Genomic DNA, 288,358 nt, shown 5'->3' on the forward strand with positions numbered 1-288,358 from the left:
CGGTGACAAAGGGAGCCCTGCTGGAGTCCAACGTGTACTGGGAACAGGTCTGACTTACTACCGGCAATGCGAACGAAGCCCCTGCTCCGTTTGTACAGACAACGGATAGCCCTTAGCAAAGGGCCTCGGACCCCATACTCCTGGAGCACCTCCCACACGATGTCACGAGGGACCTGGTTGAATGCCTCCTTCAAGTCCACAAAGCACATATGAACTGGTTGGGCAAACTCCCATGAGTCCTCGAGCACCCTCAAGAGGGTATAGAGCTGGTCCAGTGTTCCACGACCGGGACGGAAACCGCATTGTTCCTCCTGGATCCGAGGTTCGGCCACCGGCCGGATACTCCTCTCCAGCACCCTGGCATAGACCTTCCCAGGGAGGCTGAGGAGGGCGATCCCTCTATAGTTGGAACACACCCTCTAGTCCCCGTCTTAAAAAGAGGGACCGCCACCCCGGTTTGCCAATCCAGGGGTACTGTCCCCGAACGCCATGCAATGTTGCACAGGCGTGTCAGCCATGACAGCCCAACAACATCCAGAGACTTGAGGTACCGGGGGTGGATCTCATCCGACAATATCCCCAGTTGGGGTCAGCAGCTCCCCACCTCCACTGTAAACAGTGTTGGCAGACCACTGCTTCCCCCTCCTGAGACGCCGGACGGTTTTCCCGAATATCTTCAGGGCCGACCAGTAGTCCTTCTCTATGGCCTCACCAAACTCCTCCCATACCTGAAATTTTGCCGCTGTCACTGCCTGGGCTGCAGCACGCTTGACCCGGCGGTACCCGTCGGCTGCCTTGAGAGTCCCACAAGCCAACCAAGCTCTGTAGGACTCCTTTTTCAGCTTGATGGCATCGCTTCCATCCACCACCAGGTTCGGGGATTTCCGCCATGACAGGTCCCTGAGACCTTACGGCCACAGCTCCTAGCCTCCCTCAGGATCTGGTTGAAGCTCTCTTGGAGGTGGGAATTAAAGACCCCTCTGACAGAGGATTCGGCCAAACATTCCCAACAGACCCTCACCGTACAGATGACATGACTACAAAGTTGATCATCGACCTCCGGCCTAGGGCGTCTTGCTGTTTGTTATTGACAAACTGTGACTAGCACAGAAGTCCAACAACAACACCACTCGGGTTCAGATCGGGGACACCGTTCCTCCCAATCACGCCTTACAAATGTGTGCTCTTATAAGGGATTTTATTCATGTAGCTGAATAAATTTGAGACTGCAGAAGTCATTAAGAGTTGCATTTTGTGTTGTGTGTTGTGTTGTGGAACAAATTGTGTTGAGCAGTTTAATTTGTAGTTGTTTGATTGTTCATTGCAAGGTTTGGCTATACACAAAACACAAACAATGGCGGTTGAATAATTTTGACTGCAACTGAAGTAATACTTACATACTTTCTTCTCAGTAACATCTTCCTTGTGTTACTGTTGCACAAGTCTTGGTATGAAGGTAAATGTATAGAGATCACTGGCTGTCAGAACCCATGGAAAGCAGACTGAAAGTGTGGATGGTTAATATCTTGTTGCCAGAAACTGAACAGTTTTTTTTTCTTGTGTCTTTCAACAGCCAATCAGCAGGGAGCACATGGCAGACTGTAGCTGACATGGTTAAAATGGAAACACACACAATCACCAGCCTTCTCCCCAATACCGTTTATCTATTCATTGTCCGAGCAGTCAACCCCTACGGCTTGAGTGACCCAAGCCCCATCTCTGAGCCTGTCAGGACGCAAGGTCTGCCTGCCTCTCAATCAAGTAAAACATGACTCATATCCACAAGAGTGAAAAATACCACAGCATGTGCTAATGAATTAATTTTAGCACGCTGAGGAGAAGTGAATATGTGTGGGGTTTTTTTTTCCACAGATGTGAGTCCGACAGGTCAGGGAGTGGACCACAGGCAGGTGCAGAGGGAGCTGGGAGAGGTGGCGGTCCAGCTTCAAGAGCCTGTCACACTCACAACAGCTTCCATCCGGGTGTCCTGGACTGTGAGTGCCTCTAAACTTTGCTTTACTTAGCCAAGGTTTTGACTTTATCTGCAAGTCTCTCCTCTGTTATCTTTTCTCATTTTCCCTTGATGCCGATCTGAATTTTTTCAGGTTGACCGTCAGTCTCAGTATGTCCAGGGCTACCGTCTATTCTACCGACCCAGTGAGGGAACCTGGCTTCTTCAGGATATCAACTCCCCCTCCGAACGCAGCACTGTCCTCACCAGCCTGCTCAAAGGAACTGACTATGAGATAAAGATTCGTCCCTATTTTGATGAATTCCAGGGCAAGGACAGCCGAACGTTACTGGTTCGAACCCCAGAAGAAGGTAAGAATTCTGTTCCAGGGAGGGATTCATAGAAAACATCGTTTAAACTAGATTTGGGTTTTCTTCAACATTGTGGATCCTTGAATTTGGCTGTTCATTATGTTTATTTCGGGTTTAATCTTATGTCCTTCTCAATTTGGGTTAATTTGTATTGATTTATATTCTGATAAAATCCAATCTAACTTGAGACTGAGGTCCTCAGCAGGTTTATATTGGTTGGTCTAGATTAAAAACAAGTGAGCAGATATTATTTTTAGCATCAGCACTTTAGATTGACCTTACCTGAACAGCTTATCCTAGACCAAAAAAAAAAAAACTCAGTTCTCAACAGCACTTGAGAAAGCTTTATTTCTCCTCCTGCTGCTTTCATGCTTGATGATTTCTTTTATGTCATTTTTATTGCTTGAAATGTGTTTTTTGTGATCTAAATCATTTTTAGTCACTTGTTAATTGTTACGCAATCCGTTTTGCCATAATCAATCTGTTGATGATTTAAATGTTTTCCACTGCCTTCCACTCACAGTCCCCAGTGCCCCACCCCAAGCTGTTACAGTGGCAACAGTGAAGCTAAGTAACAGCTCCAGCATCAGTGTCTCCTGGGAGCCTCCACCTAGTGAGATGCACAATGGCATCATCCAGGAGTACAGGGTAAACACACATTAGCTGAGTCATGTCACATGTTTGGTATGTGAGCAAGTTTATCTGAAGGAAACACCAAAAACACTGTATACAGTAGGGCTCACCTTCATTTCACACAAAACACCTAATGCAGAGAATGTTAAAACTAAGGAGATTTCCTTTATTAAAGCCATGCTAAAGCAAATAGAACGCAGCTGCAGAACAAATTCATTGCCAGTGTTGTATGTCCCAACAGGTTTGGTGTGTGGGCAGCAGCAGAGACAACCAGACGCGCTACTACATCAACAAGACAGTGGACGGAAACACGTTGTCCACAGTGCTGAAAGGCCTGATGCCCAGTGTGCTGTACCAGGTGGAGGTGGCAGCGGTGACTAGCGCTGGTGTCGGTGCTCGCAGTCAGCCGGTGTCAGTGCTCTTCAGTGAGTGCACGATCAGAAACACAGCTGTCAAAGAGGCCACTATGCAGTAAAGGAGAAATTAGTTAATTTCAAAATAATGTTAGCATGTTTTTTTATTAATGTTAGATTTTTTTGCCATGCTATCAAATTTAAGACTTGGTCCAGCCTGAAAATATATGAACACCTATTACATGGAATTTACATTTTTACTTAGACCAAAAGATGAACTCTCTTCACCTTCCTAATCCACTGACTTTACTTTTTTGCCACTATGATTTTTGATTTTGATTGTAATGTCTTGACAACCACGACTATCTGATGGCCACATTCATGTTTCTCAAAGGATAAGTCCCAGAAACTTAAATAATAATTGATAGGTTTGTATAGGTTTCTAAGATAAGCTTTAAAATATTAAATCCTTAAAACATCAAACCTAAAAATTATACTGAAATACACTGAATGTACAGAACAAGAATGACAGTTCACCAAAGAATATGGTTAAATCATCTGTTCCTTCTGATCTTATGTTGCCCTCTCCCTCAGAGCTGCCAGCTGAACATCCCTCCATGCCCGGTGGAGGGGACAGTGGCACCAGCAACAACAGTGAAGAGAGCACCATAAGTCTGGCAGAACAAATTACAGACGTAGTAAAGCAGCCAGCGTTCATCGCAGGCATTGGTGGAGCCTGCTGGGTTATCCTCATGGGCTTCAGTGTCTGGATCTACTGCAGGCGCAAGAAGCGGAAGGAGCTGAGCCACTACACTGCCTCCTTCGCCTACACGCCAGCAGGTCAGGCAGAATGACTGTGGAATTATATATTGTCACATACCTGAGAGTCTTTGTCTGCTATCTGGGATGGTACTTTGCATTTAGGATGGAAGTTATGTACATTACCTCGAGTGGAATATTTAATACTTTTTTTGACCTAGAGCATTTATAAAATGAACATTTAAAATAGTGAAAATGTCACCCTCACTGGTTAAAGCTGACCTTGAGTAATTGTTTAGTAATTTTCTTTTTAGCTATTTCCACTACTTTAACATATGTGGAAGCATTACATTTTGTAAATTCTTTTTAGGAGGAGGATAGAAACATGTCAGTGAAAGGGACAGTAGCTGATCTTGAATAATTTAAGCTCAGTCTTAAGTGAATGAAAAGACAAAATAAAGGCGAAGTAGGCCGTGAAATGTAATATGCATGAGTCAGTTTACCCATCTTTATTACCCTCACTTTCTTACTTCTGCAGTCGGTTTTCCTCATGGAGAAAGCTCTGGGATCAATGGAAGGTAATTAAATTATATGCTACATTTATGTTATGTTTTGTGTCTGTATTGTCTGGCATGTGTCGCTTTAAAATTTACTGTCATCTACACACCGGATTGATAGTTGTAAATGTTTCTCACTGTCTATATGTGCAACTCTTTCTTTGCAGACCATTTGAATGGTCATCGCTGTTGTCTTAAATTAATGCCAGAATGTCTCTGTAGGCCTGGCATGCTGGGAGGCAGCATGGGCAACTACCCATGGCTGGCAGACTCTTGGCCCACCACCAACCTGGTCCACAGTGGTAAAGAAGCAGTCAACTGCTGCACTACCAACCATGACACAACTGAGAGATACTACAATGGTAGGATACTGATTACATACAATACTCTGGTAGATCTTTGTGTTGTTGTACTTATATAACAGCTGTTGTGGCAGATTTTATTAAGCTGATATATCATGTAACATAAGTAGAGGCACTAGAAACCAAAGCTTCTAACAAAGCAAACACACTGTGCTAAATATAATCTTCATCTCTGTGTAGAAGCTGGTATCTCCAACTACCTGAATCAGACAGAGAAGTACAGCATGGGTGGTTCCACTGAAGGTCCTATCTACAGCACAATAGATGCCACCAGTGAGGACCTGCACAGCTTCACCTATGCTCAAAATTCCTCCACCACCCCCTATGCCTCCACTTCCATCATGCCCTTCAACAGCCAGCCTCAGGCGCTAGCCCACAGCAGCGAGCAGCAGGATGATGGACATTGGATCAACCAGCCAGGGCCCTCTGGTGCTCAGTACGCCCAGCCAGAGCGCTGCAATGGTTAGCAAACACCAATAACTCAATCTCCTACATCTGTATTGTGTGCACAAACCTTATTGTTGCAGTTTTCCACCAGAACCAGCACACTGTGGGTTTAGGTGCACTGCTTGTGCCTTTTCTGGCATCACTCTATATCTCCAATGTTTCAGGTCCTGTTCCACCTCCAGATCATTTTTTTTTTTTTTTTTCCAACAAAGATACCTAATATGAGTTTCTTAATTGTGAGGACCTCAGCTGTTTTTGGTATTATAATCTGAGTAGTTTAGCATTTTGGACTGTTGTTCCTTTCTCTCTCCTCTATCCACTCACCCCAACCGGTCGAGGCAGATGGCCGCCCAAACTGAGCCCGGTTCTGCTGGAGGTTTTTTCTTCCATTACAGGGAGTTTTTCCTCTCCACTGTCGGCAAGTGCTTGCTCATAAGGGATTTGTTGGGTTTTTAGTTTTAGTTTTTGTAAAGTGCCTTGAGATGATTTGTATTGTGATTTGGCGCTATACAAATAAAATTGAGTTGAATTGAATTGAATTGTTGGTTGTGACTTAAAAATATAGTCATGGATTTTAGGAACTTTTTTTTACTAAATTCTGAAATTTTATGCATAATGAATGCAGTAGGCCCTGTGATGGACTGGTGACCTGTCCAGGGTGTACCCCTGCCTTTCACCCGAGAGAGGGCTGGGATGGGCTCCAGCAGATCCCCGTGTCCCTGGCTTTCAGGAAAAAGCGAGTATAGAAGATGGATGGATGGATGGATGAATACAGTACATAACGAATGACAAATTAATTAACAAAATAATTGCAGACCTTAATTTCATAACTTATATTTTGTTTCTAACTTGTCTATAGACAGTTAGTTGTTTTTAAATTGAGCCATCCACTCATTGCCTAAATCAGTGTCCAGTCAACCCTATGTTTGGACTGTGGGAGGAACCTGGAGAAAACCCACACAGATATGGCGACAACATGCAAACTCCACTCAAAAAGGTCCAGGTTTGCCTCGGGCTCAGACCCAGGACACACAGCTACTGCACCACCCATTCTTTTTAAATGTGCTCTATCAATAACAAAACTTGACTTTAAATGGCAGTGCAATACAATGGGAAAAGGAGGTTGATAGAAAGGTCAAGGAAATAGTTCTTCTAAAATTCTCATGTTGCAGCCCCATTTTGCAGTTCACTCATAGCCAGGTTATCTTTCAGCCACTGGCCTGCCAGGATATGTGTCAAATTATGCTCATGAAGAATCAGCTCAAACCACTGTGTTTCCCTCTCTGTCTGTTGTATAGGTAAGCCCAAGCAGAAAGTGATGGGTAAAGCTGTCAAGACCCCATCTCTGACCTGGATGGAGGCATTGCCCCCACCTCCCCCCATTGGAGAACTGGAACAGTGTGAGCATGACGACCAGCCCCCAGAGCATGAGGACATGGACATAGGGTGAGTCAGCCTTTTAGCCCTTCTCTTTTTCAAGCACACATCTGTATAAATTAGTATTTCAGAGCTACATCATCATTTAGACTTACTGTCACCACTAACAGACACATTAAGTATCAAATCCAACACAGTTCTCATGCCTCTGGCTTTAACAACTCAATTAACCTGGCCTTGGTCAATTGCTTTAGTGATTTAGCTGTTTTTCCAGCCCTTAAAACATAATTAGCTGTGTTCAACCTTACCAGTTGCTCTTTGCAACCTGAGAGCAATACTATCATTGAGTGTTAAGTGTAGCAGCAATCCTACCCAAGTGGAAGCTTAGCCTCCTGCAGTTTTGCCAATGGCAATGCCTTCTGATATGAGTCAAGCCTGAAAGAACAGCATTAATCTTTAACTAGCCTCACGGCGGGCTGCATTTGTAGGCAGGAGTGAGCAAACAGGCTGCCCTCAATGATATCTTTGAAGAACACATAAAGATGCACACATAGGGATCTATCATCCAACTCTTTTTGTCTACCTGTGCAGCTCGGAAGAGGAGTGGTGTCCTCCCCTCCCAGAGAGGACCTACCTGATGGAAGGCTGCGATGATGGCACATCTCCTCTGCAGAGAAATAACATCTCCTCCCCGACCACCTCCTACAGTCACCAGTCAACGGCCACACTCACCCCATCGCCCCATGAGGAGACCCGTGTCTCCCATGACCTCCACCGCATCAACCAACAGGATGGCCATCAGTTGTCACGGTGTGTGAATGAGCTTGGCATACTATGGCACCTGACATTGCTGTTGAGTCCATTGTATGAATGTTTTCATTTTAATTTAAGAAATATACTTTTTTTTTAAAACACACTAACATAACCCTGAACAACAAAATTGCATCTGCTGATCACATTTACCAAAGGTGAGCCTCCATTCTGCTCTGTGGAAGGACGGTTCATTTGTCGTTTCCCGTTTCCACTGTTTACTGCTTAATTAATAGATGGACATTTTCCACTGTTTATTTTAATTTTCAGTTCAATTAAGTTTATTTGTATATCACCAGATCAGAATACAATAATCTCTAGGGGCTTTACAAAAACCCAACAAATCCCTTATGAGCAGCACTTGGTAACATTGGAGTGAAAAAACTCCCTTTAACAGAAAAAACCTCACTCCCTCCCTGTGGGAGTGCTCCTTTAATCTCCAGCAGAACCAGGGCCAGCTTCCTAATAACATTGCCCAAGGGAAGCATGTGTAAGGTGAAAAGAATCAACCCTAGCACAGAACCTTGTAGAACATCATAACTAAGTTTTGTATGTGTGGAAGGTTCATCATGAACATGAACAAATTGGAATCTGTCTGATAAATAGGATTGGAACCATTTTAATGCTGTACCTCTGATACCAGTCACATGCTCCAGTCTCTGTAATAATATGCTGTGGTCAGTAGTGCAAGCAAATGTACAATTTCTGTTACTGTGTCACTTGGACTTCGCACAAAACTAAGGTCTCTGGAGGACAAGTATAGAAACAAGTCCATTATCTGAGGCTAAGAGAAGATTGTTGGTAACTTTCAACAGTGCTGTTTCTGTACTATGATGTGCTCTAAATCCTGATTGGAAATCTTCAAATAGTTTATTTCTGTGTAAGTGATCTGATAGCTGCTTAGCAACAGCTTTTTCTAGGATTTTAGAAATAAATGGCAGGTTGGATATTGGTCTATAATTAGCCAAGACTCCTGGATCAAGACTTTTTGAGTAAAGGGTTTGATTACTGCAGTCTTAAAGGCCTGTGGTACATAGCCTGATACTAGAGATACATTTACCAAGTCTAATAAAGAGAGATCTATGGGAAAGAATCGGTCTAAACACTCACTCCTATGGGCAATTTAGAGTCACCAATCAACCTGAAATACATATTTTTGGACTGTGGGAGGAAACCAGAGTACCTGGAGAAAACCCACACAAGCACAGGGAGAACATAAACCTCTTTATTACATCGACGTGTTTTTTTATTTTATTTTTACAGCAGCAGTTTTTACTGATCCACATGTACCAGATATCAAACTAGTTGTTTATACCCACATTCCACACACTCCTGCTCTACTCCCGACCTTAATCAGCAAGAGCTGTCTTTGAACCGGCTGAAAAACTTCTCCCCGACCTCCACAGAGAGCCAGTAGAGTGGGAATGGGTCAAGAAGCACGGAAGCGAAAGGGGAATGGGACGGAAGTTAAGCGTAATTGATCGGTTAGAGCGTGAACCAGAACGGCATCAGGTCGGCAATGAGTCCGGAGGCAAAATTTCACTGCCGCTATCTGCCCTTTGACTCACGATCCATTCCCGACAGTCCCGTTTAACACGTGACTCACTTACGCTCATTAACCACCACTATTAACTACCCCCTTATTAACACGGGCGGCACCGATGCCATTTGATTCCCACTATTTAGCAGCACACCTCGAGCTCGATCCATGGTGTGCACGAGATGATGGTAGGCAAATGTCTGTTGAAGGGCAGAGCGCGGCTGCTTTCAGTAAAAAACAGCATATCTCAGTCGGGGTAGGCGTCAGTACATCGGGAACGTCCCGTGAGTTAGTCGTCGGCAGCGCATCTACAGGGTAAGTAGGACTCTGGGTTTAAGGGTATATGTGTCGTAAGTTAAGGGTACTGGTGGTAGGTGGAATGTGATTGAAGTGAGTAATGCTAAAGGGTTTATTCATGAAATTTCTGCCGACTGCTCCTGACCTGAGCATAAACGCCAAGTTGGGAGAGAGCAGGAAGAGCGTGGACAGGTCTGTGGGATGTGGGTCTAAAAAACAGTGAAGCAGGAAATATTTTAAATCATAATAGGGCAAAATGTCAAACAGAGAAAAGAAAAATAACCAGCTATATGTTTTTCCTCACTATGAACCAGAGATTTAGCTTCACATTCCACTGATTTGTTCTCTCCAGTGACATGTTGCCCTTGCTTCCCACAGCAGAAGGTTACCCTGTGGTCCAGTGCCAGTTCCCCAGGCTCCAAGCCCAGCACTCACTCAGTCCAACCCCAATCTTTCAGGCCAACAGCATCACAGCTCATCAGAAGTTGGCACGCTGCAGTGCCAAGGTCCTGCCCATCGTTGCCTTCACAGCCAGGGCCCAACTCTGAATGAAGACAACGGCAGCATGACTACACCCGGTAAAGTGCTGTGCTCATGCATACAAGTCTGCAGGAAACACAAAGATACAAAGCTCATTAGTAAACAAGATCATGCATGAACATACATGTCTACACTGTGTTTGTCTACTGTATCAGTGCATCCAGTACACCCAATATTGTATGTCCACTGTGGACTTTGTGATGATTGTCCTGTCCCTTTCACTCATGCAGTTCACAGCCACTCATCCCCAGCAGATGCGTGCACTCCTACCAGCCAAAAATCCCGAATGAAAAAAAAGGTGTTTAAGAGTTCAGCATACAGAAGAGATATACAAGGAGGTGAGTAGATTTGAGTTTGGATTCAAAGAGGTTCATATCAGGGAATGGGGGGATAATGTTTGGATTTTTTTTTTTTTTCACAATTGACATTAAATGTATTAAATCACCTAAACAATAAATAGTTCATCATTAAAATAGAGCTCTTTTTTGATGACTGACAGTGACACTGGAGGACAGTCATGTTTCAGATGTTCTCAAAAGACAAACATGCAACTCTGCTCCATAAAAGAAAAATTTTTTTCCTTGGTACCTTCTGTGATTATTATTTAATTTATCCCCTGAGTAAAGTGGGAATAGAGTAAATAAAGACGCATCATCATGATCTAGCACATACACATGCTGCACATATTTTACAACACCATTTTTGATTGAATATTTACAACTCAAAAATGAGATGTGGGGCTAGATTTCCTGATTATATACTGTACATAACTTTGGGCTTGTAATCTTAGTTTACAGATTGTTTTTTCTGGACACACCATATGTTTACTCAGTTACAACCTTACAAACAGACTGGAAAAGACACGCTAAAGTCATGCAGCACTGTGAATCCAGCAACCTTGAAACCAGTTGTTGAAACCAAAGAGCACATGACATAACATTATAACTAGTCCCTTGGGTTTTCTCAGCAAAAACAAAATACTCTCTTTTTTTAAGCATTATAAAGCTGTACTGCTTCGTAATGGAATCCTACACTAATATTGCTCCCCTGAAAAGGCAGTAAAAATGATCTTCCTTATGCTTTAAACTCACACATTCTTCATGCATACTTTTCCCTTCAACTCTCTCTCTGTTTAGACCTGCCCCCCCCCTCCGGAGCCACCCCCAGAGGAGGACAGGTTGCAGGATGCTCAAGGGTGCATGGAGACCAACAGTGTGGCAAACAGAGCTCTGTCCTCCCTGGAGAGGAGCGAATACAGCAACAGCAGCCACCAGCGAAAAGGCTCAGGACAAAGACATGCCGACAGTAAGACAAAGTTCTGTGTGCGGCATTTCAGTCATTTAGTTTAACGTTAGCAGAATCCAATTTAGGATAGGGAGTTTGTGTACCTAAATTATTTTACTGCTTGTAAAAAAGAGAAATCTCTGTTGTGTATCATAGTAACCAGTAGGCCATTCCATATTTCTGCTGTATCATTCCCTGCTGCTGCACTGCAGTATTTCCTCCTCTTATGTTACACATTAGGGCTTGATGGTGAGTGGAGACACAAACATCACAAGTTACCATCAATGAAAACACAAAGTTTGGTTTAGTAAATCAACAATTACTTCATAATTCCTTCCTCTAGCAGAAAATAACAGCTTTTAAGAGAACAATAAAAAATGTGGCCACATTTGTACTCACATCTTTTATTTGGAAAGCTATTGCAGCTAACAACCTTTCTTTATTCCATGAGCCAGTATGGGCAAATACAAATTTTCTGATCTTATGCATTTCAACAAGTGCTTGATCTCTGCTGTCTTTTGACTTTCTGCCTCCATTTTTACTCTGTGTAAGTATGAGGAGATGTCACGTCACATGTACCTTCTGCAGGTGTCCCTGGTCCTGGAGCTGTATATCACTGATGTGCAGTTACTGGTCCCACCAACCTGCAGTGTCTATTTGTTGTTATTGTTGCTGTTCTTTTCTCTCTCCTCTATCCACTCACCCCAACCGGTTGAGGCAGATGGCCGCCCAAACTGAGCCTGGTTCTGCTGGAGGTTTTTTCTTCCGTTAAAGGGAGTTTTTCCTCTCCACTGTCACCAAGTGCTTGCTCATAAGGGATTTGTTGGGTTTTTTGTTTTTGTGAAGTGTCTTGAGATGATTTGTATTGTGATTTGGTGCTATACAAATTTTATTTGTATAGCGCATTAATTTTATCTGACAGGAAGTCTGGAAAGTCAGTTAAAAACTTGGCACGGGGGTCGGACGGGAGTAAGGTGGATGGTACACAATGACAAGTAGAACTGGTTTTTGTGTTTTCCAGTTTGGATGTGAGAGACTAAGAATGAGGCTCTCAAATGAGTTATAACTGTTCTGAGGATGAAAGTTTAATAATAAGTTTGAGTGGAAGATTGCAGCTATTACTCCACCTCGACCTGTGCTTCGTTCTATATTCATCCTGCTGCTGCCAGGTTTCAGTAAGACCATCATTTAGTCTCTAAAGCACCACCATGTAGTCTCTAAAGCAGCTAGCTGAAGGCTTTCAGTATTCATCACTTCTTCTTTTCTTTGCCAATGCCTTCTCAGATGAGGAGATGATGCTGTATGGTAGTAAGGCTGGCTACCTGTCCAGGAGTCAGATGTCCAGTAACTGCTCAACCACAGGAAGCTCCTCGTCCAGAGGATCCACAGGATCCCGGGGCCTCAACTCAGCCAGAAAACACAACGAGGTAGAGTACAGCAACACTAATGATTTTATCATTTCCGTGAGAAAGAAAATGCTCTTTTTTACCTCTGATGATTTTAATAATTGATGCTTTCAGATATTCATGAGCCTAGGAACAAAGACATACCTGCCATGTGAAGGTTCATGTGGTTTAGTTTTATCTACATATCTTATTTGTTACATATAGTACAAATGGGTAGATGAAAAGAATTGCTGCATTTGCTTATTGCCCACACAGACACATTACAACAAGCTCATACACACACATGTACCATTAATGTCTACTCAGGAGAGGCTTTATGGTGAGAAACAATGTTAAGCGTGCACGCCCACTGCTCTCTCTGGAGTGCACTTATGAAGCCTCACTTCGCTGTGGGAGTGCTCCTTTAAATGCATCCCCTGCAGGCTCCCTGGCAATGAGCTGGTGTCGTGTATTGGCAGAACAAGCTGTGCCAGCTGAATGGAAAGCTCTGCTGGGAATTAATATTAGCAGTGCAAACAGTTCTGATGTGTCCCTCCACATTACGACAGGTAAACACGTGAGAGAAAGTTGCATAAAGTCAGAATTATATTGGTAAAGTGTGGGAAAAACTAGAGACATTTTAAAAATTTAAAAGGATGGTTTCTTACAAAGGTTTACCCAGAAATAAATTTTAAGAGGTTGATTAAAGATAAAATTCAGAGAAATGTGAAACTGCATAATTATTTGAATTGAATCTACCTCTAAATATTATCAGGCCATTACTAAAAGAAAAGGCAATTTGAAATTATAAATAATAAAAATATTAAAAAATATATATATATATATTTTATATTAGTATATTTATTGATCCAATTACATTTTAAGAAAGTACTCACTGCAGAGCCCTTGTGAGTGGTTTTGTGGTGGTTGATAATTTAGTCTGTGGCAATGCATTATATAGTTATAATTTCAATATGATTTTAAATAGAATTTTAAAAGTTAACTATATCTGTTAATAGACTAAAAACTAGAATATTTTTCTGTAATGTGGAGTACAAATTTCTATAAATATTTAAATAAAATTTAAATTGTATAAAATACATGAATTTCCCTTTGGGGATTAATAAAGTTTATCTCATATCATCTCATCTAAAAGTGAAATACTTAAGTGATGGAAAAGTAATGACTTTAGTTTGCTTCTTGGCAAAATGACCTTCCAAAGTTTCTGTCATGCGGTGTGTGCGTCTGAAATATGCGGACCCACATGCAGATACCAAATTACAGAGTTTATTTTGGATTGAGCTGAAGGGTTGGCGAGCAACACCGAAAATCCCGCATCGAGGAGGGTTCTATGGACCGTGGAGCAGGAGTGAGATGGCAAGTCCAAAAACAGCCCACTGGCGAATAGTGGAGACAACTGTCTGAAGACATAGGTGGTGAGGTGGAGCTGGCGATCTGAGAAAAAGATTTCCTTCAGTTAGCTGAGAGAACTAGATTTGAAGGGAACGTCCGTCTCCTGGGAGGGGAAAGTGGTGGATTGAGGCCTCGAAAGGGGTCACCCCGATGGCAGAGCAGAGTTGCGAATTATGGGCATATTCAACCCACGGAAGCATGGAACTCCAAGACGTGGGGTTGGTGGCGGTCAAGCAGTGTGAGCTGCCCATTCACACTGTCCATTAGGTGGTGGGTGAAACCCCGAGGAAAGACTCACCGAAACCCCCAACGACCAGGGCCGAGATGGAACTGGCAGGAGGTGAAGTAGTCCCGCCACCCGACGGTGGGAAACCTTGCTCTGGGCGCAGACCGTGCAGGCCGTGATGAACCTCCACACATTGGCATCCATCACCATCGGTGCACTGAGCTCCCCTACCCTAACCCCCGTAGGGGAGCTCAGTGCACCGATGTGTCAGACACAAATCAGTCTAATAATCCCTCGGAAAAGTACAGAGAGTGTCTGCCTCCTGAACCCAGGCTGGGAGCTGGTTCCACAGGAGAGGAGCTTGGTAACTAAAGGCTCTGCCTCCGTCTGCTTTTGGAAACTCTGGGAACCACAAGTAGACCTGCACTCTGAGAGCGAAGTGGTCGATTGGGATAATATGGTACTATGAGGTCTTTAAGGTATCAAGGAGCTTGATTATGAAGGGATTTGTATGTGAGAAGAAGGATTTTAAATTCTATTCTGTATTTTACAGGGAGCCAATGAAGAGAAGCCAGTATAGGAGAAATTGATCTCTCTTGCTAGTTCCTGTCAGGACTCTGGCTGCGGCATTCTGAATTAACTGGAGGCTTTTTATGGAGATATTGGGACATCCAGATAGTAATGAGTTACAGTAATCTAGTCTTGAGGAAACAAATGCATGGACTAGTTTTTCTGCATCATTTTGAGACAGGATGTTCCTAATTTTGGAAATGTTGCGCAGGTGAAAGAATGCAGTTCTAGAGATTTGTTTTATGTGTGAGTTAAAAGACATGTCCTGGTCAAAAATAACTCCAAGGTTTTTTACAGTAGTGCTGGAGGCCAGGGTTATGCCATCTAGAGTAGCTATAATTTTAGAAAAGTTATTTCTGAGATTTTTTGGTCCAAATATAATGACTTCTGTTTTCTCTGAGTTTCAAAGTAAAAAGTTACTGGTCATCCAGGCCTTTATGTCAGTTAGACAGGCTTGAAGTCTGGTTAACTGGTTTGTGTTAACAGGTTTAATAGATAGATAAAACTGAGTGTCATCTGCATAGCAGTGGTAATTAATAGAGTGCTTCCTAATGACATATCCTAAAGGAAGCATGTACAGGGTGAACAGAATCGGTCCTAGCACAGAGCCTTGTGGAACTCCATGACTAACTTTTGTTCGTGTGGAAGGTTCATCATGAACATGAACAAACTGGAATCTGTCCGATAAATAGGATTGGAACCATTTTAACGCTGTTCCTCTGATACCTGTCACATGCTCCAGTCTTTGTAATAAGATGTTGTGGTCAATGGTGTCGAATGCAGCACTAAGTTCTAGGAGGACAAGTATAGTAACAAGTCCATTATCTGAGGCTAAGAGAAGATCGTTGCTAACTTTTAGCAGTGCTGTTTCTGTACTATGATGTGCTCTAAATCCTGATTGAAAATCTTCAAATAGTTCATTCCTGTGTAAGTGGTCTGATAGCTGCTTAGCAACAGCTTTTTCTAGGATTTTAGAAATAAATGGTACGTTGGATATTGGTCTATAATTAGCCAAGACTCCTGGATCAAGACTAGGCTTTTTGAGTAAAGGTTTGATTACTGCAGTCTTAAAGGCCTGTGGTACGTAGCCTGATACTAGAGATAAATTTATCAAGTCTAATAAAGATGAGTTCATTAATGGCAGGGTGTCTTTAAGCAGTCTAGTCGGGATGGGGTCTAAGAGACAGGTTGACGATTTCGATGAAGCAACTACTGATGTAAATTCAGAGAGATCTATGGGAGAGAAGCAGTCTAAATATAACTGAGGTCCTACAGATGATTCAAGAGCTACTGTAGTAGAAGATTCATTTATTGCAGGTATAGGAAGCATCTGCTGAATTTTATCTCTAGTAGTTGTGATTTTATTTGTAAAGAAACTCATAAATTCATCACTGCTGAGAGCTAAGGGAACACTGGGCTCAACAGAGCTGTGACTTTTTGTCAGCCTGGCTACAGTGCTGAAAAGAAACCTGGGATTGTTCTTATTTTCCTCTATTAGTGATGAATAGTATGGAGTTCTGGCTTTACAGAGAGCTTTTTTTATATGTTAGTAGACTGTTTTTCCAGGCTAGAAAAATTTCCTCTAAGTTTGTGGAATGCCACTTCCTTTCCAGCCTTCATGATGCCTGCTTTAAAGTACGAATATGTAAATTATACCATGGGGCTAATCTCCTCTGATTCACTAACTTCTTTTTCAGAGGGGCCACAGAATCAAGTGTTTCACGCAGTGAGGTTACGGCGCTGTCAACAATATGATCAATTTGGTAGGGAGTGGGATTGAAGCAGCTGCCCTCCACTATGTTTATACTTGGCATAGATGTAAATAAAGATGGAATCATTTTCTTAAATTTATTAACAACATTGCCGGATAAACATCTGCTGTAGTGGAATTTTCTTCCAAACGCTGCATGATCCATCATTTTAAATTCAAAAGTTATTAAAGAATGATCTGACAAAACAGGATTTGGAGGGAAAACTATTGGATGTCCAATTTCTATGCCAAAGGTCAGAACAAGATCAAGGGTGTGACTGAAACAGTGGGTGGGTTTATTAACATTTTGAATGAAACCAATTAAATCTAATATAGCATTAAATGCAATGCTGAGGCTGTTATTTTCAACATCTACATGAATGTTAAAATCTCCCACTATAATGACTTTTATCTGATCTAAGCACTAAATTGGTTTGTGGCTTGAAGTTTTATTTCACTTACTGCTACTTCTACTTAAGTACTAAGTACTGGGTATCCATGTTACTGCATACTGTAACAGGCTGCTAAAATACTGTAGTATTATACTTACTACAAATAACTACTTACTTGTATGTGAAAGTTTGGTCAAAGGATGCTGAGGAGGCCCTGCAGGAGTGCTTCAGGGTTACAAACTGGGACCTTTTCATGGACGCTCATGGTGAGGACATCGAAGGCATCTCTCACTGCATCACTGATTACATCCACTTCTGTGAGGACAATATTGTTCCATCCAAAAAAGTTTGTTGTTTCCCCAATAATAAGCCATGGATAAATAAGGACATTAAAGGCCTCCTCAATAAGAAGAAGCGGGCGTTCATGGCAAGAGACAAGGAGGAACTCCGAGCCACACAGAAGGAACTGAAGAGGAAGCTGAGGGAGGCAAAGCAGCTCTATAGAGACAGAGTAGAGCATAAGTTGAGACAGAACAATATCAAAGAGGTGTGGAATGGGATGAAAATAATGACTGGTTATAAGAAGTCACACACTGCTGTGGAAGGAGACTCAAAGTTTGCTAATGAACTTAACCTGTTCTTTAATAGCTTTGACACCACCTCTGCTTCTTACTCTGATCCATTGTCCGCACACACCATCCCTCCTCCCTACACCACCTTAGCTGATGCCTTGGGGTCTCTTCACATCACCCCACCCAACATCTCTACCAATGCTGCCTCCCCATTGCCCACTGATGCCATCTCCTCTATCAGCAGCCATATAACATTGAAGTATACCTCACCTCCAATACCTCCTCCCCTGCCCTCATCATCTGACTCCTCATCAACACAATACACAGGCCCAGCCTTTTCCACAGAACAGGTGAGGAAGGAACTAGCTAAACTGAAGGCCAACAAAGCAAAAGGACCAGATGAGTTCAGTCCCAGAGTACTTAAGGTGTGTGCTGGACAGCTTGCAGAGGTTTTTCAGAAACTCTTCAACCTCTCTCTGAGGCTCAAAAAGGTGCCTAAGTTATGGAAAACTTCCTGTATTGTCCCATTACCAAAAAGAACCCGTCCCAGTACCCTTAGTGACTTCAGACCAGTAGCGCTAACATCACATGTCATGAAAGTGTTTGAGAGACTGGTCCTGCAACACCTGAGGTCCCAAATGTCTGAATTTCTGGACCCCCTGCAGTTTGCATATCAAGAACACATCGGAGTGGAAGATGCCATCATCTTCTTAATGCACAGAGCATACTCCCATCTAGAGAGGCAGAGCAACACTGTGAGAGTCATGTTTTTTGACTTTTCAAGTGCTTTCAACACTATTCAGCCCCACCTGCTAAGTGCAAAGATGCAGGATATGGAAGTTCCCGCAGATATGGTGGAGTGGATCAAAGACTACCTCACTGGGCGGCCACAGTTTGTTCGCTTAGATGGCTGCATATCTGATGTGGTGATGAGCAGCACCGGTGCACCTCAAAGAACTGTACTAGCACCATTTCTGTTTACACTCTACATCTCAGACTTCCTCTACAACTCAGGAACCTGTCACCTCCAAAAGTTCTCTGATGACTCTTCAATCATTGGATGCATCAACAATAATAACGATGAGGAATACAGACACTTGATAAAAAGCTTTGTTGATTGGTGTAACAACTGTCTAAAGCTCTGTTAGAGAAATTAAAAGGTTTACCCTCCTATGACCTGATCTACCTTACTTTACTATAACTGAAACACTTCTGAATAGGGCCTATTGTGTATTGTGGAAATATAATTGTTGCTCTCAGTGAGCCGAGTTTGCTCTAACCTTGACTATTTGATAAGGGCCCAGATGTCTTTCTGTGATAAATCCTCTCCCTTTTGTATTTCCATGAAAACTGATGTGTTAGGCTGCAAGCAGCCAGTGATCCTCATGCTGTACCAAGGTGCTGTGTGACTGTTACTCCTTGCAAGTAAAACTTCTATATAATCTTACCGAAGTTCGTCCTCTGACTCTATTTGTTAAAAGAATTTACCTAACAAGCTCAATATCAAGAAAACCAGAGAACTGGTGGTGGACTTTAGGAAGAACAGGAAGACCCCAGTCCCAGTCTCCATCCTTGGAGACGAAGTAGAGATTGTGGACTCCTACAAATACCTTGGAGTCCACATTAACAACAAACTGGACTGGTCAAACAATACAGATGCACTCTTCAAGAAAGGACAGAGCAGATTGTTCTTCCTCAGGAGACTCTGTTCTTTTGGTGTGTGCAACAAGCTGCTGAAGATGTTCTATCAGTCTGTAGTAGCGAGTGCACTATTCTTTGCAGTTGTGTGCTGAGGAGGTGGCATCAAGGCTGGTGAGGCCAACAGACTAAATAAGTTGATCAGGAAGGCAAAATCTGTTGTTGGACTGGAACTGGACAGTCTTGAGGCTGTGGCAGAGAGGAGGATGGTGGACAAAATAAACTCCATACTGGACAATCCTGCCCACCCACTTCATGAGGAACTGTGGAGAATGGGAAGTTCATTCAGCCACAGAATAATTCAGTTCAATTCTATTCAATTTTATTTGTATAGCGCCAAATCACAATACAAATCATCTCAAGGCACTTTACAAAAACTAAAACTAAAAACCCAACAATTCCCTTATGAGCAAGCACTTGGCGACAGTGGAGAGGAAAAAACTCCCTTTAACGGAAGAAAAAAACCTCCAGCAGAACCGGGCTCAGTTTGGGCGGCCATCTGCCTCGACCGGTTGGGGTGAGTGGATAGAGCAGAGAGAAAAGAACAGCAACAATAAACAACAAATAGACACTGCAAGTTGGTGGGGCCAGTAACTGCACATCAGCGATAAACAGCTCCAGGACCAGGGACACCTGCAGAAGGTACAGAGAGAATAGAGAGAGAGGGAGGGAGAGAGCACAAACTAGGGGAGAGAGAGAGCACAAGGTTAGTAACATTCAATGGTGGAATATACATGTTGTGGGAGAGAAGGGGGGGGTTAGGGTAGGGGAGCTCAGTGCACCGATGGTCCTCGGCCAGTCTAGGCCTATAGCAGCATAACTAACTAAGGGATGGTTCAGGGTTGCCTGAAGCCAGCCCTAACTATATGCTTTGTCAAAGAGGAAGGTTTTAAGTCTAGCCTTAAAAGTACAGAGAGTGTCTGCCTCCTGAACCCAGGCTGAGAGCTGGTTCCACAGGAGAGGAGCTTGATAGCTAAAGGCTCTGCCTCCCATTCTGCTTTTGAGAACTCTGGGAACCACATGTAGGCCTGCACTCTGAGAGCGAAGTGGTCGATTGGGATAATATGGTACTATGAGGTCTTTAAGGTATCAAGGAGCTTGATTATGAAGGGATTTGTATGTGAGAAGAAGGATTTTAAATTCTATTCTATATTTTACAGGGAGCCAATGAAGAGAAGCCAATATAGGAGAAATATGATCTCTCTTGCTAGTTCCTGTCAGGACTCTGGCTGTGGCATTCTGGATTAACTGGAGGCTTTTTATTAAGATATTAGGACATCCAGATAGTAATGAGTTACAGTAATCTAGCCTTGAGGAAACAAATGCATGGACTAGTTTTTCTGCATCATTTTGAGACAGGATGTTCCTAATTTTGGAAATGTTGCGCAGGTGAAAGAATGCAGTTCTAGAAATTTGTTTTATGTGTGAGTTAAAGGACATGTCCTGGTCAAAAATAACTCCAAGGTTTTTTACAGTAGTGCTGGAGGCCAGGGCTATGCCATCTAGAGTAGCTATAATTTTAGAAAAGTTATTTCTGAGATTTTTAGGCCCAAATATAATGACTTCTGTTTTCTCCGAGTTTAAAAGTAAAAAGTTACTGGTCATCCAAGCCTTTATGTCAGTTAGACAGGCTTGAAGTCTGGTTAACTGGTTTGTGTTAACAGGTTTAATAGATAGATATAACTGAGTGTCATCCGCATAGCAGTGGTAATTAATAGAGTGCTTCCTAATGATATATCCTAAAGGAAGCATGTACAGGGTGAACAGAATCGGTCCTAGCACAGAACCTTGTGGAACTCCATAACTAACTTTTGTTCGTGTGGAAGGTTCATCATGGACATGAACAAACTGGAATCTGTCCGATAAATAGGATTGGAACCACTTTAACGCTGTTCCTCTGATACCAATCACATGCTCCAGTCTCTGTAATAAGATGTTGTGGTCAATGGTGTCGAATGCTGCACTAAGGTCTAGGAGGACAAGTATCGAAACAAGTCCATTATCTGAGGCTAAGAGAAGATCGTTGGTAACTTTCAACAGTGCTGTTTCTGTACTATGATGTGCTCTAAATCCTGATTGGAAATCTTCAAATAGTTCATTCCTGTGTAAGTGGTCTGATAGCTGCTTAGCAACAGCTTTTTCTAGGATTTTAGAAATAAATGGCAGGTTGGATATTGGTCTATAATTAGCCAAGACTCCTGGATCAAGACTAGGCTTTTTGAGTAAACCCAAGACTTTTCCCCCTAAACCCAAGACTGAAAGATTCAGGAAGTCTTTTGTGTCCACGGCCATAAGACTATAATTCCTCAATATAAACAATAACGCACATACACACACACACACACACATGCATGTACGCACACACACATACACACACACGCAAACCCCCCCAAATAAATAGTTAATTACTTAATGAATTACTTTATGAATTACAATTGATCCATATAATTTAAATAATCTCAAATTTAATAACTGCTGTAATAACTGAATTACCCCTTGTGTATTAATAAAGTACTTTTTCTTCTTCTTCTTCTTCATCTTCTTCTAAATCAGACAGGAAGTCAGGGAATTCAGTTAAAAACTCTGAGTAAGGGAATGTAACCGATATGAATAACTCACTGATCTAATTTAGTTTTTTTCTTTTCTATATTGTTTCAATATACACAGTTTATGTTATGAGTTCTATGTTTCATAATAGAATTGGTTGATGAACTTCACGAAATTTTGTTCTCCTGTTATTGTTCTCAAGTTAGGAGAATATAATATTAGGGTGAGGGACCCTTTCTGTGGGAGGTTGTTTGGGAGGGGAATAATAATGGTGGAGCGTATCCGGGGTTTCCCAATGTGCGACATGCGATAGCCTCAGTATGCTTGTTACGAGGCTGATGACTGTACGCACTATTTGGCTCTCCCTGCGAATGACTCTGGTATGACGGTGTTCCTTGGTTAAAATACATATTTGTCGCTGGATAAATGTGATTACTTTCCATTGGCACTTGATTATGATTGAAGTGTGTATTCTGATGTGTTATTTGATTTGAATGATGTACATTGTGATGCTAACTAATTAGCATTGTACGTTGTGTGCCAGAGAGGGAGAAGCTGTCGCCTGCTGATCCACTGATTATTTCCCATTGTTACAGGTATGTCGTTTAATTAGTTCTGGGTTATGAAAGAAAAGAGATTTAGTTGACAGTGAATGTGTATTGTACGTAGAGTGTTACGGGGGAAAATCCGGCGATTCATGCTGTGTGTGACGCATGTTGTGCGGCTCATATGTGGTAAGTTGCTAACCATATTGGGTGATGTGACGTACTGGAATATTGATATATTTATGCAAATAATATGATTTGCAGTGTTATTTCATCATAGTATGTTTAGTGTGTAAACACTTGTACTAATGGACAAGGTAATGTAATATTGTCAATATAATATTGTAATGTTTATATTATTATTGTAATGTATTCATAGGAATAATAATGGTGGAGCGTATCCGGGGTTTCCCCATGTGCGACATGCGATAGCCTCAGTATGCTTGTTACGAGGCTGATGACTGTACGCACTATTTGGCTCTCCCTGCGAATGACTCTGAGAGGGAGAAGCTGTCGCCTGCTGATCCATTGATTATTTCCCATTGTTACAGGATGGAATAAAGGAAAGTGCTGAGTCTCATTAAGTGATCAAGTGGTCTTCATATGTGTGGTGGTAACCGGTCCAGACATGCTACAGGTACACAGTGACAAGTAGAACTGGTTTTTGTGTTTTCCAGTTTGGATGTGAGAGACTAAGAGTGAGGCTCTCAAATGAGTTATAACTGTTCTGAGGATGAAAGTTTAATAATAAGTTTGAGTGGAAGATTGCAGCTACTCCTCCACCTCGACCTGTGCTTCGAGGAACATGATAATTTTTATGACTGAGGGGGGTTGATTCATTCAGACTGACATATTCATCCTGCTGTAGCCAGGTTTCAGTAAGATAAAGTAGGTCAATTTGGTGATCAGTTATCAAATCATTTACTAACAGAGATTTAGATGAAAGAGACCTGATATTTATTAATCCACATCTGACTGTTCTGTTTTTCTGTTCAATAAGAGGAGTGGTCTTAATTTTTATTAAGGTTTTTATGAATAACTCCTCTTCTGTTAACTTCTGATTTATTTGATTTATATGTTCGAGGGGCAGACACAGTCTCTTTGTGGTTTGAAGGGGGCGGCGGCTCTAAGGAAACTGCAGAGAGGCGTTTTAGACTGAGTCTCTGCATCCCGGTCCCCACCCTGGATTGTCAGGCTTTAGGTCGGCTAATAAACTCGGCCAAATTTCTAGAGATGAGAGCTGCACCATTCAAAGTGGGATGGATGCCATCTCTCGCTACCAGACCGGGTTTTCCCCAGAAAGTGGCCCAATTGTCTATGAAGCCCACATCGTTTGCTGGACACCACCTAGACAGCCAGCGACGGAACGACGACATGCGGCTAAACATGTCATCGCTGGTCAGATTGGGGAGGGGTCCAGAGAAAACTACGGAGTCCGACATTAATTTAGCAAAATTACACACCGACTCAACATTAATTGTAGTGACCTCCGATTGGCGTAATCGGGTGTCGTTGCTGCCGACGTGAATAACAATTTTCCCATATTTACGATTAGCCTTAGCCAGCAGCTTCAGATTTGACTCGATGTCGCCCGCTCTGGCCCCAGGAAACATTTGACTATGGTCGCTGGTGTCTCTATTTTCACGTTTCTGACTATGGAATCGCCAATTATCAGAGTCGGTTTCTCAGTGGGTGTGTCGCTGAGCGGGGAAAATCTATTAGAAATGTGAACAGGCAGGTGATGAGCTGTGGGCTTCTGCTTAGGAGTACGTTTCCTTCGGACCGTCACCCAGGCTAATTCTCCGGGCTGCTCCGGAGCTGCCCTTGGACCGCTAACAGACCCTGAGCTCGGAGGCGCCACACCAGCTAACGGGGCTAGGCTAGCTGGCTTTTGTTCGAAGGTGCGGAGCCGCGCTTCCAAATCAGTGATCCTCGCCTCCAAGGCTAACAGAACCTTACACTTATTACAGGTATCATTATCGCTAAAGGAGGCAGAGGAATAACTAAACATGTGGCACACTGAGCAAGAGAGAGGGAGAGGCCATGTTAGCTAAGCTAATTAGCTAGTTAAGCTAACCGGTAGGCTAACGAACGCTAAGTCAGGAAATAGCAATAAATACCGGTCAAAATAGAAAGGTACTTGACTAGTACCGGAATGTAGCAGTTAATGAATTGTTTAGAGTTTAGTTGGTTTTTAGGTGTGTTAAACTATAGCTAGTCTGTTGCTAGTCTGTAGACGAACTATACGACACGCAAGACAAAAGTGATTCACTTAGAGCAACACACTCAGCAGCTTGTCAACCATCACAATCTCCCCGTCCCTTATAGACAAGCATGTTAAAGGTAAAGGCTGTAAGACCATCTCCAAGCAGCTTGATGTTCCTGTGACTACAGTTGTACATATTATTTATTAGTTTAAGGTCCACAGGACTGTAGCCAACATCCCTGGACATGAATTGGTGAATTCTAAGGTCCAATGTCAGATTGCACCAAACGTCACTGTTTGAGCCAAAGTGAACTTAATGGAAGACGACCAAGGAGGACTCCACTGTTAAAAGCAAATCATAAAAAAACTAGACTGGAATTTGCCAAAATGCATCTTGAAACTGGAGCTTTTTGGCAAGTCACATCAGCTATATGTTCACAGATGCAAAAATGAAGCATACAAAGAAAAGATCACTGTACCTGCAGTGAAGCAGAGTGTCTTGAATCTTTGCACGGTACAATGATATCTCTAAAAGACTATCAAGGCATTCTGGAGCGAAATGTGCTGCCCAGTGTCAGAAAGTTTGGTCTCAGTCACAGGATAATGACCCAAAACACACAGCTAAAAACACCCAATAATGGCTAAGAACAAAACATCTATTTTTTGGACTATTCTGAAGTGGCCTTTTATGAGCCCTAATCTAAATCCTAATGAACATCTGTGGAAAGAGCTAAAACATGCAGTCTGGAGAAGGCACCCTTCAAACCTGAGACAGCTGGAGCAGTTTGCTCACAAGGAGTGAGCCAAAATGCCTGTTGACTGGTGTAGAAGTCTAATTGAGAACAACAGAAATCAACTGATTTCAGTGATTGCCTCAAAAGGTTGTGCAACAAAATATTAAATTAAGGGTACCATCATTTTTTGTCCAGGCCAGTTTCATTGGGGTTTTGTTAAATTCTTTTTCCACAATTCAAAATCAATGTCTGATTTTCATTAGTTAATTTTCAGTAAATCTTTATTATTACTTTTGTCAGTTTCAAGTTATTTCAGTGACCATTGTGGGTTTTTCTTTTTTTAATGGAAGAGTATCAACAAATTTGTGTATATGTGATTGTTTGAATTTCTTATTAAAATTTGTTTGTCTTTCCAGGAAATGAGATAAGAACTGCAGTCACTCTGTCATCATGCTTCTGATGCCTCCGTCATCCACCATTTTTCCACTTTGGACACAAAAAGCTGAAGCAGAGTTAATATTTAGGGTTTCAGAACACCAGACCAGACTGTGTGTCATTGCTGTGAAAGAAAGAACAACAGACTTCATATCTTGTTTTTGTTTATTTATGAGCTACTGAGTTTATTCCTCTCCCTTGATTTGTAAATACCTGTCTTTACTGTTCTTTTGTCAGCTCTGGATACAGGGGAAAGAGGCGTATATTGTATTTATGATGAGTAAAAAATAGAATACAAAATTCACAAATGTAAAAGAAAAGTCTGTTATAAAAAAGCTCGTCTTCTTGAATGTGCCAACTTTTTTTGTCAAAATGTATACTTTTTGGAAAAGCATTAACTACTGTTGCACTCTGTTATGATGGCAAAACAACAGAAAATACGAAGCACAAAGTGTGTTTGCTGTTTGAGATGAGCAGTTGGAAAAGCCAAATTGAGCAGACTGTCTCTCCCGGAAGGATACCTCTGCCTCAGCGTTCCTTGTTGGGATCCTTGCACCCACGGAGGCCACTAAGAATGTCAACTTTTTCTATGTTTCCTTTGGTTTTTCTGCAGTGAGAGGTTCCAGCGTGCCAGCAGACAGACAGGCTTTATAAAGGTTTGATTGTAATCCCTCCCTTTGTTCTTCCAAGGGTTTGCTGCAGTTGGAATTTGCGTATACTCCCTCCAAAACAAACATGTCTGTGGGCTGACTTTTTTGTACTCTTGTTTTGTAAATGTATAATAAAATACATTTGCTGATCTGAGCCTTTATTTGTTTTGCTGATCAAGAGTCAGAAAGTGTGATAAATGCTAGTTTACAAAATTACAAAATCAAATAATGTGCTTTTTCTGTAAATATTTACTATGGCAAAAGGAAGTCGGGGTATGAAGGGGAAATTAATTGCTTTCCCATTAATAAATGCTTCAATTAACTCTTCTATCATTTCTTGTCATCCCTAAACTTTATGAAGAATACAGAAAGATAGCTACATATAAGTATTAATATTAGTCTTTGTACCTAAAGACAGAAAAGTTCAGTTGCAATAGCTTGGACTGTTGACCAGTATCTCAGGCCATTAGAGAACAGTTCGGAGGTTTTGAGGGTTTGATTCCCCTCTAGATTATTTGTTTTGAAGCCCTAAACACAAAGGAAGATAGAAACATTCAAATAAAGCAGGTCAAGCTGTTAAAGGAAACATCAAGATAAACTGCAGCCTCCAAAATGATCTCTTTTAAAACAGTCAACAAAAACTCAGGATTTAAAGCTTCATGAAGGATTTATGGCATCACAGCCATTGGATTACTGCAGCATCTTCAGCCCAGCAGTTCACAGTGTTAGAGGACTTCACAGCAAGGTGTTTTAATTTGAAACCCTACAAAGGAAGGAGAAGAGTGCTAAAAGTTAAAAACCCAGCTGTCTGAGCAGTACCCCAGGCTGATGACAGGTCTCAGGCTGTGGCTTTGATTCTTATGAGACTGAATCCAAAAGGAAAGAGTCAGAGGCTCTATGAAAGGACAAAGCTGCAGCTGGTAGTATGGGTTCAGGCTGTTAAATGAGTATGATGACATTCTGAGCCTCCAGCAAACTGTTTGGTCTTAAAGCCGAACCAAAGCAAGGCAGAACAGCTTCAGGAAAAGTAAACTGACCAAATAGCTCAGGCCGTTAGAGGACTTCGTGGACTTAATGAGAGGGTTGGTTCTTATGACAATCAGTGAATTTAGAGTGTTGTAACATGATGTTGGACATGAAGATATGTTGAGCCATCCCTATGTTGCCTTCATGGTGTAGAGGAATTGATGCAGACCGCAGCATTCAAAGGTTCAAGATCTTTAACTTTGAATTCAATGGGACTTCCTGTGTGTATAAGGCATCACCAAGCCAGGCTACTGGTGCTCTAAACAGTGCAGTTTTCACATGGAAAGCTCAGAAGCAGGTTTTCACAGTAATTCATGGGAGTTTTGTAACAACTTTTTTTCAGACATGTAATGGGATTTGTATCTGGAGGGTTAAGGGTTCTGGAAAGACTTTCATATATAGTCAGATACTGAAGTACATCAGGCAGACTTATTTGTGTGGCTGTGCAGCACCTTTCCTCAGAGGAAACCAGTTATCAAATGTTAACATCTAACACTCACATTTCATTACCAAAAGCTTCTTAAAGTCACATCAGAGTCCAGCTGAGACATCGTTCCCTCCCTCTTTAAGGAGGTTTTTACATGTGTGGAACTGTACATAGATATCTAGCTAGTATCACTGAATCTCTGCAGCTCTCTGGGTACATCATTGTGTAGGTTTGTTTTGCAAATATAATGGGTCCTGAGGCTCCTGTGTCAGTATCACTGTATCTTCAGACATGACATGCAGACTCTTGATGGTCCTTTGGGATCTGCCAAGCACTACAGAGTTTGAAGACGTGGTTTATACATGTCAAGTATAATCTTAGGTTTATTATATCACAACTTTGAATTTTTGCATGTGCTTGAAGATACAGTGACACTCTTTCAACAGTTTGTATAAAACACTCATATAAAAAAATCCATAAGTTGTCTGTCAGTTCATACTTTTTAAATACTTCTCCAAGCTTTCAACTACAGTCAGATTGAAATAAATAGTGTTGTATGCTGACGTTCTGTTTGCCTCTTATTCTCCTAATGCCTCATTCCCCCTCGCACTTCACAGTGCACTGCACCTGAGTAAAGGCTATACGCACTGAGGAGCATGAAATTGCCGAGCTCTCTACTCTGAGAGTGCAACACACACACCCCCCTGTTGTCCACCTGAGACAAGCCATGCATTACCCTCCAGTTCTCTACAGATGCTCACTGTCTTGGCATACACAAACTTTCTGACACACATTCAACCACACACCTACACAAATATCCTCGGGTGTAGTTCGTCTTTCAGTGTTCTGTGATAAACTGAAAGGAGCATGAGAAAATGCTGCAGCACAGCTTTGCTGCAACACACATAAAAAATGACAAAGGTGGCAGCAGAGTGCAAAAAAGAAAAAAGGAAAGAGAAAACACGAAACTCTAGTGACCTTTTTATGTCTAATACCACAGATTGGTATAGCTTTTTTCATACTCATTTACAGTGGGTACAGAAAGTATTCAGACCCCTTTAAATTTTTCACTCTTTGTGTCATTGCAGCCATTTGCCAAAATCAAAAAAGTTCATTTTATTTCTCATTAATGTACACTCAGCACCCCATCTTGACAGAAAAAAACAGAAATGTAGAAATTTTTGCAAATTTATTAAAAAAGAAAAACTGAAATATCACATGGTCATAAGTATTCAGACCCTGTGCTCAGTATTGAGTAGAAGCACCCTTTTGAGCTAGTACAGCCATGAGTCTTCTTGGGAATGATGCAACAAGTTTTTCACACCTGGATTTGGGGATCCTCTGCCATTCTTCCTTGCAGATCCTCTCCAGTTCTGTCAGGTTGGATGGTGAACGTTGGTGGACAGCCATTTTCAGGTCTCTCCAGAGATGCTCAACTGGGTTTATGTCAGGGCTCTGGCTGGGCCAGTCAAGAACGATCACAGAGTTGTTGAATTGAACACATGAATTTCTATACTCCACTCCATTGCTTCAGGCTTTGACTATGCTAATAACACACACAGCTATTTTTAAAAGGTTGTTGGTCATTTCGTTTTATGATATTATTTAAGATAAATTCAATTCAGTTTTTTAAAACTTTTTGTTTATTTAATCAGGGACCGCACACTAAATTCAATTCAATTCAATTCAATTTTATTTGTATAGCGCCAAATCACAATACAAATCATCTCAAAGCACTTTACAAAAACTAAAACTAAAAATCCAACAATTCCCTTATGAGCAAGCACTTGGCGACAGTGGAGAGAAAAAACTCCCTTTAACGGAAGAAAAAAACCTCCAGCAGAACCGGGCTCAGTTTGGGCGGCCATCTGCCTCGACCGGTTGGGGTGAGTGGATAGAGCAGAGAGAAAAGAACAGCAACAATAAACAACAAATAGACACTGCAGGTTGGTGGGACCAGTAACTGCACATCAGCGATATACAGCTCCAGGACCAGGGACACCTGCAGAAGGTACAGAGAGAACAGAGAGAGAGGGAGAGAGCACAAACTAGGGGAGAGAGAGAGCACAAGGTTAGTAACATTCAATGGTGGAATATACATGAGGTGGGAGGAGAGAAGAGAGGGGAGGGGAAGGGAAGGGGGGGGGGTTAGGGTAGGGGAGCTCAGTGCACCAATGGTCCTCGGCCAGTCTAGGCCTATAGCAGCATAACTAAGGGATGGTTCAGGGTTGCCTGAAGCCAGCCCTAACTATATGCTTTGTCAAAGAGGAAGGTTTTAAGTCTAGCCTTAAAAGTACAGAGTGTCTGCCTCCTGAACCCAGGCTGGGAGCTGGTTCCATAGGAGAGGAGCTTGATAACTAAAGGCTCTGCCTCCCATTCTGCTTTTGGAATCTCTGGGAACCACATGTAGACCTGCACTCTGAGAGTGAAGTGGTCCATTGGGATAATATGGTACTATGAGGTCTTTAATGTATGAAGGAGCTTGATCATGAAGGGATTTGTATGTGAGAAGAAGGATTTTAAATTCTATCCTGTATTTTACAGGGAGCCAATGAAGAGAAGCTAATATAGGAGAAATGTGATCACTCTTGCTAGTTCCTGTCAGGACTCTGGCTGTGGCATTCTGGATTAACTGGAGGCTTTTTATGGAGATACTGGGACATCCAGATAGTAATGAGTTACAATAATCTAGCATTGAGGTAACCAATGCATGGACTAGTTTTTCTGCATCATTTTGAGATAGGATATTCCTAATTTTGGCAATGTTGCACAGGTGAAAGAAGGCAGTTCTAGAGATTTGTTTTATGTGTGAGTTAAAGGAAATGTCCTGGTCAAAAATAACTCCGAGGTTTTTCACATTAGTGCTGGAGGTCAGTGCTATGCCATCTAAAGTAGTTAAAATTTTAGAAAAGTTATTTCTGAGGTTTTTAGGCCCAAATACAATAACTTGTTTTCTCTGAATTTAAAAGTAGAAAATTACTGATCATCCTGGCCTCTATGTCAGTTAGACACGCTTGAAGTCTGGTTAACTGGTTTGTGTTAACAGGTTTAATAGATAGATACAACTGAGTGTCATCTGCATAGCAGTGATAATTAATAGAGTGCTTCCTAATGATATATCCTAAAGGAAGCATGTACAGGGTGAACAGAATCGGTCCTAGCACAGAGCCTTGTGGAACTCCATAACTAACTTTTGTTCGTGTGGAAGGTTCATCATGGACATGAACAAACTGGAATCTGTCCAATAAGTAGGATTGGAACTATTTTAATGCTGTTCCTCTGATACCAGTCACATGCTCCAGTCTCTGTAATAAGATGTTGTGGTCAATAGTGTCGAATGCAGCACTAAGGTCTAGGAGGACAAGTATAGAAACAAGTCCATTATCTGAGGCTAAGAGAAGATCGTTGGTGACTTTTAATAGTGCTGTTTCTGTACTATGATGTGCTCTAAATCCTGATTGAAAATCTTCAAATAGTTCATTCCTGTGTAAGTGGTCTGATAGCTGCTTAGCAACAGCTTTTTCTAAGATTTTAGAAATAAATGGTACATTGGATATTGGTCTATAATTAGCCAAGACTCCTGGATCAAGACTAGGCTTTTTGAGTAAGGGTTTGATTACTGCAGTCTTAAAGGCCTGTGGTACGTAGCCTGATACTAGAGATAAATTTACCAAGTCTGATAAAGATGAGTTCATTAATGGCAGGGTGTCTTTAAGCAGTCTAGTCGGGATGGGGTCTAAGAGACACGTTGATGATTTCGATGAAGAAGCAACTACTGATGTAAATTCAGAGAGATCTATGGGAGAGAAGCAGTCTAAACATAACTGAGGTCCTACAGATTACATTGTTTCTCATAGCTATGAGCTATGACATGGGGGGCATATAGCACAAGGCTAATTTGCAGCCCCCATCCCTGGTTAGGCTTTTACATCAAAACAAAACAAACATCAGAGAAACCAATATTATATATATATATATATATATATATATATATATATATATATATATATATACACATAAACATATCACTATTATCAGGGACAGGTGCTTCAGACCAACTACTGGCCAGAAGCCCCAGGCACACAGCACCAGCTACCCACATACAACAATGCCTGTGGACTGTCCCTATAAAACAAGCAACACAACATAACAAACATGGACATATACAACTCTATACCAAGTCACATACACAAAGTGTATGACACCCTGCACACAGCAAGAAAGCACAATCTTTACCAATGTGGATCCAACAATCTACCCAAGCTGCTCAGTGCTCACATTGCTGTTGCTGTTTTAGCCATTGTTTCAGCTGTGTGGAGAACACAGAGTTCAGTTTGTGATTTTAATTCTACAGGTAACATATTCCATAATTGTGAACGTTTTACTGAAAAAGATGACTGACCCATAGTGGTTCTATATCTCTGAACTCTACAGTTTCCACCTACTGCGCCTCGGGTCTTCATACCGTATTTTTGTATCAGCTGACAAAAAACATTAGGGGTGAGGCCATTTATACACTTTATATCATTTTTATGAATGAAAACTTCAAAAAATTATCAAAACTTAGCAAATTATACTTTTGAAGAATTTGACAGTGATGCCATCTCATTGGTTTCTGATCCATTACTTTTAAAGTTTGTTTGTATAATGCCATTACAGGGTTGATAACTGATTGGGAGGCCTGGCCCCAGACAATCACACAGTAGGACATACAGTATGTGATAGAATCATAGCATGCATATACTGTACATTTGAGCTGCTTTGACAGATATACATGGTCTTATTATACAAAACAGTTTAAGTTTGTCTTAATATTTTCCTAATTTTCCTAATATGTGCATTAAACTTGAGTTTAGAGTCTACAATGACCTCTAAATACTTAAAATCACTCACTTCCTCAATTTCCTTTTGGTCAATTTTGATTTAAATTTATCTTGGCCTTTGTTCTTTAATGAAAAACTGTTTTAGCATAATTTAATGTTAAACAGTTATCCTGCAGCCACTTGGAAACACCAGCCAGCTGCCTGGTTAACATCTCTGCAGCCTGACTAGGAGTTTCTGCTGTTACATATACAATTGTGTCATCTGCATACATTTGACAACCAGCCTCCTTGCAACTTTCAGATCATTTATATATAAACAGAAAAGCAAAGGACCCAATATTGAGCCTTGTACACCTAGTTTGCATTTTAGAAGTGATGACTTCACACAGTTGATTTTAACACATTTCTGCCTGCAATCCAGATAAGATTTAAACTAGCTTAAAGTTTGTTGAGAAAAGTTGGGGTCACAACAGCCGTTTTAAAATTTTGTGGGAACTCACAAGTTTTAATAGATAGGTTTACCAAATGTAGTATTGGCTTTATCAATGTTTCACTCTGTTTTTTAAGAAAATAAGTATCAATACCAAATATATCTTTGGCTTTTGAACTATTTAATTGATTAATAATTCTATAGATTTTGCCCTGATCAACCCGTGCAATGTAAAAAGATGAAGCTGAATCTCTTACTATATCATGTGATAGACAAGCAGAATTGAAATTTGCTGCAAGTTTCTCAACTGATTTAAAAAGTGTTAAAATGTGTTAAATTCATTAGCAATTTCCAAAGCATCAGTACTGACCTTTCCATTTATATTCAGTTTAGTTATACCTTTACTTTGACTGTATTTCTGATTGGTTAATTTATTCAAATATTTCCAAATAAGTGAGGTATTGCCCCATGAATCAGCAAACAACTGCATAAAATAAGCTGACTTTGCTTTTCTCAGTTCATTAACCACTTTATTCTTTAAGCTTTTAAAGATAAGTAAATCTGTTTGCATTTTTGTTAATATGGATTTTTTTCAATGCAAGGTCCCTCTTTTTCATTAGTTGAAGAATATCACTGTTTATCCAAGGCAAAGAAGCTTTTCTCCTATTACTTTTAGAGAGACATGTAATCTTCTGGATTGTATTGTAAGTGTGTCCATCAGAAAATTACAACACTCGTTTAGGTTTTCAGTTTGTAATACATTTTCCCAATTTAAGTTCTTCAACTCATTTTCAAACTGAAGCATTTTATACTTGGGAATTCCTGTATGTTGGCTATTAATTCTGGGTCCAAAAGGACAACTCTGTAATTGTTGTTTTGTTAATTTCCTGACAATCAAAGTCATATTATGCTCAGACAAACCTGTTAACAGATTGTATGTTTTGGTAATTCGTTCTGGTTTGTTTGTAAAATTAAATCTATTAATGTTTTACTAGTTCGGGTGATTCTTGTAGGACTTTGGTTGTGGTGAGGCACTTTCTCTGGTTTCCTGATGTGATGCAAACAAAAGTTCACTGTTTTCCACTTCTGCTGTTCCAGCAATGACTGCATTTGGCTTAAAGTTCATGAAGGAATGACTGTCCTGTGCCATTTCACCGCCATGTACGTTCAATTGTTCAATACATTATAGAAACTCTACAGCTTTCTTCTTAGATTAATGCAAAACCAGGCCACATTAGCTGAGTAGGATTCTACCTGATTCCAAAAGACAGGATTAAAAGGCACCCCAGATGAAGCACACAGTATGATAGAATGTAAACTGGATTTATATCTGGTTTATATATCTCTCTGCAGAAGATGAAATGTGTTCTGGCAAATTCTTTGGCCAGGTCTGATATTGTGTTGATATTGATATTTTCCCACATTTTTTTTTAGAGTAAATGCCTCTACCTCTTGCACAATGTAATCAGGCTCAGGGCCCAGACTCAGCACTCTGCTCAGGATGTATTGATATAGAAACTGGATAACTGACTGGAGGATGAATGAGTATTAACATGTAGCACAACACTGTAGAGTTTATCATAAGTATTTAGCCCACTGAACCACTGGTCTTTACAAACATTTTAATCCATATAATGTTAGGTTTCATGAGCTCTACCACCAGTGAGCCTATGGAATTAGAAACAAACATCAAGAGCAAAGGGCCACATCTAAAATGTTGAGAAGATTTACGTTACTGACCTTCTACAGTGTGACCCATACCACCTTACCCTTTTCATGTCCTGCTCAACTCCCTCTATCTCTCCATCGTGCCTTTCTTTTCTCTCTCTGTGAGCTATAAATCACCTCGCTCATTCATTAGGCCAGTGTCAGGGCCAGAAACACCCACTGGGACTAGAGGAAAAAGGCCAGAGGCCTGAGATGAGAGAAAGGATGAAAAGGAAAGACATCATTTAAACCTCTGTTCCTCTTTTTGAAATGCAACACAGCAATTTCCATGTTAATTTGCCCTGTGACAGCAGAGATGGATGTTTGTGTCTTTTGGGCTGATGTGACGCATACATAGAGAAGCTAAAATAAAGGCATTATGTAGCGAGCAAGGTTAGTAGATGTAAATGTACAAAACATACAACATTTAAGTGACATTATAAAATGATCAATATTCCAACCTTTATTTTTGTCAACATATATTTTCTAAAGATTAAACACTGTTCAACAGGCAGCACACAACACACACCCTATATTCAGTATGCACAGGAATAAGAATATATAGGCTTTTTGTTCAGCAAAAACACTGCTCCATGCTTCAGCATGCTGACAGACATCAAGACATTACCTTCCCTGTTATCTACTGTTAATACACACTTTGTCTTCTTAAGATTACTAAATAAATAAATCAGGAAGAATAACAAAGAAAACTTTTAAGACCCAGAGCTTCTGAATAAAAGTTACAAAGCCAACATGCATGGTGCAATTTTTCTTAATTAATGAAACCTTGACATTGTGGAAATACATGATAAAAAAATGAAGACATGGATAAATCTGCTATCCTTTGCTATCCTTTGCAATGGCTTGCAATAAATGTGCTACTGTGCAATACACTTGTAATACATAATTGTACTTTTGAACATTTTTAAATAACTTTAACACTAATTTAACATCATAGCTTGTTTTTGTTTCGTCTATTTTTAAGTTCTTTTGATAGTGAAACACACTGAGAGCAGCTGGTTGTCCAATGTATTTGGTCAATAGAGCTGCATGTCTGCGTGTGTGCTGAAGTGATCACCAACCTAACCCTGTGTGACTGGCAGGCCAATACAGAAACAGATCACCCATGCCATTGATTTGCACTTAATTGAATGATTACCACTTAAGATGCAACACCACAGCCAACTGCTGCTGTCAGTCAATGGGAACGCATCACTGCCACCTGAACCGCTGACTGTGTGACAGCAGAAAATGGTTTAGACCACAGACACCTCATGTAATCACACTAATTGGAGTGGTGCTGCTTTCTACTGGCAAGTATAGAAAGCAACTTATCAAATCAACATGCAGTAAATGCATTGTAAACACTTCCTGCACTGGTTTGGAAAATATATATTTGACTAACTGCTTCAGCAATACTGTTTCTGAATCCATTTTCACCCTCTCTGAAGATGAATAAAAATACATTACACTGTATAAACAGTAGTGTCAACAAAGTAACCGAATTTAGTTTGCGGACTGGTGGGTTTGAACTCAAGGAGTTAAACTTACACCTAAATGTTCTAGCCTTTGGCTTGCTAATTGGTTAAAGGACAGACTACAGGAAAGACATGAATAAATCTAAATGTGTATGTGTCAGTGTGTGTATGGTTTCAGGCCATGACTAATATGGTCCCTGGTTTGCTAGAATGCTATATAAAGCTGGCAGTTTGGCATATGCTAAAATCCCAAAGGCAGTGGCTTTGTGTGCATATTAACTAACAAGACAAGGAGACATACAGTAGTGCTGGATTCATTAACTACATGAGCCTCTACTGTGGTGGTCTGTCTATCAGTGGGTGTGTGCTGCTTAGTGGTGCTGGTGGCTTTGTCTAGAAACATATGGCCTTTAGCGAAGGAGACAGATGAAGGATAATCCCTTTTAGAGGCCAGTATCCATCCACCCATGCACACACACACAAACGCAATCACACACAACAACACACAAAGAGCAATGTAATTTAAGCTTGATTTTCGTACTAGAAAAATTGTTTGATCTTAATTATTCATGTTTTTATGTTGCTTTGACTTGACTTGCCCTAATTGCAGGTCTTTTATCTGACAGCAACTGCAAATTCAGGCTGACTAAATTTCAAAATTAAACCAAAAAAGATAATATACACAATCAGAACAAAAAACTCCAACTTCATTCTTTGACATATTTGCTGAAAAAAAAGCCAGTTTCCAGTTTAAAACAAAAACAAAAAATAACCCTTATACCTGACATCACTATGTGTTCTTAATTATAGTCTGGTTTAGTGTTTTGATGACTTCACACATTAATTCTGATCTTGACATGGCTGCTCATGTGTAATTATGAATGAAACAGCAAAACACTTCTTAGGTTAACATTTCCATTCTTGTTTGACCTAAACAGCCCAGATTCAACCTGGTGATTACTTTGAAAAAAAGCTTTGCAGGTCTGCAAAACTTATGCTGAATGCAACATAACCAAGCTAGACTGAGTTAGATTTACTGCAAGAATCAATCACAGCTTTTCTTCTTTACTAACTACTCATGCATCTTGGCCAAGGTTTGACTGAAATATGAAGCAAGAAGTGTGTTCAAATAATCTGCTTTAAAGAAGGAGAATCAAGATGAAATCTTATTTTGAAAAATGGATATTAGTTACAAATGGCACCTTTTCTTTTCTTTCTTTTCTTAAAAGAACAAACAATAATTAACATTTAATTATTCTTTCCAGCAGTTTTGTAATTAAAAGCCACCACCAGTGAGTGGAGCACTGTTTGCCTTGGTTAGCCAAGCCAATCAGATGAGTTCTACACATCACCTTCCTGCTCTACAGTCATTAAGAACAGCAAGACAACTTAAATCCACAGCACATGGGGGACAGTTTAATGTAAAAATACTTCACTTGACTGAAGCTAGTTTTAATGACAAGCAGAGAGGTAAATACTGCTTACAAATGGTACATGACAAGAATTTTTATTTCACAGCTGACACTGCAAATATGAGGGACTTGATTTCAGTGAATACAAAAAAAATGTTTTCAAAAACATAAAACACGAGTAATGTGTACAAAACACAGATTCTTCCAAAATATATAACACTATTACAATTAGTGAATATACATATATATATATCTATATATATATATATATATATGTGTACATATATGTGCATAGTCTTGGTAACTGGCTGCAGAAGTTCCAGGTGTCCAGCTTACTCATGATCTTCAGTCTCAGGCCAGCTGCTCTTGTGTTGAGCTTATAGGGGTTTATTGTTACTGGGGCTTGGTACCCAATCTCGGGTGGGGATGATGTTATTTCTGCCCTGACCTCTCGTCCTGGCTCCCCCTTGCCAAAACATTTGTGTTGTATCTCTTCAGCATTTGCTGTTTGTGGATGTTGGAACACTGAACTACTAGTTGTTTTGGAGCTAGTCCAGATGGTGGGTTTCAAAGTTTCCATAGGTCCCACATCCTCTTTATATAGTGTTTTTCTCATCAGGTATACACACACACACACACACACACACACACACACACACACATACATATGAATGTGTGTGTGTATGTGTGTGTATAATGCTTTCTACCTTTTTTACTGTGAACTGCAGTATGAAAAATCTGTGTAACATTAAAAATACGAACAGGATATATGAATGTAAATTCAATCAGCAAACAAAACAAAGGCTGAAAATGATTTGGAATGTGATTAAAATTCTTTAAATAACATTTGATGAATCTGCTGCATATTTACATTATATCAGAAAATCCGTCTGTACAGAATTACTATGCTACACTCTGACTGGTAGGACCTTACCCCTAATGAAATCTTGCAACAAGCCTAAAAATAAGAAACAAATGTGTACTGTGAGAAAAACTCGAGCACTGTATGTCCTCTGACTAATGACTGCTCTCTCACTGCATCACATCTTGCCTTTGTGTCTTTTGGGCCTTTTCAAAACATACTAGGTGAGATGATCCCAGGGGAAGTATCTCATTATTCACTTTTCTAATGTAAGGAGAGGATACGAAGAATAGGAAAAAACCTTTTGTGACTCCATGGAAGTCATTTGAAGGATGCAAAAGAGTAGCCGGACTGCCCTGAGGTAAACTGAGAAAACTATTACAGAACCAAAATGAGAGATGTGCATCTACAAGCAGAGGTGTCCCAAACACCAAGGAGTTAGCTCCAATTTTATTTCTAATTCAGATGCCTATCTATTAATGTCTGAATTATTCACACCTCTAAATTGCTCAGAGCACTTTCACAAAAGTAAACCAATAATAACTGCAACACAATGTCTGCCCTCTTGCAGTTCTGGCATTGCTATTGCTATTCACTTGTGTTCTTTCTGTCACTGTCCTGGCAGAGTCCTTAAGTGTCAAAGGACTTGGTGCTTCTGCCAGGACAGTGGGGTCTGTACTGAGCCTCCATTTCCTCCAACCAGGCCATACTCCAGTCCCACACAGGACCAGGCTCCAGATCCCTGAACGACTCGCATTCTGCACGGAATGATGGATACAAGGCACTGAGAGGGGAGGCTGGTGGAGAGAAGTCTAAACACAGAAGAGGACAATATGTTGACATGCATTTCAATACTGAGCAGGAGAACTTTAATAATGCAGAGACTCTTTTGCCTTTGGAAAAAGTAACAGAATAAGTTCATATATTAAGACCTCAGAGGAGCACCTTTCATGCTGATTCTCTGGGGTTAAGTACATTTTGTAGCTTCTTTGAATCAGCTGTCTGTCACAGAAAAAAATATTCTAATATGTTTGAGACACCAAAACAAACAGGACTCATTGTGGATTCTAAAAGTAATGACACATTTCAAAAGCCTCAGAAAATGTAGGAATAAAAGTATATAGATGTCCTGGCAGTTAATATGAAAAATTGATGGTTGTTAAGAAGGTTAGTGTAGTTTTATTTGGCCCAAAGCTCTGGACTTATCAAACTTTAATTGAATTAAATTAAATTCAATTAAATTCAATTTTATTTGTATAGCGCCAATTCACAATAAAAATCATCTCAAGGCACTTTACAAAAACAAATGTCAGCCATTGTGAGACTGCATTATCAGCTGCAGAGAAAACACTTTTTGCATGGTGTAAAGCTGTGTGGGTGAAAAATACCAAGGCAGAAACAGCCAAAGTGAATTTGGAAAATGGAGTAAAGCTGAATGGTGCCTGCAGAGGGAGAGCAGAGTGACTGATGAGGTGACACAGTGAGAAAGGATGACTCATCTAGAGGTTCAATTTACTGAAAGGTCCTAAGTAATTGCCTGGTTCCACCATAGATATCAGATTGAATGCTTTTGTTTTTCTTTTGTTTTTTGTGAAGAAACAGACTCATTTACAACCACTGATGTATACTGATCTATACTGATGGAAAACCTATTCAGATGCGCACATACTCTTATATACATATGCTAGAAGGGAGTACTAACTTCCAAACAGCACTTCTCCATTAACATTCTGAATATGACAAAAATCCTTATATCCTAGTCTGATGGTACTCTTAGACAGATTTAATGTTTCCCATTGGTCTGCCTACAAGGCTGCATGCTAACGGCTGAAAACATTGACAGAAAAAGGTCTCCATCTAGTGGAGGAATGCAACAAAGACATTTGTTCTGGAAGTTGTCACAAGCCATTCTGTTTTTACAGTTTCCAATTACACGTTGTCTTACAGCGGTGGTTCCCAGGTTGCGGGCTGGAGCACAAGATGCACAAAATGATCTGCATATGTATAGCCAAATCAACAACCAACTAACATTTATTGTGTGTGTATCCAAATATATCTTATCTAATGTATCTTAAACATATAAGTAAGCCATACTGGTGTACAGTATTTATACTATTTTTACTAATGTGATTTTTTTTCTGCCTGTCCTGAAATAATTCTGGTCATAATTGGCATCAGTCAGTACAGAACAGCAGTTCCACCCATGCTTACCTGACAAAGAGGCTCCACTCATGGTATCTGCTGCCACAGCCAGAAAGTGAGCAAAGTTAACGCTGTCGTTGGTGTAACAGCTGTCCACTGAGCTAATGAGGCTGGTGCGGGCACTGGCCATGTTGCCATCTGTCGCTGAGCTCCAGGTGTTCCACAGTGAGCAGTCCCATTCACTGTAGCATGAAGAAGGTGTACTCTGGAGGCGGGCACGTAGCAAGCTGGCTGGTGGAGTCTCAGAGTCACCAGTCACAGGGTTGTCCTCCAGTTCAGTGGAGCATACTGGTCTGCAAATGTACCCCAGGTTGGGAGAGAAGGAGCGGGACACAGAGGGACGCTGCTCAGGCAGGGCACTGCTGAGAGAAATTGAGTGGATGATCAGCTTTCTACATATCACATGAAATAACTCCTCTTATTGAACAGAAAAACAGAACTGTCAAATGTGGATTAATAAATATCAGGTCTCTTTCATCTAAATCTCTGTTAGTAAATGATTTGAGAACTGATCACCAAATTGACCTACTTTATCTTACTGAAACCTGGTTACAGCAGGATGAATATGTCAGTCTGAATGAATCAACCCCCCTCAGTCATAAAAATTATCATGTTCCTCGAAGCACAGGTCGAGGTGGAGGAGTAGCTGCAATCTTCCAGTCAAACTTATTATTAAACTTTCATCCTCAGAACAGTTATAACTCATTTGAGAGCCTCACTCTTAGTCTCTCACATCCAAACTGGAAAACACAAAAACCAGTTCTACTTGTCATTTTGTACCGTCCACCTGTCCCTTACTCAGAGTTTTTAACTGAATTCCCTGACTTTCTGTCTGATTTAGTGTTTAGATCAGATAAAGTCATTATAGTGGGAGATTTTAACATTCATGTAGGTGTTGAAAATAACAGCCTCAGCATTGCATTTAATTCAAATGGTTTCATTCAAAATGTTAATAAACCCACCCACTGTTTCAATCACACCCTTGATCTTGTTCTGACCTATGGCATCAAAATTTAACATTTAATAGTTTTTCCCCAAAATCCTGTTTTGTCAGATCATTCTTTAATAACTTTCGAATTTAAAATGATGGATCATGCAGCGTTTGGAAGAAAATTCCACTACAGCAGATGTTTATCCGACAACGCTGTTAATAAATTTAAGAAAATGATTCCATCTTTATTTACGTCTATGCCAAGTATAAACATAGTGGAGGGCAGCTGCTTCAATCCTACTCCCTACCAAATTGATCATGTTGTTGACAGTGCTGTAGCCTCACTGCGTGACACGCTTGATTCTGTGGCCCCTCTGAAAAAGAAGTTAGTGAATCAGAGAAGACTAGCCCCATGGTATAATTTACATGTTCGTACCTTAAAGCAGGCATCACGAAGGCTGGAAAGGAAGTGGCGTTCCACAAACTTAGAGGAAATTTTTCTAGCCTGGAAAAACAGTCTACTAACATATAGAAAAGCTCTCCGTAAAGCCAGAACTGCATACTATTCATCACTAATAGAGGAAAATAAGAACAATCCCAGGTTTCTTTTCAGCACTGTAGCCAGGCTGACAAAAAGTCACAGCTCTGTTGAGCCCAGTGTTCCCTTAGCTCTCAGCAGTGATGAATTTATGAGTTTCTTTACAAATTAAATCACAACTATTAGAGATAAAATTCAGCAGATGCTTCCTATACCTGCAATAAATGAATCTTCTACTACAGTAGCTCTTGAATCATCTGTAGGACCTCAGTTATGTTTAGACTGTTTCTCTTCCATACATCTTTCTGAATTTACATCAGTAGTTGCTTCATCGAAATCATCAACGTGTCTCTTAGACCCCATCCCGACTAGACTGCTTAAAGACACCCTGCCATTAATGAACTCATCTTTATTAGACTTGGTAAATTTATCTCTAGTATCAGGCTACGTACCACAGGCCTTTAAGATTGCAGTAATCAAACCTTTACTCAAAAAGCCTAGTCTTGATCCAGGAGTCTTGGCTAATTATAGACCAATATCCAACCTGCCATTTATTTCTAAAATCCTAGAAAAAGCTGTTGCTAAGCAGCTATCAGGTCACTTACACAGGAATGAACTATTTGAAGATTTCCAATCAGGATTTAGAGCACATCATAGTACAGAAACAGCACTATTAAAAGTCACCAACGATCTTCTCTTAGCCTCAGATAATGGACTTGTTTCTATACTTGTCCTCCTAGAACTTAGTGCAGCATTCGACACCATTGACCACAACATCTTATTACAGAGACCTCTAGTCTCTGTCTCAGAGAAAACAGAAGTCATTATATTTGGGCCAAAAAATCTCAGAAATAACTTTTCTAAAATTATAGCTACTCTAGATGGTATAACCCTGGCCTTTTAAAAATCCTTCTTCTCACATACAAATCCCTTCATAATCAAGCTCCTTCATACCTTAAAGACCTCATAGTACCATATTATCCAAATAGACCACTTCTCTCTCAGAGTGCAGGTCTACTTGTGGTTCCCAGAGTTTCCAAAAGCAGACTGGGAGGCAGAGCCTTTAGTTATCAAGCTCCTCTCCTGTGGAACCAGCTCCCAGCCTGGGTTCAGGAGACAGATACTCTCTGTACTTTTAAAGCTAGACTTAAAACCTTCCTCTTTGACAAAGCATATAGTTAGGGCTGGCTTCAGGCAACCCTGAACCATCCCTTAGTTATGCTGCTATAGGCCTAGACTGCCCGAGGACCATTGGTGCACTGAGCTCCCCTACCCTTACCCCCCCTTCCCTTTCCCTCCCCTCTCTTCCTCTCCTCCCACCTCATGTACAGTGGGTACGGAAAGTATTCAGACCCCTTTAAATTTTTCACTCTTTGTGTCATTGCAGCCATTTGCCAAAATCAAAAAAGTTCCTTTTATTTCTCATTAATGTACACTCAGCACCCCATCTTGACAGAAAAAAAACTGAAATATCACATGGTCATAAGTATTCAGACCCTGTGCTCAGTATTGAGTAGAAGCACCCTTTTGAGCTAGTATAGCCATGTTTTTCACACCTGGATTTGGGGATCCTCTGCCATTCTTCCTCGCAGATCCTCTCCAGTTCTGTCAGGTTGGATGGTGAACGTTGGTGGACAGCCATTTTCAGGTCTCTCCAGAGATGCTCAATTGGGTTTAGGTCAGGGCTCTGGCTGGGCCAGTCAAGAACGGTCACAGAGTTGTTCCGAAGCCACTCCTTTGTTATTTTAGCTGTGTGCTTAGGGTCATTGTCCTGTTGAAAGGTGAATCTTCAGCCCAGTCTGAGGTCCTGAGCACTCTGGAAGAAGTTTTCTTCCAGGATATCTCTGTACTTGGCCGCATTCATCTTTCCTTCAATTGCAACCAGTCGTCCTGTCCCTGCAGCTGAAAAACACCCCGACAACATGATGCTCCCACCACCATGTTTCACTGTAGGGATTGTATTGGGCAGGTGATGAGCAGTGCCTGGTTTTCTCCACACATACTGCTTACAATTAACGCCAAAAAGTTCAATCTTGGTCTCATCAGACCAGAGAATCTTATTTCTCATAGTCTGGGAATCCTTCATGTGTTTTTTGGCAAACTCTATGCGGGCTTTCATGTGTCTTGCACTGAGGAGAGGCTTCCGTCAGGCCACTCTGCCATAAAGCCCCGACTGGTGGAGGGCTGCAGTGATAGTTCACTTTGTGGAACTTTCTTCCATCTCCCTACTGCATCTCTGGAGCTCAGCCACAGTGATCTTTGGGTTATTCTTTACCTCTCTCACTAAGACTCTTCTCCCACGATTGCTTAGTTTGGCTGGACGGCCAGGTCTAGGAAGAGTTCTGGTCGTCCCAAACTTTTTCCATTTGAGGATTATGGAGGCCACTGTGCTCTTAGGAACCATGAGTGATGCAGAAATTCTTTTGTAACCTTGGCCAGATCTGTGCCTTGCCACAATTCTGTCTCTGAGCTCCTTGGGCAGTTCCTTCAACCTCATGATTCTCATTTGCTCTGACATGCACTGTGAGCTGTAAGGTCTTATATAGACAGGTGTGTGCCTTTCCTAATCAAGTCCAATCAGTTTAATTAAACACAGCTGGACTCCAATGAAGGAGCAGAACCATCTCAAGGAGGATCAGAAGAAATGGACAGCATGTGAGTTAAATATGAGTGTCACTGCAAGGGGTCTGAATACTTATGACCATGTGATATTTCAGGTTTTCTTTTTTAATAAATTTGCAAACATTTCTACATTTCTGGTTTTTTCTGTCAAGATGGGGTGCTGAGTGTACATTAATGAGAAATAAAATGAACTTTTTTGATTTTGGCAAATGACTGCAATGACACAAAGAGTGAAAAATTTAAAGGGGTCTGAATACTTTCCGTACCCACTGTATATTCCACCATTGAATGTCACCAACCTTGTGCTCTCTCTGTCCCCTAGTTTGTGCTCTCTCCCTCTCTCTCTCTCTCTGTACCTTCTGCAGGTGTCCCTGGTCCTGGAGCTGTATATTACTGATGTGTAGTTACTGGCCCCACCAACCTGCAGTGTCTATTTGTTGTTTATTGTTGCTGTTCTTTTCTCTCTCCTCTATCCACTCACCCCAACCGGTCGAGGCAGATGGCCGCCCAAACTGAGCCCGGTTCTGCTGGAGGTTTTTTCTTCCGTTAAAGGGAGTTTTTCCTCTCCACTGTTGCCAAGTGCTTGCTCATAAGGGAATTGTTGGGTTTTTAGTTTTAGTTTTTGTAAAGTGCCTTGAGATGATTTGTATTGTGATTTGGCGCTATACAAATAAAATTGAATTGAATTGAAATAAATGTCAAACAAATGAATGAACAAATGGTTGAACTTTTGTTAACAATTTCAAATATTGTAGATGTTGACTGTTTCTTCTAATACATAACTTTACCTGCTTCTCTCTGGTTTAGGGCTGAGCTCCAGATACCGGGTGGCTTCCTGTGCACTCAGTGTGCCACTCTGTTCTTCCTCCAGTGACACTGAATAAGATGCAGTAGACAGGTGGCTGTAGGAAGGACAGCTGTTGTTCTTGGTGATGGTTTTTGGTTGCCCACTGTGTGCTGATGTAGCACACACTGACTGCAGAGAGCCCGTGTCCACTGTAAGCTTTGTGGAATGACTGGAGCTGAAGAAATGGCAATAGATACATGTGTTTTATCTGACCCCAGTGGACTACTGAGGCTGTGCTAACACTAAGGCCTGCAATGACGTTATGGAAACATGCTCAGTTACTTTCTTGTCTTTTGAAGTTTTTTGGCTTCTTTATTTAATTTTGCTATTCTTTTTACAATTGGCAATTCAATATGCAATTTGAATGGGACCAGGCTTGATTTCAATGAATACAAAGATTAAAAAAAAAAAAAACATAAATCATGAGTAATTAATTCTCAATGGGACAAGCTACCGATCAGCTGCAGAAGCTCTTTACAAACAGAAGAGAAGCAGTAACATTACTCCTCCATCTCCAGACTGACAGGACTGTGTTGGCTGCTGGTGCACCAGCTCATGAAGCGAGTTAGACTGTGGTAGGTTAAATAATTAAGATTAATGTTTCAGATACAGCTGTTCTGTCTGCAGAATAGTGCACACACAGCAACAGCTTGTTGAGGTTCTGATATAAAGTTACATGCAGATATAACATTAGCAGTGCTGTTAGTTTACAGAGCAGAACTTGTCAATAGGTTTGCAGGTAATGTTAGTAGATAGCCAGGTAGCTGTCCAGCTAACGAAATAATGCTACTAAAGTAACTTTAACAACTGACAGCTGTCTGGTTGGGACTTGCCTTGATTGATGAAGCTTAAAGTTAGAGGTGGCCAGTCACAGGCAGGTCTTAGCAGATGCAGGCATGTAACCGCCTTGATGAGCAGGTGACGCCTTGAGTTTTTGACACTAAAAATGTGTGGTGACGATGAAATGAAAATGCAATCTATGGGGGGCACTGTTTCACTGGTACATTTGAACCGAGAAGCCAAAAACCCATGGCAATATGACATGCAATTAGCTTCCATTTAAATTTTTACCAAGATAATTCAAAGTAAATCGAATATTGAATTGCCACTTTGCACACTGAAATGTCAATTGTAAAATGTATTGCAAATTGAATAAAGAGGCCATAAAAATTCTTATTTGTCTGGAGTTAGATATTAGTCAAATATGAAGCTACAGCTTAGCTTACCAGAAAGACTGGAAACACACGAGGGAAACATCTAAGTGGGTGCTGTCTAAAATTAACAATAACAAACTAGCAGACAATTTATTGGCTGGAAGTGGTGACTGATCTTTTGGTACGTAACCCCCCATAAAACAGTAAACAATCAATTTCATGCCTTAGCTTCACAGTGTCAGTGTGTTGTTTCCTCATTAGAATTACACTCTATGCATCTTCTCTTACCTAAGATAATTAAATCACACTCATGAAAGGCAGTGCAGATGTCTCAGAGTTTTCTTGATTCCAATACACTTTTGAAAAGAAATGACCGCATTTCACAAAAGGTCAGAACAATCCTCAGTTCTTCATAAGTGAGAAAAACAACCCTTGTAACAGCTCTAAAGCTAAATGGTAAATCCACTTAAACTACTAGCTGGGTGGACATTTGTGTAGGGTAAGAAATCACATATGCAACTGTTAAGAAGTAACAAGACCCACTTTCCCTTATTAAAGAAGTGATAAATAAGTAGGTACATCAGACTGGTACATGTTTGCTGATTAGAGCAGAGAGAAGAGATCATTTAGCAGATATTTAGTATGCAAATGAGTTAGTAGATTTTGATGATAGATTTTGACTTCATCAACATCTAAATGACTATCCATTGTCTACCACTTATCCTGCCAAAGTTACAGTGGCCTGGAGCCAATCCTAGGTGACACTGGGTGAGAGGTAAACCCATTCACACCTACAGGCAATTAGAGTCACCAATTAGCCAAACCCCAAACTGCATGTGTTTGGACTGTTTGAAAAAGCTGGAGTACCCAGAGAAAATCCACACAGACGTGGGAGAACATGCAAACTCCACATATTAGTATTTATGTATTCAAATCTATTCATCCATTCAACACTGTCTTGTCTTTTTCTTTTTTATCACTGCTCATAATTATACACTTTTCAAATCATTGAACTGATGTAGTCAGTAACTATGTGATGAATATATTGTGGTAGTTAGACAGATTCATATATAAACACTTTTGAATGTTAACACTGGCGATTTTGCTGTAAGGGATCTAGTTCTAACTTCCAATACTGTATAATAAAATTTCAAGGAATGCAATTCTGCACCTAGTAGCTGGACTGCTGTCAGGTTTGGGATTAACAGTAGATAAAGGTCACCTGCTTCAAAACTCACAACATGCAATGAGTTGCTTATATTTTCAAAGATATTCATATAAGACATATTCAGCTTTATATGTATGACATTTTTGGATTGGTGCCATTGAAAAGCAAACTGCCTTCAATCTGTTCAATTTTAAAATCAAAATCCTCCTCTTCCTCTCCTCCATATTGGTATATTTGACACAATTTTTTTTTCATTTCTGCAGTTAAGAGTATACCACGGATAGTACGTGAGAGAATGTACTGCAGGAAGGGCTTGTTTAAAGTGTTAAGTATTATGAAATAGAGGGTACACATATATGACCTTATGGAGCTCCTCTGGTCATTTTTATCCAAAAGGAAACAAAAGACTCTAGACAAGTCTACCATATAGTTAACCTCCCCAGAATGGGAGACAATAGAACGTGTAGTTTGAGTCTGTGGGAGCAAATGGTATAGTGTAGATTAAAGATTTGTAGAGAATCTGCCTGGCAGGCTTATTGAAGTTACTCATCTCTTTGAAAAGAGCGTTTGTGAACAGCTAAATATACAAAAGGGAACAGGCAAGAATTTCATCAATTCAGCACACATAAATCTGATTTGCCCTGGTGCTGTGTTCATATCTCGCATCTTATTACATAATCTGACCTGCATGTGGTCACACATAAATTAGTGGTGCTCCTGTAGCAACTCTTTAACATTTTCCACCACCCAATCTGAGCTGTGTCTTACCCTTCATCTGAAGTGAGGCTGTGTGTGTCCATGTCTCTGGTTATCTGTGGTGGTGGGGCCAGCATGTCTACTACTTGGACTGATGCAGAGTAATGCAGCAGGCGAGGGCAGCCAGTAACTTTACCATACTTGGGATGTTCAACTACACAGACAAGTCAGAATGAGATTATTCAGTTATTAATAATACAAATCCAATTGTTACTATTATTATATCAAATGTGCTATACTACATATTCAAGCTCAACAATTATAACCATAAATGGCAGCTGGTGTGGGGCCAATAATATTGTCATACCATGTCGGCCTGATGGTATGTGACTGAGTCTCTGCTTGTAGACACTAGATGCACAAGCCTGGTTTCTGGTTGGCATGATGGGGACGCTGTTCACGCCATGCAACTCTAGGATGAAACAAATAGGTCAGTCTAGTGCTGATGGACAAATTAGCATTATTATCAAAAGTTGAGGTAACATGATGTGCAATACAAAGAAAGTACACCAACAGGGGTATAATCATCCCATATGAAATATTCACATCTATTCACCTTGCTTGCTGTGTTTTTTTTCCCATGACTCCCTCAGCACACCCATCTTAGGCTGAGGGCGTATGGCCTGTTTCCATGGCAGCGGCTCATGGCTTCCAAGGGGTGAGGTCTTTGGGACAGGTTGAGTGAATATCTGGATGGTCTCAGCTCCTTGCTGATGGGTCAGAGCATTAGGCATTTTAGGGCAACGTCCAGGACTGTTGAAGGTCTTGAGGCCATTTCCCATCAGATCCACATAGAAAGTACCATAGACACCACAGCTGTCAGTCACAATGGGGACAGCTGAGTCCAGGTAGGATGAAACAGGAAGGCCTAGTGAAACACAGAAAAGTAAGTACCGGCACACATATTTGACAGTCCCAGATTATAGTTTTACTGCCCTTAGCTCTGGGTAGTGAGTAGGTAGGTAAGAGGCTACATCAGAAATAATGAAATAGACAAACTGTCCAAAGACTATTCTGTCACACACAGATTTTACTATGGCAGCCTATTTTAACATCACATAGGTTTGGCTGGAATACCCATAGTTACGGTTCAGGTATCTAAAATAGTACAGACTCGTCACAATTCTAAGTCATAATATAAGTAGGCCCCCTCCCTGAACGGCCACCTTATCGTGGTGGAGGGTTTTGAATGCTCGAATGATCTTAGCACCTATGTTGTCAGGGGCTATATGCCCCTAGTACAGTCTCCCAAGGCAAATAGGTTCTAGGTGACGGACCAGACCAAGAGCGGTTCAATGATCTCCTTATGAAAAAGAAGAAAACGACGACGGTGATGTTGCCCGGTACAGCAAAGCTGGGGCCCCACCCTGGAGCCAGGCCTGGGGTTGGGGCTCGAAGGCAAGTGCCTGGTGGCTGGGTCTCCCCCCATGGAGCCCAGCCAGGCAAAGCCCGAAACGGCGACGTGGGGCCACCCTTCTGTGGGCCCACTACCCACAGGAGGATCCATAAGGGGCCGGTGCTTTGTGGCAGTAGTCGAAAGCAGGAGCCTCGACGACCTGATCCCTGGATGCTGAAACTGGCTCTAGGGACATGGAATGTCACCTCGCTGGGCAAGAAGGAGCCTGAGCTTCTGCAGGAGGTTGAGCGGTACTGACTAGAGATAGTTGGGCTCACCTCCACGCACAGCCTGGGCTCTGGAACCCAATTGGAACCCAGGGAAGGGAAGGGAAGGGAAGGGAGGGGAGGGGAGGGGTAGGGGAGTTCAGTGCACCGATGGTCCTCCGGCAGTCTAGGCCTATAGCAGCATAACTAAGGGATGGTTCAGGTTTACCTCAAGCCAGCCCTAACTATACGCTTTGTCAAAGAGGGAGGTTTTAAGTCTAGCCTTAAAAGTTCAGAGAGTGTCTGCCTCCTGAACTGAATGAGTTATAACTATTCTGAGGATGAAAGTTTAATAATAAGTTTGAGTGGAAGATTGCAGCTACTCCTCCACCTCGACCTGTGCTTCGAGGAACGTGACAATTTTTATGACTGAGGGGGGTTGATTCATTCAGACTGACATATTCATCCTGCTGTAGCCAGGTTTCAGTAAGACAGAGTAAGTCAGTTTGGTGATCAGTTATCAAATCATTTACTAACGAAAGAGACCTAATATTTAATAATCCACATCTGACTGTTCTGTTTTTCTGTTCAATAAGAGGAGTGGTCCTAATTTTTATTTGGTTTTTATGAATAACTCCTCTTGTGTTAACTTCATTTGATTTATATGTTAGAGGGGCAGACACAATCTCTATGGGGTTTGGGTGGGGGACTGAGTCTCTGCGTCCTGGTCCCCACTCTGGATTGTCAAACTTTATGTTGGCTAATTAACTCAGCCAGATTTCTAGAGATGAGAGCCACACCATCCAAAGTGGGATGGATCCCTGGCTGCCAGACCGGGTTTTCCCCAGAAAGTGGCCCAATTGTCTATGAAGCCCACATCGTTTGCTGGTCAGATTGGGAGGGGTCCAGAGACAACTACGGAATCTGAAATTGTTTTGGCAAAATTACAGCAGTTATTTATTGTTTTTTAATTTTATTTTGGCGGGGGGGTGTATATGGCGTGTGTGTGTGTGTGTGTGTGTGTGTGTGTGTGTGCATTATTGTTTATATTGTGGAATTATAGCCTTATGGCCTTGGACACAAAAGACTTCCTGAATTTCTCGGTCTTGACTTTAGGAGGAATTAGTCTGTGGCTGAATGAACTTCCCTTTCGCCACCGTTCCTCATGAAGTGGGTGGGCAGAATTGTCCAGTATGGAGTTGATTTTGTCTACCATCCTCCTCTCTGCCACAGCCTCCAGCATGTCCAGTTTCAGTCCAACAACTGATTTTGCCTTCCTGATCAACATGTTTTGTCCTCACAGAAGCGGATGTTGTCTGTGATGAGAGATGCCTTCGATGTCCTCACCATGAGCCTCCATGAAAAGGTCCCAGTTTTGTAACCCTGAAGCACTCCTGCAGGGCCTCCTCAGCATCCTTTGACCAAACCTTCACATACTTCTTGGTAGCTGACTGTTGTCTTACTGCGGGCTTGTATGTTGGTAATAGATATATGTATAAGTTGTGGTCTGATCCACCAAGTGGAGGGAGGGCTGAAGAGCTGTATGCCTCCTTCGCATTGGCATAAAGGAGATCAAGAATCTTATTCTCTCGTGTTGCACAGTCTACATACTGTTTGAAGTATGTCAGAGTCCCGAAATACTTACATGTTTACTATAAGGGCACTGCGGTGTTTTGTCTGGAGACCAGTGACAACTGTGTGGATGATGTCACATGCACTCTGTGCTGCAGCTGGAGGCGTGTGAAAACTCACGGGACAGGCAGTATGGCCTCAGTCTAACCACCAACAGCTCAATGTCTGGAGTGCAGATGCACATGTTACATGTCCAGTGTTGCACCATTTGAAGTTAACAAAAAGAGCGAGACCACCTCCCCTTTTCTTGCCACTTTCTCTCTCTCTGGCCGCTCGCACTAGTGAGAATCCATGCAGTTCAAGTGAGCTGTCCAGTATATTTTCATTCAGCCAGGTCTTGGTGAAGCAAAGCAAGCTACATTCTCTGTACTCTCGCTGGCTGCTAGCTAAAGCAGAAAGTTCATCCACTTTGTTGCAGTGACCTCATATTCCCCATAATAATTGTTGGGAGAAATGGTTTAAATCTCCTACGTTTTTCTCGATACTTCACTCCTGCTCTGCAGCCCCTCCTACACCTCCTCAGGTCTTGGGGGAAGTTCAGGTTTTATACCAAGAAGCAGACTTGTTCCCTTGAGAGCTAACAGTCGTTCCCTTGTATAGGTGCCATTGCCACAGAAACTTATATTTTCTGATGCAGTTTCCATAATCTCCATATGTCTCTCAACAGGAATTAGAAGATCCCAAAAGCATACATCTTGACTTGGATTAACAGATGATAATTCAGTAAAAAATTGTCAAAAAACAAAACACAGAGGAGCTGCTGTAACTGGCTGCCACCTAACAGGCGCCATTCTAGAACTGAAATAGAAATAGAAAATAGAAAGGTACTTGACTAGTACTGGAATGTGTAGCGGTTAATGAATTGTTTAGAGAGTTTAGTTAGTTTTTAGGTTTGTTAAACTAAAGCTAGTCTGTTGCTAATCTGGTCACGAACTATACAGCACACACAGCACAGCAGGCTTGCAATAGGAAGTGGATTCACTTACCCAGAAACAGAAAGTGAGGAGGAATGAGGTTCAGCATTTTTGGATTCACTGGCGGAGGAGGAAGCGGGACAGATTTGGCAGACCTAAACGTATTGTGAGGGTCTGTTGGGAATGTTTGGCCAAACCTTCTGTCAGAGAGTCTCCCACCTCGAGAGAGCTTTAACCAGATTCCAAGGGAGGTTGGGGACATTGAGTCCAAATGTTCTCCACCTCCATTATCGATGCAATAGCTCGGAGCTGTGGTCGTAAAGTCTCTGGTGCCTGTTGCAGCAATCCCCGAACCCAGTGGTGGACACCGGAGGTAAGGGATGCCATCAAGCTGAAGAAGTAGTCCTGCCGAGTCTGGCCCCTTGTGGGAAGGCAGCTGATGGGTACTGGCAGACCAAGCGTGCTGTGGCCCGTACGGAGGCAAAAACTTGGGTATGGGAGGAGTTCGGTGAGACCATGGAGGAGGACTATTGGTTGGCCTCAAGGAAATTCTGGCAAACTGTCCGGCGCCTCAGGAGGGGGAAGCAGTGCTCTGCCAACACTGTTGGCACTGCAGTGGAGGTGGGGAGCTGCTGACCTTAACTTAGCAATACTTCAAGGATCTCCTCAACCCCGCCAACATGCCTTCCATACAGGAAGCAGAAGCCGATGAGTCAGAGGCTGATCCGCCCATCACCCAAGCTGAAGGTAGTTCGGCAGCTCCTCGGTGGCAAGGCACGGGGGGCGGATGAGATCCGCACTGAGTATCTCAAGTAGAGCTGCCAAGATTAGTCGAACAGTCACGATTACGTCGACAATCAAAATCGTCGGTGACTAATTTAATAATTGACGTCGACTTCGTCATGTCTGCCTTTCTGTCCTTGATGCAGCTGCGCAGTAGTGATAATCGGGGTCAGCCGTGATGTCACCGGAAAAGTTCTGCCCAAACAGTATCATGGCTATCCGGCAACGGAGCTCGAAAGTTTGGGAGCATTTTACTAAAATCAAAGAGAAGAATGTGCAATGCAAAATCTGCAAGGCAGAACTTGCCTTCCATGGCAGTACGACGGTGATGCACGAGCATCTGAAAAGGAAGTATGTTGTGGCTGATTCCATTTCTGACGAAGAGGGACAGTCGTCTCGGTAAGCTAATTTAGTTAGCTGCAAACATTAATGTCAACAGTGTGCTAGTTATAGCTGTAAACGTTAACATTAACGGTTTCATTAGTTTTAGCACACGTTATGTGTTTGCTGTGACATTATAACAGCGATCTCATGTTTGATTACGAAATGTGATGACGCTAATGTTTTATAACACTACGTTACAGTGCTAAAAAAATATGTTCCTCTTCAATGGAAGCCCCATACTATTCAATACTTTAAAATGTAGCTATATTTGATGTTAGAGAAAAAACCTATACAAATATTTACTTTTGTTTTCTTTAGCCCAGTGCCTTGTTTTCCTTATTTTACTCAGCTGTTTGCACTCTGTGGTATATTCAAAGATTTACTTGATGCCTGAGAGTGAAATATGTTTACAAGTATTTATTTTTGTTGATATTTTGTATTCTTACTAGTGCATAGCATTCATTGTGCATTCAGTGTATAGTTTTTGGTTCCATTCTACAATGCACTAAACATTTACAGCTAAAAATGTCAAAGTTGTGCCAGAGTTGTGCCTTCATTTTATTTTGCACATTCAAAAATGCCAGGAATGCTACTACAAGCTGCAAAGTTCATTAAAAGTTAAAAAAATTAAAATTAAAAAATTAAAAATGAAGTATCATCTTAATTGTCTTTATTTTTAGTTAGCACATACCTTAAACACACAAGCTAATGATGGTTATATAAGAGCAGGTGCATGCTGGTGTGACAAGCTGCAATTTACATGTGATCCGGTTAGTTGACTAATCGCAAAAATTATCGGTGACTAGTCGATTATCAAAGTAATCGTTTGTGGCAGCCCTAATCTCAAGTCTGGCTGTTGTTGGGCTGTCATGGTTAACACGCCTCGGCAATATCGCGTGGCGACTGGGGACAATACCCCTGGATTAGCAGACTGGGGTGGTGGTCCCTCTTTTTAAGAAAGGGGACTGGAGGGTGTGTTCCAACTACAGAGGGATCACACGCCTCAGCCTCCCTGAGAAGGTCTATACCAGGGTGCTGGAGAGGAGAATCCGGCCGATGGTAGAACCTTGGATCCAGGAGGAACAAGGCAGTTTTCGTCCCAGTCGTGAAACACTGGACCAGCGCTATACCCTCTTCACGATGCTTGAAGGTTCATGGGAGTTTGCCCAACCAGTTCACATGTGTTTTGTAGACTTGGAGAGGGTATTCGACCACGTCCTTCGTGACATCCTGTGGGAGGTGCTCCGGGAGTATGGGATCCGGAGCCATTCGTTTAGGGCTATCCGGGCTCTGTACAACTGGAGCAGGACCTTGGTTCGCATTGCTGGCAGACCTGTTCCCAGTGCATGTTGGACTCCGGCAGGGCTGCCCTTTGTCACCGGTTCTGTTCGTTATTTTTATGGACAGAATTTCTAGGCGTAGCCAGGGGCCAGAGGAAGTCCAGTTTGGGGACCACAGGCTTTATGCAGACAATGTTGTCCTGTTGGCTCCATCGAGCCCGGACCTTCAGCATGCACTGGGGCGGTTTGCAACCAAGAGTGAAGCGGCCGGGATGAGAATCAGCACCTTCAAGTCCAAGGCCATGGTTCTCAACCGGAAAAAGGTGGCTTGCCATCTCCAGGTCAAGGGAGAGATACTGCCTCAGGTGTACGAGTTTAAGTATCTTTAGATCTTGTTCACGAGTGGGGGAAGGACGGAAGGTGAGATTGACAGATGGATTGGTGCATCAGGAGCAGCAATGCGGTCGATGTACCGGTCCGTTGTGGTGAAGAAGGAGCCGAGCTGAAAGGCGAAGCTCTCGATTTACCACTCAATCTACGTTCCTACTCTCACCTATGGTCATTAGCTTTGGGTCATGCCCGAAAGGACAAGATCTCGGATACAAGTGGCTGAAATGAGCTTCTTTTACAGGATGGCCGGGTGCTCCCTTAGTGAGGAGCTCGGTCACCCGGGAGGAGCTTGGAGTAGAGCCACTACTCCTCAACATCGAGAGAAGCCCGCTGAGGCAGCTTGGGCATCTGTACTGGATGCCTTGGGCATGTCCCACTGAGAGGAGGCCCCGGGGAAGGACACACTGGAGGGAATAATGTTAGTCAGCTGGCCTGGGAACGCCTCTGTGTCCCTCCAGAAGAGCTGGAGGAAGTGTCCAGGGAAAAGGAAGTCTGGGCATCCCTGCTTAGGCTATTGCCCCCTGCGACCCAGTTCCGAATGAGTGGAAGAAGATGGATGGATGGATGGATGGATGGAATAAAGTAGGCCTCAGAATACTCCCTAGTGTTCACACTGAGGTCAGTAAAAAGGCATTCCAATATTCTGCCCCTTCAACTTGGAACAATTTATAAAATATTTTAAAACTTAAGGAATTGGTACCCCTAGCTCAATTTAAATCTATTTTAAAAAGGAATTAAAAACAGATTACTGCTGTTTTTAGGTGCATGTTTCATTCTAGCATTCTTGAATTCTTTGTATTTGTTGTATTGTTTTGTTGTATGACTGGAAACTCCTGGCCAGGACTCCCTTGAAAAAGAGATTTGCATGGTCCAACCATTTTTATGGTTAAAAAATTAGAAAATCTACAAATTAGAAATCTACAATTGTACTTTTACTAGTAAGTGTGACAGTTTAAGATAACAGTTACAGTAGAGTAGTCATAGTTCCATTTTCAATAAATGAAACAATGTCACTGATAATTGTGCTGTAATTGCACCATTGTGTTTCAGCATTTATTTGACTGATGGAATTCATATAAAAATATCTGCAATGTATTATTGCTTGGATTTTTTTATTAAGGTATCTGTGCTTACATTTTGACTAGTCAAAATTCCACTTAAAGTAATCTGCAATTACATTTTTACTAGTAAGAATAATTCATTGACTTGAATGGGTAAGCGAATTTAAAATATCTAGAATTAATTCTGCCTATCCAGGTATCTTTTGACTACTGTAAAGTCAAATTAATAACATCTTTGGTATAATTTTGACTAGTTGTAACTAGGGTTGCAAAATTCCAGGAATTTTCAAAGCTGGATTCCCACTTTCCAAGGGAATTAACGAGAATATATTGGAATTAACAGAAATATATGGGAATTAACAGGAATTTGCTAAATTGCAGTTTAGCCTATAACTTCTTCTTTTCCTTTTGGCTGCTCCCTTCAGGGGTCGCCACAGCAAATCATCTGCCTCCATTTAACCCTATCCTCTGTATCCTCCTCACCCACACCAAGTATCTTTATGTCCTCCTTCACTACATCCAAGAACCTCCTCTTTGGTCTTCCTGGCAACTCTAACCTCAGCATCCTTTAACCAATGTATTTACTGTCCCTCCTTTTTACATGTCCAAACCATCTCAATCTGGCTTCCCTGGCTTTTCCTCCAAAACATCTAACATGAGCTGTCCCTCTGATGTACTCATTCCTGATCCTATCCATCCTACTCACTCCCAAAGAGAACCTCAACATCTTCAGCTCTGCTACCTCCAGCTCTGCCTCCTGTCTTTTTCTCAGTGCAACAGGGTACTTAAATGTAACTGAAAAAATATCTTGCTGATAATTTTGATTAAAACAACCAGATTTAATGCAATTGTCAGTTGAATTTCTACCTTGCAAATTCCTCAAATCCCATGCATGCACACAGCATTGCAGGGCTATTGAGGCCACACCTCCACATTGACTGTGCATTCCTCCATGCATCTATAATTTCTTGAATCTTGCACACAAAATAATTTTAAAAATGTCCATCTTGATGAGTAGTCACGTAAATTACATATTACAAATTTATATTAAAAACGCGTGTAAGCTATTATACACCAAAATTTATCATTGTATAAACAAATACACTAACTGAGCAAACATTTAGTTTGACCAGCCCCCGCCACACACAATCCCTCTCTAGTCACTTATGGGGGGAATACCCCCCATTTTCCAGCATCTGAATATCACAAGACTATTGAAGCTACCTGCATTTGAACCTTAAGACTACATCAATTAAAGTAGGTTTTGACATTATTTGGGTAAAAATATTTGATCTATAGTAGTAAAGTTCAACTACAAAATACAAAACTGTTTATACAATAAATCAGATATGCTTAGCACTATTTCGTTGACAATATTTGAGGCTACATATCATGTGCTAGCTAGCTCATCATACAGAAGTATAGTACGGGTAAAAAGGTATGGACACATTACTCTATAATTTTTGAAAGATGTCTCCTATGCTCATCAAGCCTGCATTTATTTGATCAAAAACAGATCAAAACACTAAAATATTGTGAAATATTATTACAATTTGAAATAATGGTTTTCTGTTTTATTATACTTTAAAATATAATGTAGTTCTGTGATGCAAAGCTGACAGTCTTGTGTCCTGATCCTCAGAAATCATTATAATATGCTGATTTATTATCATGTTTGGAAACTTTTTTTTTTGAAAGAAATGAATATTTTTATTCAGCAAGAATGTTAAATTGATAAAAAAGTGTTATATTGTTACAAAAGATTTGTTTTGAATATATTATTTTCTTTTAAACTATTTATTATTAAAAGGATCACAGGTTCCAAAGAAATATTAAGAAACACAAATGTGTAACGATCCCCGCCGGACACAAAAGGTAGGTGATGTAACCAAAGATATTTATTGTTTTATCAATACAGGAACCAAAATCACAGGCAAACGTGGGAACGGGTATAGATAAATTAAAGTATACGTGAGGAGTAACGTCCGTATCATTGCTACGAGATAGGACCCGGAGGGGACCCGGAACCTCGGCGGGGACGTCGGCGGCGGCGCAATGAGGTTCGGGCTGCTGCGGTGGAACCTCAGCGGGGATGTCATCGTCGGCACGCTGAGGCTCGGGAAACTGGACGGGGACCTCAGCAGGGACGTCATCGTTGGCGCGCTGAGGTTCAGGAAGCTGGACAGGGACCTCAGCGGGGACATCGTCGTCGGCGCGCTGAGGCTCTGGCCAGTAGGAAAAGCAAAGGATCCGGGGAACTCAAGCAGTTCAAGCATCTGCAGGGGCTCCGGAGGTGAAGACTGGCGAGGCGGCACTGGAGATTTAGTTATCTGCGATGGTACTGGAACGTGCGGCGCCGGAGAGCACGGTAACTGTGGGGGCGTGAGAGGAATCCCGGCGGTGGAGACTTCATCAGGATGCGGAGACTCTCAGGCTGGTCTTTTACAAGAGATGGCAGGTCAAGTGGCTGTGGAGGCACCAAGTGCTGTGGCGAAGAAAATTGGCATGGCGAGGGAGACTGCCGAGGCGAGGGAGACTGGAGTCCACTACTCGGTGGCAGCCCTCTAGACTTAATAGTTAGATGGGTACCGCGAAAGGGGTTTGAATGGGGCTCCCAAACGAAGTTGTCCTCTTAGTCGAAGTATTCCTCGTCTGGGTTACTGTAGCAGGACAGGTCCCAGGATTCTGACCTGAGCTGCGGAAACTCGGGATACTCCGGCTCCTCGGGATACATCGGCTCCTCGGGATACATCGGCTCCTCGGGATACTCCGGCTCCTTGGGATAATCCGGCTCCAGGGTCCAGGGTTTTACCTTCAGCTCCTGCCAGATGGCGAGTGCCTGTGCCGGAGGTAGAGGCTGATGAGCCAGGGTCAGAGGTCGTAGAGCCATCGGAGCAGCGAGAGGGATCCCGGAGGAGAAACCGCGAGATCTGGGCAGTGACCTGTGACTCCGCTGCGGTCTTTGGGGAGGCTGCAGGGACGGCCGACGAAGTGTTGGAGACGGTGGTGGTGGAGACGGCTGTGGAGAAGGGGTCTGCGGGTCCGACCGGGAAGGAAGTGACCGGGAGGTCGGCCACTGGAAAAGCGCAGCGGAGTCACAAACCTCCCAGGCTTCCTCAATGGCCCTCCACCAGGCACTGCCCGAGGAGGGACCGGATGGCATGGAAGCGGGAACAAAGTGCGATGCCCGTCTGAGTCCTACCTCCAGGGAGATCCGAGAAGGGCTGGATTGCTGCCGTACAGGCCTCGAGGGCATCCTTGTAGCATCGGGAGTTCCGAATTATGCTGGACAGTATATACAGACCTCGGGATAACTGGCGGTCCACCTCTGTGGCGTCTTCCAACTCCGGAGCAGAAGCTGGACTACTCATTTTGTGGTTCGGTAATGGTCCGATCTTCTGTAACGATCCCCGCCGGACACAAAAGGTAGGTGATGTAACCAAAAATATTTATTGTTTTATCAATACAGGAACCAAAATCATAGACAAACGTGGGAACGGGCATAGATAAATTAAAGTATACGTGAGGAGTAATGTCCGTATCATTGCTACGAGAACGGACCCAGAGGGAAGTGAGGAGTGTGCTTATATGTGGTTGTGACAATAGGGTGCAGGTGATCGTGATGAGACACAGGTACAGGTGGAACGGATAACGGTGATTGTCAGGCGGGAGAGCCTGACCGATCTGTAACAAAATGTTTACAAACTGATAATAAATCACCATATTAAAATTGTTTCTGAAGGATCATGAAAATTCAGCTTTGCATTACAGAAATAAATATTTTAAGTATATTAAAAGAGAAAACCATTATTTTAAATTGCAATAATATTTCACAGTATTACTGATTTTTCTGTAATTTTGATCAACTAAATGCAGGCAATTATGAGTATAAAGGAGTTCTTTCAAAAACATTGAAAATTGTAATGTGTCCACACTATTGACTGGTACTGTATATACTAGGTTATAGTTTGTTTTAGCAAGCATGCTGATTGAGAAGTATTTATTCATCTAGCCCATTTCTATTGATTTGCATCAATAGTAAAATATTTATTAAAATGTATATATCTGTGCATTGCAGAAGTGTTTTTACAATCTCTTTTTCTAATCTTATTTTAAAGAACAATGCCATGTACACTATCTCATGTGTAGATTCATTTAATCTCAGCCAATGTGGAAAGAAAGGCTGTGTACAGTTGCAAATACTGTGCAAAGACCTATGTTAAGAATGCCACAAGGATGCAGCAGCATATAGCCAAGTGCCCAAAGTTTTCTCAGAGCTCAAAATAAGCAACCCCAGACAAGAGTTCATCTGCTTCCATTCAATGTGAAAATGATTCAGATTCAGACACCCTGATTTAGTGAATAATGGTAGCCAGAGAAATGCTGATGAATGTTTTGCTCGAGCAATGTATATAACTGGCTGATGTTCACAGCCAATGTCACAGCCAAGAGATTCCTGAATGTTCTTCGCCCTACCTACACTCCTCCCACCAGACATGCTCTATCTACTCATTTGCTGAATAGAGAGTTCAACAGAGTGCAAGCAAAGGTCAAGCTAACTATTGACAAAGCATTTCCATCAACTCTGATGGGTGGTCAAATGTCTGGGGACAAGGACTTATCAACTACATTGTCACCACCCCTCAACCAATGTTCTATAAGACCACAGACACAAAAGACAACAGACACAAAGGCCCCTACATTGCTGATGAGCTTAAAGCAGTCATCAATGATCTTGGACCTGAGAAGGTTTTTGCACTTGTAACTGACAGTGCTGCAAACATGAAGGTTGCTTGGGCACCAAGGAAGAGACCTACCCTCACATAACAATTAGCTGTGCTGTCCATGCTCTTAATCTTCTCTTTAAGGACATCATGGCACTGAATACAATGAACACACTGTACAAGACACCAAAGCAAGTAGTGACATATGTGAAGGGCAAACAAGTAAGCTTCAGCAATCTTCCTCTCTAAGAGAAAAAAACAAGAACACCACTGAAACTCTTCTTCACTGAAGAACACTGAAGCTCCCCAACATAACTTGATGGGGTGGAGCTGTAATCATGTATGAAAGTCTGCTTCAGGGGAAGGAGTTTTTGCAAGAGATGGCCATATCCCAGACTGCAGAAATTGAAAGTGTCAAGAGAATCCTATTAGATCATGTGTTCTGGGAAAGAGTGACTAGCAGCCTGAGAATCCTCAAACCAATAGCAGCAGCTATTGCCAAGATAGAAGTTGATACTGCCATGTTGTCAGATGTCAAATGTCTGTTTGCTGAGCTCAAAGAAGAGTTACAAACTGTCCTGCCTATGAGTTTGGATATCCAAATTTTTATTTATGTATTATTTATTATTTTATGTATATGATTAATTATTTAATTTAAGATATCTTTAATTCGACTTTTGACTGAATTCAGACTAGACAAATTCTTTGGTGGTGAAGTGATTCTGATGAAGATTTACAATGAATTTTATACTGTTGTTACAATGGCCATAGCTGTTATTGACAGAATATTGAGACCGTGCCATGAATTTGAAAGAGTTTGTGGTGAGCTTTGCGGTATAGATAATTACTCAAGAAATTGGAGAATCACACATTTACTGTTTCCTGCTAAACATAATGAACTTTCCAGCAGTCTGTTTCAACCAAGTTAGTGTTTTCAACAAGAAATTCTTGACCAGTTCCCAGAAAGCTAAAAAAAAGCTTTCTTTGTGAATTGACATACTTCAGTCAACTTGTTTAAGACAATAACTCATTTGTATTTCTAGACATCATCTCCTATCTTGTACAAGCAGCTACATTAAAACCTTGTTGAATACACATTCAGGTTCAGCACTTCCACTACCAAGTTATGTCCAGGATTGGTCTGAAGGAGACCAATTAGAGTCCATGGCAATGTCAGTATATGAAATTGTATTGTGACTAGTCAGAATGATCATTTAAGACAGCTGATTCATAAATACACTGTGAATAGTCAAAACTGCAATCAAAGATACCATCGATTCAGTCATTTTAACAAACTACATATCTCCCAATTGTAATCAGTACTCACCGGTGCCCTTGATCCCTGGGTGTTTCTGACCTTGAGCCCATAAGTCCTGATATTTCTGGTTGAAAGCAGGCTTCCAGACCCCAGATATCCAAGGGGAGTCTGAAGGTGCCATCCTGTAGAGGAGACAAAACATGTAAAACCAAAAGGAACTAAAAGGCATATGTATACATTTGTATTGAGGGTTTATAGCCTGACTCATTCAAGCTGAATCACAATTACAAAGGCAGGAACTTCTACATCATACTGGTGTAACTGAATCTTAGGCTGGTATGAGACTAAGACAAAACTTGATTTTATATATATATATATTTTTAGAGGTATCAGATTTTACAGACTACATAACTACTGTCCTGATTTGGCTTTTGGCTAGCAGTTTGAATTTATTCTTACATCAGTTCATTACATTTCTCTTTATTGTTTTTGTAGTAAACAAGCTCTAACAGCTTTCACAATCTTACCTGTGTTTTATAACAAGATCTTCATTGGCCAGTCTGTGTAGACCTATTAAAGGAATACACAACCACAAATTATCTGACAACATAAGGGCTCTTTTGCTTCTCTGATATGAAGTAAAACTTGATGACCTGCAGACGTAAGTGAAACCTGCTATTTAATATTTAGAAATTAGCATTTATAATATAACATATATAATACCTTACATACATACATTATAATACCTAAAACATTTCCATACCCACCTTTAGTCCTGCCATGTCCTGGTATCAGTTGGCCTGCCCTGCTGTGGTGTCTGTAGAGACAGACAGCTGCAACCATTAGAATACACCATAGGAGGGCACCAATGCAGCCAATCAACACTGGGTCCTGAAACAGGGCCCAGACCTCAGACAGAGCCCCTTTTTGGATGTCTGACTCAAGAGGACCACCTATCTGTGGGTCTGAAAAGTAAGACAAAGTAGATTAAATCAGTTACGAAGTCATGATAACTTCTCTTCTTCAGTGCAGCTAATCTCATGTTGATGATCCACAATTGATTTCTTCTGTTCAGTATTCTGATGTTTAGAAAATCAAATTTTCCGGAAGTGTCCTTTTGCTCACTGATGACAAATCCATGAGGGTCGCTCAGCATTCCCACTCCAGCTCCATTCACTGCGGCAATGGTGAGCCAGTATCGTTTCCCTGGTCTGAGAGTAGAGATATCTAGGTTGTGTTGGCCACTGTCCACTGTCCAATTTTGGTACTGCTGCTCCTCAGACTCCACACACCAGACCTGAGCACACAAACATTTGATATCCTTAGGGGACCCGAGGTGATTAATGCTTAATCAAATGCTTAAAGGTGAGGTTATATTGTAAGTTTTGTTTTTTTTATGAGGATTATCATTATTATTATTATTATTATTTCTCTCCTGCCTAAAAGGAACATTTTTTTAACTGGTTCTCATGGGCAAAACCCACAAAGTTTACCGCACACATCTGTTACTACAGTGAGCAGTCAGAGAAAGTCTAAGCCATGGACTCAATGACATCCACTTATGTCAGTGAGTCTTGTGGTTAGCATTTAGTTTTAGCTACACACACCAAACATGGTAGGTGTATGGAACTCCCCAGTACGAACATTTTTTGCATATACATTACTATAACCACTCCCAACAGGAAGTGAGGCATGTGAGATTATGTGTATTTTCACCCTGGAATTTAACATACTTACATCTTTCATGAGATTTGTTTCAAATTTAGTATATGTGATAGCAACATATTGCAGATGTCAAATTGCAAGCATTTTTTGATATGTTAAAATATGAGGAAACAGCGTTGCGATGAATTTACATATCTCGCCAAATGAACAGAAAATATGTCATAAATTTAAAATGACTTGCAAATGCTTGACAAACACCAAACTTCAGTGGTTACTGAGAATGACTATGATGATATACACATATGGACATGGTCAGGAACTTTAAAACAGCGGTGGTCTTGGGTTATTACCTGATAACCTTGAATGATACCATTGTGGGTTTCATCAGGTGGAGGCTCCCAGTTCAGGTGGACAGTGTCATTCTGCTTATGGCTCACTGTTATGGACACAGCCAGTGGAGAAGCACTAGGCACTGTAAAATTAGAGTTTACTATTATGTCCTAAACATGGCTGTAATGTATCTCCTAATTCTTTAAAACACATGCAAGTTTTGAAAAGCAACAGAATGGGCACAAATCCCTTCACCTGAATTAATGTCTCACCTGTCTCAGGAACTCTGAGGTGCCAAGTGTTGCTCTCCCTCCCATATAAGTTACTGCCATAGGGCCGAACTTTGAACTCATACTTGTAGCCTCTCTTTAATGGACCCACCTGAATCTGGAAGCTGGGCAATGTCACCTTCTTTGCTGCCCAGTCAGAGCTGGCAGGCAGCAGAGAGCGATACAGAACCTCAAAGCCATCAAGGTAATGTGGCTGTGCTGGGAGGGACTGGAGCTGGTCAGAGAGAAAACACAACATAGATCACACCTAAAATATTCATCTTTTCATCTAAAATGCCCAGGCCACCTGCCTCAAAACAGCTACAATTATACCAGTGCCCAAACAGACTAATCCCCTCTTTGAATGACTACAGACCTGTAGTGTTTACTACTGTCGTCGCAAGATGTTTTGAGAGGCTTATTCTGAAACACATCAAAGCCAGTCTTCCTGTTGACCTTGATCCATATCAATTTGCATATAGACCGCACAGATCAACAGAGGATGCTATTATCACAGCCCTCCACACAGCACTAGAACACCTTGACCAGAAAGGGACATATGTCAGAATATTATCTATTGATTATACCTCCTGATTATACCATTGTCCCCAGCAGGCTGGTTACCAAATTGCTAGACCTGAGCCTTAGCAACACTCTGTGAGTGTGGATCAAGGACTTCCTTACCAACCACCCACAGACTTAGCACATACCTCTCATCCACCCTGGCTCTTAGCACTGGTGCGCCCCAAGGCTGCATACTGAGTCCCCTTCTCTATTCTCTGTACACATCTGACTGTACGGCCACCTATCCCTCAAACACATTAATAAAATTTGCTGATGACACAACAGTGGTGGGTCGTATTACAAACGATGAAACACAATACAGAAAGGAAATAAACAGGTTGGCAGGATGGTGCACAGAAAACAACACTGAGCATCAAAAAGACTAAAGAACTAATCATCGACATGGTGAGGCCCACCTTCCTCTCAAAATCAGTGGAGAGGAAGTTGAAAGAGTTCCCAGCTTCAAATTTCTGGGGACATACATCACTGAGGACCTCACGTGGACTATCAATTCTACTGGCCTTGTAAAAAAGGCTCAACAGTGGCTCTATTTCCTACGGACACTGAGGAACAACCTATCTGCAGAGCTGCTGGAAGCCTTTTACCACTGCTGTATTGAAAGCACCTTTACATACTGTATAAGATGTATAAGATGTATAAGATATAAGTATGTCCACTGCAGAGGCAGATCAAAAGAATCTCCAAAGAGTCATCACACATCTAAAAAATAATAGGACTGTCATTACCATCTCTGGAGGACAGAGAGCTCCGCAGAGCCACAAACATCCTGAATGATGTGACTCACTCCTGTCACCACCTCTTCTCTCAGCTACCGTCTACATGGCGCTACAGAGCTATAAAGGCTCGAACCTCCAGACTAAAGAATAGTTTTGTACAAAGGGACATTACTGAACTAACCTCTCTGAAACCATGCCCTCCCACAGCTCAACATCAGTGTCTTTATCTAACCTGTGAATGTGCAATACGATAATGGCAATGAATGTGGGTATTGTGCAATATTGTTTGTGTTTGGGTGTATGGGTGAAGTGAGTGTGTATGTGATGATAGAGTATTCTACTCTATTTTATTCGTATTTATATTTTTTAGCGTATTTATCCAGGGCATACAGCAAATTTCGTTGTACTTTGTGCAATGACAATAAAGGTGAACTGAATTGAATTATAAACAACCTTCCCATACCTTCCATTGTACTTGGGATATGTTGGATCCAGGGGCCATAATGGTGACATTTTCTAGAGACACCCGCAAGGCTGACAGCTCTTTGTGAAGGTCTTTTTGTTTAGTGCTGGCAGCCTCTGGAAACAGAAGAGTTTTACCGTGTTTTTTTTTTAATTTAAGTTGAAGTATAGGAGCCACAGGACAAGCTTTGTTTTAACAAATTACCAAAATAGATTTGCATTATGTCCTCACATTAGCTAGGGCTACACAACAAGCAGCATCATTCTCCAACCCTAATTTGTCATAAATACACATCCAATGATTTTCTAGGCATCATTACAATTTATGAGCAAAACTTCAGTCTGTCCTACTGCCTAAGGCCCACTGGTGTGGTTAATTATACTCAACAACAACAGGACAGCTCAAGTGTAAGATTTTATAGACTGAAACTGTAAATTCATATCTGAGCAGAAAGTGAGATGACGTGTAACGTCACTTTTCTAATGTAAAAAACTAATGTAAAAGAAATATCCTAGAGTTGCACTCATTGTTGACTGAAGACATTTTCCATAGTTATTAATCCAGTTGGTTTCAAATTTTCTTTTCTGAGATCAGAAATCTCAAGGGATCAAATATCTTGAATGTCAAGGTACTCCTCCAAAACACTGGATGATACATTTGAGTTTATTCAGGCACCTCATGAAGATTTTTACTTTACCCCTACTAACCACAAAAGTTTCACAGACCCTTTGTGACTGCTTTCATTGTCTGTTTCTATAATTTTCTGTCATATTTCTATGCTCAGCTACCTAGTAAATGCATAAAGAAAAAAAATAAGCGTCTTTTAAAGTACTGGTACTTTATACTAGTCATCAGTATATAAATTAACCTGTCTTCCCAAGCCTTCAATGTAACTTGAGTCTGTGTGAGGGCACTACTGTTCCAGAGAAGTTTGTCTATATTTTTTGAAACCCAGGCCAAATAAAGTTACATTTCAATTTATGTGAAGTATTTTTTCTCTGCTCTCTCATTCTCTCTTATTGCAGATAACAATTAAGCTCAGCACTTATTTGTTAGAGAAAATGCTATTTCTCAGTCTTCACCTTACCTTCCACTAGCAGCTGTGCACTGCCAGTGACCACACCTACGTCATTGACAGCAGTGCAGGTGTACTTCCCAGCATCCTGGGCTGTCACATAATGGATCTGAAGAGTCTTATCTGGATTTACAAGATACCTGTATACACATATAAAGCAGTTGATATCAGGTTTACTGTCCCTGAGAAATGCTACAAAGTAAAGGATATTTACTGTCTACTGAGCTTAGTGACAAGATAAATAAATATATACAAATATCTTAGACTTGTGCATGGTGATATGAAATGGGATAACTGTCTTGGTCATTTTAAGGATGTATGTTCAACCTTATGTTTAAGCAGCCACCAGTCAAGTTATATTAAAACAGACTTACCGCCAAACATATTTTAGCTTTCAATGTCAAAAGAACAATAAGTTATATTTCCTGTTTTAGCATTAAGTAGGTACTGCAGTCTGCACTTCTGTGTTCTGCCATAAAAAAAATACCTTCCGTTGGGTAGTGGCCCTTGCTCTCTACTCCAGACCACAGCAGGTGGAGGGTCACCTTTAGCTTGGCAATAGAACTGGGCAGACTCCCCCATTCTCACTGACACATTTTCTGGTTTCAGTACCAACACAGGCTTGTCTGCAATAAGAAGGAACTCAGTATTGTGCTTTTCTTTATGGTAGTTTTGCTTTGAGAGGTAGATATTTTCTTGTCACTGTAAAAAAAAAAATCTTTCATTTCATTTAGAAGCTGGAGCAATATTCAAAACTGGCATTGTTAAAGCAATATTTGTTATGAGAATGCTGACTCACCCAGCACAGAGAGCCGAGCCGCTCTGCTCTCTCTCACTCCCACTGTGTTGCTGGCCACACACACATAAGCCCCAGAGTGGTTTTTCACTGCAGGAGCAATGATAAGCTTCCCGCTCAGCTCCTATAGCACAAGTTCAATTCAATTCAATTTATTTTTATAGTGCCAAATCACAATACAAACCATCTCAAGGCACTTCACAAAAAAGCAAACAAAAACAAAAAACCCAACAAATCCCTTATGAGCAGCACTTGGTGACAGCAGAGAGGAAAAACTCCCTTTAACGGAAGAAAAAAACTCCAGCAGAACCGGGCTCAGTTTGGGCGGCCATCTGTCTCGACCGGTTCGGGTGCAAGTGCAGACAGGATGAGGAAACACACAAGATGAAAAGTTCATATAACATATTCATATAACAGTTAACACAGAAATACATAATATGTGATGTCATATGATGTCATATGTCATATGTCATATGTGATGTGTATGTCCTTAAGCATTTAGTGTAAAATAAGACTTGCAAGTATATACTACATTATCCTCAACAGCTCTATTTAGTACAGTGTGAACTATCTATTTTTAAAATTAACAAATGCGTAATGGCTCTGTGGTGGATATTAAAAAGCAACACAACAAATTAGCCACTCTCCTGCCTGTGTTGTTTTACTTTCTATGTCTTACTTAATTTTACACATCACTAAACTAAGGTCAGCTAGTTTAAAGACAAAATCAAGTTTAGAAATGTTTATTATATCATAAGCCCCATTCAGACTGGATATTCTGACAGAAAAGGAGTGGTAGGAGGATTTTAACTACCTGCTGCAGTCAGCAGTCAGCGTCTGAAGTACGTGTATGATTTTTCACCCTCACCCCAGAAATAATTACGTCCTAAACTTACGTCCTGTTTTTCTGTGAACTGGCTGCCACTCCTGGAATGTTGTTTCCATCTGGAGCAACATCCTTGTACTGTATTTCAAAGAGAATCTGTGTTTTTTTTTCTGCAGGATGCAGTCTTTGTCCTTCCTTTTTTCCCATTAACCCAGTATGAAAGTTGACTTTGGTGTCAAAATAGAGTAAGAAAGAGCCTGATAGATGGGAACAAGATATAACCAATATATAGTCCTATTGAGCAGCAGTAATGATGTCCTCAAGGAGTGTAATTCACACCAAATCTAAAAATGTGTATAATTTCTGTGTTCAATTTGAGTTGTGAGAGTGAATATGATTTTTGACTCAAATTCACCCATTCACACACCTCTTCTTTAAGTCTGTGTCACCCCCCACCCCTGGAGAAGCTTTGGTCTTTTTCCTGCTGAATGTCTGTCTATACCAGACCACATTCTGTAATTTCACCATCTGAAACAATGAGTTAAAGTACAGAGGAGCACAGTAAAGATTTTATTCTCCACCTACTCATAAGGTTAATCCAATCTGAATGGGGCTATAGACAGTAAACCCAATTTACCTAGCTTTTGTCTAGAGTGTACACTGATCTCAAATGGGACATAAATGTATGTGTTATGAATGTACATATTATATCAAAATAGCACTACTAAGCGGTACTAAAGTGCAGAATGCATTTAAATAGATTTAACAAAAGCTTAAGTTCATATCAGTTTACTAATTAGAGGAATGCAGAGGAAATGACCAAATGACCTAAAATGAATCCATGAATCCACTTAAGTGACTTGAAAGTGTTACAGAAATGTTATATGTCTAACCAAGTAAAACTGATGGCCTGATTTTAACTTTAAAGCCACTAGGCTCTAGAGCCCAGAATTTACACAAGGTACATATCTGAAATATGAATCATATGAAAGGGGCTTCTAAATGTTGAAGCGGTGGGCTTACAGTGTAGTGGTGGTCAGTGTTGCTGATGGGAAGACCATCCTTCTTCCATATGATGTTAGGTTCAGGGTGTCCCATCGGGGGGCCACAGTTTAAGATAGCCACCTCCCCCTCTGCTACCTCTGCATCACTGGGCTGCACAATGAAGTCCTCCTGCAGCACTAGAACAACACAGAGGCAGGATTAAGCTGCATACAATGTCCTGTCAAATTTAGATCCATGAATAGATTGAACAGACCATGGCCTGGGAATTGAGAAAACATTTCTGATTAGATATAAAAGATAATTGATAGATAGAAAACCAAGATAAAAAACTAAGCCTTTAAAATGTTAAAGTGTCACAATTGTGATGTACATGTTCCCAGAGCCCAGATAACTTGAAATGTCTCATTTTGTTAATCATTAATAGCCTATAACTCAAACACACCCAATTTGTAATAGTATAAAACAGAAAGAACAGAACAGAGATGCTAATACCTGTAAAACATTTGGTACTTGGCTACAGTAAACATTGACATTGGACCCTCTGTCTTCCACATATATCTTCATCAGCTATGTGCGTGTGTGTGTGTGTGTGTGTAAGTCTGCATGTGTGTATGTGCGAATTTGTTACTGAATTTTACACATGGCAAGAGCACCCCAGCCCCAGCTGCAGACAGGTGTGTACCCTGAAAACCCTAGGGTGCACACCCCAAAGCAACCACGTGCATACCCTTGGGCTGAGGGACTGGACGCTACAGAGGGATCCCTACAGCCAGAGCCCGAGACCACCTCACCTCACCTCTCCTCTCCTCTCTTTTCCCATTCGCCTCCTCTCCTCTCCTCTCCTCTCCTCTCCTCTCCTCTCCTCTCCTCTCCTCTCCCATCCTCTCCTCTCCTTTCCTTCAACTTTCTTCTCCTCTCTTCTCTTCTCTTCTTCTCTCCACTCCTTTCCATCCTCTCCTCTCCTCTTCTCTTCTCTCCTCTCCTCTCCTCTATGTTCTATGTCCTGTTTCAGATGATAGGTGTGAACATGTAAATGGAGACTTAGACATAAAAGTGAGCGCATATGACTTTGGAAGGGCCATGCAACTCACTACAAAGATATGTATTAAAGCATTTTGCACACACATCCCTGCATTAATACAGTCAAAGTTTTAGGTTATCTGAATGAATCTTTGAAAAAAAATTACAGTATACTACTTATTTAGTATAAATGTCACTAACTTTGTTTCTGCTCTCTCCCAAAGTTTGTGCTTTCTCTCTGCTCTTTCTCTGTACTTTCTGCAGGTTTCCCTGGTCCTGGAGCTGTATATTGCTGATGTGCAGTTACAGATGGTCTGTTTATGTTTAGTGCCAAACTAAATGATGGACATACTGTGTCACAAACAACTGCTATAGTGTGGAGTCACTCATGAAGCAGAATATAACCAAAAGTCAAAGATTACATTCAGCAGTTACATTCAAAAGAATGCTCACCACATATTGCTGTGCATTGATAAGTGACAATGCAAGGGAGATATGTTCAGTGATGGAACTTCACCAGTATAGATACGTACACATCACCCACTCTTACCTGCGATATACAGCGAAGCGTTGCGGCTCGTGGCCGTGCCTGCACTGTTCCTGGCCACACATGCATAGATAGCCTCATGTGACTGACCTCGCCTACCTCCTCCCACGCTCAAGAAGAAGAGACTACCCTCTGACAATACCATGGGCTGCAACTGCCCATTTGCCTTTGCTGTCTCCAGAGGGTGACCATTGCGCAGCCACTCAATGGTAGGCTTCGGACTGCCATCTGCCCGACAGGAGAGCGTTGCAGGATTGCCAACTTTCACCACCACATCAGACGGATGGTGGACAATGCGGGGAGGCATCTCCTCTGCACGAACTCTGGAACCTAAGAAGAATTCAGAAATGTTGCAGAAATTGTAAACAGGGAGTGTTTGTTGCATGTTTATTTAATCAGATATAAAAAAGCAAAAAGGTTACGGCAATTCAGTTAGCTGCCTCAAAGAGAAAAGAGGTCTGTCCCCCCCTGAGGATGACTTTAACTGATTTATTTTCCTTACAATTTGCCCTAGGCATAAACCTAATTCTAATCACATTGCATAGGTAACATGTTGCTAATTATTATAAGCCATTTTTAAGGAAGAGCCTACAATGTGAGAAGGTTTTTTCCTATATAGTATGGCCACACCCATACAGCAGCCTCTCTTACTATGCATCACCACCTCTGTATTTAACTGAGAGCAGAACACTCACAATAAACAAGTCTAATCCCTATTACCAACAAACAATGTCTATTTGCAATCTGCAGCAGTGGAATGCCATTGTTTGAACTTCCCATGGAGCTGGATGGCCACGCTGACGGAAGCTGGGTGACTGTGATCTGCTTCCTGGTGGGGAAGGAAGCTTGAGGTCTCAGGAATATCAAGCCCAACACAAGCAGAGTGGAATATACCCATCAACAGAACAAAAGACACTCCCTCAAGAGGAATTTTACACCTGACATTTTGTTTCTTTTGCAAAGTAAAGATTTGAGAGTAATGGGACATGTTGTATCATTTCGCATTTGAGTTGAATATAATCCTAAACTGACCAAATATTTTGGCTGCTGTATATGGCAGGGACAATCAGCAAAGGGTTTGTACTTGTACTGAGCTTGTCATTCATTCACTATAGTCGGAAATACCGAATTACAGCTAACAATAGCTTGTTCAACCTCATTGTCACTGTCTCTTTACATTCTAACATGCAGCCAAAACATCTGTGCATCATGGCTAAAATATTTCTAAGGGCTTTTAGCATTCTTACAAGCAGTTCTTCAGAGGGAGATTGTGATGAGGAAGCTAATCACCCTCCAGACCTCATGGGCACGTTTCACATGGAATTTCACTACTACAGTAAGTATATGAAGTGTGTCGCAAAGCAAAAAATGCTGCAACAAAAGTCACATGTCAGGTTAGGAACACAACACCTTCTGTACTGGAGCAAGACACTGAGACTGAGCTGAAAAAAAAAAACTTAACACATACATGAATAAACAAAACATCAGCAACAACTTTTAATTGAAATGCCAGACACACTAGTTACAGAATCTCAAAAGTAAAGGTCTTAGGCCTCCTAAAGTGAACATCTCTGGGTGTTGAACTGACAAAACAAGTGAGCAACAATGAGCAACAACAACAATATTAAATGTCAACTGTAAAACTGTGCTTTTTCACTGTATTTTATGGAGAAATCAATTCATCAAGAAAACAATCAAGTTATGAAAGGAAAGAGAAATCAGATCTTATCTACATTTGAGCATTATCTTAACCTGACAGGTAGGAAGCATGATGTTAATGTGTAACATTAGTTTTCTAATTGTGCAACAGCAACTGCAAACCTCAAGTCACTGCCTTAAAATTTCTGGTTTCTTAAGTTGGTCATTTTGCAAGATTTCTTTGTGTTTTAACAAATAAAGAAAAGGCATATGTAGCCTACTGCGTGTTTGCAATCAGGAGTGATACTGATGATATTTGAGTTCAGAATAGTTTCTAGGTGCTAACGTTTCTGAAGAGAATAGCAGATGCTGTGGGTAGAACATTATCTCCTAATGTAATATTTCCCATAAGGAGGTTTAAACAAGAATGCAGATTATGCTGCTGTGTTTTAACTGATATATAACTTGAACCTAAATGATATGTGATGGCCACTGTGCATATATAAGATAAATAAACTACCACCTGTAGAGACACTTCACAGAAGTAACGTTAGGATCAACTAATATCATTTACGACTCGATATATTTCTTTACATCTAGGAAGTAAACGCATACCAATAAAAACTGTCTAACGTACTTGTTTCTTTGCAATGTTAAAGATTAAATAAGTTAACAGATACATGATTCATTAATTCAAACTTAACTACTTACCTGACAGAAAGAGCCCACACAGTAGTATGAGAACAGTTGTGCTCATTCTCACCAGCAAAGCTCACAGTAATAAGCGACAGTGATACCCAACGTTAATCAATATGTTTTAGGATAACTCCTTAGCTAAAATAAACGTTTTGGGGGCAATTTAACCCAATGCCTAGCTTGCATCTGCCAATTTGTTTTATGCTAAGAAAACTTTTTTTGAATTTCGTTTAAGGGCCAACTTCAAAATAAAACTAAAGTACCTTAACAAAAAATCTTTCATAATGAAACTCAGCGCCAACTCTTCCGTTGCCTCCCGTGAACACGATGTCAAGGTGGCGCACACAGACATTTAGTTTCCTGTCAGATGAGGTTTCAAAATAAGATTCATCAGCTTCTACAAGTCTACACAAATACATGCAATGAAAATCCAGTCAATAGATTTTAACCAAGCATTTTAGGGTTTCGTTAAACTGCAGTTTTATTTGCTTGTTTGTTTTCATTCTTTAATATGCAAAGTTGAGCAGAACTCCAACAGAAGAGGTTTGTTATGGCTCTGAATACATTGCTTTTATTATCACAGTGAATACAAATAGGTGAATGTGTATGTGATGTAATGTATTGTGGATTGGGATACCATTATTTCCCAACTATAGAAGGAAATTGTGTAGCTCACTCAGAATGAATGCACTAAACATTACTAAGACTGTATTGGAACGATACATTAGGCTCTTTCTGATGTTTACACTAATTAGCAGAAGTCAAGGTGTACTTATGCTCTATGACTCCCTGTCAGTACCAGTAATGTTGACTCTTATGTTAAGTGCAAAAACAATTTAGCAATTGATTTCAGGGAAAGGTGGGAAATATGTTCCACTGTATTTAGTATGATGTGGTGGTTTAAAGGATAAAATTCATTCAATTCAGTCCAAATCTAAATGTGGGAAAATAAGTGCTCCCAATGCTGAGTTAGTTCCAACTTAAATCACAGCAAAGAAGGAGGGACACAGAAATAAGTGAACTACCACTAGTTCATTTGTTCAGTGGATCACATAAATAACGTATTGTTTAGTGGACTGTTCATTTTGAAGCTCAGAAAGGCCCAAGGAGAAGTGATGGATGTTTATATTGATCTAACAATTTGGGCCTGATGGCCCCAGCATCAGCCAGCTTTCAGTGTGCAACAAAAGGTATAAAGAGAATGAAGGATGAGTCCCGGCTAAACCATGGGAATGGTGCTGGACTGAGATGTGCTGAGAGAGGGAACCTCTTTCACACTCTGGACCAAAGGTCAGGAGAAGTCTTGGAATGGTTAAAGAGGGTGGGATGGGATAGGAAATAGAAAGAATTTATCAGCTGTCGTGAGGAATGTGATATAAAGTCAGAGTAAATTCAGAGTTGAATTCAACTATGTTTTGTATAAGATTTTAGCATCAGCATCATTGTCAACATGAAGCTGGTTTAAACGCGTTCTGTGCTTGAACACATAACACATCTGCTTCATAATTACTCAACTTCATTAAAAAAATGGAAAAATGAAAAGAGTTCAAGAATTAAATTCATTATTGAAAAAGCATGTTATTTTCATCAGACATGCTGTGATTGTAGTCAGTTTTTGCAAATAAACCTGTAGAAGTGACCAGTGTTCTGTTTATTTTTATATAACAGTGCATGATTCTCATACCACCTTAGAAAAGCTTGTTTCTCTTAATGACATTTTAGCATTTAGGTAATTTAGAATTGTTGTACACAATAAAATGTTTTGTGTATTTGTATTTTAAACAGTTCAAAACATACATACAATTGTTACATTGATACTTCATTGCTTCTGCTAATTAAGATTTGCTTGCATATGTTTCAGACAGGTGCTACAGATAATAACACATTAGCTTTGCTTGGCATCTCAGGGACCATAGCTGTATAACAGACATAAATTTTGATCACTGTTGCCTGTACTTCTTTCACACTACAATCAGATATACTTTGGAGTCCAACTCCCACCAAAACATTTTAAAGTCACATATTGTACATTAATCTGTGACCAAATAACATATGATTTTAGTAATAATATTTTTATGTTTGTTACTGTATTACGTGATCCAGTGCAGGCTCAGTTTGTGGACAGTTTTACTACTTTCCAACATCTTTAGCTATAATAAAATAAGAACAGAAAAGGGGAAAAGAGGTTGTTTGTAATTACTTCTACAACTTATACACACACACAGCAGTGGGGTCTGTGGGATACCAACAATAAGGAAGTAAAGTCAAAGCCATCCAAATGGATGAGTTAAGACTCGTTTTCAGGTTTATTTACATTTTTAAATAATTTCTTACACAGTCAGACACCTCCATTTATAAAATGATCTTAGCCAGATGCATTAAAAGCCTACATAAGTACCTACTTTTTGCAGTGAAATGTACTGTCCTTGCATGCAATACATTAGTTAATTTCAGCATGTTAGTGATGCGTGCCCCCCAGGATAGTGAGTTAACAGCTCACCTTTTCTGCGGTGTGGCCTGTTCCTGTGAGGCGTGTGCTGGTGTCTGACACTGTGATAACTGTGCTCCTTAATTCGGGTCTTTGAACTCTTGTCCAGTCCTGGCTCTGTTGGACAGATGTCTTGGCATTTGCACTTTTGGGAATACTCTGTCCAGGTGTAGAAGCAGCCCACCCAAAGGAGCCACACACTGACTCGCATCTTCAGTCCACAAGTTAACACTTCCTGGATGCAAGACCCTTACAACACCTCCACTGTACCATCCATACCCTCAGTGAATTCCCTACTAATGCTCAACCTATGACCTATCTTATACACAACTTAATATTTGAAAAGTTAAATAGTATGTTTTCTTCATATTCCTTACTCATGGCTGTGAGCTCCTCTTCCCTCCCTCTTTCATTTGGCTGCTCTTGGTCTCCCTATCTCCCTCCTCTTTGGGTCCTTCTTTTGTCCTGAGGAGGGAATAGCTGAGGGGAAACAACGATCAAAAAACAAGTTTCAGACCGCATGCTGAGCGAATAGTAAGGGCAAGGGGACCAAGGGGTACTGTCTTGTCCAACAACATCTGTGCCATTCATTCTGCATTGTATAAGTGGGGTGGGGGGCAGAAAACAAGGCTCAGTCGAGGGGAAGAGGGAGGCGAAAAGAGTTGAAATAAGGGGGAGGCAGCACAGGGAAGCCTGTTTTCCCAAGTCAGATCAGTTTCATTAATCAAATGTCTACCATGTGACTGATCAAATGCAGCAGAACAGTTTTTATGTAGGATATTACTTAAACCAAATACTTAAATCTTTATTTCATCATTCTTAAAGTAGGTATTTCACCTAAAGTTGAAAAACTGTTCTCTGAAAAAAAATGCTACAAAGAGCCTTTGATGCTGCTGCTGTTGAGAACACATTTCAAATTTTCTATTGTGTTTGCTCATGCTAATATGTAAATGATCAGACTAGAAGAATTTTGCTTGTTTTGATGAACATCTTCAATAAAGACTAAATGGGTACAAAGGCATCTCTTTCTTTCACAGTGTTGCTTTTATGTGACAACTCAAGCCCCCCACCCCAACTCACTACCCAACCTCCCACCAGTCAAATAGCCAAGCAAATTTGTAGCTGCCTGTCTTCACAGTATGAGTCTCATACATCATCTTGGATCACCAACAAGAAGCAAACAAAAGCGCCAACTCAACCTTGTCAGAATGTTCTGCTGTAATTTTAAACACAGTCAGTGCGTCTGGCTTGAGTGGGCTCCCAGAGTGTGCACAGATTACAGTTCTAATTTTGCCTCTAAACAAAAACAAAAGGGGTTCTATGCAAAGTACTTTAGAAAATTTTAGACTTTGGGCATTTTTTTTTGTTTGTTTGTTTTGCACAAATTACTGTATCCCCTTAATTTATGACATAAGAACTAGTGCCACAGCTGAAAGGGTAATTTTTATTGAGTTTCTTTTTTTACCACAAGATCATGAGTGACCCACTGAAATATCTTCTACTTTTCCAGTTTCTTTTCACAGTTAATGCACACATGACAGTAGACAGTAAAGATCTGTACTAAGAAGAAATGTGTTTGATACTATAATGTGCAATATTTTCATTGTTTTGACTGTTGACTGTTATTTGTTCTGTTGTAATACATATTTATATTTGGGATATATATTTATATTTATATATTTGCCCATTGTCGAGGAGGGTCGCTGTAATTATGGCTATGATATGCATGTTAGCCTATCTCCATCACCTGTCTTTCTTTTTCTCGCAGTATCCTCTCCACAATTCCAAAAGTCTACTTATTTATGTTTTGCTTTTAGATTTTTTATTTTATTAATTTTATTAATGTTAGTTAAGCAACGAATCCAGAGGCTGCTGAGATTATTCTCTTCATGTAAAGAGATGTACCAGCAGTCAGTTAATAAATTTGGATATCTTGACACAGTACAATGTATTTATAGCAACCAGATTAATTATTATATATATATATTAATGTTATTTTTAGTTATTTTTTTATTTTATTTCAATTATTTCACAACTTCTGTTATATGTGCCTCGGAAAACATACCGAGGTCAAGACCTTGGTGTCCTCAGTGGTGGGTACAACCATGGAACTTATATGGCCACTGAAACTTTTTGCTGTACATCAGTTTGGAACTCATGCTGAATGTAATATCAGTCTTAAATACTTTAACGCAAAGATAAATCATAAATTATATTACTGTGTTTTACAATATTTCATTGTTGCATTGTGTCTTAGAAAGAGAATGTAGTTTGGAAGACAGCCATTTCAGTTTACTTTTTTAATTCAATTAAATTTTTTGTATAGCACCAAATCACGATAAAGATAATCTCAAGGCACTTTAGATAGAAACACAACAAATCCCTTATGAGCAGCACTTGGTGACAGTGGAGAGGAAAAAGTCCCTTCAACAGAAGAATCTTCCAGCAGAACCAGGCTCAGTTTGGGTGAACAGCAACAAGTAAAGACTGTGCTGGTTGGTGGGGCCATTAACTACACATCAGCAATGTATATATCATATTATATTATTTTGTTTGTCAAATGAAACCAGAAAGGGGGGCAGTGGATTATAGTCCCACTTACAATACATTTGAAGTATGCTAGGAAAAAAGGTAATAATCACTACGGAAATATCCCAGTCCTTAATCGTCATTAGTACCAGCATTTAACAGTAGATTCCTAAATGTTAGGCTTGAATTAAAACATCAGTGAGGTGACAATATGAACTCTGAAATACGTTTAGCTAACTGACATAGGGGTTAAAAATTTTAGTAGCATAAGGGGTTATAAGCATTCAGTTACTGGATAGACATAAATCAGACAACTATCATTACTGCTGCTATTTCTATGGCAAAATATACTTTAAGCTAGGCCAAACCAAATGCTAGAGTATTAATTATAGCCTATGAAACAACTGAACACGCTCCTGAGCACCACTAGATCACCAACCAAGCTCAACTATTGTGACCACGGTCATTGTAGTGTAGTCAGTGTAGCCATTGCCTTTCTAAGCCTGGCCAATATTCACTTGTGTCTTCAGCACGTCAGAATGGAACCCCCAGGCTTCAGACCACACTGGGACATCATGTCCAAGCAGCAGAGAGCTTTTGGTGAGCAACCTAACCTCTTATCTGGGCCTTCACCATCCACCCCAGAGGCAGAGCTTTAGAGTAATTCCTTCCTGAGAGAGAGGTAAAAGGTCAAGGCAACACCAGAATGTCAGTTTGAAGATTTTGCCCCCTTAGTGTTTGTTGCAATGATAGCATTCCCTAGCTATATAGAAATGTGCATGATAGCACACAACCAGGGATGCAGAAAGCCTTTTGAAGCTGCAAAACTTCATAGTTTGACTAGATCCCAGTTTATTTCCACATTCTATCACTAACTTTCACAGCTTAGTGAAATACCCAGTCAGTGAACCAAACTTCATGTCTATGTAAAGATTTAAAATGACCTCACTTATTTTACTCTTACCCCTCTGAGAACTCAAGTTTTATTTAGCAAACATTTTGAAAAGATTGTAAACATTGCCATCTCCACCAACTGCACCAATGGTGTGGGAGCTGGGTGGGGTGGTGACGGTATCCATATCACAAACAGAGGGCAAGATGACTGACGATGTGAACAGCAAGCCAGAAGTTCTGCTTGAGTGAATCTGAATGTAGGATCTACCAGTGAGAAGCATACCCCATCCCCTATGCAGTTTCACAACCAGCAGTCCTGAGCTTTCTGCTCACACCTCTTTGCCCTTGCAATGCTCCCTCTTTCTCTATCTCACCCACCCCCATCTCTTTATATGTCCAGCTGGCTGCGCCACAAAGACTCGGGTTCCAGTTCCAAACGATCCTCAAACCCCCACATGCTTTGTTCTGCTCATTTTCCCACTCTCAAGAGACAGAGTGTAGCAGAAAATATTAAAATGAGGAAAAGAAAAGGGGAGAGAAGAAGATTTAAAAAGTGCGCTAATATGAGATCAAGAGAATAAGCTAAGGAATGCTGACAGATCTTCTAGACACAGACTTCAGGGATTACAAAGTCCTTGAGTTTGAGACTTCAACACAATGAGGAATTAGTGTAAACATATTTTGTACTGTGACCTTGAAATATAAATGGCAGCATAATGGCATAAAAAGCCATCAACCACAAAGTTTCTGTTAAAGTTAATGGGAATATCTTTGCCAGCTAAATACTCAGTTTCAGTCCTTTTAAAGCCACTTGATTCTCAGTGCCAATTTCTGTAGAGGCTAGGATCATGTTTTGATCTTAGCAGTAATCATGCGGTCAATTACAGGCTGCAAGTCCCCCCAGGTTAAAAGGTTTAAGATCACATACCCCACCCTGTTGAAATCCCCCAACTCCCCAGCTTGTGTGAAATCATGCAGTGGATTGTTGTGCAGAAAAAGGACCACAGTATGGCAATGTGGGCTGGAACTAATAGGATTGGTTTTGATTCATTAGATTCTCTTTCATCATCCTGGTTGGAATTCCACTCCACATCTCCTTGGGCTTCACACTTAAAATGGAAGTGGGAGGGGGGCAAGTGTTTATAATTGCGCCTCTAGACTGAAAAAGCTCATTACTCTCTATGGAATCATCTGCTTATTCATACCCCATGGAATCAGCATCAGACCTATGTGAATGCTGCACTGTTTGTCAAAAAACTAACAAAACAGTACAAGATATGATTTAATGGTTGGCAAAAAAATGTAACAAAAATGTAGAATAGAATTGCACAATAGCAAAACACAGTGATATATGTAACTTCTAATGTCTTTTCACAGATAAATTTCCAGCTGGTTGTTAGATAAACACTGACTTTTAAAGGAAGGAAATGCGCTAGTGATAAAATTGCAGTCCAAAGCAGGACCCTAGTAGTAAAGTAATTCCACATTTAGTGAGCTTTATAGGTACTTGTAGGTGGATTTTGTAGCGTTTGGACAAAGCCTAGCATAATGATGTCCTGTCTCTATGCTAAGCTAAGTTAGATGACTGCTAGATGAAGCTTCATACCTACCATTAGATTTCAAGCATAGACCCTTCAAGTATAGTGTTACCGATCTTCTTGTCTATCTCTCAGGCAAAAGTGAAAAAAACATATTTCCCAACTTGTCAAACTATTCTAAAGACTTTGGCAATATTATCAGATAGTCTACTTACTAAAGTTTGTCTTGTCTTCCTAGCTATATCAGTGGCTTTTTATGAGAAAAAAACAAAGTGTGTTAAGTGTGAAAGCATTCATTCATCATCTACACCCATCCAGTCATCCATTTTCTATACCCACTTATTCCTTAACCAGGGTCACAGGAATCTGCTGGAGACTATCCCAGCTCTCTTCGGGTGAAAGGCAGGGATACACCCTGGACAGGTCACCAGACCATCACAGGGCCATATAGAGACAAACAACCTCACACACTCACACTCACTCCTATGGGCAATTTAGAGTCACCAATCAACCTGACATACATGTTTTTGGACTGTGGGAGGAAACCAGAGTACCTGGAGAAAACCCACACAAGCACAGGGAGAACATGGAAACTCCACACGGAAAGGTCCCTGCTGGTTTTCAAACCAGGAGCCTTCTTGCTGTGAGGCAAAGGTACTAACCACTAAACTAAATTATTTCTAATAATTCACTACAATAAATGGACAAGTAGTCAAAATACTAAAATGCATAATATACACCTCAACCAAATGCAAAGCAGAAGCCCATGCCAAAATTGTAAAGCAATTTGTCTGTTAAGGCAGAAAAATGTAAGTAAAAATTAAGTCCATTAGCCATTTACAAAATACAGTAAAACATATTCCTGTTTTGCCCAGAATGCTATTTATTTATTCAGTTAATTTTAATTACATGGGGCTTTTCTCCACAAAGGCTTCATCCAGTTCAATTTGCAGTTAATTTTTTGTTTCATTGAGTTCAGTTCTACTTGTCCAGATGATAATATTTTGTGATCTTTCTGATATTAAAGTAATGTGTGGACATGGAAGGTTTTTCTAGCAAACATATTCAACATTTCTGCAACATGATAGAGAGTCATACTGTATAAATGTGGTAAAAGACATAGGTAAGCGAGGTAACATGAAAATAAAAACAAGAATAATTGGGGGAATAAGAAAAATCTAGTTGTCAACTAATATGATACTAACAAAAAAAGAATAAAGTTATTCAGCGACACAAATACTACATGCCAGTTGCTTTGGTGTGTCATACTATATTGTGTCCTACTTTTTTATGTGTAATGTTGCTGAATTGCTTGTTGTCCAGCTGTAAAAAAAACAATCTGATTGTGCTCAAGTTATCAATGAAGTTGCATTACGCATTTTTAATAGCATTCTTCAAATATTTACTGTCAGTCAGGCCAGTTGAAAAACTATTAATCTCCAGATCTTAGGCAGCCCATAAAATAGAATTTTAATGAACAACTTTTGCTCAGTTTGCCCAAACCGTGTTGAATGTGTGTAATGTACTGCCACAACTCACTTTGACATTGTTTTACGAGTCAACATATTGTAGGTCAAGTAATACATATAAGACAAATTAGAGAGGCTATGTAAATATTTCATTTCTTAATATAAAAAGTATTGATTAAGTAGAACTTATTGTAGTGCGGTACAGACATCAAAAACATCTATTTATTCATTTGATATATTAAATGGTACAATATGTAAAAAAAAAACACTCAAAAAACAGTGGGCCATGTAGAAAACACTTCCTGTTGTCCTGCTGTTGGTGTGGGATGCATATGGCAGTTTCTTAGTTTCTTTCCATATGAAGGGGGGCCTCTTGCTGGGGTCTGCTTGTCTTGAGTTGTGTACATTAGCGATGTGATCCCAGTGCCAACTCTGACCTTGGCAGCACTAGTGTGTTTTTAAGGCCTTGGCATAGACAGGCTGCAGGAAATGAAAGGGGAGCAGCATGAAGAACACCACAAGAAAGACTACGCACGCCACTCCCAGCAGCACATAACGGCCGATGAACAAAGAGTCCACTATCTGTAGAGTGAAGAAAAACTGAATTTATTCAATGCTCAGGAGTTCTCCATGATGATACATAATGCCATGTGTACCTAGTCAGTAGTATCCAGTGCAGTGTAAACACAAAGCTGTTCATGAAGTCAGTTTTTCCTTTATCAGCCACTAGATGTCATGAGGGACCTTTCTCAAAGCCTTTGAGTAGAGTCAGAGTGATACTGTGGCATTATGAGAATTGTTACTACTTGTTACTTCAACTGGATGTTTGAGCTTCACTACGCAGAATGATGCAGGTTAAGACCAGTCTTTCTGAAAGGGAAAGTTTCTCTAAGGTCACTTTAAATCTCAGTTTAACATGTAGACTTATCAGCAGAATATATATCACAAGTAGTTTTGAATAGTGTGATTTGGGCTTTGGTTATCAAAAGCAGGAGGAGGAGCGAAGTGTGGCAGCAGTACATGCCTTTCAGTATGTGCTGACTGTAACCATGCCATTAACTCACTATATCAGACATGACTTGAGCACAAAGCCACAAAATCATGTAGTGTATTGGAGAATACAGCATATTTGTTTCACTGTTTTCTGCTGAAACTAAATGCTGATTCAGGTGCTCTCTTAACTTATGGATCCCGTTGCTCTGTATTCATCCAATCCATTACAGAAGACACAGAGAAGCTTTTGAAGTGGACTGATGGGACCAACACAGGAAGACCCCAGTTGGGGTGGCTAGTTTTAGCCCAAAATCTTCTTGCTGTGAGACCACAGTGCTAACTACTGCACCATTGTACATATTACATACCATTACCCTGAATTATTTGGGGACGAATAAAGTTTATCTTACCTTATCTTACAGCGTTTTATTGTGTACATAGTTGGATAATCAAACCACAATGATTGAAAGGAAATGAGATCCAGGACTTAGTAGAAGTAGAAGATCTGTTGTTTCACTGAGGTTGCTGTTTCCTCAGTTAGGAGACGTCTGGAGTCTCTAAAGCTGCCACTGATGGATTTAACCAGCACTTCACTGATAGCTTTGGTTCTGTGTTAATATTTAGATCATGAGCCACCCATGGATACGCAAATACAAACGGAGAAAATACCCTTAAGCCAGATAATACCAGAAGAATAGCAGCCCTACTGCTGAATAAAGAGAGATTTCACAGAAACTATTGAGGGGTTATCGTAGGTCCATGTGTTTATTTATAAATCCACTGTTATCTAGGTGAGGTGAGAATGATGTATGCCATCTCTCATGGATACATTTAATGCATCTCACTTTTTAATTTGCCAATTACACAGCAAGCAGGAACCCAAAGTGTGGGCCATGTTTTATTAATGTGCCACTGAGCACACAGGTGGGAGCAAGCAGGCAGTCGGGGGCAGAGGACTGGGTTCCGTTATAAACCACCCCCACCCCTAGTCTGGGACTGGTATAATTGGCACTATGATATTTCACTTTGGTTTAATAGCAAGAGGTTAGATATTTCTATAGTCTGCACACACACACACACGCACACACACACAGAGTAGCAAACAAACACAGCTTCCAAATAAGTTTTTAGGTTGTTCTAAGTGTTCACTGAACATTAGTCTACACCATAATGTGATTTTCAACATTACATGCATGTCTATTTCCATGATGATTATAATATCTAGTTTTTCTAGTCCTGTATGACAAATATTTATTTATTTAACTTTGAAGTATCAAAGAGGATGTCCCTTGTTATTCATTTATCCAACAGGCTTCGGGCTTGTTCAATTCTTAAAGACACAATTTTTCTTAAAGGATAGATTTGGGATTTTGTGGTCACTGTAACTTTTGATATACTGTGCATTAGACCCTGAATCATTTCATACAGAACAAAATATGCTGGTAAAAATGACAGTCAAAACACACAGCAATGGGATACAAATTCTTTAAGGTGCTTTTCTTACATTTCTATATTGTAGCCTAGTTTATTATTTCACATTCTCAGTGCTAGTGGTATTTAGCATCTAAGTATATTCAGTATAACTTGAAATAAAAAAAAATAATATTACATATATATATTATGTAGACTTCCAATTAAGAAAAATCACAGGCCTCATGGCATTTCCAGCAATAGTCATTGAGAACTCTATATAAAGCACACAACTGGGTAAGACGGCCAGAGGGTGATATATATTAGGCTAAGTTCACATCATGCTCTGTTAAGAGCAGAATTATTTTATTCTATTGCTACTAATTGAGGATAATTTTTTTTGTAAAGTGCCTTGAAATGATTGTATCACCATTATAAAGTAAGTGTAAATAATTTTAACCTATTATATTATTGTATATTATATATGTATAATATATATTATATTATGCATCAGAATTAATTTCTAGATTAAGCAAGGATCTTTTCTTCTAAAGCTTTTACATAAATGCAGGAAGTCAGATTTTGCTGCCTTTCTGTGTCATTTGCCTTTGCACAAAGGCTATAAAACATGAACATGTACGGGGCTATGCTGTTATTTCTATGGGGTGGCAGCTTTCTTGGCAGATCCGGCCGTCTTATTAGAACGACCCAGAGGCAATGTAGGGGGTGTTTGTTCTCTGTTGCTGTTGGACTAAGATAAAGCAGAGCAGGTCTTTACGACAAGCACATGCACAGCACGCACCCAATGACACCTGCTATTTACAGGGCCACAGTACTGTTAATATCGCCTTATTTCAGAATTAGGGTTTTATTTGGGAAAAGTTGTACACGTATTTAACTCAAACCTACTATATGGAGAATATTCAATTCAGTTGTATAGCGCTAAATCACAATACAATAATTTCAAGGCACTTTACAAAAAAAAAAAAAATCCTCAATTAGTAGAAATAGAATAAAATAATTTTGCTCTTAGAGACAGAGCATGATGTGAACTTAGCCTAAAATATACATTATATTACCCCTTTTTAGACCACATATCTGTGATAAAGACACATGTTTGTTGTATTGGAGTCTTTCTTTACCTTCTTAAATCAATGGTAAAATGTATCCAGTTTTGACTGGTATTGTATTAATTATTAATTATAATTTTGAGAGCAGAAAAATATGCATATGATTGCAATTCAGCTACATTAAGCATTTTATTTAAGGGCTATGAATCCCTATTTTTCACTTTGTGGTTTATGCACCCAAAACATTTGTTGGTAATTAATGCCAAATGCCTTACAAGACTGAAAACATCCCTGGCTTGCATTTATTTTCAACTGAAGTACGTTGTGTAGTTATGCATCAGCCAGATAATAATACAAGTCTCCGTGTACTGCAATAAATGGTCTAATGTAATGTAGTGGAAAATCTCCTTATCGTGGTTCTAAGTGCTTCTATGAAACAAATAACTGGGTTAGCACCTTGCAAACCAAAATGTTTCTCAAGTAAAATATTTCTATGTTGTATTTACTTTTTACTATAATACAACATAGTATAGTCATTCAGGCAGGATTAGAGGCAGGGTGATAAAGTTTACTGTGCTGTCAAGCATTTGAGTTTGTAAGTTGAATCAGAGCTGACCTTTATCTCTTTGAAAGAGGGAGTTGTCTCTGGAGCACGAGGAAAAAGCACCAGTGCCAGAGTGATGGTGAGGACCAGGAGGAAAATGGGAATAACTCCTAATCTGACAAGATAAAACACACATACAGAGGTACACAGTTAAAACAAAGAGGATAACATAAGGACTCAACATACTACAGTGTTCTCTAAGTAAGAATTGCAGTAAACAGGGTAGTCTGAGGATAATGTCATAAAGTACTAATCAAAACAATGGCATTCTTGACTGTGGTTTTAAAACGCCATTAAATTTCCAATCAAGTAAATAGCACCATGTTTCACCCCATTTAAACTTTACTGTAACTGCACCCTATAGTGCACAGGGTTTGCTGTCGCTATGCATTCTACACAAAAATAAACATTTACGACATTAGTGGTTTGAGGGCCTGATCTAATGTAACTGCACTCTTATTAATCAACAGAAACTGCAGGGTCCTGGAAGTAAATTAGCATATTTTAACAATATAAGGAGTCAGGAAAAGTACATTTGCTGATCTAACGGATAGACAGAATATTTAGGCGTCAGGATGTGGTCAATAATGACAGAGTTGTAACCTTTCTGTGATTCAGGCAAAATTGAAAAAACTGTTTAAACACCTTAAATCTTTTTTATATTGCTACACTGGGAAATTATTATCACTATTATAGCCTATTATTATTATTATGACATATTACTTTAATAAATAGATACCTAATGACTCAGAAATAGGCCGAATTTATTTTAAGAAAACTTACTGCTGCTACTTGCTACTGTACTTTGGCTGTACAGTAGCAAAAATGTCAAAGTTATGTGAAGCAACTGCCTCGATCTGGGCTATTCTTCATGAACCATATTTTCTAACCGTGTGTAACTCCGTCCTCACTCACCGCGCTGAGCCAGACGCTCTCAGCAGCATCATCCCAAACACAAGGGCTGCGATCCAAACCACTGCAAGGACCAACACGCCCGTGCCGACTTCCATTACGGTATTTGCCATTTTCTGCTAAACCACTTATGATTCTGGGTTGGCAGTTTCCTCACCTAATCATCAAGTGGATGCAATAGGATTGTACTACCGAAGTCTGTGCCATTAATAAACTATCTGCCAGTTCAAAGCACGGCTCTAACTCAGCTAGCGGTACAGTACGGCTAATGTTAGCTACCTGCTAACGATGCTACACCTGCAACGGCAGTGAAAGGGCCTTTTGAAGAAATGAAACAATATGTTGTAAATATAATGCTGTTCGTTTTGTTTTCATTAAAGTTACTCCTTGCTGATACGCCAACCTCTCACCATCGCGTCTTCTAGTTCCTGGTAACAACAAACTTGAATATAATTGGATGAACGATTTCAACAGTAGCCAATAAAATGCGTCGTTACTAAAACGCAAAGAGCTCATGTGCCACCACGGTTTGTTGCCACCCCTCTGCTGTGGGCTGAAACCCAGAAAGACACGTCATTTTTACTCCTTCACATTTGTTTCAGAGCTAAATACGATTTCAAATGAAACGAAGCATAATGATCTCAGAAAATATTTCTGCTGTGACCTGTTAAGTGCTTGGCCCCTGAGTTCTAGTCCATTTGACTACTAACTGTGCAGAACGTAGTTAAACGCCTGTATGACTTTAATTGCAGAACTTATAATGCTATATCACTGTGGTATTAGTATATTTAAATATGGAAATAAATCTAAATAGCTACATCTTGCACCACTGTGCAATCCTCAATTTATCATTACTGGACCATATACGTTGTCTGTAATATGGTAGTTATAGACCAATTGATTTCTAAAATATTTCTTTGATATTAACTTGTGTTTTTGTCTGAAAACACTCAAAGCCAATAGAAGGACACGTCTTAAGAAATCTAGCCTTTCTAGGGCTCTTACCTGCAAGACTGACTCTAGAATCCCATCATCCCACCTGACTTTTTGAAGCATGTAGTTATTAACTCAGACCGACAGAGGGCTGGACAGATCTGAAATTCAAAGGCATACATGTCTAGAAGCCATGCATGTGTGTGCCTGTGCATTGAAGTGGTGGTCCCCGTGTGTTTACTGCAAGTAGACATGTTGCCTTTAAGTGGCCTTTGTAAGACTCAATAATGACTTGGCTACTGTAAATACAGTGTTGCTTAATTAAAGAGTCAGATGGGCTTACAGAGGACTGGATATTTACAACAACAAATACCAAGAGGAAAAAACATAGGCTATAACAAAGTCAGCTCTAAATCACAGTGAAAAGTATAGAGTTTGAGTGTCCTTTTGTTTGCACGGAATTCTGTCAGGTGATGGTTTCAAAACGGTCATGCAGGTTAGTGAGAGTGATATTGATGCTAAAATCAAGCAATATAAACATTTTTTCCTAAAAACTGACTTGCAACCTGTTCAGGGTCTCAGTGGTAGACCTGACCACCAAGTCATTGCTTTGAACAAGCAGGTACCTGAACAACAAACTGTAGGATGTTGTCTTTTCCCATGCTCACGTGGGCATCCTTTCTCGCGCAGGCATACACGTAATTGCCATATTTCCCATGGACACTGGAAGGCATCAGCAGCCCGGTGTTGGAAAAACGGGGAGCAGAGATGGAGCTGGCGGTGGGAGGAGCCTAGCATGGCTGACGTCATCGGCTGTGTGGAGGAGTATAGGCTGTGCTGTCAGCCCAGTGTCAGTCTGATGAAGATTGGCATGCAGGTAAGCTGTCATTCATTTTCAATGTCAGTGCATGGGAGCAGGTCTTTACCACTTCAGCGTGCTTTTCCCCTTTCCCCCCCTTCATTACAAAAGGCAGGACATTATTCATACAGTCAGACAGCCAGCCAGGCCAGAGTGAGGGAGAGAGAGGAAGAGGGAGGGGGAGAGAGAGAGAGGGAGAGAGAGAGAGAGAGAGAGAGCGAACGAGGGGAGGGGGGAGTAGAGGAGGGGGAGAAAAAGAGAGAGGGAAAGGAGACGAGATACATTTATGTGACGGACCAAAAGACCAGTGGATTTTTTTTTCTTTTGCTTGATGCGGCGTTTGGATTAAAAAAATGTATCGGTAATGTTTGTGATGCAAGTATCAGGGATGTAGGCTATTGTATTATGCGGAGGATGGCTTTATGAAAAAGGTTGTAATTTAGAGAATAATAATATCCTAATAAGAATAATAATTAGGTCGGGCAGGATAATTGCAGGAAGCTTGCATTTTATTTTTGCGGCTTTGTAAATCAGCAAACATAGGGATGCACATCGCCTTTAGAATATATCTAAATAAACAGCGAATATTTTAAGGTTTGAATCTTGGCTGCAAAAACCGTGTTTGGGTTGTCTTCACTGCTACTGCGATTTTCTTTATGTTGAAGTTACTTACGTTGCATTCGAGTAAAAAGGCTTTTATTTTCACTGGCAAACTTGGTGTTTGTGAAAAAATGATTTTCAGAGTAAAACAACTTATACTGAGATCAACGTTGAGATCGGCCTTTTGTGTTAAGAATAAATGTTAGTGCTGTGTGTGGCTGTTTTCGTTGGTGACACAATAAACAATTAACCACAACATTAATATCAAACTGAACAGAAAAAACATCGGTGGTTGGAAATGCCGTTTTTTTAACTGATAATTTTATAACTAAAGTTTTGCTGTGAATTTATGCTCTTATGTGTGTAACTTAGGGCATCTATGTCAAAGTAAAACAAAATACCGTGAATGTATTCCAAAATTCTTTTTTAAATGATCAAACCTGTCTGTGCTTCTTTATGAATTCTCAATTTTTGATTCAAGTGTTTCTTGTTAAAAGTATTTGCAGCTCAGTGAGGTCTAATGTTAGCTCTCAGCCTCTCTGCCCTGCAAAACCTGTCTAAATTGAACACTGGTCTTCTTTGTGTGCCACTCAACACTATCTATTTCAGATGGCTGGCTTAGTAACTATTTCAGAACACGTTTGACTGGCATCAGATGCCATCATTTTGATTTGATGTTGCCAGGGTCTGTCAGACAGCTTGTGTTGAACACGGGTTGTCCCTGTTCAATTTGATGTTGATAATCTTGCAATTTAAAATGCACAAATTGTCAGGTCTTTGCAAAGTTTCAATACTTATAAGTCAAACCAAACCATGAACACAAAGCAAACAAAAAACACAAATTGCTAACTGTAAAGTTCAGGAAACATAGCTTCAGTGTTATTTTCCTTTGTTGTTATCTGTCATTGTAAAATGTTACAATTGTATGTTGTCAAGTAAAGGGCCCTCACAAGAAAAGTACTTTGAACACTGCAAGTACATTAGCTTAATTAATTATGCCTGAACCATTTGTTTACTAATCATCTGCTTCCCTGAGAAATCATAATGACGATTTAGACTGCTTTAGGTCGGCAGGTGCAGCGTGCTCAGTGTAAAATCCCTGTGAAAGTAAATGCTATGAAAGAAACTCTTGTTGATGCTGTGTGTCACTGTTGAAAAACCAAAAAAAAAACCAAACTGTTACCTTTTACACCATTCAAATGATTGTATACCTTTGTCAGTGCCTCAAAGTGGATGATTCAGCTGGAATTACATTTTCATGATGTACTCACACGCACAAACACGTGTGTTGAAACACATCACCACCAGTCACCCTCAGTGGTGTTTGTTCTTTGTTGTGATGTACCCTGCACGGCTCTACATATTGTCAGATAGGGATAATGCCAATTTAGTTTATCCCTAAACCCTGCTGAGATCTTAATTGATGATTTGTGTCATTGGACAGGCAGCCCCAGGGCACATTTGGTGCTGCAAAATACTATGACACTATTTGCATATTCCCATTTCTACTATATGGGTAAATTACATGATGAGGTGTGATGCTGTGCATTCCAGCAGCTTTTGGGGCGATAATCACAAATAAAGCAATTCAGTCACACTAAATGAAGGAAGTAAACAGAGCAAGGAGAGCATATGTTACAAACCAATTTCAGCATTTATGTATGACCATAAAGCAATTGAGAGAACCATGAGCAAATGTCTTGTCATTTCCTTTGCCTTTAATTCTGGTTCTATGCTGCATGTTGTTGAAGAAACCAATACATTATTTTTTGTAAAGAGCTGAGGTTTTTTGGAGTGTTTTGTAAGAATAACAGGTGTTATTGTGCCGAATTTCATTTCTTATCCTATATTCTGAGATGTCTGATTAATATTATTAGTAACATTAATATCAATATTAATAGAATTAATTATTATTAATAAGTCTTTAGTCTTCTGCAAATCTTCAGTGGAGTACATCTAGGTTCTGTTCCCGGGCCATGAGCAATGTGATGTAGGCTAGTCTCCTGATGTTCAATAGTGCAGAAATTCTTAAAACAGTTGTATTGTGGTGCATGTTCTGGCCATGTCTGGACCCTCACAGGTCATGCCTACTAAGCCTGCTTGATCCCTATTGCTTTCAAGAGGAGGCAGAGGCCTGTTTATACCATCAGACAGCTCAGCTTAAGGACAGCCCTTGCATGCTTACCCTTGCTCATACCGCAGCCAGTGCTGTGTTGGCACGGCTCTAAGTAAGCCACCAGGGAGTGGGGTCGGAGAGATATATCGGCTTGATTTATGCTCCAAGAGGAGCAGCAGGCAAATTTAATGATTCTCCATACTGTCAACATTGCAAAGCTTTGTTTCTTGAAGGACAATAGAGATGTCATAAAAATGCTTAAGAAGTTTGATAAACTACAGTCAGAGTGTAGTTTAATGTAACAAAATTTTTGCTAAAACCAAAAAAGACTAAATCACCTTTGTTAAAATAGGCATAAGGTTATCAAAACTTCTCACACCTTAAAAAGAGCTTGCATTGCAAAAAATGACCAGTATAATTTGCTTTGCTTTTATTGTTATTGCTCTTGCTTTTATTGAATTCATTTCTGGTGTTTAATTTATCATTAGCATTTGCTAATAAAAAAATCTTCAAGTAATGTGGTTTTCTTCTCAAATTCTCAAAAAAGGTGTTTTGTTTGTACAGGAAATGTATAGTATGCAGGCGACATTGCTATTGTTCTGGTGCATTTTTAATGAGCAAATATTATTGACAAATTACTTGTAATTTGCGATAAATTACATATTTGGTTTCTTTGCTACACAATTGCAACAGTTTATTATCTTGGTGAGGTTTTGCTCATACCACTGTATGTCATCAAAACAGCCACTGCTAAAAAAAGAATACCTTCATGTATGAAAAATCCATATGAGTTTGTTGAATGCGATTCAGTGATCGATTGGCCTTAGCACATCTGAATCAATCTGCCCTGCAGACAGTCCTCAAACACACACTTAGAAATGCTCTTGTCCACACATTTATGTGAGATTTGTGCCTGAACAGTGAATGTCACAGCATGGAAGAAGTCATACAAAGACTTTAGTCATTAGGTAATGATTTTAATATCAGTATACTCTAATTGCATTCCTTTTTTGTGACAGAGGAAATACAAACCCTGCAGGGATACTTTCCATAAATTGAGTCAACGTTATGGAATAGAATGAGGGTCAAATAGTGGTTAGGCTTTTCACCAGCGGGATGCACACAAATTCAGTGTTTGCTGTGGGTAAAGTGTATTTCAAAGATGTATAAGAAGTAGGCTATGTGCACCCTGTAATGTCTTCAGTACTCATACTGTTAGGATAAATTGCTTTTGATGTCATTATTTTTGCACTAAAAACAATTAAAACTTATTATTTTTAGACATCAGTGGGTATCATACAAAGACCAAGCACAAAATCAAATTAGCAACAGCTTATTATATATTTGCATTTAAAGACCTTTAACAAGACTCTAAACCTCATTGTGGCTTTGGTTCTTATCTTTGGTGGAATGTAGATAATCCTAATAAATGAGTAGAGCTTCACACAGAGAAATATGAAGCTTGCCAGTAAATCCTGAATTTATTATATTTGAGAGTCCTGGTAACAGCTGAGCTGGGTGAGGTTCAAAATATTTGATTTGAATTCAGCAGCAGATCATAGCAGAGAAAATCTTATCAAGTGCTGTGTGGCTGCGTAGTTGTGCTTGCCTTAAAAATGACTACATGCATGGACCAAGCTGGTATCACTACTGTTGAAAATCTTGTGTGTGATACTTTGTGTGTGATACTCTTAGTTAAGAGTTAAATGTCATCAGTTCCAGGTTTCCATGCACTTTTACACCTTACATTAATATGGTTGACCATAAAAGTGGCAGTTGGCTTTCTCTTGCCAGTTGCAAATTTTATATCTAGTCATTAGTCTGATACTGTAAGCAACATTGCTACTGTACTATAGTATTAGTATGCTTTTCCATACTGCAAGTACAGTACCAGACATTCTTTCAGAATTGCAGTGGTACTGCCAGGAGGAAAGCTGGTGTTCCCTTTGTGCAAGCCAGAATAACTTTTGTTCCAAAGTTAAAAAAGATTTTATAGCCAGGTACACATCAACAGAAGCCACACTCAGCTAACTTCCATCAACACTATGAAGTGCATTTGCATCACTGATTAGCTTTTTTTCAGTCCTGGATACATTTACAGCTGTGCTAATACACCAAGGAGCTAGGTTGGGTGCCTAAAACACAAAGCTGCCTGTGAAAAGTGTGCAATAAAGATGAAAAATGTTGGCAAATGGCCTTTTGAAATCACCTTACTTTGATTATTGGCAGAGCAACTCATTGAAATCTGATGTACTTTGAATAGAAATGCAACAGCAATACAGCTGTATCCTCCAGAGGCTATTACTGTAGCACAAATACTCTCTAAAGATATTTTTTAAGTGTGTCGCTCTTTTTGCTACTCACGTCTTATTTGAATGGTTCAGCATATTGCACTTCAGGACACCATAGATCTGAAGGACAATATTTTCACTGTAGTCTGTATCTTCTATTTTGACATTAGGCTTTAACAAAAGCAACTTTCTTTCCAAATCCATTTGTATACCTTGCTGTTCACCAAGTGATCTTTGCATATTCCTGATGAAACACTTGTGTATAAGCTCTTAGGTAAAACAGCTGATTATCAGCAGAGTAAGATCAGGAAGAGCATTATACAGTGGCAAGGACAGAATAATTTGCACTAATGCATTTTAGTGGTCACTCTTATTAGCTGCAAATGACTTCGTGTGTAGTCCTGTCCCTTGCTATAAAAGTGCCACAACTGTATGACAGCACAGGCTTCAGTCAAACGGCATTATATTTTTTTCTAGGGAAGGCTGCATGTCTGTTGCTCTTAAAATTTTAAAGAAAGGCTACACAGTTTTATTCCCATATTTCTTGTATTTTCACATTTTGTCTCAGTGCATCTGCATTCATATCAGTTCATATCAGGTCATTGCAAAACAAAGCTACATGTTACTGGTGGTGTGAAACTACTCAGTCAGCAGCTCGAATTTAAACACCACCAATGCACTATAACAAATAAGCAAATATGATATAATTGATATTGACAAAATAGATTTCATAGAATACCTGTCCTAATAGAATTTTGAGACCAGATACAACAGCCCATCTATAAAGTACGGATGTATAATTTACTATAAATTTCAAACAGAAGAAATCTAATGCTAAAGCAGTTATTTCTCTTTTACCATAATCATGAATGAGAATATCTGCCAAATGAAATGTATTATGAAATACATTGGTAAAACATTATCTGCTAATGTATTGCATGTCCAATTTCCAAAATAAATAAATAAAATAAAATTAAATAAAATAAAAAATAATAAAAATAGAAAAAATCTCCACAGTACAGATGAGTCACCACTTCCTTAACACAGTCTGAATAACAATGAAACATTATCACCTTCATGAAGTAGAACTTATTGCAGAAGTGTATTGGATTGTGTTTGTTTTAGCTATGGTAGACCTTTAGTTCATTTATTTATGATGGATCACACATGACATATACATAATATATGTAGTATATAGTATATATTGGCATTTTAAAGGACCTTAAAACTTATATGCCTTTCACATTTTTTTTCTGTAGTTAGAGCAGGTGTTGTGGATGTAGTTAGCCTCTGGTTAACTTGAGATTTACAAGTGAAGATAATTTAAAAGGCTTCTTTTTTCTTTTGACTGTGATGCAAGGGGACAATGCTTAATGTCCGAATAAACACGTCTGGTAAACAGTCCTTTTTGCAAAATCATACAGTAACTTGACTATTCTGAGCATAGCCTCTCTGTATAGACCATATAGAATGCAACAATTGCTGTGTTGGCTGTGTTCATTGTCCTTGTTTTCTAGTCTCCTCACTTCATTACTTTCAGAATATTACGGCTTTGCTTAGAGTGTAAGGAAACACGAGTGCCGCTGACATTACCCTCAAGTTTAAAGCTGCATGAAGGTATGTGATGATATATGATGGTATGTGATAGTTAGTTTTATCTTTCTTCACATTCATATTCTCACAGTATCTTTTTCTTGCTTGGAAATGACTGGTAGATCAACACCTACCTAAAGGCAAATGTTTCTCATTGTGCTGACGTTTGGCGTGAACTGGTGAATCTTGTTTAAAATGAGCACTCTGAGGTTTGTTGACTGCTCTCAGAGTATCATGTTTAGCTTGAAGCTTAGACATCATAAGTAATCACGAGTAAACTACAGCAGTCCGAGGGAGACTTCAAGTGTGTAATGAGTGACAGAGGTTTCTGGATGAGTGTGAAGATGACGTGAGTAGCCCTGAGTCACTGAAATGTGGTTTTAATTAGTGGTCATTAAGACAGTTCTCCTTCAAATAATTTAGTTTAGATCGTACCAATTCTGAATTAGTACATTTAGTTTTTATATTCACCTATGTAATTTTTGTCAACCTTTAGTTGCTCTGTTACATTTTTTCTCCTGTGTCCTTTTACTATTTGCAGCAGGAAAGACTCAGGCATAAAGTTAGCATGTTATTCAAAGAGAAGCTATGAAACATTTCTTTCCTTTTTCTAGAAGCAAAACCTGTGACGACATATTTAGCCACATCGAACTCTTTTTCCAGGCTACCACATTCCATCACATTAAATTATTACAAAATTTAGGCAGACACAAAAGTGAAATGACTATAGAGTTGCTGTTTCTTGTGATTTGCAGTGGCAGGCGCATAATTTGTCAAAGAAAGCTATACTGTGTTAAGTATGTTTGTATAGTGGTGCGGGCTAACTGCATCCCAGCTCTGATTGTAGAAGTGGTACTATTTTATGACTGTACAACTCTCATTTGTGAGCACTCGACTCTTAAGCACCACTTCTTAGTTTTAGTGTCCTTTCTGATTTGTTGCTGTTGAGGGGACCGAAGGCATCGAGCCATGTTGCCTTTCAAGTCATAATGTAAACATGTCAGATTTCTGGAGTGTGCGAAGAGGCTCAGGGAGCAAGCATGCACAATTATCATAACAGACACATTGCTGTAAATAAATCTATGCAGAAAGCACTTTGCCTCTGCAGCTGTGTACCAAACTGTTCTTAAGCAAGTTCTATTGTATATTGTTAATTAACTTAATTTTACAATTTCTCATTCAGTAAAATCTTTAAATGCTTAAAATAGGAAGGCACAGTACACATATCTGTTACAGTATTCTTAATCAAGAAAATATTTCTTAAATGTTATCAGGAGTGGAGAAAAGATTTTACAAGTTAATTGCAGCACTGTGAACTGCATAAAAAAAGCAGGCTGTACCCCCTTTACCAAACCGAGACTTCTTTTCCACTACAAAGAATAATTACTTTTCCCAACTCCTGTGCTATAATTGGTTACTACTCTTTTATCTTATCTATGTGTGCATAATTATCACAGTCATCATATTAGATTATTCCATGCATAATAAATGAACTCAAACTGTGTGTGGGTAATTAGCATCTTAGGATATGTGCCACGATAAGAGGTTTGCTCTTGCAAAGATTGTATTGTTCAAGACATTCCTAAAAAGCGAGACATGCAGGAAGAAAGTGGAGTTTTTACTTTCACTACTAGGGTCTCAGGAAATATTCTTTAAATGTATTTTGTAGTGTGAGTCTATATGCATGCACACACTTTGTTTATTCACCTAAAGTAATGTACCTTGTAATGTATTTTAGTTTTGAGCAGGAGTTTAGAGCAGTTTATATTCAGAAGATATAACAAGACATAGGAGCATAATGGAGACTATTGTGAAAGACAGAGCAGTATGCTACTTAACTTTTTTGGCTGTCTGCTGTACAGATCTTGTCTCTCCAACAGCTATAACATCATGTCAGTTGATAATTGCAAGTTTTGAGATATTACATACATTCTTGAGGTATTTTAGGTATTTATAGAATACCTTTAACTGTTCTAGAATTTTCACCTATCAATTTTAAATATCTCAAGATGAGAGCGTGAGAAATTTCATTTATTTATTTTACAAAGACCATAAATTTGGTTCAATCAGAAATTGATTTGACCAGCTTAAACTAATACATGGTTGAGTTGACACCAGTAACAATTTAACTGAGGTAAACAAGTGTCATTTTGCCCTGGTTTCCATTATTATTACTTATTTTATTCAGTTATTGTTATTATTATTAATATTATTAGTATTATTATTACATAGATGATCAGGACCATGTCCATTTACTGTATGTTGCCGTGCCTGGAGTTACTTTGAACTACATTTGAAGACACTGGGATTTTTGAAAGTGCAATGACGTTTTTGCAATGACAAAGTCTAATTTTCACTGTTCTCTTTATTAAACATAAGTGAAAAGTCATGTATATAAATAGAGGATAAGCGAGCCTTGAACATGATGTTCCTGCTGCTCTGGTGTGAAATTAGTAGTGTTGTGGAATTTATGGTGTGCATCACTTAAGCCAGAACATTAAAAGCTGTCAGCACCATCTCAGATGCTTGCTTTTTACCTCCACTTAATAGCAAGAACAATCTTTTGACGCCAAATGTTTTATTGCAGTGGTCCTACAACATTTTTGGCAGTGACACCTCTCACTAACCTGTGCCAAAAACCTGTTTAACACAAACAAAATGAGCTATTTTCAGCATTGAGATGCGTTTTTCTTCATTTGGTGAGTTTTTCAGCTAAAAATCTCATATAATACAGTGAATGTGATTCTTGCTATCCTGCCACATAACACAGAGTAATCAGATGATTTACAGATTTTTGGTGTACTTATTATTTTTTCCTGAAAGGTTAACAGTTTTTAGGTAAAATCTTCATTGCAGAGGTTTACTCTACATCACTGTGCTTAGCAGAAACAGTATGACAATGTAAAGTCAGATAGTTCCCACTTAATCTGCATAGATATATTAGTTATTCATCTCCTATGCAAAAATACTTACAGAATCAAACCCCATTTCTCTCCAAATACAAAGTTTGTAGCCAAAGAGGTGACAAAGCATCTCAGAGGAATTTATAGCAAACTTTAGAGGACTTTAATTGTCCCAGAAAAAGTAATGCTGAAATCATTAACAAATGACAGTGTCGTCCACCCACACAGATCCCAGTACCTGTGTAACTCCAAAAAGTGATGATGGTTTTGTGTTAAATTTGAGTTCTAAACAGCTGCCAGCCAAGACGGCAGCTTGAAACTGGCACAGTGTTATGTCTGCTGCCCTGTGACGAGGCTCTCACCAGGAGACTACAGAGAGCTTTCCACCTGCCCCTGCCCTCAGCCATTTTCCTCCGGTCAAGGTCTCCATACCCCTGTGCTATGTTAGTGCCTGTCTGCCTGCTGGCTTCACTCCGGCATTGCTACAGTATGAGTGGAGTGTAAATGGGAGTTTGTAATGTGGCAGTGCTTAATGTGCGTGAGATTTGTTTGTTTAGCTTCAAAGGAAAGGTTTTGGAGGGTAGACCAGTCACTAAACATGTCTTCTTACTGAAATGTGCTTTGTGCTCACGTGCTCCACGCTGACATTGCTGAATGCTAGGTGGGAGCAGGATTCATGCTAAGACATTAACATGCACAACAGTTATGTTAGCTTTAAAAATAGGCTATGAAAACAAATCTAAAATAGGAAAATGAAAACTGTATTGTTTGTATTTATTTATTCACTGAGTCATTAACTGCTTTTACATGCACCCTAATGTTTCACTAATAATCGGACTAACAGCTGAGTCCCAGTATTGTAATGTATCATGTGACCACCTTGATCTGAAACAGATCAGAAGGTGTTTTCAATGGGAATGAGAGGGATGGTGTAAACCTTTTATAATAATCCTTTAATAATCCCTTTAGCAGGTAAATGTTAGCCATGTAAACACACTCTATTTTGAAAAAAAAGAAAAGAAAAAAATCTCTAAAACCTAAATTATTCTGTGACTGAAACATTTTTTTTGTTGTAGAAAACTTTAAAAGATTTGAGTATTGTTGAAAAACTTGATGATTAAGACTTAAAACAATGAGTTGTTCAGAAAACAACAACACCAATCCACTGAACACCTCTCAAAACAGAACAGGATGGGCAGGGCAAAGAGCAGTGTGGAGTGGTTATGTGGTCAGACTAGAACCTCTAGTGGCTGAAAAGAAATTATGTAGAGCAATTTAATGAAGTTGCTTAAACACAAAGCACGATCTTTCCTAAACCTAACCAAGCTTTGACTAAACTAAAATGTCTGTGTGCAAGCCAAATCAAACAGTGGTGTTTATGATTGTTTTCACGATTCTTGGTGGAATGGCGATATTGGTCATATTATTGTTACTATAATGACAAGGGTCTGGTAAGCAAGATGCTAGATTGGTTCTGTGGTTAGAATCTAAGTTAGGGGCAAACAGTGTATACTGTTGTTCAGGACTTGTTGAGATCAAAGTCAACAAGGAGGTTCAGTGAGTAGTGAATTGGAGATTGCAGTCAGTCAGACTGTGAAGGTGAAGCATACTGTGAAATGACAGGGATGACATCCACTTGCTTTTTGATGCCTACTTCAAAACACACCTACTTAGATGAGTATGTGAGCATTTACAAGTGAAACAGAAAGAGAACAGAAAAATGGGAGAAAGAGATTGATTGAGAATGTGCTGTCTGAGTTTTTGGCACTTCTGTTTTCTTTTTTATCCAGATGCCTGTATGTTTGTGTTTCTGTCCATCTCTCTCTGTCTCAGTGAACTGGCATGCTGCTATAACCTGCTTTCCCCTGCGGTCAGTGGTGTATTTAAACCACCATAGACATTTAATACAGATGGCAGAGCACCTTCAATTCAAAGACTCTATTTTCTGTTGTGGGAAATGAACAGAAAGTACTTTGTATTTAAGTACCTGGCTATGGATCCGATGGCCCTATGAAATAAGTGGTGTATTTCTAGTGTGTGGAATGTATAGGTGAGACTACAGAGAATACCTGACTGTCAGTAAATTCTACAGGCTCGGATTGCATTATTATGACGAACCGTACATTGAGCACTGTGCACAGAGCCAACAGCTGAAGCAGACATCTAACATGCCCGTGAAAGAGTTAACTTTCTTCCTTTGGACATTCACCAGGAGGGAAGAGACAGAAAGAAAAAAAAAGGTTAGCTCACTTCAGAGGGTGATGGGGAATTCCTCACTGTCTGTATGGACTTGGCTGTCTCTGCCAAGTCCATAGTGTTTCCATTTTCACTGTTTACCCTCTCTGTTTCATGCCTAGACAAAGAGTTATTTTTATTTCACTGTCCAAAAAAAAAAATCATTGTATTTTTATATCTCATGATTGTTACCGCCTCACCTGTATATATAAATAATAGACTTTTGTGAAAACATTTGCCAGATTGTTGCTATTTAAATTCATGTCACAAAGAAGAACTTCAATTGAAACTATATCTTTCCACAAAGGGCACCATTTATCCTTTTTTGTGGTTCATATTGGAAACAGTTTTGTCTGAAAGTAAAGAAAATCTTCACCTTGGTCTAAAATCACACCCTCATTCACTGATTTGCTGCTCCTATACAACAGACAATACAAACTTTATTTTATAGAGAGCAGTAAATAGGGTTATTTTGTGTCATTACAGAGGTGCCAATGACAGCATGTTTCACCTCTTCTAAAAAATGCAACACAAGGTATTTTGGAATTAATATCAGAAAAAGATACACATGCCATAAACACATGGGAAATTTTGAAGGCACTCAAAATATTGCAGTAAATTGTAGAAGGTATTACACTATACCAGTAAAGGGTACTACATAGCTGCTAGAAGGGGATTTCAGACACAGATTTCAGTTATGTGCCATAAAACCATTTCATGTTCCAAAGTGACCCAACATGTTTTCCCACTTTTCTGATCTATTTACACATAATGCAAGCAGAAATATAAAGATTTATAGTCTCTATGCTGTGGGTTTTTGTATGTATTGTTACAATATTGCATACAATATTGAATCCAACCAGTTTTAAACACACAAAAGAACAAAACACTGATTTTTATTGTCATTTCTATTATGCTATTTCATTTTATGCATTAGGTACATCATGAAGAACAAAGAAGTTTAATACTTTCTTTCACTTCCAAAGCATATCAATTTATTTTAGGAACTTTCTCAAAATGGAAGTGTCATTGTATAATGGCGGTGACATTTTCAAGATATTGGAGGTCACGTGTGTTATTTGTCCTGGAAAAATATCCTCATGGTCAGACTGATTACTGGAAAACAGATACCACACTGGGGCAGCATGATGGCTGAGTGGTTAGCACTGTTGCCTCACAGCAAGAAGGGTGCAGGTTCTCAACCCATCAAGGGCCTTTCTGTGTAGAGTTTGCATGTCCTCCCTGTGCTTGCGTGGGTTTACTCCACAGTTGAAAAACATATATGTCAGGTTGATTGGTGACTCAAAGAGAGTGGGGATAGACTCCAGCAGATCCACACACACACATGCATGTGTAGATATATATATATATATATATATATATATATATGAGAGAGAGAAAGAGGTATTTGTAATTATTTAGCTACCAAAAATTTTATTGATGTATTTTGTTATGTTTTTGTTCAATACTCCTTTACTTAATCATAATGCAATTTAGATCTCAAGTACTACTAAGAAACTTTAGACAGAGAGGCCCACCTGAAAATCAAATTCTTGTATTTTTACCTCTGTATAGCTAAGTAAAAGAGCATATGAGTGCAAGAGTCTCACCAGAGCCTAAAGGGGTTTGAGAAGCATGGGTGGGATGATTGATGCTATGTGCAGAAGCTCACTTACTTTTACTGCATTTGGGAAGTTTTGCTGAAAAATAATAATGTACCTCCACATTGAGAAATATGCACTACTAAAAATCATTCTGAATTTAAGTACATTTGAAAGAAACCAAATTTAGGGAGCTCCCAAAACCATCATAGGTAAATAAAAGGTTGAAAAATCTACAGTAACTGAATTCAGTAACTAATATTGTCCATTATGTAGTTTAATAAGAAGAAATGCCAAGGAGATACAAAGCTTTAAAATTTTTTGTTTCTGTTTTTGCTGACAGTAACAATGTTAGCTATCTAATGAGTTAAATAGGCTATGTTTTAAGATGATGAACAAAAATGTTAGGACTTAATTATATTTTTGAATCTGTCACTAACTTCCTTCTTTTTAGGACTCCAGACATATGATTCACGTTTCATCCAATGTATATCCCGTAAGTATAGTATAGACAGGAATATCCCTGTCACTGAACAACCCCAAACACATAATCTTTTATGTCCCTGCACCTTTATTCTTTTTAGTCTGTGATTTTTTTCACATCGTTAGCCTCCATTTGGATAATCTCTTTTTATCCCACTAGTTTACAGATTGTTTTTTCCTCTTCTTGATGTAGCTCGATTCATTAACTACAGCAATCCATTGGTAGCACTGAGAATTGGAACTTCCATTCCGAAAGTCTTTACTGAAAGCCCAGACTGGAGGAAATTAGACTGGTCTCTTTTTGTTTGTTCAATCCACCCTGAGTCATCACAATGTTGGTATTTTTAGCAGTGAATTCCTGTTTGGCTTTCCCTCCACTGTTCAGAAGTGGCTATCATATTCTGTGGGGTAGTGAGAAATAATCAATATCAAATTTAAGCCAAGGGTTGATTAGTGGCATAGACACAAAGATAGACAGCATTGTATCATGCTGTAAGTTAGATATAGAGTGTCTAGCAGCTGGACAAAGTGCTCATGCTGGTGAGTGTGACTAAGTGTATGTGTTTGTGCTGTGTTTTGCCTGGCACAGCTGCCTGTATCAGCTGCATGCTCGTTAAATGTTAAGCTTAAACCCCTGGTGACGCCGCGCCAGCTCTGTTTACTCCTGTGGGAATACCTGCCATTGTCTTTGCAAGCTCCCTATAATTCACAGGAATTAGCCTCAAATGTTTGAAGTTTGACTGGCTGGATACAAGCTGCTAGAACTGAGCTTTTATAACTGTTAAATGCATGAGAACTCAATAAATGTACCGTAATGCGAGTTGTAGGTACAGTATAGTTTGAGGGTTCAGCCTGTGATACACCACCTGACTTTATTGTCTCACATGTTTAAACTTTGAGTACAGCTGAGGTAGAGTCTTCATGGCCTTTTACAATAGTTTAGACCCCCCTGTAGTGTGTGATTCCTCACTGTTAAGGTGGCCAAGTGACCCCATATCCTGTTTGTCAGGAGAGCAGAAATCTTTCTGATTGTTGCACATCCTGCCGGTCAGTGATCTGTGGCACATACAGCTGCCGGGCACGAAGACTTATTTAGCCTCTATTGTACTGCTTGGAAACAATCACATTGTGTACTGAGTTAATCTTCAATGCCAGGGAATTATTTTGAAGTGTGAGCTTGCTGGGTTGGTTGACAATACATGATGGAGATTCCTGCTAGTTTGGGGCACACCCGCCATTGGCATTATCATGCAAAATTAATTATTTGCTCCTTTTGTCCTCCTGAATCTTACTGCAGTAAAAAAAACCTGCTCGTGTTTTATTGAAATGAAATTATGGCATAATGTCACTTTTGCTATTAACACTTAGGGTCTGTGCATGCCAATTGATCCTGCAGTTGTCATAGCAACATGAACCACTAAACCTCTGCGCAGCTGTTGTTATGGAAGCCCTTGAACAGCTGGGGGGCTATAGCTGTGGAGGGATTGTGGGAAACGGGTCTTTTGGTCCTCCCTTCACACCTTGACCCCAAAACTCCTACTAGCAAAAGGAGAATCTTAAAGATATCCATCTGGAGTTTCCTATCCAGTGTACAGAGTCTACATATGATCAGAGTGCACAGTCAAGAAGTTGCAAAATCTTTCGTGTATTGTCTCCAAATTCACTTTGCCACAAATGTGAGCAGTGAAATCAAATGAGTCAAATGAGGCTAGATTCTCTCCCAGGGTTTGTCTGATGCATTGGAGCATATCCCATTATTGATATGAGCAAATGTTGTACACAGCACAACAATAAAACAATCATTTTACAAGAAGTACAACTTGTCCAGGGAGTAGCACTTTCTGAGTCCAATTCTTTCAGCCATATTAAAGCTGAAACATAACTCAAGGGCAAGGTCTCACCCAGAATTCACTAACTGTGATATGTGCATTTGTACTGCAGATGCTGCCGTGTTCTGACTCTTACTGTGGACGATATACAGATATAGTTACATTCAAGTTAAGGCAGAAAACCTGCAATGTGGAATATGCTAATTATTGGCTCATTTCATCAATTGGCCTATAAAATAGCTGGAATTAGTTAGAAATGTTCACCATTGTGTCCAGAGTCTAAAGGGATGCCTTCAGATTCATTTTTAATTTTGAATGATAGAAAGCATTCTTCAACCCTAAAGTGAACTCAGTACAGTCTAGTAGAAAGTGGTGGTCTGTAAAGTAATTATTATATATGGCTCTCGTAAATGTTGCAGAGTAAAAAGTACATTTACCTTTTAAAACTAGTAGAATAGACATATAAGTAGCAGAGAAAGAAAGTACAATAAGTAAATAGAATACATTACTTCTACTGACTAATTGTACATGTGAACCTGTGTACACATGCAGATATAGGAATGCAAATGTTTCCTCTGTGGCTTTTGTGAATAACATGGTGATTAGACCTCCGTTCCCCTGGGTGGAGCCCCTTGCTGCACTGGCTCTCACTCTGATTTACTTTGACGTCAACAGGAAGGTCAGCTGGGTCCCAGAGGGGTCATCGAGAGATGGTGACTGGTGTGTGTGTGTGTGTGTGTGTGTGTGGCAGGCTTCAGTCTACAGAGACACTCAAATAGGATCCAAGACAGGGCTAGAGGGATGACCCAGGGAGGAAGGGACCTTAGAGCTTAAGGAAGGCTTCAGAGAGGATTACTGAGTAGCTAAAATGTTTTCTTTGTGGCTGAAAGAAACCTAAGAAATGCTCTCACCCAAATCTCCTATTTTTCTGGGAGGGCTGTTTGGCAGGGAAACCCAAGCTATATCCGGGAGACATTTCTTGGTCTTTTACTGTCATTAACATGCCCTACTTTTTCTCAGTTTTGAGCGCCAAATATTTTATTGTTAAAACAGAGCCTGGTGGAAATAAATCTATTGTAGCTGGATTTGCTCCAAGTAACAAAAAAAAAACTTTATTTAAATTATGATGGCAGGAACTGAATGGGCTGTTTGTGAATAGGCAGGCTTGTTGTTGATAAAGAAAGTTTGAGATACATTGCACTGAACAATTTATTCAGTTTAGCTGAATAACAATTCCATTAAAATCTGTCTCCAAAACACCAAGACAGGATATATATTTCATATGTTCTTTAGCTTTCAGGAATTGCTGTATTATTGTATTAGAACATTATCTGCCACTGTCCTTTTTGGTCAGTTGAAAGTGCGTATAGACAGTCTTTTCTTTGAAGAGATTGATGAAACATTTGGGGTCTTCTCTCTAAATCTCTGCAGCTTTTATTCCTATCCCCCATCCTCTTTGGGCCTCTGGTAGTACCTGCCTACCACACACACAGTAGTTCCCACTGAGCAGTGCAGAACTGGATAAATACTATCCATTCAGAGGCTCTGTGTTAGCAGATTGCTGGAGGTAGGTGGCCTGCTGTGAGGCCCGACCATATTCCCACTGTTCTGGAGGAGCTTTAAGTGAAAGATCAGGTGTCCAGTGCTGAATGCTTGATTGAATTTAAATCTTTTGCATGTGCGGCACAACTCTTTCTACAGCGCTATATTTGGTGTGGCGCAGACATGGCCAGCAACTCAATTGCTCAAAGGAATTTGAGTCACAATGGCTCTTTGACCTCCTTGTTTTCACATATGTAATTGAAACTGTTAAGATAGATCTTGTTTGGAGGGATAGAGAATGACTTATTAACTAGCCAAATGTATAATTTGCTATTATTTATTTATTTTCTTTATTTATTACTTAATATTAAATTATTAATTAATTTAGGATTATATACAGCCAAAAGATTTGTCAGGATTTTGGATATTCTTGGAAATTCTTAAATTGCTCAGAATTTTAAAATTGTGCTCATTCCTGGCAACCAGAAAATAGCATTTTAAATGGGTAGGCCCACACCACAAAAACCAACAAGTTTGACAATAAAAATGTTTCAAATTACAATAAACATTAACACACATTTGTAGTAGAATTCTCCTGGACTATATCATAGAATAGGGATTAAGCCACTGTAAAAATACTCCTTAGCAAATAAAATATTGTTATTCTTTGAACATTATCTGCTAAAAATGGGTTGCGAGAGGCACAGTGACCACTGCCAGTATTGGCACTGTATGCTGTGCACTTGTGATTTATATTAGAGGGTATATCAACAGCATTTTTTTCCTTCCAGTAAAAGTGAGTTGAATTCTCTGTGACATTTCACATTTGCACAGCACCACCTTTGTGTTTTTTAGTAATTATGATGACTTTATTAAGTTGCATTTCTAAAACATTGTCATCTGTTGACAGGATTTGTGTGAAAAATTGGATACTGGGCAAAGACAAGCAAGAGACATCCACATTGAGAGTGGCTGTGTTGCTGTGGGCAAGCTAACTGTAAGTTGTCAGTTGCCTTCTATACACCATGTTGTAGATGCTTGTGGCTCTTTATGCATGTATATCATTTATATATCATTAAGAAAGCTATGTGCATATCTCTAAATCTATATCTCTTCAAATGCTAAATGACAATTTTGGGGGGCAGTTGTGCCTAATGGAATACCGCGACTGAGGTGAGACCCTTGAGCAAGGCACTGAACCCCCAACTGCTCCCCGAGCGCTGCAGCAATGGCTGCCCACTACTCCGGGTGTGTGTTCACGATGTGTGTGTTCACTGCTGTGTGTGTGCAGTTTGGGTGGGTAATGCAATTTCCCCATTGTGGGACTAATAGGGGTAAATAACTCAACTTAAATTCTGTGCTCAGTTCTTGCTCGACCTTCTATTTATAGTACCCATATCTTTTTTAATGATGAGCCAGTCTTAAAAACACAATTTGCATCTTAGATAGTTTTGAAAACAAATGTGACCTGATGTTTTATCATCTCTCTTATAAGATATGATTTCACTTCTGATGTTTACAATCTAGTGCTGTTCCAACACTTATACGATTCATCCATCGATTCTGAAGACACAGACAGAATATGGTTCACCAGGTTCAAATGGGATTGAAACATGGCACATTCTTGCCATGCGGCTACAGTGTTAATCACCTCATGTCAAACACAATTATACTCTGCGGAGTTTATATTATAGCAGATATGGTTATCCATTATCCTATCTCCAAATGTTCTATTCTTAATTAATGCCCATTAAATGATGTTTTAAGAAAAAGTTGGGACACACTTTATCATACAGATAAGTAGAACAGTATGCCCATACTTATGTCTGGTATTGAATTGGCTTAATAAGTGCTTGTTTCGCTAAGCTGTTTTATTTTGGAGTGAATAGCAATTTTATATTGTATTTCCATGACAGATAGAAACATTAATGTCACCAAATGATTTTTGGATACCCATTACTGGAAGTCATGTCCCTCTTATCAGTGCAGATAAACATTAGATTGTATTTGACAAATTAGTAATGATGAGGTTGTATGTACATACAGTGACAAGTGATTTAGCAAAACTATTATCATTTTTTTAAAGCCAAACTTTATTAATGTAGTTATGATAAGCAATAGTGAATGGCATGCTGTGATTGCTCTAGCTAACACAGCAGCTAACACTACAATAAGGTAGTTAGAAAGATTAGATCATGCACAAGTTGTTGTTTGCCAGAATAGTCTTATTGTTTGCTGTTGCTCATATCTACTTTCAGCCAAGTTGTTCCTTAGATAGTGATACTAGAAATTAGGTGGAAATTGCTGTCTTGGAGAATTTTAATATTATTGCCTGTCCCTAAGGTTCAGACTGAAACAAGCCAAAGTCCTCTGTGTCCCTATGTTTGCAACTAATTGCAAACTGATTTGGAGAACTAAAAAAGTTGTAGTTAATGATTTTGATCAATTTTACCCAGGGTCTAACACTATTTTCTATTTCTTCTTTCTGTAATTTGTCTGTTTGAGCTTGAATTGTGTACCTCTTGGTAAAACAGGGAGCTACAGTCAAAACTACTGTGTTGGTTTTACCACAATTCTTACAGCACACTAGAGGTCTTCACAGCTCCACTTAGCTCCTAGAGTAATTGAGTGTTGTGCTGAAACCTGAACCAAACCAGGTCCAGTTTATATTCAGTCTTATAAGGTATGGGTACCGTCCCACTCTGTGTTTCAACATGGACTAACATAAAGATGAATTGGAGCTTGCTTTGCAAGAGAAAATGTTTTCTATGTGGGAGCATTACGCTGCTGTCAGTGTTGGTGTTTCCTGGGGTGGACCTTATTAGATTGGAATTGGGATGGTTGGATAGGCGCTAATTATTTATGAGTCAGAGCTGGGTGTTCAACAATATTGTTCCAGCTGCATTTTTTCTTTGTGATTTATTAACCGCTTCTATCTTCAAGTGTTATTTTTGTCAGATTTTAATTGTTTGTCTTTGTAGTCAAATTCTGTAAATGACCCAATATACGTTACGAGCTACAGGGTAAATCAGGGCACTAAAAATGGGAGATCTGTATACATATGGCTGATAGTTACAGGAGGTTCGGCTATATACACAGGCCAGACTAATCTCATAGTTTCCATGTCCTCTCAGCCCCTAGGTGTTCCCCACTCCTGCCCTCCCGCTCCCCTTCCATGATTCCACTATGATTCCCCATGAAGGATTGTTTTACGCTTAATTTTGTTAGGCTTAATGAGATTTAACTAATTAAATCTCCTCTTGGTTGGAGACCCCCCAACCCCCACCTTCACTTCTACTAACAATTACTCCAGCCCATGGAATGATTGCTTGTAGACTTATTTTAGACAAATAAACTTTTTCATGAAGAACGGGGACTGTGGATTGAACAAGGAGAGGTCTATGTTACTCCATGGATTTCTAATTTCGCGCAAAGATGCACTGCTGCACATGTTATAGCCAGTAGGTTTTCTGATTATATGTGGCGTGTAAGGGCAGGAAGTAGCTGTCAAGAAGCCTACATCTAGATGCCTTTGCATTGTAAAGATGCATGAAAGTGCGTTAAAAGTTATTTGTAATATCTCTCAGTTTTGCTGATATTTGTGTTTTAACTTTAATTTATGTGAAATCTTTTATCAGCAGGATTCTATATCTTCTAAAAATACTCAATGCCATCTACTATCTATTAATGCTGCCAGACACTTAAATAGATTGTAGCACAGTAGCCAAAGCTCAAAAGCAAATCCATGTGACAGGACCCCAGTGACAAAACTTACACATGTTCCAGATACATGTGTCTAATAATAATCCCTGTATTAACTGCAGAGCAGTGCTAAAAGGGAAGTGCTGATGGGTGGGACCATCCACTTCAAGCAGTGAGGTGTGGGAGGTTGGCACAGCCACTTGCCCTTATATTGTGGACAACCCTCTAGGACTGTTGCGCTGACTCTTGTGAGAGCCAACCTCTAGTTTCCTGTTAGAGCCCTGGACAACCAGTGCAAACTCCTGTTCAGCAAAAATGTCCAATATACTCCTTAGCCCCCTGTCCAGCCCATGCTCCATGTCCATTATAGTTTGCCTACCCCCTAGCCTGATGCCCTCTCCAACCTCAGAACCTCCTGTACTGTGACCCTCAGGTGGTCGAGTGAACAACGCTCTCCCTTGAAAAGGGAATACTTTCTTGATGAAGAGTCACACCGATCAGGTTTCTGCCACCTGTCATTCAGCTTAGGAGGCAGGAATGGGGGCAAGAGTGGCTGTGGGTGGTCAGAATGAGGAAGCATGGAGGGGTGCAGGGAGGAACAAGAGAGATGCCATAGCAATCTGGCACCAAGCCTGCATCTGCTGTTTCAGTACAGGCTCCCAGACTTCTCAAGTAGTCCAATTAGTTCATGCAACGTTTAACCTAATAATAAAATAATCCTATGCACATTTTCATTGTTTTTTTAAAAATTAACATTAAAGTAGCAATGTGATTTATTAGGAGGATGTGCTCCTGTAAAGTCTTTAACTTTAGCTTAATATGCCCAAAGAGTAACATGTTAGGTGATTTTTATTGTATTTATCTCCTTGGTCCAATACCAGCAAACCTGGGCCAAAACAAAATTATTTACACCAAATAATGACAGGATGGGTCAGAAAGCACAAGATCTTTCCACAGGAAACTAGTGTATGATTCCTGTGTGAAATGTGAAATTATGTTTTTATCCAACTATTCTAAACCACATTTTTTTCTAAACTTAATCATGGAACTGTCATATGTAATATATGATTGTTACCATGACAACAAAGGTCTGGTAAGCATTCCTCTGGTATGGTCCTCTATGTTGTATTGTAAAGACAAAACAATCACCAATCACTGTACTTCAGTTCATTCAAAGGCCTCTGTTAGGTTTTGCAGAGCAGACCCAAAATGCAGAGTTCACAGAAGCTAGGCTTGCTGTAACAATTTATTACTAGAACACTATCTATACTGGAGAACTGAAGACTGAGGGGAAGCACACAAACTGTAATCTTCCGACAACTAGAGGAAATAAGGAAGGGTCTTAGACTGCTCCTCCATGCTGTACCCCTCCCAGTCAATCAGGTATTAGGAGCCGTAGTCTGGCACATCCTAGACATCCAGCAGCTGTCAATAATCCGGGGGTTGGGGGGATTCAGCTGGAGGGCTCAAATGGCTAGAGGAGGTTTAAGCAGAGGTTTAGGCAGAGAAAACATGGATAGTAGGGTGAACAGGTGGAGAAGGGGAGAGCTTCAGCCTCACTGCAACTCAGGTTGATGATCCGGTCAGTCTCAAAACGGCCAATGTATCCGGGTGCCATCTTACAGCACTCCACCTGCAGAGGTAAATCTCTGGAGTCCAGCCACACCTTCTGACCTTGCTTTAGTCCCGAGCGGGGGTATCTGCCAGTCACTACTTGGGAGGGCCAGACAAACTTCCCGGCAGAAAAAGAAGGTGAGGTCGCATGGATGGAAATGCTACTGCTGTTTTCTGGGTTGGAAAGGGAGGAGGCTGAAAACTGTTAGCTGCGATGAACAGGGACATACAGTGAGTACGGAAAGTATTCAGACCCCTTTAAATTTTTCATTCTTTGTGTCATTGCAGCCATTTGCCAAAATCAAAAAAGTTCATTTTATTTCTCATTAATGACCTTACAGCTCACAGTGCATGTCAGAGCAAATGAGAATCATGAGGTCGAAGGAAAACTGCCCAAGGAGCTCAGAGACAGAATTGTGGCAAGGCACAGATCTGGCCAAGGTTACAAAAGAATTTCTGCATCACTCAAGGTTCCTAAGAGCACAGTGGCCTCCATAATCCTCAAATGGAAAAAGTTTGGGACGACCAGAACTCTTCCTAGACCTGGCCATCCAGCCAAACTGAGCAATCGTGGGAGAAGAGTCTTAGTGAGAGAGGTAAAGAAGAACCCAAAGATCACTGTGGCTGAACTCCAGAGATGCAGTAGGGAGATGGGAGAAAGTTCCACAAAGTCAACTATCACTGCAGCCCTCCACCAGTCGGGGCTTTATGGAAGAGTGGCCCGACGGAAGCCTCTCCTCAGTGCAAGACACATGAAAGCCCGCATAGACTTTGCCAAAAAACACATGAAGGACTCCCAGACTATGAGAAATAAGATTCTCTGGTCTGATGAGACCAAGATTGAACTTTTTGGCATTAATTCTAAGCGGTATGTGTGGAGAAAACCAGGCACTGCTCATCACCTGCCCAATACAATCCCTACAGTGAAACATAGTGGTGGGAGCATCATGTTGTGGGGGTGTTTTTCAGCTGCAGGGACAGGACAACTGGTTGCAATTGAAGGAAAGATGAATGCGGCCAAGTACAGAGATATCCTGGAAGAAAACTTCTTCCAGAGTGCTCAGGACCTCAGACTGGGCCTAAGGTTCACCTTTCAACAGGACAATGACCCTAAGCACACAGCTAAAATAACAAAGTCGTGGCTTCGGAACAACTCTGTGACCGTTCTTGACTGGCCCAGCCAGAGCCCTGACCTAAACCCAATTGAGCATCTCTGGAGAGACCTGAAAATGGCTGTCCACCAACATTCACCATCCAACCTGACAGAACTGGAGAGGATCTGCAAGGAAGAATGGCAGAGGATCCCCAAATCCAGGTGTGAAACACTTGTTGCATCATTCCCAAGAAGACTCATGGCTGTACTAGCTCAAAAGGGTGCTTCTACTCAATACTGAGCACAGGGTCTGAATACTTATGACCGTGTGATATTTCAGTTTTTCTTTTTTAATAAATTTGCAAAAATGTCTACATTTCAGTTTTTTTTCTGTCAAGATGGGGTGCTGAGTGTACATTAATGAGAAATAAAAGGAACTTTTTTGATTTTGGCAAATGGCTGCAATGACACAAAGAGTGAAAAATTTAAAGGGGTCTGAATACTTTCCGTACCCACTGTACCTTGGGACATACTCCATAATCCAGAGGAGGTGAGAAGACCAGGAGGCACAGTGACGGAAAGTGATGCATCACAGGGCACACTCTGTCTGTGTATTGGACTGAGGATGGTGTCCCCAAGAAAACCTCACTGAGGCACTCACTGCTTTGCAAAAAGCTCTCCATGGCTGTGTTGTGAACTAAGGACCTCTAACTGAAACAATCTTGTGGTATTCCATGCAGTCTAAACACATGCAGAATCATAAGCTTGGCAGTTTTGAGAGCTGAGGGAAGCTTAGAGAGAGGAACAACATGTACTGATTTTGAAAACTTGTCTATAATAATAAGAATGACTATGTTACCTTCAGAGGGATTCATTACAGTAGCAGTTTATTGCTATGTATGACAAGGGTCAGTGGGCAATAGGTAGTGGATAGAGAAGCCCAGCAGGGTCCTGATGAGTTGCCTTGCTGTGTGCACATATCAAATAGGCAGACACATACGCCTTAACATCCGTAACCATAGTCGGCCACCAAATCCAGTGCTGCAGAAAAGCCAATGTCCGTTGATCCCCTTGATGGCAAGGTAGCTTGGAATCATGCCCCCACTCAGTACCCCAGACCAGAAGGGAGGGTTGACAAACAGTTGATGAAAGGGACACCCCTTAGGCACCCCCAGTGAGTGAACCCTCCGCTATACCTCCCATTTGACTACTCCAACCATGCATGATAGTGGCAGGATGGTCTTGTCCGCCACCTACTCCTCTGAGGATGCAAAAAGGCATGACAAGGCATCTGGCTTGATGTTTTAAGAGTTGGTACAGCACCCACTATGTCTGACGAGAGTTCAACCAGTGGCGAGAGCATTGATAATAGAGGTTTTTATGGTCAGTCCAAATGATAAAAGGCGCACTGCTAAAACAAGGGAGAGGGGGAACTACTTTATAAGTAGCCTAGCAATCTTACACCCAAAGCATAAACTTTCCTCTTCAAAGCCATGAGAATACTGACGTAAAAACTGACTGTACGTTCCTAAACCACCACAATATCTAGCAGGAGTGGGAATATGGGGCTCGCAAGAAAGGCTAAGCTGTGAAGACTGGGCTCCTGGAGAGGGGTAGTAGCAGGTTCTGAGGCCAGAGTAGCAGCAGAGGTCTGTGGGAGAAAGCAGGGAGGTGAGGTGCTCTATGTAGTCGTGTCCAATGCGGGTGAAAATGCCATGGAGTGAGTCCTTTGTTTCTTGCAAAGCCAATCTGTGTTGACCTACTAAAGCACCTTGTGGCCTGTTTGATCTTTTCAATCTCTGTGAGGTCCATGTTGTGGTTGGAAGATTCTAAGGTTGAGGACCCAAAATGCAGAGATCACCAAGGCTAGGCTTAGCATAACAATTTATTACTAGAATAGAAGGAGACTGAAGTACAAAGATACTGAAACTAGAGACTGACTAGCAGAAGAACAGTTATCGATACTAGACAACTGAAGACTGAGATGAAACGCATGAACTGGAATCTTAGGACAAACAGAGGAAGTATGGAAGGGTCTTAAATAGCTGGCCTGATGAAACAACTCGACACAGCTGTGTCAGGTGTGCAGTCACACCACTTACCTCCAAACTTTACTGCAACGGATAGGAGAAAGAGAGATAACACACACACCACACAAACAAATGCATACACCCATCAACCCTAACAGCCTCCCTGGTCATACCATTTTTAATGAGTACTGAGCTACCGTTAAAAATGTTAATACATGTAGATAATAGCCTAGATTAGTAACAGTTCCTCGTATATTGCTGAGTGTTTGAGTTCCTCCTGTGCTGGTGCACTCGTGAAGAGGCAGCTGTAGAACTGAGTTTATTATGGAGATTGGTTGGTAACCCTATGCCCAGCCCTCGCATGCAGCACCTGGCATCCAAGGCAGTCTCCTAAGTGTTAACCAGGTTTGCCTCCTGAGAGCAGACAAGACTGGGCTTGACCAGGATGAAGTGCAAAGGGCCTCTTACATTGTATTTACTACAAATAACGATCAAGAGTCTCAACATTAAGGTTTGTTAAATCTTGATGTTTCCAAGGTATCACTGTGAGGCACACCTTTACGATTTATGTAGATAACATAATACTTTATCTGTTGGTTTCATATCCAAGCTTTGGAGCAACATTTCAATTGCCTATTGAACTATTCACCTTTAACTTTGACCATCTAAAGTTGCTGCAGTGACACATTCCATTGCATTAAATGTATGGTAGCTACCAGTTATAAGAAAATGGTGTTGCATATAAGAAAAAAGAGGGTTGGTGAAGATTGCACAGCTAAAGTGTTTAGAAAGTTTAGTGCAAAACAGTCAAAAGGCACTTTCGAACTGAAAAAAACTTTTTCATAGTTCTTAGATCTTTTGGAGAAAGTTCCTCATTTTTTATGAGTCCACATTGCAGGACCTGAGAACTATAATAGTTCTTACAACGTTATTTTGTGGTACTTTTTTAGCACCTACTTCAGAGTTGGTGCTTTTCAGTACAGCAAGAACCACAAATGATGTATAGTTTATGTTGATTTGTCAGACACTAAACTAATGCAGCACCAGCCACCACCATTTTTATAGCATAAACAACAGCTTTCAACATGAACAAAAACACAAATAGACTGACAGCAAAGTGTTGGCTTTATTGAGCCTACATGATGGAAAACTATTAGGTTAAAAAATGGGACATTTTTAGGTCCGGTTTCAGAGTAGGTACTTTCCAGTATAATAGGAACCATAAGTAGCACCAGCAACAACCATTTTTAAAAGTTAATTTAGATAGTGTAAACAACTGTTTTTGACTACAAATGGACCAGGCTGAATTCAAAGAGATCTTGATGGATCCAAGCAAAATGTGAAAATTTTTGCCAGTGTTGTTGTTGAATGTCATGTAGAAGTGACGTTGCGATGCCAACCATCAGCAAGCTTATATGACTTCAATATTCCTAGTAGGGGTATGAATGCGAACAGTAAAAAAGTCTGTAGTTCTCCTGTCTGTTTCTCAGTGGGGTAGTTACTAGAACTGGTTCCCTAAAACTGTTTGGTCCAGAAGTGCCATTACTGAGGAGAAGTAAAACTGAATGAATTTTTGAGGTATCCTGATAACTATTGTTTCTATTACTGTTTCTAGAATGGCGCCTGTTAGGTGGCAGCCTGTTACAGCAGCTCCTCTGTTTGTTTTTTGTTTTTTGCAAGTTTTTTACTGAATTATCATCTGTTAATCCAAGCCAAATCAAGATATATACTTTCTCTCTGATAACGGATGAAAGTGGATGAGGTGGGTTTTTCGAATTCCTGTGGAGAGACATATGGAGATTATGGAAACTGCATCAGAAAATATATGTTTCTGTGGCAACGGCATCTATACAAAGGAGCAACTGTTAGCTCTCAAGGGAACAAGTCTGCTTCTTGGTATAAAACCTGAAATCCCCCAAGACCTGAGGAGGCGCAGGAGGGGCTCTTGAGCAGGAGTGAAGCATCGAGAAAAATGTAGGAGATTTAAACCATTTCTCCCAAAAATTATTATGGGGAATGTGAGGTCACTCTGCAACAAAGTGGATGAACTTACAGCTTTAGCTAGCAGCCAGCGAGAGTACAGAGAGTGTAGCTTGCTTTGCTTCACCGAGACCTGGCTGAATAAAAATATATCTGACAGTTCGCTTGAACTGCCTGGGTTCTCACTAGTGCAAGCGGACAGAGGCAAACAGAGCGGCAAGAAAAGAGGAGGTGGTCTCGCAGTTTTTGTTAACTCCAAATGGTGCAACCCTGGACATGTAACAGTGAAAGACTGTATCTGCACTCCAGACATTGAGCTGTTGGTGGTTGGACTGAGGCCGTCATACCTGCCCCGTGATTTTTCACACGCCATTGTTGTGACTGTTTACATTCCTCCATCAGCTGCAGCACAGAGTGCATGTGACATCATCCACACAGTTGTCGCTGGTCTCCAAACAAAACACCCCAGTGCCCTTATACTAATTAATGGGGATTTTAACCATGTCAGTATTTCGGGAACTCTGACCAACTTCAAACAGTATGTGGACTGTGCAACACAAGAAAATAAGATTCCTGATCTCCTTTATGCTAATGTTAAGGAGGCATACAGCTCTTCAACCCTACCCCCACTTGGTGGATCAGACCACAACTTAATATATTTAGTCCCAACATACAAGCCTGTAGTAAGACAGCAGTCTGCTACCAAGAGGTATGTGAAAGTTTGGTCAAAGGATGCTGAGGAGGCCCTGCAGGAGTGCTTCAGGGTTGCAAACTGGGACCTTTTCATGGAGGCTCATGGTGAGGACATCGAAGGCATCTCTCACTGCATCACAGATTACATCCACTTCTGTGAGGACAATATTGTTCCATCCAAAAAAGTTCGTTATTTCCCCAATAATAAGCCATGGATAAATAAGGACATTAAAGGCCTCCTCAACAAGAAGAAGAGGGCGTTCATGGCAAGAGACAAGGAGGAACTCCGAGCCACACAGAAGGAACTCAAGAGGAAGCTGAGGGAGGCAAAGCAGCTCTATAGAGACAGAGTAGAGCACAAGTTGAGACAGAACAATATCAAAGAGGTGTGGAATGGGATAGAAATAATGACTGGTTATAAGAAGTCGCACACTGCTGTGGAAGGAGACTCAAAGTTTGCTAATGAACTTAACCTGTTCTTTAATAGATTTGACACCACCTCTGCTTCTTACTCTGATCCATTGTCCTCACACACCATCCCTCCTCCCTACACCACCTTAGCTGATGCCTTGGGGTCTCTTCACATCACCCCACCCAACATCTCTGCCAATGCTGCCTCCCCATTGCCCACTGATACTATCTCCTCTATCAGCAGCCATACAACATTGAAGTATACCTCACCTCCAATAACTCCTCCCCTGCCCTCATCATCTGACTCCTCATCAACACAATACACAGGCCCAGCCTTTGCCACAGAACAGGTGAGGAAGGAACTAGCTAAAATATAGGCCAACAAAGCAAAAGGACCAGATGAGATCAGTCCCAGAGTACTTAAGGTGTGCTGGACAGTTTGCAGAGGTTTTTCAGAAACTCTTCAACCTCTCTCTGAGGCTCAAAATGGTGCCTAAGTTATGGAAAACCTCCTGTATTGTGCCATTACCAAAAAGAACCCGTCCCAGTACCCTTAGTGACTTCAGACCAGTAGCGCTAACATCACATGTCATGAAAGTGTTTGAGAGACTGGTCCTGCAACACCTGAGGTCCCACGTGTCTGTATTTCTGGAACCCCTGCAGTTTGCATATCAAGAACACATCGGAGTGGAAGATGCCATCATCTTCTTAATGCACAGAGCATACTCCCATCTAGAGAGGCAGGGCAACACTGTGAGAGTCATGTTTTTTGACTTTTCAAGTGCTTTCAACACTATTCAGCCCCACCTGCTAAGTGCAAAGATGCAGGATATGGAAGTTCCCGCAGATATGGTGGAGTGGATCAAAGACTACCTCTCTGGGCGGCCACAGTTTGTTCGCTTAGATGGCTGCATATCTGATGTGGTGAGGAGCAGCACCGGTGCACCTCAAGGAACTGTACTAGCACCATTCCTGTTTACACTCTATACCTCAGACCTCCGCTACAACTCAGGAACCTGTCACCTCCAGAAGTTCTCTGATGACTCTTCAATCATTGGATGCATCAACAATAATAACGATGAGGAATACAGACACTTGATAAAAAGCTTTGTTGATTGGTGTAACAACAACTGTCTAAAGCTCAATATCAAGAAAACCAGAGAACTGGTGGTGGACTTTAGGAGGAGCAGGAAGACCCCAGTCCCTGTCTCCATCCTTGGAGACGAAGTAGAGATTGTGGACTCCTACAAATACCTTGGAGTCCACATTAACAACAAACTGGACTGGTTAAACAATACAGATGCACTCTTCAAGAAAGGACAGAGCAGACTGTTCTTCCTCAGGAGACTCTGTTCTTTTGGTGTGTGCAACAAGCTACTGAAGATGTTCTATCAGTCTGTAGTAGTGAGTGCACTGTTCTTTGCAGTTGTGTGCTGGGGAGGTGGCATCAAGGCTGGTGATGCCAACAGACTAAATAATTTGATCAGGAAGACAAAATCTGTTGTTGGACTGGAACTGGACAGTCTGGAGGCTGTGGCAGAGAGGAGGATGGTGGACAAAATCAACTCCATATTGGACAATCCTGCCCACCCACTTCATGAGGAACTGTGGCGAATGGGAAGTTCATTCAGCCACAGACTAATTGCCCCTAAAGCCAAGACTGAAAGATTCAGGAAGTCTTTTGTGTCCACGGCCATAAGACTCTATAACACACATATGTACGCACACACACATACACACACACACACACAACCCCCCCCAAACAAATAGTTAATTACTTAATTGCTTTATTAATTACTTTATGAATTACTATTAATCAATATAATTTAAATAATCTCAAATTTAATAACTGCTGTAACAACTGAATTTCCCCTTGGGGATTAATAAAGTACTTCTTCTTCTTCTTCTTCTAACACACAAACAGACAAGTTAAATAGAATATGTATTGTAGGTAAACATGAACTTAAATTTCTGTAGCACCTTCCCATATCAGAGTTACTAGGTTCTTCACACACATATTACAAGAACGTACAGAAGGAATTTGAGGTGGTGAATAATCATTAAGAAATAAAATGTAACTAACTTTTACAGGCAGATACAAGCAAACACACTGACCAAAAAACATAACCTCATTGTTGGAGTAACAAAAGAAAATAAATGATGCCAGTAAAATGCTGGCAGTAAAGTGTTTAAGGCTGTTCAGATTCTGCCCAGTTAAATATCACACCAATTTTATAAAAAATGCTTGAGTGATTTGAGATGATTCTGTGGCCTGCAATCTCACCTTGGGTTAGAGGGATTATTCAAGGTAACAAAATGAGTTTTATTATGGCTTTATTTTGGCTCCAGAAGAGAAACAAGATCTGCCTTTAATTGAAGTTGGAAGTTGCTAACATGTTCTTTCTGACCTCTCTGTTACACACATTTAGGTTCATGCTTATGCTCTTTATTATTTGCTTCACTGTGTGATTCCACATTTCCCTCCATCACACCCACTACCTCTGTTTAAACATCATCCTCCAATCCATCCATATCCATTTCTCCCTCACCCAAGCTCTTTACCCTACCAACCCTAATTGTGATTATGTTGATTTAACTTAGACACATGCGGCTCTCTCCCTGCCATCTGAATAGAAGCTTATTAGTTGGAATATTTTTTTAAATTTATTTATTCCCATTTCTCAGGGTCCCTGTCGGCATTTCCAATTACTCTTGTCGTGCGGCTGTAATTGCCTCCATGCTAATGGCCACCAGACAATCGTGCTAAATGAGGTGAGGCCGAGAGGCTAGGAGCCCGACTTCATTAAGAGCTAATGGGATTTTATAAGGGGGACTGAAGACCCAGCTCATCAAAAAGAGAGAGATGGAAGGAAAACAAAACAGATGGAGGGGGAGAGCCAAATCACCAATATTCTAACTTAACCTGCTCATTTTCCTGGCAGTCTGAGGAAAAAAAACAGATTACTCTTCCTCTAGAAGACTACTACCTAAATTATACAGAAAGACAATAGAGTGATATTGTAAAATTACACAAACTGATAAATGAATAAGTGTGCATAATTCCTCCGGCTGACCAGCTGAACATGAAAGGGAGCTATTTTGATGTTCCTCAAGCTTCTTGGAAGCAACTGTCTCATTTTTTGGCAGAGTAACAATAATAGATATGGCTAAATTGTATATTTTAGAAGTGAGTGGACAGCCTAGTGCCTCCCACATTTTTCACACTTCATTTAGACAGAGAGAGACTTAGGCTGGTGCAAACATGGATAGATAGGTGGATATGAAAACATACAAGAGTTTGTTATACGAATAAGGCAATAATATGTACTGCAAACCTACATATGGATTAAAGGCCAAATAGAACCACCATAAACCCACTGGGTCAAAATGCCATTAAATTTGTTATTGTTGCTTCCTGATAAGTGCCACTCTTAAGTGCTGTTTCTTGATAATGTGATTTCAACCAAACAGGAATCGAAAGCATGTGAGACAGGAGTGCCTACAATTGGATGAGATGTGCTTTAATGTATAAAGAAGCTAACCAGAACCAATTTTACCAAGAATTTCAGTGTCTATATGCTAGGTTAGAATGTGTAAGATGTTTTGTAAAATACAATGCATCTGTTGGGCATTTTTGAACAAAACCAAACCCACACAGAAGTAATGATCCTGTACTAATCTGTCTACCCTTGAAATGCATTCATTGAAAAGCAACTAGCTACCTTGGCGAAACTGTTTTGTTTCCCAATGGAATATAGTTACATTGTGACCTGCAGTTGCAAGATCAGTTGTCCTAAACTTTAATTTGTTGCGCCATCTTAAAGCTGATATGGTTTGTCTGCTGTTGGTTTCAGCTCAATGGCTGTTTCAGCTTCTGCAGATGAGAGGCCTGCCAAATTCTATTACACGCTGAATAAACCAAAGTGTTCACCTATGAGCAGAAAGCATTATAGAGTCAGCCAAGTAATGGTTACTGTAAAATGGGTGTACTACTGCCACAATCGTGGCTCGGATTCACTCTCCTCTTGTTATGAATCTCCTGGTTTGTTAGGGGCAGCAGTGGAGAGTATCAGTCTGGTACAATTTTAGAGCTTTCCATTACATAATCAAAAAATGTTTTTATCACTATTGGAAGACTATGTAAATTGAGATCAAAATTTTTGTCACATGAAAATACATTAAGGGTCTGCACTTTCCACAATGTTATTTGTTTTTCCACAGTATGGCAACTTTGGGTTGTTAAACCTAATGATTGTGTTGGCTGATAGGGAGCTTAAATCATATTGAAGCACCCAGTAAACCCATTCAGGTTTTATTTGCACTCTACAGAATGTTCTGACTGTTTTTTCTTTCCTGAAGAATCTAAGCAAGGCAGATGTGTCTAATCATTTGGGCTGCAGGGTGTTTTTGTGCTCTAAAACACTGTTGAGGCTGCACTGATGGTGGGATGGAGGTTGTGGTATAAAGCTCGGGCCTAGTAGGAACAGCTGTCTTACAGCTGCCATCTTTCCTGCTTTTGTGGGGGGAGGGTTATTGGTTGAAAAACACTCCCAAACCTCCTGGGTCAGAGCCCTGGTATGGCAGTCTCCCAGGCAACTGGAGCTGAGACTGGTGGTGTGTGTGTGTGTGTGTGTGTGTGTGTGAGTGAGTGAGTGAGTGTGTGAGTGTGTGTGAGGGGCAGTTTGTCCACTGAGGAGCAGAATGGGGGTTGATCCTCACTTTATCTGTATATCCTTCAATTCTTGACTATTGGCACTGAGTAGACTATTTCCCTGAGATAATGTGGGACATGGCTAAAGCAGTCATTTTTTTCTTCCTCAAAACCAACAAACAACTACAAGTGCTCAAATCACACTGAGTAGATTAATATTCTGCCTCTCCATGTTCTACTTCCAAATACTCTCCAAGCTCAACGTAAGAGTCCCTGTGCAGGACAAGAAGTTAAGAAACACAGGGGAGTGGGAAGGTGGGGGGGCGGAAGTTTAGGGAGTGGGAGAAAGAAGAGGGGGTGGAAGCAGAGAAGAGAGGGCTCATGAGATAGGAAAACTGGAGGGGCAAGGCCTGAATAGGAGAGGAAAAGTGGATATGTGGAGATACTTGGCTTTAGCCCCATCAAAATAGCAGTTGTCATGCTAACTCAATCCTCCTTCCTTTCTCTGTCTCACTCACTCACACACATGCATACACACACTGAGAATCTCTCAGACCCTAAACTTCTCAGACTGTATCTAGTCAAAAACAGTAGGCCTAGTTATTAAAAACTGGTTGTTAAAACAATACAGCAGTACTGTCTAAGAGAAGTTATGTATAGTTTTAAGAATATGAATAATTTCTTTCTGCTTACTAAGTTTTGCTGTGACTTAAAAATGACCTTTTACAGTTATTTCAAATTGAAATTTAATTTTTAAACAGTTATTTTTATCCAAGCTGTCTGGTCGTATGCTGTCCAGTCAATGTACATTGATACAGTGGTTGCACAGTCCTGGCAATAATCATATACAATACATTCTCACACTTTCACTGGAAATTATAGCGCCCACCAACCTTCTGTGCAAACACATTTGATGAAAGAGTTTGTGTCGTGCTTAGTGAGAGGTACTGTACAGTCTATTACAATAAGCTTGCAAGACAAAAGCACAGTAACAGGTGTTAGCTGTGACACATGAGCAGTCAGTACTTATTGGCTGTTCAAGGTGTGAGGGAGAAGTGTGTGTGTGTGTGAGAGAGAATATTTAGTGTTTTTATTGACACTGACTGTATATAGTTTGTTGCTAACTGAATTTAAATTCTCATGGTTTTTTTTGCAAATGATTTATAAAACTGTTTGGAAAGAAACATTTTAGATCTAACTTGGCTCTATGTTCAAATTTAAATGTAAATTTATGCAGTGGTTATGAGAAATATATTTAAAACATTCATTAATACCATCTGAACCTTATTACACAGAATGGTATTTTTTTAACCTGCTATGGTGTAATATTTTAGGATAATGCTTGTAGGGCTAAGATATTTGTAGTCCTCTTAATAAAGTTAATTATAAGATTATTAAGATTGGAACATAATTTGAGCTTTTGTAAAAGACTGCCATACATATTTGCAAAGTTAGTGCATAGAATGTTATCAAAATCCTATGTAGTTCATGCTACTGTGGCACATTTTGCCAGTTGTTCTGCAGAAGAATAGATTCTTGCAATTTGAAATAAAAGCTTGTCAAAGATTAAAAAAAGAAAAACAGTCCACAGCACCAGTGTTTCTGGAGATATTAACAGTGATGCCCTTGTCTGAACATCAATATGCGACATGAAAATTCAGTTATTGGGTTTGAGTATGTGAGTGATTAATATGAATGTTACATTTATTTTGGAAGTTTAAATTAACTGACAATGTCTCTATCTATAAAACTATAAATGTTGAGATAAATCATACATCATGAAAAATTGGTTTTGACAAATGATTAGATTTGAGTAGATTTTATGGAATTGAGTAGTGTAAAAAAAACATAACAGGACAGTGGGCAACCTAAGGTATAGGTTAATGATTTAACACCTGAAGATAGGGTTTAAAGAAAAAAGAGAGAAAGAGAAAATTGAGCAGCAATTTTAATAACTGCTGGAATAAAAAATAAATTGTCAGGCGAAATAGGCAAATGCCAAATCCTGGTTTCTGCTTGTCAAAAGTGAATATTTTACACTTTTGTTTTGAAAGTGTTTTTGTAATATTTAAACTTCAGATATTCTATAGACAAAACTAAATGATTTGAGAAAATAATTAAATTAAACATTGACAATACTATCAACTCAACTTATAGTGGTACTGCTTTGTTCTGACTGCCCTCTAAAATGCATACATACATCATTGATTGTTTCAGGTGTTTCAGACTGGTTGAGACATCAAAAGTATCAATAAAAAAGTTAATTGGTTCAGAGTAAATTTTGGACTTCATCCATATCTTTGTGGCAGTTGCTGCTCTTTGACTGCAGGTCTGTAAATGTGCATGAGCAGAAACACCCACAAGAAAGGTCCACAGACAAGTCTTCTAATGTGATGCATTCTTCCTCTTAGTCACAAGCGGGCCATGTTCGGCCACCTGATGACAGGAAAACACCAAACACGGAGGGGCTGGACGGTGTTTCCATAGAAACAGACCTTGTGAAAAGGTCACTGTCAGAGGTTTTTCTCAGAAAAAGGCACGAGGAATACAGAGGGGTGGGAGTCAGACAAGAACAAAAAAAGGTTTTATTATCCATCCATTTTTATACATTCCTCTTTCCCCCCAACAAATATTCTCACAATGATAAGGCTTTAGGATTTAAATAGTGCAATTACATGGCTACGAAGAGCCCCCTCTCTTTTTTATTATTATTTCTTTATTCTCTTTTGAAGTCAGGAATTGAAAAGGGAGAGTGGTCGCCAGCCTGTGCAATTCCTGAGCTTTGTGTTTCAGTGCAGATACGTTGCCTGCCTGCCCCCTCAATCACTGGCAGCACTTTTCTCTCTCCCCTCCTTCTCAAGTCATTTTAATTAAGTCAGTCTCACTGGCATGGTAGGAAAAGATAATTGGAGAGGGTTTTTGGATGCCATTTACTCTAAATGATGCCTGTTTCTATGCCTTTTCTCCACTCCCACAGCTTCTGTCGCCACCCCTCCCCTTCTGCTCCTCATCTCCTGGCAGTTACCTATCTTCCCTTTCCTTCTCTTCTTCTTCTCTTCCATCTTATATTCAGACGTGAAATATGGATTAACCTCTTCTCTGTGGCTGAGGGTACGACTTCCTGTGAATTGCAAATTTTGGCCAACACTGCAATTTATTTGAAATGGCAAATCACGCAAAGCAATTTACTGGAAATGAGGAGGTTCTTTGAACTTTCCTCCTTTGAAACGTTTGTTTTCTCATGACATGACATCTGCTTAAGAAAATCTTATAAAAATGTCTAGTTCAGAGTTTAACGAAAAAGGACAATACTGAGAAACAAGTTGAACTTTGATTTGTGACTATAGTTCTGTTGGTGTAGAATTATCTTTAGGCACTGAGGAAATTGTATGCTGTCAATGAAGTAATGAGTTGTATTCATGTTCCTGTATAACTCATATTTGCCAGATATTACATTAAAACAAAGTCTTTACTGATTATGATATTATGATGCACTTCAGCAGGTTTGAATTCCGTGTAATATGCAGAGTAATGGAAATATGAACATGAAGTGTATAAAGTACCCAGTGCATTGATTAATAGGCCAAACTGCACCCAGAGAAAGGTGGAAGTACACATGTTCCATACTAATCCATGTTAGCAGCTCCACCAGTGTTTCAGTGGTCCAAGCTGTATGTCAACCATGTGGGATTTGTCAATGTGTGAGAGCATTTAGTGTGTGTGGGGGGCACTGGGGCTTTCTCTAGCAATCAGGTAGGCCTGGGCCCTGCTGCTGAAAAGGGGCTACAGTGGGCCACCCATCCAGTCAGGCGCTCTGGGGAGATCCAGTGTCCTTAGTGTTTTAATGCACTCCAGATGTCCCTTCAGCCAGGACAGAGGGGGGACCAGAGAGAGGTAGAATGTGAGCCTTGACTACCTTGAGCAGACCTCCCTCTGGCTCATGGACTGTTAGCTGTGGTTTGTCAACCATTCTCCTCAGGGGGATTGTTATTGGTGCACCTGCAGTTTGTGTTTTTTGATAGCTGAAGAGAATTATTTCCCGATTTAAAACATGGTAAATAGCATTTATTTTCATCTCTTGGGTGTATACATGGGTGTATACATCTTGTCAAGGGGTATTTATTGCAATCTGCTGTGGCATTGTTTGGCCCATGTTTCCCCTTAGTTTTAAGAAATAATACACTTAGTAAAGATCTCTTTATTCACATATATTTATGCATTACTCTCAGGTAGATTAGAAGTATAAGTCCACTTTTATCAACAGTTTAGCAACTAGATGTATGGTTCCTGTTACAAGAAGGTAAGGCCACGAACCTACATTATTTGTTTGTGGCAGATTATTACAGATCTTTGTTTGTTTGTCTGGAAGCTGTTTTATAAGTATATAAGTAAAATACAACTTTTCACCAACCGTGTAACATGATTTATAGGTAATAGATAATTAACTTCTTATGTAATAATAATCTTGTGCCATGGAAAGCCAAGCTGTGTGTGATACTGTGAAGGTTTGTTAAGGTTTATGAGATGAAGGACCCAAGTGCAGGTTCAGTTCAAACAAAGTTTATTACAAACTGAAAATCACAGAGGCAAGGGAACAGAAATTCCAGCACGGATGAAAGGTTCAAACTTTATCAATAGCCTATTTTCAAGCAGGCACTGCAGCACCAATTGCACCTGCTCCTGGTGCTCTTGCAGCATCTGCGAGAAAATGAGTCAAGGTACACAAAAACGAATTTATTGAGGAAATCCCTCAAAACGTCATTGATGAATGACTGGGCGTTGGTGAGGCCGAAAAGCATGACTAGGTATTCAAAATGGCCTAACGATGTCTTGAATGCCATTTTCCATTCATCACCTTCTTGGATACAAATCAGGTGATATGCATTCCGGAGATCTAACTTTGTAAAAATCGTGGCCCCCTGTTACAATTCAAAAGCCGAAGAGAGCAAAGGGGGCGGGTACAGATTACGCACAGTAATCATGTTTATCCCGCGATAATTGATACAAGGGTGTAGGGTCCCGCCCTTTTTCTCAATGAAAAAGAAACTGGACCCTAATGGGAACGACGATGTCCGAATGATCCCGAACACAAGGGACTCTTTGGTACTTCTCCATTGACTCCCTCTGCATTGACTGGCGGATGTGCAGCCGCGGGGACGAAATCAATGGCGCAGTCAAAGGACCGATGAGGAGGAAGCAAAAGGGCTCTATTTTTACTGACTGACGGCGCCCACCAAATCTGGTGACTCCGGGTTACTGGGTTCAAATTCTCAGGGTTTGGAGTCAGTGTCTCAATGTATACTATGGTTGTGGCATTGTAGACCTCAAACCAAAGGAGAACAGGGTGCTGTAATAATTTTCAAAACAATTATTCTTGGTGGTTTCCCGAGAAGATCAAAGTGAGATGCTCAGTGGCCTGGGTGACGCAAGCTAGCAGGCGGCTGTCTAAGGCATCCTCTCAAAGGGGCGAAGCTAACGGACGAAGCAGGACTTTGAGCTGGCGTGCTAATTCTTTGTCTAGAAAATTGTCATCCACCCCCGAGTCGATCATCGTGGACTGGGGGAATGTCCACTGGTCGACTACGAGGACGGCTGACAAGCTCACTCTGGGGGATACCGCCCGGTCAGGCACATGACTCAACAGTACCCCCAGGCTTACTGATGAGTCAGCCCTTTTGGCCGTCGTGGGCACATCTTAACCGCATGACCTGACTCACCACAGTACAAACTGGAACCGCTGCTGCCGCTCCTTGGGGTTCAGACCAGCATCACCCAGCTGCATGGATTCCTCTGGATCTAGAGAAGGAGTGCTAGACGGCAGCAAGGGCATGGGAGGTGATTGTCGTGTCTGTGACATGTGGGATGGTGGAGCCAGAAAAGCCCGTGCCTGGCTTGCTCTTTTGCGTCGCCTCTCCCGGATCCAACTGTTGATTTGATAGCCAGCTGTACAAAACGGTGGAAATCAGGTACCTCCTCCCAGCAGGTTAACTCATCCTTTAATTGCTCTGATCATCCTTGACAAAACAATTCTCTCAACACTGAGTCAGTTTTGAATTCAGTGGCGATTCAACAGCTCCTTGGCTGTGTCCCTGGCATGGTCCAGATGATCAAACACTTTGCAAAAAATCTTAAGGAATTGCGTCTAATTAATAGTGTCTAATTAATTAATGGCTAGGTGGATGACTCAGCCTCTGCCCAGGCTAGTGCTCTGCCCCATAATAGTCCCACAATATACAGTATCTGATACTTATCTGTTGGATAAGTCTTTGGGCACATCTGTTGTTTGCACATTGGAGTAGTAATCCTCGGCATGTCCCGGGGTCTTCGTGGTATGGACCCGGGTCAGAGACATGAGAGTCAGGTAGCTCCGACGGCGGGGTAGGTGGCTCTGGCAGTTGCCGGGAGTGGGGCAGGAGAGGCTGTGGAGGAGAGTTGCAAAGTTAATGAATGTACATGTTCCATAATTCAATTCAATTCAATTCAATTCAATTTTATTTGTATAGCGCCAAATCACAATACAAATCATCTCAAGGCACTTTACAAAAACTAAAACTAAAAACCCAACAATTCCCTTATGAGCAAGCACTTGGCGACAGTGGAGAGGAAAAAACTCCCTTTAACGGAAGAAAAAAACCTCCAGCAGAACCGGGCTCAGTTTGGGCGGCCATCTGCCTCGACCGGTTGGGGTGAGTGGATAGAGCAGAGAGAAAAGAACAGCAACAATAAACAACAAATAGACACTGCAAGTTGGTGGGGCCAGTAACTGCACATCAGCGATAAACAGCTCCAGGACCAGGGACACCTGCAGAAGGTACAGAGAGAGAGAGAGAGAGAGAGAGGGAGGGAAAGAGCACAAACTAGGGGAGAGAGACGGCACAAGGTTAGTAACATTCAATGGTGGAATATACATGAGGTGGGAGAGAAGGGGGGGTTAGGGTAGGGGAGCTCAGTGCACCGATGGTCCTCGGGCAGTCTAGGCCTATAGCAGCATAACTAACTAAGGGATGGTTCAGGGTTGCCTGAAGCCAGCCCTAACTATATGCTTTGTCAAAGAGGAAGGTTTTAAGTCTAGCCTTAAAAGTACAGAGAGTGTCTGCCTCCTGAACCCAGGCTGAGAGCTGGTTCCACAGGAGAGGAGCTTGATAGCTAAAGGCTCTGCCTCCCATTCTGCTTTTGAGAACTCTGGGAACCACAAGTAGGCCTGCACTCTGAGAGCGAAGTGGTCTATTGGGATAATATGGTACTATGAGGTCTTTAAGGTATGAAGGAGCTTGATTATGAAGGGATTTGTATGTGAGAAGAAGGATTTTAAATTCTATTCTATATTTTACAGGGAGCCAATGAAGAGAAGCCAATATAGGAGAAATATGATCTCTCTTGCTAGTTCCTGTCAGGACTCTGGCTGCGGCATTCTGGATTAATTGGAGGCTTTTTATTAAGGTATTAGGACATCCAGATAGTAATGAGTTACAGTAATCTAGCCTTGAGGAAACAAATGCATGGACTAGTTTTTCTGCATCATTTTGAGACAGGATGTTCCTAATTTTGGAAATGTTGCGCAGGTGAAAGAATGCAGTTCTAGAGATTTGTTTTATGTGTGAGTTAAAGGACATGTCCTGGTCAAAAATAACTCCAAGGTTTTTTACAGTAGTGCTGGAGGCCAGGGCTATGCCATCTAGAGTAGCTATAATTTTAGAAAAGTTATTTCTGAGATTTTTAGGCCCAAATATAATGACTTCTGTTTTCTCCGAGTTTAAAAGTAAAAAGTTACTGGTCATCCAGGCCTTTATGTCAGTTAGACAGGCTTGAAGTCTGGTTAACTGGTTTGTGTTAACAGGTTTAATAGATAGATATAACTGAGTGTCATCCGCATAGCAGTGGTAATTAATAGAGTGCTTCCTAATGATATATCCTAAAGGAAGCATGTACAGGGTGAACAGAATCGGTCCTAGCACAGAACCTTGTGGAACTCCATAACTAACTTTTGTTCGTGTGGAAGGTTCATCATGGACATGAACAAACTGGAATCTGTCCGATAAATAGGATTGGAACCACTTTAACGCTGTTCCTCTGATACCAATCACATGCTCCAGTCTCTGTAATAAGATGTTGTGGTCAATGGTGTCGAATGCTGCACTAAGGTCTAGGAGGACAAGTATCGAAACAAGTCCATTATCTGAGGCAATTGCGCAGCCATATGACTGCACATCATCAGACTACGTAGGGAATAATGCTCCCACCAGCAGGGCAGGGCAAAAAGTCCATGCAGCGTCCACACACTGAGTAGAAAACATAGCACGTGACTGTCAGGTGAAGAGACAAGGGTGGCTGGCCACCACTGATCTAGGCGACACACGCCAACAGGAAAGGTTACTCCCACTCTGGGGGCTAGCCAGGCAGCAGGTGCAGCTCGTCACCACCTCCGCTTTCCAGTGACGCTGTGGGAAATGAACAGCACAACACACACAGGAAAGGGAGAGAGAAACACCAGACATCCGGGAGGGCTGGTACTGCTGCCTCATGACAGATACTGTGTCTAATACCACAGCACAGTGACTTAGTGGTTAGCACTGTTGCCTCACAACAAGAAGGACCCTGGTTCAAAACCTGTCAGGAACCTTTCTGTATGGAGTTTGCATCCTGTGCTGGTGTGGGTTTTGTCCAGGTACAGTGTACCCTCACGAAGTTGCAGTTCAGAGTTTGCAGCCTCAGTCGTTCTCGGATGTTTCCTTAGAACCTAATTAATAATTGTTTGGTTGTTCAGGCCTTCTCCACACTTGGAACACAATACACAGATTCAGGACACTCCGCTGCTCGGTGTAGAACCAAACACAGAATAACAAACAAGTACAAACAACAACATAGGTGAAACCGGAAACCAGAGACCAAAATAAGAGTCCATACACAGGAAGTCAAAAATACCAAACCCTAACAGTTTTAATGTAATGTACTATGTAATGTTTATTTATTTATTTAGGTCACTAATTTATTGGTAATAATAAACTAATAATATATTAAGCAAGCACGAAATGAAATTAAAGTGTTTTGGGAGCATATTTTGGGGACATATTTAGGGTTTAAATAATAAAAATAGGCAGTTCTAGGCACTATTTTGACCACATCCAAAATTCGCAGATTTTCATAATTCGCGGGGGCTCAAGGAATGTAACCCCTGTGAATTTCGGGGGTTTACTGTACTCCGGTTTCCTCCCACAGTCCAAAAACATGTATGTCAGGTTGATTGGTGACATAGGAGTGAGTGTGGGTGTGTGAGGTTGTTTGTCTCTATGTGGGCCTGGGATGGACTGGTGACCTGTCCAGGGTGTACCCTTGCCTTTCACCCAAAGAGAGCTGGGATAGGCTCCAGCAGATCCCTGTGAACCTGGTTAGGAGTAAGTGGGTACAGATGATGGATGGATAGATGGATGGATGAAGTATCCAATACCAATGTGGATGAATACATAATGTAACAGGAACTGAAGTCACACTTCTGAAGAACAAAGGTTCTCATTTTTTTCAGGCACTGTCATGCTGCACAAAACGCAGTAATATACGACTGGTCCAATGTTTACTAAAATCCTAAGCTCACAACTTTCTTTGTAAATAGAAAGTGAATACACAAAATTACAGAGGTGAAGCACTAAAACATCATGCTGAGGAGCATCAGAGTTTTATACGTGGTGTTTACAATCCTGAATTTTTTGTTTGAATGGCTTTTGCACTTTTACTTTGTCAGAAATGCAGCAACATTGCATTTACAGACTGTGATTTATTTGTGTGAGTAAACAAAATGCATGGGCCTGTGCATAACTCTTGGGGCAGCTAAACTAATGTTAACCTTTGCAACAGAGCTATGACTATGTACTGGCTCTCCCCTAGAAACACAAGGTCCGCCTCTCAGAGATTCTAGCTAGAACACAAAATAACCCTGTCAAAGGGGCATAAACATGCATCAGTGACAACCACTGGTACACCAGCTTTATGTCCAACAGTAATTCTCTGCATTGTCAAACATTACATGGCGTATAGGTTTTGCCTGTCCTTCCTTTTTTGTAATTCATTGGAAGTTAATTTAAACCTTGCAGAATTCAAAGGCAGATTACTCTTTACTAAGTCTTTCTACTACTGTCATCCTTACTTTCATTTCTCCTCTAACAGCTTCTCCTTCACCTCCAGTCTGACCTTGCCTTCTAAATTTCCCTCTTAAATTTTCGTCTTCTCTAGAGCCTGCAAACATCTCATTCTCTGCCTTGCCTCATTTTTTCACTCCTTTCCCCTTCTACTTTTGTTTTTATTTTAAACTCTGTACCCACCCCTCTCTTCAGTAGCTCTACCTTCTCCCTCCCTCCATCTCCTGTGATTCTCTGTACCTCTGCTGTCCACCTCTCTGTGTATTCAGCATGCGCTACACCTCTCCCCATGGCATTTCAGAGGAAATTTAATATGGGTTTGTTTGGTGTTTCCATGAATTCCATTCAGCTGCCACCTCTCTTTGCCCCCCGACATTAAGACAAACAGAGGCTGTCCAGCCCATAGCAGCAAACACTACTGGTGCTGGTCTCTTGCTCCTCTTCATTTTTTGTTTGTTCCCTTCTGCTTGAGCTCTTTCCTAGATAGCTTCAGCTTCTTCTGCACCCTCATGTCTGTAAAGGTTTACCGATGGTACCTATACATTATCAAGCTGTTTTATTAGACTGTGTCTAAGGAATATTTACAAGCATTTGACAACATCTTAAGCTAGGGATGTAAACAAATATGAATACATTATTTGCGCGTCCCATTGTTTTTAGAACTTTGCACTCTCGTGTGAAAGTTTAAACTTAGACTTTTTGTGTTATTTTATTAATGCATTAGTGTGTAAATAGTAAATATACGTTATTTATTTTTTAGCTTTCAAAAAAATCCTTTTATTCCTTGTGTTGTTGGTAATGTAATAGTACGCCTTCCAGAAAGAAGGCACACTCTAGTGGAAGCGATTATACCATTCTGTGCTAATGAAAAGCATTTAATTCTTAAACTAGTAGGATTCTGGTACAGCCAGATACAGCCAATCCAGAACTAGTGTTCTTTATTGAAGATTTGTAGCCAGGAAGCCTTTCTTCTGATGTGGAAATAATGCAAAGCAGCTTATTCATACATAAAAAGACAAGAACTGGGATGCAGAAGAATGGCAGCAGTTGCTCTGAACTGATTAGAAATATTTGCCTCTATCAGAAGGTAGGTTTTTCTCCCATTGTCATTCTGCAGCATCAAAGTGAGCCCAAACACTGAGGATCATCTTCAACTTTTCATTAGTTTTCATCAGAGGGTTGTGCAGTGTAAAATAAAGCTTTGCACTTCATGATCTGAATTTGATGCCTTGCACTTTGTGCAATCTAGATGGGAGCTGGCACACCACACTACCAAAAAAGTTTAAGGAGATTTTCAGCTGTAGATAGTTTTGGCTGCTTTAAAATAAATATTTCAAAGCCACTTTTTTTTCATTTGGACCTCCATCCATATAATATACACAGTCAGGTTTTAAAAATGAACTATTTCAATTATTTTGCCAGCTTTTACATGCTTTAACCACTTAGCCCAATTATTAATTCATCTGAGCCTGCTCCAGTTGTATACACAGTCTCCAGTTTTTCAAAGCACAATCATGCATCATCAGCTAGTAAAAATGTACACTGAGCTACAGCTAAAACAACTACCTAATATTATGTAGGTCCTTGTCATGCTGCCAAACTCTTTCAAGTCCCTCAGATTCTTACACTTGCCCATTTTAGCTGCTTTCAACACACTGACTGCACGAAACAACTGTTCATCCCACCCCCTGACAGGTGCCATTGTAATGCAGTCATCAGTGTTATTCAGTTCTCCTGCCAGTGGTTTTAATGATGGGGCTGATCTATGTATTTCCCACTGTTAAAAACTCCTAGTTCATTTTCTCTATTCAGTCAGTTTTTAAACTTAGTGTACTTGTTTTAAAAAGTACGTTTTGAACACAAATCACGGTTCAGTGTTTAGTGATTAAAAATTTTAATCGCAATTAATTGCGTGATTGCTCTGTGATTAATTGCGATTAAAATTTTTATTTGTGATTAATCACATTGTTAACCACAAAACTCAATAAGGAATTCAAAAGTAGTGTATAACACAGTTTTATTTAAAAAGTACTGCTATATGAACAAAAGTGCAATAACATTTTGTGTGCGAACATTTTAAACAAATCATGGGCTTTTTAACAGTGGTATTTCCTTTAAACAGTAGCAGTTAAATAAAATGTTTCTTTTAAATAAAATCAAATACAAAACCAAAGCTATTTGCCACTGCCAGGGCATTAACGTTTTATCCTGTTTGTTATAGAAAAACAAGTTACCCACAGAGGCCAGAGTCAGGACATTTATGTTTATCCGCCACTTCTTAACCTTTCCTGTTCCTGAGCGCTGCAGCAGTCTTACTGCACCAGTCCCCAAATGCATCTTTTGGTGACGCGCGATGACACTCATCCCAAATCAATACTGATCAAGATGCCAACCCCTCCCATCACCCATGGTTTGTCTGTATGTGTATTCAGAGCCAGTGAGCAATGACTTTCAAAAAAAAGTATAAAAAAAAAAAAATGAAAACTGCGTTAATGCCCAACAAAATAATTGTCTGCGTTAATAACTTAACACGATAATAACACATTAACTTGCCCGTTCCTACATATTATATTATATTATATTATATTATATTATGGAATTGAGATTGACAGTTGACAACTTTTGTGAAACAGTAACATTAGACCTTTCAGATTATGTAAACAGCAGACCCGTATAGAGTCCAGTTTTTATGATAAAGTATGTAACATACACTATAGCGTGTCACTTTTTGCAAATGACTTTGGACAGCTTTTTACTGCAAGTAACATAGCCATACCTTGACTAAACCAAGTTGACAAACATCTCTTTAGTCCCTGTTTTGTATGCTAAAAGAATCTGGTGTGGCTCCTCAGTGCAGACTAGCAGTGCATGCCAGTCTGCTCAGTCATCCTCTGGTTCTGTCTGTCCTGCAGCAGCTCTTTTAAAGAGAATCCTGCCTGCCTTGTCCCGCCAAGACAAACTCACCCACTCCGCAGAGGAGCTCTGCTGACACTCAAGTGGCTAACACAACACACTCACACATGCTGAACCACACACACACACACACACACACACAAAGAGCCACCCACCTGCTAATCCTCTTCTCATTAATCCCCCACCACTCTCCTCAAATATTCCCTTCTGCTGATCTCATTGTAGGGGAGTGTGTGTGTGTGTGTGTGTGTGTGTATTGGTGTTTAGAATGGTGGGGAGGTAGTGCAACAGGGCCTTCTGCAGAAGCCTGGGTCCATTTAAAGTGATACTGCCCTTTTTAGTCTGCTATAACATTAAGAGTAGCCATGAGGGATGTGCTGCCATCAGACACAATAAAGTTCAGGATTTTCTCTCCAGCTCTTAAATGCTTAGCTTAATGTGGCATCTACTAATATTATCTAGAGACATGTGTACATCTGAACTCAATGACCGTTTTTCCTAGTACCCATTAGCTGTGTTCCCATAGTAACATCCTATTTATAAGTAAATGCAGGCCTATCTTGCAGCCCATATTATCAAGCGATACTGGATTGTAACACCCACAACATGTCTAAGGGGAAACATACAAAACTTACTGTGCTAAAGCAGGGGTGGCCCATACACCAAACTTGTTCTTAATTGTATTGTACTTCTTAGTTTTAACACAAGGCACAGCTACTGTCTTGATCAAGGCAGCATCTTCACAAAACAAGAGCAACCAGAGAACAATTTTTCTACGGGTGACCAAAAATGGAAAAATAGTGAGTGCAGAAAATTTCAGAAACAGAAAATGAATATTTCTTCATAGACGTCAAGGGGAAGTGTGTCTGTTTGATTGCAATACAACTATTAGTGATGCAAGTGTAATGTGCAATGACTCTATGAAACCACATATCCAAACTCCTTGTCCTACAGTGGTGCTGAACGAGACATAAAGTAAAGTATTTTAGCTCAATTTTTTCTGTGCTAACAAAACTCAAGAAAATGCCATATTAGCCAGTTATGATATAGCACAACTCATTGCCCAACAGGGGAAACTTTTCTCTGAGGGTGACTTCATAAAATAGTGCCTCCCAAAAGTCGCAGGAATAATGTGCCCATAGAAAATGCAAAAATACAATAAATGAAAAACCATCAATGCAGAGCCGTAATGCTGTTTTTCTTTAATAATATTCAATCAACTCAGTGAAAAAAGTTTGGACACCCATGTGCTAAAGGCTAGCACGTTAATAACTTAGTTCAATAAACCTATCATCATGGTTTGTGGACAATTCTATCTGCTTTTTCTCTTTCTTTCGGGCCTTTTTGTGTTTGGCTGTAGTGCTCAGCAGAGTGGCTCTTTGTTCTTGTACACACGGGAGCAACTGTTAGCACTGTCCAAGCCCCCAGTGCTGCTTGGAGCGAGGCCCGAGATTCCCATGGAACTACAGAGGAGGCACCGGGGATGTCGTACTGGGGCCAAAGTGAGGGAGGAAATTCAGACCTGCGGTTCTGTCTATCATCATGGGGATTGGAGGTTGTGAGATAGGTGAACTGTGCGCACTTGTTCGGACCCAGAGGGAGTACGCTGCGACCAGCATCATGTGTTTTATGAAGATCTGGCTGCACGTGGACTTCCCGGACCACAGTGCGTCTATACCTGGCTTTAAGACTGTACGGGTGGATAGAGACACGCTCCTGAGTGGTAAGAAGGAGGGTGGTGGAATTGTTGTGTTTGTGAATGAGAAGTGGTGCAATCCTGATCTTACCACTGTGTACGAGCGCGTCGGTATACCGGACATTGAACTTTTGGCCGTGGGAATGCCTCCATATTATTTACCAAGAGAATTCTTCTCTGTGGTTTTCATTGGACTGTACATTGAACCCTCCCTCAGTGGATGAAGCAGCAGCTAGTGACATGATCCACACCACTGTTGCTAAGCAGCAGTCCAAACACCCGGAGGCCCTCATAGTCATCTCTGAGATGTTAATCATGTCACCCTGGACTCAGTTTGACACACCTGAGTATGTCCCTGCAGTGAAGAGGCAGCCTGTCTCCACAAGGACCGTGAGGAGGTGGAGTAAGGGGGCCGGCGAAGCTCTGCAGTTCTGCTTTGAGACCACAGACTGGAGTGTGCTCTGCCAGCCCCATGGGAATGACATTGACAATTTGACAGACTGCATCACGGATTATATCAACTTTGGTGAGGATACAGCTATCCCAACAAGGACTGTCCGCTGTTATCCAAACAACAAGCCCTGGATCACCAGCCAACTGAAGGAACTGTTGAACCAGAAGAAGCCTTCAGATCTGGAGATAAGGACAAGTTGAAGACGATACAGTGGCTACTCAAGGTGAAGCTGGGGCAGTGTAAGGACACCTACAGGAGGAAGCTGGAGGACAAGCTCCAGCAGAGCAACACCCAGGACTTGTGGAAGGGCATGAAGGAGATCACTGGCTTTAACACCAAAGCCTGGCAGCTGGAGGCCGACCCAGACAGAGCTAATGAGCTGCATGCTTTCTTCAATAGATTCAGCTCTGGACCTCCTGCTGGCCCTTCCCTCAGTCCTCGCTCCAGTCCTTACACCTCCCCAGACGGCCAAACCACAAAACTCCAACGACCCCTTCCTGCCGGACACCTCTGCTCACTCTCACCTGGATGGTGGGAAGGTCACTGTGGGGATCATGTTCTTTGATTTCTCCAGTGCCTTTAACACCATTCAGCCCTTCCTGATGAGTGAGAAACTGCTCAGAATGGGTGTCAGCTCCTCCACTGTCTCCTGGATTGCTGATTACTTGTCTGACAGGCCCCAGTATGTGTGGCTGGGGAGCTCCCTGTCTGATACTGAGATCAGTAATGTGGGGGCACCACAGGGGACTGTACTGTCTCCTTTTCTGTTCACCCTATACACCTCAGACTTCCAGTACAGCTCTGGGTCCTGCCACCTGCAGAAGTTCTCTGATGACACTGTGGTGGATGGGGGAATCAGGGATGGGCAGGAGGCGGAGTACAGAACAATGATTGGAAACTTTTTGGAGTGGTCCCAGGCCAGTGAACGGTGCAGGACTTCGTTGATACCGTTCTCCATCCTTCTGTTTAATAACTCCCCTCTTTACAGCAGCAACTCCACCATCCTCCACCACAGTCTCTTCTGTGGTGTTGACTATTTATGTTTGTATATAGTGTATATTTACTTCTATCTGTGTGTATATTGTACATATTCAAAAGTTGTATTTAAAAAATCTTTAAAATCTGCTCGTATTTTTCTATTCTGTTTTCATTTTTATTATTTAATAGTTTTCAAGATTTTCTGTATGTAACTGAGACCTAGGAATTTCCCTTGTGGATCAATAAAGTTTATCTAATCTAATCTAATCTTTAGTATAGTACACGCAGAATCAGAATCTTTATTCTATCTTCATTATACACAAAGTACAACAAAATTATGTGCAATCCTATTTCAGTGCACACACACACACACACACATATACATATGTAAAAGAATAGTTCAGATTAAAAAAACAAGGTGGAATATTGCACAAAAGAGTCATTATATTCAGTGTGCATTTAGTATTGCAACAGCCCTGGGATATGTGCTGTTTTTTAGTCTGTTTGTTCTGGCTTTTATTGCCCTGTACTGCCGATCTGAATGTAACAGTTCAAACGGGTGATGTGCTGGATGGGATGAGTCTTTCAAAATGCTGCAAGCCTTTCTAAGACAGTGGGTCCTGTACAGAGAAGAGCTCACAGCCAATGATCTTCTGTGCTGTATTAACAACCCTCTGCAGCACTGTCTTTTCCTGGGCAGTGCAGCTGGCAAACCACACTGGAATACAGTATGTCAACATGCTTTCAACCAAACTTCTATAGAAGGACACCAGCAGTTCTTTATTCAAATCTTTTTTTTTGTTTTAACAAGACCCTTAGAAAATACAGTCGCTGCTGTGCCTTCATGATCAGCATATCAGTGTTTGTTTTCCAGGTTAGGTTATCATCCACAGGCCCAGAAATTTGAAGTTGCAGACCCTATCTACACAGTCCCCATCAGTCCCCATTAATATATATGGGCTGAGGATCCGATCTGTTCCTCCTTAAGTCCACAACCTTTTCCTTTGTTTTTATGGTGTTTAGAACCAAACTGTTATCGCTGCACCATGATGACAGTTTTACCACCTCATCCCTGTACTCAGATTCATCTCCCCCTTTGATGAGCCTGAACACTGTCGTGTCGTTCGCAGACTTTCATGATGGAGTTACTTCGGTGCATGGGGGTGCAGTCGTATGTGCATAAAGTATACAATAGGGGACTCAACAACACACATCCATTGGAGATATTGGATATGTATTTTAATTGGAAAAAAATCAAAATATTGATATTGAAAAAAAGAAAAATAACACATTTCATTCATCTCTCTTTTTACAATACCCATGCTTAGCAACTAAAGAACACTGTGTGCACATTCATGCTCCACTGTGACCAACTTCTTATGACTCATGAGAAGTACAAAAATACTGCTGAACTAGGCAGTAATAATGTTTCCCTGCATATGTATTGGGTGAAATAAATGTCTAGTATATAAAAATAATTCTGAGGAAGCATAGACTTTATGAGTTGTGGCACCAGCCTAAGGACAAACTTCGCAATCTATACCTAAATAAAAGCACAGATCAGAGGACAGGTATTAACAGGTAGGTGGATATCCTATTTCAGGTTGATTGGTGACTCTAAATTGCCCATAGGAGTGAGTGTGAGTGTGTGTGGTTGTTTGTCTCTATGATGGACTTGTGACCTGTCCAGGGTGTACTCCTGCCTTTCACCCAAAGAGAGCTTGGATAGGCTGCAGCAGATCCCCATGACCCTGGTTAGGAATAGTTGGATGGATAGATATCCTGCTCATATGGAAAAATTACACTGGTGTTGTTCTTTAAGGATTAGCTAAACTTTCAAAGAAATATACATGAAAGTATTTAACCTGTACAAACATGTTAGGATGAGCTCAGATTGAAGTAAGCAAACTAAACACTGTATATGTGCTGCAATCTAACACAAAACATAAATTACAGCCTCAAATGGTCATACAGTAGAATTACAGACAGTGTCAGGAAGGTGTATAGCTCAGGTTTATTGACTGCAAAACTTGGTTGTATTGTGAGGTTTACATTCTATACAGACTTTCATGTTGATTTTCCCAACGTTTCTATAAACTAACTTTAAAGACATGACATCCCCTTTTTATCACGATAAAACAGGCTCTCTGATGTCTAAGAAGACATGCTTAAGTAAAAAGTCAACAAAGATCATCCACCACATGCCATTTCTCAACCTGCCTGCCTCATTTTGGGGGTGTGTAGGCTTAAATCCATGCTAACCACACCGGCATCTATGAGAAGAAATGGCTGCCAAGCAAAAGTACCACAATGCAACCAACATTGTGAGAGACGAGGCTCCCGAACCAGTCAAGCCATCTCAGCTTTAACAGGATGTTTCAGCAAGGTTAGTTATAAATGTTGTCCCATTTATTTTGCATTTTACGTAACTACTTTAGTCAGTGACTGTGCTTTTATATGCTGTTAGAACAAGGGGTAGTTGAATATTAGGAGGAAAATGGCATAAATTTAATAATTTGTTATCACTGACAGAGTAAATACGGGAGATTTCTACGTGTTTGAACTGTCAGATGTCAAACTGAAATGTCAGTCTTTTAATGTTGTCAGTCAGTTTGAAGTTACAGAAAACATTTACCTCAAAATTTCCTGAACTGGAGCATAACTTTTTTGATGATTACATTTTATTTATGTTAATAATGTAGCTTTTACTTGTACTGTGCTGTTAACTTTACCACATTACAGTATAGAGGAAAATATGGATATTTTTCCCTCTTTCTTTGTAAATGCTTAAATGTAATATATCATTATACTAACTTAGGTTTTAATACAGACAGTAGACAAATTGGTTTAAAGCATGCACTGAATATTTTTGTATACATTCTTCTGTTTGGTAAACAGCTGATTCATTTTGACCACCTCTACCAGTAAGCTATGGTGTTCTATAACATGACCCACCACAGGTCTGAGAAGGCAGTGTCTTATATTCTGTTCACCACACAATAACATATATTTATTGAGTAAAAAATGTCATATTTTCCAGGCTATAAGTTGCACTGAAATGTTAAACAACTGCGCCAATGTCAGGGTGGCGGGCAGCATCTCCTCTTCCTCCTCTCTGAGGTTTCCTAAATGTCGACACTCCCTCCAAACTGTGTTTCAGCTGCAGACTTTATTATCTGCACTTTGAAATCTGCAGTATAGCTCTTTTTTTTGGGGCGCCATTTCACTTGTGTTACACTTGGAGCTAGTATCATGGACTGTATCATCACTGATTTTAGTAAATTTCAACTCACACATTTGCCTATACTAGGTCGCCAGAAGACTCAAACAACGTGAGGAGTTAGCATTATACATGGTGGATCATCCTGACCTTGAACTTGCGTGTTCAAATGTCTTCTCTCTGCAGAATGCATTTAATATTTATAGAGATGACTATGGGCCCTTGTGTAAAATAAAGTTCTCTTGTTTTCCATTTTTATACAGTGTGTGATTGATGTTTCCATTTAGCACAGTAGAAATTTCAGCACAAGGTGGTAAAACTTACTAAAGGTTTATGAAATTCAGTGTAATAGAGGATTTAACAAAATATATAATTTAGTAGATGTTAACAGGAGTTTAATCCTAACGTTTAATAAATGTAATCTCAGAGTAATAATTTATGTAAATCTTTAAATGGGCCTCATAATGCATTAACGGCCTGATATAGTATTAACAACTCACACTCAAAATAAGATTTAGCTGGTGTGAAATGACTTTTTTGTATTTACAATTTTGAGAGAAATAGCATTTCCGTATTTAGAAAAATATGTGTAAAAACTAAATAATTTTCATTTTTTTGTGGTTTATTGCACTTTTTTAGCAGTTTATGTAGTTAGTATGGATTTATTAGATACATATTATTACAATTTGGGATATGAGGGTTGCATTGGTGTATGGCAAATTAATATGCTCCAAAAATGCATGCACTGCAGCATGTAAAAATGTAAAGATATGCTCTGGCGGCCTTGTTCTATGGTAGGTTTTAAAGCACAAAAACAAGTACTTTTCAAAATATACGCAGCAAAACTACACAAATAGGAAATACCCAAAACTGACCGTATTATTTTAGTAGTCGCTTTGGAAATGTTTATGCCCTATATTACATGTAAACTTAACCTTACAGGGTGGGTGTAACAGCCCGCCCAGCAGTGCTCAGAATGTAGTGACAAACACGCTACATGCTGTGCACCTTGCCCATTTGAATATGTTCATAGTTTTGTTAAGCTTATCAAAATGTAGAGAACATGCTAATATGTAAGTCAGTGGGCCACAATCACTTAAACTAAAGTGACTTGTTAGCTGCCTTTAATCTCTGTGTTTCATTAATAATATATCAGACTCATTCAGAAATGAATTTGCATAAAAAGTCAATGAACTAGTACTGACTTTTTCACAAATTTTTGGTGCTGACCATTCACAAGCAGTTTGAAACAGGGCTGACCAGGGCTAAAGTAGCCACCGGCAAACTATGGTTAGCACACACCTATACTGTACGTTTTTGCCCACTTTTCCACTTGAGGTTGAGGAAGTGACTTGTAACGACTGCTGTTACAAATCAGGGCTCCTTCCCTCCAGTAGCTGTTGTGGTAATGACTCCAGCAATGTCTTATTATTGAGTGCTAATGTAGGAAGCTAATTCAGCTAGCATTAGCTCCTTCACTGTGGACAAAAGGTCGGTTTGGCATCTTTCCCCTTTACATTCATGTCTCTTTTTCCTGTAAAACATTTCATGTGAAAAAGCCACCCTGCACTGTGTCATTTACCTGTCACGTTGCTCCACCAGTAGCTCAAGTGGTTCCAGAGTAACATGGACGGCTCTCACTGACTATGATAAATTAAAAAAGGAACCTGGCAGATACAACACTAGATAAGGTGCATGTTGTATGTGCCAGCAAGCATGACAGTAGAGGAAAAGGAAGAACTGAAGTGGTGGGCATGTGGCAGGGGAGTGATGGAAGGAGAAGCACAACAGTGTCTGGAAAGGATTTGGGAGGGAAACTCTTGTAGATTACGTTTCCTGTCCACAAGCTTGGCTGTTCCAATTCCAGCCTGAATTTTTCTACCTTCAGTGTTCTGATGGTTATCAGCTTAGTGCAGGAAATGCTCCTATGCTCCTTCTCTGTGTGTGTGTGTGTGTATGTGGAATGCAGAATGTAGAGACTTGGCCTAGCACCACCTTTTAACATGAAAAAAATTACTTAGCTCATTTTCTTGTTGTTGCCTCAACACAGCTGAATGGATCACAAGGAACCTGCAAGAGTACAATATGTACGCATGTCCTACTAAATCTACCAAAGAGGAAGAAAAAAAAGGAAAAAAAACACCATTTCTCTTCTTTCATGTATTTCTAATCTTCACATTGAAAGTGTCTGATTTCACCTCACACTGTTAATCAAGGCATAATTAATCAGGCTGTACATTCCAAATGTGTTGAACAATGTGTTGATGAAAGGTGTCTTGCCATGGAGATTAACTTACACAGTGTCATCACCACACCTACCATTCACCCCAGGATAAAGCTGGCAGTATTCAATATTTCTCTGTGGCACTTAGCCCCAAGCCCACTGGATTTAACTGAAAAACAGGTTAATGAATATATGGTTTCTGTTTTAGCTCTGTCCCCCTACTGCAACAAAATGACTCAGATGTGTTTAATAGTTTTGGACAACACTGGCACTGTTTGGCACAGAGGAAAATACTGGATGTTCAGTACCACAATACCTATTATTGCAATCAACTCAACTGTTCATTGTGGTCTGTTCATTTGATTTGAAAGAGATTGAATATTTTTAGATGTATCATTTAATGAATATGTCTTGAGATCCACATTTTACTGAGCATCACCTCATCCCAGGTTCTCTGAGCCTTTTAGCACCATGCAGACACTGTTGCAGTGCTATTTTTGTTAGCAAAGGGTGTGCAGTGTTGGCATCCTCCACCCACCCCACCCACCCATCTTCCCACGAGTATGTGTTCATGTGCCTGAGTGTTTGTTTTAGGAAATAATGTAGCACCAGTTTATATCTATGACAGAGCTGAAAAAAAAAAACTGAAGCAGGTCTAACAAACATTTGGATGCTGCACGCCATGGTTGCCATGCGTGTGTGGTATACTGTGTGTAGCAGAGCATGTGCAGGTTCTTCTTTTTTATGTAGTATGATTGAAGAGTGCACTGCAGCATACTGGGGGAAAACAAACATATATACCATATGTTATATGGTATATATAACACACTTATATATTACAGTATATAAGATGTCATCAATTGGAAGCTGAGTGCAGACTTTGTGATGTTTTTGTATTTTACAGGTTCACCTCAATAAATTAGAATGTCATCAAAAAGTTGATTTATTTCAGTAAAATTCAAAAAGTGAAACTCAGATTCATTACACACAGACTGACATATTTCAAGCGTTTTAATTTTGATTATAACTTACAGCTAATGAAAACCAAAAATTCAGTAAAAATTAGAATATTGTGAAAAAGTTTGATATTGGAGACTAATGGTGTCTAATCAGCTAATTAACTCATTAACCCTGAGCCTTTAAATGGTCTCTCAGTGTGGTTCAGACTGCTGACTTGACTGTTGTCCAGAAGACAATCATTGACACCCTGCACAATTTATATAATATGAGTGCAAACAGACTGCAGGAGAGAACAACAGAAAATCAGGAGCGTAAAGTAGGGACACGAAAGACAGGGCAAAACAGGAAATTACACAAAATAAAAGTCCCCAACCAGGAAGTCCCCAACCAGGAAAAGTCTCCAACCAGGGACCATGGTCCCCAACCATGAGAGTCATAACAGTCATTTGATTTTTGGGTTCAATATACATTTTTTGTTGTTCTGTAATTTTACTCTTATTAATTATCCAATCAAGTATTTGTGTTTTACGTTTCATTATAATCTCAACTCAGTGCTTTTAGGGAATCAATAATTCAACAAACTTCAGTGCCATTGTGATGCAGAGACCTGTTTAATAGCAACTAAATAATAAAACACACATCTTGGGTTTTTGATCATTTTGACACATGCTTTTGAATATACCTCAATATAAACTCTGTCTTTGCTTTCCTCTTTTCTTTTTTACTAAATTTATAAAAGGTTTATCTTGATACAGATGAATGAAGATACTAAAATCATTTACTTTGAGCCTGAATATTCTTTTTATCTCAGTCTTATATATTTTATGTTTGTTTTTGTTATCAGAAATACTCACCTCATTACAATAACAGCTTTTAGCTATGCTAATAAGGTTATTTGCATGCAAACCTCCTCTCCCTAGAGAATTACATAAAATTTCCACTGTGCTATAGTTTTACCACTATCCATTTTACTTGAGACTGTAATCTAATTTTTAAAAGCAGGAAGGAAGACAATCAAACTGGAATCTGTAATATCCAAACAAACATTTACATAAATACAAAGAAAACAAGAACAGCGGTCAATTTGGAGCACTGACGCCATTGTCAGCAGTTAGAAAGAAAGCAATGAATCCTGCAAACTGTCATACCCAAGGGAAATCCTTGTGTCTTCATTATGGCTGTGGGGGATATTTGAATATGTGAAGGACATTCATTAAGAAGTTCAGTCTGAAAGAATAAACTGGAAAGGTTATAAATTTGCATTCCAGCATAAAATGTCATTGGAAATTGATAAGGAAGGATGAGTCAGATGAACCTTTGGAGTGAGGTCCACCTAATCAGTGAAAAAAAGAAAACAGATCCAGTGTTGGACTTGGTGTTCTTAATGAAAATAGCGTCAATAGTGATGTGCAGTTTTATAAATACTTAAGTAAAATAATTGGCCTTTTTTTTTAGTTTCTGCCCCTAGAGCTGCTGTAGTTGCCTTGAGAAAGACTTGTAAGACTGCATCAAGATCTGAGCATTGCAATGTGTTTATAGCTGACCTGAGATTATACAATTAATTGGTTCGTGTTCCAACTCAGTAGCTGAGATTGTAAAACAGCAGGTTTTGTGAAAACCTGTATGTGAGTTTTTTTTTTCCTATGACTGAAAACAGTCAAACATGTGGTGACCACATCACTGTTACTTTTGAATGTTATTATAAAGTATCTCAAGCTGCAGTATTTACAATGTGGTAACACTGGGCAACTTCCAGCACCATTTAGAGATACAGAATCACACACACAAACTACTCTCCTTTGACCCCTGAGACAGAATTTTTCAAATAGTGGCCTACACCAATCACATGAGGCTCATCCCTTTCACTGCAATCTTACTTAAACCAGAGTTAACAATGTCCACAATCATGTTGAAACATCCAAATCCATTTCTTTTCTGTCTCTTGGGTGACGATGAATCCAATCAACAAGAGCAGAAGAATAAATAATATTGGTATGAATTGTAAGTGTGGGCTGGGTGTTGCAGGGTTGGTTGAAAGGAGGGTTGCTGTCTCAGGTTAATGAGGTGGTCTGGGAGTGTGGGCTGGGTCCTGACTGCAGTATGTGTGGAGCTCTTTTTAGCCTGGGGGTGTATTTGTAGCCCTAAGACCACTGGTGAGAGTATCTTTGCCTCTGGCTATGTATGCACTCATGCCTTTGAGTGTGTGTACAGATGTGTGTGTTTGTGTGGCAGGTTTAGGGACAGTATGTGCCCTCAGGATGACACTGGTTGAAGCTTTGCTATTGCTGTGTTTAGCATTGCCATTTGTGCATTAATATACAGAACATGCATGTGTCTGCCCATTCCCAAGTGTTAGTGTGAGGTGTTTGCACTGATATGTGTGTTTTCTGATTTCTGAGTCCAACCACAAATGTGTACACAAGACCCCCTTTCCCACCCCCCTCTCATTACCATTCCACCCTTCCCTCCACCATTTTCCTCCGCACCATCAAGGCCTTGCCTCCTGGTGTTTGCATTGTAAATCAGGCCTGACAATAAGGCAATGATTAGATCCTACATATTCACAAACATCTGATTTATTTATTCATCTTCCTGTTTTGCAGGTCATCAGGATGCATAATATCTGACCAAGGTGACATACCCACTTCCAAATTTTATTCATTGCATTGGCAGGTCACCCTCTTAACCAACAAACTCAAACATGGCAGGCTAAATGAGATTTTGATGGGCTGCTGAACAAATGATGACACCTTCACAAAAGGAGGTTTATCTGGTTTCCCTCATGCTTACATGTGATATCACATATAACAAATCAGAATGGGTTAAATGTTGCAATCTGTCCTGGTTTTAACATTTGCAGAGTAGTTTTGAATCTACCCTTAAGTGTAAAATTGTGATACATAAATTGTCTCATGATTATAATAGATAACACTCACAGAAAGCTTCAGGATTCTGAAAAGCAGATCAGATTGATCACCTGTTAAGTCAGAGTAGCCTTTGCATATTGAGTTTCAAGAAATTCACATCATGAGGATTAGGCTCCTAGAATTAAAGTGATTTAGATACATTTTTCAAAGTCAAATCAAAGTCTGCTTTACTGTCAATTCTGCCACATGTAGAGCACATACACAGGATCAAAATTTAGTTACTCTCACACCCTTGGTGCATACAGACAAGTACAAATAGAATAAGGCACATTGCAGCTTAGCATACAAAACCAGTGCAATATATGAACAGTTCAGAAGTACTGGATGGTAGTACAATTAAGTGATCTTATCAGTCTTGATAAAGTGACTTTGGTGCACAGAGAGCAGTCCAAATTCTGCATAAAGTGACTGGTGCAGCCGCTGAGGGCAGTGTGTGTACTGGGGGGGAGGTTGGAGGTCAGAGTTTGTGCGTGCAGGGGGCAAAAAGGGGCAAGGGGGGCAGAGCTGGGAGAGAGCTCAGCTTCCTGACAGCCTGGTGGATGAAGCTGTCCTTCAGTCTGCTGGTCCTGGAATGCAGACTCCTAAGTCTACTCCCTGATGGCAGCAGACTAAAAAGGCTGGGTGACGGGTGGGTGGGATCACTTGCAATGCTGAGGGCTTTGCAGGTGAGACGGGTGCTGTAGATGATGGAGAGAGGAGGGAGACACAGATGATCTTCTCAGCTTCTCTCACTATACGTTGCAGGGTCTTGAGGCAGGATGCGGTGCATGCACCATACCACACAGTGATGCAGCTGGTCAGGATGCTCTTGATGGTGCCTCTGTAGAAGGTGCACATGAGGGGTGCCAGGGTTCTGGCTCTTCTCAGTTTGTGGAGGAAGTAGATACGCTGCTGTGCCTTCTTGGCCAGTGATAAGGTGTTGTCAGTCCAAAAGAGGTCCTCTGTGACGTGCACACCCAGGAACTTGCTGCTGCTCACTCTTTCCACAGACACGTTGATAGACAGGGGAGCATGTTGGGTCTGCACTCTCCTGAAGTCTCCTTTGTCTTCTGTTCACACTGAAAAATCTAAACTCAGAGTTTAAATTAAAGGAAAAAAATAGAGATACTGTTTTTTTATTCACACTATTCTTCCTTGTCAAAAGCTTATAGTGTCTACATTAGTGCTGGCATTCATACTTGGATATATGGGGGTAAACACTTATACTACAGTACATGAGTAATGCCTCTTCCTGCCCAGCACACTTCACACATGGACTACTACCATTTTGCACACAACTTATTTGCACACTACTGTATATATATATAGTATATACAATACATCACTTTGTCTCTTTTGTGTTTCTTTCCATTTATTTACAGCATTTCTATTTATTTATTTTACTTGTTATATTTATGCTTCTTCTTTACATTCTATTTAATTGCCAATTCTCATGAGCTGCTAAAGTCTTTTGTTGTTTTTAAAACAATGACACAATAAAGATCTTATCTTATCACGTATGAGTACTGTAAAAAATCAAAACATTATAGGCCCAACTCAATAACATACTTATTTGTATAGGTATGGATTAAATCCATTATCTGTACTTGTGTGACTTTGCTCTGGCACCTTTGTTCACTACTTTGTAAGTCTGCTTTTGCAGACAGTGAAGTGTTGATAATTACACGAGCAAGGATCTCATCTTTCTCTATTCCAGGTCTGCTTTTTAATCATCTGGTTGCAATCCCCTGCCAGGTCGTGATGTAGATAGCAAGAAATGTTCACCATGATGCTGTTTTTTGTGTTTAAATGAGCATTTGTTTTTTCTTTTGGTTTGAAGAAGGAAGCAATCTCATTTCATATTTAATAAAAAAGTTTCATTGTACAACAAATTCATCTTCAAACCAAATCCAACAAGAAAAAGGCCTAGACATGGTTGGAGTGTGGAGGCCAGAGGCAGTTATCATGTCATATGTGACCAGATATGGATTTTCATTTAAGTGCTCGTGGTGAACAGAGTGAGACCACAGCTATGCTGCTCACTAACCTTACAGCAAAGGCCTATTCTGTGCCTGAGAATTGTTGGAAAATTGAATGTGAATAGAAGCAGTTCTTACTGCACAGAAAGCCTACGACTGCCTCCAATCCATCTCTACAGAACCCTTTGATGTTTGTTGGAATAATTTCATGCCTACTTCTCACTTTCCATTTTATGCTTGCTTTTGAATTTTGATTTCAAGTATGGGCACTTTTCAATTCATGTGCATTATGAACACTGTGATAATTCAAAAGCCTTTGTTGAGGAACAAACATGTAACTTGCCCTCAAAATAAATCGTATAACTTATTGTGTCACCAAATACCTTCGGTGAATTCAGATAAAGTGGTTGCCAGACGGTTATTGTTCCTTTTTTCAAGATGCTTTTTTTAAAAGATTTTTATGTTTTATCTCATAATTTGATAACAATTGTGAGATCATTTCTCACAATGTTTAATTTCACTGTTGAAACTAATTTTTGGGGGGTGTTTTTGCACTGTTGTCTGTCTTGTCTGCTCTTGTACATTGTATATTCATGCTTCAGTGGCCATGGTATGGCATTTATTTGTGTGCATGTGTGTGTTTATCAATGGATGCACGATTGCCTGCTCAAATTGTACGTTTGGTGGTTCCTTCCTTCGAGGGATGGCAAAACTTGAAAGGCCACCTAAAAAACTGCAGTAATTGGAATTGCTTTATCTTCAGTCTCATCAATTAATGTGCAATTTTCCATTTAATCGCTACCACGCTCACTGCATTTGCAATTAAAATGAGGACTGATAACAGAGAAGATGCCTTTCAGCTGATACCAGTTGGAATGAGAACAGAAAGCAGAAGACACAATCAGTACACAAAGTAACTTACAGAGACATGCACATGGCGCACAAACAAGTGTGAACACACAGTGCAAAACGTCATGCTCCTAAAATGCTGCACTGAATAATATACAGACATATGCATGATATGATATCAGATATGAGAAAACATGCAGATCTACTGCTAAAACCCGAATTAGAACTCGTCAGTGAAACTAAGCCAGCATTTAACATCAGAATGTTGGCAGCAATGGAGGGTTCAGACGCCACTCACTTTGATGTTTGGTTTCATCCAGTTGTTTTGTGACTTTTTCCAGTCAGACAGTTCCAGAGTCTCAGCAGGGGATGAGCTCACTGGTGGGGAATTCCTGTCATGTATTGTCCTGATTCTGAAGAGACAGATGAGCTGCTCACATCACATCCTTTCTGGCAGCAGAAATCAGCTGCTAGAAAGGACATGGGGCACTGAAAGCAAGAGTGCTCCATAATACTGTGGTGATGTTGAATCTTAGCAAAATTAACCACACAATGACATTTTCTTACTAACTGCGTCTGTGGTATTCAGTTTTACATTTATTGTAAGCTCATTGTACTTTTTGCTATATTTTCATTTTGTATGACATCCTTGATGATCCTAATGTAATAGTTTTGCTAAAATCATTTGATTGCATTCTTGTAAAACTTATTATATGATTACTATGTTTTTTTCTTTTTTTGGACCAGACCTTACAATTCAGAAGCATATACGGCAAATCCTCAGCTTTAATGGTCAGGTGGATTCACAGCACATTTTTATTTCCTGGGGCGGTAGTGCTGAATGATGTTGCAAGCGCTGCAGAGATTTTTGCTCTGATGTTCCAGTTCCATTTCACTGGCTTATAATCATGCGTTTTCCTCCAGGTCAATACCATTCAGCCCAACTGCACATTATAAATGCTACCTGCACTTCATGATTACACAAGGCTTTATGTGGCATTATGATGCATTCTCCAATATGTCCAATAGATCAAGGAATCCAATGAACTTTTGGATTTTGAAAAATTATTCACGCAACAACTACATCAGACTTTAAAGGAACAAATTGAACTTTAAAGTGTCTTCAACGGTTGATCAATAGTTGATCAGGACAAACTGTAAATTATTTTTTGATTAATGATTGGATGGATATTTCAAATCATTAATATTTGATAAATAAAACATTCATAAAAATATCAATTTTCTGAAGCCAGTGGGTAATTTATGGGATATTTTGATGCAACATAAATATAGGTTAGCTTCAGCATAGAACACCTTCTGAGTTTGCTTATAGTAAGTGGGTGCAATGGTAGGGGGTCTATGTGTGTTTGTGTGTGTAACATAGCCCCAAACCAATTAGCTCCTTGAGTGAGGGTGGGGGTGATGGTTACTGTGGAATTCCACAGGGTACGGCCCTAAGCCCTGTGGGGTCCCAGCCAATAGCAATTAGCCCACCAACAAGGCTCCTAATTAGCCCTCTTGATTGGCTTGGTGCAACAACAACACCAGCAGCTAACACATAATAGAGGACCAAGGTGACTCCACCACAAGGCGTTGCTTTAAAGCCAGCTGTAATTAGTAAACAAGCATAGCTGTCAGTAATTGGTGAACAAGTGGTCAGATTAGTTTGTGGTGTCATTATGAACCTGCTGGTATGTAAAGTATTTTTGTAAGGGCTTCCATGACTGACTTTGTGTTACTTTGTTTTCTTTCTGCTTGGTAGCATTTTATATCACTTAGAATTAATACATCATCCCACCCTCCCTGTCAGCTCTATGTAATACATGCAGAGAGAGACTCAGGCAGGATAGAGTAATAAATAAATAGATTGTAAAGCAGTAAGGTGGTAAATGCAGTAGAAGTATAAGAGTGAGGTGCCATGTGAGAATCCCTTCTCCTGTTATTTAATCATAGCAGCACTTGGTGGCTGCTTCTGCAATAGAATCACTTACACTGCACTGGATTAATGTTTTTCTCTTATTTATGTGTGTGCTTCTTTCCCAGTCTCAATGTGAAGCTATCCCATGATGCAACATGTGTCCCCAGCACCTGCAGTGACAATGATGGCCACCCAGAGCGTCCCTCCACCATCGTACCAGGAGAGCCAACAGGTCCGATGTTTCAGCACAATTTACCTCAGTGCTTGAAGTACCACCTCTACATGTGCTAGAACCATATAAGTGAAAATAATTAAAGACCCTGAAAACTTTTTTTTCAACCTCTTACAGTCTAATCTCATATGACCACAATATTTTTGTGTAGTCATCAGTTCAAGTTCATGTTGAGTAATTCTCATGTAATTATTTAAAAGTCTTAAAGTATCAAGGTAATTAAATAATGTTAACTGTATTTTAAACCTGAGTGTTAAAGAGGGTGTGGGCACTGGATTAAAGAGTTAGGATAATAAGTGTCTTAAAAATATTATTGTAATAGATAATTGTAAAGCACATCTTTTAATCATACTACTTAAAGAATATTATGATATCTTAAAATAAAATATGTAATATAAATAAAATTACTAAAATCATCTGACTGTGAATCTGAAACCACAAGCATAATGCAACAATGCATAAGGATATAGTGATTAAAGGTCAAGCCCTGACCTGTGGTGTTGAACACATAACAGGTCAACATAGCTTAGTGCAGCCTACGTGAGGCTGGACCCAGGCTTTGTCTAACACTGTAAACCATCCTGTGGAGGTGAAGTAGAGTGGGTTCATTTGACTGCCCATCTTACGTCTTGTCCATCCCATCTCTGTCTGCTTTGGCCCAGAGGATTAGTGCCAGGGGAAAGCTCCTGAGCTGCAGTCTGCATGCTCTGCAAATGCAAATGAGAGCTAGTTAAGTGTGAAGAAGCTAATTTATTTCCCATTTGGTGCTGGGATTAAGACTTGAAGCGTTTTCTCTTCTTCCCTTCCCAACCCAAGGAAAAAAAAGGAAATGTGGTTGGGGGTTGAGAGAGCGAATCATAATAAGAAATGTTGGCTAAGGCATAAGGTAGACAATGGACCATGTTCATGATACTGAAGGCCACTATTCTGCTCACCCAACAGCAAAAACAACTCCAAAAAAAAATTCCAAGATGAACTACAGTGGGTACAGAAAGTATTCAGAGACCTTTAAATTTTTCATTCTTTGTGTCATTGCAGCCATTTGCCAAAATCAAAAAGTTCATTTTATTGCTCATTAATGTACACTCAGCACCCCATCTTGACAGAAAAAAACAGAAATGTAGAAATTTTTGCAAATTTGTGAAAAAAGAAAAACTGAAATATCACATGGTCATAAGTATTCAGACCCTTTGCAGTGACACTCATATTTAACTCACATGCTGTCCATTTCTTCTGATCCTCCTTGAGATGGTTCTGCTCCTTCATTGGAGTCCAGCTGTGTTTAATTAAACTGATTGGACTTGATTAGGAAAGGCACACACCTGTCTATATAAGACCTTACAGCTCACAGTGCATGTCAGAGCAAATGAGAATCATGAGGTCGAAGGAACTGCCCAAGGAGCTCAGAGACAGAATTGTGGCAAGGCACAGATCTGGCCAAGGTTACAAAAGAATTTCTGCATCACTCAAGGTTCCTAAGAGCACAGTGGCCTCCATAATCCTCAAATGGAAAAAGTTTGGGACGACCAGAACTCTTCCTAGACCTGGACGTCCAGCCAAACTGAGCAATCGTGGGAGAAGAGCCTTGGTGAGAGAGGTAAAGAAGAACCCAAAGATCACTGTGGCTGAGCTCCAGAGATGCAGTAGGGAGATGGGAGAAAGTTCCACAAAGTCAACTATCACTGCAGCCCTCCACCAGTCGGGGCTTTATGGCAGAGTGGCCCGACGGAAGCCTCTCCTCAGTGCAAGACACATGAAAGCCTTCATAGAGTTTGCCAAAAAACACATGGAGGACTCCCAGACTATGAGAAATAAGATTCTCTGGTCTGATGAGACCAAGATTGAACTTTTTGGCGTTAATTCTAAGAGGTATGTGTGGAGAAAACCAGCCACTGCTCATCACCTGCCCAATAAAATCCCTACAGTGAAACATGGTGGTGGGAGCATCATGTTGTGGGGGTGTTTTTCAGCTGCAGGGACAGGACAACTGGTTGCAATTGAAGGAAATATGAATGCGGCCAAGTACAGAGATATCCTGGAAGAAAACCTCTTCCAGAGTGCTCAGGACCTCAGACTGGGCCGAAGGTTCACCTTTCAACAGGACAATGACCCTAAGCACACAGCTAAAATAACAAAGGAGTGGCTTCGGAACAACTCTGACCGTTCTTGACTGGCCCAGCCAGAGCCCTGACCTAAACCCAATTGAGCATCTCTGGAGAGACCTGAAAATGGCTGTCCACCAAAGCTTGTTGCATCATTCCCAAGAAGACTCAATACTGATCAGTGCTTCTACTCAATACTGAGCACAGAGTCTGAATACTTATGACCATGTGATATTTCAGTTTTTCTTTTTTAATAAATTTGCAAAAATTTCTACATTTCTGTTTTTTTTCTGTCAAGATGGGGTGCTGAGTGTACATTGAGAAATAAAAGGAACTTTTTTGATTTTGGCAAATGGCTGCAATGACACAAAGAGTGAAAAATTTAAAGGGGTCTGAATACTTTCCGTACCCACTGTACAATCAGTCTTGTAGTCCAAAGCAAAAGAGCACAGCATTGTCTCAAGGGGCTGAACAGCATAGGACACTGCTCAGTCTGTATTTGTATTGGATATGTACCTGTTATTTTGATCATATGAAGCTCATGTTAAAACTCATCAAGCACAAATTATGGTTTGTTTGCTATAATTAGTTTAGATCATTTTAAGTGACACGATCACTCTCCCATTAATTTTACATGCAATTGTGAATTATTTTAAAGTAATTTTGTGATCACTTTTTATGTTCTTAGATGACGGGCACCACTCAGCAGAACACCAAGACCCCACAGGTCCATATCCCTACAGCTACTGCAACAGGAAATACCTCCGTCAGTGTGACACTTGACCCTCAGGCACAGCTTGAGTCTGACAAGAGGGCTGTTTACAGGTTGGTTCAATCTCCCATTATAGGGTCTATATTTTGTATGAAAGAATCACATATCCAAACTCCATAATGTTTTCAGAATCATAATCATCCCAGTTGACATAAAACACTTCATAGTTGACCAACAAATTTTGTTTCTGAGTTGTTAATTGCTTTGCCTCTTGGTTTCACTAGATTCACTAGATTCCATCTACTTTCTCCTTTAAGATAATCATTACATTTTCTCTCTAGCCTCTTTCTGCCTTTAAGAAATTATACTAAATTGTCTTGATGTCCTACTTGCCAGTGAAGGCCACCGGCACTTAGCATTGTTTTCAATGTGCTCTATTGAACCAACCATGACATGAAAGCTTTAGAAAATACTTGAAGTGTGCCTCCTTCAATTTTCTCTTAGTGTTGTTCATAAATGCTTTCACTCATCAAAGATGAGAAGCACCCTTAATTTCCTCTTTCCTGAAGTTAATAAACTGACTTTAAAATCTGCATTTGAGATAGTGGCAAGCAGCAGCACCTGAGTGCTAGTGCCCGATAGTATTGATCTTGGAAGCCAAGCAGGGCTGTGCTTGGTTAGTACTTGGATGGAAGACGAGTATAATTTAAATAATATTAAATTTAAACTTTAAACTTTAAAATAAAATAACTGCTGTAACAATTGAATTTCCCCTTGGGGATTAATAAAATACTTCTTCTTCTTCTTCAAATTGGAAAACCAGGGGCCGCTAGCCTCATCCCCTGAGGTTGTGTCAGGAAGGGCATCCGGCATAAAACTTGTGCCAAATCGTTTATACAGATCAATTGATCTGCTATGGTGACCCTGAATCGGAGCAGCTGAAAGAAAAAAAAATGAGATAGTGGCAACAGTCTGGCTGTTTATCTGACCTCTGCTCAGTGTACACTGGCTTTACATTCTTGTCTGTGATTAGTAGGCTGAGACAATGAATGGATGTCTTCCAAATGCTTTCCAGAATTGTACTGCATTAAAACCATAAACATGTAAAACATACTTCATTTCTCTTTCACATCAACATGCATTTTCAGAGGTAAGCATTACTCTTTAAGACACCTACTGTACAGAAATAAACCATGAGGGAAACGCCACACTTTTTGAAAAGAGATTTATTTCTATTTATGCTGTGTAATTTCTGAAATAATCCCTTCTCTTTTACAAAAATATTGCACTTTCTTTAAGTATACGCTAAAATCAATTTGTAGTAAGCTCTAAGTAACAGCATAGTAAAATGTTGCTGTACAGAAGCTTTTGGCCCTTTTTCTCATTTTAGGATGTCACCCTACAGACATTTGTTCCAAATGTTATGCTTTTATTTACCATGTAGAAGCCCTCAAAGGCACCACCTTGTTATGTGAAAAAATAGAAAAAAAATTACTGCTGGGTACAACCCAAAGCAACAGTAAAAACAAAACAAACAAAAAAAACTCCTTCACTCGTCCTCTCTCAGCTTATCACTAGAATATTGATGCGATCTTATTATGAGCTTGTATTATCTATTTATGAAGTAAATTATTCAAAATACAGACATTTTTAATCAAGCTGGGTGATCTGTTGTGGGCAACTCACCAACAGCTAACTAGATTTAAATGAGGCATGAGCTGCTGGCCTTCATGGCCTGGTGCAGCCAGTCCTGTAATGATGACACTGTTGGGCTGTCTGTCCCAGCTTCTCAGGTCCTACACACCACTTCTTTCTGAGGAGGTGTGTGTGCCCCCATTCTCACGCCTGAGGCGAGCTGCTGCAAAGTCCTTAGTAACTCCTGTGAGATACATGGCTTCCTTTGATGTAAGCAGCCATATTTGGAGCAGCTTCGGGTGATGGTGGTGGTGGCGGAGCAATGGGGAGGGGGGTTGAAACTCCAATTTTCTCCTACAGTTTCCTTCCCTTCCCTCCCTATTGTATATATAATAAGGTGGTCTCCCGATATTTGTTGTCTCCTCTAGACAATATATTATTGTAATAATGGTAGGTTCGAGAACCTTCGCACAAAATGTGCACATTGAAAACCATTCAAATCACTATTTTTGACCCTGCACTTATAAAAAGCATAAAGCATGCATATGATTATATATCTTGTTTTTGTTCATGTTTTGTTATAATAAATAATATAATAAATAAATAAATATAAAATAGATGTTACATGGGCAAAAGGTGTGGCTGTTTGTTACAGCACAAATGACTATTTGGTATCTATGACTAGTACTGCAATCCATAAATAATCCAGTTTGCATGAAGTATACTGAAAATATAACATTTATTATGCTTTTTTGGTCATAAAATGAGGGTACATGATGACAAAAACATGGCAATTTAAGGGTTAAAATAAAAAAGAACCATGCATATTTGATATGTATGATTAGGGCAGATGCTAGTCTAAAAAAAAAAAAGTTTGATAATAATTTTTGTGTCGAAGGGACATTAACATAACTTTTTTGAAGCCGCGTCAAAGGGTTAACTTAGCTTAGCACAAAAAAGAGAAAGTAGAAAAAAATACAATAGCTAACCTGGGATTATCCAGGTGGTAAAGAGAACACCACCCAACACATCAAAATATGTTTGGTAGGGTTGGAGTTGTTGTTTATCCTTGGGGTCATTTTGACCTCATAAACTGAAACCTCCAGATTATTATTATAATCAAAATTGTTGTAAGTTTTTATTTCAGATGCTTTATGTTACTTTGTTGACTACCTCAATAGTTTTTTAAATTAATACTAAAAAATACTACCATAAAATCTCTCCAGCTGATCCTTTTGTGTCTTAAAAATTATATTATCTATATATTAAAGAAGACCTGTCCAGGGTGTACCCCTGCCTTCCACCCGAGAGAGAGCTGGGATAGGCTCCAGCAGATCCCTGTGACCCTGAGCCAGGAAAAGCGGGTATAGAAAATGGATGGATGGATGGATATATTAAAGAACTTCTATTATTTATAAATTAATCAATCCATTATCAGTCAATCAATCAAAGTTTTAGAAGGCTGCCATGCAAGTTTTTATGTGTTTTTGTCTCCCTCTGAACTCTGTCCTATTGTATTTGTATAAAATACAAATATCTGTTTTTTGAATAGACAGTTACTGATTATCAAGGCCTTTATGTCCTTTAGGTAGGCTTAAAGTCTATTTGACTGCTTTGTTTTATCAGGTTTCATAGACTGATATAGTTAAGTGTAATCTGCATAGCAATGGTAATTAATACAATGCTTCACAATAACATCGCCTAAGGGAAGTGTGTATAAGATATAGAATCGGTCCTAGCACAGAACCTTGTGGAACTCCATAACTAACTGCGTACGTGGAAGGTTCATCATGAACATGAACAAATTGAAATCTGATTTAAGATTTAAACAAGTTTAGTGCTGTGTAATAAGATGCTGTGGTTGATAGTGTCAAATGCAGCACTAAGGTCTAGCACAAGTACAGAGATGAGTCCATTGTACTTTCTGAGAAGGAGAGGGAGAGGTCATGCTAACAGCTAGCAGAGCTAACTGGTAGGTTAAGGAGTCAGAAGTAAAAAGTTAAGTCTGGAAATATCAAGAGGTGCTGCACAAAAAAGACGATACATGACTAGTACAGGAAAATGCAAGGATTTAGGTCTCAAGTTGTAGAGAGAATCTAGTTAGATTTTAGACGTGTTAGACCAGAGCTAACCTGTAGCCAAGCTATACAGAAACACACAGCATGTTAACAACAGAAGGTAAATTTGTTTAGCCAGGAAACAGTTTACCGCTCAAACAACTTCACAAATCCAGTCACTGCACTCCTGTGTTTTCGTACTTCAAGTCTTTCTACTAAGCTAGGCCAGCGACTTCTTGATTTCACCTTTGTCACAATTCCATATAGGTTCATAGATGGTTATTTATCTTTGAAAATGTTTGAAGGGGCAGACACAAATAAAGGAATACAGTGTACCCCTGCGAAGTGGCGGTTCAGAGTTCATTGCCTCAGTCATTCGCGGATTTTTAGTAACTAATAATTGTTCGCAGAAACCCCTGCAATTTCACGGAAACCGCAAATATCCTGTGCAATTTCTTATGGCTTTTTCTGTGGAAATTCTAATTTTTCATGCATTTTAACGCTAAATAGATTTACTAATTTAGGTCACTAATTTTACTAATAATGTATTAAGCTGAGTTTGAAATGAAATTAAAATGTTTGGGGAGCATATTTTGGGGGCATATTTAGGGGTTTAAACTACAAAAATAGGCATTTATAGGCATTTTTATGTCCAGATCAAAAAATCATGGTTTTTCCCAATCTGTGCTCTAGGAATGTAACCTCCGCGAATTTTGGGGGTTTACTGTAATATTCAAAATTAATGCAGCAGAGACACAGTTTTACTAATATTTATAGATAGCAAAAATACTGGATCCTACAGTTCCCATAATGCAATTTCCATAAATTTTTTGTAAGACTTCCTAGTAAACAAACAAAAAGTACACTTTCTCTTGTGTGTTGTTTCTCTTCTCACTCTTCAACACTCTTACACACACATACTCAAAATCAGAATCATAATTGGATTTATTACCAAGTAAGTTGGACACACAAGGAATTTGACTCCAGTACAGTGACTCTCAGTGTGCTTGTTTGTTTGCACAATATGTACATAGATTAATTAAATATAGGTGAGGAAATAGAATAGAACATAAATAGAATAGGAATACAAATATAAATAGAATTAGGAGTAGGTGAACTGTAAAAAGTAGAGTTGTCATTCAGTGGAGGAAATACTGTATGTCTCCTAAGCAACTTTTAAAGTGTACAAGTCAGAATGTCGGTGTCATTGTGATTCAAAAAGCACAAGGGTAGAGTAATAACGGAATTTGAGTTACTTCCCAGTTCAATGGTGAATATAATGCATATTGCCAACTGAATTTCTAAATGTTGGTGATGGTCAATTAAAATGTTAAGATCCATAGTTGTCAGAGGCAACACTGAGTTTAGGCAGCAGCACAAGCTGAGGGTTCAACAGCACATGCTTTAAAAAATGGCTTTTTGTAGCTTTGTAGTCAAAACCGTAGTGTTCTGTATTCAGAAACAAAGTAGATTCATCTAGGAATTATTTCTGCCCATGTAAGGAGCTAATGACTAAACACACCTTGTTACTGTGTTATAAATGCAATTAAATCTGACTTCTCGAGTCACTGTCTCCCACAATGAGTGAAATTATGCAAAAAGACACAAATAGCACTCTTATTTTAATAGATGTCTGATCTGCCAGTGTTCCTGCCTCTACACAGTGTGCTCATATGGGGGCTGTAGACTTTGAAAAGAGAAAAAGCACAGAGAATCAGCATCACTGCCATTTTTCTTTAATTATTTTGCTCAGGAAGTCTGTGTGGGCTTTAATGTTTCTTTTCACTAATTGCTAGAATGCCAGCTTTATGAGGAGATATGTGGTTTCCTCTCTCACTTTCTGTCGCTCAGCCTACTTTGTTATTAGCAGCAGAGTAAATGTGTGATAGGGTAATTAGCCTAATGAGTTGTGGCATTTACCATAAAGATCCTTCTGGATTCACTGCATCTTATTAAAACACTGGTAAGGCTTTTGTTTTTCAGGTTGCGGCTGTAGAGTTTGCAACTGATGGAAGCTGATTTGGCTTAGAGATGGAGACATGCATTTAATTAAAAGAGACAATCATAATAGTGCTTAGAAAACAGAATATCATTCCGGTGCTCGGAAACAACTCAGGTAGAAGGCCCATGTTTACAAGTACACACTGTTTGAAGGTCACACTTTTATGAGTTTGCATGATTTAATTGCTTAGTTGCTTGACATGTACAGATCTTAAGGAGTCACAATAAGGTGAGTATGTTTTTTTTAAACTCTTCATAAGCAGTATTTTACATCTTCTGTATAATGTAAGTCATATTCACTATATTTTAGGATTCCAGAAAACATATATTCCCTAAATAGTTCTTTTATGAGAACCTATTTAGCAAACACATTAACACATTGGCTTAAGAATCAGTTGTAGCTGATGTTATACATTTTATTATCATCAGACAGTGGGAGAACATAGGAATAAAACTGGATTTATGTTGGGTTTTGTCAGTGGTGGGAGCACTTTACAAAGATGCCAGTTTTGCAGTGCAGAGCTCTGTATGGTGCATATTGTCATTAATTTCCCCTCCATAGTGGGTCTTCGCTAAAAACTCTCATGCTGGTCAGTCTGGGTATTTTGCATTGAGACAGGATTTGAGGGTTTATGTGTATTTGTGGGAAGGTTAACATGCAGTCATTCTGACAGTTGACAAACTACAGGAGGTACAGAAATTTAGTCAGCCTGGATGAGTTTATGCTTTTATGTGCACTTGTTAATGTCAAAAGAAGTAAAGATCTCAAGACCACCTTTGTTTAACACAACAGGAGGCCAAGCTTTTAATTTTACATGTCCAAGGGCAGATTTGGTTAAATCTGTGCCTACATCATGCATCATAAAGTCTGTTTATCTTTACTGCCACAATGCATCAACACATCCTCGACCACTATGCTGCTCTTCCGGCGATGCAAAGACTCTGGCTGTCTGATTGGCTTAAAATGGGCTGTGCCTCCTCCATTTAGCAGGTCAGCATGTGTTGGTGCTCAGCCACCGCTGAATGCAGGAAACTGTGTCAAAGCTCAAGTGGTTTTATTGGCTGTTTCTTTCAGATACCCGTTTTTACGAGTTCCCTCACCGCTTGACTTTGGGTGAAGGAAGTTCATTCTTTATTTTTCTTTGCTTTTGTACTTTTGCCGATTAGTAATCTGTATTATTTATTCTTGGCACAACCATGACCTACAGGAAATAGAACATCATTTGCACAGCTGTTAAGTAATGCTCTCTGGCACAGCAGACAAACAGAAACTGATATGTATTTCTTTGTTCACCATTGAATGGAAGTGTTGCTAGATATAGAATGTGGGATGATGTAGATGTGAGTTTTTGCAAAGATGTATTTTCTAGAAAAAACAAAATATTACAAAAATAAAAATTCTTATTAACCTGTTAGGCCCTGGGCCATTTTTAAAATTACTGCTCAAAAGTGATATAACCAAAATTTTTGTTTATATAAAAACAACTTATGATCAGAAAACAGCAAAGGTAAAACAAAATTCATAATCATGGCTTCATAATTTGACATTTATTTCTGTAATTCCTTGGATGGTTTTTCAGTGAGTTTTAGTGATAGAGAAATAGGACTTGGTACAGATAGATTGTTGTAATCTACTTAGTGTTAGTTTTCAAACGGTGCATGTTGCATTAGCATGTGTTTTATGGAATTTTTCACATTTTAGGTCTTGCACCTTCATCTTGTTTGTTGTGGCCATTTAAGTGCCTGTTGTTTGAATTGTGTTTAGTTTTCCTAAAATCAGTTTTGATGAGCTTTTAGTGGACTTTCTGCTGGTTATGTAGATATATAGCATGTGTATATTGCTACAAACGTCTTGTGTCTAGCATCAGAAGAACACTGCACAAGACTGCCAGGGCTAACAGGTTTACGTAAATGTTGTTTTATAGTCCTACCAACATTCAAATGAGAGGTGAGACAATATTTGAATTGAAAAAATGCTAAAGATACGGCATACTACATTATTAACTTTGGTTTTTACCATTTGTAGCAAGTGTTGTAGAGTGTGGTTTAGCTTCTGAGGTTAAATGAAGTATCTTATTACTGATGGGTTTTTTGGCACTGCACAGCCTGTAAGACATACCTGCAGACACTAGTCTGTACCAAGTTTTTGTCAGGTAATGTTAATATTACAGGTTATAATATTCTCCTGACAGACTCTAGACATAACAAAGATAAGACAATAAAACAGTGGTCTTGTAGTAAAAATGCAAAAATAGCATGCATTGAAAGAAACCAAAGACACGATAGAGGCCTCAGAGAAAGAAACAAGTGAAGTTAAGGACCAGACCATAAGAATGAAAAGCGGAGTTTCAAAAGTAGAGGAGAGAGTTTATTCAGACTGTGCCTGGGGTTCTTTGTGTCTGTGTGTGTATATGTGTGTGTGCACATTTGTACAGTATGCATGTGTGTACCCAACCTTGTACTGCAGACATGTAGCCTGGGGAAACAGGGGCCTTGTTGGGAGCAAACACAGCAAGACTCCACCACAAACTGGCTTCTAATATATGGGGCTACAGCAGGCCTGATTAGGCAGGCAAACAGTGGGGAGCACAGAGAGCGACGGGGAGAACTCCATCTTTCTGCCCCTCACTCCCCAACTCACACACACTTTCACATAAACACATACCTTTAGATGCCACCCCCACCTCCTTCTGTACCCTCTTCCAGATTATTGCAAACTTGTTCTTTAGATGGCTGTGCTCCTTTGATTTGAGCTTGTTTTGTGAATGGTTCTGCTTCTGCATGTTTACTTTTTGTTGTTTAGGGAAAATCTCATTTAAAGGAAAGTTCTTGCTGAGACTGAAATTTCTTTCTTGGAGACAATAGTTCATGAGAAAAAGAAAAATCTCACCACAAGGTCCATTTAATAGCTATTCTGAAGCATTTGATTATATTACAAAACCTTCCTCAGTATGCGGATTTGAACATGCAATGGAATTGTGTTGCAATTATATAAAGTACATAGCTATAATAAATAGCTATAAATAAGTATCTTAAAAGTTGGACATCTGAGTGGCCAATTAGGTATTGCAGGTGGTGCAGTACTGCAGTGCAGTAATTTGCTCATGGGGTCATGTTGCCTTAGGTGTTGATATTTAAACATCATTCTTCACCTTGTAATTGGTATTTGACAAAAAATTATCTCACCACAAGTGCATTTCATCTCTAGAAAAGCTGTTGAATTTGAGCTACTACCAAATGTACAGCATGTTTTTAGGTGTGACAATAGTTTTCAACCTCAAAGGAATGTCCTGTTTTACTGTTTTGAAGTGTACTACCCTTATATTTGACATCAAATTTTAGGGAGAAACTTATTTCCCCCTTCTGCGTCTGACTCACCAACTATAAAGCAGATGCCACTAGAGCTGCCATGTCCCTCATCTTCATGTTTAAGTCATTACATTCCCTGCTGGCCTCAGCTTCTCTGTTTTGGGCTTTTTGTTGGTGACCCAGCACAGTGTAGTGCTGGAGGGTGGGGGACTGTGCTGACTCCACTCACTGGCCATCCTGTAAATCGCTCTTTTATGGCCCTTGTAATGATGCCCCAGCCAGCAATCTCCACTCCGTCGCACTGCAGATAGAACCTGCCACTTCTAGCAGCCAACACAGGGTGCTCAGGATAGTTGGAGGTGGTAGTGGGACATTGGAAAACACACACCACATGCACTCTCTCTCTCTCTCACACACACAGAAACACACACACACACACACACACACAGACAGACACATGCAGCTATGTTCTAGTTCATAAAAATGCATGCCTTTTCACACCCCATCTATCTTAATCCCAACTTCCTGTGTAAAGGTCACAAAAAGCACTAAAGGATAGTGTTTTTTACCACACCTAAATTGTACAACTGTGTGCAATGCTATGTCATCAAGGATGCATGGTTCCTCATGCAAATCGCCTTGATAACATTCGTCCTTCTCATAATTTCTTCCAAGGTGGCTGCTATCCACAGATCATCAGTAACAAGACAGAACTGAACAAGAACAGAACCATAAACATCAACACTAAAACCAATACCAAAAACCCATAATGTTCTTAAACAGTGAGCAATTTTTTCATATTTTCTCAGCCAAGAAAGGTAAGAACATGACAAATGTTTCTAAAACAAAAAAAAAACAGACAATCCGTAAACAAATATTTTTACCGTTTCACAGCCAAAAGACAGGTTTAAGGTTATATGTTTAAGAAGAGCTTTGTTTTAATAGCTCCACAAAACCTCTTGTATGAAATGTTTGTTGACATGTCCATAAAAGATCAAAGAAAGGAAATTAATTGCAGTAGTAGGAAAGACAATTAAAAACAATTATGTACTCTACGCAAATGCCATCCATCTCATGTCTCGGGCCGAGACGTTTTGTTAGTTTCAGTGTTTTTGTATTTAAGCCCTAGCTCCTATGTGTTCAGCTGCTCGTTCTTGTGCTTTATAGCATTGTGTCTCTACCTTGGTTCCCTAGATTTATGTTGTTCTGGTATATTCCTATTCTTGGGTCAAGCCCTGAATTGTGTCATGATTTGGACTCTGTATTTGTCTCTCATTAGCACCCAAACATGAAGTGAATCTTTTCAATAGACAGACAAATAGATAGATACTTTATTTATCCCCATGGGGGGAATTCAGATTGTCCAGCAGCTCATATATATTTACTTTTACACAGAAATATCACTATATACAATATCAACAGTTACTGTTAAAAAGTCTAATGGCTGTTGGGATATTTGTGTATAAAGCCTGATACGTACTGCGCGAGAATATCTCTACACCACAGATTTCAGTGAGTCCAACCTCATTCCAGTCAATGAACCAGCTTTTTATACCAGTTTGTACAGCCACCTTGCGTCCTTCTGCTTTATGCTGCCTCCCCAGCGAACTGCAGCATAAAACAGCACACTTGCTACCATAGTTTGGTAAAACATGCAACATCTTCCTCCAGATGCCATAGGAGGAAAAGTCAACTCTGCCCTTTTTTATGTTGTACATCTACGTTAAGTGACCAGTCCAACTTATTGTCCAGGCGCATGCCTAGATACAGTGACCTCCACAATTATTGGCACCCCTTATTAAGATTGGATTTTAAGCGTCTAATAAATTCATTTTCTTTTTAAAAATATTTCGCTATTTTGAATTTAAAAATTCAGAAAAAAAGAGAAAAAACCGACCTTTAATTGAAGTACAACTATTCAGCAAAAAACAAAAATTACATTAACAAATAATTGACTTTATATGAAATCATGTGTGCCACAACATACATCTTAACACTTCGTACAACCACGTTTTGCCAACAAGACAGCACTTAATCTCCTCTAACATCTCACAAGGTTGGAGAATACAGAGAGAGGGATCTTTAACCATTCCTCTTTACACAATCTTTCCAGATCATCCAAGGTCAGAGGTCTTCTCTTATGCACTCTCCTTTTCAGTTCACCCCATAGGTTTTCAATTGGGTTGAGGTCTGGGGACTGAGATGGCCATTGGAGGAGCTTGATTTTATGTCTGCTGAACCATTTTTTAGTAGATTTTGCCACATGTTTTGGGTCATTATCCTGCTGAAAGACCCAATAACAACCAATTTTACCACATCTTAATCAGGGGTGCCAATAATTGTGGAGGGCACCTGTACCTGTAGGCCAGCACCACTTCAATGTCTGTGCCACTGATGTGATGTGAAGTGGGCTTAGACCTGAAAATCCACCACCATCTCCTTGGTTTTAGAGGTGTTCAGTGGGAGGCAGTTTTTGTGACTCCAGTCACTGAAAGATTTTATCAGGCCTCTGTACTCCTCTTCCTGTCTATTCCTGATACATGCAACCATCGCAGTATCATCAGAATACTTCTGAATGTTGCAACACTCAGAATTGTACAGAAAGTTTGTGTACAGGAATAGAGCCAAAACAGTCCCCTGTGCTTCTCAAAACTCTACCAGAGATGTGGTTTCACAGTCTGATGAAATATGGAATTTCTGTCAGGAAATCTGTGATCCAGGAAATAAATGACAAGTCCACCCCCATCCCTTCGAGCTTGTCTCGGAGGATGATTGGTTGGGTGGTATTGAATTCACTTGAAAAATCAAAGAACATAACTTTAAGGCTCTTCCAGATGAGACAAAATACAGTGAAGCATGTAGAGGACAGCATCATCCACACCAATGCTCTGTAAGCATTGGAGTCTTATTAAGTGGAGAATCATCCTGTCCAGTATTTTCGAAATGTGGGATGTGAGAGCTACAGGCCTGTAGTCATTTAGTTCAGTCAGACTTTACTTTAGCTACTACAATACAAGATGTTTTCCACAAAGCCAGTACCCTCATCAACTGTATACTCAGGTTGAAGATCCTCTGTATAGACTCACACAGTTAGGCAGAACAGTGCTTATGCAGCCTTGCACATACACCATCAGGGCCAGCTGCCTTCTCACAACACAGTCTTTGTAACTGCAGCCTCACCCCTGTTACTCTGACAGGTGGTGGAGCATGCCCAGGTGAGAGAGAGGGTATAGCTGCAGTGGTGGAAATGCACACAGGTAGAGGAGGAGGAGTTGAAGGAGGAGACACTGAGGAAGAATCAGGGGGTATGGCTGGACAGGCTGGGGCATTTGCAGCAGTGTCAAAGCTGTTTAAGAAGATAATGAGTTCATTGGCTTTGTCCACATCAACCACTGGTGCCTGTTTTTTTTTTTGTTTTTTTTTTTTGTAGCTAGTGATGTTGGTTGGATTGCCTTGATGTCACTGGTGATCCAAAGGTTATTATATATATGTCTGTAGTGTCTCTACAGAAGTTGATGTAATCCAGTCACACTGTCTGTCATTGTACATGCTGTTTACTTGTGCTCTTAACACATTCCAGTCCTTACAAACTCACTTTTCATTGCAGAATCAAATCAGCTTTATTGGCCAAGATTGTGGACACCAATGAGGAATCTGATTCAGATTCACTAAGCTTTCTATGAAAAATTGACATAAAAGTTACACTTTGAAAAGGAAGATCGGAGTTAAGAAAAAAAGAAAAAGACTAGTATACTAGTATACTTCCGCCCTATCTCCAATCTCCCGTTCCTCTCCAAAATCCTGGAAAAAGTTGTTCACCACCAGGTCCATACCCACCTTTCCGCCAATAGCCTATACGAACACTTTCAATCTGGTTTCCGCCAACTTCACAGCACTGAAACTGCCCTGGTCAAAATCACCAACGACCTCCTAGTAGGCGCAGACTCTGGCCTTGTCTCCATCCTCAACCTCCTTGACCTAACTGCAGCTTTTGACACCATCTCACACAATATTCTCCTCCATCGCCTTGCTTCCATCAGCATAGCCCGCTCGGTCCTCTCATGGTTCACCTCCTACCTCTCTGACCGCACCCAGTCCGTCCATCTCCAGAACTTCCACTCCCAGCCCTCTACTGTCAGTTGTGGCATGCCTCAGGGCTCTGTCCTGGGGCCCCTCCTCTTTATTATTTATCTCCTTCCTCTCGGAAATATCTTTAGGCAACATAACATCAATTTCCACTGTTATGCAGACGACACCCTACCTCTCGCTCTACCTCTCTGCTGCTCCATCTTCTACCCTCCCCCCTCCCTCCCTCCTTACCTGCTTACATAATATCAAATCCTGGTTCACCCATAACTTTTTGAAACTCAACCCTGACAAAACTGAAATTCTCCTCGTGGGCACCAGATCCACCCTTTCTAAAACCAGCACCTTCTCTATTCAAATTGACAACAATACTGTCCTCCCCTCCCCCCAAGTTAAATGCCTGGGTGTCATCCTAGACGGTACTCTCTCCTTCACTCAGCATATCAATACCACTACCCGGTCGGCCTACTCCGCATCCATTCCTCACTCACCACCGATAGCACGGCCATACTCATTAACGCCTTTGTCACCTCTCGTTTGGATTACTGTAACTCACTCCTCACTGGTCTACCTCTCAAATCACTTCACAAACTTCAACTTGTCCAGAACTCTGCTGCCCGAATTATCACCAGAACTCTATCCTCACATCATATCACCCCTCTCCTTAAACAACTTCACTGGCTCCCTGTGTCCTTCCGTATAAATTATAAAATCCTCCTTCTCACCTACAAAGCCCTCCACTCTATTGCCCCACCATACATCACTGAACTACTTCATATCTATTCTCCGCCTCGTACTCTCCGCTCCTCCAGTTCCACTCTCCTCTGCACCCCTACAGCACGCCTGGCCACCATGGGCGCTAGATCCTTCAGCCACATTGCGCCCCGCCTTTGGAACATTCTCCCTCATCGCATCCGGTCGTCTCCGGACTTATCAACTTTTAAATCATCACTCAAAACATATCTGTTCCATATAGCGTTTTCCACCTAACTCTCTTAACTTCTCAAAGCAGCCCGTGATGTTCTACCACCCTCTGCCTATTTCATATTGTCTCATACTGTTTCATATTTGTTGTTCTGTCATCTGGGTTTCTGTATTTCAATTTACTTTTACTTTACTTCGCCCACTTCCTAGATACTCCACACTCTTGCCTTTACATTCTCTCCCTTTGTTTATGCATTCTTGTTACTGTTGTTTTAATGCACTCTATGTATTTCATGCTGTATGCTTCCTTTTCTCTCTGTAAGGTGACCTTGAGACTTTGAAAGGCGCCATGAAATAAAATGTATTATTATTATTATTATTATACAGGATTAATAATATTTGTATATTTACATTATATATACACAAACTGAACTAGTGCAAGGATTATAACTTTGGCAGTGGTGTGACACCTAACATGAGGTATGAACAGATATGCAAATATGCACGTAGTTTTATCACACAGTGGTTATTTCTGCCACTATGACATTAGGAGTTTATGCAACAGCCTCAGGGAATAAACTGTCTCTGTGCCGGGTGGTTTTAGCATACAGTGCTCTCTAGCACCTACCAGAGGGGAGGGGTCCAGTTTGTGTCCAGGGTGTGAGGTGAGCATTTGATTATATAACAGATCCTCTCTGCAAACCAGATTGTTCATTGCAGTCTGTTTCTGTGGTTGATGTGCAGAGGACAGACTGTATGATGGTGGTGTAGAAGGTGACCAGCAGCTCCTAGGCAGGTTAAATCCCCTGAACTACCAAAGAAAGTGCAGTCTTTACTGGGCATTCTTTCAGTTGTAGTATATGTGAGAGGTCCTGGGAAACTGGATCCCAAAAAGACACTGGGGAAACCTTGTGGAGCCACTGTGTGGCTTCTGAAATCTGTCCACATCAACCACTGGTGCCTGGTTGTTCTTTATTTTGTAGCCAGTGAAGTTGTTAATCCTCCACACGTCTCTGAGGTTGTACTGTAGATTGTTCTCTATTTTGTTTTTGTAGTCCTCCTTAGCCTGCTTTAACCTCCTCTTCAGCTCATGTTAGACATGTTTGAGCCTTTGTTTGTCTCCATCTTTAAATGCTTCCTTTTTCTGGTTAAGGATGTCCTTGATGTCACTAGTGATCCAGGGTTTGTCAAGGAAACCAACTTTGTAGGTATAACATGTTGTTCCCTTCAGCTCCCAGCAATACGTTCCAGTCTGTGCATTCAAAGCAGTTCCTTAGAGACTCAGTTGCCTCAGGTGTCCATTTACTGACTGATGGTGATTGCAGGTTGGTCAGTAAACAGGGTTTATAAGAGGTCTGCAGTAAGATCAGGTTGTGATCTGACCTGCTGAGTGGTGGTAAGGCAGTAGAGGTATAGGCTTCCTTGATGTTTGCATACAGCAGATCAAGTGTTTTACCTTGATCCAGAATGTTGAGTTTGTGGCAACAGTCTCATGGATGACTTCATGTGGAACATTAGCTCTTGGATGAATGTAAAGATAGATCGATACTTTATTCATCCCCCATGGGGGAAATTCTGATTGTCCTGTAGCTCTTATATTAATCTGAAATATAATTAACAGATAAAGGCACTCAACATATAGCATAAATAACATATCAACATTAATTATTATTAAACAGTCTAATGGCTGTGGGGACAAAAGATCTCCTCAACCTGTCAGTTCTACAGCGCAGTGAGATGAGCCTCCCACTATGGTATGGTGATGATATTACTGAACTCCCTGGGAACATAAATTCTGAGACCAACTGCCAAAAGCTCAATGTACTGAAAACATATCCTTTCTTTGACAGTAATATGACCAGGGTTACACCATCTCTTGTTCACAAATAAAGCCAGTCCTCCACTTTTTGTCCTGCCACTTGCCTCAGCATCTCTGTCTGCATGTACCAGGGTGTTAGTCACATCCACACAAGAGTCTTCAATGTTTTGATCCAACCAGGATTTAAAAACATCAGACTCCACTCATGATTTGCTCTCTGGGTCTTAACCAGTGCCTCCAGATTATCACTGTTCAGTAGAGAGTTGACATTCCCCATGAAGATGGATTGTAGAAAAGGTTTGTATCTCCATCTATTAGCCTTTAGATTAGCTTGGGATCCTCAGATAGACCTCTTTAGAGGTCTAAATAGGGAATAGGGTGATATACTCCAGATTTGTTCTATTGTAGTAAAAAGAGCTAATTTCTTGTATAGATTCCTCTCCCCACAGTATTATCCATTGTTAGATTTTGTGGTTTTTTTGGTCTGAGCTTAGAAAGAAGCTTGACAGAAGGATTGAGTTTTCCAGTGTTTATTTTAGAAAACACAAGGTGGTGACTGAGATAGGGGTTAAGGTCAGGCAGATCAGGAACTAACTCAAACAGAAGCTCACAACAAAGACAGATAACATACCCTTTCTCAAAATAAATATCTTTTCACTACACAGGCCTTCTATATGAAAATCCAAAGGTCCAAAAACAAACAAAAACTGTTCATGTAGTTCACATTAACGAAGGATCTCGTCAATGGTTTGGCAAGACTATTAGACCACTAGTCAGAACATCAGAAGTCACGTTCGGCCTTCAGGGGTCAGTTTAGGCATTCAGTGCTCAAGTTAGGCCTACAGGAAGCAGGTTAGGCCATGAATTTGAGGTGTTCTGAGATCAGGTTAGGTCATTAGGAGACAGGTCAGGGCTTCAGGAATCAGGTGGTGCCTTCAGAAGTCAGGTTTGGTCATCAAACCAGGTGAGACCTTCAGGAATTAGATTCTGTCTTTGTAAAAGCCCTGAAAAGGGAGTTATTAGTGTGAAAGATGCATGGCCACAACTTCAGCTCATGTATTAAAGTAGTTTATCAACAATATCATACAATATGAACAAATAGCACAAAAAATACCACTATGCTTCAGTGCAAGAAATAGAAAGTTGTACTGAGAGATCACAATGACAAATGTATTCAACAGTAAGACAACATGCCCATTCTGTCAACATTGACAATGTTTCAACCTGAATCCAGTAATTATGTGAGAACAAACAAATCCACAAAAGACTGCAACTCAGCATATTCCTGCTTAAGACATGTCTCAACTTGTGGTAAATACATAGAATACTAATGGCACATTCACTCAGTAATTAGCATTTTGACAATGTAACTATAACATTGACCGTTACAGCATCCTCTTCACAACTGTTAACCCTCAGAGGTCGGCGAACACGTCGATGCGCTTTGTGGCATCTTTTCCTGATAACGCTGAAACTTAAACTAATTAAGTTAAATTACTCTGTCAGTTTTGATCATACAGATAAGAGAAATACATCATTCAAATCTGTAAAGGGTCAACTTTTATTTGTATACTCATAACATTTCATAAAATAAAGAACACAGACAGTGACGTGAAAGTAACTTCTATGGCCAAGTAAGGTGACCCATACTCAGAATTTGTGCTCTGCACTTAATCCAATTCCAAGGTACACACACACCCAGAGCAGTTGTGGGTCCAGTGCCTTGCTCAAGGGTCTCACCTCAGTCGTGGTATTGAAGGTAGACAGGACGCTGGCTATTTACTCTGTGCCACCAACAATTCCTGCCAGACCGGAGACTCAAATCTGCAATTTTCAGGTTACAAGTCAACTCTCTATCCATTAATCCACAACTGCCCTTCTCTGTCACCTCTCTGCACAGACAAATAAAACCTGAATCTCAGCAAATACTTTCTTCAGCTTGAAAAAAAGCTAAAAAGCTTGAAATGTCTACTTTTAAATGAAACGATTCAAGTCGAAAACAAAATCTCTTTTTATGTAATCCATATGAAAGTAAGTAGCAGTATGGTTTTTCCTGTCTCACCTCATTATAGCTAATGTGATTCTGCCTTGCACTGAGCACACTGTTCGTATGGAAATTTTGTATGGTTCCAAACAGTGACTAAGAGTTTACTTTTGTCATCAGTGGAAAAACGTGACTCAGATGACGAACGTTTGTATCTGCATTGCAGTAATTCCCTCTCAGCTACATTCCTGACTGAAAGGCTCATTATGCAGCTCTTCACGCGAGTCTTTGTCTTCTCCGGTAAATCACATGATTATTCATGATCAGACACACCTTCCTGCATGTGTCTCTTCTAAACAAAAAGTGTCTTAGAAAATTTAAATCAGTGTATTGTTTTCTGTAAATGAGTCAACACACTGATTTTCACATTTTGAAGCAAACACTCTAGGCTACAAGATGCGGTTCTCAAAAGTCTTGTGAACCAATGTTCTGTATGTGTTTTATGGTCTTATTTCAGTGACTTAAAAATTGTAGTTTTTCACTAACCATGCATAAATGCTGTTTTCACAAAAACAATCATATATAAACTTTCTGCTCACATATTATTGTAGCCCAGTTTGTGCTGATTAGTGTTATCAGACTTTAGCCATTAATGTTTAAAAGCAACTGAAAAAAAGCACAAATGTCAGGGCATGTCAAAATTTGTCCAGGGCCCAAAAACACCCATAGAGCCCACAGGGTTAAGATGGCTACTGTGCACTGCTACTACACAGGCAAAGGCACGGTTAGCATACCAAGGCTAATATGACTAGCGTCAGGTAATTCACTTCATTTCTTTGTGATAAACAAATATCAAGTACTGCAAAAGCCTTCTTGGACATCAAGCATCATTATCAAGCACTCATACCTGAAAACTGAGGTATTAGTGTGAAAGATGCACGGACACAACTTTCCTATATAATGAGTAGAAGAAAAGCAACATGCCCTTCAGCATACCTCCGTACTTTTCAGTTACCTCTTCTGTAACTACATCTTCTCTTGCAACATCCAGCATTAAGATGATACAGGCAAAAAAAACACAAAAATACTGTGCTGCAACCAGTGTTAATTTTGACAGCAGATTTTAATTTAGTTTTAGTCATAGTCTTTTGACTAAAATGCAATTTTGGTTTTAGTCATATTTTAGTCATCTGCTTTGTTTTAGTTTTAGTCGACCAAATAGCATAAGATTTTAGTCGACTAAATCTACTGTAGATTTAGTAGATTTTTTTAGACTAAAATCTATTGGGTTTAATTTAAGTGTAATTTAGTAAAACTATTGTAATATAAAAAAAAAAATTTCTAAATTAAAATTAGATGAAAAACAAGTTTCATTAAATATATATGGAATATGGCCTTTCCATAAAAGACCAAAAATTAGATATGCATCGTTTATAACTTGCATGTGACATTCTTCATTCTTTAAAGCAAAAGTGCAACTCCAAAAAGAAAAACTGGCAGTAATGCCATTGCATCAAACGTGAAACTGACCCATATATCTTCTCTTTGTTTTCTCCAGCTGTTTCCATTTCATTATAGTTTAAGTCAGACAGAAACCCAGTGTAGGCAATGATGATGTTGTGTACTCGCGCATCCTGAGTCACTAGGTGGATCAGTTACTTTTCAATGTGCGTCTAAGAAGATTGATTCTGATTGGATCTTTTCTAAAAACGTCCCTCACTCACATTTTCGTCTAATTTTTATTTGTCAACGAAAATGTCTATTTAGTTTTTGTCATCATCACTTAATTTTTATTTAGTTAACATCTCGTTTTCGTCAGTGAAAACTTGTTTATAATTATAACGAAAATACTTCGTCAACGAAATTAACACTGGCTGTAACTGTTGAGACTGACAGTAACATTAGAAACCTAAGACTATAAAGAAAGGTTATCATCCAACATGAAATTGTCAATATTTTACATTACACTAACTGTGAGATTGCTAGGTGGTACCCACCTACTGGATCTAAATTAAAGTATGTGTCAGAATTAGAATTAGAATCGGTTTTATTGCGAGGCACAGCAAAGAACACTTTACAGTACTAGGAATTTGTCTTGGTGTCTGGTGCAGACATATATACAGGTAAAGAGTATGTACACAGTTTTATAATAAACTAAAATAAAATAAATACTATCTATATACAGAAAAGTCAAAAGAGCGTGAAGTGTAGTGCACCTTCTCGGCAACGTGGATGACATGCTGCAGCTTGGCCTTGTCTTTGGCTGTGGCTGCAGCAAACCAGACCGTGATGGAGGATGTCAGGATGGATTCGATGATAGCAGTGTAGAAGTTCACTTGTAGTGCACATTTTCCCATCTATCCCATTATCCCACCTGTTACACCTTCAGGAGTCAAGTGAGCTCTCAGGTCAGGTTTGGTCTTCAGGAAACAGGTAAGGTACTCAGGAATCAGGTAATGCAGTCAAGAATTAGGTGACGGCTCAAGAATCAGGCTTTGGTCTCCAGGTATCAGGTCTTAGTCAGGCAGAATTCATGTCAGGCAGGGCTGGATGATAAGCAACCATAAGGTAACATTACAATCAGGCAAAGGGTGTGTGGCTGCAGACCTGCTTTTATGCAGAGTCTCACAGGTGAGGCAGATCCTGATGATTGCTAGGCCCAGGGCAGGTACAGGTGAAGCTAATCAAAATTAATTAAACCAAACTACAGAAAACTACCCAAGAGGAATACAGGAAGTGAAGATCAAAATAAAGTTTAAAAACCAGGATCCTGACAGTCCATAAGTGATTAAGCAGTATAGTTATCAAAAATATATCAAAAAAGAGTGAAAATTTCAGAAGCTAATTAATATTATAATACACATATATTATTAACTTTATTTATTTATTTATTTGTCTGTACTTTGGTGTTTATTGTATTATGTAAACCACTTTTGGACACTTGTAATTCATTTAAAGTGCTAAATAAATACATTTTGATTTGATTTGAATATAGCAATTTACAAAAGAGGGTGAGATGATCACAATCCATTAAAATGAATGAAATTAAATAGATAAATAATAAATAAAATAAAGTATCTATATATCTATCTATATATCTATCTATCTATTAACGGAATCAATCACTTTCTGAAATAAAACTAACATGGAGACTGAATGTGAGAGTAAATAATTTGTTAAGACATCATTTGCAGTGCTCAGAGTCACCCTGTTTGCTCTCACTTATGGGCCCCTCACCCCCACCCCCCACCAAGATTCTCCTCCACCCCACCACAAGCACACATGAAACAGACATGGCAGAAGCTCTCCACTCCGCACGAGATTCCACTGTTTAGTATTCCTGCCACATCTGGCTGAGGGAGCAGCATTAAATTGGGATCAGGCAGATTAGAGTATAATATAAACGACTATTAAAGGCTGCAAATGAGAGTCATGGGTTAGAGCCTGAGCATGGGCCCAGTCTGCCTCCATGCCAGCGCACTTTGCTGAAATATATACTCACTGCACACAATCATACATACACACACACATCCACAAGAAAAATATGACTTTGAGTTGATGATCACCATTAAGTACAAAAATCAATTAGACAAACAATTACACAATACCATGTACTTGCTAAAATGTATTCAACCTTTATTCATCCTAAATTGATTAAATGTCCAGTGAGGAGACAGGACTAGCACTGATGTCTGTCCTACCGCCTGAAAAACATTGCTAGAATAAAAGGTTTTCTGTCTAAACAAGATGCAGAAAAACTTGTTCACACATTTATTTTCAGTAGGTTAGATTATTGTAATGGCTTGTTCACAGGTCTTAGCAAAAAGTCAATCAGGCAGCTGCAGCTAATCCAGAATGCTGCTGCCAGAGTCCTTACAAACACCAAGAAACTGGACCATATCACACCAGTTCTCAGATCACTACACTGGCTTCCCGTTAGTCAAAGGATAGATTTTAAAATCTTATTGCTAGTTTATAAAGCACTAAATGGTTGTGGACCAAAATATATCCAAGATATATTGGTTTCTATAGAGGTATCCAGACCCCTCAGGTCATCTGGGACAGGTCTACTGTGTGTTCCCAGAACCAGAACCAAACAAAGTGAAGCAGCATTCAGTCACTATGCTCCTCACTTGTGGAACAAACTTCCTGAACACCTGAGGTCTGCTCAAACTGTCAGCTTATTCAAATCAGGACTGAAAACTCTGTTTACTGCTGCCTTCGAATAATTGTTCATCCTTGTTTTCTTAATGTGCTTTTATGTTTTATTTTAATTTACTTTACTTGATTTAAATTTATTTTATGTTAAATGTCTTTATTTTTAAATGCTCTTTTCAATGCTTTTAATGTAATTATATGCCTTGTAAAGCACTTTGAATTGCGTAGTGTATGAAAGGTGCTATACAAATAAATTTGCCTTTGCCTTCAGTCACAGGAAAAGCCCACTTAAAGAATATTTAAGTGAAGTTTTCAATTCAGTATTTAAAGGTGTTGTCACACTAATTGTTTTAATTATGAAATGACATTTGTACCACCGTTATTCAAGTGCTGAGACCACCTGACAACGTGTTTCTAAAAAAATTTGGAGAGGATTGTTTGTTGCATAAAAGCAAAACAAATCAATCAATACTCATGACTTTTTTATGAGCTCTCTCTGACACCAAAAATCATAAATACAGAGAGTAAACTGCTGCGTCATTTGATGTCAGAATTTCCAGAGTTCCTCATCGGGATCCCCATATCTCCAACCCTGGTCCTTGAATTCAATTCAATTCAATTCAATTTTATTTGTATAGCGCCAAATCACAATACAAATCATCTCAAGGCACTTTACAAAAACTAAAACTAAAAACCCAACAATTCCCTTTTGAGCAAGCACTTGGCGACAGTGGAGAGGAAAAACTCCCTTTAACGGAAGAAAAAACCTCCAGCAGAACCGGGCTCAGTTTGGGCGGCCATCTGCCTCGACCGGTTGGGGTGAGTGGATAGAGCAGAGAGAAAAGAACAGCAACAAACAACAAATAGACACTGCAGGTTGGTGGGACCAGTAACTGCACATCAGCACTACTGTCCTGCTTGTTTTCCAGATATCCCTGTCCTACCCACTGCTCATTACATGGATCAGGTGATTAGCCAGTAAGAAACTGGAAGGGCAGGAATACTTGGAAAACCTGCAGGACAGTAGCGCTCAAGGGCCAGGTTTGAAGACCCCTGTTCTACAGCATTGTCTTTTTCTCATAGCCTTTATGAAACCTATATGATTAGGTGAAAAAAGTTCAGTCTGAACCCTTAAAAGCAAACACTTTAGGAACTTAATTTATACTGTAGAAAATTCCTGACTCTTGGCACATCCAAGTGGCAGACACACCCCACTGACATAAATGAACTGAAAGCATCACATAGACTGTGCCCATTTTTCTGTGCCATTTTTGAGCAAACCAAAAACTTGTGCAATGTTTGTCATTACAAAAAATGTTAAAAATCTACATGTAAAGGCCTTAATCTAATATAGAATTAGATTTGAACAAGCTTGAATGAAACAGTCCTCAATATGACTCTTTTACTTCTGAGTAGTGTTTGTATGATGTTGCCTTGGGCTTAAAATTTTGAAATGACTGTGTAATTCAATAATTCTCACATCTTGTGACTTAAAATGGCAAAATCATTAAATTTGTCTTGTGTCTGTGTCACTATTAATGTTAATGACAATGACCAAAAATGTTAGACCCTTTTTTCAATAACTAAGACTTTACACTGACGAGCTACAACTAATGTTTAATGATAGAAACTATGATAAAACGTATTTATTAACTGTCAAGACATGACAGGACTAGAATGTTATTCGTCAGATATCGTATCTAGGTTGTAGGTTATATGGATAGTCTACACTTAAGCTGTGCATCCACTTTTTTCAGGAAAGTACCATTAACCATTAACAGCAGAGCTGCAAGCTGAGGAGAGTTACCTCAGTTGTTAAGTTGTTGAGTTACCTAAGGGATTCAATAGGAAGAAAACTGCAGACTGAAAGTAATGATACAGTTGACAAAAACATAATGACTTCTTGTCAAGTGAAATTAGACTAAAGGAGAAAGATGATTAAAATATAAGAAGAAGTACTTTATTAATCCCCAAGAAGAATTAGTCTGTGGCTGAATGAACTTCCCATTCGCCACAGTTCCTCATGAAGTGGGTGGGCAGGATTGTCCAGTATGGAGTTGATTTTGTCCACCATCCTCCTCTCTGCCACAGCCTCCAGACTGTCCAGTTCCAGTCCAACAACAGATTTTGCCTTCCTGATCAACTTGTTTAGTCTGTTGGCCTCACCAGCCTTGATGCCACAACTGCAAAGAACAGTACACTCGCTACTACAGACTGATAGAACATCTTCAGTAGCTTGTTGCACACACCAAAGGAACAGAGTGTCCTGAGGAAGAACAGTCTACTCTGTCCTTTCTTGAAGAATGCATCTGTATTGTTTAACCAGTCCAGTTTGTTGTTAATGTGGGCTCCAAGGTATTTGGAGGAGTCCACAATCTCTACTTCATCTCCAAGGATGGAGACAGGGACTGGGGTCTTCCTGCTCCTCCTAAAGTCCACCAGTTCTCTGATTTTCTTGATATTGAGCTTTAGACAGTTGTTACACCAATCAACAAAGCTTTTTATCAAGTGTCTGTATTCCTCATCGTTATCATTATTGATGCATCCAATGATTGAAGAGTCATCAGAGAACTTCTGGAGGTGACAGGTTCCTGAGTTGTAGCAGAAGTCTGAGGTGTAGAGTGTAAACAGCAATGGTGCCAGTACAGTTTCTTGGGGTGCACCGGTGCTGCTCATCACCACATCAGATATGCAGCCATCTAAGCGAACAAACTGTGGCCGCCCAGTGAGGTAGTCTGTGATCCACTCCACCATGTCCGCGGGAACTTCCATATCCATGCATCTTTGCACTTAGCGGGCTGAATAGTGTTGAAAGCACTTGAAAAGTCAAAGAACATGACTCTCACCATGTTGAAGAGTTTCTGAAAAACCTCTGCAAACTGTCCAACACACACCTTAAGTACTCTGGGACTGATCTCATCTGGTCATTTTGCTTTGTTGGTCTATAGTTTGGATAGTTCCTTCCTTACCTCTTCTTTGGCAAAGGCTGGGCCTGTGTATTGTGTTGATGAGGAGTCAGATGGTGAAGGGGAGGAGGTATTGGAGGTGAGGTATACTTCAATGTTGTATGGCTGCTGATAGAGGAGATAGTATCAGTAGGCAATGGGGAGGCAGCATTGGCAGAGATGTTGGGTGGAGTGATATGAAGAGACCCCAAGGCATCAGCTAAGGTGGTGTATGGAGGAGGGATGGTGTTTGAGGACACTGGGCCAGAGTAAGAAGCAGAGGTGGTGTCAAATCTATTAAAGAACAGGTTAAATTCATTAGCAAACTCTGAGTCTCCTTCCATAGCAGTGTGTGACTTCTTATAGCCAGTCATTATTTTAATGACTAATGAGTGTTTTCATTTGAAGACTAAGACAAACTCTAATATAGCTGCCAAAATTAACACTGACTAGTTTTAATAAACACACCACCAGTTTCCTAACGTTATTCATTTGACAGGGACATATGAGAAATTCATCTGGGTTTCTTGTAATTCAAACCTACCAAAAAGAACAGTGTGAGAGGATGAAAGGGGCAAAGTGCAGATAAATAATAGTGACAGAAGAGAGTTCAGTGAAGTGAAATTCAGCCCTTTGGGGCTAAAATATTCTTTTGCAACACAACTTTTTATTCTCAGTTGGTCTTCTTCTCTTTATTGTTCTGTAGTATTCTCTCAGCCTGGGTGTTAGCAGACTAGTGTTTCTGGCGGTCATGTGAGTGAAATTCTCTGTAAAAGGCAGATGTAGGTGACACTGTGAAGGCTACTGTTGTCACTGGACCATATCTTATCCACTAAAACATCTTTTTTTATCTCTTGCTGAACCTTGTGCATATGTTCAGTGTGTCCTTTAGGGAATGTCATGGAACTGCCATGATATTAAAAGTAGAGTAAGGGAGCCTGTTTGATTCATGAAACATAGGCAGATTTTTTTTTTTTTTTTTTAAATGTAGAGATATGTGAAAAAGCATAATAAAAGCACTCTGTTTATAACAAGGCTAAAACCTACTTATATATGTTTTATTATAGGATAGATGGAGTGATTTTAGTATTATCTGTACTAGTCAATTTTAATTAATATACTATATATTATAACAAATATAATTGTGTCTAGAGCAGGGGTCTCAAACTCGCGGCCCGCGCGCCATTTGCAGCCCGCAGGACGATAGTTTGTGGCCCCCGCCTTAATATGAAAGTTTAATGTTAGTGCGGCCCGCAAGTTTGATTTGTATGGCACTTCAAGGGGGTCGCACAACGAACGAGAAACGCAGCGTCGCGTCGCGCCACGTCTTTAAAATTATTAGTGTACGCACACCGGCGGTGCCGTTCGGCGTCTGTCCGTGGCGCCCAGCTACGACTCAGGACGCTGTTCAAATTCCTGCCGCGCCACAGAGCGCCTTCTGCATGGTTTTATATTAAATAACATCATATTTCTCTCAAATCGTTGTTAATACAAAGACACTACTGCTGCAAAATACTAGCTACTTGCATTGGTTTTCAAAAATGTTAACACATAATAAAATGTATAATAAACGTAGTCCTTTTAATCTTATTATCTAAAATTCAGGATTATTTTCTTTATTTTCATCAGATCATTATTTTGCATATACACTGTGCATTATGCATTGTGCATATTCTTCATTACCATAAAAATGTTAAATATAAAAAATAGATATTATAAACTGAAACCAAAACTAAAATAGAATAGTACATCTGTTTAATTAAAATACAAAAAAAACTCTACAAGGTGTTTGGTTACATTTTCACTCAGGCTGGCTAGCTAATGTTAGCTTTTACAATGTAGTTGCCTAGACAACAGATACAACAAAACAATAACAGACTTAACAGATCATACCACCAATTCTTTTAACTGATTAACGTTCAAAACTCAGCTACAAATATATTTAAATAATCATAATAATAAATTAAGTTTATTTTTATCCATCTTGCAGCTCAGAACTTGATTTGAAATTGAGCTTGCGGGTACAGAATGTGCGCATCCAGTGTGCAATACACAAGACTTTTACACGAGTTGTCATTCAGGACAATTCATGTTCAGAAGAAGGTTAAAGGTTAAAGAACTGTTAATACAGACATTTGAAAGAAATAGAAACCACATATAGTCACAGACTAGAGAAATCTAATTATTATTATTATTATTATTATTATTATTATTATTATTATTATTTTATTTAGAAATCAGATTTCAAGAAATCACACAAACCTGCTGCTACCCATGGTTAATGAATATTAACTTTTGGACTTTGATGAGTTGATCCATGGCTTCTCTGCACTCAGGGCCACAAGAGAGCAGATAGTATGGGTAGACACTGTGCCCTGCTGTGTTTAGCATGTGCTATGTTAATGCACATGGCTCAGCATTGCATTAGATTTTTGTTTTTTCATTTTTTGTAGTAGATGATAATGAATAATGGTGATATCTGATGATAATAAGTAATGTATCCTGTATGTCCATAGTGTACAGGACTGATGATAATGTTTTATATCACAATAACTGATTGTTTTGCATGTGTCTTGTATACCTCACATTGTGGTAACCATATCTCTTCACACACTCACATTTTGGGGAGTTGGCCTTCTTTGTGGGGACCAGAGATTGTTCACAAGCATGAATATTATTCAGCTTTAGGGTGATGACTTGGTTTGGTATTACTGTCAACACTGATGGAAACTGTACCTTTCTGTCTTTCTCTGTAGACATCCTTTGTTCCCCCTGCTGGCATTATTGTTTGAGAAATGTGAGCAGGCCACACAAGGATCTGAATGCATCACATCAGCCAGCTTTGATGTGGACATTGAAAACTTTGTGCACCAGCAGGAGCGCGAACACAAACCCTTCTTCAGTGAAGATCCAGAGCTGGATAACTTGGTAAATCTGTGACAAATAATGTATTACTATTATGAACACTTCATTTAGTTCATTTGGTGAACTGACACAGCTAAACTGAAGAAAAAAATAGAGAAGAAATTAATATAGCTGTAGAAATGCCTGTTTGCAGTGCATCCCATTATTACTGCTCCTAATCATTCCCTCCTTTTCCATGTAATCTTTCTCATCCTACCCCTGCACTTCCTTTTTACAACACCTAGCAGTAATTAGAAATTAAGAGAAGGTAGATACCTGATCAGATTCACAGAGAAAAGAGGAGGAGGAACTAAATGCAGACAGTGACAAAGACAGACACAAGAAAAAAAGCGTGCTCTAGCCATTTCAGTACTTGAAACTGCAGACCCACAAGTGCTGAACAGTCAATTAACCCTGCATCTGTGTATTTTATGAGGCGCTGGGTGCGGGCATCCCTCCCAGAGTGCACTAACTCTTCCACAGGGCAGTTATGTTACACTGGGCCTAACTGGCTGCGATGGGTGCAAGAGTTACTGGTCCCCTGATTATGAGAGCATGGTTTAATTAGCTGATTTATCTCCTCTTGGCCAAGCACTTTTCTATCCATTCTGTTGACCTTGAGCTGTGACTTTGCCACACAGAGTGGAGAAAAGCCATACTGTTGATTGTCAGATAACGGTTACAGTAGGCTGATTGCTACTTTATTGCTACTTGCTACCTCAATCTTTCAGTTTTGAACATTCCAAGAAGGTTTTATTTTTTCTCATCATTTGCTGTTATTATTGCCATTAATAATAGCTTATTCACAATAATAAGTTACTATTGAAATATTTTCTAGAAACACAACATTTATGAAATGGTCTGTTAAAAATCAAACATTTGTGTCAGTGCCATCTACTCTCTTTGATATTGCAGAAGCTGCTCATTGACTGCTGCCATTGCAGGGATTGAAATGATTTACTGAGCAGGCCAATGATTATGTTGTGGTAGGAGAACAATTTCATCAACTTCAGAGGTGTTTGTCTGTAAACCTTGCACCAGCACTATAACAACTGTTCTTTAAAGCCATGTTTCACCAATTTAATTCAAATTCCCTGTGATGGTGTAAATGAGTGATGGTGTCTTTGTTTGCATGGCACAAACACTTTTAAATAAAATACTGAATTCCTAAAATTAGAAGGAAATATTTAGCAACAATTAAATTATAAGCAATGTGCTGTTTCCAGTCATGTCTGAGTTGCAGCCTTGTATAGGTTTTGATACAAAAAGCTAAGTCTTGACATTAATCTCAAAAGCTACATTAATCCTATTTTTCTCCTTTTTTCTTTTTTTGTTGGTTAAATGCAAATAAGTGACTCAATATTAAAGAAATAGTTTTATTTTTTCATCCTAAGTTCAGACATGACTACTTTCCTGCTGAACAAGTAATGCCTAATATGTGAGCTCACGCCAGTACAGGGACAGTGATGTGGCTGAAACAGTAGGATCAAATTTTGTACTTTAAAATTACATTTTAAAAATTTATTGTGGCATGAAAGTTAATTTTGACCACTCAGGAACAATATAAGAAACAAAATGATCTTCTAAAACAGAAGTGTATCTAAATTCATTTAAGAAGACATTGTATTTCAAGAGAAAGCTCCATATAGCAGTGCACATTTATGCTTTTTTAAGATTCATTTACTTATTTATTTATTTAGATAGGCAGTATCATTGGTGAGAAACTGCCAAAACAGACACCATTCTGGATGTGAATCTATTTATCGTCATCATAATGAAAATAAGATATTTGTTTACATACTCATATCAACAAAGCCAGCCCTACATAGTGTCAAGTTTGACCTCTCAAGTAAGGTGAGTGAAGTGGCTTTTGGAAAATGAAGGATGAAAGGATTATGATTCTTGTTCTTGCAATCTATAAATTGGAATAAACATTAAAATTGAATGTCACTCTTCTCATTAATAAAAGAACTCTCTGCATGTTGTTACCTCTCAACACGTCATCCTTTAAACTGACTGTAAATGCCTCATTTCCCTTTTTTCACATCTAGAGTCCTGGAAATCCATCCAAATTTATTTTACTTGATGTAGCCAATAAGTGTTTGAGTACTGTATTTGCAGAGCTTATGTAGGTGATCACCTGTGTATCTATGTCTATTATTTTATGAACATTCTCCAGTATCCATTAACTCAGTGTTTCAGTTTGATGGTCTCACAGATTTTTTTTCTGGGTTTTCTACAAAATCCCCTAAAATGTAGCCATAAAGTAAAGTTTAAAATTTTTAACATTATTTATTCCATAATTTCCTTACATTTAAGACAGTACTAATTATTTTGGGATACAAAATAATGGACTAAAATATACAATAGTTAGAATTTTCAAAATTATCCAACCATCCATCCATCATCTCTCCCCGCTTATTCCTAACCAAGGTCACAGGAATCTGCTGGAGCCTATTCCAGCTCTCTTTGGGTGAAAGGCCGGGTACATCCTGGGTAAAAATTACCTAAAATACCTAAATACAACATAATATAAAAATGAATGTTAAGTTCTGTTGTAAATCTTAGGGGGTTTGTTCTAAAAAAACAAACTCTATTAAATATTAAACCAGTCTATTAAACCAATCTGTTAAACCAATCTATTAAACTGTTCAGTTTGATTAACTTATTATAGCTGTTAAAGTCAATTAAAATACATTAACATTACTGAATCCTTTTTAATTATTTAAAAATAAAAATAAATAAATGGATTCAGTTTTGTAGTGTGAATGTGATTTTCATTTTTATGGTTTGTGTTTCTTTTAGATGGTAAAAGCCATTCAGGTGTTGAGGATCCACCTATTGGAGCTAGAGAAGGTCAATGAGTTGTGTAAGGATTTCTGCAACCGTTACATCACCTGCCTGAAAACCAAGATGCACAGCGACAACCTCCTCCGTAATGATCTGGGAGGACCATATTCTCCATCACACACAAGTCTCAGCATGCAGCAGGTCAGTCACAGATTCTGTGCACCCTATAGTTCCCTCATCTGAGTAGCACTTCCCAAGGTAAATCTCGTCATTTATCAGCAGGTACAGCTTACAATTAGCAGTTTTTCAATCATAAATAGTAGCTTTATCTTCGTACATTTGTTCACTAGTGTCTCTCTGTGATCCCCCAGGAACTAATTCAGACCTCCTCTCCATCCATGACCTCTGTCTCCAGCTCAGTTAACCCTTCAGGGATTGTGGTGCCTGCTGGGGGTCTGCAACAAGGCAATGTCGCCATGACTACCATCAACTCTCAAGTGGTATCGGGTAAGCGTGACATTACACATACATACACATAAAAACCCTATGAACCTGACACATAAGCATACAAAAATCATTTTGGCATGTACTGGGATAGTGACGTAAAGGGAGAGTGATTATTTGCACAGTTTACTGAGTTTCTCTGACTTATTCTTCATAGTTAAATCTGCTAATAACGTTTGACATCCACTGGTTTAGGCTGTTCTGGTCAGACACACAGTTTCATATCACACACTGAAGCTTTAACAATACAAGATTTTTCAAGTTTCTATTACCACAGTACACCTATTTTTGCACCTCTGCAGTATTATCAGTGAGTGGTAATATATTGTCTCTAAGAACTTTGCATCCTTTATTTTCAATAGACAATATTTGCAGAACTTGATTTTGCTTGTCTAAATTTCTGAAATATTGTGACATTCTGATATTCAAAATCTTCAGTGTAAGAAAATTCGTTTCATAGTTAAAATTTTAAATTAAATATAAATAGACAAATGCAGTGATATCCTTGCTACCATATGAAAAATTGTAACTATCACTTAATAATATTCACACAGTTGCTGTTTTCATTTACTGACAAACTGTTCAATGTACTCATGTTACTCTTCTGGCTCTCAAGCGATTTTAATCCTAACTTACTTGTAAACATTTTTAGGTCATCAGTAGAGGTGTAGAATTATTCTTATACATTTATATCTGTCACTTGATGATGATTTTGTAATAATAATAATAAGCCATATTATATAACATTCTAAGATGAATTGTATCATTTAAATATCATTATACTCTAAACTTGTTTATATTTGTTTTACAGCTGTAGTAGCAGATTTTTGTGTATGTGTGTATCAGCTCTAGTTCACCAAGTGCTTGGTACATAGGAATCTTATAATGTCAAGCCTGTACAGTAAAATGTTAATCTTGCCCTCTGGAAATCCCTTTTAACCCAAAATGAATCAATGTCACTGTCTTTGATCACTCCATATTGAAGAGCTCAAACAGACTGTGATAAGAATGTCTTGATCAAGACTAATTAAGCCATGGATCCACCTTCCCTTCTTCCATTTTTTTCCCTGGATTAAAGGACATTAACACACCTTGAATTTAATCATTCCATCTCTTGTTTGTCTTGCTTGACTGACAAGAAGTTAATAAGACTTTGGTGGTAGTACAGAATATGGCTGTCATACATGTAGCTATTGAAACCACTTGATACTTATAACAGCAAATTATCCCCTCAGGTGGGACTTTGTACCAGCCGGTTGCCATGGTGACATCACAAGGGCAAGTGGTAACGCAGGCGCTGCCACCAGGAACCATCCAGATCCAGAACTCACAGGTAAAGCCACTGGGCTGGCATGCTTTGGCTGACACATTTAATCTCTCCCTGTGCCCCTGCCACTCACTGTATGAATTTGTTATTAAATTCATCTCACAGAAACCCCCCTAGGCATCTTTTCATTGTGTCTGTCTGAACACAATTCCCTGCTGAGAGACAAAATGGGAATTGTTTATTCCCATGATGTTTATTTCTTTACATGATCCTGTCAGGTTTGACTGCATTTGAAAGTCATGAAGGACATGCATTTAACACTTACCACACACTACTTTTGATGATGTGATTAACACAGATGCAAGAAATTAAACCCTTCAGCTGCTACAGAGCATTCTCAACCCTATTTTCTTTTCGAGATGAAAAAAGAGTGAGAGCAAAGGATTATGGAATTATTATGGACAGGAAATATTATGACCACAAATGTTTTATCTCCTTTCCACGAAAGGCTTAAGAGCAGTTAAGCCCACGTGAGCACCTGGAATTGGATTTTTATGACACAAAGACACATTTGTGGTTTTAATACTTCCTTTTATTTTAAATCAATTTTCATACTCACTATAGCTTTTCTCTTTACATGCTCTGGTGCTGTGGAGATAAATAAGCCTCACACCTCTTCATAATAATCAGAAACTAAAACATTCAAATGATGACACTGTATCGTGTTAGTGTATGTAAAAGCCACTTAAACATATCTGTTCATCTACACATCAGACAGCTATTGATCTGAATCAGTCTATATAACTGTACATCTATACATGAAAAACCACTGGGCCAACCACAATGTCTGAGTGAAGACTTGGACTTTGGCCTGTAGTTAAATGTAGTATACTGTATCTTCAAATTGTATTAGTGACAAGAGATGTGCAACTACAAAGCATTGGAGTTGAAGGTTGTCAATAACTTTGTAAAGCTGGTCAGAGTCAATTGATTACAATGGATTAATTAACTGAGCTTTATCCATGCAGACCAAAAGCAGACAACCAAAAGCTAAAATAGTGTGTTTAATCTCAGCTCCTGAAAGGCCAAGGTACAGAATCACTATATTGCACTGAGCCTTATACCAGTAAGCCATTCACTCTGGATAGCCTTTCTGTGATGAGTCAGAGCCCATTTGACACTTACTTACTTTTTTAGTTCACCTCCACCATAAAAAATATCACACACTAAATTTAATCTAGGCACTGTCATAGTTGAATACAGAACATAATCATAACACTTAAACATTTTGCAGTGTTCTGTTTAGCTAAATTGCTCTTTCCATAACTTACAATAGCTGTGCTTTTTATTGCCTTTATTTAACAGCCATCAGAAAGCTAATTCTGTTGTATTTTTGGTTTGGTAAAATTGAATCTAGTACTGCTGGGATCAAAAACCTTTAAAACTTTCCATTTGTTGTTCAGAGTCAACAGCCTTCAAGAGTAGAAACACTCCTCTAAAAATAGAAGTCAGGCACTTGAGCTCTTGTTAGATTTGAAGATCTTTTCAGTGTAAAAATGTCTTTGTTTTTCTGTGTACAATAGAAGAAACGGTCTCTGATCTGATCTTGATCATTTGTGCTGACTCATTATTGCTTCCATCATTGCAAACAGGAAGGCTCACTCATTTATAAATATGGATAAATAAATGTCTGCATGCACCTACTATGGTAAAGTTAGAGTTTTTGACAATACAGGTTTTTATTGTTATAAGTGAGACTGAGTGCACTATTAAAGTATGCATGAACATAATGAAATTGTTGAATCTAATTTCATTTCAGAGTCAGTCTGTTATACCAGACATAAAAAAAATTGCAACTAGTTTTTGAACCACAAAAATTAGAAATCTAAATTACAGATAATTAGAATTTTTAGGAATCAATTTACAAACATCACCTTTTTTTTTTATTTCCCTCTCTTTTCTCTTGACATTTCAGACAGTGTGTTCATGATCAAAATGATGAACTCTCCAGGCTATGTAGATTTAGTGTATCATCAGTAAGGCCAGTCTTTGTCTGGTTTTGATGCATGTCTATAGATATAAATAAAAAGTGAGAGCAAGTAAGTTTAAATAGCGCTGGCCAGAAGAGACTCAGTTTCAAGTAGGTAATTCTTCTATTGTTGGTGAATATCTTTGACCCAGCCCAGGAAGAGTACTACATGTGGGCTGGGAATTGAGTACAGCCCCATCACTATTTTGCAGACAAGCCCTGAGTAATCACATTCTCGAGCTCGATGCTGCAAATTAATTTAACCCCGTTTTCCCCCAGAACACACATACCCCTTAGACTGAGGGGGGATAAGGGGAGGGTTATCTATGTGACACCGAGCTGCAACTGTAATGAGTCTTTTTTTGTGTGAAGAGTACGCTATTTTCATACAGTATGCTTCCTTGTGAAGGATGTCATTGCATCCTTCATCATAAAATTTAAAGCCACTAATACTGGTACAATGACAAAGGCAGATTAATAGGACTGATTTATATGATACAAAGTTGAATATACAGACAACGTAAATGTATAGTGTATGCATTTAAATAAAGATCTTTGCAGAGATAAGATAAACTATTAATTCCTGGGGGGAAATTTGTAGCAAAGAAAATATAGTGCAGATATTGTACACATGTACATTTACCAATTGTGATGGGCATTAACCTAATCCAAAAACTACTCTGAAATTCTGAATGAAATTTTATTGCATTCACAAGGAAGCATTGGTTACATATTGTAACCCAAGATTCTGTAAATTGGGTGCACTGAAGAAAAATTCATCTATGCCCACATGGCATGGGACCCTTTGCCTGTAATGAGTGTCTCAATCATGGCCGCAGCTCTCAGAAATAAGCAGCGACTTGGACAGATTTTTTTCTAAGAACTGAACCAGCCGTTTCTTCAGCTGGCTGGAGGGACTAGTGGGACCCAGAGCCCCGAGGACTGTGCCCAAATCACAGAATTTTGGGTTACAATACATAACCAACGTTCTGTCTCATTGGGGCGCAGCCCTCTGGGCTATCGCTAAAGGGGTCAAAGTGATAGCCAGAAATGTTCCACCCCCACTGACCACCTGCCTTGAAAAAAAGTGAGTGCCAGGTGGAATGCACAAGGATTGGTATAGTAAAGCACTGAGCTCTAACCAAATCACTCCTCTAACAGAGATAACAGATGGATGCCTGCATAGCAGCCGTGTAACAAATGGTGCATGACCCTCGACTTACAACTGGGAAGCGCCCAGCACAGTGTGAGAAAGGGATGAACTAGCAACATCCACCAAGTAGGAACACACAATGGAACATGGGGATGCCCATGAGTCCACAGGCAGAGTAAGCCTGTGCAATAGTGTCACATAGCCAGTGAGACAGGCTTTCTGCGGAGAGGCGTGAGTTTGGACAGCCATCATACGTTGTGATATGAAATTTCAGTATTAACTGGAGAAAAGACAAAACCATGGGGAGGGAGCACACAATGGAGGAAAAGCCATTTTCCATGCACCATTGCTGAAAAGCAGCCCATTTTGCTGGATAAGATGCCATAGTAGACAGAACGCATGCACCCTGGATAGTAGAGATGATGCTCAGCGAAAATCCCAAGACCTCTAATCGTTCCCTCTCAGAAGCCAGACCTATAGGGGCTTCCCTATCACTGAGGGTCTGAGGATTACTCCCCCCAAACTGCGAGAGAGCACCCTGCCTCCCTGGGATTTTCCATGGAGGACATGCCAGCATGTGCTTCAGCAGTGGAATCCACAACACTCCAGAGCTATCAGAATTACTTCCAGAGCCTCTTCCTGAACCAGAGACAGCAACAGAGGGATCAGAGAGATCAGCGGGAAAGCACAGAGAAGACATTGAGGCCACAACCAATGATCAAATGTGTCTACCCCCAGTGGGGGATAGTCCCTTTCCCACAGAGAGTTACTGTGCATTGTCATGAGCCACAAAGAGATCCACTAAAGCCTGTTCGAACCTCTTCCATACCTAAGTCACCAGGCTCGGATGGAGAAGCCAGTCTCCTGATCACGGGCTGCTGAGAGGCATAATATCACGTTGCATTCTCCTGCAATGTGCAACCATTTTACAGAGAGAAGGTGTACATGAGCCCACAATAACACGTGGGATGCAAGGGAGAGGAGACACACTGAGCACACACCGCCTTCCTGTTGAAATATGCTGTTGCTGTAGTGTTGTCCATCTGGACCAGAACATGACAGATCATTTAACACTAGGGAAAAGTGCCGTAGAACTTTCCACACTGTGAGCAGCTCCTGCTCATTTATATGCATCATCTCCCTAGGTGACAACTGTAATATTCCCCTCACCGGGCGGTGTGATGTTTAAGTTTTCTCCTTCTAATAAATTTACAGAGATTTCTAAAATTTTGATTTCACTTTGTCATTGTGATGTATCGAGTGTAGATTAATGAGAAAAAATGAATTTAAACAATTCTAGTATCAGACTGCAACATAACAAAATTGAAAAAAGTAAAGGGGGTATGAATACTTTCTGAATGCACTGTACATTCCCCACACACCATCAGAACGGGTGCCCACGTGGACAAGGAACAATCTAGCCAGGGTGCTTTAGGAAGCCACCGAGGGGCAGGAGGAGGTTGGTCAGAGGGGAGAGGAGCCAGAAGTGGTGGTACCGACGGAGCAGGGATTAGGAGTGGGCCTCAAATTTAACCCTCAGGGGTCAACGAACGTGCTGGCACGTTTTATGGCATCTTCTCCTGATAACGCCGAAACAAACTTAAATTACTTGGTCAGTTTTGATCGTACAGGTAAGAGCAATACATCATTTGAATCTGTAAAGTGTACACTTTTATTTATATACACACATAATAACAACAAAACGCAGTGCTTATGTAAAATAAAGAAAGCAGACAGCGTGCACTCTGCCTTCTGTCTCTGTCGTCTCTCTTCACAGACACGTAAATAAAACAACCTGAATCAGTGAATACTTGCCTCAAAGACATGAAAAATATATGTATCGAAAGCTTGAAATGTTTTCTTTTAAATGAAACAAGTCGAAAACAAATCATGTCTTTTTACGTAATCTGTATGAAACTAGGGAGCGGTACGTTTTCTCCTGTCTCACCTCATTACAGCTAATGTGATCCTGCCTCACACTGAGCGCACTGTTCATATGGAAATAATCTGAGGTGAGCCAGGTTATTATGTGCACACCCCCGAGAAATGGCATAAAACATCAAGCTTCATCATAGAATTTACTTTTTTTTTTGCACGTTTGGATGATGGCACACTACGTGGGTGCAAGGCAGTGATGAAGTGATGAAGAGTTTACTTTGTCCTCAGGAAAAAAGTGACTCAGATGACAAACGTTTGCATCTGCATTGCATATCAGTAATTCCCTCTCAGCCACATTCTGACTGAAAGGCTCATTATGCTGCTCATTATGTGGGTCTTTGTCTTCTCAGGTAAATCACGATTATTCATAATCAGACACGCCTTCCTGCATATGTCACCAATGACACAGAACATGAGGGGAATGGTTAAACCCCTCCTCTACTCAAAATGCATTTTGTTTCTCATTTCACTGTGATGTTTGTTCACGGTCACATATTTGACACTAATTATTATTTGTATATGTACACTGGCTATATGTATACTTTGTATTGTATACTGGCAAGTCACACTCATTGGATGGCACTCTTTTGACAATAATATTATACTGCTGAAAAATTAAAAATGTTCATGTTCATGCTGAACTATAACTCCTAGCCTGCGTCCAAAATTGCATACTTCGCTACTATATATGTTGGGTTTTTTTGTTTTTATAAAGTGCCTTGAGATGATTTGTATTATTGCTATACAAATCAAATTGAATTGAATTGAATTGATTTATATGTAGTATATGTAAACCAGTATGTGGGGCAAGTAATATGGCATATAGTATGGGAAAAACAGTAGGTGAGAACTGTTCAGTTGACCCACCATTTTCGCCTGAATTCTGGAGTGTGCATATGATGGACACTTCGCTATTCCATGGGAGAGGAGGAGTATACTTCCCTACCATATAGTATGCGAAAACAATAATGTGAGGCGAGTAGTAAGTTCCAATTGGTAGCATATGACAAACAGTAGGTGAGAAGTACCCGGATGACCTACTACTTCCGCTTGAATTCTGTAGTGTGCTATCCCATGAAGCCACGGGAGAGGAGACGTCATATGCCGAAAAGGGCAGAAAGCGCAGACACGGTTCAAGTGTCCCTCAGGGAAAAATGTTGTTCATTGTGGTTAAATTGCATTTGTTTAACATAATCTGGCTGATTTATTGAAATTTGAAACAATGATGAGATGATTTTGAGAATTTAATCTGGAATTTCCTTCCATATCTATCTGTCTAATCATTTTTACACACTGCTCGTTGTTAAGCAGTCCAATGAGATTAGAAAATTTAATAGAATTAAAACATAGCTGATGTTCGCATGGTAGAGTGGGCTGCTTAAATATTTGCACTGCTGTGATGACACGACACATGACAACATCAACATGGTGGATGTAGTATGTCCAAATTCCATTCATACTACCCATATTCATACTATAGAACATATATTTTTAACAGTCAGGAAATACATTTTTACTCAAGTGTAGTACTTTCCATCTAGCCATTCATCTTCTTCTGTTTATCCGGGGCCAGGTCATGGTGGCAGCAGCGTAAGAAGGGATGCCCAGACTTCCTTTTCCCTGGACACTTCCTCCAGCTCTTTCGGTGGTGACACCAAGGCGTTCTCAGGCCAGCTGAGAGACATAGTTCCTCCAGTGTGTCCTGGGTCTTCCCTAGGGCCTCCTCCTGGTGGGACATGCCCGGAACACCTTCTCAGGGAGGCGTCCAGGAGGCATCCAGAACAGATACCTGAGCCACCTTAACTGGGTCCTCTCTCTGGGTCCTCTCTCCTCACCCTATCTCTAAGGGAGCGCCCAGCCACCTTGTGAAGGAATCTCATTTCAGCTGCTTGTATCCGAGATCTTGTAGCTCAATCTACATTCCTACTCTCACCTATGGACATGAATCGAGAGCTTCGCCTTTCGGCCCAACTCCTTTTTCACCACAACGGACCAGTATATCGACCGCATTGCTGTGGACTGATCTGTTTGTCAATCTCACGTTCCGTCCTTCCCTCACTCGTGAACAAGATCCCAAGATACTTGAGGCAAGATTTCTCCCCTGACTTAGAGATGGCAAGCCACCTTTTTCCGGTTGAGAACCAAGGCCTCGGACTGGTTCTGATTCTCATCCCTGCTGCTTCACTCGGTTGCAAACCACCCCATTGCACACTGAAGGTCCTAGCTAGATGCAGCTAGCAGGACAACATTATCTGCAAAACCTTGCCACCAAGGAGCTGCCAAACTACCTTGGTGACTCAGCTTGGGTGATGGGTGGATTGGCCTCTGACTCCTCAGCCTCTGCTTCCTCTATGGAAGGCACGTGGGCGGGGTTGAGGAGATTCTCGAAGTATTCCTTAGACCGTCCAACAATATCCCCAATCGAGGTCAGCAGCTCTGCACCTCCATTGATGGCAGAGCATTGCTTCCTGCTTCCTGAGGTGCCAGACATTTTTGCCAGAATTTCCTCGAGGCCGACCGATGCCAGTACCCATCAGCTGCCTCAAGCCAGCCAGACTAGATAGGATTAGCTTGGCAGCATCCCTTAACTCCGGTGTCCACCACCAGGTTCAGGGATTGCTGCCACAACAGGCACCAGAGACTTTACGACCACAGCTCCAAGCAGCTGCATCGACAACAGAGGTAGAGAACATGGTCCATTCAGACTCAATGTCCCCAACCTCCCTTGGGATCTGGTTGAAGCTCTGATGGAGGTAGGAGTTGAAGACCTCTCTGACAGAGGGTTTGGCCAAACATTCCCAACAGACCCTCACAGTATGTCTCACAGTATGTTTAGGTCTTCTAAGTCTGTCCCGCTTCCACCTCTCATGAACATCCTACTCATCACCAGGTGGTGAGCAGTTGACAGCTCAGCCCCTGTCTTCACGCGAGTGTCCAAGACATACGGCCATAGGTCAGATGACACGACCACCTCCCATGTCCTGGTCCCATGTGCACTGATGGACACCCTTATCCTTGAACATGGTGTTCATTATGGACAAACTGTACAAAAGTCCAATAACAGAACACCACTCGGGTTCAGATCGGGGAGGCCGTTCTTCCCAGTCACGCCCCTCCATGTTTCACTGTTGCTGCCCACGTGAGCATTGAAGTCTCCCAGCAGAATAATGGAGTCCCCAGTTGGAGCACCTTTCAGCATTCTTCCCAGAGACTCTCACCGCGAGCAACTCCAGAGTAGAAGAGTCCCACTCCTCTCAAGGAGTTGGGTTCCAGAGCCCAGGCTGTGCGTGGAGGTGAGCCCGATTATCTCTAGTCGGTACCACTCAATCTCCCGCACAAGCTCAGGCATCCCCCCCCCCCCAGTGAGGTAAAATTCCATGTCCCTAGAGCCAGCTTTAGCATCCAGAGATTGGGTTGTCGAGGCCCCCACCTTCGACTACTACCCGATACACATTGCACCGGCCCCTTTTGGATCCTCCTGCAGGTGGTAGTTCCACAGAAGGGTGGCCCCATGTCTCCTTTTCGGGCTTTGCCCAGTTGGGCCCCATGGAGGGAGACCCAGCCACCAGGCACTAGCTTTCGAGTCCCAGGCCTGGCTCCAGGGTGGGGCCCCAGCTTCGCTGTACCAGGCGACGTCACGGTCCTTGTTCTCATTCTTTTCATAAGAGACTATTGAACCGCTCTGGATCTTGTCCATCACCAAGGACCCGTTTGCCTTGGGAGACCCTACTAGGGGCATATAGCCCCTGACAACAGAGCTTCTAAGGTCATTCGGACACTCAAACCCCTCCACAACGATAAGGTGGCAGTTCAGGGAGGGGAAATGTAGTAGCTATTAGATAGTATGCAATTTTAGATCCACTCCTAGTGTAAGACAAGTGAAAATGCTGCCCAAAAGAAAGAGCTATACTGCAGACGTCAAAGTGCAGGTAATAAAGTCTGTAGCTGAAACAAAGTTTGTGTGAGTGTTGGCATTCAGACAACCTGAGAGAGGAGGAGGAGACACTGTTTCATCTCCCAGCACTCCAGTGTTGGCGCAGTTGTTTAACATTACTTGACATGGATGAATGAATTTCATAATCCAATTCTGCTTGTTGTTATGCCTAGCCTATGTTCTTCACAGGCTAATTTTGACTATAGTTAGTATAATTAGAAATGTGACTTATACACCGAAGCAACTTATATGTTTTTTTTCTGTTCAACAAGGCTGTTTTTGCTAAAATCAACTTATACTCTGGTGCGACTTATAGCCCAGAAATACGGTATATAGTCACCGTATTTCAACAAATGGCATTAAAAATGCACCAGTCCAACAATATGTTATATGTTCATCTTTCAGTTCTCTGATATCAGCCACAAGTAAATCAATAAAAACAGGGGACAAATATATACTTTCATTTTTTTTAAAAAGTAAGATAAACAGTTGTTTAAAACAGCTGGACACTCTGGCTTTTAAGAAACATTTCTCAAACGGAGCAATATTTAATGTGTTTAAGGCCATTTTCAATATTGATTAATACACATTTGATGCCCTAGTAAGTATTTGTGGCAGCAGCAGTGCACATGTGGAGTCTTGTCATAATAAACTACAGTGTACAGGATGTGCACAGGCTTATGAGGGTACATGTCACCCATTGTGAGTGGGGCTCACTTACATGATTATAATACTTTGTGGACAACAATAGAGATTTGTGGCACCGTGGAAGATGATGTATCAGGCATACATACACACGATAATTGTGAGTAAGATACATTCATTGTTGTGTTGGATCTCTTTATTGCATTTATTATATATTTCTGTTACAGCACTATACAGTAGAATCACTGGATTTGTGCCTTTTTTGCAACTTCCCTGTTTAGTTTGCACTATAACCATAGCAATATCACCTAAACAACATCAGAACACTAATATCCTCAAGAGAATCATGGAGTAAAAACAGGACTCCACACAAATAGGGCTCTGTCAGACCAAACACATGACTCACACATACACACATCCGTATGTACACTTGAAGGATGTCAGTACTCTGGGATCACGTCCTTTGGCACTCTCATGTTAAACCATCACATCTGATTAATGATTTCTCACTGAACATAAAGACATGCTAGGTTAATATGAATGAAAAAACAAAAGCAAACACAGTCACACTTTGTAAGAGCTTCCCACTGATTCAGGACCAAACTGTGCAAATCCAAACTTTTGAACTTGTGAGCTCCAGTCTTTAAACTCTTTGTAGAAGCATCAAAAATAATACTGACCCTCCTGTGTTTCCACATATCAAGGGTGTGTTTTTTATATTTTAAGCATCATTACTCAAACTCAGTTACCATGGTGACACTTGAGGAGGTATTTCTGCCCTTGCCACAGAAAAAAGATAGGTAATTGGTAGTCTCCCTTTGTTTCCGTGGCAACAATAACTCAGCCTTGCTGTCCCCTCATTTTTCCTTTCCTTCCTTTCTGTTCTCTTCCTGCCATCTGTTGTAAAGGTAAATGTGGACCTGTCCTCTCTATTGGACAGTGAAGACAAGAAGTCCAAGAATAAGAGGGGAGTCCTGCCCAAACATGCCACAAACATCATGCGCTCCTGGCTCTTTCAGCATCTCATGGTGAGGCAAAGTGTGTGTGCATTCTCTGAAATGTTCATATTTGCAGTCCTTTTCAAGGGAAGTGTTATGCAGTGGTACAGTACCTACGGAAACACTGCGTCATGTAATTGACCTTGTCTGGTCAATCAAGATAATGTATGTGACATATTGTATATGGAGAGTAGTTCAATTAGGAGGTTTAAATGAATAGATGAGAGAATAGAGAATTTCAGTGTTTAACATAAGAAGGTAGAAGTAAAGCAGTGATGTGTTTCTTCCTTCTTTCAGCACCCGTACCCAACAGAAGATGAGAAAAGGCAGATTGCAGCACAAACAAGTCTAACACTTTTGCAAGTGAACAACTGGTAAGATGCTGTATTCATAAAAGACAAATAACAGTTTCACTGTATCTATAAAATCCTTATGTGCACATGTAGAGATAAAGATTAATTTTACTGTAGTAAAAATATGAGAGGCCACTGTGGCTCAGCTGAACTTGATACTGGTGCTCCTCAGTACATTGCTGTTGCTGTGGCTCCATCTCCTGGTTGTATATGCCAAGTGCACCTGTGACCAAATTGTGTCTCCCTATTTACATGTATTCACTATTTTAATTTGAGGGATGCAATGTTTTAGAAGGCACAGAATTTTCATTGAAGTGTATGATTTTTTGTCATTGATATTTCTGTATCAATTTTGTAGCCTATATCCTAGCAATAGATTTTGTATTTTGTACAAACCTTTTTAAATATATAATGATGTTGTGTGTAAACCTAGTATTGTATCTTTTTTACCCAGGTTCATCAATGCACGTCGGCGTATTCTCCAGCCAATGTTAGATGCCAGTAACCCAGATCCAGCTCCGAAAGCAAAGAAGATGAAGTCACAGCACCGTCCCACACAGCGCTTCTGGCCCGACTCCATTGTGGCCGGAGTTCTGCAGACGCACCGATCTCAAACAGGAAACAATTCAGACAGTATGCCAACACTATGCCAACACAATCTTCCCAAGAAACAAACACAAATAGTCTCTATACAATAAAGTTGTTATATTGGTCCTAAATTCTACTAAATATTTAATCACATGCATAAAGATTAAGACGCGTGTGTATTAGTAATTCTTAACCACTAGATGTCACTATGGACAGTTCCCCTCTATATATTGGGTAAGATGTGAAGGTAATGGTCAAGAAGGAAGGATCAAATTATTGAAATTATTAGAATACTCCTATGCACTTAGTTATATCTAGCCACACTTCCACCATAATATTACTGCACTGTGACTATGATTTCATGTAAGTAGTGAAACTGAATACTCCCAAGATTAATCTACATGATTGAACAAAACATAAAATTGATCAGAAGAAACTGTGCAAGTTATTTGCTTTAAGTGATGAAAAAAAAGTTAGAACAGTGAATAAATGTCCACTCCACCTCTCTCAGATTGGAGACTGCAGATGATGTACATATATCATTCAAAATCCATTCATCTGGGGTCTTCTTAATCCCATGAAATCATCATCATTTTGATAACCATTTGAATCTATAATACCTTAAAAGAAGAAAACCTCAACTCATGAGTTGTACTTTTGGAGTAGTGTGTGCCTCTGCCAACTAAAGCTACAGAGTTTATAATTGCATATCCTATCCTAACCCCTCCTCTGTTTTCCCTGCCCACATTTAGATCCACTGAGTATGGACAGCCTCCAGTCGCTGTCCTCAGACTCAGCCACCCTGGCCATGCAGCAAGCCATGCTGGGAGCTGATGACTCCATGGATGGCACTGAAGAGGAAGAGGAAGAGGAGGAGGAAGAGGAAGAGGAGGAAGGAATGGAGGAGGAAGAAGAGGAGGAGGACGTGGAAGAGGAAAACCACAGGGGGAGACAAATGTCCAGCGGAGGAGGGGGAAGGAGAGATCTTAGCATGGAGCACAGAGAGGAACTGGAGTAGACAGGGGAAGAGTGAACTTTGACCTCAGTTGTCCACTTAATACGGCCTCATTCAAATATAACTTGGACTTTTGAGAGCATTTCAAGGAGTATTAGATTTTCTCCAGATTCATCAGAGACTCTTCTGCAGAGCCTAATTAGACACAATGACCATCATGATCATGATTATAGAGAATGAATAATATCTGTTATTTCATTTTATTACAGTATGTTCTCATGCAGTCAGCTCCAGAAACATTTGGATAGCACATATTTCACTCTATAGCTCTTTTTATTTAAGGAAAGTAATGGGCACAGAAACTAAAGAGTTGAAAAGATTACTGTCCATTTTGATTTGAAGACATTTTACTGTAACAGTTTAAAGCTTGATGCTTTCAGCAAGCTGTGACATTTTGAGTCTTTTTTTTGGATTCAAGTTACAGTGAAGTGAAAATGGAAATGCTGGATAGAAAGTTCAAAAGTCTGGAGTAGTTGCACATGCATCATAAAACTAAAGGTCTTTGCACAGTTAGAATCTTTGACTGTATTTGTAAACAACTACATAACTGAATGTAATCTGTCCAACTATTTTGGCCCCTTGATTTACAGAAAGGGCTGCAGCTTTTTTTAAACTGTTTATTTCATATGACTGAAAGTGCTAAATTTTCAACTGACAGTCCACTAATGTTACGGTTAATGTGTCATTTGACTTTCCAAAATAAAATTGAAGAGCACAAAAAGAAAGAAGAGTATAAAAAAGGGTGCTGCCCAAATATCTGCAGACATTGACTGTATGTATGCTGGCTTCCACTGCTGGGACATCATTCATGCCTTTTGAAATGACTCACAGGTTCTCAGGTCAAACAACACTCTCATTTGATGTATTTCATGTTCATGAATTTGCTGCAGCAAATCTTTTTGAGCATGAATTTTCAAACAATCTATTTTTCCTTCCCCCATGAGCAAAAAATAAAATAAAAAAAAAAGTAAACCAGTGTATACTAACTGCACATATAGTATGTATATTAGATTTTTCTTATGTTTGCATTCTGGTGTTGAAGGTTTGCATATTTATTCTTTTTTTGCATGGCCTCAGAGGGTAGCCAAAGGAACAACATGACAATGAGAGTTGCTTCTGCATAGAGTGTAGCTTTTGCAAAGCTTTCTGAATAAGGCCTTTGAAATACATGGTGGCCGTACACATACTTGACGTCAACTGTTAGAAAAACATTTCTGTATTTTTGTGACCTTGGATTATTCTGTCACTAAATAAGAGCATGGCAACCTCAGCCACTTACCATAGACTGTCTCACCCACCTCTCAACATAAAAAAGTCATACAAACGCAGCCAGTGACTTTGAAATCCCTGACCGACAGAGCCAGTGTCATTTACTGACTGTTTCAAGGGGGATACAGTTTTGAGGAAAAGAAGAAAGAGAGATAAAAAAAAAACTGAGTACTAATGTCTCTTTCAATTTTATGTGAAGGATTTTGAAGAAACTGTGAAACATTTTCAGCTCTGTTTTGTACTAAAACACAAATGGAGTCACTTGTTTCTAATGTGAAGATGTCTAGAAAAAGAAAAAACATGTTATATAAATGTTCTGATTGTTCATTGTGAAGTATGTTGCTCATTATTCTTCTTTGCTTGATGGCTTTTTTAAATGGATCTTCCAGAGCAAGTGACAGACAATAGGAATATTTCTATTTCATTTGTATACTTTGTTGTCATAATCTATTGTGTTTCAATAGACCATTTTTAATAATTAAAACATGTAAAGGTACTGAATTTGACTCTGCCTATGTTTAGGCTAAACTAATACATCCAGGGCCATAAATCTCACAAACAGAAAGTAGACAGATTAGTTCATGAGAATATCCAGTATCCAGAGTAGAAACAAATCAACAAAATATACTAGACAATTAACATGAGTAGTGTTCCTTGTGACACATACCAGTATCAGTATCACAGCAGAGCAAAACTTACATATACATAACACTTCTGAACCCCGTCAGGCCCTACTTCATTGTAACATATTCCCAAATTACAGAGTTAGTAGCCTAAATATTGGTTTAACGTCCCACATTTTCCTGTCACATGGGAAGGTTCTCACCCACTGGTTATGACTCTAGCCTGTGATTTAACTTGCTAGAAGACACCCACCCAAATACTCTCCCACTTTTTCAGTCAGCTACCATAAAAGAATCCAACAGAGCTTTTGACCATGGGGTTTTAACTTTTGAAATGTGGATTCTGGGTAATCACTTCTGTGGGGGTTTGCTTCATGAGCCACATTGTATTGTTTTTGTGTGGTTTGGGTGTGTATGTGGGTGTGTGTTTGTATACTTGTGTAGAGTTGCATCCTTGAATTATTTTCTGCCCCCTTAAAGAAGGTCAAACCTTGATTGTAGTAACATTTTCTGATAGGAGGAATTTAAATTGTACTGGCCATGGAGGGCTTCAAAATAATTTATTAATTATAGGCAACATATGACGAGTTGATTAGGCACTTGATATTACCATTTGGAAGCTCTGCTTAAAAGTTCTCAAATGTCAGTTAGAAATCACCCATATTTACAAAAGCGGCCTGAGTAAAAAAAAAAAAAGCACAATATGATTATTCCAATGGGGACTTTCTGTACAGGGGGTCAGATGGACAGACTAGCCAGACTCATGTGAACAGGAAGAACACTAGAGAGAAAATTGGATAAAAAGGAAATATAATAATCTATCCAGTTGCTAAAGAAAGGCATTTTAATTTAGCATGGGATGGCATTTGCTACAGAAGGAAGACTGGTCATAAATCATTCACCATTTTAAAAAAAATATTACTGAGTAAATGTTTTGGCTGTATACAGCAGAGTTCAAGGTTCAGTGAAAACCATGGTGGAAGAACAATTAGCTACAGTAATTCATTTTACATAAATAGACTATTAGAAATGATGACATATGAGAAACAAAACCTATGGGCCAATGGGCTGTGCAACATCTAAAAAACATCCTTGAACTTCATTATAAGGTTTTTCCCTTTGTTAAAATTATTTGAATAGCCTGACACTGTCATGGTCACTGTTACTAGCTTCCTGTGTGTGGGACTTTTCTTTGTGCTTATTTCCTGTGTCCCCTGTAGGTAGTTCTCAGTAGCTTTATGTTCATCCTCACAGATTAGTTCGACCTGTATCTCCTGGATCTGGTTATTCCTGGATTAATCTTCAAGTGAGAGAGCATGTTCTCCTGAGTCTCCTGGATCTCTCTCTGTTTTCTGTGTGTTGTGTCACTAAGTTCTAGTTCCCATGTTTCAGCTTCCCTGTGAGTAGGCCACACTCTTTGCAGTCTCTCCCTGTTCCTGTGTTCTGCATCCCCGGTCTCCATTGTTTCTCTTGGCTCCCTTTTTCCCTGTAAATCATCACGCTCCTCTTCCTCCTTATTCCTGAGCCCTGTGGTTCCTGGTTTCCAGTTTCCCTAATGTGAGTCCCCCTAGGAGGAACCACACTCTCCTGAGTCACCTGTTTCCTCTGTTCCTCTGTTCCGTCATTGAATTCCAACTACCCTGCCATACTCAACCGAATCTCCTGGTCTCACTGTTCCTGTGTTCCATCTTCCTGGACTCTGGTATAACCCCTGACTCCAGTGTCCCTGTCTGACTCTCACAGGTCTCCCTGGTTTCCTTCTGTTCCTGAGATCCATATCACTGGACTTCAGCTTCCTTTATCCCTTATGGTCTCTGTTTTTCCTGATCCCACGTTGCCTGGTTCCCCTGTCCCCTAGTACAGCTCCTGCTCCTGAGTTTTTTCTGTGCAATAAAGTTTTAAGTCTGCAAACTTGGGTCCTTAAGAAATTTATTTATATACCAAATCATAACAGGCACCTATGTGATGTGCATATAAGTACTTGTTTTCCTAAATTATGACATATCATAAAAGACAACCCATTGCTTACACATTCTGAAAAGGTCACCAGTCTATTACAGGGCTGTTTAAACAAAAACTCAGCCCCCTCACAGTACCATATCATCCAAACAGAGCATTTTGCTCTGAGTGCAGGTCTACTTGTGGTTCCCAAAGTTTCCAAAAGTAGAATGGAAAGCAGAGCCTTTAGCTATCAGGCTCCTCTGTAGGTAAAGAGGGGGTCTGTTCTGGGACTCTGGAACACACCATTGACCCCTCTTGGTGTTGTGCCAAAGGAGCAACATGATGATGAGAGTTGCTTCTGCATACAGTGTAGGTTTTACAGAGCTGGTGCCTACCTGATGATTCTGTAGACTTGCTTGCCCTCTCACTTCCACACATTAATGTTAGTAGGATTGTAAGGAGAGAGCAGAAAGCAAATTAAGATGTGCCCAAATATCCAAGGCACCATGAACAGTGATAACACCGACAGGGTATAATTAACCATACCAGTGGGTCTTGGTGAACAGGATGGGGAGCATTTTACCCCTTCTCTAATGGTGCCTGTGAAACTATTGGATGTGGATTAGAATTGGACAGTGGTCTTGTCATGGGGCTCTGAGGATTTAGGAGAATATAGCCTGATAATCTCCACTCTAAGGCCACATGCAGGGCCATAGAAAGCTTCCCTAGGAGTGTTCACCCATTTCTTGGCACATTCTGTTCTGCCTAGTGGTAACTGGTATGTTTGACTCCTAGGCATGCTTTAGTTATGGTGCTATATGTCTAGATTGCCAGAGACTTCTCATTCTATCCTATCCCACCCTATCCTATCCTATCCTATCCTGTCCTATCCAATAAAAATTGTCATGTTCCTCGAAGCACAGATCGAGGTGGAGGAGTAGCTGTAATCTTCCACTCAAACTTATTAAACTTTCATCCTCAGAACAGATATAACTCATTTGAGAGCCTGACTCCTAGCCTCTCAAATCCAAACTGGAAAACACGAAAACCTGTTCTACTTGTCATTGTGTACTGTCCACCTGTCCCTTACTCAGAGTTTTTAACTAAATTTACGGACTTCCTTTCTGATTTAGTGCTTAGATCAGATAAAGTCATTATAGTGGGAGATTTTAACATTCATGTAGATGTCGAAAATAATAGTCTCAGCACTGCATTTAATTCAATATTAGATTCAATTGGTTTCACTCAAAATGTTAATAAACTCACCCACTGTTTCAACCATACCCTTGATCTTATTCTGACCTATGGCATCAAAATTGATCATTTAATAGTTTCTCCCCAAAATCCTCTTTTGTCAGATTATTCTTTAATAACTTTTGAATTTAAGATGATGGATCATGCAGCATTTGGAAGAAAATTCCACTACAGCAAATCTTTATCTGACAACGCTGTTAATAAATGTAAGAAAATGATCCCACCTTTATTTACATCTATGCTGAGTACCAACACAGTGGAGGGCAGCTGCCTCAATCCCACTCCCTACCAAATTGATCATGTTGTTGACAGTGCTGTAGCCTCACTGTGTGAAACGCTTGATACTGTGGTCCCTCTGAAAAAGAAGTTAGTCAATCAGAGATTAGCTCCATGGTACAGTTTACATATTCGTACCTTAAAGCAGGCATCACGAAGGCTGGAAAGGAAGTGGTGTTCTGCAAATTTAGAGGAATTTTATCTAGCCTGGAAAACCAACTATTAGAGATAAAATTCAGCAGATGCTGCCTATAGCTGCAATTAATGAATCTTCTACTACAGTAGCTCTTGAATCATCTATAAGACCTCAGTTATGTTTAGACTGCTTCTCTCCCATAGATCTCTCTGAATTCACATTAGACTTGGTAAATTTATCTCTAGTATCAAGCTGCATACCACAGGCCTTTAAGACTGCAGTAATCAAACCCCTACTCAAAAAGCCTAGTCTTGATCCAGGTGTCTTGGCTAATTATAGACCAATATCCAACATAGCATTTATTTCTAAAATCCTTGAAAAAGCTGTTGCTAAGCAGCTATCAGGCCACTTACACAGAAATGAACTATCTGAAGATTTTCAATCAGGATTTAGAGCACATCATAGTACAGAAACAGCAGTGTTAAAAGTCACCAATGATCTTCTCTTAGCCTCAGATAATGGACTTGTTTCTATACTTGTCCTCCTAGACCTTAGTGCTGCATTTGACAGTATTGACCACAGCATCTTATTACAGAGACTGGAGCATGTGACTGGTATCAGAGGAGCAGCATTAAAATGGTTCCAATTCTATTTATCGGACAGATTCCAGTTTGTTCATGTCCATGATGAACCTTCCACACGAACAAAAGTTAGTTATGGAGTTCCACAAGGTTCTGTGCTAGGACTGATTCTGTTCACCTTGTACATGCTTCCTTTAGGCAATATTATTAGGAAGCACTCTGTTAATTACCACTGATATGCAGATGACACTCTTTATCTATCTGTGAAACCTGTTAGCAAAAACCAGTTGGCCAGACTTCAGGCATGTCTAACTGACATTAAGGCCTGGATGACCAGTAACTTTCTATTTTTAAATTCAGAGAAAACAGAAGTTATTGTATTTGGGCCTTAAAACCTCAGAAATAACTTTTCTAAAATTATAGCTACTTTAGATGGCAGAGCCCTGGCCTCCAGCACTACTGTGAAAAACCTTGGACTTTTTAACCAGGACATGTCCTTTAATTCACACATAAAACAAATCTCTAGAACTGCTTTCTTTCACCTGCGCAACATTGCCAAAATTAGGAACATCTTGTCTCAAAATGATGCAGAAAAACTAATCCATGCATTTGTTACCTCAAGGCTAGATTACTGTAACTCATTACTATCTGGATGTCCCAGTATTTCCATAAAAAGCCTTCAGTTAATCCAGAATACTGCAGCCAGAGTCCTGACAGGAACTAGCAAGAGAGATCATATTTCTCCTATATTAGCTTCTCTTCATTGGCTCCCTGTAAAATACAGAATAGAATTTAAAATCCTTCTTCTCACATACAATTCTCTTCATGATCAAGCTCCTTCATACTTTCAAGACCTCATAGTACCATATTATCCCAATAGAGCACTTCGCACTCAGAGTGCAGGTCTACTTGTGGTTCCCAGAGTTTCCAAAAGTAGAATGGGAGGCAGAGCCTTTAGCTATCAAGCTCCTCTCCTGTGGAACCAGCTCTCAGTCTGGGTTCAGGAGGCAGACACTCTGTACTTTTAAGGCACGACTTAAAACCTTCCTCTTTGACAAAATGTATAGTTAGGGCTGGTTTGAGGTAATCCTGAACCATCCCTTAGTTATGCTGCTATAGGCCTAGACGGTGTTGCACCCTGGAAATATGTTAGAAATTTTTTGCTTTGACAATGTATAAGTTAAGTTTACGAGGGGAACATAATCAATTTAATTACTATTTTGTTAATTTGTTTTACGGCTAAGAGGTCAGGGGTAATCATTTTGATGACGTCATTTTTTTTTTAGTATGTGCAGAAAGCGAGAGAGCGCAGTGCATGTATTAGCAGTGTGTGGGTAAGATCTCTGTGTGTAACGCTAAAGAAAAACTCCAACAGTGAATTGGGAGAATAAACGTTGTAGAGAAAAGGAAAAAAGGGAGACGAAGTCTGATTCAGTCTTGTCTGTCGAAGGGTGCAACAACTGCCCGAGGACTATTGGTGCACTGAGCTCCCCTACGCTAACCCTTCTCTCCCTTCCCTTCCCCTCTCCTCCTCTCCTCCTCTCCTCCCCATCCCATGTATATTGCAAGCTAATATTTTATATGAAGTAATGACATGACTACCTAAATGAGTTACTTGTTTCTCTTAGGACAATTAGCACCTAACTCTAATCTTCAGAGCCTTTTTAGCATCTTTCAGCCGATTGTTTTTATTGCAATCCAGGGCTATAACTTGGAAAATAACTCTAGATCTAGAGCTATCTAGATTCTCGCCCTGACATGTGGCCTTAGAGTGCTAAACTCTTTGGAGTATCTAGTAGGACTTGTCAGAGATCAAAAACAGTGCCAACAGAGTCAGTAACAGATATAAATTCTTTAAGTGGACCACCAAAAACACCAGTCTAACTGAATGCTATATTTCTAGTGTGTGTTGAGTGTGTAAATAACTACTGCTCGCTAACAGATTAACCATCAGACTAAAAGAAGATATTTCATTGAGCACTTCAAATCTAGTGTGCAAAAGAGTACAAATCAATGTCTGATCAACGTAATGATACAAGATTCTTTTTACATGGGTTACTTTTCTTTTCAAATATACTGCAAAGGTCAGAAACATGACCATCTCTATGTATGGCACAGTATTTAGCAGTAGTTCTGAGGCAGAAGTGAAGTAAAAATAGTCTCAGAATGACAGGGGCTGACAATCCCACTGGCGATGGTTCACTTTTTTGAAGTGGGCCACAGCTACAGTACTGCATACACACACACATGCACATACACACAACTCCTGGGCCCAGAGCTGAGTACTGGAGGTCTGCTGCAGTCAGTGCCATCTGGGCGCCTACATGCTCCCAGATGTCTTCTCTGTAATTAGAGCCAGATCCAGCTCAGCCTGGTCCAGCCCAGAACCAACCTCTCATTTACCAAAGGCCCTCCCTGAATACTTAAAGAGCTTTCCAACACCGTGCAGGTCTTTAGAGCAGCCCTTTGGATCTGAAAACATACTTTATAATAGTATTACTAGAGAAAGGTAGAAGAATTAAGGTAAGGTGGTTACAGCTTTCATCATATGTTTTTTTACTTGTTAATTGCATTTCTGATTGTTGAAAACAAATCCACTGCTCTGGTTCTGTTTAATCTCTGTAGATTCATATTGTAAGGATTTCTGCTTTAATATAAAGTATCACATACAATGAGGACTGACAGCAAAGATAAGATAAAGTCAAGTAGTAATTTAAAGTGCTGAAAGGACATGATACAGTATCTTGGATTCCTACTTGACTGTGTCAAAAAATAAATTTTTTTCTTATCACTAGGTAGGTGTTCAAAATGTCCATTGCCCAGGCAGCGGCCAAAGCCATGCTATCTGATGCCCTCCTGCAGGAGGACTCTGGGATGAACAGGATCCATAAGCTGGAGCTGGAGCTTCCACTGGACAAGGTCATCAAGTTTGTGTCTGTTGGCCTTCCACTGATGCTGGTATGCATGGCCTTCGCCCGTGAAGTTTCTCTGGGTGAGCAACTCTCTGTCTCTATCCTTTTTTATAACCTATGTTAGGCCATTTGTTTTGTATTCCATTTGCTTCTGTCCCTAATTATACCCTATAGTCATGAATTTTATTCCATGCTTGTGTTTTGATTTTGTGGTCTTACCACATTTCAACAATGCTGTTTGTAATGTCCTCTGTATTTTACAGTATAATGAATATGTACTGTTTGTTTGAATTGCTTTTTTTAATTGCTATACTGCGTTCAGTTGAACCTGTGATAAGGAGGAACATCATACATACTAATAAAAACAAACCTATCATTTCTGTGGCCCATGGTAGTTAATTCAAAGTTAACTCAAAGGCCTAGACAAAAATTAAAGTCCTCAGATACCAAAGAATTGTATCTCTAGACCTCAGTCACTCGGATATGTTTTATTTCAGGGCTGAGTTAAAAGTCCTGTACCATGACAACTGTGCACAGTATGCTTTTTTCTTTGAGTGTACATCTTCTCATCCCTAACAAAGCCTTCTTTAGATAACTAAATGTTAAGAACAATAACAATCAGAGCCATAATTACACAGCACTTTCCTTAGCAAAATTAGGGTGCTGTGAAGCAAGAAGACAAAAACACCTAAACAACACTTATCATTAAAGAAAGACATTGACTGCTGGCTCCATTACGGCACAGTAGATACCACAGTAGCAATAATGATATGACAACATAGAATTACTGAAAACACCAAATCTATTGAGCAGTTTATTGACTGTTCTGCTGTTTACTTTAGTTCCATTATCCAGTGTGTGTTTTCATGGACATTCAAATGACACAAAAAGCACAACTGACAATCCAAATGACACATGGCAAATCCACAGCACAAGTTTTTAGCTGAGGAGGCTGACTCCCTTGACTTTGAATGAAACATTGTCTTTCCAGAGCTGGTCTGCAATCAGCCTGATGCTCCTGATTCTAATTGCCATGGGGAATGATTGAAAACAGCATCCACTAATGTCACACTGTAATTACAATGCAAAGTTTTTATGTGGTAGCTCCCTTCTATTTGAGTCAATAGAGAAGATATGTTGATTAACTAAGGTTGTGTGTGGTGGTGGGGGGGTGACTCAACTGATGGATCTTGGCTGCCTATCTGTTGGGTTGTCAGTTTCAGTGCTTGATTGGGCTGCTGTCTGGAGTCTTGTTTACTTGCACCTGGACTCTCAGCCAAGAATTCTTGTACAAAGCACAAATGTGGAGATGATTTGCCAATGTTAATTGGGGAGTGGGAGTAGGACATAAGAGCAGTGGCAGAAATTTAGGCTCCGTTGCTTTGCCAAATGGCTTTCAGGGGTATGGAGCTGAGGGGCATTTCATGAGAAGGCATGTGCGTTTTGTTGTTTTTGTTTGTTTAAAATTACTTGTAAATGCATGCACCGACTTACACTCTCACAAGCAAACTGAAAAAATAGATTTCCACAGTAAGCTGCACACAGATGTGTCAGCCATTATTACAACTACAGCAGTCGTCATAACTTAAACCTAAGTATCTGTGTAGCTATTGTTATTATTGTGTAAATGTAAGATTAAACTCTTGGGAAGTCTAAAAAGCAGTAGACCATTTACCAGTATTATTTCCTTATGCCACATTATACAAGTAGGTATTAATCAGAGTGTTTTATATTAATATGTTTTCATAATTGGAAACATATTATACTATACAGAATGCTTGATCTTGATGCCTTTAAGGGTTTGTGAAGTGACAGTTTTGAGGATAGAAGATGTGATAGGCAGCTTTATAGAACCTCTCTAGAAATAATAGTGTTTCATCATATCGGTGGCAATAATGGACAAATCATCATCTTATATTCCTGCCTACAGTATAATTAGACATTGTAACAACAGTCTAAAATGAGGTGGACTGGCACACAAAATCCCATGACGGTAAATTAGTGGCAATATGTTTCTACTCACAGAGAGCTGGGCAGCTGTGGAGGGTGCTTGTAAAAAATAGAAGCTCCATGCTATTCTTGTAAGGCTGTGTAATAGGTGAGGCACACCCTTGGTGTTTCCCTCCCAGACTCCCTGTTTAAGGGTGGAGCACCCATGGGAAATGACAGCTGGGTCCACTGTGTGGATTCATGTGGTTGGACTACATATGGATATATCAAGGTGAACTAAATATAAGGTGGATTAGCCAAGTTTTGGAATGGGGTCACCCGTGATTTTTAAAAGCCAGTTTGTCATTTGGAAAGATGTTAGTAGTCCTGAGAAAATCCCAGGAATTGAAAGTAAAAGGGCATGCAGCTTACATGTTTGTGTCTTGTAGTAGATCTCCAGAACTAAGCAATCTCTCACGCAAATTGATAAAACAAGGAGGGAGGAAAAATCAGTTCCATATAATAGATCATAATGTAACAGATCAACATTTGCTTATTCTGCAGGGCCTCAGATCACCTGTTTCCCTCCCAACAATTTCACTGTCAAGCAGGCCAGCTACATAGACACATACTGCTGGGACTCTCTCATGCATCATGAGTATGACAGCAATGGGAACTTTGAGGAGCGCTCTCTTTGGGTTCACAAAGTAAGTTGAGAGATTTTGATCAGACTTGCTTGACATTTCCCAACAAGAGTAGCTGATAATTTTGAACTGTTTTCTCTTTTCTGTAACTTGCTAGATTTCAGTTGAAAACATCAGTGCAATAATAAGAAAGAGTTGATGATTTGTTAGTAAAACCATTTGCAAAGTATTCAGACCCAGTGCAGTTGACAATTAAGGCCAACTCAGAATCAGAAAAGTTGTTCTAAATCAAAACTTGTGCTTGTCCATTTGTAATTGAAGGTTGTGAAGCCATAGTTTTTGTGACTTGTCTGCTTCTTCTCAGGCACTTTCTTTTCTTTTTCTTTTTCTGCATCTGTATCTCATCTGTGTCACCTTTTTTCTCTCAATATCCATCCAGATGTTCCCTTACTCTCTTCTCGCCATGGCAATGCTGATGTATCTGCCAGCTCTGATCTGGCGCCAGCTCGTCATGCCCACACTGGGCTCAGACCTGCTGTTCATAATTGATGAACTAGACAAGTCATACAACCGTTCAGTCAGACTGGCACAGAGTATTCTGGATATGCGACAGAACACTAAGAACCCCCTCACATTTCAAGCTGAACTGCAGAGGTAAGAGACCACTGACTGTCAGTTTCGAAAATGAAAAGGTATTGCTCTTCACTGTGAATCTGTCTCAAATAAAACACAACATGTAAAATGTTTATGTTTTGAAAAACTCAGTGTCCTGATTTGTAGCCTAACCAGAATATGCCATCTTAGATTAAACTTTAATCATTCCTGTAGAGAAATTGGGTATTCGCAGGAGCAAATAAAGCTGATTTGCCAGTGAGAAATACTGCCTAAAGGCTACAGAAGGGATCTTATACTGCGTGTTTGAATCTCTTGATAAACTAGGAAAATGTGGTTTGGAGTTCTTAGTAGAAAATTGTGTGTGGTTGGAAGACTCTCAGCCGGAAATGTGTGAAGCTATGAAGAACATGGTTCTGATTTTCCTCTTCTTGTGCAATTACAGAGCTAGGAAGAAGCGATACTTTGAGTACCCTCTACTGGAGAGATACATGCAGTGCAAACAAAACTCCTACTTCCTTGTTAGCATGCTTTTCTTGCGTGGGTTCCTTCTCCTGACCTTCATGAGTGCTGCCTGTCTCTACCTGGCCTACTTCCACCTCTCTGCCTTCTTGCAGGATGAATTCAGCTGCTTTGTCCGCACGGGCATGTTGCGTGGTGAGAACTGGGTGCCAGAGCTGGTTCAATGTAAAATGACTGGCCAGTTAGTCTTCCAGGTGATAAGCGTGGCCAGTGGCGCAATCTATATCCTGTTGGCTCCCATTGTCATCTTCAGCCTGATTCGGCTTTTTGTCTGGGACACCACCTTCATCTCTGTGTATGATGTCCTCCCTGCTTTGAATCTCATCAACCATCACAGGCTATCCTGCCCACTGAATGACCTCAATGTTCTCCTGCTGTTCTTGCGTGCCAACATAGCATACTTGAAGTCCTATGGAAAGGTGAGGGCATTGTGCTCACTGGCACCACCACAGGTGGGAAATATCACTGCAGGGCAAGGCTTAAACACAATGCTGACCCAAGAAGAAATGGAAGAACGTGAAGAGGCTGCAATGGAGTTGGCAGAGGAAGTGGAGGAGGCCAAGGAGGAAGGGAAGCCCAACTTAGTGGATATTATGACTGTTTTGGGAGCAGCACAGGGAAGAGTGGTAAACTGCAATGAGAAGAGGCCTCTGGTGGAGGAAAATATGAGTCTGGGTACTGTAACACTTATCTACACACTCAAACGCATACTGCTTGTGGCTATTTTCATCTACATCATTTGGGATGTACAAAAAATTATTAAATGACCTCCAGACTACAGATACAGGCTCTGAAAATGAATAGCAAGTGCTCTAAATATAAGGAAACAAAAGTAGATCTCACTCAATACAGAATAAGGTCATCTATTCAAGCAGACTTGAAGAGGCAGTTTGAAAGACATTTACAGCAGGCAGTGAATTGTTTTGGTATAATTGCTTGTCTGCATTGCTTATAACTTTACTGCTTTTAAGTATATTTTTGAAGAAAAACTAAATTGACTATGTATACAATAGCTAGAAGATCCTAAAAGCACTGGCTAATATAGAAGAGATAGATTTGTGGTACATCATAGCCTTAACTGCCCTCTCTGTCTTTTCACAGAGCCAAACCTCCACGGGTACCATGAGTTGAAGGAGACTACACCATTTAGTCATTACTAGGGCCCCTATGGACTGAATCAATGTGATAACAGTGGGGGGATTTGGACACCCTCTACAGTAGATTTTCTGAGTACTGTACCCACAAAGCTTGTGGACACCAATCAAGGGTTTCAAAAGTCTGAAGACCAAAAAAAAAAAATCCTGTTTTAGAATTATAGGTGAAAGTGTTCTGGCTGGAAATGTCAATGGATTTAGATTTAGTTTCATCAGTTTTCAGCAGCCGTGCATCTGTAGCTGGCAGATTTTCCTTCTGTCTCTTAGGTTGGTTGTGTATATTTTTATGGAGCTAGGAATGGCTGATAGTCAAAGGAAATTATGCCAGTGAAAATATCTTTGGTAATTAAGGTGCAATAGCACAAAGCATAAGTCATTTGGTACTTGATCATAGAGTTTAGCAAAAACTATTTGTCCTCATGACTTGGTTAGATCGTGCATGTTGAGCAACAAGAGTTCTGAGATTATACCTTATATTGTATGTATATTGTATTTCACTGTCTCTCAATACAGATGCCAGTGTCATTTTCTGTGACTTGTATTTTATGAACTTAAGTGGCAATACTGAGTATTGTAATATATGTACTTACTTTTTCTTTGCTTCCTGCTATTTTATTATATACTTTAAAATATAACAATAAAATAAAATATAAGCAAAAAAATTTTTTGTCTTTTTTTTAATTTAGATGTTTACTTAATTCTGAATAAATGAAGTTTGTGTAGCTACTTGTTTTCCCCCACCATTGAATCCCAGGTTACAATTTTGCACACATATGATTTACATTCATAAATCAGGAAATTTGATCATCAGGCTTTCAATGTAACATATGAGAAAGTCAAACTGAACTATCCTTTTAAGGACAGCAGAGAGCCACTTGTTATTTCAGGGCTTCTATTTTTAGTCCCTGTATTTTCAAGGCTAGGAGAACTAAGTGCTGTTTTCTGTGCACAAATGTCAGATACTTGTCTACAAAAGGTAGACACAGAGTGTGGAAAAAATAGTTTCATTAAGACCATTATGGAAAGCCCTGGCATATTGTTAGTTGGTAGGTTACTGTATACTGTGTTCATTTTTTCAGGGGTTGGCATTATGTTTTGAATGACAAGCATGAAACAATATTGTTAAAGCTTTTATTTAGAAGTGCTAAGTTTGTATCACATTCATCATAATGATACATACAGGATGGTGAAATCAGTTGAATTATGACACTGGTATCAAATATCAGTGGTTTTTGGTCAAAGTGTTTGTAATTCGTATTAAAGTTGTATTAACACATAACACAGCAATCCGTATTTGTACACACATATGGGCCTGAAATTATTGCTTTAGAATAACAGTGGTGTACTTAGCAAAATATAGCATGTAATCATTTGGAGACAGATGGCAGGAAAGTTGCTTAGTGGTCATACACTGGTGTACAATAGGAATGCAATATAGATCTGACAATTATAATGAACAAGTGCCCCCTTTCCCCTTTTTCTAGTCCAATAACAAAGCATGCATATGTGTGTGTGTGTGTGTGTGTGTGTGTGTGTGTGTGTGTGTGTGTGTGTGTGTGTGTGCGTGCGTATGTGTTGTGGATTTTATAGCAAAGAAGCAATGAATTGTGTCAGGTAGTCAAGATTTTGTAGGTTGCCTGATAAAATGGTACCTAGGCTTTCATGGGGCTCTTGTCATCAAGAGTCATGCATGTCAGATCCCCATCCTGAATAAAGCAAGAAAAGGAAGACAGCTGTTAATGAATGAGCTCAGCAGTATATTTTGAATGGCAGTAATCTTAATTCATAGCTTAACACAAAGACAGAAATATTAGTGTCTTATATCCATGACAATATTTTTGTATTGGCTGCAGCTCGCTGGCTCAGGCCACTTGAGGGCATCATTGAGTCATGCGAATGCCACATTGCCAACGTTGTTTTGAAAGCAATATTTTAATTTAGGGCTGCATCACAAGGTGGGTCACTCTTGATATTTATAATTCCAGTAATCAAAACAAAGGAGAATGCAACCCTTATCAGACATTCACCAGGCCCAGATTCCTCTGCCAGAGTCTATAAATGCTTCTGTGTCACAGCCAATTTCCCAGAGTCAGTGTGAGGAGGCTCATGCGCCTGTGATTAGAGCACTGCCTTTTCGGAATCAAGAAACTGCTGGCAATCTTTACTAAGTTCAACTATGTCAGTAGGCTGGGCACCACTGTTTGCACTTGGTGTTTCCCAAAATGTTGGCCATAATGCTTTCGCTTCTAAGCAGGATTTGACTGAGTGAAATGAGAGATCAAAGGCATCCTTAGGCTGCTCCACACTGTTATTCCTGCCTGCTTGGATAATGGTGATGACTCTGTTATATCCAGACAATACTGAGGCAAGATCATTACAGGGTTTACATGCCTCTAATGTATCTCACAGCACAGCAAGCTTAATGTAGGATCCAAATGATCACATTTGTAATGTTATAACTGTTTGACAACTCTGTGCACTAACATTTTCTCTGAACTCTCAATAAGAAATCAACTGTTGGGAAATGATGCAGTTACTTTGCACTCATACTGCTTGTTTCCACTGTGCAGGGGAACTATGTACTGTATATGTTAGAGGATGGTGCAAGAAGAACACTGGGGATGTAGTACTTTCAAGACTGTCCACATTACTATCTAATTAGGATGCAAATTATTATAATGATATCACAGTGTGTCCTTTAACAGCAACTTCAAATACAGCTAGCCTTTTCCGTGTTGTGGTTTCACAAATACCCTGCTTTTCCATTTACATAGTTGGCTGTCAAGAAATCAAGGTCATATGCCGATAGATCCAGTTCTTGAGGAATTTAAAGTGAATCTCAAGTGTTGACAGCGTGCAAAACAAGAGCCGATAGTAAACCCTTAAGCACAGTTAAAGTGACCTGGTATTCATGACACAATTACATTTGCATCTTAACTCCTTGCTCCTTGGCCATGTAATGAAGACAGAAATGTAAATTAAAAGCGATGGCCATTGAGCAGAAAACACACACTCAGGCAAGTCTGTATTGTTGTTCAGTGATTAGAGAAGCTTTGAAAACCCATAGCTGCCTGTGAGAAAAGTCTATGCACGTATAATCTAATAAAACTCAACAAAAGCAGCAAGATATATTTCTTAAAATTCTAAAATATATTCTCCAAACTCTATCAAGTGTTACCAGATTCTACCAACATCTAACAATTTACTCAGTCACTACTTCACTGCTGTCACATAGCACTGTCATTAGTAGTGTGACTCACCACAGACTGGTTAATTCAAACCTGCAGCAGGTCTCATTGACCCCTCTCAGTTTAGAGAGCTCCAGAGAGCTCCGGTATAAATGCTCACTACTTTTGACTCAAGTTTGCATTTGAGCATGTTTTCCTGTCTATGAGTGACTAAGCTTATGTTTTTTTCTTCAAGTTTTCTATTCATGAAGTTTAAATTGAGTGACCTTCTTTTCTTTACATAGCTCTGTTAGCTAACATTGCCAATACTTTCTTTTGAAATAAACAATGTCGCTGCTGTGGAAAATGTATCACAGTGCTGTTCAAGACAACACCTGCGTAACACTTGCTGTGTGGCATTCATGAACTGGCTCTATACTTCTGGTTTATGGAATTAGAAATTTGTTCCTCAAACTCTCTGACATCTGTCTGAAATATCTACAAATCCTCACACTCTGTGAAGCTCAACTTTACTCAGTTGCAGAAGCAGCAATATGATGATCTCAAATTGTCTGAGGCTGAATAAATTAAGAAGACAAGCACAATTTTTTGAAGCTCGGTGTAGCTCATCAAACAGGAGTAGAAGCCAATAATACAATAATCCAGTAATCCAGAGGTTTATTAGTAGCAAATATCCATGAGGCTCCATTTGTCATGGAAGCAAACGCAGGTAAAACTCACAATCAGAATAGAATCTTTATTAAACCAGAACTATTTCCCCTAAAACCAAGCGAGGCTAAACAAATTAAATTAATTGCCCAGGAGTTTCCATGCTTACAAAGGTCAGGATAATTGGACAGGGACTCATAAGCAGAGGACAGATGGGCCTACAGCAGGTCTGTCTCAAAGGAGTGTTCCCCTTGGTCACCTTGAAGGCTGCTCCTGTACATCTGGACTCTTGAAGGATACTCTTGGACCAAAATCCAAACAACTATACACTTTTAAAAATCTTCACTGACAATACCAAAGGCACTAATGGGGACCGCACATACAGAAAAAAGCTTTAGGAAGAAGTTAGTTACAGAAATCTGTAATACAATAATAATAATAATTATTATAATAATAATATAAATAATAATGTCTCATTAGCTTCTTTCACATAACACATTTAGGCTGTGGCTGAGTCTAAGCTATTGTCACCAGCTTCAGCAGGCAGCTACAGATTACTAACCTTGCTTATAAGTGAAACTGCCTTTGCTGAACACCAGAGCAAGTCTCACCTCCACTGTGATTCCAGCCCACCCTTCACTCCTGACTTGCAGGACTGGGAAGGTCCTTAGCTCAGGTGTCAAAGTGAAGTACAACTGTCAGCCGGTAAGGATGTGGGTTGACACAGAAAAGGAGAGACTGACATTGTGTTTCAGTCAGTGCTGTCAACCCCTGAAACTGATAATGTCCTGAAATGTGGAGATAGCGCTTTTCTCTCCACTTCTGCACAGTGCTGAGAAAGAATTAGTGTACAATTTCAGCTCATTTAAACTAAATATACCAAAATAATGGGCTGGTTGTTTAAAACGAGATGAACACAGAGAAAAGAGTTGCTTTAATATTGCTGTAAATTGCTGGCTGCATATTGCTGCAGCTGCTATATTTTTCAAGAATATTTATGGTGGTGGGATGATTATTATACATCAACCTTGCTTCATTAATTTTACATTTTTATCAAGACATCTGCCAAAAATGCAAAAATCCACATAAAAGATCAAATAAACAATGCCAACGAGTAATTCCTCAACTTGCTGTTGCATATTCATCACTTATCTGTTAACTTGGCCAATTTTATAAACATATTCTTAGTATTTGGAATCAAGTCTACTACAGTTAGCTTCATAATTATATGAAGAAAATGGTAATTTTCTAAATAGTGGATTTGTCACATCCAGTCTACCAAAGTCTAATCAATCAACCCAATCTGTTAACCAGATTTGATTGGAAATCTGTTCTTGACATTTCCTGTCAAAACACAGATGAACAAATTGTGGGCTGAAAACGTGACTTTCTCGGCAAAAGTAAAAGGATTTACTTGTATTAGTAGTTGACATAGTTTTCATTCATGACAAACACTACATAGTCAGTGTGCCGTATGTGCAAATACGACAAGCAGTAGCCTAACAGTCACTACATTTGCCAGTATGTCTATAGATGATGTCTTGGTGTGTGTAGTCCTCTAAGGAAGTGTACAAAGTTTGGTGTTGAAAGATCAAAAACAGCATGAAAAGCATCCCAAAAATCCAATTTAGCGGAAGCTGATACTTGAGTCAGTGTAAGACAAATACTTGTATATGTGTAGTAGGAATCCCAAGTTTCACATAACCTAAGGTATCCGAACCCTTGTAAAAATGTCAAATGCTGACAGCATAATATATCAGACACAGACGGAACAGGACTGTACCAGGCAGTAACTCCTCAATGTTCAGTTCAGTCCTATTAAGTTTTTAGACACCGGTGCTGGAACTGCTCATTCTGAAGCAGACACATCATTATGCAGCTCTTCACAAGCCAGAGAAGGTGTCGGATCCTTTTAGCTGGATGACAGTTGACTTTCAAAAGCCCAAAGTCATTTGCATTAGTGGAACAGTTGGAAACAGTTTGACCTCTGCCTTGTAATGGCAAATTTAATTGGTTGTGGTTTCCATTACTATGAGTAAGAGAGGGCATAACCACTTTATCAGTGAGACCATAACAATTTGTTTGTGCTATTTAAAAACATATGTGGTATTACAGTTAATAATAATATGGTTAATGGTTTATTTTTGTGTATTTTACCAGTTTTTTGATATATTAAATTTTTCACCTGCAATAAATAGAGACAGTGTTTGCAAGTGGCGCTCAAATATTTATGTGCATCCCATAGGTCTTTTTAAACATTAATTTTTCCATTTAGGTAGCAAATAACTGACCCAGCTTATGTAGTATGTAGTATATCAACTCAGCTGTCACTGTAAATATTTTACATTGGACCCACCAAGAGATGTCTCTGAGTTAATGTATATTATTTCGCTATATTATAATATTATATATTACATTAATGCTTGGATTTAATTGTGATAGGTGTTTCACTGGGTTTGAAATATTGTTACTTCTGGAACATTACCTATAAGAAGAAGAAGAAGAAAGAGAAGAAGAAGAGTACTTTATTAATCCCCAAGGGGAAATTCAATTGTTACAGCAGTTATTCTTTTTTTTTTATAAAAAGGACCAGGAATACTGTATATTTTTCTTAATTTGCAGATGACCCCATCATATGCTTCTCTGTGCCACTTTTTTCATTTGTTTCTAAGTGTGTGAATTTCCATCTCATTTCAAATAATTATTTCCATCCATTATCTCTCCCTGCTTATTCCTTAACCAGGGTCACAGGGATCTGCTGGAGCCTATGCCAGTTCTCTTTGTGTGAAAGGCAGGGTTACACCCTGAACAGGTCACCAGTCCATCACAGGGCCACATAGAGACAAACAACCTCACACACTCACACTCACTCCTACTCCAACCGTGCTGCCCCTAATAATTATTTCAAAAACCATAATGAAGGCTATTTTTTGAAATAGGTTGATGTTCATAGTAACATTTCTTCTCATTGCTGTGTTATTGTTTCTCAATTCCCAGTTTGTCACTCTCCTAGCATTGCCTACAGATCATCCATCTTGTTTCATTGTTTCCAATGCACAAATGCAAACCCCACTGGCATACTGTGTACATAATAGCTGAATAACTTCAAGAGCTTTATTGTGCTGAAAGATTAAGGTATATTATTTGAAAATGACTACAAGAATAGGCGCAAAAGGGACTTGTTTTTTGGTTTCCATTTTAAGAAAACAATAATGTTCTGTCCTGTGACAATTTCAAATTTTTTTTTTTTTTGCACTCACCATCAGGAATACCTACACACAAAGCTCTTGGACCTGTTGATTATCTCTTGCAGCTGCAGGTGATATGGTGTGGATTTTATTGGCACAGAATCCACTGTTGTAGGCTGGAGGATTCAGTTTGCTTCTTGTACTGGGGGTGGGGGCTGCAGATGTCAATGTGTGCATTGCCTCCACACGATAAATATGATGGCTGTCTACCTGATACAGCTGAATGAAAGCGCCATTTTGACTGATAACTTGCTTAAGAGAGAGAGAAATGGAAGAAGGGAAAGAAGGGAAGACTGATGTGCCAAGTGCTGGGCCATATGCATCTATTTCATCTGTCAACTGCCACTTAGGTGTGTGTGTTTGTGTAAGTGTGTTTATGTAGGCATGTTTATGTGTATATTTGAAGGTGACAGACAGCTGCACTGAAGTGCATATTCATGTACCCTAATGGATGTCCTTCCATTCAAAGCATATATCTATCAGACAGATGAATGGCCAGTAAAGGCTTCAGAGATGCTGCATGTTGAGCCTATGAATGATATTCAAGAGCACTTTGGAATGTTTTGTATGATTTCAAAGGTGAAGGTATAGTTGGTTTGGTATTTTAAAGAGTAAATGCAGCTCACTCACCTCATTTGAGCTACCACTGAATTCAAACGGCTGACTTTAACCTCCTAGGACTTAGCGTCCACATACGTGGACATCACATTTTTCGTTGTCTGCACCATAATACTTTGGTACTTTGAATTGTGTAGTGTATGAATGGTGCTATACAAATAAATTTGCCTTGCCTTGCCTTACTTAATTCTGTGTAACTGAAGCCTGTTGTACACAAATTACAAGTGCTTCATGTTCAAAGATAATATTTGGTTGTTATATTTATTGGTTCCATCTAACCCCAAATAGCTAGAAGAAATCTAAAATGCAAGCCAAACCAAAGCTCAGGTCTTAGGGGGTTAAAGAGAATATTTCACAAACATAAAAAAGGACTTGAACTGCATCTAGATTTTCACTGAACTTTCAGTTTGCTTTCTTAATAGTATCTCTGCAAATAACTCTGAATCTCAATCCTTGCATGTGTTTTTAGTTGAAGAGCAAATGTTTTATTGCCTCATTTTAGTGTACATGTTTTCCTTTTGTTATATGCATACTTAACTTTTTAATTTAGCACCTCAGACTTGGCCAGAAAAATCAATTTGGCTGAGCTGCCTAGGTTCTACATAAAGTTCTACATAAAGTATTAGCACACGGTTCTGAAAAGGCGCTGCAGTCTGGCGGCATTGTTATTAAGCACTGTTGGCAAGAGCAGTATTTCTCTGCTGCTCCGTCTGCTCTGTCCTTCACGTCACTCTCCACTCTGTCTGTGCCTCAGAAGAAGACTGACAGAGCCCCCCACAGACACCCACACAATGATATACACACACACACAACGTGACAGCAACAAGGATAAGAGAACATTCCATCCATCCACCCGCTTATTCCTTAAGACAACATTTTTTATATATATATGTTTTTACTTACATAAGCTTTGACAGTCAGTTATAAGTTACTTTTGATATGAAGCTTGTGCTTATTTATGTCCCCCTTTGATGATTAAAGTGTTTGGTCTGCTTGCAGATTTCAAAAGACCTTTGTGCCTGCAGGGTGTGTTGCCATCTGGAAATACTGTTGTTGCTGCCTGCAGCTGCAGAAATCTGCAAAATCCCTGCCTGCCTCCTGGCAAATGAGGCCACTTAACTCAGCTCACTCCACCCTCATGCAGCCTGCCTATCCTTGAGATTGCTGTTCCCTTTATTGGTAAGTTTTACTGGGAGTTAAACTACAGATCATAAGCAATAGAACATCTACAATAGTACATCAAGTCTAATCTCTTAACATTTGAACTATGCTCGCCATGAACACACAAGGTTGGAAAATAATAGAATGTTTTATGGCAGTGTAATATCACTTGCTTTGCCATCAGCATGTTTTCCAACACCCTCAAAGGATGTGACCCACATCGATCACAGTTTTGAACACACAGAATCTAGTCAAATTAAATTTACCCGAACCACCAAATACAAACCATGTACTCCAACTCCCCAAACACAATGATTTAAACCTGACCACTGACCAGATATGAATTCAGGTTTCAAATTTGAGATCAAAATTGTGAATACCACCATTATTCTTTAGTTACAAGGGCCATTAGCCCTTGGAAAAGGTTCATAGTGTGTAATGTACTTCCTGCAGCATTTAATCCAGAAAAATAATACTTATATATGGCCCTTTGCATTTGAATCTTGCAGTTCACAACTACACTTTTTATCACATTCTGAAATACACTTGACAATAGCAACATTTTACCCTGACATCATTATTCATCACATGAGACAAGAAACAATGAGTGTGCAGGAGGGCACTGAGAAACAGCAGGAAAGGTCTTGTGACTGTATTTAATAGATCAGCTGGAGACTTTCCTCTTTCTGTATTTTAACTTTTCAGTCTTCACAAAACCGAGCTAATTTGCCCAGCAGTTAATGAATTATTGTCCACAGAGACATCAATTCTTGCCTAGGGAAAGGTTTACTATAGATTTTTCAAATGATCAATTACCCAGTGTAATGGGTTATTGTTTCAGACTACATTCCCATAAGCCAGGGCATTAATCTCAATCAATAGTCCATAAGCATGATTTAGTTTTTTTAAGAAAATATGCTGTTTTTCACTGCCAGTAGGCAAAGGCAGTTGCATTGCTAATGTGAATATTATAGAATTGAGAATAAGTCCTTGTACTGAAACTTTGTGAGAGGTAAAGATTGAATTCAGTTCAATTCAATTTATTTGAATAGTGCCAAATCACAATACAAATCATCTCAAGGCACTTTGTAAAACAAAACAAACAAAAAAAAAAAACAACCAACAAATCCCTTATGAGCAAGCACTTGGTGGAGAGGAAAAACTCCCTTCAACAAAAGAAAAAACCTCCAGCAGAACCGGGCTCAGTTTGGGTGGCCATCTGCCTCGACCGGTTGGGGCGAGTGGATAGAGTAGAGAGAAAAGAACAGCAACAATAAACAACAAATAGACACTGCAGGTTGGAGGGGCCAGTAACTGCACATCAGCAATATACAGCTCCAGGACCAGGGACACCTGCAGAAGGTACAGAGAGAGAGAGAGAGAGAGGGAGAGAGCACAAACTAGGGGAGAGAGAGAGAGCGCAAGGTTAGTGACATTCAATGGTGGAATATACATGTGAGGAGGGAGGAGAGGAGGAGAGGGGAAGGGAGGGGAGGATTAGGGTAGGGGAGCTCAGTGCACCGATAGTCCTCAGGCAGTCTAGGCCTATAGCAGCATAACTAAGAAATGTTTCAGGGTTACCTCAAGCCAGCCCTAACTATACGCTTTGTCAAAAAGGAAGGTTTTAAGTCTAGCCTTAAAAATACAGAGTGTCTGCCTCCTGAACCCAGACTGGGACTTCTAATGAAGTACTGTAACTAATGAGTTACAGTAATCTAGCCTTGAGGTAACAAATGCATGTACTAGTTTTTCTGCGTGATTTTGAGACAGGATGCTCCTAATTTTGGCAATGTTGCGCAAGTGAAGGAAGGCGGTTCTAGAGATTTGTTTTGTGTGAGTTAAAGGACATGTCCTGGTCAAAAATAACTCTCAAGGTTTACCACAGTAGCTATAATCAGGGTATCTGCAGGTTTCTAAGAGCTAGATTTAAGACTTTTTAAGACCTTTTTAATACCACGCTGAATGAAATTTAAGACCAATTTTGTAGAAATAAAATAAAACATCCCACAATACAACCAATTACCATAACACACTGTTTATTGATATAAACTGTTTACACACCGTTTGATTTATTGAGTAAAACAAAAATAAAATGCCAGGTGTTTTCCGACAGGTTTCTGCAGCCGCTTTGTCTTATTCACACCGCATGTGGGTCTCCAAAGCTTTCATACCCATTGTTCCGAGTTTTAAATTTTTTTGCACAGCCTGCACCGGACCTCGAACACGTTGCCACTAACTGGACTTAACCACGGCGCAAAATTAGGGTAACCAATTGTCATTAAATTTACATTTACCCATGGCAAAAGACTAATGCTGAAACTTTCCCAGCAGTTCACGCAGCTGCCGGAAAGCATGTGTAAACTCCCCTCAAACCCGTATTTTAGTTGGTTCCGCCTATTTCGTTCTGCGTAACAAATACGCGAAAGGCTTTCAAATAAAATCTTCCTTATGGGGTCGGTTAGATTTCATTTTAAGACCTTTGAAACGCGAATTTAAGACATTTTAATGCTAATTAAGGCCTTAGTTTTATAATATGGAATTTAAGACTTTTTAAGGATCCGCGGACACCCTGTATAATTTTAGAAAAATCTACTTCTGAGGTATTTAGGCCCAAATACAACTTCTGTTTTCTCTGAATTTAAAAGTAGAAAGTTACTGGTCATCCAGGCCAGTTAGACAGGCTTGAAGTCTGGTTAACTGGTTTGTGTTAACAGGATAGATACAACAAGTGTCATCTGCATAGCAGTGGTAATTAACAGAGTGCTTCCTAATGACATAGCCTAAAGGAAGCATGTGCAGGGTGAACAGAATCGGTCCTAGCACAGAGCCTTGTGGAACTCCATAACTTACTTTTGTTCGTGTGGAAGGTTCATCATGGACATGAACAAACTGGAATCTGTCCGATAAATAGGATTGGAAACATTTTAACGCTGTTCCTCTGATACCAGTCACATGCTCCAATCTCTGTAATAAGATGTTGTGGTCAATAGTGTCGAATGCAGCACTAAGGTCTAGGAGGACAAGTATAGAAACAAGTCCATTAGCTGAGGCTAGGAGAAGATCGCTGGTGACTTTTAACAGTGCTGTTTCTGTACTATGATGCGCTCTAAATCATGATTGAAAATCTTCAAATAGTTCATTCCCATGTAGGTGGTCTGATAGCTGCTTTGCAACAGCTTTTTCTAGGATTTTAGCAGTGTTAATTTCGTTGACGAAGTATTTTCGTTATAATTAATTATAATTCTAAGTTTTCACTGACGAAAACGAGACGTTAACTAAATAAAAATTAAGTGATGATGACGAAAACTAAAAAATATATTAACATTTTCGTTGACTAATAAAAATAGTCGAAAATGTGAGTGAGGGACGTTTTTAGAAAAGATCCAATCAGAATTAATCTTCTTAGATGCACATTTGAAAAGTAACTGATCCACCTAGTGACGCGGGATGCACGAGTACACGACATCATCATAGCCTACAATGGGTTTCTGTCTGACTTAAACTATAATGAAATGGCAACAGCTGGAGAAAACAGAAGATATATGGGTCAGTTTCATGTTTGATGCAATGGCATTACTGCTAAATACAGTTTTTCTCTTAAATATTTTGGAGTTGCTTTAAAGAATGAAGAATGTCATATGCAGGTTATAAACGATGCATATCTAATTTTTGGTCTTTTATGGAAAGGCCATATTCCATATATATTGAATGAAACTTGTTTTTCATTTAATTTTAATTTAGAATATTTTGTATATTACAATAGTTTAACTAAATTACACTTAAATTAAACCCAATATATTTAATATATCTACAGTAGATTTAGTCGACTAAAATCTTATGCTATTTAGTCAACTAAAACTAGACTAAAACTACAACAAAGCAGATGACTAAAATATGACTAAAACTAAAATTGCATTTTAGTCAAAAGACTATGACTAAAACTAAATTAAAATCAGCTGTCAAAATAATCACTGGATTTTAGAAATGAATGGCAGGTTGGATATTGGTTTATAGTTAGCCAAGACTCCTGGATCAAGACTAGGCTTTTTGAAAAAGGGTTTGATTACTGCAGTCTTAGAGGGCTGTGGTACGTAGTCTGATACCAGAGATAAGTTTACCAAGGCTAATAAAGATCAATTAATGGCAGGGTGTCTTTAAGCAGTCTAGTCCGGATGGGGTCAAGGAGACACGTTGATGATTTCGATGAAGCAACTACTGATGTAAATTCAGAGAGATCTATGGGACAGAAGCAGTCTAAACATAACTGAGGTCTTATAGATGATTCAAGAGCTACTGTAGTAGAAGATTCATTTATTGCAGGTATAGGAAGCATCTGCTGAATTTTATCTCTAATAGTTGTGATTTTATTTTTAAAGAAACTCATAAAGTCATCACTGCTGAGAGCTAAGGGAACACTGGGCTCAACAAAGCTGTGACATTTTGTCAGCCTGGCTACAGTGCAGAAAAGATGTCTTCATGATGCCTGCTTTAAGGTACAAATATGTAAATTGTACCATGGAGCTAATCTCCTCTGATTCACCAAATTCTTTTTCAGAGGGGCCACAGTATCAAGCGTTTCACACAGTGAGGCTACAGCATTGTCAACAATATGATCAATTTGGTAGGGAGTGGGACATTTTCTTACATTTATTAAACAGCATTGTCAGATAAAGATTTGCTGTAGTGGAATTTTCTTCCAAATGCTGCATGATCCATCATCTTAAATTCAAAAGTTATTAAAGAATAATCTGACAAAATAGGATTTTGGGGAAAAAACTATTAAATGTTCAATTTCGATGGCATAGGTCAGAATAAGATCAAGGGTGTGATTGAAACAGTGGGTGGGTTTATTAACATTTTGAGTGAAACCAATTGAATCTAATACTGAATTAAATGCAATGCTGAGGCTGTTATTTTCAACATCTACATGAATGTTAAAATCTCCCACTATAATGAATTTATCTGAACTAAGCACTAAATCAGACAGGAAGTCTGGAAATTCAGTTAAAAACTCTGAGTAAGGGACAGTACACAGGAACGGTACACAATGACAAGTAGAACTGGTTTTTGTGTTTTCCAGTTTGGATGTGAGAGACTAAGAGTGAGGCTCTCAAATGAGTTATAACTGTTCTGAGGATGAAAGTTTAATAAGTTTGAGTGGAAGATTGCAGCTAATTCTCCACCTCGACCTGTGCTTCGAGGAACATGACAATTTGTTATGACTGAGGGGGGTTGATTCATTCAGACAGACATATTCATCCTGCTGTAGCCAGGTTTCAGTAAGACAAAGTCAATTTGGTGATCAGTTCTCAAATCATTTACTAACAGAGATTTAGATGAAAGAGACCTAATATTTAATAATCCACATTTGACAGTTCTGTTTTTCTGTTCAATAAGAGGAGTGGTCTTAATTTTTATTAAGTTTTTATGAATAACTCCTCTTCTGTTAACATCTGATTTATTTGATTTATATGTTCAAGGGGCAGACACAATACCTATGTGGTATGAGGGAGATGACGGCTCTATGGAAACTGCAGAGAGGATTTTCCCAGAAAGTGGCCCAATTGTCTATGAAGTCCACATCATTTGCTGGACACCACCTAGACAGCCAACGACGGAACGACGACATGCGGCTAAACATGTCATCGCTGGTCAGATTGGGGAGGGGTCCAGAGAAAATTACGGAGTCCGACATTAAAGTTACACACCGACTCAACATGAATTTTAGTGACCTCCGATTGGTGTAATCGGGTGTCATTGCTGCTGACGTGAATAACAATTTTTCCATATTTACGATTAGCCTTAGCCAGCAGCTTCAGATTTGACTCGATGTCGCCCACTCTGGCCCCAGGAAACTTTTGACTATGGTCACTGGTGTCTCTAGCTTCACGTCTCTGACTATGGAAATGCCAATTATCAGAGTCGGTTTCTCAGCGGGGCACCATAGTGGCTGAGTGGTTAGCACAGCTTCCTCACAGCAAGAAGGTTGTGGGTTTGCAATCTGGCCTCTCTGTGTGGAGTTTGTATGTTCTCCCTGTGCTTGAGTGGGTTTTCTCCAGGTACTCCGGTTTCCTCCCACAGTCCAAAAACATGCATGTTAGGTTGATTGGTGACTCTAAATTGCCCATAGGAGTGAGTGTATGTGTTTGTTTGCCTTTGTGTGTCTCTATGTGGCCCTGTGATGGACTGGTGACCTGTCCAGCGTGTACCCCTGCCTTCCACCCAAAAGAGAGCTGGGATAGGCTCCTGTAAATCCCTGTGATCCTGGTTAAGGAATAAGCGGGTATAGAAAATGGATGGATGGTTTCTGAGCAGGGAAAATCTATTAGAAACGTGAACAGGCAGGTGATGAGCCGTGGGCTTCTGCTTAGGAGTATGTTTCTGTCGGACAGTCACCCAGGCTAATTTTCCGGGCTGCTCCGGAGCTGCCCTTGGACCGCTAACAGACCCTGAGCTCGGATTGCTGTCCTTATCCTTGTCACTGAAATTCCTAGTCTACATTGGAAACACAGTGTGTGGCTGTACAATCAGTGTTTCCTTGTAAATATTTTGCTAAGTGGCATATCATATGAGGTAAACACAATGTAAGCCAGGATGGCTGCACATATTAATTTAACAGAAAGCTAATTGGCTGCGTTTGCCTTTCAGTGGTCTTTGTAAATCCACAGCAGCTGACAGAAAAGACAAAGGCTTTTATGAGGTTGATGCCATAGCTTGAGAGTCTGAAAAGCTTCTTTGTAAAGCACTGTTCATCAGAAACTCAAAAAAAGGCACTGTGTTGATTATTAGTTGGGCAAATGTTTACCTCTTATTATGCTGGTTGAAGAATGACAATGTGCTTTTATATGCTAATATATATTTAATTAGTTCAAACCTTTTACAAGGAGGTGTAAATGAAATTTAAACCAACTAAAGCAAAACAGATTTTTGAACAATCTGTGATTTGTTGAATTCTATTGTTTTTAATATAGCAATAATGCGCATTACTCATAATATTACTTAATATTCATAACAGTATACCTAATAAAATAATTCACCTTGAGCAAAAATGTTGTAATAATAACAGGGTATCTGCAGGTTTCTAAGAGCTAGATTTAAGACTTTTTAAGACCTTTTTAATACCACGCTGAATGAAATTTAAGACCAATTTTGTAGAAATAAAATAAAACATCCCACAATACAACCAATTACCATAACACACTGTTTATTGATATAAACTGTTTACACACCGTTTGATTTATTGAGTAAAACAAAAATAAAATGCCAGGTGTTTTCTGACAGCCTTCCACAGCCGCTTTGTCTTATTTCAATTTCAATTCAATTTCAATTTTATTTGTATAGCGCCAAATCACAATACAAATCATCTCAAGGCACTTTACAAAAACTAAAACTAAAAACCCAACAATTCCCTTATGAGCAAGCACTTGGCGACAGTGGAGAGGAAAAAACTCCCTTTAACAGAAGAAAAAACCTCCAGCAGAACCGGGCTCAGTTTGGGCGGCCATCTGCCTCGACCGGTTGGGGTGAGTGGATAGAGCAGAGAGAAAAGAACAGCAACAAAATAAACAACAAATAGACACTGCAGGTTGGTGGGACCAGTAACTGCACATCAGCGATATACAGCTCCAGGACCAGGGACACCTGCAGAAGGTACAGAGAGAACAGAGAGAGAGGGAGAGAGCACAAACTAGGGGAGAGAGAGAGCACAAGGTTAGTGACATTCAATGGTGGAATATACATGAGGTGGGAGGGGAGGGGGGGGTTAGGGTAGGGGAGCTCAGTGCACCGATGGTCCTCGGGCAGTCTAGGCCTATAGCAGCATAACTAACTAAGGGATGGTTCAGGGTTGCCTGAAGCCAGCCCTAACTATATGCTTTGTCAAAGAGGAAGGTTTTAAGTCTAGCCTTAAAAGTACAGAGAGTGTCTGTCTCCTGAACCCAGGCTGAGAGCTGGTTCCACAGGAGAGGAGCTTGATAGCTAAAGGCTCTGCCTCCCATTCTGCTTTTGAGAACTCTGGGAACCACAAGTAGGCCTGCACTCTGAGAGCGAAGTGGTCTATTGGGATAATATGGTACTATGAGGTCTTTAAGGTATGAAGGAGCTTGATTATGAAGGGATTTGTATGTGAGAAGAAGGATTTTAAATTCTATTCTATATTTTACAGGGAGCCAATGAAGAGAAGCCAGTATAGGAGAAATATGATCTCTCTTGCTAGTTCCTGTCAGGACTCTGGCTGCGGCATTCTGGATTAATTGGAGGCTTTTTATTAAGATATTAGGACATCCAGATAGTAATGAGTTAGAGTAATCTAGCCTTGAGGAAACAAACGCATGGACTAGTTTTTCTGCATCATTTTGAGACAGGATGTTCCTAATTTTGGCAATGTTGCGCAGGTGAAAGAATGCAGTTCTAGAAATTTGTTTTATGTGTGAGTTAAAGGACATGTCCTGGTCAAAAATAACTCCAAGGTTTTTTACAGTAAGACTAAAGTACAGTAAGCAAAAGACTAATGCTGAAACTTTCCCGCAGTTCACGCAGCTGCTGGAAAGCATGTGTAAACTCCCCTCAAACGCGTATTTTAGTTGGTTCCGCCTATTTCGTTCTGCATAACAAATACGCGAAAGGCTTTCAAATAAAATCTTCCTTATGAGGTCGGTTAGATTTCATTTTAAGACCTTTGAAACGCGAATTTAAGACATTTTAATGCTAATTAAGGCCTTAGTTTTATAATATGGAATTTAAGACTTTTTAAGACTTTTTAAGGATCCGCGGACACCCTGAATAAAGACATTCAAAATGAGCTATAGGTTGTACATTACCTGAACCTTGTAGTCAAAAAGGAAAAAAAGTCTGTGCTTCCAAACATAGCAGCAATACCAAAAACAGTTGAAATTCTAAATTATTATTATAACAATATTAATATCATGCAGCAGGAATATAGAACACATTTACTAGTTTGGTCATAATTTTACTCTTCAGTCCAATAGCTCTTCAGTCTTTGCAACCCAGAAGCCAGTGAATCATTTGAATCAACTTTGTTTGTCTTTTGAGGGACTGCTGTAATGTGTTTTTCTCAAACCCCTGATAAACTGTACAAAGTAGGGGAGCAATGTGAATGTAGACTGCAAAAACTGTTGACCATGACACATTAGGCCCATCAGGAGGCTGCCTTGAACCACTAGGTGAAAAAAATCTATCAGCAATGCAGATTTGTCATTTAAGAACTTCAGAAAAGATAACAGTTTTTCTATCAGACGTTCTGCTATAGTACACTGAACATGTGATGACTGATTTGCAAAGACATGCTGCTCAAACAAACAACTCTCATATCTTCTGTTTCTCTAATTGGTTGCTTCTCCACTTCTGTGAAAGCTGTCTTATAAGAAGTGTCAGTGTGTTGCTGAGTATGATTTATAATCTCCTGAGACTAGACAAAGTCAAAATAAAACATATATTGTGAAAAGTCTCATGATAGTTAATCATGTGACTGTGACTTACTTTTACAGCATAGTTGAAGAAAATAATGGTATGGAATTGCGCCCTCTTATATCATGTGCTACTTTGTATGCTTTATTAGTTCGGAGCAAGAAAACATAATTTGATGCTCCAAAGTCTATTTCTAGCTCATGAAGACTGCATTACTCATAATATTACTTAATATTCATAACAGTATACCTAATAAAATAATTCACCTTCTTGATTAAATTTAAATGTTTTTTGCCCATACCCTGTGTATTTGCAGTTAACATTTGTCTTTCTTGATTCTGCTGAGATTCCAGTTTAAAGCGATGTACCAAACATATGCTGTAAAGAATACCAGTGATTACAAATTTCCATAACGTGCTGGGACACTGTATATGGGAAAGCTTATTTAATAAACAAAGTATGCATATATATACACAGTAAGCAATTTAAGGGGGGATGTCATCCCACTTGTTAGTGAAATGACAAAAATGGATCCCTCGTGTTCACCACTGTGATTTCCCGCTTAGCGTGTATGCTAAAAACGACCCATATGCTAAAAGCATTTTCAATAAACACCCCCTTTGTTGAAAATGAACAAATCGCCTACTGTCTATACAGTATATATCTTAATTTATATCTATACCTATAGCTAATAATATAGCTATTTTACATTTACATACTACTGTGACAAACCTTGGAGTTATTTTGGACCAAGATATGTCCTTTAATAAACAAATCCTCTCCTCTCCCTTCATTTCCTCTCCTCTCACCAACTTTGTGCCTTCTTTCTCCCCTAGTTTGTGCTCTCTCCCTCTCTCTCTCGCCCTCTCTCTCTGTACTTTCTGCATTTGTCCCTGGTCCTGGAGCTGTATATCACTGATGTGCAGTTACTGGCCCCTCCAACCTGCAGTGTCTATTTGTTGTTTATTGTTGCTGTTCTTTTCTCTCTCCTCTATCCATTAACCCCAACCGGTCGAGGCAGATGGCCGCCCAAACTGAGCCTGGTTCTGCTGGAGGTTTTTTCTTCCGTTAAAGGGAATTTCTCCTCTCCACTGTCACCAAGTGCTTGCTCATAAGGGATTTGTTGGGTTTTGTTTTTGTTTTTGTAAAGTGCCTTGAGATGACTATATTTTGATGTGGCTCTATACAAATAAATGAAACTGAATTGAAATACCTGTTGGAAGCAAAGAAAACCTATTGAGAGGGGTACCTTGTACTGTAGCTTTTATGAAGCTCATGTTCAGATGTACTCATTGTATTGAAAATTAAAGTACAAGTAAGGTATTTCCCAGTAGGGTTTCATTCATCATACAAAAAAAAAAAAAAAACAAAACAAAAAAAAACAATCTATTCCATATGGGACCTCCAAAGTTTTTGTTTAATCACGCACCAATCCTCAGCTTATCTAAGTAAACCAGACATATTTTTATATGAGCATGGCACAAGAGATACAGAATAGACAGGAGTAAGTTATTTCCACACAGGAAATAGTCGTAAATTCAAGGTAGGATGACAGGTGGTGCAGGTCAGATCTCTGTTGGACTGTAAGAACATAGCATAGTTGGTGAGTAGCTGAACATCCGGGTAAGCGAATCACTTTTGTCTTGCAGGCGTGTCGTGTTGTGTGTGTTGTGTGGTTCGTCTGCAGACTGGCGGCAGACTAGCTGTGGTTTGGCACACCTGGGAACCGGCTAGACTTTGAACGGTTCACTGGCTGCTGCATTCCGGTGCTGGTCGGGTACCTTTCTGCTTTGACTGGTGTTTGTTGCTATTTCCTGATTTAGCGCTCGTTGGCCTACCGGTTAGCTTAGCTAGCTAGTTAGCTTGCTAACATGGCCTCTCCCTCTCTCTCTATCTCCTGCTCGGTGTGCCACATGTTTAGTTATTCCTCTGCCTCCTTTAGCGATAATGATACCTGTATTAAGTGTAAGGTTCTGTTAGCCTTGGAGGCGAGGATCACTGATTTGGAAGCGCGGCTCCGCACCTTCGAACAAAAGCCAGCTAGCCTAGCCCCGTTAGCTGGTGTGGAGCCACCGAGCTCAGGGTCTGTTAGCGGTCCAAGGGCAGCTCCGGAGCAGCCCGGAGAATTAGCCTGGGTGACGGTCCGACGGAAACATATTCCTAAGCAGAAGCCCACGGCTCATCACCTGCCTGTTCACGTTTCTAATAGATTTTCCCCGCTCAGCGACACACCTGCTGAGAAACCGACTCTGATAATTGGCGATTCCATAGTCAGGAACGTGAAGCTAGAGACACCAGCGACCATAGTCAAATGTTTCCTGGGGCCAGAGCGGGCGACATCGAGTCAAATCTGAAGCTGCTGGCTAAGGCTAATCGTAAATATGGGAAAATTGTTATTCACGTCGGCAGCAATGACACCCGATTACGCCAATCGGAGGTCACTAAAATTAATGTTGAGTCGGTGTGTAACTTTGCTAAATTAATGTCGGACTCCGTAGTTTTCTCTGGACCCCTCCCCAATCTGACCAGCGATGACATGTTTAGCCGCATGTCGTCGTTCCGTCGCTGGCTGTCTAGGTGGTGTCCAGCAAACGATGTGGGCTTCATAGACAATTGGGCCACTTTCTGGGGAAAACCCGGTCTGATAGCGAGAGACGGCATCCATCCCACTTTGAATGGTGCAGCTCTCATCTCTAGGAATTTGGCCGAGTTTCTTAGCCGACCTAAAGCCTGACAATCCAGGGTGGGGACCGGGATGCGTCTAAAACGCTTCTCTGCAGTTTCCTTAGAGCCGCCGCCCCCTTCAAACCACATAGAGACTGTGTCTGCCCCTCGAACATATAAATCAAATAAATCAGAAGTTAACAGAAGAGGAGTTATTCATAAAAACTTAATAAAAATTAAGACCACTCCTCTTATTGAACAGAAAAACAGAACTGTCAAATGTGGATTATTAAATATTAGGTCCCTTTCTTCTAAATCTCTGTTAGTAAATGATTTGATAACTGATCACCAAATTGACCTACTTTATCTTACTGAAACCTGGTTACAGCAGGATGAATATGTCAGTCTGAATGAATCAACCCCCCTCAGTCATAAAAATTATCATGTTCCTCGAAGCACAGGTCGAGGTGGAGGAGTAGCTGCAATCTTCCAGTCAAACTTATTATTAAACTTTCATCCTCAGAACAGTTATAACTCATTTGAGAGCCTCACTCTTAGTCTCTCACATACAAACTGGAAAACACAAACACCAGTTCTACTTGTCATTTTGTACCGTCCACCTGTTCCGTACTCAAGAGTTTTTAACTGAATTCCCTGACTTCCTGTCTGATTTAGTGCTTAGTTCAGATAAAGTCATTATAGTGGGAGATTTTAACATTCATGTAGATGTTGAAAATAACAGCCTCAGCATTGCATTTAATTCTATATTAGATTCAATTGGTTTCATTCAAAACGTTAATAAACCCACCCACTGTTTTAATCACACCCTTGATCTTGTTCTGACCTATGGCATCGAAATTGAACATCTAATAATTTTCCCCCCAAATCCTGTTTTGTCAGATCATTCTTTAATAACTTTCGAATTTAAAATGATGGATCATGCAGCGTCTGGAAGAAAATTCCACTACAGCAGATGTTTATCCGACAACGCTGTTAATAAATTTAAGAAAATGATTCCATCTCTATTTGCATCTATGCCAAGTATAAACATAGTGGAGGGCAGCTGCCTTAATCCTACTCCCTACCAAATTGATCATGTTGTTGACAGCGCTGTAACCTCACTGCGTGAAACGCTTGATTCTGTAGCCCCTCTGAAAAAGAAGTTAGTGATTCAGAGAAGACTAGCCCCATGGTATAATTTACATGTTCGTACCTTAAAGCAGGCATCATGAAGGCTGGAAAGGAAGTGGCGTTCCACAAACTTAGAGGAAATTTTTCTAGCCTGGAAAAACAGTCTACTAACATATAAAAAAGCTCTCCGTAAAGCCAGAACTTCATACTATTCATCACTAATAGAGGAAAATAAGAACAATCCCAGGTTTCTTTTCAGCACTGTAGCCAGGCTGACAAAAAGTCACAGCTCCGTTGAGCCCAGTGTTCCCTTAGCTCTCAGCAGTGATGAATTTATGAGTTTCTTTACAAATAAAATCACAACTATTAGAGATAAAATTCAGCAGATGCTTCCTATACCTGCAATAAATGAATCTTCTACTACAGTAGCTCTTGAATCATCTGTAGGACCTCAGTTATGTTTAGACTGCTTCTCTCCTATAGATCTCTCTGAATTTACATCAGTAGTTGCTTCATCGAAATCATCAACGTGTCTCTTGGACCCCATCCCGACTAGACTGCTTAAAGGCACCCTGCCATTAATGAACTCATCTTTATTGGACTTGGTAAATTTATCTCTAGTATCAGGCTACGTACCACAGGCCTTTAAGACTGCAGTAATCAAACCTTTACTCAAAAAGCCTAGTCTTGATCCAGGAGTCTTGGCTAATTATAGACCAATATCCAACCTGCCATTTATTTCTAAAATCCTAGAAAAAGCTGTTGCTAAGCAGCTATCAGACCACTTACACAGGAATGAACTATTTGAAGATTTCCAATCAGGATTTAGAGCACATCATAGTACAGAAACAGCACTGTTGAAAGTTACCAACGATCTTCTCTTAGCCTCAGATAATGGACTTGTTTCGATACTTGTCCTCCTAGACCTTAGTGCAGCATTCGACACCATTGACCACAACATCTTATTACAGAGACTGGAGCATGTGATTGGTATCAGAGGAACAGCGTTAAAGTGGTTCCAATCCTATTTATCGGACAGATTCCAGTTTGTTCATGTCCATGATGAACCTTCCACACGAACAAAAGTTAGTTATGGAGTTCCACGGTTCTATTAAACCTGTTAACACAAACCAGTTAACCAGACTTCAAGCCTGTCTAACTGACATAAAGGCCTGGATGACCAGTAACTTTTTACTTTTAAACTCGGAGAAAACAGAAGTCATTATATTTGGGCCTAAAAATCTCAGAAATAACTTTTCTAAAATTATAGCTACTCTAGATGGCATAGCCCTGGCCTCCAGCACTACTGTAAAAAACCTTGGAGTTATTTTTGACCAGGACATGTCCTTTAACTCACACATAAAACAAATCTCTAGAACTGCATTCTTTCACCTGCGCAACATTTCCAAAATTAGGAACATCCTGTCTCAAAATGATGCAGAAAAACTAGTCCATGCATTTGTTTCCTCAAGGCTGGATTACTGTAACTCATTACTATCTGGATGTCCTAATACCTTAATAAAAAGCCTCCAATTAATCCAGAATGCCGCAGCCAGAGTCCTGACAGGAACTAGCAAGAGAGATCATATTTCTCCTATATTGGCTTCTCTTCATTGGCTCCCTGTAAAATATAGAATAGAATTTAAAATCCTTCTTCTCACATACAAATTCCTTCATAATCAAGCTCCTTCATACCTTAAAGACCTCATAGTACCATATTATCCCAATAGACCACTTCGCTCTCAGAGTGCAGGCCTACTTGTGGTTCCCAGAGTTCTCAAAAGCAGAATGGGAGGCAGAGCCTTTAGCTATCAAGCTCCTCTCCTGTGGAACCAGCTCTCAGCCTGGGTTCAGGAGGCAGACACTCTCTGTACTTTTAAGGCTAGACTTAAAACCTTCCTCTTTGACAAAGCATATAGTTAGGGCTGGCTTCAGGCAACCCTGAACCATCCCTTAGTTAGTTATGCTGCTATAGGCCTAGACTGCCCGAGGACCATCGGTGCACTGAGCTCCCCTACCCTAACCCCCCCCTCTCTCCCACCTCATGTATATTCCACCATTGAATGTTACTAACCTTGTGCTCTCTCTCTCCCCTAGTTTGTGCTCTCTCCCTCCCTCTCTCTCTCTCTCTCTCTGTACCTTCTGCAGGTGTCCCTGGTCCTGGAGCTGTTTATCGCTGATGCAGTTACTGGCCCCACCAACTTGCAGTGTCTATTGTGAAATCTAGTGTTGTTTATTGTTGCTGTTCTTTTCTCTCTGCTCTATCCACTCACCCCAACCGGTCGAGGCAGATGGCCGCCCAAACTGAGCCCGGTTCTGCTGGAGGTTTTTTTCTTCCGTTAAAGGGAGTTTTTTCCTCTCCACTGTCGCCAAGTGCTTGCTCATAAGGGAATTGTTGGGTTTTTAGTTTTAGTTTTTGTAAAGTGCCTTGAGATGATTTGTATTGTGATTTGGCGCTATACAAATAAAATTGAATTGAATTGAATACTGATCTCTAAAATGCAAGTTTCTGTTGAAGAACCTGGTCATCACCATGGATTTTGGTGGTAAAAAGCATTTATGTATTGATGTTCACCTTGTAATCTCCTTGTTTTTGGCTTAATCAACAATAGTAAATAAATGTTGTACAACACGTCCAGTAAAGAACAGCATTGGATTTTGCCCAAGTTCATATCCAGCTCACCTGCAGATCATACATCTTTAGCATGTCACGAAGTGCCTGTGATATCTTGCCGGTGTGCGTTGCCTTCTGTCTGTACAGGGTCACCAGTTGAGGTGTGTATCGGTCATAAAACTGATTCCGTAGGTTGACATTTGTTATACGGTGAAACTCAGAACAAACCTACAAAACCAAAAACACACTCACATTAATGGTAAGGATGGACTTGGAGGCTCTGTTATACTTTGAATGCATCACAAAATATTTGGGATGAAAAATATATCAAGGAGGGGTATAAATTAAAAAAAAAAAAAAAAAAAAAGTCTTCTTTACCTGTGCTTGGAGCTGAAGAGCCAGCCATTTCTCCAAGAAGTCCTTCAGTTCTGGGTTTTCCTGAATGATCTCCATGCGACAGAGACAAAGGTAGTCTGCATAAGCTTCTCTAGTAACTGTAGGTTTCATTCACTCTTCTCAAATTCATGGATTATCTGTTTCATATTTCTTCTAGACTGGTCTGGTTTTCTCTTGCTGGGAAGTTTGCAAGGTGTCAAATGCGAATATAACTTACCAATGAAGCTGCTCTCTGATGAGTCTGAGATGTCTATGTAGATTTACACATACTAAAAACACACAAAAATACTTTATCTATTTTGTTTAGTTTAGTCTAAAATAGTAAAGTTGCTTTAATACTTTAGTACTGACATTAGCCCACTACTGATGCTATTACTAATACTACAAATAATGGATGAGCAGGACTTTGTGTACTGCAACATTATATGCATGATGCAAGTTTTTCACCCTACATAAAACTAACTGTTGGCACTTCATGAACTAAAAGCCACAAAATGAAGCTGTTTATTATTTTATTTTACTTTGACATGATGAAATAAGACTGATGCCATCCTTGCCTTCAGTCTCCCTGAAATTTTAATTAAATATAAATAGCTCTAAACTAATGTAAGCTAAGCTTTGAACACAGTGCAAAAATGCAGTTCAAGTTAGCATTTAAGCTACCTTGAATCTTGACGAGAATCACTGCTCTGCGTCCACTGCTCACTGCTTCGTCTGCACCCACATTACGCCATTTCAGCCAATTGAAAAAAAAATTTAAAAGAGTTTCAATACAAATCGGAGACATTTTTTAAACCCGTTATCCAATATCTTGCAACTAGTAACATCAGGTCTTCAAGGACTTCGGTAGTAGCTTTAACCGTGAATTAAAAAAATACATTTCAGGCTCAGGAATAGCGTCACACTAACCAAATAACACCAGCAACACACTTAAAAACAGTAAAAACACTTATTAAAAACAGTAGGGCTCGCTGCTCCTTGTCACGTAGTGATGCTGCTCAAAAAGTAGCTAGCGTTAGTTCATTTCAAAAATGGCGCGAAGAGGCAGCGCGACGCTACCGTGATATGCAAGTTACCCCAAATGTAAGAATGGTCCGGTCTAATGAGCAAACATTTCCTCCATTATACAATTCTTACAAAATTCCAGCAACGAAATTAGTTTTAAATAGTGTTTCAGTACTTACGTGCCACTCTATTTTCTGTGTCGCTCGCTAGGAAGGGCAGCCATCTTGAACAAATCTTTCAGGACTTGGGACGCTGCGACGTAATATAACGTCAAGGTACGTCAGGACGTACCCTTAAAGAAAAGAACACTAAAAAAATATAACCGGAGTGGGTGCTTTTATGAATAAGTTTTGAGTCATACAAAATTAAAACTAGATTAATTGTTCAGAGACATGAATAGTTTTGAGTTGCATGAACTTTTTTGACAGTTTTAATTATAGAGCCCTTTAGACCAAGTCTTTATAAGTTCCTAGTACTGTTCGGGTTTACAGTGTAGTACTAGCTCTTTAAAATAAACATTAACATTACCACAGCGACACATTAGGAATGCAGTAAAAATGTTGCTGTACATCTAATCTACAAAGGAGGCATGTGTCTTACAGGCTTAACAAAGCTCATGCTAGATTCACACAAAGTAGCAGTCTGAATTCTGAGGCCATCAGTGTGCTGTGTTGAGCATGTGATATGCATACTCTGCTCCAAGTGGACAGTTATTTTCTGAACTAGCCACCATACAACATGCAAGGAAGTTCCATTTCCTGTTTTTTTTTACTTTGTGGTGTGCTTTATTAAAATAGTTTTCATAGAGCTACATGAAAGAGCAGTAGTACATGGAAAGCCATGACATTAAAGTTGTTAATAATTATTCTTGGGGACCATCGATATCCATATCCAATTTTTCTGCTGAAAGTAAAAGACACAAATGTCATCCTCATGGTGGCACTAGAGAAAAATTCAGAAGGATCACCACAATCTTGTCTGCGCTACAAACGTGCTGACCGTATATGTGCCAGAATAGTAAGTCAATCACTTGTTTGTAATGTATGTATGTAATGTATCTCAGTATCTTAGTATCTTCAGTATCTCAGTATCTCATCCTATGCTTGTTAAGCGCTCAGACACAGTTTGCTGTTTTCATTATTGTGGAGTTGTTTCCACAAGATTTTCCACAAGATTTCCAATAGTAGAGTATTGAGATTATTTGCACCAGAGATACTTACATGTCCAAAAACAACACAGTGGCCACAAAAACTAAAGCACTGATAAACCTTTGATCCACTAATTAGTGAGGTTTTCATGGGCATGTGTGTGTTTCACATACAGGATTGTAGGATGACCTTGGGGGATAAATTTAAGACCCTACTCACAGAATGTGGATTTTTTTTTTTTCCTTTTTTTTTTCCTGAACAATTCAGCACATTTGACTGTTAAAAACACAGTCACTGAAGTCATGTATGGTGCTGGAGGCTTTTAATAAATGTGGCCTTTAAAGAGTCCACAAATCAGCACCCAGACCCAGAGATTAATATTGGCAGGAGCTATGTCAGAATAATGGTGGAAGTACACACTGAGTAAAATGACAATGTCACCCAAATGCCAAAACGCAGATGCTACTTTCACTTACAGACATGCATGTTCTCCACTGTCCTTTTATGTCATTCAGCCCTCTGCTGACTATGAAAAATACCATAGCTCCAAAATGATAATGTGATGTCATAGATTTTACAACTGAGCTAAAGTTCTGTTATATCATTTACAACAATTTCCACACTTTCAATTTCATTTAATTGTATGTCCTGGCTCCTATGTTGATATACTAAAAATTGACCATCTCACTGTATTCAATTAACGAAGAAGTAGAGTCATTTCTAATTAGCACATTCACATATCAGCTAGGAAGAGCTGTCCACATTCTCCATTCTGATCTCATTTAACTCCTGAACCCAGACTGGGAGCTGGTTCCCCAGGAGAGGACCTTGATAGCTAAAGGCTCTTCCTCCCATTCTGCTTTTGGAAACTCTGGGAACCACAAAGTAGACCCGCACTCTGGGAGCGAAGTGCTGTATTGGGATGATATGGTACTCTGAGGTCTTTAATGTATGAAGGAGCTTGATCATGAAGGGATTTGTACGTGAGGAGAAGGATTTTAAATTCTATTTCTAATTCTATTCTGTATTTTACACGGAGCCAATGAAGAGAAGCTAGTATAGGAGAAATATGATCTCTCTTGCTAGTTCCTGTCAGGACTCTGGCTGCAACATTTTGGATTAACTGGAGGCTTTTTATGGAGTTATTGGGACATTCTAATAGTAATGCTTTACAGTAATCTAGCATTCAAGTGGGGAATGAACTAGTTTTTCTGCATCATTTTGAGACAGGATGTTCCTAATTTTGGCAATATTGCACAAGTAAAAGAAGGCAGGTCTAGAGATTTGTTTTATGTGTGAATTAATGGACAAATCTTGGTAAAAATTAACCCCTAGGTTTTTCACAGTAGTGCTGAAGGCCAGGGCTATGCCATCTAAAGTATATATTGTTATAGCTATATTGTTAGAAAAATCTATTTCTGAGGATTTTAGGCCCAAATACAATAACATCTGTTTTCTCTGAATTTAAAAGTAGAACATTACTGGTCATCCAGGCCTTTATGTACTTTAGGCACGCCTGAAGTCTGGTTTGTGTGATCAGGTTTCATAGATAGATAAAGCTGAGTGTAATTAATAGAGTGCTTCCTAATTAGATTGCCTAAAGATGTATAAGGTAAACAGAATCGGTCCTAGCGCAGAACCTTGTGGTACTCCATAATTAACTTTTGTGCATGTGGTTCATAATGGACATGAACAAATTGGAATCTGTCTGATAAATAGGATTGGAACCATTTTAACACTGTTCCTTTGATTCCAATCACATGCTCCAGTCTCTGTAATAAGATGCTTTGGGCTATAGTGTCAAATGCAGCAATAAAGTCTAACAGGACAAGTATAGAAACTAGGTTATCTGTTATCTGAGGCTAAGAGAAAATCCTTGGTGACTTTTAACAGTGCTGTTTCTGTACAATGATACATAAATCCTGATTGAAAATCGTCAAATAGTTCATTTCTGTGTAAGTGGTCTGATAGCTGCTTAGCAACAGCTTTTTCAAGGATTTTAGAAATAAATGATACGTTGGATATTTGTCTATAATTAGCCAAGACTCCTGGATCAAGACTAGGATTTTTGAAAAAGGGTTTGATTACTGCAGTCTTAGAGGGCTGTGGTACGTAGCCTGATACCAGAGATAAGTTTACCAAGGCTAATAAAGATCAATTAATGGCAGGGTGTCTTTAAGCAGTCTAGTCAGGATGAGTTTAAGAGACATGCTGATGATTTAGATAAAGCAACTGCTGACGTGAATTCAGAGAGATCTATGGGAGAGAAGCAGTCTTAAACATGATTGAGGTCTTATAGATGATTCAAGAACTACTGTAGTAGAAGATCTATCTGTGGCAGCTATAGGAGGCATCTCATGAAAGAAACTTATAAAGTAGATGGACTGCTGACCTGTCCAGGGTGTACCTCTGCCTTTCACCCAAAAGAGAGCTGGGATAGGCTCCAGCAGATCCCCGTGACCTGGTTAAGGAATAAGCGGGTATAGATAATGAATGGATGGATGGAATCTCATAAATTCATCACTGGTGAGAGCTAAGGGAACACTGGGCTCAACAGAGCTGTGACTTTTTGTCAGTCTGGCTACAGTGCTGAAAAGAAACCTGGGATTGTTCTTATTTTCCTCTATTAGTGATGAATAGTATGCAGTTCTAGCTTTATGGCAAGCTTTTTTATATCTTAGACAGTTTTTACAGGCTAGATAAAATTCTTCTAAATTTCTGGAATGCCACTTCCTTTTCAGCCTTCGTGATACCTGCTTTAAAGTAGGAGGGCTATGTCCTCTTGCTGCAGATTTTGCTGTAGCTACCAATCTGGCTTTCTACTTTTGTTCCATTCTTGTTTTTCTTTTAAATGTGTCTTTTGTTTTTAGTCTGTACCCATAATTGTCAAAATATAAAAGTAATTCAATTCATTCAAGAATTCATTCAGCCACAGACTAATTCCTCCTAAAGCCAAGACTGAGAGATTCAGGAAGTCTTTTGTATCCACAGCCCTAAGGCCCTATAAACAATAACGCACACACACACACACACACACACGATATACACACACGCACACACACACACACACACACACACACACACACACACACACACACACATACTGTACATGCACACACACACAAATCCCCCAAAATAAATAATTACTTTCTTACTTTTCTCCAACCAAATTAATTACTTTCTTACTTTATTAATTATTATTAATTAATATAATTGAAATAATATTAAATTTACTAACTTTAAATTAGAATAACTTCTTCTTAATTAAAATATACCCAAACCAGTATGAGTATCATTAAAAAAAACATTTTTGTTTAACGTTTAATGATTAATTTCCTAATGAGAGTCACAACTAAATTTTAGACATTTTGTCACAGAGTTACTGTGGCAGCTTGTGGTGTTCATTGATGCTCATGTTTGACAGGGTAGTATCTAATGCACCAAAAGGCAAACTGGAAAAACCAAATATAAGTATTACAGTACATGGCAGGACCAAGATATTAAAACTGGGATCAACAGAAAGAGAGTAGAAACACTTGAGTAATAACAGATGCAGACAGTCATGCAGTCTCCTTAGTGTCCTGAAACACTCTCACTCTCACAAACTACAGTCCAGTAAGAGTGACCGTATATGACTTTGAGAAAAATACATTTTGGAAACCAGTGCTTACCCCTCAGACCCCAGAGGGTTAACAAGAGTGATGTAACTTTCAGCATTTTTCTTTTTTCTTCTCTTAATCCACAAACACCACAAACGTATCATGATAGGACAAAGTGACTGATAATTGTCAGTTATTCCATATAGCAATTAATTAAGAGTTTTCAGAAACAGTTGATAGATGCCACAAGAAAATGTAGTTATTTTTCACAAAGCTCTATATTCTTGACTGTACCCCTGACATGTTGGCATTTTGTCCACCCACAGCACATGCATGACTGCCTAGCCACAATGCTAATCACAGGGCTACTGTGCTGTATACCATCATTTCCTCTCATCTGTCACAATTTGGGTGCTTCAAACACCACTGAATCACATTGACGGTGTGTGGCTGCAGATGTTTTATACAAATGGGCCACATCCCAACAGCCTCCCCTAACCATTGTTAGAGACCATTGTGCAAGGGGGCAGTTGCGTGTATTATAAACAAACCATTATAGTGAGCACCTTTCATCTATCATAAAAGTCAGCAGTCATTATTTTTCATCTTCATAGTAAACAGATCTTATTAGCATGTTTTGTTAATGTGTTACTGTGTTCATTTGAGATTGTATCTGATTGTTGCTGATCGCAAGGCATGGGACTATGATGTCTCAGTTTAAACAACCATTCATTTAACGCACCTGTGGGTGACACATTTTTTATTTTTCAGCTTTTTTGTTTCGGTTTTATAGCTCAGTGTTAGGTAAATTCTTTAACAAATAGACTCAGAGGACGAACTTCGGTAAGATTATATAGATGTTTTACTTGCAAGGAGTAACAGTCACACAGCACCTTGGTACAGCATGAGGATCACTGCTCTTAGCTGGGCAGCACATCATTTTAATACTATGATACAAACAGTCATGTGATAAAAGAAGAAAGAGGAGGCAGTTTCCCATGAAACTGCAAAACATCTGGGTTTCGATACTAAGTGTCTTATCAGATAGTGAAGGTCAGAACAGACTGACCTTAGGAAGACATTTTAACATTTTAATTTCTCTAACACATATATTAAGCGCTGTGTGCAGTTCATTTATCATGGACTTTCCCTAGCTGCTGCTTTGATAAGTTCTCGTTCCAAAACTACTAATACAGGACATGTTACCAATCTACTATATTAGCCTATGAAGGCAGTATAAATACCCAAAGAGTGTGACAATAAGTTGAGTATGGCCTTTTTTCACAAGTTCTATGCTCAAACAAAATGCTAATTTATTTAAAGCAAATACAGCTGTTTGCTGCATTCAGTTATATATGATATAATGTAATTTTTCTCCTGAAACAATTGTACAACATTATTTATTGGTCTAATATGAAAGGCATACATAAACAACTTCACATTTTTACTTGTTTCAAAAGTTGAAATCTACGTTTGCTGATTAAGCTTCGGAGAAATTTTCCTTTTAATCAGTTGTCTATATTCTATATTCTACAGAATTAGTACTTGTGTGTAATTATATCAAGTTGTATTCGTCATATGAAAACAAACTTAATGTGGTTCAGTGAGTTCACATTACAGTCATTACAGTCAGTGGAAAAATGCTGATTAAAAAACAGCTCAGTAACTTACAGTGCTTTCATAACTCTTAAGTCTTCATATAAATTCTGCAGTGAGCTCCTCTCCAGGTACTGACAACTGAAGGCTCATCAGAGTTAGCAGAGAAAGCATTTAGCATAGAGAAGATGACTGGGCCTTGAATATAAAGTAAGGAATATCTGCTGTTTTAAGATGCATGATGCCCATTTCATTTTTCCAAGAAGAGACACTGTGGGGAAAGGGTGTCTGCTGGGAAATACCAAGCAAAGCACACAGTATGGCAGATATTGCCTCCACCTCCCCAGACTCAGATTAAACCACTCCTTTTTCACAGACCTCCACTCTTATATAAGAGGAAAAAATATTGTGATATTATGTTATTGGGATACTGAATTATTACATGCACATAGATATTACTGGTTTAAAAGATGTAAACAAGCCAAAGTACTGGATACTGGATTTCTAGTTTTCCCTGGGTTACATCATATGGCAAGGTACTATGATTGCTTGCAGTATGTAGTGGTTGTGCCTCAGGTATCCAATTCCATATATAAACAGTAGGTCTACCAGATCATTGGTTATGTACCGTAACCCAAGATTCTATGACTTGGGTGCAGCTCTCCAGACTATCTCTATGGGACTTATCCCTTTACTGTGCCAGAGCACTGAAGAGAAAATTGGATATGCCCACCTGGTGTGCCCCCTTCACCAGAAACGAGTATCTTAATCACATCTGTGACAACCATAACCCCATAACTTTTGATGAAGAAGCCAGTACACATAGACAGGCTCAGTGCTCTAAGTTTCAGTGCCTTGTATCACTGTTTGTGTATACACCTACAGCCGGCATGATCTCCTAATGATTGGAATTTTGAGCAAGAGGAGCATGCCTGTGGAAAGGAGGCAGAGGTGGTGGAAGGCAAGGAAAAAAAGGCGAGGGTGGTGATGGTAGCGAGGCTACATAGGCATCCGGATGCCAAACCTGATTCAGCTCTCTGACATTTGTATAGCAGTATTAGCTTACAGCAAAGCATGTATCCTGACATGGTGCATATAATAGCTGGGGAAAGACCCCGGTCCAGCAATTTATATACGTCTGTGGATAAGGCCAAGGTAGCCTACAGGACTTCCTCCTGTGACCAATGACAGCAACTGAACAGCAACAACAGCAGACAGGTGTGGTAGGCAGTCCGGCAGGAGGAGTTGAATCTCCTTTGACTGCTTTGAAGTTGAGTCACAAGAAACAGCCATACTGCACCCAGTGACCCAGAGCAGTGTCATCTCTACCCTCTTAATGGATGATTGTGAGGTGAGGCACATGTTGAGGTCTATAAACCCAAGGAAGCCTGTGAACTCTGATTGCGTCTCTGGACACGTGCAAACCAGTTGGCTGAGCTCTTCACTGGGATCTTCAACAGGTCCCAGGTAGTCCCATTCCACCCTGCCTGAAGTCTGTCACCATAGTCTCTGTGCCCAAAAAACCCTCCATCACAAGCCTCAATGATTACCTGGCCAATAGCACTCACCACTGTGGTGACAAAGTGCTTCAAAAAACTGGTATGGAGATACATCTTATCATTCCTACCCCTCAGCTTTGACCCATATCTGCATACAGGGCAAATAGGTCTATAGTCAAAGTCAAAGTCAAAGTCTGCTGTATTGTCAATGATGCCACATGTAGAGCACATACAGAGAATTTCAGTAAACCAGATCAGAATTAGTTCAATCAACCTGGAGTTAACTTACCCTGAGTAAAGCACGTGCCTGACAACATATTAAAGCCGACATCAGTGGACCAAAGATACAAAGATTCACCATGGCTACGGAGAAGTGGACGTGTTCTGCAGATTTTTCCTCAGTGGAACTGAAGTTTTAATCGCCTCGTATGCAGAACATGAGCATAACATGAGCATGTATTTTTGCTTTTAAAAAAGCAATATTAATGCCACAGCAAAAGAACGTAAGCTGTTGTGGTAGAAAATTGCGTCAATTTCAACATTTTTAATTTTTTTTTAAACCTCTCGTGTTCCAACATTGATGTGCTCCATTAAGTGTGTTCAATGTCCGTGCAGTTGCAACCCTACAGGTGCCAAACCAACAAGGGAGCAAATTAAAGTGAAATATAATTCAATTCAATTCAATTCAATTTATTTGTATAGCGCCAAATCACAATACAAATCATCTCAAGGCACTTTACAAAAAAACAAAAAAAAACAACAAATCCATTATGAGCAAGCACTTGGTGACAGTGGAGAGGAAAAACTCCCTTTAACGAAAGAAAAAGCCTCCAGCAGAACCGGGCTCAGTTTGGGCGGCCATCTGCCTCGACCGGTTGGGGTGAGTGGATAGAGGAGAGAGAAAAGAACAGCAACAATAAACAACAAATAGACACTGCAGGTTAGTAGGACAAGTAACATCTACATCCACTGCCCAACTAGCCACTGTAAGATTGTGTCTCCTGTTGAATAATGACTTGCAATAACACTAAGTGGCTCTGGCCCTATGAACATTATTCTTTTTGTGTTCTTCTAGCTCCCAAGTGAAACAACTATACATTAAGTTGGAACACAAGTTAACAGTGGGTAAGGTGATATGGTGCTACTTATGAATGATGGTTTTAACTAAATAAAATGATCAGTAATTGCATCTGTACTTACAGGAAATAAAGAAGACTTGATACATGTTCTCTTTATTTTATTATGCAAAATGATTAAAATAAATTGTGTCACTAATTATTCTGCCATCTGGCACATCTTGAGGGTAGTCAAGATGGACTGTTTCACTTTCTGTTGGTGAGGGACATTGCTCTCTTTGCATTGTTGCTATGTCGTGGAGAACCACACACACAACAATAATGTCACAGGCCCTGTCTGGTTTGACCCTGAGCCTCCAAAGGCACTGGAAGCAGACCTTGACTATGCCTATGGTCATTTCAGTTCTGGCCCATGTCCTGCTGTGGGCTGAACTGAAATTGTGCTGTGGGCCAGGTGCAGGATCAGGATAAGGTGTTAAAAGATGTGACTGGCAGGGGTATCCCCTGTCACTGAGGAGGTAACCATCAAATTCCCCTACAAAAAGGAGAGCACGTGTCAAGAACGGAAGAGGAGGAAGCACTCGGGACCCAAGAGCAGATTCCGTTCAATAAGCTTTATTTAGTTCTTAGTGACTTGAGCTCCGGAGAGAGTGGGATCCTGAGGGCTGGCTCCGGAGTGGGAAGTCGTGGCGACAGGAGTGACTCCCGGCCGGGGAGTCGGTCCGACGAGCCAGCAGGAGCAGGAGAGGCGAAGTGGCGGCCGATCCGGTGACGAGCCGAGGAGGGAACAGGAATCCGAGGTAAGTTGACGGACGAACTGGCGATGAGACCTAAGGAGGTCCGGGTATTTATGAACCGAGTGTGTTGATTGAGAAGTGTGCCAATCAGCCTCTCGCAGCTGGAACCCATTACCTGAGAGAAGAGGGAAAGCGGTAGCAGAGAGAGAGAGAGGGTAAGGAGGGAGGGATAAGGGAGAGGACAGCAGGATCCCTGCTGTCTCATGACAGGACCCCCCCCCACAGCCGGAGGCTTGTCCGGGTTGCGGCGATGAAAGGCCCGTACCAAGTCCGAGTCCAGGATGCCAGAACGGGCCACCCAGGAGAGTTCCTCCGGGCCGTATCCCTCCCAGTCCACCAGGTACTGGAGTCCCCGGCCCCGGCGGCGAACATCCAATAGCCGCCAAATAGTGTAGGCCGGGGCATCGTCGATGAGGCGGGGGGGGGGGGGGCGCGGCGGTCGGGGCCTGGAGGACACTGGAGGAGACGGGCTTGAGCTGGGACACGTGGAAAACTGGGTGGATCCTCATGGTGGGAGGTAGCGCCAGTCGTACCGCGACGGGGTTGATCACCCGGGATATCCGGAATGGGCCGATGAATAGTGGGGACAGCTTCTTGGCGTCGGAACGTAGCGGGATGTCCCTGGTGGCAAGCCACACCAATTGGCCCACTCGATAATCCGGGGCGGGAGCTCTCTGTCGGTCCGCCAGGTGTTTATTCTGTGCAGAGGAGTGCTGTAGAGCCGCCCGGGCCTGGATCCAGGCGTGTTTACAGCGCCGGAGATGGTGTGCGGCCAACGGAACTGATGCCTCCGCCTCTTGGGACGGAAACACGGGAGGAAGGTAACCCAGAGACGCCTCGAAGGGGGTCATACCGAGGGCTGATGACCACTGGGAATTGTGCGCATACTCTACCCAGGGGAGAGGAGCTTCCGCAGGGCTGCCTCGAGCTCCTGGTTTACTCGTTCACATTGGCCGTTGGTTTGGGGATGGAACCCCGAGGATAGGCTAACTGACGCTCCCAGGGCTTTACAGAAGGCTGACCAGACTCGGGAGGTGAATTGGGGCCCTCGCTTGGACACAATGTCTTGGGGAATTCCGTGCAGGCGAAAAACCTGTTTCGTCAGGAGCCGGGCCATCTCGAGAGCTGTGGGCAGTTTGGGAAGAGGGACAAAATGCACAGCCTTGGAAAAGTGATCAATAATTGTGAGGATGACTGTGTTACCTTCCGAGGGGGGAAGTCCTGTGACAAAATCCATGGCAATGTGAGACCAGGGTCGTGACCGAATAGGCAGAGGTCGAAGCAGTTCGGCAGGTCTCTGATGGGTAGCCTTTCCCCGGGCGCAGGCTGAACACGCCGCCACAAACTCTCGGATGTCCGAGTCCATAGCGGGCCACCAGAAGCGTTGTCTTAGGAGAGCTCGGGTCCTGGTAACCCCGGGATGGCAGGCGATCTGGGAAGCTTGGGCCCATTGCAGCACCTGTGGTCGTATAGTGGATGGAACAAATAAACAGTTCGAGGGACCTCCTCCAGGGTCCGGTTCCAGGCCTTGAGCGTCCTTGACCCGGGTCTCAATATCCCAGGTGAGGGCGCCGACAACCCTCCGAGCAGGAAGAATGGTCTCGGCCTGGATCTCTCTGGGGGGCTGGGGGAACTGCCGTGAGAGGGCGTCCAGCTTCCGGTTACGGGAGCCCGGACGAAAGGTTACTGTGAAATTAAAACGGCTAAAAAACACAGCCCATCGGGCCTGCCGGGAATTGAGTCTCTTGGCTGACCGTAGGTACTCTAGATTTTTATGGTCCGTCCAGACTAAAAACGGTTGGTCTGCCCCTTCTAACCAATGCCTCCATTCATCTAAAGCTAATTTTATTGCTAGCAGCTCTCGGTTCCCCACGTCATAATTCTGCTCTGCGGAGGACAGATGTTTAGAAAAAAATGCACAGGGGTGTACCTTTTGGTCTTCTTCGGACCGCTGCGAAAGGACCGCCCCAACGCCCACATCAGATGCGTCCACTTCCACGATGAACTGGTGCTGAGGATCTGGTTGGATCAGAATAGGGGTGGTCGTGAACCGAGCCTTCAGGGTCCGGAAAGCTGTCTCGGCTTGGGGGGTCCAGAGGAAAGGGGCCTTGGTGGACGTGAGGAGAGTCAGGGGCTGTGCTTGAGTACTATAGTGTCTGATAAACCTGCGGTAAAAGTTGGCAAAGCCCAGGAACCGCTGGAGCTCCCGCCGGCTACTGGGTCGCGGCCAGTCCACCACCGCCTTAATCTTTCTAGGATCTGGGCAGAGTCTACCCGCCTCGATGATATAGCCGAGGAATGCGACCTCCGAACAGTGGAAGTCGCATTTCTCCGCCTTCACGAACAGGCGGTTCTCGAGGAGGCGCTGGAGGACCTCGCGTACATGGCGCTGATGCTCGGCTAGGGACTTGGAAAAGATGAGAATGTCGTCCAAGTACACGAAAACAAAACGATTAAGGAAATCCCTGAGCACATCGTTAATAAGAGCCTGAAAAACGGCTGGGGCATTAGTCAGCCCGAAGGGCATGACGAGATATTCGAAGTGCCCGAGAGGAGTCTTGAACGCCGTTTTCCACTCGTCCCCCTCCCGAACCCGGACCAGGTGGTAGGCATTTCGCAGGTCTAATTTGGTGAAAATGACCGCCCCCTGCAGGGTCTCAAAAGCAGAGGTAAGCAACGGCAACGGGTAGCGATTCTTTATCATCCTGTCATTAACTTTACGATAGTCTATGCAGGGGTGGAGAGAGCCATCCCTCTTCTCAACGAAGAAGAACCCTGATCCGAGCGGGGAGGAGGACGGCCGGATAAGACCGGCGGCCAAGGACTCCTGGATGTACTTCTCCATCGACTCCCTCTTGGGGCGGGACAAACTATAAAGCCGGCTAGACGGCAAGGGAGACCCCGGGAGGAAGTCGATGGCACAATCATACGAACGATGAGGGGGAAGGGAAATGGCCCGATCCTTGCTAAAAATCTCAGCAAGGTCATGATAGAGCTCAGGGACCCCAGCGAGGTCCGGGGAGGGCTCGGAGGGGGCCCTGCCCGGCCTGTCCGGGGGTTGAGTCGAACGCAAGCAAGTGGCGTGGCAGAGGGCGCTCCACCCCGTCACTTTATGCTGTCGCCAGTCGATGTGAGGATTGTGCAAGGCCAGCCACGGGCGACCGAGGACTAGCGGGGAGATTGGGGAGGAGATCAGCTTAAGTGGAATCTCCTACCGGTGATTGCCCGAGAGGAGTAAGGAGAGGGGCGCGGTGGTGTGAGTGATGTTGGCGAGAAGCCGCCCGTCCAGCGCCTCGACCCGGAGCGGCTCCGCCAGGGGCTGCGGGACCACCCCGAGCTGGTGGGCTAGGCCTAAGTCTAAAAAATTGTCGTCGGCCCCCGAGTCAATCAGGGCCGAGAGAGAGTGTGACTGAGTACCAATTGAAATTGAGGCTGGTAGAGACCAGCGAGTGTTCTGGGTGGAGTTCTGGAGTGGGCTCACCTGTACCCCCACCTTAACCGGTGAGCCTATTCTTTTGGGCGGTCTGGGCGGCTGGGGCAAGTTGTGAGGAGGTGACCCTGAGCCCCGCAGTAAAAGCAACACCCCTGGCAGAGGCGTCGCTGACGCTCGGCGGGGGTAAGCCAGGCGCGACCCAGCTGCATCGGTTCCTCCGGTTCTGGCGAACTTCGAGGGAGGGTAGGTATGGTGGCTGCAGGCATGTCCGAGTGTCCCCGTCTGAACGCCAGCTCTGACTCTCGCTCGCTCTGCCGCTCTCTTAGCTGGTTATCTAAAGAAACTGTGAGAGATATGAAAGCCTTGAGTGAGGATTCCTCACTTCGCCCTACCAATAGGTCCTTTATCCTGCTATTTAGTCCTCGAATAAAAATTCCCCTCAACTCCTTATCTCCCCAGTTGATGGCGGTGGCCAGCGTGTTAAATTCAATAGCATATTCCACCACCAGCCGGCTCCCCTGACGGAGAGCGAGCAGCCTCTGAGCCGTCGTACCAACATGATCGGTATAATCAAAAGTGCCTCTGAACGCAGATAAAAACTGTTCAAAGGTCTGTGTCTCTGCAGGACGGGCAGTTAGCTCTGCCTCCGCCCACGTCAAGGCCTTGTCCGTTAATAGTCCAGAAAAAAACAATAACTTAGATAAATCCGTGGAAAGGAAGAGCTCCTGACGCGGCGTCCGCTGGGTCCATCTGGCCAGTTCGTTCTGTCAAGAACAGAAGAGGAGGAAGCACTCGGGACCCAAGAGCAGATTCCGCTCAATAAGCTTTATTTAGTTCTTAGTGACTTGAGCTCCGGAGAGAGTGGGATCCTGAGGGCTGGCTCCGGAGTGGGAAGTCGTGGCGACAGGAGTGACTCCCGGCCGGGGAGTCGGTCCGACGAGCCAGCAGGAGCAGGAGAGGCGAAGTGGCGGCCGAGCCGGTGACGAGCCGAGGAGGGAACAGGAATCCGAGGTAAGTTGACGGACGAACTGGCGATGAGACCCAAGGAGGTCCGGGTATTTATGGACCGAGTGTGTTGTTTGAGAAGTGTGCCAATCAGCCTCTCGCAGCTGGAACCCATTACCTTAGAGAAGAGGGAATGCGGTAGCAGAGAGAGAGAGAGGGTAAGGAAGGAGGGATAAGGGAGAGGACGGCAGGATCCCTGCTTAGTGCACACTCATGAAAAATTTGTGAGTGCACAAATGCACAGATCCAGGTGACTTTGCTTTCATGTTCGTTATCACATGTGATGCATCACATATGACCTTAAGCACACAGAACAAAAAATCTGCATTAGCTGTGATGGAATTATGTTTCATAATGAATGCTAAAGGCCACTATTTACCTGTAAATTAATGCTGTGGGAGGACTTCCTATTGACATACTCACCTTTATTTACAGAGGGAGCCACAGGATATGAGTCCCATCTATGCAGCCGATCACACCTGGAAACCCTAAAATATAGAAATTTTACACATTCAGGTCAATTGGCTGAGTGTGCCAATTGTTGCTTGTAGTGATACCTGCAATTTTGTAGAATTCCTCTTTGATAAGAAGTGTGGGTCTGTGATTGGGGATGACCACAAAGCTGTACAGCAGACGTTTGAGCATAAGGGTCACATTTCTGACAGCATGACATGCAGTTGCCTTTGAAATGTGTTCTGCGTCACCAGTGTTATAAAGGAAATGTCCACTTGCAAAAACACGAAGAGCTACTGAAACAATTTGCTCTGACTTTGAGCATGTCCACAAGAAGTCATATGGGATATGTAAGGGCTGAGGATATCATGAAGATAATGAAGCGAACTGGCAGAAAACAGTAGAGCTCATAAAGCTATTCTCCTGGAAAAGATGTCCAGACGGGGTTTGATTAGCCTCTTGAATTCTGCGAAGCAAAGGACACATCATGTCTCCTCCCTCTTCTTCAGTCTGAATGCCAATTGGCTCAGAAACAACTCAGGGTTTATAAAACCTGCCAGCAAGCTGTTTTGGTTCACAGAATAAGTTACCGCAGTAACTGATTCAGAGTCAATTTGAACCTGCTTTATGAAACCGAAAACCCTGAGTATCCCTCATCTCAGGGTTAACAAACTCTGGGTTTTCACTAAACCCGCTTTCTGAAACAGGCCCCAGATGTACTGGATTTTAGTACAATTAAATGAGCTTATCAGTCTTGATAATGTGACTTCAGTGCACAGAAAGCAGTCCAAATTCTGCATAAAGTGACTGCTGAGGGCAGTGTGTATATTGGGGTGGGGGTTAAAGGTCAGAGTTTGTGCATGCAGGGGGCAGAAGGGGGCAAGAGGGGCAGAGCCGGGAGAGAGTTCAGCATTATAGACTCACGAACAAAGCCTCTCCAAGGTTCAACATCAGCAGATGCGATGGATTATACTCTGGAGCACATTGCCATGCAAAAACACAACAAAGATGGCCAGTCTGCCCTACAACCCCTACCGTGTGACCTACAATAACCAATACAAAGGCAGGGGCCATCACAATATGAGAGCATCCTTAAAGTGCCAGTACAGGGCACTGCAGAGTAACATTACAGTTGGTGAGACAGATGCTGTAGATGCCTTGAAGGGAGGGGAGAGGGACACCGACGGTTTTCTCAGCTGCTCTCACTATGCCTTGCAGGGTCTTGAGGCAAGATGCTCTTGATGGTGCCTCTGTAGAAGGTGCACATAATGGGGGCTGGGGCTGGGGCTCTGGCTCTTCTCAGTTTGTGTCCTATAGAGGATGTGGCTCTTCATGCTGCATTGACCCACCTAGAGCAGCAGGGCAGCTACGCTCAGCTCCATGTTACCATAGGTTAACCATAACCTATGGTTATTATAGGTTACACAACATGTAACCTATAATAATTGGCAAGGACTGTGTGGAGAGGGTCACAGACTTTCTGGGAGTCCACATGAAGAAAGACCCGACCTGGGGTGTGAATACAACAGAACTAGTAATGAAGGCACAACAGATATTCTACTTCCTGAGGGTTCCACTTCCTGAAGGAGAGAGCATCCACAGAGAGCATTCTCACTTATTGCCTCTGTGTGTTGTTTTCCAGCTGCACTAGGCACACAAGAAAAAGCTTCAGTGGATCATCAAGACTGCCAAGGAAATCGTGGGGTGCCCTCTCCCAACTCTGGAAGACCAACGTAGTTCCCCCTGCCTCAAGAAAGCCCATAATATCATAAAGGACACATCCTACCTGGTCACTCTCTGAACTGCTACTATAAAGCAGATGATACAGAGCCAATAAAACAAGGCCAAATTGACTGAAAAATTGTTTTTATCCCACAGCTGTACACACTTAAATGCTGGGGAAAAATAATGTTGACATCACAGAACCAGTCATTTCTTCAGTGGGTTCAAGGCAAGGCAAGGCAAGTTTATTTATATAGTACAATTCATACACAGAGTAATTCAAAGTGCTTTACAGAAATAAAAGACAGGTTAAAAATACATAAGCAAGAATAAAAATGAAAGGCATGCCACCGCTTTGTCACCATATTTGCCCCTTATGATATCGACTATCGGACCACGCTGACCCATATTTGTGGGTGCCCTACTTTCAGTTTGTCCCATCCCTGATGGACTAAAAGTACCTCAACACAGACTATCTGTGGAGACGATCCTGAGTCCCAGACTCTTACGTCTAGGATTGAGCAGACTACAGCTGGAGGTTCCAAACCCCTTATTTAAGTCTACAGCTGTTTAGACCCGTATTCTAAGGATAACACTAAAGAGCCTGGGTTCCTAACCCCTGAGTCCCTGACCCAATTGGCTTTAGATCGAATGTTCCTATCCTAATCAACTTAGAATACTGACCGTGAGTCCGATTGTCTACCCCAACTGGACAAAAGTAGTGACAGTTTTAAAAAATAAATAAAAAATTCATTAGAGGAAAACTGTGTGCAGATAAATCACTTTGGATAAAACACTGTCAGTTGTCATATGTTATATGCCACACTAAAAAGAAAGGTTTTTATCTTGGAGTTAAACATTGCCAGAGATGAGGCTTGTCTAACATCATCAGGAAGACTATTCCAGGTTTTAGCTGCATATAACTGAAACGCTGCTTCTCCTTGTTTAGTCCTGACTCTGGGCACGAGCAGAAGGCCTGTCCCTGATGTTCTCAGAGTTTGAGATGGTTCATATGGCATCAACATGTCAGAGATGTAATGTGGTGCTGAGCCATGAAGAGACTTATACACAAGCAGTGCTGTTTTAAAGTCTATTCTCTGAACATATCAAGGAACCAGTGAGGCCAACAGCCCAGAGGGCTGTGCCCAATTCACTGAATCTTGGGATACAATACATAACCAAGGTTCTGTTTCACTTGGATCAAAGCGAGAGCCAGAAATGCCCAGCAACCCAGGTGGGAAAGAACAATTGCATTCCACCCAGCCACTAAAAGAACAACACATTGAACACACAAGCATGTACATAGAAGAGCTTCAAGCACTCTACAAAATTAATTCACATACGGAGACAAAAGTGCACAACTGAATCAGCACAATCCCCGACTTGCCAGTTATATCATAACCGTAGCATCCCAAATAGCATGAAACAGGGAGACACTTGCAATGCCTTGTAAATTGAAATGAACAAAAGTGGGGCCATTAGGGCCCCGTGCACATGTCCTCCACCAACATACTGCAGAGGAGAGCTGCCAAGAAAGACACTCACTCCCTCATGTAATGCATACAGATGCCAGCTCTCTGTTTAATGCAGTAGAAGCCTGCATATTGCAGGACCAGTGAGACAAACAGTCTGCTGAGAGAGGAGAGCCTAGTGAACCGTGGTGCTGGGCATTGTCTGCTCACTCCTCTCAGGAAATTTTTAGCAAGCAGGTAACTGAAAACAGATCTGTTCCTCTTGACAGGAGTAAATAGCTGCAGCATAGGTTTTGATGGTGCTAAATGCTAAATTCTTCTCCAGGAGTAACTGGAGGAAGTACAAAAACAATGAATAGTCTATGCATGTGATGGGACAAAAGCCATTATCTGTGCACCTGCTCTGAAAGGTAGCCCATTTTCTACATAAGATGGTGCATCCCTGGAAACCACAAAGCCCCAGGCCATTCTAGCGCTATCAGAATCACTTACAAAGCCTACTCCTGAAACCCAAACCAGCCGGGGAGGGATCAGAGACCGGGGGAAATGAAACAAGAGTCATCTTGGCCACGGCCAATGAGTGAACGCATGTGCTTGAGGCTCTGAGAATGCTAAGAGGATTCCTCATTGCTGTCCATAGAAGGCTATTGAGGATACATACTCGGTGACTTGGCTTAGACATGCTTTCATTCACGGTGGTTTGTACGGTGCTTCTGGTCAACGTCCATCTCTTGTTTATGGGGTCTGTAGTCAAACTGAGCCATCTGACTCCTGAGGTTTAAAAGAACACATGCACAGGAGACAAGGTCACCTCAAGAGAAATCCTTTCCATTAAAACATTTTCTTCTATATTGAACCAGTACTGTGATTTAAAACCCTCTGATATTCCTAGGAATATTTTTGAATATTTATTCAGTGTGGGAATAAGTGAAGTGAACAAATAACATGAAAATGTGTGTTTGTAATTGCTGACATGATGGGAGGAGCCTCAGGCTATAAAAGAGAAACCTTCTGCAGCACTGAGTCAGTCTTGAGGGTGAACTGGGCACAGAGGTGCTGACAGCATCAGACCATTTAAAAAAGACATAACTGAGGTACTAATTGTTTTTTTTCTGTTTTTTTGGATTTTTTTCTCTTGATTTTTTTTGTGTTTTTTTTAGGGTAAAGGTTAAAATTAATAATGTTAGATTGGGATTTTGTATAGCGTTTCATTGGCAATCTCTTACAATTATAAGGATCCCCTCAAAGGTGTTCCAACAGACATTTCTTCCCACACACATTCAGGATTCAGAAGCTGGTCCCAAATTTTATTTAGCAGGTAAGGTCAATTGCACGGTGATTAAGATGTTATATTATAACAATACCATTGTCATGTTTAATGTGACACTTAATGCAGGTTTTTCTCATTTTACCATTTTTTTTCCGTTGTTCTCTCCAAGGACAGCCACCTTAAACCTGGTGGAGGAATTTAAGTGCCCACATGAACTTAGGATCTATGTTATTGATCACTGTGAAATAATACATTTGTATTGTACTTGCTAAGGTCTACTGTTTCCATTGTGCCTTTTTAATAAGTCCTAATTTATGATCTGGTGTCAGCTGAATTATTCACAATGTGTGACAGTGAACATACATACATATAAATCATTAGTCACAAGGTTAAGGGAGTAACCAATTTATTGAAGACCTCTGACCTAAGACCTTGGAAAGTCAATCAATACAGTCAGCACGAGTTGAAACTTCACATTTTCCAGTCAGCGCAGTCTTATCTTTCTCACCCATGTACCTACAATATCTGAACAGACACATAGGTTTACCAGTTAGAAGCAATGCATGAACACAGGTACTATAGTATCATAGCGTCATGGAATTATGTTCACGCAAATGAGCTTAATGCCCATATCTGTTGTATTTGCACAGAGACTGGTGAAATATCTTTTTATTTTTTAATTCTTCATTTAGCATTCATTCAGACAAACAAAACACATCACTGAAGTGGATCAAGGGGGGTGTTTACATCTAGATTCCTGAGAAAAAGGGGATATTGTTTTCAGGGATTAGCTTTGGCACAACTCAGAATAGAAAATATGTCAAATGCTTCAAACTAACTGTGGTTGAAATAAAGGGAAATCCGAGGCGAATATAGTGAGAAAAATTGGCATAATCACTAAAGCACCATCTTTGACAAGTGTGCTACTGTTTCTATTGGAGCTTGCACAGTCCATTACTATTATTAAGAAGCCAGAACTAGATGAATTTGGGCAGTTTTATTGAATAAATAATTAAATGTTCTATCAGTAATTGTTGTTAATGTTTTTGCCAATGAAATAATGACATTATTCTGCTATGCATTTACAGTAGCTCTAAAAATGATGCACTCAAACATAATGCAGCTATAAATGATTCCATCTCAGCATATGGCAGGTTGAATGGATTGGAGTGGTTGATTTGAAAGCAGTCACCTTTTTATCCCACTCGAGGTTCCATCATAGCACTAATAAAGGCCTTTAAAGCTGCTATTTGCATTCTCACTATATCTTCTTCTGATAATATTACTTTCTGCAGGTACTGGACAACTTGTGATAGCTGGAAATATGCATTTCTGCCATATTTTAAACTCATAATTATACAGGGTTTTGGTTTTCCTTAAAATTGTGGCTTTGGCTCAACCATTTAGAGTAGAATATCCCACACACAGATGGAAGGACTAGCAGGAAAGCTCAAAGCATCATGACATGGTGGATCAATTCTTAATAACAAATAACTTCTGCTTCAGCCAATCAATGTCCTCCTTTGGAGAGGTCCTCATCAGTGTGAATAAATGTGTCAAAGGTGAGAGTAAAAGACAAGTGGTCTCCCTATGCTTCCTTCCCTCATGCCTACAGTTTCCCCTCTTCCATTGGTCATCCTCTAACCTCCCGTATTGTGACCAAATAAAAAGTGAAGTGCATGCAACCATCTGTGCAATGGGGTAGAAGGAAGCTAATAGTCGCACACAAGAGATCAAAATCTCATCAGTCTTAACCCTGTGAGGAAAACCAAGTCATAAACAACCTTCTCTGCTGGACAAACCATTTAGTTCTAATGTGTTACTGGCACGTTAAGAGCAATGAGGAGAAAGAATGGATGTAGCCCTTCCCTCCTACAGAAACCCCATGAGAAACCAAAAAGCCTCATTTCTATCCACGCTGTTACTGAAGTAGACTTGTGTCTAAAGCAGAAAAATTCAGTTACAGGTTCTTTAAAAGCTGTCATCAGTTTCTAGTTGTCAGGGATGCTTTCTCCTCACAGTCTTGTATTTAACAGCACTACAGGAGTGTGTAGTGAATGACATGCTGTATTTCTACCACAGAAAATTGCATCTCAGTAGGTCTTTTTATGTTGGTATTATGATTCTGGTCAAGTCTGACCACCTTTGGTTTGTGATTGTGTAGTGCTGTAGTGTTGGCTGATGGGAAATCAGGAAACTCTCTTCCCCAAGGAGTAAACATCAAAAAGGACTCCTATGGTGTGGCTGTGGAATCTCATACACAACATTTTAGGTATTCTGCGGTCAAACCAGTGAGCCGTGTTTTGGGGAGAAAGAAAACTAGAGTGCACTTTCAATATTTAAAAGCGTCATATTAATCCTGCTTCATACACTTTTTAACATATGGAGTTTTGAAATGAGGATAAAAGGATTTAGTAACGTTTTTAAAGTAGCCAAGTAAAAACTGACAGTAAAGATCACATCATCAAACATATAAAGTTGATACAGTAAGCAAACTGATTGTTTTTAGGGGGGAAATTTAAATAGATTTGTTATATAAACATACAGATATTACAAATATTGTAGAATGAAGGGATTTTTAATTGTTAGGATAGAAACTAAAAGGGAACTGCAAATATTTTTAAACATAAAAAGGGTCCTGGGGAGTCCTACTCAAATGGTCAAAAGCATAATGTGTAATCTAAATACATTTTTGGTTATTTGTGAAGATTAAAAAAATCATTACTAAATTATAGAGGTATAAGATGGCATTTTTGATTAAAATGATACAGGATGAGTTTTTCAGAGGTAGGTCACTAACTGTTGCTACTAAACCAAGATTAATTCATAAGCTTAATCATATACAGTATATTTAATCTGTTGAGATTTAATCAAGGACAATATGTGGGAAGCATTAATCACACACAGGTTCATTTGGACATCACATTTACTATGTCCTTGTTAGGCTCTTCAAATGGAAAATGAATATCAATTTAAATATTTGCAAATTACTTGGCATGTTTCACTGAAAAATCTGATTAAGCTTAGTGACTCCAGTGACTTTTCATCTAGCACCATCAGCATCCCCCCTTTTCTTCACTAAACAGAGTTCCTATCAGCACCAGCTGTACTATGGTGTTAGTGCTAATAGTGTAGTGAGATTTGGTGGGGCCAACCAAAAGTTTCTTTTTTTTAAGATGATTTTTTGTTTTGTTGATTCACCCTCATACCATAAAGCAAAAACAATTTTATTCATTAACTGTACATCAGAGTTTCTAAATGTAGGGCCCAGGGTCCTTGAGTTACTACAGTAGGTGTGTACAAAGTTAATAAGTCATCTTTGGGCCATAGAAACAAAGAGAAAGTGTGAGCAGCCACCTCAAGTCTCTTTTTATAAAATCTAAAAATCAGGTTAGAAATCTAGGGGTAATCATGGACTCAGACCTGAATTTTAACAGCCATTTCCATCTGAAAATCATTGCCAGAATCAGGGATCATGTCTAAACCAGACTTGGAGAGACTAATTCATGCATTTATCCCCAGCAGGTTAGATTACTACTTACAGGGCTCTCAAAATGAGCTGTAAGGCAGCTGCAGTACATTCAGAACACTGCTGCTTGGGTTCTGACTAGAACCAGGAAGTACAACCACATTACTCCTGTTCTCAGATCTCTGCACTGGCTTCCTGTCCCTCAGAGAATAGACTTTAGAACAGCACTGCTTGTGTATAAGTCTCTTCGTGGCTCAGCACCACAGTACATCTCTGACATGTTCGTGTCATATGAACCATCTCGAACTCTGAGAACATCTGGGACAGGCCTTCTGCTCGTGCCCAGAGTCAGTAATAAACATGGAGAAGCAGCATTTCAGTTTTATGCAGCTAAAAGCTGGAATAGTCTTCCTGATGATGTTAGACAAGCCTCATCTCTGACAATGTTTTAGTCCAAGCTAAAAACTCTTCTTTTTACATCTGCATATGAGAACTGAAAGTGTTTTATCTGCACTCATTCTGCTTTAATTTAAAGTTAATCTTCTACTATTTGCTGTCTCTTTGCCTATATAATGTCACTAACCTTGTGCAGTGTAACTAACCTTGTGTTCTCTCTCCCTCTCTCTCTGTTTTCTCTCTGTACCTTCTGCAGGTGTCCCTGGTCCTGGAGCTGTATATTGCTGATGTGCAGTTACTGGTCCCACCAACCTGCAGTTTCTATTTGTTGTTTATTGTTGCTGTTCTTTTCTCTCTCCTCTATCCACTCACCCCAACCAGTTGAGGCAGATGGCCGCCCAAACTGAGCCTGGTTCTGCTGGAGGTTTTTTCTTCCGTTTAAGGTTTTCCTCTCCACTGTCGCCAAGTGCAGGCTCATAATGGATTTGTTGGGTTTTTTGTTTTTGTAAAGTGCCTTGAGATGATTTGTATTGTGATTTGGCGCTATACAAATAAAATTGAATTATACTGAATTGAATTGACTTTTTACTTGTCTTTTATTTCTGTAAAGCACTTTGAATTACTCTGTGTATGAATTGTACTGTACAAATACACTTGCCTTGCCTTAATCAAACGACTCATAAGGGACAAATTAACATTGGGGCACCAATGGAATCCGATCTATTAGAACCACTGAGCTTGATACTCAAATAGTCTAAACAACAAACTGTGCCCCACCCTGTAACCCTATTACTGTGCCTTGTTGTATTGGCTAGTGGGCTTCTTTGAGGCCTTGATGATCTCTGGGGAGGGCTCCCACTTAAAGTTGGGTTTAAAAAAGGCTTGATTCACACACAAACTGCTTTTCCTCTGTCACTTTCTTCTCTTAACATCACATCTAAGTATGTTTTAATTCCTTAAGTCGGGTTGGGCTGGAATTTAAAAAAAATCTTTTTGGGTCTTAATGTGTTGGAAAAGTTTGGGTGTGGTTTCCTTTGTTTCGTTAGTCAGATTGTTTTCACCTGTGTTTAATTAGTCTTGAGTTCGGTCTATTTATACCCCTGCATTTCCTTTGTTCTCCGTCGGAGCATTGAAGTTAGTCAAGCGTTGTGTGATGCTTGTAATTCATGTTTGCAGCAGTGTGAAGGAGCTAGTTTTGTGCCTGTTACGCCGAGTGGCGTTTCTGTTTTTTTCCTGCCTGCCTGCCCACCGAGTGGTGGAGATTTATGTTGCTTTTGCCTGAACCCTGGAAATAAACTCGTTGTGTCCTGCACTGGGGTCCTCACCTCTCCTCCTTCATCAACACCACCACCGTACCGTAACAACAGAAGATGATTTGTTTGGAGATGATTCAATCATTTGGAAATATTTCTCGCTATAAAGTGAACAACACCAAATCCTCTATTTTATTATTAAATGCAACTGAAAAAGGGCAGATCCCACCTGGAACATATATAAATATTTTAATATTTAGGTGAATAATAAAATATTTATATATGTTCCAAGTGGGATCTGCCCTGAAAGGTGCTCCTACTGGGGACTCCGTAATTCTGTTGGGGGACTTACGTGGGCAGTGACAGTGAAACCTGGAGGGGCGTGATTGGGAGGAACGGCCTCCCCGATACGAACCAGAGTGGTGTTCTGTTGCTGGACTTCTGTGCTAGTCACAGTTTGTCCATAACGAACACCATGTTCAAACATAAGGGTGTCCATCAGTGCACATGGCACCAGGACACCCTAGGCCGGAGGTCAATGATCGACTTTGTAGTCGTGTCATCTGATCTTCGGCCGTATGTCTTGGACACTTGGGTGAGGAGAGGGGCAGAGCTGTCAACTGATCACCACCTGGTGGTGAGTTGGATCCGCTGGCGGAGGAGGAAGCGGGACAGACTTGGCAGGCCCAAACGTACTGTGAGGGTCTGTTGGGAATGTTTGGCTGAACCCACTGTCAAAGAGGTCTTTAACTCACACCTCCAAGAGAGCTTCTACCAGATCTGGCTGGTAGAAGGAGGCTGGGGACATTGAGTCCGAATGGACCACGTTTTCCACCTCCATTGTCGACGTGGCGGGTAGGAGCTGTGGCCGTAAGGTTTCGCCTGTCATGGCGGCAATCCCCGAACCCGGTGGTGGACACCGGAGGTAAGGGATGTCATCAAGCTGAAGAAGGAGTCCTACCGAGCTTGGCTGGCTTGTGGGACTTCCGAAGCAGTTGACAGGTACCGCAGGGCCAAGTGTGTTGCAGCCCAGGCGGTGACGGTGGCAAAAACTCGGGTATGGGAGGAGTTCAGTGAGGCCATGGAGAAGGACTACCTGTCGGCCCCGGAGAAATTCTGGCAAACTGTGCGGAGCCTCAGGAGGGGGAAGCAGTGCTCTACCAACACTGTTTACAGTGGAAGTGGGGAGCTGCTGACCTCGACTGGGAATGTTGTCAGACGGTGGAAGGAATACTTCGAGGATCTCCTCAATCCCGTCAACACGTCTTCCATAAGGGAAGCAGGGACCGGGGATTCGGAGGCTGATCCATCCATCACCCAAGCCGAAGTCACTGAGGTAGTTCGGCAGCTCCTCAGTGGCAAAGCACCGGGGGTGGATGAGGTCCGCCCCGAGTACCTTAAGTCTCTGGATGTTGTCGGGCTGTCATGGCTGACACGCCCATGCAACATCGCGTGGCGTTCGGGGACAGTACCCCTGGATTGGCAAACCGGGGTGGTGGTTCCTCTTTTTAAGAAGGGGGACCGGAGGGTGTGTTCCAACTACAGAGGGATCACACTCCTCAGCCTCCCGGGGAAGGTCTATGCCAGGGTGCTGGAGAGTAGGATCCGACCGGTGGTCGAACCTCGTTCCAGGAGGAGCAATGCGGTTTCCGTCCTGGGTGTAGAAAACTGGACCAGCTCTACACACTCTCAAGGGTGCTTGAGGGTTCATGGGAGTTTGCCCAACCAGTCCACATGTGTTTTGTGGACTTGGAGAAGGCATTCGACCGGGTCCCTGGTGACATCCTGTGGGAGGTGCTCTCGGAGTATGGGGTCCAGGGCCCTTTGCTGGGGGCTATCCAGTCTCTGTACAAACAGAGCAGGAGCTTGGTTCACATTGCCGGTAGTAAGTCAGACCCGTTCCCAGTGCACGTTGGACTCCGGCAGGGCTGCCCTTTGTCACCGGTTCTGTTCATTCATTTTATGGACAGAATTTCTAGGCGCAGCCAGGGGCCAGAGGGAGTCCAGTTTGGGGACCACAGGATTTCATCTCTGCTTTTTGCAGATGATGTTGCCCTGTTGGCTCCATCGAGCCAGGATCTCCAGCGTGCGCTGGGGCGGTTTGCAACCGAGTGTGAAGCGGCTGGGATGAGAATCAGCACCTCCAAGTCCAAGGCCATGGTACTCAACCGGAAAAAGGTGGCTTGCCATCTCCAGGCCAGGGGAGAGATCCTGCCTCAAGTGGAGGAGTTTAAGTATCTCGGGGTCTTGTTCACGAGTGAGGGAAGGACGGAACGCGAGATTGACAGATGGATCGGGGCATCGGCAGCAGTAATGTGGTCAGTGTACTGGTCTGTTGTGGTCAAGAAGGAGCTGAGCTGAAAGGCAAAGCTCTCGATTTACCGGTCATCTACGTTTCTATTCTCACCTATGGTCATGAGCTTTGGGTCATGACCAAAAGGACAAGATCTCGGATACAAGCGGCTGAAATGAGCTTCCTCCGCAGGGTGGCTGGGCGCTCCCTTAAAGATAGGGTGAGGAGCTCGGTCACCCGGGAGGAGCTCAGAGTAGAGCCGATGCTCCTCCACATCGAGAGGAGTCAGCTGAGGTGGCTCGGGCATCTGTTCCGGATGCCTGCTGGGGGCCTCCCTGGGGAGGTGTTCCAGGCATGTCCCACCAGGAGGAGGCCCCGGGGAAGACCCAGGACATGCTGGAGGGACTATGTTTCCCGGCTGGCCTGGGAACGCCTCGGTGTCCCCGCAGAAGAGCTGGAGGAAGTGTCCAGGGAGAAGGGAGTCTGGGTATCCCTGATTCGGCTAATGCCACTGCGATCCGGCTCCGGATAAGCGGAAGAAGATGGATGGATGGATGGATGAATGGATGGATGGTGAATAACATATAAAAATATTTAAGTGTCCAGATTCTACCTGCACTTGTACCTGAATAGAAGCAGTTAATAACTCAATGACAGGTGGATGTTGTTGCCTGTATCTATAATTGGAAGTCAATATTCTGTAAATGAATATACTTCCAAAGTTACTGTACTTATTCCTATGCCCTCCTCCTCCAGGGCTATTCAAATGGATTAGGAAATCTTTTGTGTTTTTTGTGGAACAACAGAAGGTCTAGACTTCGTCTCTCTCTGCTTTGACCAGGGTACCTTGAAGCACCCAGATTTTGAATGGTACTGGGTTGCACAACTGATGTCTCTTATGTTCCATTTTTCAAACAAAGAATCTCTGCGATGGATAGAAATGGAGTCTCACAATATAGAAATACCTCTTCCCTCTCCAATTCATGTATTCTAATACAGTGAGCAAACTACAGAAACAGGCTAAAAATCTAATTCTGAAGTATATGATTAAAGTCTGGTATAATGTTAAATTTTTTAAAAGAACCATGCTTGTCACAATTTAGCCCAATATGGGGTAATCAACTTTTGTACCACAAAGAGCAGATGCAACATCAGGCAAGGTCAGGAACACGTACAAAAAACAGAACACTGTTTAGTGGCAAACTCAGAAACCTGGCACAGGTCTGGATGAAATCAAACAAACAGGTCAGACATCAAACAATAATCTCACAAAGAACAAAGGAAGCCCACAGATATATATTGTAGCAAATTTAAATATATACATGTACTGAACATGAAGGTTTATTATGTCTAGTGAATATGATAAACCATCTTAATAATTTGGGGTACCAGATCCTTTAAACAGCAGATCAACCAATCAATTCATGAGTAATACAGGATATCAGTCTACAATCTGAGGGAGAGTTCTCCCGATTCAGTGACGTATTGTTGAATACTCACGTTTTACACAGGTCCGTTGATGAGGAAGTACACAGAGGCGGCTGGGTGGTTCAGCTGATTACAGGTTTTATTAAAACTATAATTCAATTCAATTCAATTCAATTCAATTTTATTTGTATAGCGCCACATCACAATACAAATCATCTCAAGGCACTTTACAAAAACTAAAACTAAAAACCCAACAATTCCCTTATGAGCAAGCACTTGGCGACAGTGGAGAGGAAAAAACTCCCTTTAACGGAAGGAAAAAACCTCCAGCAGAACCGGGCTCAGTTTGGGCGGCCATCTGCCTCGACCGGTTGGGGTGAGTGGATAGAGCAGAGAGAAAAGAACAGCAACAATAACCAACAAATAGACACTGCAAGTTGGTGGGGCCAGTAACTGCACATCAGCGATAAACAGCTCCAGGACCAGGGACACCTGCAGAAGGTACAGAGAGAGAGAGAGGGAGGGAGAGAGCACAAACTAGGGGAGAGAGAGAGCACAAGGTTAGTAACATTCAATGGTGGAATATACATGAGGTGGGAGAGAAGAGGGGGGGGGGGGTTAGGGTAGGGGAGCTCAGTGCACCGATGGTCCTCGGGCAGTCTAGGCCTATAGCAGCATAACTAACTAAGGGATGGTTCAGGGTTGCCTGAAGCCAGCCCTAACTATATGCTTTGTCAAAGAGGAAGGTTTTAAGTCTAGCCTTAAAAGTACAGAGAGTGTCTGCCTCCTGAACCCAGGCTGAGAGCTGGTTCCACAGGAGAGGAGCTTGATAGCTAAAGGCTCTGCCTCCCATTCTGCTTTTGAGAACTCTGGGAACCACAAGTAGGCCTGCACTCTGAGAGCGAAGTGGTCTATTGGGATAATATGGTACTATGAGGTCTTTAAGGTATGAAGGAGCTTGATTATGAAGGGATTTGTATGTGAGAAGAAGGATTTTAAATTCTATTCTATATTTTACAGGGAGCCAATGAAGAGAAGCCAGTATAGGAGAAATATGATCTCTCTTGCTAGTTCCTGTCAGGACTGCGGCATTCTGGATTAATTGGAGGCTTTTTATTAAGATATTAGGACATCCAGATAGTAATGAGTTAGAGTAATCTAGCCTTGAGGAAACAAACGCATGGACTAGTTTTTCTGCATCATTTTGAGACAGGATGTTCCTAATTTTGGCAATGTTGCGCAGGTGAAAGAATGCAGTTCTAGAAATTTGTTTTATGTGTGAGTTAAAGGACATGTCCTGGTCAAAAATAACTCCAAGGTTTTTTACAGTAGTGCTGGAGGCCAGGGCTATGCCATCTAGAGTAGCTATAATTTTAGAAAAGTTATTTCTGAGATTTTTAGGCCCAAATATAATGACTTCTGTTTTCTCCGAGTTTAAAAGTAAAAAGTTACTGGTCATCCAGGCCTTTATGTCAGTTAGACAGGCTTGAAGTCTGGTTAACTGGTTTGTGTTAACAGGTTTAATAGATAGATATAACTGAGTGTCATCCGCATAGCAGTGGTAATTAATAGAGTGCTTCCTAATGATATATCATATCTATACAGAACGCTCTGGAGATCAACCCTCATGTGGCACACGGAGAGATCTGAGCTCTAGGCGAAATCTATAGAATGTATATACCTTGTAACTTGGCCACCGCCCTACATGCCAGTACTTTTCCACAAAAGGAATTTGGACTATTACCATATATGGAGTTGTTATTCCCTTTACCTTCCCTCATAGTAAAGACAGTGAAGAGCGGTGACCCTGTCACGTGTCTAAACATATAGGATTACACTATACTGCAATACTAGTCACAGAGTGTGTCTGCATTCCCACAATTCCCCCTTTTGGGCTCTCCTAAGAGCCCACCCCTACTATGTAAATGTCAAAATTTGATATCCCCCTTTTGATCTCCCCTAGGAGATCACATATCAATAGGCCTCAGTATGGCAACACCACTATTTACAGAATCAGGATCAGTAGCCAATAAAGGCATGAGGACCTTCGGGTCCTGCCTCTCTATGGTGGATGAAATTACCCGAAGCGCCAGGGATCTCATACAGGGAACGCAACAACACCCACATGTAACCAGTATGCCTACAAAGACAGAAATCGAAACCAACAATGACATCATAAGATTTTTCCACTGACCGAACATACCCGTCATCCATTCCTCCAGGGGATTATTGATACCCGAGTGTTCATGCATAGTTTGTGAAAGCGTGCGCAGCCCTTCCAGAGCCTTAGAAACCGACCCATCTGGTGCCGTATTGTTGGGAATGAAAGTACAACACATGTCACCGAACATTGCGCATACACCTCCCTTCTCGGCCAACAACATATCCAGCGCCATACGATTTTGAACTGACATCAGGGAGGTAGGACCGGCTTGCTCCGCCAACCCCTCTACCGCATCCCTGGTCAGATTAGCCAATCGGAGTACATTATAATGCATGTAATTAATGCGGTCAACGTTTTTACTCGGAGTTATAGAAAAAAGAGCTGAAATAATCGGGAGATTTTCAAAACCTGCTGCAATTTGGTCAACCAATTTATATTCGTTGGGCACCTCTCGGGGCACTCCGATCGCATCAATATACGTGGGAGAACCGACAGAAAGGTCAAAATATTGAGAGGTCACCTCCCGTTTAGACAAAACATGGAGGTCCGTCGGCGTCACGCGGTCAATACTGGTGGGCTAACCCCCGGCCTTGAAGAGACCAAACGGTTTCCCACCAGCACCAATGGTGCACGAAGTCGCACCATAGCACATATCCCTTCACCGGCAGGGGGAAGACGAACAAGAAGACGTTGGCCGCCACAATAGTAATATAAACCTGCTCGTGCCCATGAACCGAGGACAGATCCACTCAGGGTATGGTTACACCAGTCCCATGGGATCTGTCCCAGAGCAACGGAGGGACTCGGGTGTGTGATGGTAAAACATACATAAGAACCGTTCCCCTTATCCGGTGTAAAGGGGCCAGTTTTAGTCTTATTGTCAATCGGCGGAAAAATACTAGCCAAGGTAGTACAGTTGGCGGGGGTAGCAGCTCGAGTTAACCCTATCAAACACCCATAACCCCATTTGTCCTCTGGGAAAAGTAGAGCTGGTTCAGTTCTTAAGTGGGGGCGTGCGGAGGCACAGGCCACACAGTCCCCTACATGTTGTTCTTTGGCATTTTGTACCATCCAAGACAACAACAGGTTCTCCTCTGAATATCCAGTAGCCTATTCCATGATGTCTAGGGGTTTGAGAGTGGAATAATCAACTGCTATCACTTTATCTGTAATAGTCGAATTAGGCTCACTGGACGGAGCAGGCACAGGGAGGGATAAAAGACTTGTATTCTTGTTGGGAGGAGGATCTAGGAAGTTCACCCTGATCAACTCTAGGGGGTCCTTTCCGGTGATGTCTACTCCCAAGAAGAAATACGCAACAGACCAATTGTATGACGAGTTACTCAATTGGCCAAAAGAAAGGGACAGAGGGTTACTACTAGGACTAAAATCTCTTTGAAAGTTGACTTTGGACCACCACTGCCTGCGGGTCGAATCCAAATAGGAGAATGCCACCATAGTGGGGTCCCAGAGGCCTGTATACTTAGTCATCTGTCCCCAATCACAGGGTCCCCCTGTGATTCGCACGCCTCTCTCCTCGCAATCCGGCACTATGGTACGAGGGGCACATAAGTAGACATCGTATTCCCGCCAACTACTCGGATATCCGCCACAATTTATGACAGCGCACAGGTCAAATTTGAATAGCGTCTCAGACTGTCGCGTATAGTTGAGGGTCAACTTAGGTATGCAGTGATACCCTGTCGCAAACCTACGGTGATCCCTGTGAATGATAGTTGGGTCAGTGGAAAAAGAAAATATAACCAAACACAAAACAACAATCATTACCGTCAGGGTCGTAAGGACCCCCAATACCTTCCCAAATCCAAACATCTTCACTTTAACTCCCCAATTGTTAACTAAACTATCTAATAATGGCTAAACATACACAATAAACTAAATAAATCAACAACCAAAACTACCACACAAAAACACAACTAACAATCCCTTGAGGCTGCCTCCCTCTGCGCTCTGATTCGTCGGCTGGAGGCTTGGCACGCCCCTTGTCGGAGAGGGGCGTTCTTTCTCACCCCCTCCTTTTTCATACGGTTTCTTCTTTCTTCAGACTGAGAGTGGACTACCTCAGTACCTGACTTGCTCCCCGGGGATTATTCTGCCCCTTTCTGAGGAGGGTCCTTCTCTGTCTCAGCCGAGACAGAGGTGTGTTGTTGGAGATCTTCCTGGACCTTGGTCAGAGATCTAGATGGCGGTTCTCCTGGTGCACACTGCGACCAGTGGTACCAGGTATCTCCTTTCCCCTTTAACCTCACTGCGTGGGATGTTCTCTCTGTCACCTGATAGGGTCCTGTCCACCGTGGCCTTTTTATCACCTTCAGCAGCACCCAGTCGGCGTCAGGTGAAGTTCGTGTTCTGTCGCCCTGCTGGTCCGCCACCTGATGGGAGAAAGCTGAAACGAGAGCTTGCAGAAAGTTAAAATATGCTTTGGCTGACAGACCCTCATTCTCTACTATGGTTACTGGAGTTGTAGTGTGGGACCCTGGAAAAGGTCTCCCTGTTTGGAGTTCGAAAGGTGTAAACCCAGTGGATTGGTTAACAGAACAGCGGATAGACATAAGCGCCAATGGCAATGCATCAATCCAGTTCAATTTGGTCTGTGCACAGATTTTTGCCAATTTGGTTTTTACAGTTTGATTCATCCTTTCCACCTTTCCTTGAGACTGTGGATGATACACCGTTCCAAACCCATGTTTCAACCCCATCATGGCCTCCACCTTCTGCAAATCCTGATTCTTAAAATGCGTCCCATTATCTGACCTAATTTTCTCTGGCATACCTAGCGATCTCTGGTTTCACTGTCGGTCTGGTGTTGTACTTGGAGCAGATGTCACATTCCCTGACCAACTCTCTGGCCATATCTTTGAGATATGGATGCCACCATTGCTCTAGGTTCTTCAACATTTGGGCTGTCCCAACATGCCCCACCCCGTGAGCTTCCAAGAGGGCTGTCCTCCTGATTCCGGGAGGAAGTATGGGACGACCATCCGGCCCCCTCCACAATCCTTCTACCTCAGTAGCCCCTCTCTCTTTCCAAAGACTTCTCTCCTGGGGGGGATGCACCCTTTTGCAGTCTCGAGTTCCTCCAAATTAGGTCTTTCTTTCATCTCTTGTGTCACATCCAGGAGCATTAATTTAACTTGATATCCTGCTGCTTCGTTGGCTGCTTGGTCTGCAGCCCGATTTCCTTTTGCTGTAGGGCTGTTGGACTGATCGTGTCCCTTACACTTGATCACCGCCACAGCTAACGGTTCCAACAGGGCATCTGCTAGTTCTCTCATCTCTTTCTCATGTTTAATGGGCCGATTGGACACTGTTAGGAACCCTGCTCTAAGCCATTGTCCTAATTCAACATGTACGGCTCCTGCCGCATATACTGAGTCAGTGTAAATATTAACTCTTTGTCCCTTCCCTAGTTTCAAGGCTGCTATTACTGCCATCACCTCAGCTCTCTGGGCCGACTGTTGTCCCTCCAATCTCTCGGCCACTCTTATTTCCCAGCCGTCCCCTGTATCCTCCACCACCGAGTATGCTGCCTTCAGTCCTTCCTTCTCGTCTCTATAACAGCAGCCATCCGTATAGAGATTTCGGGCCTCCAACAGGGGGGTCACTTGTAGTTCTGGTCGCACCCTCTCCTCCTTCAGGACCTTTTCCACACACTGATGTGGTTGCCCTGTTGCAATTCTATCTGCCATATTAATTCCCTCATGGGTGTACGAAATATGTGGTTCCTCCAGAACCTTGCTCAACCTTTGTTGCCTAAGTGGCGACAGAGTGAATGTTTGAGAATTCACATATGCCACAACACTGTGTGTCATGAGGACTCGAAGTGCGTGTCCCATCACGATATGAGCGGTTTTTTTGATAATCTTTGCCACGGCTGCTGCATGTTGTGTACAGGCGTGATGTCTTTTCTCCATTGTATCCAGCATTACACTGGTATACATCAGAATTCTCCTCTCTCCCCCTTTTTTCTGGAACAAGATGCCATTGGCCATGGCGTCTGTGACAGAAACATCCAAAAAGAATGGAAGTGAATAGTGAATGGCCAAATCAGCTGCTGTAGCCAGTTCTTGTTTAAGGCAGATGAAGTTTTGCTCTGCCTCCGTCGTCCAAACAAGGTGGGCAGAGAGGTTCCTCAGACCTTGGTCTTTCACTATCCATCGGAGGGGGTTCGTGAGGTTGGTGTAATCCGGGACGTAGGAGCGGCTGTACCCTGTAAGGCCAAGGAAGGAGAGCATATCCTTTACTAGCAGGGGCTTGGGGTGGTGCAGTATGGTGGATCTGTGGGCAGGGGACAATCCTGCCCCCTTCTGGGAGATCAAACGCCCCAGGAAAGAGACTTGTCTTCTGCAAGTTTGGAGTTTCTGTTTACTAACCTTAAAACCCCTCTCTGCCAGATGCATCAAGACTGTCTTAGTGGCCTGTATACAGGCAGTTGCAGATGGTGCCGCCAACAAGACATCGTCTACATACTGAATAAGGGTGGTCTGGTCTGGCAATTGACAAGTGGAGAGTGCCTGCTTCAGTACCTGGTTAAATATGCCGGGTGAAAGAGCAAAGCCCTGAGGTAATCTGGTATACCGCAACTGAGCTCCCTGGTACGTGAAGGAAAAGATATCCCTACAACTCTCTGCCAATGGCAGACAGAAAAAAGCATTGGCCAGGTCAATACAGGTGAACCAATTCTGTGCTGGGTCGAAATTAGCCAGAGCAACGTAGGGGTTAGGCACCAGCACTGTAGGCGTGAGCAGAATATCATTTATTGCTCTCAAGTCGTGAGCCATGCGATATTTACCGGTACCTTTCTTCTCAACTGGGAGAATGGGAGTATTCCAATTGAAATAGGAGGGTTCCAAGACGCCTGCCTGTAAGAGGCCTTCAATGGTTTCCCGGATCCCCTCTGCTGCCTGCTGTTTATGGGGGTACTGGCGGACCCACAAAGGGGGCCCTTCCCGTACCTGGAAAGTGACTGGCGCACAATCTGTCAATCCCACATCCGTGGGCGAGTGCGCCCAGAGTGAGTCCGGCAGAGTGGCAAGCATGCTGGCAGCCAAATGATGGTCTTTTTTTTCTCTCCCGTGATACCTAGAAACCTCACAATGCTCCAATATCACCGTGTCTGTAGTGGAAAGCTGGATGCAAAAAGACTGTATAGTGGGAAGCATATGAGACCTGCGGTATTGAGGTGGGCTTCCAGTCTGAGTGAGTCAATGCCCTCTTAACGATACCTCCCAATTCTTTGGCCTCATGACTCGGGTGTAGTGCGAGAGACACATGGGGTGCAGAGTCCTCCTCCATTTGATACCACTGTTGTTGTTCTGGGAGCAGCTTCACCGCTGCCGCCACACCTTCTGGTGCCACATAAATATTTTCCGTATCAATGCTCCAAGAATCTCCTACGACCTGATCGAACTCTTCCCTGTACCAATCGGTTTGGAGCCTGTCATAGAAGAGGGTAACATGGAGAGGGTCCGGGGGAGGGACGTAGGGGTCAAGGAGCGAGATCCAGGGGCGCCACCTTTGATATGCTGACCAGATGCCTCCCTGGTCTGGTGGTTCAGGGCAAAGTTTAGCCCAGTAAATGTCTGCTCCCTCTTCCTCAGAGGGTCTAAGTAGGAACTGCGCAGATTCCCCGGTAGAATACCGGGTACAAGGCAAGCATGTGCCATCTGGTAAAGTCCCACTCAGTCCTTCAAGGGAGCAGAGAATAGTAGCCCCCAGTTTGATCAGTAAGTCCCTGCCCAGGAGGTTGACAGGAGTGGCCGGAGAGTAGATGCAGGAGTGGCGGATGCACTGGTGACCCACTTGTGTGAGTAGTGGCAGTGTCACCGGCAGAGTCTGTTTCTTCCTCGAGAAGCCCATAACTGTGGTAGTCTGTGTCGACAGCGTAGATTCGGAGGTGGTGTTCAACGTGGAGCACGTTGCCCCAGTGTCGACCAAAAACGACAACTTCATGTAATTGACCATCACGGGCAGCAGCGGATCTGCTGTAGTTTTACTGCTGTCCGGGCCTCTCGATGGGGTATATCATTCTTGGTAGGGATCATCCCAGGTCACGGGAGATCCCCAGTCCATCACTGGCATGTTGTAGGATGGAGGACCACCTCGTCCACGATACGGACCGGCACCCTGTCCCCCCCGGGCTCTTCCTCGGGCGAAGTAACCTCTGTGAGGACAGTCTTTTACCCAATGTTCTGTGTCCCCACATAGGAAGCATACATTTGAAGTGCCTCGAGGTGGGCCCCCACGCCCCCCGCGTCCTCTCCATCCATTTCCCCCCCCCCCCCCCCGGAGCTCCCCTGTAGCCCCCCCTATTCACCGGTAAACGGCGATTCGGCTCCCAGGGCGGTATGGGAACCAGGTCCGGGGATTCCGGAGCATCCATTCCCCATTGCCACATCAATTTCTTTGGTTCCTCGTTTTTCTCCTTCTTTTTTTCTGAATTAACCCTTTGCCGGGCCTCTGACAGCTGTATTTTTAAAAGCTGAGTTTGGAGGCCGTGATTCTGCTCATCTTCCTTTTGCAATTGTTGCTGAACCCGAGTCAGATGGTGCACCAGATGTCTCTCCACACTACAGAGTCGGCCCCCTGTAAATCAGGATCGTCACATATAGCAGTTTTTTCCTTCTCCGGTACTCCCTCCAACACCGCCTGTCTATACCACTCCCTCTGGGGCCCTGGTTTGCCAGGATGACACCCAGTATGACGCACCCACAGTTCCTTAGTCTGATCCAAGAAGGTCCTTGGAATTTCTTTCGAGTTCCATGCCAGTTTGGGCACGGCGGATGAAGTGGGTAATGGATATTTTTCTCTAATCACCCCGCTCAGGTCACCAGCCCATTGCGCAAACGGCTCCTCATCCTGCTGGTGCAAAGTCCCTGCTGCCCTCTCAAGGTCTCGTGCATCTATACTGGTCAGGCACCTCTGAATAACCGCCCTAAAGTCTCCCAATGCCAATCTCTGCCCTGCGGTCAGCTTGTCCAATTTACCAAGCCACAAACCTCCTCCCACTGCCACTGGGGGAAGTTGATCCACCAACGCCTGCACATCACCGAGCCCGTACGGCCGATACTTCACTCTTCCTCCCAAAGCCAACAAGGGTGCTTGAAAAGAATGATGCTGGTTTACTTCCTCGTCCTCCAATCGGTCCTTTTCGTCCTTGCTGCTCTCAATGGATTGGGTGGACTGATTGAGGGGAGGTGGGGGACCCTTGGGGGTCCCCATGATCTGAGCTTTTGGCAGTAGTTCTCACTAGGACCTGGATCTAGTTTACCAGTCACCTTTCCAGCTGAGCTGTTCATTTCTTCTTCATCAGCCTCCTTTATCTCTGGACGCCATGTTCCTTCCGCCAAGAGGACTATCTGTCTTGTCTTTGGTTGTCTTTGTGGGGTGAACTTCAGCAACACTTCCCGGTCTAATGTCTGTGGGTCCGTCCACCTATCAGTATTTACCTTTGTCTCAGGAGGTGTTTGAATATGAACGTTTCTGGGGCCTCCCTCTCTATATGCTCTGTCTGCAAAAGGAACAGGTTCTAACGCGTGATCCGGGGAACTTCGTCCACTTCCAGAGGGAGTTCACTTCAAAGTTTCCCAATCGATATACTCCTTATAGCCTGATTTCTGTGGGTGGGCCTGTGGACTAGGCTGAGGCAGATCAGGCACTTGCAGTTCTCCTTTTTTGATCTCTATTAATGGATATAGTGTTGGAACCGAGGATGCCGATGGACTACTTACGAAATAAAGTGGCGGCAATTTCTCGTCGGTTCCCTCTTTGGCCTTCCATGTCTTATCCTTGTGTAGATGCTGGGTACTCTACCACAGCAGGGCTATATTAATCCAGGTACTGGCCTCTGCCTCCTCTTCCTGTTTTTTCTGTCTAAACTTACCTTACCGAAACATGGAAGCTTTTTCTCTTTCCATTCCTGCTTCTTTGGCCCGTTTCTCGTGTCCATGTGCCTTCTCTTTGACAAAACCTTCCTCTTTGACAAAGCATATAGTTAGGGCTGGCTTCAGGCAACCCTGAACCTTCCCTTAGTTAAGCTGCTATAGGCCTAGACTGCCTGAGGACCATCGGTGCACTGAGCTCCCCTACCCTAACCACCCCCCACCCCCCTTCCCTTCCCCTCTCTTCTCTCCTCCCACCTCATGTATATTCCACCATTGAATGTTACTAACCTTGTGCTCTCTCTCTCCCCTAGTTTGTGCTCTCTCCCTCTCTCTCTGTTCTCTCTGTACCTTCTGCAGGTGTCCCTGGTCCTGGAGCTGTATATCGCTGATGTGCAGTTACTGGTCCCACCAACCTGCAGTGTCTATTTGTTGTTTATTGTTGCTGTTCTTTTCTCTCTGCTCTATCCACTCACCCCAACCAGTCGAGGCAGATGGCCGCCCAAACTGAGCCCGGTTCTGCTGGAGGTTTTTTCTTCCGTTAAAGGGAGTTTTTCCTCTCCACTGTCGCCAAGTGCTTGCTCATAAGGGAATTGTTGGGTTTTTAGTTTTAGTTTTTGTAAAGTGCCTTGAGATGATTTGTATTGTGATTTGGTGCTATACAAATAAAATTGAATTGAATTGAATTCTCCCATATCCATGGGATCATGGCAGCTCGATCCTGTGGGTTTCTTCCTTTTTCCTTAATCAAATGCATTAACTTCTTCCTATATTGTTCTTCCATTTCTTCTTTTGTATTCTTCTGCCCCTGCTTCAGCCGACCTGCCGCCAGGGTTGATGCCACCTGAATTTCCAGTTTCACCCATTTTTCGGGCGGGCCCCATTCCTCATCACTTACCTGTTGGTCAAGGTGTCTTTCCAATGTTGTATTCGAGTCTGCCTTCCAAATTAATGCGTGGTCTATCTTTATTTTATATATTTTTACTATTATTATTATTTATTATTCTTCTTATATTTATTTATTATCATTTATTCTTGTATTATATATTTATTTTATTTGTATTTATTTATTGTTTATTATTGTTGTTATTATTATTTATTTTATTCTATCTTATTTTATATTATCTATTTATTTTATTTTATTTTATTTATCTGTAGTTATCCCCTCCTCACCAGAGGGAGCGCTATCTATAATTGTTATTGCAATCCCTAGTTGTTTCAGCAGAGGGAGCCAAATAAATTATAATACAATTCCCTCTTTATCCAGTAGAGGGAACCAAATAATAGGCAGAGCCTTACTTACCTTACCTTCTCTCACTTCCGCCTTTCTCTCTCAGTCTTCACAAACCCCGCGCCCCTACACTTCCTGTCTCTCTCTATCTCTGGCGCTTTCCACACACACACCTACTGTCCTCACCCCCCACACTTTGATTCACACTAACATAGATTCACTCAAACTTCCTCGACATCCACACAAATGCACAATATTTAAAACCTAAAATTCTACACAACCTATCTAACACGGCGTCCTTTGTTTATTTGTCAATCCAACATGACGTATTATTTCGCAACCCAGTTCTACTAATTCCCCGTCAGAAATTGTTGGGTCCACCACTACCGGGAAATAAAAACTTAAAGTCCACCGATTCTACACGGTTTTATTTTATTTTTTCGTCAAATGATCCAACACGAAATGACGACCTACCACCCCAAACCGTCCAAATTTATAACTATCCCGATTCACACATTGACAATTATAACTTTAGAATATGCCAATTATGCAGAATTCATGAAAAGGTTCCTGCTCACCTTTCTATGGCACTGAGTATATTGTCAATGCGTTCTTCAGGCAGTCAGTCCAATTTTCCTCATCCCCGTACGGGCCACCAAATTGTTGAATACTCACATGTTTTACACAGGTCCATTGATGAGGAAGTACACAGAGGCGGCTGGGTGGTTCAGCTGATTACAGGTTTTATTAAAACTATACAGAGCGCTCTTGAGATCAACCCTCATGTGGCACACGGAGAGATCTGAGCTCTAGGCGAAATCTATAGAATGTATATACCTTGTAACTTGGCTACCGCCCTACATGCCAGTACTTTTCCACAAAAGGAATTCGGACTATTACCATATATGGAGTTGTTATTCCCTTTAACTTCCCTCATAGTAAAGACATAGTGAAGAGCGGTGACCCTGTCACGTGTCTAAACATATAGGATTACACTATACTGCAATACTAGTCACAGAGTGTCTGCATTCCCACAGTATTTATTGTGTGAAACAACATTAATGATACCAGTCAGTTATCGTTTTAAGATTCAGCTATTTACAATATATAAATGCTATATACATACAGGGAAACGGAGAACTGATTTGAGAAACTAGCTGAATTAACGAATAAAACATTATAACAGTGTAACAGTAGGTTGTTTGCAGCGGTGGAAAAGAAATCTTGAAAATCCTTTATGTTCTGTCTGAGGTCTAAACATAGTTTAGGAGGAAGCTCTAGTAATTATGGAGACCAACTGAGATTAGTGTGAGACAACCAGCACAGCCACAGGTTACTTGCTTGTCATCAGGTTTACTGAGGCTCGGTCCGTTCATCTGTGGGCTGGTCCAACTGCAGTCTGCCGGCAGGGACAGGAGAGACTAGACGTTCCCCGGAGTCTTAGGCTTCGCCTTTTCACGCTCTCCTTCTCGTCTCATGAGTTGCTTGATGTGAGATGGTCAGCTGGAGGACAGCCACACGCAGGGAGAATGTCTTTGTTTGTCCTCTGCTGGGCAGTAAAACAATCTCTACTAAGATCTCAAACAAAAAAAACTAAATCTCTCCTAATTTAAAGGACATATCCTGGTCAAAATTAACCCCAAGGTTTTTCACAGTAGTGCTGGAGACCTGTGCCTTGCCATCTAAAGTAGCTATATTGTTAGAAAAGCTCTTTCTGTGGTTTTAAGGCCCAAATACAACAACTTCTGTTTTCTCTGAGTTTAAAAGTAGAATGTTACTGGTCATCCAGGCCTTTATGTCCTTTAGACACGCCTGAAATCTGGCTAACTGGTTTGATAGTGTTTAGCCCTTGGTTTGCTAACAGGTTTCATAGATAGATAAAGCTGAGTGTCATCTGCATTGCAGTGGTAATTCCTAATAACATTGCCTAAAAGAAGCGTGTATAAGGTGAACAGAATCGGTCCTAGCACAGAACCTTGTGGAATTCCATAACTAACTTTTGTGCATATGGAAGGTTCATCATGAACATGAACAAATTGGAATCTGTCCTATAAATAAGACTGGAACTATTTTAACGCTGTTCCTTTGATTCCAATCACATGCTCCAGTCTCTGTAATAAGATGCTGTGGTCAATATTGTCAAATGCAGCACTAAGGTCTAGCAGGACAAGTATAGAAACTAGTCCATTATCTGATGCTAAGAGAAGATCATTGGTGATTTAACATTGTTGTTTCTGTACTATGATGTGCTCTAAATCCAAATTCAAATAGTTCATTTCTATGTAAGCGGTCTGATAGCTGCTTAGCAACAGCTTTTTCTAGGATTTTAGAAATAAATACTATGTTGGATATTGGTCTATAATTAGCCAAGACTCCTGGATCAAGACTAGGCTTTTTGAGTAAGGGTTTGATTACTGCAGTCTTAAAGGCCTGTGGTACGTAGCCTGATACTAGAGATAAATTTGCCAAGTCTAATAAAGATGAGTTCATTAATGGCAGGGTGTCTTTAAGCAGTCTAGTCGGGATGGGGTCTAAGAGACACGTTGATGATTTCGATGAAGCAACTACTGATGTAAATTCAGAGAGATCTATGGGAGAGAAGCAGTCTAAACATAACTGAGGTCCTACAGATGATTCAAGAGCTACTGTAGTAGAAGATTCATTTATTGCAGGTGTAGGAAGCATCTGATGAATTTTATCTCTAATAGTTGTGATTTTATTTGTAAAGAAACTCAAAGTCATCACTGCTGAGAGCTAAGGGAACACTGGGCTCAACAGAGCTGTGACTTTTTGTCAGCCTGGCTACAGTGTTGAAAAGAAACCTGGGATTGTTCTTATTTTCTTCTATTAGTGATGAATAGAATGCAGTTCTGGCTGTACTGAGAGCTTTTTTATATGGTAATACACTGTTTTTCCAGGCTAGATAAAATTCTTCTAAATTTGTGGAACACCATTTCCTTTCCAGCCTTCGCGATGCCTGCTTTAAGGTACGGATATGTGAACTGTAACATGGAGCTAATCTCCTCTGATTCACTAACTTCTTTTTCAGAGGGGCAAAGAATCAAGAGTGTCACGCAGTGAGGCTACAGCACTGTCAACAATATAATCAATTTGGTAGGGAGTAGGATTGAGGCAGCAGATGTAAATAAAGATGGAATCATTTTCTTACATTTATTAACAGCATTGTCAGATAAACATCTACTGTAGTGCAATTTTATTCCAAGTGCTGCATGATCTCTTATCTTAAATTCAAAAGTTATTAAAGAATGATCTGACAAAAGAGGATTTGGGGGAAAAACTATTAAATGTTCAATTTTGATTCCATATGTCAGAACAAGATCAAGGGTGTGATTGAAATATTTAATATTAACATATTAATATTTTGAGTGAAACCAATTGAATCTAATATCGAAATAAATGCAGTGCTGAGACTATTGTTCTTGACATTTATATGAATGACAGGCCAAGTCAGACATGTCTGGAAATTAAAGTTAAAAACTCTGCGTAAGGGACAGGTGGACGATACACATTCACAAGTAGAACTGGTTTTTGTCTTTTCCAGTTTGGATGTGAGAGGCTAAGAGTGAGGTTTTCAAACGAGTTATAACTTTTCTGAGGTTGAAAGGAAGTGGCGTTCCAATAATTCTGAGTGGAAGATTGTAGCTACTCCTCCACCTCGATCTATGCTTCAAGGAACAAGACAATTTGTATGACTGAGAGGGGTTGATTCATTTAGACTCATATATTCATCCTGCCGCAGCCTCATGATGGCTCTAAGGAAACTGCAGAGAGGCGTCCTGGTCCCCACTGTGGATTGTCAAACTTTAGGTTGGCTAATAAACTCGGCCAGATTTCTAGAGATGAGAGCTGCACCATCCAAAGCGGGATGGATGCTGTCCCTGACTACCAGACCAGATTTTCCCCTGAAAATGGCCCAGTTGTCTATGAAGCCCACATCGTTTGCTGGACACCACCTAGACAGTCAGCAACGGAACGACAACATGTGGCTAAACATGTCATCGCTGGTCAGATTGGGGAGGGGTCCAGAGAGTCCAATATTGTTTTGGCAAAGTTAAACACCAACTCAACATTAATTTTAGTGACCTCCGATTGGCGTAATCGGGTGTCATTGCTGTCAATGTGAATAACAATTTTACCATATTTACAATTATCCTTAGTGTGGAATGCAGACGCACCTATGGCCTTGGTTTGCTCAAGCGACCCCCACCCAGAACACATAGAAAACAGATGGCAATAACAACTCCATATAGGGTAATATCATAAATTCCTTTTGGTGGGGCGCTGCCCAACAGTTTAAACATTGTATAGTTTCCATCTATTGTTTAGATCTCTCTGCCTGCTTGTGTGAGTAGATCTCCGGAGACGTTTCTGTATTTTTACAATAAACCGGTGTGCCGATTCATAACTTTCGCTCCGTCTTCTTTTATCTCTCCATTAATGAACTCGGGTGAAGGTCTCAAGGTCTGACTTTTCAACATTAGCCAGCAGCTTTGACTCGATGTTACCCGCTCTGGCCCCAGGAATGCATTTGACTATGGTCGCTGGTATCGCTAGTTTCACTTTTCTGATTATGAAATCGCCAATTATCAGAGTTGGCTATCGGAGCAACGGGGCTAGGTTAGCTGGCTTTTGTTCAAAGGTGCGGAGCCACACTTCCAATTCAGTGATCCTCACCTCCAAAGAACAACGTGGCAAACGGAACAGGAGAGAGAGGGAGAGGGAGAAGCCATGCTACTAGCTAGCTAAGCTAACTGGTAGGCTAACGAGCGCTATGTCTGAAAATAGCAAGAAATACCGGACAAAATAGAAAGGTACTTGACTAGTACACGAATATGTGGCAGTTATTGATTTGTTCAGTTTTTAGGAGACTAAAGCTAGTCTGTTGCTAATCCGTAGACGAGCTATACAGCACACACTGTGCAACACGCTTGCAACAGGAAGTAAAATCTCTTACCAGGAAACACAGTCACTGTCAATTCATACTTAAACATATTCATTCTGTAAACTTTAAGTAGAGATAGGTAATATGTTTTCTCACTGTGTTCAATTTGATTAAATTTAAGGGTCAGTGAAAAGTCAAGTCAGATTTTTCTCTTCTTTTTTTCTAAGATCTGACTTTCTCTTCTCCTCCTAACTAATTGAATCTATGTGTACTATGCTATTCCTTCTCAGGCATACAGTAAGCCCTAATTTGCACTGAAACCAATGAGTGAATACTTTTTAGAAGTCATGATGTGTGCACTGAGTTGAGTTGATAAGGCTTTCCACTCTAGTCAGTTTTTGATTTAGGTTGGGATTGTTCAGGTTAGGATAAGCCAAAAAAAAAATTCTGTTTTTGACCCATTCCTTCATGCCTCATTATTTTCTGTGTTGATAGCCTCAGTTTGGTTTTCCTAGTATTTGACACTAGTCTGGGTCTACTGCATTCAAATTATATTCAGCAAACAAAATGCCTATCACAGTTCTGTAGATAATATCATTTTACAGGATTCCTCTCTTCAAACTGTTTGTTTCCGTTTTTCTAGTGTCTTTTCTGCAGATGATACATCTTTGTTTCCATTTCTTTCTATCTGTCTGTGTCCATTGATTTCTCTGCTTTAGATTTTTCTTCTGTGGAATCCTTTGTGGGTGTAGTAACAGTGGTTATTGTGTCATGTTCTCTGCTATTGCTGCTTCTCCACTGTCAGCTGTCTCAGACATGATCACTGAGCCTCAGCAGTGACTAATATAGCTGTCAGTGTTAAGTTTGTTAACATGCTAATAACTTGATTATGGGCAGATTAAGGCCATACTGAGAATTTTACAACCTTTCCTAGGTGCTTCTATAACAAAACGTTTGCCTGTTGACAGCTGAGAGATGGTCACAGAGGCAGTTATGTTCTGGCTGATCTTCCTTGATCTGGCTGATCTTTTTTCCTGAATTTCTTGATGTCAGGTGAAAAAAGTATCATAGGACAAATATAACTCTACCCTGAAATATGAGTCGGTGAACTCTCATCATAATAAGTGCCTTTTACAACACTCAAGGTCATTTTATTAATAAGCACCTTTTACAACACCCAAGGTCACTTTACAAAATAAATAAATAAATAAAACAAGTACAGTAAAACAATTGTTAAAAGAAATATAAAATACAGAATGGAGCAGTGCAATTACAGAGAATATGCTGTCTGGTGGTGTGAGTTCCAGAGTTGTGCAGAGCGGCTGAAGGCTTGACTCCCCATGGTGCTGAGATGGGCAGAGGGCACGGTTAGACTAATGGAAGAAGAGGACCTAAGGGAGCAGGAAGAGGTGGAGATGTGGAGGAGATCAGACAAGGAGGGGTGAGTTTATAAATGGCCTTAAATGCGTGAAGGAGGATTTTGAATTCAATTCTGAATTTTACTGGAAGCCAGTGGAGTTGCTTTAGACATAGGTGATGTGATGAAAATAGGGGGTGTTGGTTATGATGCGGGCAGCTGAATTCTGAACCTATTGAAGCCGATGGAGGAATTTGTAGGGGAGACCGAAGAAGTGAGAATTAAAGTAATTGATACGGGAGGTGACAAGGCTGTGGACAAGGACAGACATTGTATGGGTGTGTTAAGGTTTGGTGTGTTGTGATGCGATGAAGGAGAGGTAGGACCCACGTGCAGGACACAAACAGGTTTTTATTGCCACGGGTTTAGGTACAAATCAAGATATCTCCGCCGCTCGGCGAGCAGGCAGACAGGCAAGACAAGGACACTACTTACATCGTGCAAACCGTGTGCAAAGAACATGCAGCGAACAATGCTCCGACAAAGACACACGGAATACAGAGGGCATAAATAGACACAGAACCAAGGACTAATTGACACAGGTGAACCTAATCAGACCAATGAACAAAGCTACACGGGATTAACCTGGGGGCATGCGGAAACAAGGCACCAAAATAAAGAACAAACAAGAAACGGGCTCAGCCTTGGGAAGCGCCAGACACCCGGGAAGTGCCGGACACTCGGGAAGCGCCGGCCGCAGCGAAACCACAGGAAACTCTGGCTGCTGCCACGGCGAAGGCTCAGGAAATTCTGGCTGCTGCTGCTGCTGCTGCCGCGGCGGTTCGGGCTCGGGAAACTGTGGCTCAGACAGCTCGGGAAATTGTGGTTCGGACAGCTTGGGAAACTGTGGCTCGGACAGCTCGGGAAACTATGGGCTCTTGGGGAAGCCTGGCTGCTCTGGTCACTCTCATTGTGTCATGGCAGCGGTGACCTGGGAGATTGAGGAACAGGTCCTGGCAACCCAAAACCAGGAACCGGGGGGGTCCAACTAACACTCTCTTTGTTCCTGTCCTTATGCGCCCCCAGGTGCTACAGTGGGCCCATTCATCTAAAATTGCCT

The 288,358-nt window shown here is 40.7% G+C and overlaps 5 protein-coding genes across 16 annotated transcripts in view; 3 read left to right on the top strand and 2 right to left on the bottom strand.

Annotated features, from left to right (window-relative positions):
• robo3 (roundabout, axon guidance receptor, homolog 3 (Drosophila)) overlaps positions 1-26,489 on the top strand; it is a 95,117-nt gene extending 68,628 nt beyond the window's left edge. For 2 of the 5 annotated variants that reach the window (XM_026329075.1, XM_026329077.1), the window contains 16 exons: positions 1,574-1,761; positions 1,873-1,994; positions 2,106-2,322; positions 2,846-2,970; positions 3,197-3,380; positions 3,903-4,148; positions 4,606-4,645; positions 4,847-4,986; positions 5,167-5,448; positions 6,732-6,879; positions 7,402-7,620; positions 9,836-10,035; positions 10,228-10,335; positions 11,134-11,302; positions 12,566-12,708; positions 25,736-26,489. In XM_026329075.1, the coding sequence (XP_026184860.1) occupies positions 1,574-1,761; positions 1,873-1,994; positions 2,106-2,322; positions 2,846-2,970; positions 3,197-3,380; positions 3,903-4,148; positions 4,606-4,645; positions 4,847-4,986; positions 5,167-5,448; positions 6,732-6,879; positions 7,402-7,620; positions 9,836-10,035; positions 10,228-10,335; positions 11,134-11,302; positions 12,566-12,569 (2,392 nt within the window). In that variant the 3' untranslated portion in view covers positions 12,570-12,708; positions 25,736-26,489. The remainder of the gene's footprint in view (positions 1-1,573; positions 1,762-1,872; positions 1,995-2,105; positions 2,323-2,845; positions 2,971-3,196; positions 3,381-3,902; positions 4,149-4,605; positions 4,646-4,846; positions 4,987-5,166; positions 5,449-6,731; positions 6,880-7,401; positions 7,621-9,835; positions 10,036-10,227; positions 10,336-11,133; positions 11,303-12,565; positions 12,709-25,735) is intronic. The other 3 variants (XM_026329078.1, XM_026329079.1, XM_026329076.1) reach the window with 2 other exon arrangements.
• An 11,940-nt stretch (positions 26,490-38,429) lies between these two features.
• On the bottom strand, positions 38,430-74,734 carry robo4 (roundabout, axon guidance receptor, homolog 4 (Drosophila)). 2 transcript variants are annotated; one of them, XM_026329248.1, is made up of 19 exons: positions 74,462-74,734; positions 72,116-72,442; positions 70,564-70,721; positions 68,718-68,838; positions 68,406-68,544; positions 67,931-68,058; positions 66,844-66,959; positions 65,083-65,314; positions 64,831-64,952; positions 63,941-64,112; positions 63,583-63,780; positions 63,343-63,385; positions 62,885-62,997; positions 49,344-49,655; positions 49,095-49,199; positions 48,800-48,941; positions 45,651-45,884; positions 40,781-41,130; positions 38,430-39,381 (listed from the first exon to the last, which is right to left on the bottom strand). In XM_026329248.1, exons 1-19 carry the CDS (start codon positions 74,505-74,507, stop codon positions 39,200-39,202), a joined length of 3,240 nt encoding a protein of 1,079 aa, XP_026185033.1. In that variant the 5' UTR covers positions 74,508-74,734; the 3' UTR covers positions 38,430-39,199. The 2 variants fall into 2 exon arrangements, with proteins under 2 accessions (XP_026185033.1, XP_026185032.1); XM_026329247.1 differs by having other exon boundaries at positions 40,781-41,133.
• An 8,020-nt stretch (positions 74,735-82,754) lies between these two features.
• tmem218 (transmembrane protein 218) lies at positions 82,755-88,755 on the bottom strand. Its single transcript, XM_026328363.1, has 3 exons — positions 88,357-88,755; positions 87,454-87,556; positions 82,755-83,946 (listed from the first exon to the last, which is right to left on the bottom strand). Exons 1-3 carry the CDS (start codon positions 88,464-88,466, stop codon positions 83,812-83,814), a joined length of 348 nt encoding a protein of 115 aa, XP_026184148.1. The 5' UTR covers positions 88,467-88,755; the 3' UTR covers positions 82,755-83,811.
• On the top strand, positions 88,369-203,878 carry pknox2 (pbx/knotted 1 homeobox 2). Of its 6 annotated transcripts, XM_026328359.1 has the most exons (14): positions 88,369-88,455; positions 89,977-90,163; positions 108,249-108,335; positions 141,928-142,069; positions 153,865-153,971; positions 156,762-156,898; positions 184,460-184,631; positions 187,413-187,598; positions 187,769-187,904; positions 189,137-189,234; positions 199,776-199,895; positions 200,163-200,239; positions 200,673-200,851; positions 201,559-203,878. In XM_026328359.1, exons 5-14 carry the CDS (start codon positions 153,885-153,887, stop codon positions 201,822-201,824), a joined length of 1,458 nt encoding a protein of 485 aa, XP_026184144.1. In that variant the 5' UTR covers positions 88,369-88,455; positions 89,977-90,163; positions 108,249-108,335; positions 141,928-142,069; positions 153,865-153,884; the 3' UTR covers positions 201,825-203,878. The 6 variants fall into 6 exon arrangements, with proteins under 6 accessions (XP_026184144.1, XP_026184141.1, XP_026184146.1 ...); XM_026328356.1 differs by lacking the exon at positions 141,928-142,069; XM_026328361.1 differs by lacking the exons at positions 108,249-108,335; positions 141,928-142,069.
• A 6,458-nt stretch (positions 203,879-210,336) lies between these two features.
• LOC113143267 (pannexin-3) lies at positions 210,337-215,961 on the top strand. Of its 2 annotated transcripts, XM_026328795.1 has the most exons (6): positions 210,337-210,424; positions 210,697-210,893; positions 213,307-213,449; positions 213,826-214,040; positions 214,444-215,195; positions 215,622-215,961. In XM_026328795.1, exons 2-6 carry the CDS (start codon positions 210,710-210,712, stop codon positions 215,678-215,680), a joined length of 1,353 nt encoding a protein of 450 aa, XP_026184580.1. In that variant the 5' UTR covers positions 210,337-210,424; positions 210,697-210,709; the 3' UTR covers positions 215,681-215,961. The 2 variants fall into 2 exon arrangements, with proteins under 2 accessions (XP_026184580.1, XP_026184579.1); XM_026328794.1 differs by having other exon boundaries at positions 214,444-215,961.
• Positions 215,962-288,358: the final 72,397 nt, after the last annotated feature.

Source organism: Mastacembelus armatus, chromosome 14 (assembly GCF_900324485.2).
Source record: "Mastacembelus armatus chromosome 14, fMasArm1.2, whole genome shotgun sequence".
NCBI classification, from domain to species: Eukaryota; Metazoa; Chordata; class Actinopteri; order Synbranchiformes; family Mastacembelidae; genus Mastacembelus; species Mastacembelus armatus.

Coding starts and splice junctions, on each gene's coding strand:
- robo4 (XM_026329247.1), bottom strand. CDS start 74,507: ATGAGCACAACTGTTCTCATACTACTGTGTGGGCTCTTTCTGTCAG. Junction 68,839..70,563: donor ACACTGACCACCACTACACT/GTAAGCCCACCG, acceptor CTTGTGCTATAG/GAGCTGAGCGGGAAGCTTAT. Junction 68,059..68,405: donor GGGCCACTACCCAACGGAAG/GTATTTTTTTTA, acceptor ATGTGTATACAG/GTATCTTGTAAATCCAGATA.
- tmem218 (XM_026328363.1), bottom strand. CDS start 88,466: ATGGCAAATACCGTAATGGAAGTCGGCACGGGCGTGTTGGTCCTTGCA. Junction 87,557..88,356: donor AGAGCGTCTGGCTCAGCGCG/GTGAGTGAGGAC, acceptor TTATCTTGTCAG/ATTAGGAGTTATTCCCATTT. Junction 83,947..87,453: donor CCTCTTTCAAAGAGATAAAG/GTCAGCTCTGAT, acceptor TTCACTCTACAG/ATAGTGGACTCTTTGTTCAT.
- pknox2 (XM_026328359.1), top strand. CDS start 153,885: ATGATGCAACATGTGTCCCCAGCACCTGCAGTGACAATGATGGCCACC. Junction 187,599..187,768: donor CAAGTCTCAGCATGCAGCAG/GTCAGTCACAGA, acceptor GTGATCCCCCAG/GAACTAATTCAGACCTCCTC. Junction 199,896..200,162: donor GGCTCTTTCAGCATCTCATG/GTGAGGCAAAGT, acceptor TCCTTCTTTCAG/CACCCGTACCCAACAGAAGA.
- LOC113143267 (XM_026328794.1), top strand. CDS start 210,710: ATGTCCATTGCCCAGGCAGCGGCCAAAGCCATGCTATCTGATGCCCTC. Junction 210,894..213,306: donor CGCCCGTGAAGTTTCTCTGG/GTGAGCAACTCT, acceptor CTTATTCTGCAG/GGCCTCAGATCACCTGTTTC. Junction 214,041..214,443: donor TTTCAAGCTGAACTGCAGAG/GTAAGAGACCAC, acceptor GTGCAATTACAG/AGCTAGGAAGAAGCGATACT.